A 263,166-nucleotide genomic window follows, 5' to 3' on the forward strand; every position below is an offset into this window, starting at 1 on the left:
TTTATTCCTGAATAAATTGCTGGCCACCAATTCGAAATGCATTTATGGAACGGGAGGTTGCGATGGTTAAGAGGCGGGACGAAGTATGAGAACAGCAATCAAAAGCGCTGACGAAGGACGTCGTCTGCGGTTCTAGGATGAATTGTTCAACAGCGAAAGTCACGCAATTAGAATAATCATATTTCTATATAAGGGTACTATATAGTACCACGCGCATTGGTTAATTTAAATGCGCTCTTGCGTATCGGGGTTGTAAAATAATAATCGAGTGATTTACACAAGTACGTGTTCTGTATCGCACGCCTTCTTCGTTTTATGTGAAGCTATTTAAATCTTGGCTCATTATATTCATGTTTGTTATAAAACCTCGTTATTAAACACGAGAAATTGATCAAATAGAATGAACTTCTGTGGTCTCTGTAGGACTACTACTACTTCATACGTTGTTAAAAAATAGTGGTTTCAAGAAAACAAGAAAGACTTGAGAACTGAACGATCCGGTCAAATATCGAAGGGGTCGTGCCCGCAATTTTACCCAACGCCCTAATAATATTTTCCTCTCTGTTTTTATTTGTCGCGGGCGTTATTGTCAGCAATAAATCTTACACGTACTCTTTGTTCTCTATGCGTCGTCTACGTGATATAGAGGTCGACAGTTACAATTATAGATTTTTTTTTTATTTTATTTGGTACGTTCCAATAAAAATTTTATTGTTTTTTGTGTCTTGGCTGATGTGTTTTCTATTTAACGCGTAGCAACAAAATCCTGCAACATTTGAAGTCTATATACCAGTAAATCACATGGCGGACAAAGGGACAAAAATGAACGAAAAAAGAAATGTGTTGTGTTGTTATTTTTTCGAACTTTTTATTATGTTGCAATATGATGATGATGATGCGGTATTGTATAGCTAATGTATGGCCAAGTCCACTTCTATATTTATACATGTTCAAACATCGAATGACCAAACATCACGACATGTCCCAGAACTGCAAAGCACGCGCAGGTGTGTAACACGCGGCTATAGATATTATTACCATAAGCTATAAGAAATGACGTCACATCATCACATGTCAGTGTTTGAGACCAAACTGTGTGCGAAGTGCGAATTTATAAATGAAAGAGGAAAATGGCGATATCGTGCGGGAAATCCGCAAAATGGGACATTTTTCGTGAAATTCCCAGAAGGAAATTAATTTCTATGTAATTCTAAAAATAATTAAAAACATAGAAAGGTATATAGAGTCACGATCCTTGTGTGCAGCGTCTAGACACGTATAACCTTAAAAAAAAGGGGGGCGCCGGGGTATTCCGTCATGCGACTGTCAAGAAGTCGAAGCTTTTTTTCGGGTTTCGTGAGTCACGCAGAAATGCCTCCTAGTATTGTTCATACTGGACTATATATCTAATGAGAAACTCCAGTCTATTATACAACTCATCGTTCTATACGATTCTATGCACACACCGGTCTCTTTCGTGCCTGATATCTTTCCGCTCTTACACGGGGATAAAAGAACATGTTTTTAAAAGGCAAAAGCTATTAAGATATATCAACTGTCCGCTCTGTAAAAGGTAAAACTGTATTTCCGTGTATAATAGTTCTGCATGCTATTATGCATGCATTAAGAACAATCAAGTGTATAGCATTTAAAGTAACGGGCACTACTGAATTTAGAATTCATTTTCCGGAGACGAGGTCCAAGTTGCTCGCGACTGTGGGAGGGAGATTACAATTCCCTTTTCTTCATTCATTACATATCCAACTCACGAACTTTAGAGTGAAACATTTTCAGATCGGACTGACGTTCCACGCACGATCTTTCTCTCCCCCGCCTTTTGCTACTTTTATCTTTGTGTGTGTCCATTCTTCGTAACATTTTGATGTAAACGCCACGAGTGCCACATAGCGTCATAGACTTGCGTGTTGGAGGATCCCACTCTGCTGCCTACAGACATGTATATACATTTCGTTTTTCTTGTTCTTCTATATCCTTCCGTTTCCAATTGAATTGCTTCCTCTTCTTTCTACTCTGTCTTGTTTCGTGATTCTTTTTTTCTTTCTCGTTACTCCGTGTGCACTCGGTTTGTACACACTTTTTGATTCTCCATTCGTTTCGCCCTTTTCAATCATCGTTCTGAACTTCTTCTCCTTCCGGCTTTCCGCTGTGTGTATGAACAAAAGAAAAAAAGGAACCGATGACAAAGACCATGTTCTCTCTGTTGTGCATTTACCCCTGGATATTTGGACACAGGATTTACAGGATTTTGTTTTTATTGCTGTGGTATATTCGCACTGATGGCGTTTGCTCCTTTCTTTTGTTTAATGGATGTCAATGGATGCCAAATTGAGATCTTCTTCTCTTTCTTTTCTTCTTTAATACAATTGAATTGTAATACTTAAATTTAAGTACCCTCGAACAGCGAAACGGTAGATATCTCACAACATTTCCGATCGGCAAAAAGAGGAAATCCAGTGGGATCCGCTTCATCTGGTATTATCACTGTCATTTCTCCACTAACGTGAAAGTTTCCTAAGGAAGCGAACATTTTCGCCAAGTCTAACCAATCATTCCGGTTGTCGACAGCATTCCCATGTGAATGCTGTTCCCTGCGTCGTTTTCTAATATACGGAATGAAAGCGACATCGAGTGGGACTCAATACCAGCCAGTACGTAAGGCGCTTTGAATGGGACGAATCATCCAAGGCGTTGCGCAATGGAACAAGTCTGCTGCTCAGCATAGATTTTCATATTCAGTTTTCCGCTAATCGTTCAACAATTTTCCGCCGGTCTTCAGTTTGACCGGATTTCCCCTGATTTTTAAATTTGATTTAAACTTTTGTTGTTTTTCTAGTTTGTATACGAAATGTACGAGCATACAGCTTCCATCCGGCTCTCTTTTCGCTACACGTCACGATCGATTTTTTATTTATTTTCTTCTTTTTTAACCAAATGGATATGGAGACACGCTTCGTGACAGTTGACTGTACATCCTGTCCCCTTGCGGTACTGTCAATCTGTTTGCTTCGTTTCCACATCACCAGCTTCATATTCTTCTCTCCCTTTACCAGACAATATGTAATCCTGACGTGTATGGTTTTTTTTTTAAGCCGACAGCCATCACTCAGCAATTTCACTGTAAAAAACCAACCTAAATGCAAACAAAAAAAACAAACCTGTCAAAAACAAAAATTCAATATCTAAATCTGGGTGCATTTTCTTTACTATAAGTACTTATATATATACGAACTGCGCTGACTCAAGAGCCGATTCAATTTTTAAAATGTCGTCAATTATGTGTTGTAAGCCCTTTTTTCATTCAACTATGGTTTCAATAGTTTTCTTTCCATATCTTTTCAATTTCGTATAGATTTACAAATCAAAGGACGTTCGCTTGCAAACAGCAACGATTGCACAGGGTCGATTTTTAATGTTGTAGTTTTGGTCGCTATGGAAACATCTCGCAAGGCAGCTGGCCTTTACGCAGAGCAGTACAATAGTTATCCCCACTCTAAAACATTCAATCTCCCCCTCTTTTAAAGATATGAAGGGCAACGACCGTCCTTTCTTTTTCTTTCGATAGAAAAGAAGCAAAAGGGAGATGTCTTATTGGGAAATGTTTTCCTGCGGTTGGCGTCAATTATAGATGATACATGTACTCATACAATCAAAGCTTCTTTTATCGTCCAGTCCCGCATCAAAAACAATCGCAATCAGTCGAGTCTTTTAAAAGGAAGGAGACGTCGGTTCATTCAACCGTGTAGACAACTTGGTGGGTCGTTTCTTTGACACAAAGAAACGGGGAAAAATCAACAAAATAAAATTCTTCAGACTCTTTTTGATCCTGACGCTGTTAAAAAGAATCGCGTCTGTGTGTTGTATACGGAACATAATCGAATCGCAGCCGTAATTTCGTTCAGCGCGCTAACTACACGAGCCATCGTGTGAGAGTTTGTCTGACGAGGTTTTCAAACATCCCGTGAAGAAATCGTCAACGTTGCACAATCTTTTACATGCAAGTCTCTTTGCTTTGATATCATTCTCATATAAGAGACGGAAGAAAAAGGACTGACCCTAATGCCGCTATGACCGTTCGGTAGACATATCCATTTCGACAGTGGGAATAAGAAAACGGGACGTGCTTTCTTGTCCAAATCGCATCTACCAGTTTGGAATGATTGAACGCTAGCCAAAAAAAAAAAAAAAAAAGAAAAGAAAAGATCTTCCTCGACTGCGTACAATTTTTGGACGCGAGGGAAACTGACGTCTTGTGAACTGCCGAAAAGGTCAGGAGATTCTTGATCGCGCTGACGAGACACGCATTTCTCAATAATGCATTCGGGAGCAAGTTTATAGGCCCTTCCTGTTGTCATGGAGACGTGCCAAAACTGCACACACACAATCAGAGAAAATCAAAACGAAATACAATGGGCAAGTCGATTTCGTCATCCGCAAGTTAATGTAGTGTGATTCGTGTATTGATGACCACGAGAAATTTAAAAATGAAGAAGCACAAACCAAGCAAGTGCCATTCTTCTACAATATAAATAATCGTACAGCTGTTTTTTTAATCATTATTTTTCTTTAAACTTTCCCTTTTATTCCTGTGGTTTGTTTTTTTTTTTTACGGTTGAGATCGGTTCCCTTTGGTGGTTTGGTCACGTCGTATCATAAGGTGAAAAGGTTAAACAATATCGCATACACGCTAATCTAATTGGGAATAGGAATTACATCGGTCGACATGGCGTCACACAACAGAATTAAAACTAAAGAAAATTTGCACTTGGTATATCGGATGAATTTCAAACGTGTTGGTGTAAGGATTTTTAAAATCATCAATAAAAGAAATTTGCGTAAACAATGCCGTAGGTTGTTTTCGGTAGGAATCGACAAACGCGTTGTTATATAATTTAGCTTTTTTTTCTTTCTTATACCATTTTATAATATCTATATAAAGTCTGCCTACCCGAAATTGTTCGAGATCAAAACAAAAAATAAAAAAGACGTCCACATTAACGTTTTAAATGCCTCCTAAACGTTAGGGCAGATGACTGGAACGACCAGAACAACGTCGACGTTTAGAAATTATAACGAAACAAACAAAAAGCACCAAACCAAATCCAAGTGTAGAATACATCAAAATGTCCAGTGAACTCGGTGAGACTGCTGTTGACAGATTACCTGATTACCGCCAAGGACCCCGTCGATATAAGGCAGCGTCCTTTTTTTAAGTTTCCGTGTCAGGGTTAAAGAAAGGGAAAAGACAAAGCCAAAGTCAGTTAGCGAAACTAGTAAAACAAACGTTCTACTTTTCTTTTTGCTCTTAGGACTCTACGTCAGTCGTAGAATTCAGATTACGGCACACGCATAAAGGAGAAAACTTCTAGAAACATCTCAGACACAAGGAAGAGAGCTTTTAAGAGCGTAAGTAAAGCAATTACCTTCGTCATCAAAAGTTGCCAACGAGAGCCGATGGAGCTTGTTGGTCAGACAAGAATCGTGTAACCCGGTTTGCGCTGGGTTGGTTAGCGGAGCCATCACATCTAGCAGCGCAATCAGAGAGGAATGGACCAAAGCAAAAAAAAAAAACACGTCCAATGTAAAATAAATTAAGGATTATTGAATGAAAAGTCGTATTAGATTTAAACGTCTTTCATCTTTGATGGAAGCAACATGCTCGAGCAAATCTAATCAGGCAGGGTCTCACCGTCTAAATCCTGTTCTCCATGGATACCTCCATCGATTTCATCGGTGGAGGCGTTTGCAGCGGCGGTAGAGTTCCTCCTTTGCCTGTTGGTGTAATAGGCTATTAACGCGTTCACCATGACAGCCTGTGAGAATAAAAGAGACGAAAAGAAATGCTGTTTATTTCTTTGCGATTCTTGGTTGCCAAGAAAACACAATTTTTGTATTTAAAAAACCTGTTTGGAGAATATCTGAATGATGCAAGTGTCGTTGCCGTCGCGAGGACTCGACGGTGGGGACGCAAATTGCAGAAAAATGCAAGGAAAGCAATCTGGATCGTCGAGGCGATACGGCAATGCGCAATCCCAAATGAATTCACCATATTTCAAACCGAGAAGGACAGTCTTTTTGGCCGACGGATTACAGAAAAAAAAAAAAAATGAAGTGTGACCACAAATCACGGTATTTCAAATGTGACATACCCCTTCGTGCTGCTCAACCAGATACACTCCCACCGAACTGACAGCCACCTGAATTTCGAGGTCGCCTGCAGTGAACCATGAAGACATGTGAGAGGTACGGCGCTCTTCGATTTGGCCGCAGAAAAAAGCAGCTCTAACAAAGTAACAAAATAAATGGATAAGTTGCTGACATTGAAATTCAAAACAAACGGCATACCCGTAGTAGGGTCTTGCCCAACAGCGTTTCAAATAATTCAGCATCAATCTCTGGCTAGGAATGTTATTAGGAAGTTTTTTGAGCTGCTCGACTAATAGTGATTCTGGTGCAGTTTTGTCTGGACGCTGCAATTTGGACAATGGCCAGACCAATGACCACGGAGTTGACTTGACACATGCGTAGCATGGCAAATAGTCTCGCAATCGGCTCCTATGGAAAGAAATAAAGATATGCAATTAAAAGTCAAAATTTAGAGGCGCAAAGAACGCTTAAAGGTTAGTTTCGGACCTGAAGAACATTGGTGTGTGCTGATGAGGAATAAAATTTCCCAAGTTGACTCTCGCCACGAAACTACCAAGAAGGAAAGTTTCCGGGAGATCACATGGATAACGCCCAACTAGGACATTATTTTTGGCTTCACAATACAACAGTTCGATGATTCCTGAATCTCTTATTCGCATTTCGTCACTTCTGGGGTAGAATACGTTTCGTCTCAAATGAAGTGTGGGCTCAGGTAACACAGGATTTCCATCGTATTTAGTAAACTTCTTTACAAGTTGTCCCCATTCGGAATAAATCTTGATAGGCTTGTGATGGGGTTTCAGTTGCACTTCTATAATTCATAAATATGGAAACTGTTAAAGGATACAAAAAAAAAAATTTATTTTGATTTAAAGAACTACCTAATTCTGGTGAAATCATCCACAATGCAAAGACGTTTAGAGCAACCGGAGGTAATCGTAGTTCTTCAGCTTCCATCAATGTTTTTAAAATTGTTGCAGAGTTGGTGTTGACACCATGTTCAACATCAATACAAACACAGGTTCCATTACTAAGGAAAACACACACTGTAAAAGTGGAATAAGAGTGATGAATCAGATGGGATAGTCTCAAATGATATTAGTTTGCTTACATTGACCATTTGGTATACGATGAGGTGGTTTATCAACAATAGCTGCACTGGCACCTGACATTGCACGATTCATAACATGACTAGATAGAGTTGAAACAGAGGCAATACTAGACATTTCGGATTGATCCTTTTCAGTTAACAATGTAGGATAGTTCCTTGCATCTTCTTGACTTAAAATATTTTGAGTTGAATAAGCCATACTAGGAAACTTTTGCTTAGTATACTCCACAGGAATGACTTTAACAAAACTGTGGTGCTGTGAATCTCCATAGCAGTCACTTTCTTTATGACTTCCTTCGCAGCCTGACTCATTTAAATTGTGATTACCAATAGCCATCAATTTGATAACCTATGCAAATATACAAATATATCGTTAAGGTGTTATTCCAAATCGAGGCGAATGTACAAATCAGATCCTACGTCGTTTGAGTGCACTGAGTCGAAGTCGGTTGTAGAGTTGTGAAGTTTCATGTGATTACCAGCCAAACCGCGATTGTCCATGATAGCCGAGTCGGGCGAAGAAAGAAGACTTTGCTGTGTTTAGAAAACTCATCGGAGAAATAAAACTACAAGCAAACCTTAAAAAAACTAAAATATTATCACACATGGAATTGGCGGAACATAATAGCAAAGAACTGTCAAAACCGATATTGACTTTTTTTTACGAAATAACGATAAGGGCGCCATCTAACCGATTTTGGATAACAAACATGCCATCTATTGGATGACAAAAAGAAATTGAGGGTGTGAATTAGGACGTGAAGGAAAATCAAAAAATGAAATGGAAAATAAATAAAATAAGAATTTTGAGGGTGATTTTATATGAAAACGCAATCATTATCATGGAGACGTAAAAAACATCTTATGATTGCATCCGGCTTTTCTACCTGTAAGTTGCAAGCCTGTACTGCAAGTCTGCAACTCTGCCTAAACCAACTCCATCTCGTTCAGGGACCTGAACCCTCTCAGGCAAAACATGACGACAACTCCTGGTAGGGTTCAGGTCCCTGGCCTCAATTTGCAGCAAGAGATAGGCAGTTCAATTAGCTATACTAGCGCAACTTGCCTTACACATTCAGTTGCAACTCCATCTCGTTCAGGGACCTGAACCCTGTCAGGCAAAAACACAAAACCCCGGAGCCGTTATTTTTTTGTTTTGTGTTTGTTATTATTTATGTTTATTGTTTATTTTTCTTTCTGTTTCCTTTACGTAATACAATGCCTTTTAACTTTATAATTTTGTTTTCATTTATTAGAATATTACTTAATTAAGCAACGGTATAATTTCATTAAAATTACTGTAATAATTGTGAATTTCCACTCATGGGCATTCGGGTAGTGGAACCGGTTCCAAAACCCGATATCATTACTGTGTACCCTATTTGACTTGTTTTTTGCAATACACCATAGTTTTATTTATTTTCCTTCACTTGCCCACCCTTTTTTAAGTTAAAGCTGGGCCATATTTTTTAAACGGGGTATTTTGAACGAAAAAAAAAACCGCTTGAAAAGCACCTACCCGAGTAATGACCGATCAGCTATTTTTCAGGTAGGCAGGACGGTGCGGTTTAACGTGTCTCGGGTAATCCCTCTATCCCAGTACACAAAATAAAAAAAAATTCATAGGTAAAAATATTAGATCTAAATAAACAAATTTTACAGAAATGGATAGCCGATGATAGGGCTATCCACTTCCGTTAAATTTTTGCTTAACAAATACCTAACCGAGTAGTAAACCGATTGGATATTTTTCTCGGTGTGGTTTGACGGATCGTGAAACTAAACGAATTATAATCGGTAAACTATAAGCTCTATATTTGAAAAAAAATTGCCGGAATGGATAGCTGTTGATAAGATCTATCCATTTGTTCAAAATTATTATATAAAATTTTTTTACTAAGGTAGTAAACCGGTTTAGAATTTTTTGTTTAGGTCGGTGCGGTTTCACAGGTATCGGGTAACCCCCACCTCCCTGATTTATGTAAAACTTAAATAAGTTTTTACGGAAAAACTATAAGTCCAAATTAAATAAATTTTACAGATATCGATAGCCCTCATCAAAATCTATCTACTTCTGTAAAAGTTTTTGAACAAATGCTCATAGAAAAAAAAATTAAAAAGGATTATTTTTTTTTACTTTTGTCAATAGGGTCGAGGATATCTATAGAGCGCAAAAACTATAAAAATACGTTCTGTCTCAAGTTTTTTATTTATGAATATTTTTTCATAATTTTTACGGAAATGGATAGATTTGTATGAGGGCGATGTGAAATGAATCAAATTAACTAATCAAATAACATTAAACAGAATTGATGTATTGTATGAAATTTTTAACTCAAGAAAATACGAAAAATGAAAATAAAACAGCCACACAAAAAGAAACAAGCAAACAGAAACACCTGAAACAGATTTTTTAATGGCCTAAACGAAACCTGAAATTTGCAAAGAAAACTTTCTTCGTGTCCGGTAGATATGCTGGTAGCACTGGCACCATACGCACGATTTTTATATAATTCAAATTGCACGTCTGCAAAGGCTGAAAAATGTAATCGTCGTTGGGTTGGCACGTCCAGCCAATCTCAACAAGGGGAGAAAGTATTAATCGCAAACATGGTCTTTGGAGCAGCATTCAACGAAAGAGTTGATCATTCAGAAAACGTCGAGAAAAAAATCCAAAATTCAAAGATAGCGAGAAAACAAGTCAAGTAGCAACAAAGTAAATGAAAAAAGGAACATAAAGGAACTAACCCTCTAAGAGGAGAACGAGTTTTTGATCTTCCTTGACATCACGTCCACGTCAATGTCGATCTATAGACCCCCATACCCCAACACGACCCCACGATCCGATTCAAGATCTTAACCTAACTTAAACCTAACTTAAAACTAACTTAAACCTAACTTAAATCTAACTTAAACCTAAACTTAAAACTAACTTGAATCGGATCGCAAAGTCTGTGTCGTTGTATGAGAGTCTATATGATCGACATTGCCGTGAAGCGGATGTCGAAGAAATTCAAGAACTCACCCTCCCCTCGTAGGAGTCAAATCCTTTATGTATGCCTTCTTTCTTTACTTCTGTGCCGCTCGTTCTCGTTTCCTCAACACGTTTCGATTTGGGTTCCCTTCTCGTTCGCTTTCTGAACAATGCAGAAATTCGTTGAAAGGGCAGTGTTGTTTGCGGGGTCTGTTTCAGGCGCTTGAATCGGCTGTTTGTTCTTCGTATGCGGTAACTGTTTCTTTTTCAGTGTGTTATTTTTCTTGATTTAGGTGTAAACCATGATCGAATTTTACGTCAAAATTGGTACTTTCTACGTTTCAGCATTATCTGCGACCTTTTCTTATTCGTGATTGGGCTCTTCCGTTTACTTGCTGTTCGACATGATCGTCTGTCACTTTAGATGCATCATCCGGCTTTGCCAGTTCAGCAGGAGGCTCTTCTTTCGTCTTTGATCCCAATTTCTCATTGTTTTTCTTATTGGTAATTGTTGCAGTATAATTTTCTGCAACAGTAGGTTCTTCTTCTACCACTGCACTCTCAGTTTTCAGGGGATATTCTAATCTTATACGTTGGTTATCCGAGATTCGAATACCTCTTAGCTAGAATAGGTCTGGTAGATGGTCTTACCTATTCTAAATCTTCGACTATCTATAAGACAATCCTTATTCGAAATAGAATACCCTTCGTACTTCCGGGTATTCGAAGATCGAGTTTGAATAAAACGCCCCCTCCGTATTCGAATTCGAATACCAGGTATTCGAATTTTTGCATCAGCGTCAGTAAACGTTGCCATCCAAGAGATATTTATCAATAAAAATCATTTTAAAATACAGAATACTGGATAGAAATCCCACAAATAATTCTTAGACACCGGGATTTGATTTAATATAACAGATTTAGCAATATTGAAACAATAAATATTTTTTGTCGAATCTAATTTGAAATATGGCAAACATCCAGCATGCAAAAAAGTTAATGACGGTCGTCAGTGCAGACAATTTTGACAGTTATGTGATTGAGGGCTTTAATGGAATCTAAAACTTGTATCTCAACTTTATCTGCAGAAGACCTGCGGTTGCATCTCCTGTCGACTAACAAACTGCCGGCTGGAATTCCAGAAAAATTGCTAGGTAATATCTCTGTAGTAGGAATCTATTTTAAGTTGAACATTTTCTGTGCTGTGTGTTTGTTGGTTGGTGAGACCCTTTTCCAAAATGACCATTGATTCTTTTAAATGCTTTTTATGTTCAGTTATAGTTAAAGGCAATTATTCTCAACTGACAAGTCACTTGAAACTTTTTCATGGCTTCCTTAAAACAACAGGTCATAGTAACAGAACTTTGTATTGTGGGAACGTTCTTGTCATTTCTATAATCAAACAACTGGATCTGGTTTTATTGAGACAAGGCTGAAAAGACTGAGGGAAGTTCATCGTGAAGAACCACGCCGGAAGAGGCCAACACAGGACTCTTCTCCAATCCAAAAAAACCGCGTGTCACGAAACGGCCTCATGTAAAGAAAAATGCCGACTACATCTTCAATGAAGCCGAATGCCAGTTTAAGGTTTATTTTTTAAATAACATTCAATCCACAATAAAAGCTTTAACTTTGTTTATATTTACAGGTTGAATGGTTGAAGAGTCATCCGCCTGGAGGAGATAATGACACAGTCATCATTGAGTACAGCAAGGCGACTTTTGGGTATCCTCAAAAAGAAATCAAACAAACTCTGACTGAACCTGGTCTCATCATGAAAGAATATCCCCGCTTCAAGGACTTCCAAAATGGATCTCTGGTAATGTGCTACAGCAATACGTTCGAGATGTTTCAGCTAACTTATTTTTATTCCTAAAGTTTCAGGTAGAATTTCAGTTACTCTATCCCGATGCCAAGAACTTCGAAAAAGTCTTTAAAGAAAAATTCTTATTTAAAATATTGGCTCTGGCTAATAAAAAAAACATTGACATTCCTGACTGCCCTGACGGTAAGTTGATTATAGTCTACTTTTCGAGTTAATTTGTCATTTTTCACGAAATACCTTTTAACAGAATGTCTTAAGGCCGTTTTCGTGTTACTAAAGCTGACTCCAAGCATCGTTAAACTCCGAAAAGTTAATTTTCGTTTGATTACGGAACGACTGATAGTCTTTTTAAAGGCAATTTTCTTTTCAGTTTAAAAGTTTACTCTTTTTCGTCTTTATTTATAACTATAGCAATTTTTTATTGTGTTGTGTTTACAGGATAATGCTGACTTGATTCAATTAAGCGAAACGCGAGACCCTCATTTGAAGCAGCCATTCATCTGCTGCATGGGAACGATGGAAACTCCTACAAACTTCTGGATTGTTATCGATCGTGATATAATACTGTGTGGTAACGACTTTGCAACTGCTTTCGTTAACTTGTTTTGCTCGTTTTATGCATTTAATTTAAATTTCCCTCAGTATTTGGAATCATTTTATGGATTTTTTGAGGAATGCGTTTTCGATATTAAAATTCCTTCTCCCTCAGTAACAGCCTTTAGAGCATCCCTAGAATGTTTAAGAGACCTACAAGGCTAAATTGCAATGCTAACACAATCGAGCTTAAAAGTGAATGGCGCCCACTTTTATAAAAGTGGGCGCTTTCAAGCTTATAAGCTTGATTGTGTCATCATGTGCAATGATGTTTATTTTTAAGTTGAGGTGTTCCAAAAATGCAAATACTGTTGTCTTATTTTGTTCTCCTGTTCTTTATAATAACAAACTGGGTTTTTTATGATAAAAAATTTGTTGTATTTGTATAAATGTTGTCTTGCACCGTTGTAGTATGCTCCTTCCCATGGCCTAATCTCAGATGAATACAGACTTCTGAAAGACATTTATATTTTGTAATTTATTCATAGTCGTGAAGCAGTATATTTATAGATTGGTGGGTATGCATGAAGAATCGGGGGAAGGGTAAATTCAGGATGCTAGTAGGAATCGAATATCCCTAGTATAGGGGGTATTCGGGGGATATTCGAACCCCTATTCTAGAACAGGTATGCTACTAATAGAATACCCCCCCTATACTATTAGTAGCAAAAACCAAAACGCTACTAGTTCGAATACCCTCGAATACCCCCAAAAAACTGAGAGTGTGGTGTTTCTGGGCTCAATTTGTTTGGTATGGATTCCCGTTTGTTGTTTGAATCGGAAACAGATACAGCGCTTTCCTCGTTTTCAACAATTTCTTCAATTAGAGGTTTAGTAAATGGAATTGACGCAGAAGGGAGGATCGGCACTTCTGTTATTACAGGGGCAGCTTCAGTAGGTGAGAAATATGAAACTGTAGGTGTTTTATCTGTATGCTGGTCTTCATCACGAATTCTTGACAGAAACTCAGTGATCACAGGTTTCATTACTTTCTCATTGCCGCAGGCTTGGGGACGAGAACCACCTCAAAATCAGGCGCAGGTAACTATGCGAAGACAACTCGCCGAACTAGAGAAAGAGAAGGAGCAGCGGAAACGAAACGCAGAGTCACGACCGAAAGATCAGGTAATTGTGATAGAACCATTGCCTGCAGGATGGTCGGAAATAGACTTGAATTTGTTCCACTTTCCCTAACGATGAAGTTAGATTCAACTTTGCAGATATGTATATTGAATTTATTTCCATCTTTTAGCGGAAAGTGAACTTTTTTCAGCAATTCCTGCCACCACCGTTCTGTCAGTGGAATGTACGTACCTATTTGGCTCATAAAAACCCTAAAACATGTAACGACGCGTTTCCCGTGCGGTACTCCAACGCAATTGAATGGCGAACCCGTAAACGGAGTTACCAAGAACCATTACCAAGAAGAAAAACAAGTTTGAGAAATTGGGATCAAAGTGGAAAGAATGGAAAGCCGCTCATTTCATTCGCCCTCGGTTTCTTCGATTGAATTCGATTTTCCTGTGAAGAAACCGAGCGGCAGGTGTTTTATCTGTATGCTGGTCTTCATCACGAATTCTTGACAGAAACTCAGTGATCACAGGTTTCATTACTTTCTCATTGCCGCTCGGTTTCTTCACAGTAAAATCGAATTCAATCGAAGACACCGAGGGCGAATGAAATGAGCGGCTTTCCATTCTTTCCACTTTGATCCCAATTTCTCAAACTTGTTTTTCTTCTTGGTAATGGTTCTTGGTAACTCCGTTTACGGGTTCGCCATTCAATTGCGTTGGAGTACCGCACGGGAAACGCGTCGTTACATGTTTTAGGGTTTTTATGAGCCAAATAGGTACGTACATTCCACTGACAGAACGGTGGTGACAGGAATTGCTGAAAAAAGTTCACTTTCCGCTAAAAGATGGAAATAAATTCAATATACATATCTGCAAAGTTGAATCTAACTTCATCGTTAGGGAAAGTGGAACAAATTCAAGTCTATTTCCGACCATCCTGCAGGCAATAGTTCTATCACAATTACCCGATCTTTCGGTCGTGACTCTGCGTTTCGTTTCCGCTGCTCCTTCTCTTTCTCTAGTTCGGCGAGTTGTCTTCGCATAGTTACCTGCGCCTGATTTTGAGGTGGTTCTCGTCCCCAAGCCTGATGTTGACTGGCCCGACTTCGCCATTCTGGTAAGCCCTAGGAGCAGTCTGGTATGCTTTTCTTATTTCGTATTTTTCAGCTTCCAGCTTCGTGATACGTTGCCGTAGATCAAAGTTTTTCATTTGTTCTAGCTGGATTAATTGCGACAATTTCGTAACCTTTTCACGCATGCTGTCTAACTCGTGCTGAACCCCGAGGCTGGTAGTTCCATAATCAGGATGTGCAGTGATGAGATCCTTGTCCCCTGTTTGGGCCGAAGGTGTTTTCACTGTAGGTTCATACCTGTAAGCCTCTACATGCTTTGGCGGAGTGGGTGGCACGTACGAAACGGGTGGGAAATCCGGTGGTGGCGGTATGAAATTTTTGGGGGGCGGGCGGTTCAAGTATGCCTCGATGCCTGAAGTATCGGCTCGTCCCGACGAAGAGTCGTAACGGACATAGGAGTCTGGTTCGTCATTGGATTCGTCGGGCATATGGATGACCGTGTGCCTGTTTTCCTTAGATTTTGTGTGATCTGGTGGCAGGGGTATCGGTATGAACTGAAAGTTTGGATCGTACGGTACAGACGGTCGCCTACAGTTGGATTCCGGTGCCACTGCATTTGTAACCAAGTCTGAGGTTTCCAAAGATTTCCGAAGGTGTATGAGAACCTCGTCTTCTTTTTGGGCCGCAGGTTCTTTCACTTGAGGTTGGTACCTGACAGCCTCTACATGCTTTGGCGGAGTGGGTGGCACGTACGAAACGGGTGGCAAATCCGGTGGTGGCGGTATGAAATTTTTGGGGGGCGGGCGGTTCCAGTATGCCTCGATGCCTGAAGTATCGGCTTGTTCCGACGAAGAGTCGTAACGGACATAGGAGTCTGGTTCGTCATTGGATTCGTCGGGCATATGGATGACCGTGTGCCTGTTTTCCTTAGATTTTGTGCGATCTGGTGGCAGGGGTATCGGTATGACCTGAAAGTTTGGATCGTACGGTACAGACGGTCGCCTACAGTTGGATTCCGGTGCCACTGCATTTGTAACCAAGTCTGAGGTTTCCAAAGATTTCCGAAGGTGTATAAGAACCTCGTCTTCTTTTTGGGCCGCAGGTTCTTTCACTGGAGGTTGGTACCTGACAGCCTCTACATGCTCTTGCGGAGGGTGTGGCACGTACGAAACGGGTGGCAAATCCGGTGGTGGCGGTATGAAATTTTCTGGGGGCGGGCGGTTCCAGTATGCCTCGATGCCTGAAGTATCTGCTCGTTCCGACGAAGAGTCGTAACGGACATAGGAGTCTGGTTCGTCATTGGATTCGTCGGGCATATGGATGACCGTGTGCCTGTTTTCCTTAGATTTTGTGCGATCTGGTGGCAGGGGTATCGGTATGAACTGAAAGTTTGGATCGTACGGTACAGACGGCCGCCTACAGTTGGATTCCGGCGCCACTGCATTTATAACCAAGTCTGAGGTTTCCAAAGATTTCCGAAGGTGTATGAGAGCCTCGTCTTCTTTTTGGGCCGCAGGTTCTTTCACTGGAGGTTGGTACCTGACAGCCTCTACATGCTCTGGCGGAGGTGGTGGCACGTACGAAACGGGTGGCCAATACGGTGGTGGCGGTATGAAATTTTTTGGGGGCGGGCGGTTCCAGTATGCCTCGATGCCTGAAGTATCGGCTCGTCCCGACGAAGAGTCGTAACGGACATAGGAGTCTGGTTCGTCATTGGATTCGTCGGGCATATGGATGACCATGTGCCTGTTTTCCTTAGATTTTGGGTGATCTGGTGGCAGGGGTATCGGTATGAACTGAAAGTTTTGATCGTACGGTACAGATGGTCGCCTACAGTTGGATTCCGGTGCCACTGCATTTGTAACCAAGTCTGGGGTTTCCAAAGATTTCCGAAGGTGTATGAGAACCTCGTCTTCTTTTTGGCCCGCAGGTTCTTTCACTGGAGGTTGGTACCTGACAGCCTCTACATGCTCTGGCGGAGGGGGTGGCACGTACGAAAGGGGTTGCCAATACGGTGGTGGTGGTATGAAATTTTCTGGGGGCGGGCGGTTCCAGTATGCGTCGATGCCTGAAGTATCGGCTCGTCCCGACGAAGAGTCGTAAAGGACATAGGAGTCTGGTTCGTCACTCGATTCGTCGGGCATATGGATGACCATGTGCCGGTTATCCTTAGATTTTGGGCGATCTGGTGGCAGGGGTATCGGTATGAACTGAATGTTTGGATCGTACGGTACAGATGGTCGCCTACAGTTGGATTCCGGTGCCACTGCATTTGTAACCAAGTCTGGGGTTTTCAAAGATTTCCGAAGGTGTATGAGAACCTCGTCTTCTTTTTGGGCCGCAGGTTCTTTCACTGGAGGTTGGTACCTGACAGCCTCTACATGCTCTGGCGGAGGGTGTGGCACGTACGAAACGGGTGGCCAATACGGTGGTGGTGGTATGAAATTTTCTGGGGGTCGGCGGTTCCAGTATGCGTCGATGCCTGAAGTATCGGCTCGTCCCGACGAAGAGTCGTAACGGACATAGGAGACTGGTTCGTCACTCGATTCGTTGGGCATATGGTTGACCATGTGCCTGTTTTCCTTAGATTTTGGGCGATCTGGTGGCAGGGGTATCGGTATGAACTGAAAGTTTGGATCGTACGGTACAGATGGTCGCGTACAGTTGGATTCCGGTGCCACTGCATTTGTAACCAAGTCTGGGGTTTTCAAAGATTTCCGAAGGTGTATGAGAACCTCGTCTTCTTTTTGGGCCGCAGGTTCTTTCACTGGAGGTTGGTACCTGACAGCCTCTACATGCTCTGGCGGAGGGTGTGGCACGTACGAAACGGGTGGCCAATACGGTGGTGGTGGTATGAAATTTTCTGGGTGCGGGCGGTTCCAGTATGCGTCGATGCCTGAAGTATCGGCTCGTCCCGACGAAGAGTCGTAACGGACATAGGAGTCTGGTTCGTCACTCGATTCGTCGGGCATATGGATGACCGTGTGCCTGTTTTCCTTAGATTTTGGGCGATCTGGTTGCAGGGGTATCGGTATGAACTGAAAGTTTGGATCGTACGGTACAGATGGTCGCCTACAGTTTGATTCCGGTGCCACTGCATTTGTAACCAAGTCTGGGGTTTTCAAAGATTTCCGAAGGTGTATGAGAACCTCGTCTTCTTTTTGGGCCGCAGGTTCTTTCACTGGAGGTTGGTACCTGGCAGCCTCTACATGCTCTGGCGGAGGGTGTGGCACGTACGAAACGGGTGGCCAATACGGTGGTGGTGGTATGAAATTTTCTGGGTGCGGGCGGTTCCAGTATGCGTCGATGCCTGAAGTATCGGCTCGTCCCGACGAAGAGTCGTAACGGACATAGGAGTCTGGTTCGTCACTCGATTCGTCGGGCATATGGATGACCGTGTGCCTGTTTTCCTTAGATTTTGGGCGATCTGGTGGCAGGGGTATCGGTATGAACCGAAAGTTTGGATCGTACGGTACAGACGGTCGCATGTGGTTGGATTCCGGTGCCACTGCATTTCTAACCAATTTTGGGTTTTCCAAAGAGTGTTGCTCATCGTCAACAAGTTCAATACCTATTAACGACGCCATCCAGGAAACAATGTCAGAAAAATTCTTCATTGTGAATAGTTTTTTGTTGACTCTTTAGACTTGTAGAAAAATCTTTGAACTTTTTCTGGTTTTTCGTTTATTGATATGGAAATCGGCTAAGAATCGCAAACTCGTTGTTTGAAATTTGGTACATTTTGTTTTATTTTCAAAATTTCAATTGAACTTAATCAGTAATACACTTCATTTCCACAAACTTCAATAAATTTTGCATGTTGTTCAGAATGCTAATCAGTTCACAAATAATATTTGATTTGTAAAAATTACGGAAATCATCGTGACATGATGCTTACGACAACAACCAAATGGATAGGGCAAAGTACACAGCGTGAAAGAGTGCAATCTCATTGTTGACGCCATCTGGTGGCGTGAAACCTACCAGTTTTCCCGTTTCGTTTGTACGTACGGTAGTACGTAACTGAAAAATTTCCTGCCCGATGTGTGTTAGTAATTGAACTGCTATGAGGCACTTTATGTTAGTCGAGGTTTCTAACAACACTTTATATGGATAGAAAGTTGTTGAACGTAATGTTAACGCATTCCTGTTCTCCATGACCTCGAGATTACGTACTGTTATATAGCTGAGACGGACGTGAGATGTCCCATATATAGATTTCCGTATCTTCTCCTCGTCTATCCAAGCGTCACGTACGCCAGAGTTTGTGTGGACAGACATTTGTCGTCCCACTGCAGTCCAGTATATTATGTTTTCTCGTCGTTGAAAACTTTCGTCATGGGAGTTGGGAATTTTAGCTCCGAAAACTCCATTCTTGACCACTCCTCCTATACAGGATCAATAAGCATTGTTTTCCCCCGAGGCTGGAATTGCCCAAAAATGTTGACTAAGCGTCGTCTGCTTATTTATCAGCTTACGATTTACTCAGCAGTTTACAGTTGTTTGTGTTGCCATCAGGTTGTTAACGAAAATGATCCACGGCTTTGTTTTACGAGCCTTTAACAGAGGTAAATCGTTATTTTAAAAATTCACCTTCGTTATTGCATTCTATCAACCTTTTGATGTAGGTCAAAATGGCTGTTTGGTTTTTAAACGTTTGTATTCGTGGACAGAGCAGTCTTTTCCTAAAATTACGACCCATTACACAGTCCATCCGCGAGAAAAAGATCCAAGATGGGAGGGTATGTTAGTTGAGCTAATTTTATGTAAGTTAGGTCAGTCAACTGCACAGATTTTGTTGTTATCAGGTGTGGATATGGAAAGAGCAGTGGATGAGGTTGATGTTGTTATTGTTGGTGGTGGACCTGCTGGTATGTCTGCTGCAATACGACTGAAACAGCTTGCTGCTCTGCATGAAAAAGAAATGAGAATATGTGTTGTTGAGAAAGCTGCAGAAATAGGTAACCTCAGTTGGTTGAAATTAACCATGAGATAAATCTTATGTAATAGGTGTTCTCTCACTTAGGTGGACATACACTATCTGGAGCATGTTTGGAACTTGGTCCTTTGAATGAATGAATTCCTGACTGGAAATAACGTGGGGCTCCCCTTCACACCCCAGTTACAGAGGACAAATTTGCACTTTTAACAGAAAACTATAGGATTCCATTGCCAATATTGCCCAGTACTATATGACATTAAAATAATTACAGTACTGTAAATGAGACAAGAGGTTTATCTTTATGCAGGTATGCCAATGCACAACCATGGAAACATGATTGTGAGGCTGGGCCATTTTGTCCAGTGGTTGGGTTCACAAGCAGAAGAATTGGGTGTTGAAATTCACCCTGGCATAGCAGCATCTGAAATACTCTACCACGAAGATGGAAGTGTAAAAGGCATCGCTACTAACGATGTTGGAATCGCAAAAGATGGATCTCCTAAAGTGAGCCCCCCACATTTATAAAAATCTTTCGAAATCTTTTTTCGTTTCATTTTTCTACAACGCAAATCCCTTTAATCCTTAGGACACGTTTGCTCGTGGCATGGAATTACATGCAAAATGCACAATTTTTGCTGAGGGTTGTCATGGTCATTTAGCCAAAATGCTTTACAAAAAATTCAATCTACGCACAGAATGTGAACCTCAAACATATGCCATTGGGTTAAAAGAGCTATGAGAATTAGACCCTGCAAAGCATCATCCTGGAAGGATAGAACATACCGTCGGTTGGCCATTGGTATTTATCGTAATAACGTTTCAATTGGGCAACATCTCATTTTCTTACATTCCGTAGGAGCGAACAACATATGGTGGATCGTTTCTTTACCACGTTACGGACGAAAGTAAGACGCCCCTTATAGCTATGGGCCTTGTGATTGGGCTCGATTACCGCAATCCGTTAATCAGTCCATACAAAGAATTCCAGCGATGGAAACTTCACCCTTCCGTCAAGCCATTGCTTGAAGGATCAAAAAGGTACGTCCATGAATCATCACCTGTAAATGAATTAAACTGACGTCTTGTTCTAGGATTGGTTATGGCGCTCGGGCCCTTAATGAAGGAGGTTTACAGTCAATTCCCAAATAGACTTTCCCAGGAGGTTGCTTGGTTGGCTGTTCGCCTGGGTTTATGAATGTTCCCAAAATCAAGGGAACACACAATGCAATGAAGAGTGCCATGTTAGCGGCCGAGAGTATATTTGATACCATTAGCAGTGATATTAAACAAAAAAACGGTCGGTGTAAACCCAGTAGTCTACGAAGAGCGAATTCGGAACAGCTGCGTTTGGAAAGAACTCCAGAGCGTCAGAAATGTGAGGCCTTCTTTCAGTTCATCTCTTGGTTTATATGGTGGGCTTATGTACACTGGGCTATTTTACGTACTTGGTCGAGGGAAAGAGCCTTGGACATTTACACATCACGGTAAGAAAAGTTGCCTGAAAGCAGAGGCATCGATGACTTAATAGGTTGTGTAGTTTATAAACGTCGACAATTTTGAATTTTTAGGTGCTGACCATCGAAAGCTAAAACCCGCTGCACAATGCCAGCCGGTTGACTATCCAAAGCCTGATGGGAAAATAACTTTTGATCTGTTGACTTCAGTTGCGTTAACGGGAACGAACCACCTCCACCACCTCCACCACCGAACCACCAGGTGATCAACCACCTCATTTAACATTGATGGACGACACAGTACAAGTCAAACAAAATCTTGCTGTGTATGATGGCCCAGAGGGTCGCTTTTGTCCCGCTGGTAACTAATCTATCGCCATTGCAACAACTTTGCTCTCGATTTTAATTCATTCTTGTTCCAGGTGTTTACGAATACGTGCCAACGGAGGACGGGCAGAGTAAGAAGTTCCAAATAAGTGCTCAAAATTGTATTCACTGTAAGACATGTGATATCAAGGACCCCAGTCAGAACATCAATTGGGTCGCCCCTGAGGGTGGCGGTGGGCCTGCGTACAACGGAATGTGAATGACTTGTCGTTTTGTTTTCACAGAATTTTTAATAAGCCTGAATAATATCAGAAAATCAATGCAACATTCTTTTTCCCCCATGAGAGCTATCAGCTAATTTGTTCTTCAAATATTCCCCCCATGCTTGTACGAATGACTTCATCAGGAATTTTTAGCATTGTGTATTTTTGAGAATGGTAACTGGGCTAGAGACATATGCTGTATGCCCTATAGTTGTTCTGCTTGAAAGAGCTTGCATTTATCTAGGCATACAGAAATACATTCTACGTAAATTTATCAGCATTGCACATAATGTCTCTTGACCCGTATTATGCGGGTAGAGAAAAAATTAAAATCATACGGGGGCCGTATAATTTTAATTTTTTCTCTTTCCGTTTCTCCTGAAGTTAATTTAGTCTGCAATGAATTGTTACTTACAGACGACGTAGGTTCAAAAAGTTCGTGCTGTTGGTGTTAGTGTTGTTTCAGGTGTATTTGTTGGCGCTGATTGTTTTCAGATCGTACCCATTAAACAAACAAAAAACGTTGAAAAATAAAATAATTAAAATAAAATAAGAAATGTATGTGGGTTTTTATACGTTTTTCCAAGTACCCGCATTTTCCTGATTGAACACAGACATTTCTGTGGAACTGCACGGCAATGGTTGCAAGTACTACATTGTGTAACGTTTGGAATATACTTACCGAGAAACAGTAAAACAAAGTTTAATCATTAGGTTTACTGCCCGAAAAGATCTAGTTATAAGTTAGAACAAGATTCAGCAAAATTGTTACTACACCACGACACACGTCATAACACGTGACGAAGCTTTTTCACTGGAAATCATTCTGTGTAGTGCAAATCAGTCACAGGATTTGTTTCAATTTTGAAGAGTTCTTCCTCCCCAGTAAGGGCAAACTTGTTAAGCAGACATATGAGATGAGCCTGAATTTTCTTGTATTTGAAACCAAACCAAAATACCATGGTATAGGAGTTATATGGTACGCGTACTCGAGAGGGCGAAAGTGGGACAAAAATTGGAATCGTCTATTTTGGCAACTCTGGCCGGGTGTGTAACTAGAGGGCCTACTTTAACGTAGGCTCTTATGGGACTACCCCTTTTGAACTGTTACATTAAGGTGTTTGAATTTTTTTTTTATTTAGAAAAATTTTTATCGTGCGTAGAATTAATTTTTATGCAAAGTTCATTTTTTGGATTTTAATTTAAAATTGTTTGTATAATAAAAAAAAAATGAAAATGGTCCAAGAATTTCTGAAAGTCTTTAACTTTCCACTTCTGCTAGACAGTTCCACATTATTAATATATAATGCGGAATTTGTTCTTTGGAGCAGTTACGTTTGCGTCTCGTAAATAAACGTAGATTGTTTACATTTTGGCTGGTCGATTCGCCATTGTTTGCAGCCCTAATTTATAATATAATAATAATAATTAAATTGTCGTCGTTTGATCTTAAAACAATTTATTTGAGATGAGCAGTGCAATCACCATGGCAATCACTTCCAAAGAACAAATTCCGCTTTTTATGTAGTATAGCGAATTGAGCTGCCTATCTCTTGCTGCAAATTGAGGCCAGGGACCTGAACCCTATCAGGAGTTGTCGTCATGTTTTGCCTGACAGCGTTCAGGTCCCTGAACGAGATGGAGTTGGCCTAAACCTAGGTTAGTAGGACTCTGTCTCGGGTTGATCGGGCTGCTTTATGACCCGATCTTGTGGGCTGGTTTGATTGTTCGGTGTGCGTTCCGGCGTCTGGTGTCGCGTTTCTTTCGCCTGATCAGGATCGTGGAAAAAAGAACTCATACAATACTACGTGACGTAGAATATAAAGGCCGCGTGCCATTCCAGCATCGGTGTACCGGTCGACATTGCAACCACTGCAGAATATCCTACATTAATCGGGTCTGATCTTCTTTTTTTCAGTGCGGATGGTGCAGTGACTGGGCTGAAGCTGATCGGGGTCAAGCCCTACCCTACCTGCAAAGTGCAAGCATGGTGTAAAAGGGAGGTGTACCAACTCTTCAGTTAAGAAGGGTATCTCAGCTGAAGCCTCTTCGTGGTACAAGGTTATCAATCGTCAGAGACGCCTGGTGGCCGATCTTGAACTAAATGAAAAACCCACTTGAAAAATATTCTAAGTCCAAAACAGTGGATCCATCCCTATCGGCATTCGCTACGGGCCTACGGCCCATGGCAATAAGATGGCATTTCAAAATTAATGTTATTATCTTTCTTGTTTGGAAAAAAAAATATTTCAAGTACTGTATGATCACACTCTATATTTAAAAAGAAATTAAAAGATAGTTTAAGTATTACTTTGTATTAAATTTCTTGTATGGGCATTTTTGGCCAGTTTGAAACTCGCCTGGACTGTTGTTTGTTCTTTGGACAATAAAACATCTTTCAAACGTTTAGATTCAAAATAATATCTCACTTTTACATACTCCATTATTAAAGTTCCCATATTACAATGGCGATGAGTATCACAAAAAAGGGGCAGTACATTGGTTAATTTAACTTTTGCTATACACTCTTGGAATGTATCAGTGATATAAATATGATTAAGTGACTTAAAGTGGTTTGAGACAACTTTTTCAATTGCGCACAAAGTTTGGTACATTGACAGGGTGACAAACACCAGTCCACCTTTGGTTCGAGCTCTCGTGTATGCATCTGCGTCAAAATCACTTGGTAGATCTGCTTCTTTGGTAATTACAGTCTGTCTGCATGCCTCACACTCGAAAATGTTTTCTCTCGTTTTCACCATGTAACCTGCTACATCGTATATGAGAAAGTTACCGATTCTATCTTCTTTGGACAAGGGCAACTCGTTTACGTAACGCTTTCCCAGCTCTTCCATTAAATCATCTTTCATTGCTACCCTTAAATCAGCAGCAGCCTTAGCATTGTCGCGGAATTTTTTAATGAGACACTCCTTAAAATCGACGAGCACCCTAATATGGTCATCATTTTCTACATTTGCGTTCCGCAATAGTATCTTCGCGGGTGTGTACAATGACATCATCCTGATAATATGTAGAAAACTTGTAGCCGTTGGATGTGTATCGACTGAACGTATGCGCCCAAAAGTCATCTATAGGCAAAAAAGGATAGTTCATTAAACGATTATTTGCATTTTTTTTTTTTACAAATATATACCTCTAAGGCGTCTTGGTTTCATTTTGCTGTCAGTACGAAATCGTATTTCTCTAAAGGGTTTTTTGGAGTCAATAACTCTTCTGTCAAGTCAATGGTGCTACGGATAGACAAGCGCCAGCCATCTAGAGTCGTATCTGACGCAAATGCGGCCATTATTCGACGTTTTCCAGGATTGCGATGGCACTCCTCAGTTAACTCTATTATTTTTAGCATGTCTTCGAGTACAGATTTTTTCCCCTTTGTTACCTTTCCCTCCATTTCGACTAAATTATTCCAGTTGTTCCCATTAATTGACTCACCCTTGTGTCGTCCATTCATAATGTCAAATGTGTCATTAATAAGCTTTGTAAGCTTTTCTGTAGCTTCTGATCCTAATAAAATAATGAGTTAGATTTAGAAATTTGGAAGATTTAATAAGGTACCATTGAATAAATGCGCTGTTTTTTTGTCTTCTCTTAAAAATTTTAAAGCCATGGCCATATGTTTGGAGTACAGCTGTGTGGCCAAGCTTACCGTCATTCTCTGCCAGGTTGATGGCCAAATGTGAGCAAGTTTTAACTTGGGAACCAATTTCAAACCAAGCAACCTTTGATGCTCAAATACTCTCTGATAGAACATGTGGTAGACAGTGTGCCCGGCAAACTGAGAAACATAAAAAGGAAAGTATTAGTCTCCATTTGCTTAAGTATACTTTAAGCACATTTACAACCTGAGCAATTTTTTGAAGCACAATTTATTCACCATTTTTGGAAAGACGCTATCAAGGCGTCAACCAAACGACGCCATTAATGTGTTCAAACTTTCAGTACGACTAATGGAAAACCGTTGACGACTGATCCGAAGGTAACATTTTCTCACAAGCTCAAGAGATGGCGTTTACTATAGAGAACCAAACAATGCCTACTGGTACCACAAAGAGGCTTCACAAGAGATACCCTTCTTAACTGAAGAGTTGGTACACCTCCCTTTTACACCATGGTGCAAGTCCTCCGTTTTTGTCAATTGACAACGTTGCAAATGGTTCTTGTTCAAATAAATCCTTGAATTGCTTGAATATTAACGAACGGATAGTTAAAGATTCTACCCAAAAAGTACCTTAAACGTATGTTGAGTGCGTCATAAATGATAACTTAAATTCTTTTAAAGTGATTGTTACATCGAACGTTTTAGTGCTCTTTGAAATAAAAAGTTTTTTCAAGAAGTACGCGCTGACATTACCACTCCCAGAGTCATTGTCACAATGGAGACAAACATTTCATTATCTCGACTGAAAGAGCCGGAATTTTTTCCAGAGTTTTGGAAGACAATAATGACAGGTGACATATTCATATCTTTCCTTCTTCTAAAAAAAAAAGAAAGAAACCTAATGAATTTTTGACACCATCAGAGGTAGTAGCCTTTGTTGATGTTCGAACAGGTTCAGACAACAGATCAAAAAGTATTGCAAATGAAATGGAGAGAATGGGTGCTACAGTTGTACAACATTTTTCCAAGAAAGTGACTCATGTGATATTTAAAGACGGCTCAAAACCCATCTATGATAAAGCAAAAGCTTTAGGCATCCCGATCGTGTCCTATTTATGGGTTGTTGCATGCAAAGAAAAGGGAGAAATGGTTTCCACCGAAGAACATGCAGCCATTAATTCACAAGACTATGATTCTGAGTTCTTCAAATGGAGGGTAAGGCTAAGTTTTTGTTTAGTTCAAAGCAGGTTTCTGCCAAGTGATGTTTTCTTATATGTAGAAAGTTAAATCAATGCAGCCAAAGGAACTTGATGAAGAACTACAAATGGCAGAAAAGCGTCTTGACAGAAGAAGAAAGAAATTTAGACAAAGTTTGTTGCTTTGTGGTGAAAGTAGTGAGGAGCCTCTCCTACATTTCACACCTATTGCTGAAAGAAAATCAATAATTGATACCTTGATTGAGAGTTCACCTGCTTGCCAAGAAAGGTAAGTTTTTTTTTGTGTGTAGGTTACCAAGAAAAATAAAGAAATAAAACATTTTTTCAAATGTTTTTCTGTATTGGTTTAATAGTGTAACTGTTACTTGTCGTCTACTCTATTTATAGGATTCAGCAACAACTAGCTTCCGGAAAAACGTGTGACGACGTATTCACTGTAAATGAGAAAGAAGAAGAAGATTTTGACACATTTTTTGACACTCCTCTAATGATCAAATTTATTAGCAAGTATACGTACTGCTACATTTAAAATGAAATACGGATGCATTTACACATTATTTTCTTGTTGCGAGGAACTACTATTCTCCTATGGACCCAACCCCTTCGTCTATCAGAAAAATATTAGCTAATGTCCGACAGACTTCAGCAAAAACTGCTACGACACCTAGCATGAGCAATCATCAAAGAAAAGGAGACGTTAGTTCAGGAAAAACGTCCCCTGACAAAGTGGTTCACGTAACCTTACCTGGATCTCCATTGGGCATAATAAACAAAACTACTGAAAACAGCAACAAGCGAAAGACATGCTCCAGCATGTCTTCAACAGCGAAAAGGCGCAAAGAAAACGCCGAGCATGTTGTAGAGAAACTTCCTCGGCGGAAGTTGCTTTTCCAGCCCACAAAGCTACATCTGCCGCAGGATCCCCTCGTTGCTTTAACTCCCGACGAAAGTCCAAAGAAGGAGAAGAAAAATCACCCTTGCTTTTCCCAAGTTGGAATAAATGTTAAATCCCACTTCATTCCATATTCTGCTAGCGGTAAATTGAGTCCTAGAAGTGGCACATCCCCCCGGCGTGACAGTTTAGCCGATTTCAAACGGTCAATTCCGAAAAAACGAAACGACCAAAGACTATCTAGCGCTACGCTAGTATGCACAAGCCTACATTCGGAGTAAGAATTTTTTTTTTTTATTAACTGAAATTGTAATAACGTAATAACGTTTCTCTTGTTATCGGCAGGCCTATAAAGATAGTAGAAAAAGCTATCGAACAAATGAAAAGATTCAAGTTAATAGACACAGTCGATGATACAACCACTCATGTAATATGCGGAGATTCACGTAGAACTTTAAATGTTATGCGTGGCGTTGTACGTGGTGCCAAAATCGTGACATTTAACTGGGTATGTTTCTGTATTCTGTCAATGAAACAACCGCTGAAAGAACATTCCTTCGATTTTTGTTAGATAACTGATTCGATGGCCAGCGGTAAATTTTTAAATGAAGATGACTACCAAATCGAGAGATTCTCCAATGCCGCTTCGCTGTACCGTGGGAAAAACAAGTGCCTCTTTGGGGACTATGAAGCCATTTTCGTCAGTTCAAAGTCGCCAATTCCCTCTCCAGATCTGTGCGATATGATCCAATGTGCTGGCGGAAACTTGACAAGTGTCTCGAAAAAAGCCTCCCTCATTGTTGGTCAGTTGAAACCGGAGGCTAACGTTCCTTGCGTTGCTAGCATTTGGATATTAGATTGTATTGAAAAAGGGGTGATCCTTCCCTTGACTGATTACCTCATGAAAAGGCTCTAGTTTTGTCCGTGATATAAGAAAATTCCTCGATCGTCGAAAAAGGCTGATGCATGTGAAACCAACTCAGTTCATTGTGTTTTGTGCCCAATCCCCGGCAAGCCTGAAAACAAATACAAAAAATTCCAAAATTTATCCGTCCTCATTGTTTCACAGTCAAGGTCAAATTGACCTCTCACGTGACTTGAACTCCACTCCTCTAGAGATTATCATACTTTGGGGGAGAGAGAGGCTGCCTTCGGCGTTTCTTTGTCGTCAAGGGGTTTCCTAGTCCTAGAGTGGTAGACTCAAGTGGGCGTAGTGATCAGTCTGCTCGTGCCAGAGTTGGACAACGGAGCGGTTGTCTTTGCTTGTCGACTTAACCACGTGTGTGCAAATCAGTTTTACGCGATGAAAGCCGTTCTAGTTCTCGAAAATGGAGCTTTCTTTATCGGCCAACACTTTGGTGCTCCTGTCAACACGTCTGGCGAAGTCGGTGAGTGAAATTCACGAAAGATCTTCTGGAAATTTGCAGCGTGGCACTATAAATGTTTTTATTGTTATGTCGTAATGTATAGTATTTCAAACGGGTATGGTGGGATATCCCGAGTCGCTGACGGATCCATCTTATTGTGCTCAAATCCTCGTGCCAACGTATCCATTGATTGGAAATTATGGAGTGCCCAGCAAAGAACTCGATGAGTTTCAGCTTCCAAAGTATGACCTCACTTTTATTGTTTAATTTAACGTGCCTAAACATTAAATCCAAAACGACGTTTCGTTTTCTAACTCAAAATGAGGTGGTGTTCGTAATGTAATACCCCACGCAGCGCCATCTTTGATAACTATCTTATCTTAGTGAAATTGTTTGTAAAGTTGTGTCTTGGCGGGAATTTTCTGTTAATTATGCTATTTGGTTGATATTAGATGGTTTGAATCGCGTCGAATTTGGGCAGCTGGGCTCATCGTGTCTGAGCTGTGTGAAGTACCCAGCCATTGGAGTCAGGATCAGACACTCGATAGCTGGCTAAAGAATGAAGGAATACCAGGCATTAGCGGCATTGACACTCGTCAGTTGACGCAAATGATTCGTCAAAAAGGCACCGTACTCGGAAAAATTTTACTGGGCGAAGCCATTCCAAAAGAATTGAGCGGATGGGATGACCCTAATCGTCGCAACTTGGTGGAAGAAGTTTCGATTAAGGTAGGAGGAAATCAGTTTTTATCTTTATCAAGATCATTTCAACTTTGTTTCCCCTAGACACCACAAACGTACAATCCTGAAGGCAGCCCTCGGATTTGTGCTATCGATTGCGGACTTAAATACCATCAGCTGCGATGCTTCTTATCTCGAGGAGCACGGGTTGATCTTGTCCCATGGAACCATCCGTTAAATCCCTCCGAGTACGACGGATTGTTCATCAGTAACGGTCCTGGCGATCCTTCGCAATGTGAAGAGACAATTGGCAATCTTCGCCGCTTATTGTCATCTAGCACCAAACCCATCTTCGGCATTTGTCTTGGGCACCAACTTCTGGCGCTAGCTGCACAGTTCACCACTTTCAAAATGAAGTACGGCAATCGGGGTGTCAATCAGCCATGTACACATGAAGGCACTGGCAGATGTTTTATCACTTCTCAAAATCACGGTTTCGCTGTCAAAGCGGACCAACCCTCTGATCCAGAATGGTGTCCACTATTTACCAACGCCAACGATGGTACAAATGAAGGCATCGTTCATAAAACGTTACCGTTTTTCAGGTAATATTGTGATTGTCGGTATGTTTCTGAATTTCACGCCTAAACTATTACAATTTGATAGTGTCCAGTTCCATCCCGAACATATGGCTGGACCTGAGGACTTGGAAGATTTATTCACAGTGTTTTTGGACGCTGTCAACAATTCACGAGTTGGAAACATGGTTCCTTGTGTACAAGAACGCATCCAGCAGTATCTCGCCGCTGATTGTGTGCCAGCTCCCAGGTCACTTGACGGAATTTGTAAACCCAGAAAAGTGTTACTCCTTGGATCCGGTGGTCTGTCTATTGGCCAGGCCGGTGAATTTGATTATTCCGGTTCGCAGGCCATCAAGGCCTTAAAAGAAGAAGGTATCCATTCTATCTTGATCAATCCGAACATAGCCACTGTGCAGACATCGAAAGGTATGGCCGACAAGGTCTACTTTCTGCCAATCACGCCGCATTACGTCAAGCAGGTGATACGTCAAGAGCGACCTGAAGGAATCCTTTTGACCTTTGGTGGTCAAACAGCCCTCAATTGCGGAATAGAATTAAACAAGTCCGGAGTTTTGGAAAAATATGGGGTTAAAGTACTTGGCACTCCTATTCAATCCATCATCGAGTCTGAAGATCGTAAACTATTTTCCGAAAAAGTTGCCGAAGTTGGAGAAAGGGTAGCTCCTAGTGCGGCAGCCTATTCTTTTGAAGAGGCACTTGAAGCTGCTGAAAAACTGGGCTATCCCGTACTTGCTCGGGCAGCTTATACGCTTGGTGGATTGGGCTCTGGCTTTGCCGACAATCCTGAACAACTGCGTTCTCTGGCACAATCAGCGTTCGCCCATTCCAATCAGTTGATTATCGATAAATCCTTGAAAGGATGGAAAGAAGTAGAGTACGAAGTAGTTCGCGACGCCTACAACAATTGCATCACTGTTTGTAACATGGAGAACGTCGATCCGCTTGGCATCCATACCGGAGAGTCTATTGTCGTTGCGCCCAGTCAAACATTGACCAACCGAGAATACAACATGTTACGGACAACGGCCATCAAAGTAGTCCGCCATTTGGGTGTCGTGGGTGAATGCAACATCCAATACGCTCTCAACCCCAACTCTCAAGAATACTACATCATCGAAGTTAATGCTCGTCTATCACGCAGTTCAGCCTTGGCCAGCAAAGCCACTGGCTATCCTCTTGCCTACATCGCAGCTAAATTATCCCTAGGTATCCCACTGCCTATTTTACGTAACTCGGTGACGGAGTCCACAACCGCCTGTTTCGAGCCGAGTATGGATTATTGTGTCGTCAAAATTCCGCGTTGGGATTTGAGCAAGTTTATGCGTGTCAGCGCAAAAATTGGAAGTTCCATGAAAAGCGTAGGAGAAGTCATGGCTGTCGGTCGTCGATTTGAAGAGGCATTTCAAAAAGCAATGCGGATGGTAGATGAAAATGTCTTAGGCTTCGACCCCAATCTCAACATAGTCTCGGACGTCGAGCTAGAGAGCCCAACCGACAAGCGCATGTTCGTCCTAGCTGCAGCTCTTAAACGAGGTTACACCGTGGATCGACTTTACGAGTTGACCAAGATCGATCGTTGGTTTCTTGTGAAAATGCAAAACATCATTGGTTGTTATAACAATCTCGAATCGCAAAGCGAGAAAGAATTAACCAGTGAACTCCTCCTCGAAGCCAAGCAGATGGGTTTCTCGGACAAGCAAATCGCTTCGTGTATAGGAAGCACTGAGCTGGCAATCCGGAGCAAGCGAGAAGAATACGGTAATTTTTCGGTTGAATTTTCAAACGTTTGATATTAACTAAATATTCGTTATATTCCCTAGCGATAACGCCGTTTGTCAAGCAAATCGACACAGTAGCTGCTGAGTGGCCGGCGCATACGAACTATCTGTACTTGACGTATAATGGTAGTTCCCACGACTTGACTTTCCCCGGAGGGTACACGATGGTTATCGGTAATTAGCTTATCAGTTTTACTGTCAACGAAAAATTCCAAATGATTTGATTGTAATTTAGGATCTGGCGTATACAGGATTGGTAGCTCAGTTGAATTTGATTGGTGCGCAGTTGGGTGTTTGAGAGAACTTCGCAATCTTGGACGAAAAACCGTTATGATCAATTACAATCCGGAGACAGTTAGCACAGATTATGACATGTGCGATCGACTGTATTTCGAAGAGATCACTTTTGAGGTGTCAACATAATTTAACTTTTCCCCAAATATTGTTGTTTTGTTTTTTTAAGTCTGTTTTTTTAAATAGGTCGTCATGGATATCTACACGATGGAGGCTCCTGAAGGCGTTATTCTCAGTATGGGAGGTCAATTGCCCAACAATATCGCCATGGAACTCCATCGCCAACGCGCCAAAATCCTCGGAACACTCCCGGAGAGTATTGATTGCGCCGAAAACCGTTTCAAGTTTTCGCGGATGCTCGACCGTATCGGGATCTTGCAGCCCAGATGGAAAGAATTAACAAACTTGAAACTGGCTATTGAATTCTGCGAAGATGTCGGTTTCCCTTGCCTAGTACGACCGTCGTACGTCCTGAGTGGTGCGGCCATGAATGTCGCGCACACACCGCAAGATTTAGAAACGTATTTGAGTAAAGCTAGCTCTATTTCTAAAGAGCATCCTGTTGTCATTTCCAAGTTTATCCTTGAGGCCAAGGTAAACGAACCTAACTAAACATGTCGTTCATACGTAATAACCTGTAATTTTTTATTTTTATTTAGGAAATCGATGTTGATGCTGTCGCTCAAGATGGGCAGTTGCTTTGTATGGCCGTATCGGAACATGTTGAGAATGCAGGTGTGCACTCTGGTGATGCAACTCTTGTAACTCCGCCTCAGGATCTCAACAACGAGACACTGACCAAAATTCAAAATATATGCCGCGCCATCGCGATGTCTTTGGAAGTCTCGGGTCCATTCAACATGCAACTCATCGCCAAGGTGAACAATTTGAACCATTTTTTTAATGCCTGTAATACTCTTAATTCGTTTTCTTCTTTTACATAAAATCAGGATAACGAATTGCAGGTTATAGAGTGTAATCTGAGAGTGTCGCGTTCGTTTCCTTTCGTTTCCAAAACGCTCGAGCATGATTTTATTGCCATGGCCACTCGGGTGATAGTTGGCCAGCGGGTAGATCCAGTCGATGTTTTGCGCGGGTGCGATAAAGTGGGCGTCAAAGTCCCACAATTCTCGTTCTCACGTTTGGCCGGTCCGTGTTTAATCTTGCTGAAGTTTATGTACATACCAACGCGATAACGATATCCCATGATATTTTGTTGTACAGGAGCCGATGTGATGCTCGGTGTTGAAATGGCCTCTACAGGAGAAGTGGCCTGCTTTGGAGAAAACCGGTATGAAGCTTACCTGAAAGCTTTGATGAGCACTGGCATGGCTATACCTAAAAACAGCATCCTTCTCTCCGTTGGCAGCTATAAAGTATTCCATGACATAATGAACTCCTCCCCTCATTCAAGCCCTTAAATGTTGTTGTTTCTATACAGCATAAAAATGAAATGCTTCCAAGCGTCAGGACATTGGAAAAGCTCGGCTATAAATTGTACGCAAGTCTTGGAACGGCAGATTTCTACAACGACCACGGCATTACGGTAAGTTGGACATTTCATATTTTATTCAACAGGTTTGTTATTTAGACAGACAAGATGGATCCGCTTTAAATATTGATATAGGACAGCGGAAGTGTATGAATAAGACATTTAATAACTTTACACGCGCGAGCATTTAGAAAAAGGTAGATGCAATTCGTTTGCAGTCTTGAAAAATGATGGCAATCTAAACGGTTGGGTTGCTAGTTGTGATTTAAAAATCGGTCGATTCGTCCATATCATCATCCGATTGGCTGAACGCAATTATTTTATTAAACTTTCTGTGAGTCGGTGGTGGACTGTCGAATTGGTCTGTCGGTTCCGTCTCGCTCGATCGTACACTTTCGATGACGGCCGATGTTACGTTCGCTGCTCCGTTTGATGAATGTTTTTCGATGGTCTGGCTCATTGAATGTATCATAGGTCCGTTTAAGAAATCTTGTTCGTAGCTCAAGGTAGATTTTTGTATGACGTGCCCGTTTGCTTTGTTGAAACGGAACGGTTGTTGAGTTGGCGTTAGCGGTAGAGGGGTTAATCGAATGGCACCGTTTGACAGGCTGCTGTTTCGATAAATTCCGCCACCGTTTGATAGTGGCCGACCAACAGGTGCTTCGATACCTGTTTGGAAAACGCAAGGCGATCCAGGGATATTCACTACAGGCTCCGTAAACTGGCCCTGATGGGCAGCGCTTCTAAGTTTTTCGATGATATCGAAAAAATCTTCGGCCGATTCGTCGAATCTTTCCTCTTTGAGTAGCGTTGCCAGATTGAAGGCTTGATCCAGCATTACCGTGCTCTTGTTGTAGGCGCGGATTTTGTTGCACGATGCCGACATGCGTATGAAATGCTCGCAGAAAAACTCGAGCAAAATTTTCGTCTGACTTATGTTAAATGCTGTAATGTTAACATCCGCTTTGTCGGCGGCTTCAGCTACCGGAACTTGCCGTTTTTCTCGTTCTTCAGCGTCGATCCGCGCTCGCTCTTTCCGTAGTAGATCGCGTGTTTTATCGCCCGTCGGTTGCGGAGCCTTTGTCACTGCCTCCCAAAATCCTTCGTCGCTCGATTTACCTTTACTGCCTCTCTTCTTCTTCACTCCATTTAAGCTGTTGTCGCTGTTGCTGAGATGTTTGTTTGAACCGGCAAGACCGGGATTGATGGAAACGAGAGTCAGCGGAGTGGTCACGATTTCCCATAAGCGCGTCAAATCGGGGAAAGGAAAAGTCGAATTGGAAGTTTGAAATTGTTTGGCCGCCTGCATCGTCAGTGGGACGAACTTCTCAATTAGCCGGAATAGTCGTCCTTGAGCTTTGACCAGATCTTTTGGAGCTTTGCTGCTGAATAAGTTACGCTTCCGGATGAAGTAGTGCTGCAATTTGCGTTGCTGTATGCAGTTGTACAGCGTTTGGAAGATGTTCATTATGTTCTCACCGAGCGAGGCTTCGTTCCAGTCGATGTAATTGGACTCCACCAGCCAGAGGAAGACGGTCTCCATGTGGTATTGCGACAAAACTCCGATCGGAGCTATAACGTGGTGGAATATCAAACGAGCCCATAGCAGAGCGCGAAGGTGCGGTTCGCTCAGCGAAGACAGCAGAGTGTCCTGCGCGGTTCCAAAACTAAACTGCCATTCTAGCTTCGAATTGGGTGATGTCCGTCCACGGAATTTCCCGCCTTCCGTGCTGAGATGACAGCCTTGCTTGACTATGGTGTCCACCTGAGTCGGTTGAGGCCATCGGTATTGGATATTGGTGCGCTTGTCGAGCATGGCTGTGCGTTTACGATTTTGCCATTCTCGAGCAGCGTCGGGCCATTGAGCAACGGGGATGACGGGCAAGAATTCCACTGTTGTTCGGTACTGGCAATTACTTGCCGGTTTAATCAAAGTGCAACAGATTGCTGCTTTGTAGCTGCTAGCGTCTTGTAAGCCACGGTCCAGTTTTTGACTCCAGTCGTAAAAATTTTCGGCAAATTGACCGAAGAAGGCCGTCGAAGAAAGGTACGTTTTCCTTTCGAACTGACCGCCGAGTCCCAACGGGTTGTCTGCCGAATCGACAACCCGAATTTTGACGGTTTGGAAGCAGTCGGAAGACAGTGCCGAATTACGAGGTTTTGGCACTTGACCTGTCAGTCCCAGTTTCGATCCTTCAAGTGGACGGGGAAGATCGTTAATGGATGTGTAGTCGTAATCATCGTCACTTGAGGATTCAATCGATTTGACTCCGCGTCGTTTAGTTTTCACTTTCGCCGGAAGGGTAGGTACCATAACAGCCGGTTTTTGTGCTCGTGCGCGGCCGAAGTCGTCCGATAGCGGGACGGCTGAGGCGGGTGGTCGATTATCTCTGCCTTTCATTCGGTTTTCGATGACTTTCATCAACTCCGTTCCCGTAGATGGAAATTGATCTCCGCCATCGTCGTCCGTCGACGATGATGAACTGGCATCCGGTGTTGCCATTGGCGGACGTTTTGAGATTTCTTGGCTTGCCAATATTTTCACGTGCGTCGTTCCACTGCTGCCTGATTTCACCGACGGTATACTGTCGCATTGGACGCTCGACTTTGGACTGTCGTAATCACTTGATTTGCCATAGTAACTTTCGCTATCGTTGTCCACTCTGTCGTAGGTAGTCGAGTGTGTACCGTCTGAGCTGCGGTGACCATTGGGTATGTCGACGCAACGCAACATGATCCATCCTGGTCCAAAATGTTAGTCATGCGGTCTTTTTTTTAAAATGACTTTAATATCGTTTTACCTGGCAGTTTTTCGACATCTTCCATGCAGAAACGGTAGATGGGGTCGTCGGCCGACGTGTACTCGTTGCAAACCAACGAAGAATACTGTTCTTGTGGGTAGACTTCTAGATTTCGGTGAATGATGTTGTAGCGCGTTTTGGTCACGACTTCGGGCAAGTTGGCACCCTTTGGCTGGTAACGATAGTCTCGTCCGACCACTTCGGTTAAGGCACCTTCATAATGGCAGCCTCGTCGGATGTCTCCCAATGCGCTATTGACTGCTGTCTCTTGATCCGTTTTTGTCGATCGGATGGATTCTTTATCCCTGCAAAAGAAATTGTACATTTTGTATTAGGTTATGTTTGATGGGCCTAGTCACGGTATGGTAGGTGACAAAACAGCTTTAATTATGGTTGACGTCATTTGTGAGCTATTGAACAAAAGGCTGTTATCAAGGAATGTTGACAGGATCTCACGGTGTGTTTAACACCTTTTATGCGTTAAATGCCATCGAAGATAAGTGAACATTGCCTTACAAACAGTGTTTTTATTTTATTCTAGGCTATTTTGCTTTGCAAGTCACACTAATTTTCTTACTGCAGATTGAGTTTAGCTCATCGTTAATTTTTTAAAAAATGTTTTAAGAGAACGTTGATCTTTGGCAATTTTAGCAATTCTACATTCCATGTTGTCCGGTTAAAAACGGATCTTATCTTTCTTGCGGCGCCAGTCGCAATTAGAACTAGTTGAAAGTGTTCACTTCTCGTCTGGCTATTTAGTCACACCGTTGAAACATATGGGGTTATTTGTAGTTCCAATATTGACATTTCAAATTCCCGAGAAAGATTGTTAATTACCTGTCGAAGTTGTCAAAAAACTGGATGGACAAGATAAGGTTGTTCAGCAGGAAGAGTTGGGGATTTTTTTTCAGCTGATCGCGCATTTTGTTTAAATTCTCCGTCTGAATTTCGCGCAAAATTTGGTAATATTCGTTGACCCTATGCCGCGGATCGATCCTCTTGCCGTTGTCTTGGAACGTCATAGCGACGGATGATTGGAGATTTCCCTGAGAACCCATTCGTCTTTCCACTTCAAAACCATCCGCTAGTTCCGATTGGCCTTGACAGCAATTATTACCCATCCTACACCAATCGTCGAATCGATACTTGGACAGGCTATCTTAACACTTATTTTGTTCGTTCTCCTTTTCAAATGCGATAATTTTTTTTTTTTTACTGATAATGTCACTGAGAGTTGCGCGATCGCCATGTACGGCGGTCAACTCGAAACTGTTAACAAACCGAGATCAAGTCGGTCGTTACTTTCTTGACTATCTCCCCGTTTTTATCAGCGTACGATTGGTGGCATTTTCTTTATCGAAATCCCAAAGGAAGGTGAAGTGCAGTGCAGAGGGTGTCTTATCAGCTATCATCGAAACATTGCAGACGACGTACTGTTCGGGAGCGTGAACACGGCTGGTGGTTGGTTGAATAAAGAAAGGACTTGGAACCGTCCCCGCCCTTTGATTTAATGATACTGCGAGTTTTTCGTGACGTCATACATAATCCAGCTTGACACCGGATGTAATGGAATGTTTTCAAATGTCATCGTGTCATGTCGGTTTATGGTGGTGCTGATATTAGGTCGTGATCATTATTCGTTGGACGTTGGGAGAACTGTTGATAACTTCATACATTAAAATGCATTGATTATTTTATTCTTGCTGTGTAGGTGGAATCTATTGAATGGGCTTACGATGACATTGGAGAAATTACCAGTAAGGGTCAGCTCAACAACATGGCTGACTTCTTAGCCCATAAACAACTAGATCTCGTCATTAATTTGCCAATGCGGCATGGAGGAGCCAGACGGGTGTCTTCCTTTTCCACTCACGGTAATTATTTAACCTTGTTTACTCAGTTCATGCGTAATGATCGACATGATTTACTACCGTACGGATAGCTGTGCTGACTTTAACCTTCGTAAGAAAACCACATAGAAATCTAAAATTGGCCTATGTAGTTCAAGATATGCTTATGTCTCGGCCTTATGCATCTATTTTAGTATTGTGCATACTATACTCAAAGATCGATTTTTAAAAATGTTTTACAGGTTACAGAACTCGCCGTATGGCTGTTGATTACGCAGTGCCATTAATAACGGACATCAAATGCGCCAAGCTTCTCGTGGAGGTAAACAAACGCGAATGTCGTCATTATGAAATCTCGAACATGCGTGATTGATAGGGAGGGAAGGGGGGGATTTTGAAATGTAACGATCTAAGATTCCGAACAAACGTAAGACCAGTAAGGTATCAGTTATTCTATGTAGCATTTTTTTTTTTCCAGAGACAGTTAGGCAGTAGACGAGTTTGCTCAAAATGTTAAACTCAAGGAGAACATAGAAATGCGTTTAATACTTAAAGCCCTGTGCACATAGGGAAGTAGATAAGAGCAATTTTGGAGCTACCGCGCACTTAATTCTGTTGCTTTTGCGTGTCATGGCAAATATTTCGATGAACTATTGACCTCTATTAGAAAAGACACCAGTTATTTGTAGTCAGCTGTGTTCCAAAAAAAGCGGATGAAAATAGATGCTGAACAATTTTGGAAGGCCTTCGGACCAAGTCGGGTTGGCAACAGGCCCGCACAGGGTCTATAGTTGATATGAGAAGCGCAGTGAGACTTTGTCATTGGCGACAAGAGTTGCGTTGTTTCATTTGCGTTGGATTTTTGCATTCTTTAAGTGGGATTTGTTCGTGGCGGCTTCCAATGGCGTTTAAACGTTACGTGTTCTCGTCGCTAACGTGAATCGATTTGCTCGATCATCATGTTGCTTCACGTCGTATCGGCCGCTGCACCAGCCGCAGCGACGGCTGGCCACTGGGTTTGGGAAAAAAGTAATTCAGCCGTGAACCGAGTGAGTTTTTTTTTTTTATCTATTCCAAATGATTCAGAAGCATATATGTGTTTACTGCGTTATTATCTATTCGATGGGATTTACAATGTAAGAAATAGGTCGCGCAATCTTAGGTTTTATGATCGACACGTTTGGCGTATCAACTTTTGGTTACGATCAAATGCTGATTACAAACGGGATCAAACCCAAATGTTTGATTCATTCGTGTTTTGTTTGCGATTTTTTTCTCATTTTTCCCATTATGCTGTAAAAAATAAATTGATCAACAGGCTTTGAGATTAGTGGGCAAAGCGCCAAAGCTCAAACCACACGTGGACTGCATGACATCACGTCGATTAGTTCGCATTCCGGGTTTGATCGACGTTCACGTCCATTTACGTGAACCTGGCGGCACTCACAAAGAGGACTTTTCATCTGGAACTGCAGCTGCCCTTTCTGGAGGTGTCACTATGGTTCTTGCCATGCCGAACACGCAGCCAACGATCACTGATAAGGCTGCCCTTCACCTCATCAAAGAGGCAAGTATCACATAAATGATCGCTATCTTATTTCATCAAACGTGTTTAATTATAAACTGTATTGGGATTTTACAGCTGGCTAAGAAAGGCGCCCGTTGTGATTACGGCATTTTTATGGGTGCGTCATCAACTAATTTCGAGGAAATAATAGAACTCGCACCTCACGTTGTTGGTCTTAAAATGTACCTCAATGAAACATTTACTACTCTGAAACTAGACGGGATTCAGCAATGGCTTAAAGTACGTATGCTCATCTTTTTTCTTTTTCACTGCAATTCACGAGGTCCTGCAAATTCCTGTTCGCTAATTCTATCGTTCAATTTCATTTATTAGCATTTCGAGCACTGGCCAAAGGGAGTGCCCATTTGTGTTCACGCTGAGGGAAGGACGACCGCAGCCATTATTTTGCTTGCATCTCTCAATAACCGTTCGGTCCATGTTTGTCATGTGGCTACTCGTGATGAAATTGAAATCATCAAAGCTGCAAAGAAAAAGGTATGTCTTACAAATAGTTGATGTTTGATTAACAAGGAAAATGATTCCTTGCTTTTCATTAAATAGTAAACGTTTATCTTGTCATTACTATCTAGTTGTGAAAGGGAAACTTTGCTCGACGGCTATCATTACGTCTGTGGTAGTCACTTTTATTATTAGACATATTTTTCTTTTCTCCGCAGGGTTTACCTGTTACCTGCGAGGTCTGTCCGCACCACTTGTTTCTGACTGCCAATGATATGTCCACCTTCGGCAGCAAGGGCGAAGTCAGGCCACGGTTGGCCAGTCCCGAGGATCAACAAGCACTTTGGGAAAATTTGGACTTTATCGATTGTTTCGCCACCGATCACGGTATTACAAACGAATAGGGCTTTGTCACCTTTCGTAATTTTTCTGTGCAGTTTCGTCTCGACAACAGCTCAACGACTTTTTTTTTCTTGTCTTTGGGGAGAGAAAAAAAACCGTTTTTTTTTTTTTCGGTTTTCTTTCATCAATTGACAGATCCCAAATGTGTCAAGCTCTTGATAACAGGTGTCTTGCTCGTTGACGAAAATATCGGTAAACATGTGATAAAATCGAAAATGTCTAGGTTGAATTATAAACTTTTATTGGGAGGGGGGTGGGGGATCGCCGGATCAAATAGAGAAAGTGGAATGAAGCATAACAAGTAATTTTGCAATACTTTCGTTTGTTTCTCAAGCCCCACACACTTTGGAGGAAAAAATGAGCGATAATAGCCCACCTGGATATCCGGGTTTGGAAACTATGCTGCCCTTATTGCTTACGGCCGTGAATAAAGGACAATTAACCCTTCAGGTATATTAACTTAGAATTCTATGCTAGTCATTCTCAGTAATCTATTTAAATCTCAATTTGAATATAGGACGTCGTCAACAAGTGCCATCACAATCCGAAGCGCATTTTCAAATTGCCTGACCAATCCAACACTTATGTTGAAATTGATTTAGAAGAAGATTGGGTCCTACCAGCTGCAAATGTCTTTTCAAAAGCCAAATGGTCACCCTTTGCTGGGCGGAAAGTGAAAGGCGTCGTCAAGCGCGTAGTGCTTCATGGGGAAGTTGTCTACATTGATGGATCTGTACGACTGTCATTTTATTTGTATGTTATTCAACAAGATCCTAACGTGTCTTTTTTTTTTTTTTCAGATTATTGCTCAACCAGGGTTCGGACAGGACGTTCGCGAACCAGTGGATCAATCTAATTTCTCGATTCCACACATGGAATTTTCCGATTTGGGTGATCCTAGAGTGACACGCTCTGGAGCTTACACCGGTTCTAGTAGCCAAACGACTGGCGCAGGTGAAGATGACGTCCACTTTCATCGACACACGAGCGAGACTCGTGAACTGTATGGGCAGATGTTCAGCGAACTAGGAATCCCTAAGATACGATCGCTGTCGGTCGGGCCAACTTTACCGACACTCCGGGTCTCACACCCACAGCAACACCTAAACGATTCATCTCCAGTTGGCAGGCCTGTGAGCCCAGCTTCCCGGGCATACGACAGCTCCATCTTGTCGCCACCGCAGGTGAAGGGCATTTCGGCCCGTCCGGTTTCTCCTTCCGCACCTCAACCCACATCGTCAAGCTTTTCCGGGTCGGCTGCATTACCTCACCACGGGCTACAAGGCCAGTGCATCTTAACAGTGGACATGTTTTCCAAAGAGCAACTCAATGCGATTTTTAATCTGGCCCAGACATTCCGGCTTTGCGTCCAGAAGGAGCGCTCACTCGACCATATCCTCAAGGTTAAACCTTTTTGAAAGGCATAAATGTAGGGGTGGCTTTAAAACGTTCAAGGTCTTATAGGGCAAGATTATGGCTTCAATTTTCTACGAGGTCAGCACTCGCACCAGCTGTAGCTTTTCCGCCGCGATGCAACGGTTGGGTGGCCGTGTAATTTATATGGATGAAAGCAGTTCGTCAGCCAAGAAAGGCGAAACGCTTGAAGGTGTGAATCCATTTTAAGTTTCGCTCAATGTGTTGTGTTGATTTCGATTCGTTTGGGTTAGACTCAATTACGGTGATGGCCAGTTACAGCGACGTAGTAGTTTTGCGCCATCCGGAGCCGGGCGCAGTAGGGGTAGGTTGAAGTTGTTTACAAATTGAAATTAGATAGTAAAGTAAATATTTTTAATTTTACATTCGTTTAGCGAGCAGCCGGTCGTTCAAGTCGCCCATTGATTAACGCTGGCGATGGAACCGGAGAACATCCAACTCAGGCCCTCCTGGATGTATTCACCATCCGTGAGGAGATTGGCACCGTCAATGGGCTGACCATCACGATGGTGGGCGACCTAAAACACGGACGGACCGTGCACTCGCTGGCTAGGTGACTCGAATGCATCTGAAATTTATTTTCTCCCTTTCATCCAAATGTTTGTTTGTCCCAGGTTGCTTACTTTGTACAACGTTCATTTGCGTTACGTTTCCCCGGCCAATCTGGGAATGCCAAATGAAGTTATGGACTATATCGGATCAAGAGGAATACCTCAGGTTCGATTCTTCTTCAAATTTTCACTAGTCATACCCTCATCGATAAACGATTCGTTATTCGTTTGCAGACCAATTTCAGTTCGCTAGAGGATGCTTTGCCGGAGACGGATGTTCTGTACATGACACGTATTCAGCGCGAACGCTTTGCTACACAACAAGAATACGACAAGGTTCAACTGCCAAATTTAGTTCATTTTGGGATTTATTGCTTATCTTATGTTTTGTTGAATTTTTTACATTTTTGTCTAGGCTTGTGGCCACTTCGTCGTTACTCCGCATTTGATGCGATTGGCCAAACGCCGTATGGTAGTCATGCATCCGCTACCTAGAGTTTTTGAGATTTCACCCGATTTTGATAGCGATCCTCGTGCTGCATATTTCCGTCAAGCTGAGGCCGGCATGTATGTTCGAATGGCCATTCTTGCAATGGTACTCGGAAAATGTTGAAATTGTTCCAAGTCGAATATCAAAATTTGGACGGATATTATTTGTTGGGCCAAAGTTTAAAAAAAATTCAATCTCACAACTGCTGTCCTAGTCTATCTTTTTTTGTGGCACAAATGAGCTACTGGTTATTGCACGTTCTTTACTTTTATTTAAATATTTGATTTTTCCGTTTTATATCGAAGTTAACAACTCAGTTTCACTCACACAATGTGAGTTCAGGAATCACCATATTTTCATAGTCCGTTGAGAAGAAAACAGACTTTGTTTCGAAGTTAATGTACCAACAGATGGCGTGAGGATGCTTAGGGCCATCTTAAACTGTTGTCCTTCCAGCAGGAGGGAGAAAAGGGAATCTAAAAAATGCCTTGTGGATTAGACTCACATAAGGTCGATAGAAATTTCCAATTGACGACCAAATAATAGCAAGCATTTGATTATTGCTGCCTTATATTTATTATTTTACTATTATATTTAAAAATTCAGACAAGATCTTGACACCAATTCCGGTAAAATTAGTATTATTATATTACTAAACCGCATAAATTACGTTAAACCATTTACACGAGTACGACGGGCGGTACTAAACCTTCAGGTGCTTAAAACCAGAGACTGTATCCGTATTCCGTACTGACAATGTCGAATCGATTACATTAACGCCTTCATGCTTCAGTATTCCTAAGTCTATAAATATAAACCTCAGGGATAAATCGTGTTTCTCTGAAATTGTACCATAGTAATGAGAAATTAAAAGTAATTGCTGGTAAAATCATGACCTTTTATGTAATTAATTTATACAGATAATTAGACTTTTTTTTTTCTTTCCAGAATCAGGTCGTTAGGCGCCATTTATTTCCAAAAATATAATTCCTCCGAGTTTCCTTATTGTCATCGTTATGGCACCGTCGCAATATTCGTTTTATTTTTGCTTTTCAAAATTTTGTCACTCTCGTTGTGTCAACAGAATTTCATTTTGTTAATTATAAAATTAATTTTTCCTTTAAGAAGTTTGAGTCGTGAAAAAATCAAGCATTTAGAAACACTTAAGTGAAATCACCTGGTTGAACGTCCAAGTGGCTGCTCTTTCTCAAGTGCCCGATTGAAACATCGTAACTAATATGACTCTAGATGATGAAAATAATTCCGTTCAGCGTTTCGTGTTAAAGTGCAATGTCTCAGCATGTTACCAGGAGCTTTCCAACAAGATTGATCAACCTTGGATAACTGTTTGTGGGCACATTTTCTGTGCTTCCTGTGGTTTGGCTGAACTAGGAAAACTTCCAGCCATTTGTCCCATTTGTTGTCATCAATTGACAAGCCCATTTGATATCATCCAGTCTGAACTAAATCCTCCGAGTCACTTTGTTGAGGTAAAGTTTAGCCCAATTTTGGTAATTGCATCATTTTATCCAATTGAGAGAAATGGATCTACAGCTAATACATTGGAAGGTAGCAAATGCTTTCCAAACTACAAGTAACTTTTTACACAGATGGTTTTAATGGGACTGAATCCAAATGACTGCCTTGAAGCAGCAAGAAGAGGAATATCATTTTGGCAAAGCCAATCTGTCTTGCAGCTGAACAGCTCGGAAAATAACGTTCAAAATACCCGTTCACAGATCGTGGAAATGCAGAGTCACTACGAGGACAAAGTTGCAACGATGAATCGCGAGATTTTCACCCTGAGAGAGGAATGCCAACGTGAGTTAAGGCGTTAAAGTTTTCACGTAATGCAAATATATAAACAGAAAAAAAAATCTCAGCTTGGTCAGTCAACTATTTTCTGTCTGAAAACAGTAGACTTTATATTGTGTTAAGTTTTACGCATTGTATTGCAGTGTCATCCGAAAGAGCTAGACTCTACATAAAACATTAAGTTATATAATTTCATTGGCAACTGCGTATTTCCAACCATGACCCGTGACGATTAGGGGCTTTAGTGTCATTCTTGGAACAAGTCCTTGTTGCATAAAAACTAAGTTAAACAGCCAGTCTCCAACAGCGATTAGTTCCAGAAATTTCTCTGCTGATACATTTAAACAAATATAGAATTTCCATTTCAAACTTATCTTGAGTTATTTTGATCTTTTTTTTTTTCAGGTCTGAAAGAGGAAAATTCTAAATCGCAGCATCACAAGACACCAGTTTCAGCGGATCGAAGTAATTTGAATACCCAAGAGCAACAGGTATCTAGAAATTGTAGAAAGTATGATTGACATGATTACTCAATGACGAATATTCTAGAAGGCGGTAGCCGCCACCAAAGTCAGCACGAACGCTACCGGAACTGTTAAAAAACAATTGTACCCGCGGCCGTCAATCCCGCTCCAGCACATACGACCAACATCTTCACGCAATGACAGCCTACCGCAAAGACAGTTCCTTGGCAAATTCTAGAACTACGTAAGTGTAACTTCCTTGTTTATTCGTGATGAAGAAAATAATTCTTGGTTTCGTTCTTCGATTTAAGTGGGCTTAGTAATTTATTCCGATTAAGGCGTTGCGTGAATGTACGTTTCGCAGATTCGGCTGTAGGCCACGGCCGAATCGGGTTTTTTTTTTTTAAATAGCAAATTTCCCGGTACCAAAGAGAACGCAAAAGGAAAAAGAAAACAAATGCCCTTCACATAACCTTCCTTTATCCGGTCAAAAGCGGTTTGAGTCTTTTCATCTTCCTCACGCCGGTGCTTTGTTACGTTACAGTCAATATCTAGTTGTTTTTTGTATGTCTCGATCAACACCGAGATAAACAAATTGTTACGTGGCCAGCTTTTATAACGTATTTCAAACAGTACCAATCGATCCTTAGGTGAGTCTGCCCGGCACCGGTTGAAGGTCGATACATGACTACGCTGATAAGAACTTTAGGTTTCACAATTGATTTCAAAAACAAAGATTATCTTTTCCTGACTATTGTAGTATTGTTACAGAAAACAAAATCGAAAAATTTATGGTAATTTGACGTTCAATCACTGACTCATATGCCGGAAATTACAATAACTTGTTGGGAATAGGGAAAGTGGTTACCAGGCAAATTTTTATCAATAATACTGAAAATGCCGAGTTTATGTCAACAGAGCGGATCCTCAAATATGTCTCTTTTTAAAAGAAAAGCCGCAACCAGCGGAAAAGAAACTACGTCGTAGTTAGTTTCGGAAAATCATTACATTTATATCGGGTTCCATTCGGGAAATCCTGTTTTTTCTAGTTTCGCCTTTTTTTTTTTTTTTTGTAGATTATCGAAAGGAACAAAACAACTAAATTTAAAGGAATGGTTTCGTCCTTGCCTACGTGTTAGAAAAAAGACCCAAACAAAAATCCTACGTGCCGATATAAAGTGAAAACAACCCAAAAATCGTCCTTCCCCCCATATTTAGAAGTCACGTGAAATTTTTAATCAGGAAGTCTTTGTTCCCCCTACTTTCTTATGATGCAGAAGCAACCGGTTCGGCTTCATGCGTGCTGAAACTTGTTTACTCTCTTCGGCAATTGTAAAAGTAATTTCATATAGTAAAAAAACAAAAAAAAACAAAACAGATATAATTCGAAATGTTTATTAAAGTGTAAGGTGAAATAAATCCCCGGTACAAATCTCTAGTTCCCAATTGCATAGTAATTGAGGATCAGCGATTTACGACGACAATCAAAGCCTTATATAAAAAATGTTGGCATAGTCAACACCTGAAGACGGTTCTTCTCCGGCATCAATTGCTGGGGATAATACATACACATAGTGAATGGCTTTATAGGGAAATTTTTCTAGATAAATGGGACGATTTATAAAATAGTAATTCCTACGCGATAATGACATCTGATATTCCCAGGGGAAAAAAATAAACGACAGTCAGACAATTAATGTAAAACGACATCGTTCCCTAATAGATAAAGATTCCCACTTCTTTTCTTCTGAATTCATATAACTGCGATAACGATGCGAATTTGTGCAAGCTTTAGAGATACCCAAGACTGACTACTCTCTGCTCAACCGACAACGGTGGGCGGTAGTTGTTTAGGATTCTGTGTTCACCGCTGGGCTGAGTACAACCACCTTTTTTCATCGACATCATCTCGCGGAAAGATTCGAGCTAAAAACAAGAAAAGAGATCCATTAGCTTTTCTGTTTCCATGAGTTTTATAGAAGCCAAAATTTTACCTGCTCGTGCGACACTTCAATGGGATCAACAAATACAATCCAAATGACACACTCGTTGCAAGGCGGAGTGGTCAGTGATCCCAGGTATGTGTAATAAGCACCTTTCTCTGCAAAAAGGAACAAACCATTCATCAACTGGCACAACAACGAAGATATTTACAATAACTATACCCGGAAGAAGCTTATTTGGATCCAAAGTGTTCTTAAAGGGTACACATTCTTCCTTGTGCTTGATGTCGCATGTAAGTTCACAAAGTTTATTCAGCTCTGGGTTCTCTTTTCCTACCTAAATTGCAAAAAGTAGATATTTAATCAACAGCTCAAAACTTCTGTGCAACAAGTTAAAATACTTTAAGAAAAACGCCCAATACTGCCAGCCCGTCTCCGTATTTGAGGGCTTCGTTGAAGCTTCCGTATTTGGTGTTCCAATTGACAAAGTGAATTTCAGCTCCATACGATTGGCCATTAACAAGATGTTCCGATCCAACGTGGTCATTCTCTCCCCAATGGCAATGGTACTGTGCGAGTTGATACTCGTGCGACAATGGACCTCCAGACAAAGTGGCTCCTTCAGAAGGCACGTTAGCCTTCCAACAATATCCTGTATTGTGCAATTCAATTGTTTCCTTCGGGTAAGTCCACGTAAGTCGCTTAATGTTCAAACGCGGATCCAAACGAACTTCGTCAGTATGAATATCAATCTAGAAATACCAGTGAGTTAATCGTCTATTAAAATATGACTTAAAACAATGTTTCTTACGGGTGATTGACGATGGCCGGGAGCGTGAAGAAAGTGCTTGGCCGTATACGAGTGTGGACCTAACGGGGACAATAAAGAACATGTAAAACACAATGAGTCACTGACTAGGTCGTCATGCATAATCAACGTCCGTTTCTTTTCGCAAATTTCTTTTTCGATAAGAATAAAGGCGTAGTCTTCAAGTATAGTACAATACTATCATGTATCATCACTCAAGGGCAAAAGGGGGTTGACAACCCCACTAGAAAAAAAGGAGAAAGTCGAAAACTGCTTTAAGGCAAACCCCAAAAATATGGTTTTACGCTTTTTACGTTAAGAGAAAGTTTTGTGTACGACGAGTCCATTGAACTCGAGATAAACCACGTGCACTACATTGTTACTCACGACATGAAATGGTTACAGGCCGTTGGCCCACCTCCTTTTACACAACTGTAAATACAACAATTCATAAATCTCAGGTTAAGAATGGAGTCACTTACCACATCCACAAAACTTCTGAACCGACTGAGATAAAAGCTCAATAGATTCCGGAACACAGATGCACCTGCAAAGATGTCACAATGTGATATTAAAAAATATCCACTATCAACATCAACCACATCAACTTACCAGTCGCCGACCGTCCAGACCATTTAATAAACTTTTAAAAATTAAAACACAAGAAAAAGTAGAAGAATAGCTTCGTATGTTTACGCTTTGCACGCTGCTTTGTAACTAAGCTTGTCAAACGTCCCCCCACAACTTTATAGTCTCTACTGTTCGTTTGGAAAGCCTCAAGGGGAGCAGGGGGGAGGGGAGAGAAAAAATGCTTATCGTTGATTGGCTACTGTCGAAAGCACATGGCTGACTTCAAAGCACATGCTAGCTAGGCACATGGCAACAGTGGGAGAAACGTACACACAGGAAACACACAGCTGTTTCGAAATACCTTTTGTCAGTCGAAGGGCGGTATTTCCAGAGATGGAAAACAACTACTGTAGAGAAGCTTGAAAGAGAGAGGTGTTCCGTACCAAGATGTCGGATGGTACCAGGCACGAAGAATATAGTAAGGTCTTTGATTTTTATTTTTCAAGAAAAAACCCCAATGAACTCCTCCCAGGCACGTAATTCCCCACCTGAAGCATTTTGACTCTGATTACTTTGGCAAATGCTCAAGTCTGGAGGGCAATCACAGGCACCGTGTCGTACGAAACAACCACACACATATGCAGAGGCTTTTTAAAAGTTTACAATCTCGTCGATTATTTCTTTTTCTCGTATGGACTGTTTACGTTGACCTACTCACGTCCATAATATTAAGTGATAACCCGAGTTACATTGTTTTGCGGGTAACTATTTTTGCACTTTTTGACGAAATGTTTAATTCCGGTATGTAAAGACAGAAGGACAGCAGAAAAGATAAGGTTTCGCTATGCAAATGGCGGAAGGAGAAGAGGCGAAAAAATAATAGTTCAAGGATGTTCTTGAATCGTAGATAGATCTTGGAAATGTAGCGTGATCGGAGTTTGTACCCATACTGTTATTCATGTTCGTACCCAAAGTTCAATCGATTAGACGTTTTATCAACCAATTGGCTTGATAACCATGTCACATGACAATTTTTGTAAACTAACAAATATTTGGCACCTTACGAGTTTATCTCAACGAAAGTTGCACCACCCGCCATTGTTGCACGCCGGATGTTACTTTAAATTTTATTTATCAGTTGAACAAATTTGAAACTTAATTAAATATTATCAAGTAACATCAAGTCAGAAGAAATTGAATGGGATAAATGTAATGTCGTGCATGTAATTAGTTTACACTGCTTTAAAGGCAATCAATCCAGTTCTGCCTAAAGGCAAAAATTTTAAAGTTCTGCGAATGCACGTGTAATCACTGTGGCACTACAAGGTCAATAGTTAAACTGTATTTAATTGCGAAATGTACTTAACTTTAACCTGAAAGTTAATTCCATGTACTTTTAATCTTTCTCTACCTCTTGTTTGTCAAGGCGGTTGAAGTTGAGAAAACTCTTTATTTCGAAGCCCGGGAAACGGTCGATTTAAAGGGATGCCGAAAGATGTCAAAGCACATGAGACAAATTAAAAACGCCATTCTTCACTCATCCTATTATTCTCATTCTAAGTTATTTTTCCGTTTCAGCTAAAAATGATCCATTTTGTAACGCGAAGAAAACAAAATAACTGCGTAGTGTGATTCGCTACATCCGGTGCTTTAATTGTATTAACGGAGAAGTTGAATCATCCGGTGGTGCGGATATTACTGGAACGCGGACATGGTTATGCATATATCAACCTGCATAAAATATTTAACGTAGTATTTGTGTTTGTTTTCCCCCGCGAACGTCAACGGATGCCTGCTGATCTCATCTAGAAGGAAAACAACAACCAGTGTACATTTTTTTGGTGGAAACCGGAGATTCATCATCAGACAAAATCCCATTCGCCATGAAAATATCTGTAAAAACAAGTCGTGCGGGAGCAACTATCAAGTTAAGGTCTTTCCCACCCCTCTCAAATGTAAAATTGGGACACGAGCAAAGCCACACTCCCCTGCCCTCGCATCATACACGAGTTTCGGAAAGTTCTAGAACTCTGGACCCAGCAGGCGCGGTAAATTGCCCGGAGGGGGTCCAAGCGCATACCAACGTGAATCAGTCTGCAAGCAACGGCAGAGTGAACGCGGCTAAAACGCCATTGAAGACCCTACCCCGTCTCCCTCCGCCACAGTGTAGTCCCTAAAAAGGGGGGGGGGGGGACAGGTTTTTAGTTAATGCAACATCGCAATATTAAATAGCCTTAGGGCTTCTCATTGTTGAGTCATCTATCTACCTATGAATCGCATTGAGCCAATGTTTTTATTTCCCGCTGCTACGCTCTGAATTGTTTTAGGACAAACCGCAAATACTACCTCGATTAAATTAAGCCACTGATCGTTGCAACACTTTTGCCGCTCTTTCGATACTATTATGTCATAATAACTCAGCAATTCTTCCTATAGCAGGCGAATTCGAACCCCAAATTAGGTAAAAAGATAGCAACCACAGCAACTGAGAAGATAACAGCCATCGTTTTAGGTTTACTTTCGACAGAATATTTTGCAACTGTAACTCAATGTTAATGTGTTGCAAAATGTAACCTTATTTCGACCTCATTAACTATTTGATCCTATTTAGAACTTAAGTTGAATTGAAAACAATCAACAGGTCTGTCAATTTCTCAGGTGGGAAAAAACAAAATAAAACAAGATAAAGGATAGAGCCAAATACGCCGTACCAGTGAAGTTAGATCACTGGTTCTCGCATAAACGTAAATTGGCGCAACACGACCCCGAGGCTAGAATGAAAACCTGCGACGTAGCTTTATGGCAGGTTACGCGATGTATCATGTGCCAAACGTAACAACAAGTGTTGGTTTCATCGAGTTCCTTGACTTGAATAGTTGATGATGAAACAAATTAAAGTCAAGGCAACAAGTTTATTAGAGATGGCCCCACCAATCATATTCTGTGAATGAATACCCAAGATAAGAAAAGTAGTCCACAAAAATAATCAAAGTTTCAGGCATTTTTTCTTTGGTTTGATCGAACTTGGCTTCTAGCTGTGTATGCATTTTCCCCAACATGTAAACATTTTATTCAGTTTACATTCTTTTGATTGCCTGTTGATTATCTGACAGTCCATATATTAAACAATGGCTGACATTATCTGTTGAAGCCAGAATTTGAAACAACGCCCTTCTTTCAAACCTTGCTAAAAGTTGTTCGACCTTCAATTTTTCTTTTGTATGACTGATCAAACGAAAAAGAGGGATTGAGTTCTACTTTGCAGTGGACTTCAGACAAACAAGGGGAGTTGTTTACCAAGTTGAAAAAGCCAGCGTGTCGCTATCAACACGTTAACCATTTGACAAGGATTTCACGACTGCAGTGCCATCTAGAAGCCAAATCGTTGACGAAATCAATCTACTTCCACCTTTAATCTTTTCGCAACCACTACCTAACTCTGCCCACATCACTCAGCTGACCGAATTTTATATCCACGAAGAACCTTATTTTTCAAAACAGAATTTATTTATAATTCAGGGTTCCAACACTTATTATTCACGTAACCGCGCATAGAAAAGAATGGCCAAGGTTACCCACTGTTAGGGAAATAACCAGAGAATCTGCTTTAGGAAATGTTTTCTGGGTTTATTACCTTCTCGGTTGATAATAAAAAGAAAGATGTGACCTTCAATCAAGATTGGTCCTTCACTTCTGTGTAGAACTGGCTGTCATTGCGAGCTGCAGCGTTCCGAGTGTCAGGTCTATCCTGACCACAGTCGCGGAAGTGGAGAATTCGGAGCGAATAATAGGTCAAGGTGGCTTAATGGCCATTATTATGCTAAATCACTGATTTAAATCATGGAGGCAACTAGCTTTGATTGCACGACCCCTTGAAGCAAGAGGTATATACTTCATTCAGTGAGATAGATGATAGATCACGACAACCACTTTTAGCAACTTATATTAGAAAATATCGTTTTAGGAACGGTATGTTTATAAATTACTCTTATGGAGACACGCCAAATTCGAATGAGCATAATGCCCAGAGAGTTAAAAGAATTAATATTCACGAGGTTAATAACGTACTAAAAATTGATCATGTCACCTCTGTGAGCTGTGAGCCTGCGACGTAATACAACTGCTGTTATTACATGAGTTTTTGGCAATACCTAAGTATTTGTTAGACTTGCAACATTGCAAGAAACTCCAGAAAAAGGAGCTGAGAAAATAGGGGCGTTCAGGATCACCGAGAGTCTGGCGAATACAAGTCGGAGTAGGGTGACTTTTTTTTTCATATTTACAGAACTTGCAACTTTTCTTAATGTTCGTCTGCTGCGCAAAAATAAACAGTCATAGTTTTCCTCTCTACAGCGATCCACAGGCTTAAAGAGAAAAGTCATTTCCATCAGTAAAAATGAATTCCCTTGAAAAACGAACAATTTTTATTACTGAGGGTGGAAAAACTAGTGGTGCACCGGCGTTGGTAAATTTAAAAAATTTTTTTAAAATCAATTCTCACCTTAGTATCTATAGAATGTTCTTTGACACAGAGTCCAAAGTGGATTGAAAGCAGGAAATTTCTTCATTTCCTACCTCCGTCAGTTATTTCAAACGGTATCGATCTAAAGGAATGGTGTGAAGTCACCCAGTTTATAAAAAATGATCTGCATTGGCTACTGAAACTTCCACATCATAAGTTTGTTCAAATGATGTTTTTTCTATCTATTGTTCATTATCTCAATCTCCTTCAATTCATTTTGCAGATTCTGGTCACAGACTATATATGACAAATCCTTGCATTCCAGCCTAGTTTCCTTTCTTCAAGAGGCACCTCGGTTTTATTCAGAAGAAAAAGACATCTTGAAAGCTTCTCCTCCTGCATGGAATTTATTTAAAGAAACTCAAAAATTGGTGTTTCTTACCTTTATCCGCATGGCTACTCATAAAGAATCCAAGGTATTATGCATGTATTATTCATAGTTTTTTTTCATCCTATGTCTGTCTTACAAGTTGTTAGTGTTAATTACAGTATTTATGTTATATCTTTTAAATAAGGATTCCTATATAAGTCCAGAAGCTTTTGGAAAGCTGATCTATGACAATTTCATCTTTGATGTTCCAAAGATGATGGATTTGTCTATTCTGTTTGGCCCAACCAATTCAGTACTACTGAGTAGAATGTTCAAAAACATTTTTACCAATCAGCCAAAGTACAAGTTTGACCTGGAAGAAACTGCCAAAGGCTTAACCAAGGTACATCATATCTATTTTTATAGTGTACCACCACAAAATGTGACCATTCATGTCGCTTTTTGTCAGGTTTTTCAACTTGTTTTAGGCGAACTTGGTCTAGACAGTAGCCAGGCAGCTGGAAGTGTTAATTATGGATCGTTGTCCACCGAAGAAATTGATGAGCTCGTCACATACATTCTGGATATTAGTGCGACGTTATGGTATTTCGTGGATATTTATCCTGAAGCAACTTTGATTCTCATCAAAGCGAACATTCAAAACCAGTACGCATTAATATCTTTTCCGTGTTTCTACCGTAACAGTGTTTAATGCTCTGTTTTTAGACTGGCTGATTTTTATGAAAAGAGCATCCCGTATTTGTGTCGCCAGGTTGAAATTATGCCTCAAAATGTGAAAGAAAAAATGACTCGGAACCTGAATTCAGGCCGAAAGTTTCTTCTACAAATCTACAACGCCCTGTTGCATTCCGGTTCAATCAGACTTCTTCTATCGCAAAGGTCTTGCAGATTTTGTAGTCCTGTCAAATCAATGCCAATTATCTAATTTTTCCTCCAACAGCAATGAGGACGCTTCTTGGGACAGAGAACAACCCGTGGAACTGTGGCTAGATTGGTTAACTTGTTTAGTTTCAGAGCGTCAACGTCATTTCCTTATTGACTATAACCTTATTTTTCAAGTCCAAGATGATATTGATTTAATCACCCAATTAGGGATTCAAATGTGCGTCGAAAGTGTCAATTACGTGTTTAGCGATTAAGATTAAAACTATTCTTTTTATAGGGATAGCACGCGGGTTGAATACGTAAAAGTAGGGTTGAAAGAATTTCGAGTGGAGTTTGGCTTATCCTTAACACCAGCAAGTCTAAGGGCTTCTGACGGTGGAGTGGATCCTGTGAAGATGAGCGGGCTTATTCTTCAAGTGAAAGAACTTTTGCCTGATCTCCAGGAGAATTTCATTCAGGTGAGTTCAGTTGCTCCATTCGACATTTTCAAAGCATTTCTTAATTTAAAATTTCAAATGAATATCCAGATTTGTTTGAAACATTACGATTTCAACCCCGAAGCTGTCATAAACGCAGTGTTAGAAGACAATCTACCGCCTCACTTGAACGAGGGCCACAGCGTTCCAGATACTCAACCAATTCCAGAAGTCTTCGTCGGTTTTGAAGAACCGACAGATATATCAAAGAAAACAAGGACGAAGTATTTTATAAAATCGTGGTTACCGTTAATGATCACAACTTATCTATTGCCTTGGTGGCCAATATTACAGGACCGTTCATTTCAATGAAATGCGTGAAGTCTTGAACGACAAGCAGGATATGAAAAGCCTGATTCTAGATCGCGTCGATGAACAACTTGCAGCTGAAGTATGCGTTTTGTGCCTTGCTTCAATTACTGCCAAAACTCATCGTTCTTTTAATGTAGTATGAAGACGAATATGACGACACCTATGATGGCCATGCTGTTGGTTCCGAAGAGCCAGATGCACACAATGGAGAGGAAGAGTTCCGAAGATCGTTTGTGGTCCCTCGTGTCTTGCGACCGAAAATGGAAGAAGAATCAGATGATGAAGAAGATTTCCACCAGTCGGAAGAGAAGCCCAAGGATCACTTTGTAACGAATCCAGAAGAAATGCGAGTGCTAGCGGAACAGAGACGGTTGAGTAGGCGAGGCAATTATAGACCTGGTCCGGCACCATCGCAACGAAATGTCGTTGGTAATATAGTGTTAAATTGTGTGACGCCGTAACCTATTTCATGGTTTTGTGGATTACAGGCGGCCCACGTGGTCAAGGCCAGGAAAAGGAAACTATCGTTGCCCGCCGTCACAAAACGGAGAACAAAACACGAGGCGCCAATCATAACAGAAGATACATGGCGGATAGAAAAAGACGGGAATTTTAATTCTGCGCCTGTTATCCAGTTTATAAAAAATGTGGAATGGTATTACAGTAAGTGGATCAGCGAAGGACACGTTTACAGAAAAAAGACGTGGAAACGGAATATATATACTTAGAAATATCTTCTTAATTATTTACGACCAGATATAGTGGTTGTGTTCGGAGTGCAAAATTTTTCCCTCCAACAGCCTCGAGGACGGAAACTTCCATAAGAGAATTCGACGGTTCAACTACACAAGAAAATCATCAATAAACTTTTAGAATTCTGTTGAAAAATAAGAAAATTTACCGCATCTTGCTGACATCGGTGAATGAATTATTTTAGCTGACGTGGCAGTGTTTCGGGAGATTTGAATTCGACCATTATGTTTCATAACTGTTGGTGTAGGTCCTCTTTCCATTAGTTTTCCTATTTTGCCCCTGGTTCCAGGCATCGTACGAGGAGAAGGCATAGGCTGCTCGTTGATCTTCATTGAAAGTAGATGGAACAAAAAAGTATAAAATTTCCGAAGTTTCTCTACGCAAAATCGAATGTTACCAGGCTAGCAGCAGCTTCGTGTAGAACACATGGAAGGACTGGTACGAAATCGCTTTCTTGAACGCAGTTCTCTTTTGACGAAACACTGCTGCTTCGTGGCGTTTTAGCTACACTCCAACGTCCCTCTTTATTCTTAACGGCGACTGGAACTGGCTTAATCATGGGTATACTCTGTATTTGCTTTTTTTTCTGCGCCGAACGGACATTTTCAATCAAGATGGGCTCTGGCAAACTGCGGATGTACATTCCAACGGGACTTGAAGCAACTAATGCATTTTTTGGCACCGTGTTTTGCGTCGTCGCAGCTTTCTTAACGCTTCCGTGCTGAAAAGCAGTTGATTGACATTTTATGCCATAAACTGATGGTGTCTTCATAGGGGTTTCAAGTTTAGCCCGAGAGGGAGAAGGCCTGTGGCACATTTCAGCTGTTTGCGCGTCCTTCTTGGTTGGTGTTTCTAGAATACTTTCGGCCAAAAATAGACAATCCATTTCTTCGGCCAGGGCTTCTACAGATTTCGTTTTTCGTTCTTCCATGGTTAATTTCATGGCTGGATATTGAGTTAGAGCAGCACTATTTTCTGCAACATAATGTTCAAGATCGCTTTTCCTGTTTTTACACTCCTCTAAATCCTGAACTTTAATGTTAACATTTCCGCCTTCGTTTTCACTAAAAATCCTGTTTCAATTTAGATGCTCAACAAACATACACAGTTTTATGACAAAAAATTTAAGCTCACCTGGCTTCATGGAGCTGGTTGTCGAGCGGAGACGCCTTCAATTTGTTTTCCTTCAGAGACTTGCTGCCTCTGAATTTCCAAAGAAATATTTCCAAAGTTGAGTTGAGTGTTAGATTAAACAACAACAAAATTTTTACCTTGCTGTGTACTCCACAACTCCTGAAGAGTGATGACAAATACCTTTAAAATAAAATTATGTTAGAAAAGTGCTTCAGCATGATTTTTAAATAATTTTTAGTGACCTAATTCAGGAATATCTTCTCCTCTTTCCAGCCTTTCAGCTAATGCAAGCATCCTTTCTTGGATTTCCCATGTGTCATTTAGCTCACCAACATCAGAAACTTCCAGCTGACTCCTGTCTATGATTGATTCATGCACAGACTCAACATGAGATTGGTCAGGGCTTGACTCTAATAGAGATGAATCATCTTTTTGGTTTATGCTTGAGTCAGACAAATTATCCAAACTGGGTGCTATACTTGGTCCACATAATGATTTAACAGATATATTATTGACATTTATTATGTCACATGAAAGTTGTTTTGCCACATCTCCACTTGATGTGCAGCAACTTGTAAATGACTCTTCTGTAGTATCAGGATCAAGACCATAAACTTCATTAATAGCTTTGTCATTCATTTCATTTCTTTGAACTTGATCTTTGAAGTCTTCCCACTCGTGGAAAGTCATGCCTCTCTTTGATAGTTGTGCAATTTCACTGTGAAAATAAAGTTGCAAATGCAATTATTTGTTTATGATGTTAGTGTTGTCACTAAAGGGAAAACTAACCATGGATGAAGAGTTTTTCGTGGTAAAGGCTTCATAACTTCTATCTCCGTTTCAGTAACAGGACCAAAAAACACTTCATTATCTACATCCAAAAAGCATTCAACTTCACCGTCAGATCTATCGAGTATGACTTCCAAATCTATGTCGGACATTTTATTTTTATGGCAATAGGATATTTCAATTCAACCAAACGACAACACAATAGTGAAGCCAATGTTCACGACTCACAGAGTTACGACTGCGTAATTTCAAAGTTTGAAAAAGTGACGGTTTTCGTTTCCAGCTGACTGTATGATAGTATAGGCAACAACCAATCAAATGTGAGGGTTTTGAGGAGACATCATTGCCATTCATCCCCAGGAGTTGTAATTAAAACAATAATAAATTCGTTGTCTTCGATTTTGTGAATTATTTTAAATTTCTTTTTCGTTCAAAAATTAAAATAGTTAAAGATAAGACAAACTGACGTGTAATTAATCAAGAATTTGAAGAATGCTGTTCGTCATTTGTTTGTGAAAGCTTCTTTTCCCGGGCAAAGGCATGCTGTCAAAGCGTTGAAATGAGGCTCGATTTTGATCATTTGATACAGAAACATTTTAAACGAGTGTGACACATTTGATTGTGTGGATAATATGATTGAAGAATTAGTTCCAAAACGGGAGTTTTTCTTACAATGTCTGTAAAGTAAAATGTGAACGGAACCTATCAATGTGTTTGATCAATATGCCCAAACGAGAATCCCGCTTGTCTCATGGCGAATTGACAATGACGTTACGTTTTGCACCTGACGAAATTTGCTGCAGTTTTTCAACGAATTGAAGGTAAATTTTACTTTTAAAACGTTTAGGTTTTTAGTCTTTCTGGTTATACTTAATAGTATCAATGTCGATGTGTGGTGGTAAAGCTTTTGTCTTGTGATGATACGCTAATTGCCTATACATTTTTTTCTTGTGTACCGGCAGTTTCACCGAGATGAATTATTTTTGCAAATCTTTGTTGTTGGTTGTATTTCACTAGTCTAACAATTTTTTGCCTAAGAACTGCTTTCTCGTTTTGTATGCTGCACAAGCGGTAGATGTCGCCGAGAATGCTGCTCCGAAAAAAAAATAGTACCTATTCCTCTATCCCGTTATTGTGGAACGCAGTGGCGTAGTGCATTCTTGTATGACCTGTTGAAGAACCAGAGTTGAGAACTTTCTCTGGGAGTTAAACCGGAGAAACGCGCTGTTGCTGACGGAATTGCAACGTCTAGGTAAGTTTATGTCTCTCATTTTCTTGATTTGCTTAATCAGGCTTTAGTGAAACAAATCTCACACATTTTAGCCAAAGACTTGGCTAATATCATGTGATGGTAACTGACAGTTTTGGAAACCAGTGGCCCAAAAAATCTTGGTTGTAGCAACATGTTTGTTATTTTGGGGCACGAACAAAGAGCCGAGGTTTCCCTAGATTTCTTACACACCTAAATCCGTTATGTTGGACAAATCAGCAAAATGTTGGGATTTTTCCTGTTTGACGTTTTTCTTTCATTACAACGAATTGACGGAAATCCTTTAATATTCGGATGTTTTAACTAAAATACTCCGGAAATGCACAAATAATAGAAACGCCGATTTCACATTTCACTGTGCCCTGGTTTCTTTTGTGTATAAAGTAAAGATCTTTGTTTGCATTGTGTTCAATGATATCTTTCAAAAGTTATGTTTTTGTATTGTGAGGTGTGTAAAACTTAAAGGCTGTAGTGCTGAAAAAAAAGGAACCTGTAGGGAAAGCAGTTTCTAATTTCTCTCTTTGAACCAATAGGAACTCAGGAACACGAAAGGATATATGTTGTATAGAATATGAAAAGAAAGCGTGAGTGCCCAGAGAATTTTAGCACCCCGTTGTTGTGTTTTTCCTCACCAAATTGAAATTTCCCTCTCTTAAACTTGTACGGGCCTGCGCACACATTTTTGTAATTTGAACTGCTGGAAAAAGGGCTGTGTCGCGTGAAATCAGAATAGCCTAGCGAAATGGGGCGTTTTCCGTGATCGGTATCAATTGATTATTTTTTCTTTAGAGAAAGAAAAATCATCCGTCGTGATATTAATATGTGATACACCTTTGTCTTTGGTGTACGTTTCGTTAGGATAGCCGTTGTTACCCTCGTCTAGCGGTTGTGTTAAATCGAGAGGTCGGTTGAATGTTCTAAGTATTGTATACGTGTCCAGAATGAGTGCAGTGGGGTTTGAGCCCAATTTCCGTTGATGAAGTTTCGGAAGTGTCGAATGTGTTAATCAATCTGAACTTGTCCAATTCCGTTATTTTTTATTTTATTTTTCAAAGCTCGTTTTGTAGTGGTGACTTGAATTCTTAACATCCTGCGCAAGCGAAATCAAGAACGTAATTCTTTCAAAGCCGTTAAAGAATGAATGGTCCATTTCACCTTAATTAGGGAATCTGTAAATGTGCTCATTTTTTATCGTAATGTGTGCATGGAAATTTAGTATTTAGCCATCTATGGCTTATATAAATAAAAATCGGTTTGATGTGAAGCAAAATTGGGTTCGTTGGAACCAAGCCAAAAACTATTGTCGAGAAAAAGAAAAAAAGACAACAAAAAGTTTCTAAAAAGCTCAGAATGAATCCAAATTTGTTGTATTGTCATTTTTCTAGTTATTTAATTGTTCCGTTTTTTTGTGTCTTTTTTTTTGTTTGTTTGTTAGCATTTGAGACTTTTTCACAGCATGATGAGAACTTCCAACCTTCTGCGCTGGACAAATAACACTAAGAATGGCAGCAACAACAAAAGCAACAACAAAAATTGGATTCACACACCGGAATCTCTCATGCACGGCCACATCGCCTATCTAGTCAAGGTAATTGGAATAACATGATTTGCAATCATGCTGTGAAACCGCATTAAATGTTTTCCTCGATTCCCAACCGCTTGTAGTTTTTGGGAAATACGGACGTTGAACATCCTAAAGGGATTGAAGTAGTGAAAGAAGGCATTCGCAAGCTGCGTTTTTCTCAACAGCTTCGCAAAGCCGAAGGCCAACGAACCCCAAAAGTTGAATTGACTGTCTCCGTTGATGGTGTCGCCATTCAAGAACCGAAAGGAAAGGTATCAATGCATGAAAATGTTAACTGTTTTAAACTGATTATTAATTAATATTTTTTTCTTTGCCGTCTCGCGTTTCATTTTTTCCAAGTAGCGAATTCTTCATCAGTATCCCCTTCATCGTATTTCCTATTGTGCAGACGATAAAGCGGAAAAGAAGTTTTTCAGTTTTATCGCCAAAGAAGAGGATTCGGAAAAACATACCTGCTATGTTTTTGTTAGTGACAAACTGGTAAAATTGACAAACTTATACACGTTCTCTAAGTCAATGATAAAACAATATTTAAATATTGACTTCAGGCCGAGGAAATAACATTGACTATTGGTCAAGCCTTTGACCTGGCCTACCGTCGATTTTTAGAAAGCAGTGGGCGAGAAGTCGAAGGCCGTCGACAAGTGAGCCAACTGCAGGAAAAGCTTGACAACTTGGAACGTCAAAATCAAGTCCTCCGTCGTCGCCTTCTCGAATTGAGCAATTTGGTCGACAATAATAAAATGGCTGGATTCTTAGAATCCGAAGGGGTAAAAAAGCCTTTTAAGTATAAGCAAGTAAAGGGCATATGTTGTTAAGAGAAACTTTGGCAAAGGAACATATTCCATCACATTCAATCAATAGTTATATCGAAATATGCTACAGGTGTCCAACGTGTTGGATGTGGCGCTGGATTCGGAGAATGTTTCCTCATTGAACGGTTCCACAACTACAACCAACCGATCGACTAACGGTGGGAAACAGGATGAGACACTGATCAACTTTCACACTAATGACAGACCCAATACGGTACCGCAAATAAACAATCAGTATCCAAATTTGCCACCAGTTCCACCTCGATCTTTTGAAGCCAAAGGAGTGAAATCGTAAGTCGATGACATTAGCTTCATGTACGGCAATCTTTAACGTTTTTTTTTCCCTCTGAAGCGACATCGCCATGGGAGATTTTGTTGAAAGCGACGATGACTTTGATCCTCGTGGTAGCGATACTACAATTATGAATAACAACGCACGCAACGCCACCATAAATGTGCCTTTAGGTAAGTTTTAGCGATCTGATAACACCACGATTGTCTTGAATGTTGGAACTGTGTTAAACAATTCAGGATTTCTTTCAACACTACAACCCAAAATCGAAAAGAAAAACGGAAAAAGCCCGCATGAGAAGGATATTTTCGGCGCAGAACCGTTTGGAGAAAATAGCACCGACCCCTTTGGTATGGCAGATTTCGGACGAGTCGTTTCGCAGACAGACCAAGAAATTAATTTCAACACGGGTGTCTTAAATCGGCGTATGACTGAAATGCAAGAAGGTTTCACACGAGGAATTTCATTTGAAGGCGACGATTTTAATCTGGAAAGCCTAGATCCTCTACGTCTTTGAAAGCTTCACACAAAAAAAGTACTTAATACCGGAAATGTGAGAAAGAAGCGACCTATTTGTATTCTTGAAAAGTTGAAACGTTTATGAATTCCAAAGGGCTAACTATCATTACTGTAATAGATACTTCTAATGGCGCCGTGCGATGTTTGTCGTGGTGCTGATGGATAAACACTATTAGCCTTATGTTGGTGGGAAATTGCCTGTTTCGTGAAACATTCCTTGAAGCGCTTTTTAGCATTGCACTCAAACCAAGTAAAAAAAGTTATACTTCGCCCACTCAAGCGACAGCGATTTAAAATGCACAATGGATTGGGTCAGGGCCATGGCAGGCCCATTTTGTCAATTGGATGCCATGTAAAAAGAGAATCCTAGAACTTTTTCTGCTGTGCTTTAACTAACACTCTAGCTTCACATTATTCCAAGTCTTCAAATCAGATAACATCAGTCCTGGCCGACTTTCAAAACATTTATGATAAGAAACATCACTGTAACTGAACATTCTATATAAGAAGCATGCCCTTATAACTTTTACTATGTACTATCGAAAACAGTTCTAATATCATGTGAGCGACTGATGGTTCTAAAAACGAAATATATTTAGCAACCTTATAAGGTTTGGTTATTTTTTCTGGGTTGTTTAGATTTTTATAGGTTACACCAGTTACACTGTACTTTATTACTCACATTGGATGCTTATTATGAAATGATGTCAAAAACTCAATACAATATCATACTGTACATTAAGTTTTTTGTGAGCGTTTACCAATCATTTTTCTGGTCGATTTCACTTCATAAAGTAATAACGGTATAAATTCCCATTGGTTTAAAATTCTGGCGATTTCTAGCAGACGAATTTCTTTAAATTCATTAAGGCAAAACGACTCAAAACGCTGCCTCGTCGTTAGTTTTTTGTATTTGTATTGTAAACATAGGTTGTTGTAATAGCTTTAGTTTGCGCTATGGAACACAATCACGCACACGGTCATCATTGTGAGTGTGGCCAAGAAACCAAAACTGAAAATTTGGCCGAACTATATAACTTGTATTCCAAGATCGACATGGAAAATCTAGAGTGTTTAAATGAAGCTGTAGAAAATTCAGTGAAAAGTGTTTTTCGGCCTTGGGACCAACGTCTAGATAGCACCAAGGTAATCCTTTCTCTTTTCTTTATGGTTTCCAGGCATAAATTATTTTTGTCTGTTTCAGTTTGTTGAAAGTGATGCAGATGAAGAGCTATTGTTCAACATTCCGTATGTTCATCATGATGCAATAGCTTGTGTGGATGCATATTACAACCACTAATGAATGATATACAGATTTACAGGTAATGTGAAGTTGAAGGGATTGATCATTATAGGGGGAGAAGGAGGAACACACCCATCATTGGTACGCTTGTAAGTAGCCCTTATTTTTACACTCCTTATTTATACAATAAGACTCATGTTAAAACTCATGTTGTTTCCAGATTCAAGAATCGACCTCATATGACTTTTGATGAGGCAGCCAGCCAACCAGATCAGGAGTTAAACCTTGTTGAAGACTTTGAAGGAACCATAGAATATGCTACCAAGTAGGTGATAGTGGTTTAAAAGGTATATTTTGCTGATACTATTGTGGTTATGTTCTACTGTAGGATAGTGAAATTTTCTTCTGTCTACCATTTGACACTGCATTTTCCTAAAAACTATGGTTCTGAAACATCAAAAATTCAGTTCATTGGCTTGAAAGGAGATTGGTCAGAAGGCCATAGACACGGTGTTACTCTGTGCACCTACGAAGCCACCCCATCTATGGCGGATCACAAAGACAAAGTGTTACAGACTACCAATTTGAATATATGATTTATCTAGTGAGGTTAACGTCAATTTCCAACAATAAAAAAAAAATAAAAAAAATGTTCTTTATATCGATGACTCATTAAAGAAGAACTTCTAACTATCGCCACAGATGGCTCAAATGTTTGGACCGGGAGTCCGAGACGTAATTCTACAAAAGCCCTTAGCTCTAGGGTTTTAAAAAAATTTTATCAAATAGGTTTCCCCGATTTCTAGAAGTTATTCTGGTTCTTTCAGTTATCTTTTCATTTCTATAGGGTGATAGAAAATGGCAGCATTGATACGTACAAAAGTTGAGTTGTTTTATGATGTTGTGTCCCCATACAGTTGGTTTGGGTTTGAGGTACCCATGCATATAACACTTATCCAAAGTTTTCTGGTTCTAAAAAAAATGATCATTTTTCTAAGGCACTATGTCGGTATCGCCCTCATTGGAAAATGGATCTAGTTCTTCGACCATTTTTTCTTGGGGGTGTGATGAATGAAACTGGAAACAGACCCCCAATGATGGTTCCATCAAAAGGCTTGTATATGCAAAAGGATCTTCTGAGAAATGCTGCTTATTTTGGAGTTCCATTAAAATTAATTGAGGTATCTTTTCAATTCAAATTTTATATCAGCATCCTACCTAGCTGTCTATGACTTCTATTGTAACAATTCCATGATCAGTGTATATCCATAATAATTAGCATTATTTTAGGATCCTTTTCATGTTATGATTGAGAAGGGAACCATAAAGGCCCAAAGATTTTTGACAGCCATTGGTGATAAACATCCTGAGCATCTTGAAGGTGTTTCACGTGAACTATGGAAAAGGATATGGTCTAGGGTGAGAGGGTTATGTAACTATATGATGTCTCAAACCTTTTGGCTGATTAATGCTTGTGCAGGGAGAAGACATTGTTGAAGATGAAAATTTACATCTTGCAGCAAAGGCTGCAAACATGGAAGATGTTCATGTACAAGAATGTTTGAAATTGATGAATGATTCTAGTGTCAAGTTGGCTCTAAAGAAATCCACAGAGGATGCTATTGAATATGGGGTATGAATTTTCTCTTGGCTCACGTCGTCATCCAAATCACTTAAATTCAGTATAGCGAAGCGATTCTAATAGATACCCAAGGATTGTGTGAGAAAAATCCTATAGAACAATGATTAATAGTATATTATTAATTTGTAGGCTTTTGGTGCTCCTACCATTATTGTTCATTCGCAAGGCCACCCAGAAATATTTTTCGGATCAGACCGCTTTCCTTTAATTGCTCAAATTATGAATGAAGAATGGAAAGGGCCTGCTCCAGGAACGAAAAATTTACTTTGATTTTACACAATAAACAAAAAATCACAAGGCGGCGTTCAATAGCTTGCCTACTTATTAGTATCTTTTTGTCATGAATATATTATTTAAGAAAAAAGTAATAAATGAAAAATGTAACCAAAAATTAAGAAACCGTTGAATCTTTTCCTTCAAGCAAGAGATTTTTCAATTGAAAAAATCTATTTCATACAAGTTCTGCGCTTCCCTCAACAAACTTCTTGGTTTAATCAAGTTTAAAAAGCGCGCCTTGCGCAGAACGGATCATGTGACCATTTTTGTCGTCTGCTCATTGAAAATCGAAAAGTAAACAAGTCAATGTGTTTCAAAGTCTGAGCTGATTATGGTAAAGCACATTATCTCCTAGCTTTCGTTTTCTGGCAGAGCACCTAGTATTCTTGGTCGTTTGATAGTTCGAAGTAAGAAGAAAGGGTCTACTGAAACGCAGGTGCAAGAGAGAGAGGTCTCAAGACTCAACCATTTAGAAATTAAGGAATGACGTCCTCTCCGAGAATCAAAGTTGAATTGTACTATGACGTTGTGTCTCCATATACTTGGTTTAGTTTCGAGGTAAGACTTTTTGCTATTTCATACATACTTGTGATCAAGTTTTTTTCCCCTTCTAGGTTCTGTGTCGCTATAGGTCTCATTGGAATATGAATCTAGTGCTTCGACCATTTTTCCTTGGAGGGGTTATGAAGGCATCTGGAAATAAGCCACCAATGACAGTAGCACCAAAAGGTATGTACATGCAGAAGGATCTTCAAAGAAATGCAGAATACTTTAAGATTGATATAAAACTTATAGAGGTAATTCAACCATTGGCTTTATAAACTGAAAATTTTAAGTTTAATTGAATTTTCAAGGATCCATACAATGTGCTTGTTCAAAAAGGATCATTGAGAGCCATGAGGTTTCTAACTGCTATAAATCTTCATTGTCCTGAGTATCTAGAGAGTGTTTCTCGTGAGTTGTGGCGTAGAATTTGGTCTAAAGTAAGTTCGAGAAGCAAAAATACAAATGAACAATTTATTGAACACTATGAGTAAGAAAAGTAATCCCTAGTTTGATATTAGGGAGAAGATATAGTGGCAGACGACAGCCTCATAATGGCGGCGAAAGAAGCCAAGATGGAAGAAAATGACATTGAGAAATGTTTGAGTAAAATGGATGATTCAGAAACAAAAGATGCCTTAAGAATGGCTACCGAACAGGCAGTTGATTACGGGGTAACGTCTTACTCAAACCTGAAGAGTATAGGGCATTCTCTGTCTCTAACTTAATGTGATTAAGTAAGATGGTGAGCCAACGTTTCTAACAGGCTTTTGGTGCACCAACTATGGTGGTTCATACTAAAGAAGGCCCAGAAATGTTTTTCGGATCGGATCGCTTCCCACTGGTGGCCCAAATGATGAATGAAGTCTGGAAGGGACCGATTCCAGATCAAAAGAGTAAACTGTGATGCTTGTTTCTTCCATTATGGGACTTTCTACTGCATAAATATGATTGTTGTTATGAAATGATAATATACTGGGAAGGGGATTTTAAGTAACCTTACTAAAAAAATAAGAAGAGTTATCTGTAGATCTACTTAATGTACATTAAGAGTTCCAAGGGTTGGTTCACTTTAGACACCATTATTTTACATAGGCTTAACAAACGTGTTATATGTATATAAATCTTGTTAATGAAATAAACCGCTTATTTCGCTGGGCAGGATGATGCTTTCAAGTCTAGTTTAAAGCTAAAGCGGGCTTGCAGTTGTCATGGGAACGAAGAAGCGTCTGCTTACTACGTCTGTCATTTTCGGCTTCAAGGGTTTTGGGTTTTCAAGCGCATCGTTCTCGTTCGTGTACACCATCTGGCCCGGTCAGTTCTTGCTTGGTGTTGTTCACGCTATAAAGTGATTTTTTTTCCTGCTCTTTTCCAGTACTATAATTGCGCTTTGGGTAAGTTTGTTGTTTTGTTTCTTTGTTATTCTTAGCCCCATTGGGCAACCATATCCGCAAAGTTTTCCCACTGTTGTTCTATCGATTTTCACAAGTAAAAGCAAATTGTGTAACTAAAATCAGAAAATCCTGTTTCAGGTTTGGAAATAAAAATGGTCATCAACACAGGTCATCCAGATTTGGATAGCAAAGTTGGGGATTGGTTAAATTGGGATAAGGTACATGACAGAATTTAAGCATATCAGAACTTCTTAAAATAATGTTGTGTTGTCATTTTCTTAACAGAATGAGAAAAATATAGCTGAAATTGAAGATCTACTGAAAAAAAATGAGACAGCAACACTTGCAAAAATTTTTGGAAATCGTTTGGAGTTCGGAACAGGCAATAAATAGCAAAACAAGTTCTTTTTGTTATGTTTACATTTTTTTTCTACAACAAGTATTTTAAAACCTTGCAGCCGGTCTTAGAGGGGTTATGGCAGCTGGACCCAGCAGGATGAATGATTTGACAGTAATCCAAGCAACACAAGGTATGGCGAAATATCTTCTAGAATGCTTTGATGATGTCAAAACCCAAGGCGTGGCGATAGGCTATGATGGTAGGCACAACAGTAGCAGGTAAAACGTGGAGTATCGTTGTTTTCGTTGCTGCTGTAAAGAAACTAATTCGTACTTTTGGCTGCCTGTATTCAGATTTGCTCGATTGGCTACACGAGCATTTATTTCAATGGGCATTCCTGTCCACCTCTTTTCTGCGCTAGTCCCTACTCCCTATATCCCATTCAGTGTATGCCAGCTTAAAACAAAAGCCGGCATCATGATAACTGCTTCGCACAATCCCAAAGAAGACAATGGATACAAAGTCTATTGGGAAAATGGAGCACAGGTGTTTTTTCTTTCTTGTTTTCCGTAAAAAAGTGTATTAAAAGTGAAAACCTTAATTGTTTTTTTTCTTCCTCAGCTCATTTCTCCTCACGACAAAAACATTCTTAAACGTAGCCTAGACAATTTGGCTCCATGGGATGACGCGTGGGACGATTCGGTTAGGGAACATCCTTTGGTTTCTGACCCTCTCGCAAACATAAACCAACTCTATTTCGATGTCCTTGCCAAGGAATGTCTGCGAAGCGAACTTAACCAAAAAACTGCCCTCAAGGTGAGTTTACCTCAGACGGCTATTACGTAATAATATGAGACCAATCTGATTTGCGTTTTTCCTTATACAGTTTACCTACACACCTGTTCATGGTGTTGGAGCTCCTTATGTTAAGATGGCTTTCGACACTTGCAAGTTTCAGGTAGTTGTGAAACAACAAAAAGAAATTGGATATTGAATCTTAACTATTTTCAATTACCATCAAGCCATACATCCCAGTTCAAGAGCAGATTGAGCCAGACCCTGAATTTTCCACCGTGAAATTCCCTAACCCTGAAGAGGGCAAATCTACTTTGAATCTAGCACTGGCAACAGCGTCTCGCAACAATTCCACTGTGATTTTGGCCAACGATCCCGATGCGGATCGTCTAGCGTGTGCTGAATTGCAACCAAAGTAAGCTGACAAGATGGCCAGCAGCAAATCCCTTTTTTAATCCTCTTAACTGAACGTCGACTTAATTGCAGTGGAGACTGGAAAGTCTTTTCGGGCAATGAATTGGGTGCTCTGCTGGGTTGGTGGATGTGGTCAAGAGCCGAGCATAAAGGACAAAATCCGGCGACGGCAGCCATGATCGCGTCAACTGTATCATCTAAAATCCTTCAGACCATGGCTGAACGTGAGGGTTTTTTGTTTGAAGAAACTCTTACTGGGTTCAAGTGGATGGCCAACCGTGGACTGCAGTTGCAGAAGGAAGGATACCAAATCCTGTTTGCTTTTGAAGGTTCGTTAGATAAATTGGCCACATGCTGGGCAACATTATCCTTTTTATTTTCTCCGCATCCACAGAGGCTATAGGGTTTATGTGCGGCATTCACGTCCCAGATAAAGACGGTGTTTCTGCGTCCGCCCATTTGTCCGAATTGGCTGTCCATTTGGAAAACAAAGGTACTACGCTCAACGGACAGCTAGAAGACATCTACCTCAAGTAATTACACTTTTTCTCCTGGCTGAATGAGTACAAATTGTTTTTGCTAATCGTTGAATTCATCTTAGATATGGTCAACATGTTACGCTGAACTCTTACTACTTGTGCTACGATCCAATTACAATAAGCCGGATCTTTGAACGTCTTCGCAATTTTGAAAATGAACCTAAAACGGTATTTATTTTTTCAAAACTATCTTGTGCTATATTGGTGCTGACTTTCTTATCCATTGTCCTCTCGTAGTATCCGAAATCCTTGATGAATGGCAAATATGCCATTAAAGGTGTCCGTGATCTGACAAATGGCTTTGATTCACGACAGCCGGATGGCAAGGCTCTGCTTCCAACTTCAAGCTCTTCGCAAATGATCACGTTCTACTTTGAAAACGGATTAGATGCGACCATACGAACAAGTGGCACCGAACCTAAAATCAAATATTACACTGAGCTTCGCGCTCCACCTACTCAAACGTAATGCTATCGAATCTTCACTATGCATCAAATAGTTTGTAATATTATGTTTCATTTGCTAGTGATCGTCAACAAGTCCAAGCGACTCTAGAAGAGATGGTTCAAGCTCTAGTGGACGAGTTTCTTCAACCGACGTTGAATCAGCTCACTCCCCGCCCTGAATGAATATCTGAAAACCGCGTGGATGGACACATTTGGTTGGAATCATCAGATGTGTATTGAAACGTAGTCAACTTACGTGTGTAGAACTGTAATGCTACTCATTTTGATGGATCCGCTTTTCAAAGAGGTAGGCCCAACCTCTTTTTTCCTCTTGCCTAATTGTTTGGTGTGATAAGTAGTTTTCAAAATCTCTTTGTTATTTGTTAGCCGTAGAAAGGTTATTATTATTGTCTGTGTTATTCCGGGGAAATGTAGCGAGAGCTTATTCACACATCCGTGAATGAAGATTACCACTTATGTTTTTGAACCGTTTGTTCGTTGACACTAAACATGTTCCACTTGGCGAAAGAGTGTTTACCAGCCTTTTTACTTTGTGTCTATAGAAATAGCCAACGGGCTCTTTCATATCGATTAGATGGGTCGAGAATGCTTGCAAAATTCTAAATCCGATGGATTTAGATAGACGAATCGATCAACGTGATCGTAGTACCGGCAAAGATGGGCTCTCACGCGCGGTCCAACTTGTAAACGAATTTTTAGCGTCGGCCTACTGCGGGACAAAAATGTCGAATCTTTTAAAATTCTTCTTGTTTGTGTATATAGGTAAAGAAATATGGGTTCCTTGTTTAGTCGTTGCAAAGTTCATATATCGCGCCGAGGCGATATATCAGGCCGTTAACGCTTTAATAGTTTAGATAGGGTGTGTTTACGACGAAGAGCGGGTGCTCGCTGCTTTCCTTCCTATTTTTACCCGATCCTTGTTGGTTTTTCGTTAGAAACCTAGTAATCGATGGTCTTCTCCGTATACACTCTGGCACTTAATTTATGTTCTTCGCATGCGGATGCATTTCATGGAGTTGTATATAACTCACGTCAGACACAGATGTCAAAGCCGAACTTTCCATAACCGTATTATTTATTTCTGTTTGACATTAAAGGTGGGAAGAAAGAAGGGGTGCTCTCGATCGCGGCAGTTGTTGTTTAAGCTGCTGCGTGCAAACACGTGTGCTAACCGCTACAAGTCGGGGGAATAAGTAAAGGGATGGCAGTTATTGATTGATGGGGAAAAGTTTAAGCGTTTGCTTGTTGTCGGGGTCTAATAATAAGCCGCTGTTTGGAGGGTAACCCCCGCGTCGTTTTGCGACGAGAGCAATCTACTCGAATGAATTGGTCTGCTCTGGTTTCCGCTAGCGGTGGCGTCTGCGTCTATTGTTGTCCGTCTCTCCGTTTACCCACATCCGCCCCAAAAAGACTAGGCCAGAAGACGAATGATGCCATTGTGTGTGGCTGAATATTACGTATCGATTCAACTTTGATTTCATTCTGTGCGAAGGGGCGATTTGGGTTTGGTTTCTTTTTTTGGCCAGTCAGCGAGTTTCCCGCGTGACAAATAATTACGTTAGCCTAGCCGCCATTGAGACGAGAGCAAACACCTCATCAAAAATGCAAACAGACGTAGTCGTACAGTAAGATGCCGTACGTGAAAGTGACACGCAAAAGGAATGAACTATCTCTTTCCAACTCCATATCCCCCAGTTGACTCGAAACGGTTCCATTTGGTGAGTTGCATCGCGGTCCAGCAAACAAGCTGCATCGACTTTTTTTTTTGTTTTATTTTCTTTTTGGGTCGTTTTCACAAAGAGCTGCAAAGTATGGACCCGAACTGAAGTAGAAGCCCCGCCCCGTCCCTCTAAATAAAAACTAACTATAACATGAACGGCCAACAAGTTTTGGGCCTGCCTAATCTTTTAGTGGTCAGTTTTGGTTTGTGCTGGCCAACTCCCCGCTGTTTTGTGTACACTTAAATGTACAACACTGTCACTATACCCCGTATGCGTCCGTCTCTCAGTAAACTGTCCAGCGGGACTAGAAGGGAAAGGCAGTGCACTCAGCTGATTTGACGGGACGGAACCGTTCCGTTCATAAAAGAGTGCACTCTCTTGCCCTGTTTTTTTTTTTTTTTGTTGTGATCTCCAGACGCGTGAGACGGAGGGAAAAAAAAAATCCTAGAGTGACGGATATACACTCTGGCGGACATCCCGCGATGCACACAAGAGGGAGTACTGGCTAATTCAGCCTTTTCATGCATAATGGAAAGGCAGCCCGCTCCTTGGTTGAACGAAATCACGCATTCAAGCATTTTCCTGCCACTCGTTTCTAAGTATAGATTGAACGGATCGAAGTCTAGATAGGAATAGTCCTATCTAAAGAAAAAAATTTGCATATTCACGCTAGTAAAAGTGTTGTCTATGGTTACACGTAAACGATATCCAGCATCCGCAAAAAAAAATTTTGTTTGTTCGTATCGTCATGTTACATTGAAGACTAGATTTGATCGCGAATGTTATAGCAAATGTTTTCTCAGTACTGCGCATTGGAATCAAATGTAATCTGATGATGCGGATGGCACGTGTGCGGGTTTATTGTAAGTTTACCTCTGAACGATAAAACGCCCACCTAACTCACCTTATTTGCATTTTGGCCCGCAGGGCCCAAATAAGAGTCTAACCGCATTTGGAAGGGTAATGTATGTGTATTTGTTTTCCTGTTGTCACTAGATTATAGAAATTGATGAAAACGATTAGCGATTACATTGACCAATAAGAGGATTATATAAAAAGAGAGAGATATTTTTAATAGCATAAAATGCGTCGGAGAAATGTTTGGGGGAAAAAAATGAATGATATTGTGCTGTACGCGTGCGTAGACACACACAAACATACACACACACATAAAAATGGAGAAAGAATACATGTTTTTTTTTTTAAACAAACAAAGCGTGGCTGCGATGAAAAAGAGGCTGCGTGTGCGCTGCCACCCATTTGAGAGACTGATGGCAAACTAACGAACAATGGGGAGAGACGATCCTGCAAGAAAAACAGAATGACAGGAAGTGACAGAGGAAATGCATGGCCGGCGCTGATAGTAAAACAGTGTCGTCAACTAATGGCGTAACGGAAACGTAAGTGTATAGAATCATCGTGGTCTGTGTGGGAGTTTTCTTCTTCTTTGGACATAAAAATGATCACTTTCACTGATGGCTGCTGGTTGGCATAATTTTTTTCTTCATCGCTGCATATGGAAATAAAAGATCTGCGCACTGATCTCTCCATGGTTTTGCTGTGGCTATTTAGTTTTCCCCTTTTCGTTTTAAATCCCAGGATAGCAATAAGTTTGTTGGGTAGGCGACCTTTTGTAATTTTATTCTTCCTTCCTTTTTTTTTCTTTTAATTTTCTTATCGTTTTTCTAGTTTCTGTTGCGACGACCGGCTCCGCCTGCACCGCCTGTTCGTTTCGTGAAATTAAATAAGAGCTTATTAATGGCCAGTTTTTTCTTTCTAGAAAACATTTTGTCGGTAGTTTTAAGCGGTTATTCCATCAAAGACTTGAATAGATAAACAAATGAAAATGCGCACTAAAAGCGCTTGATGGTCTGGAGGTCATCATCTTTCCGCACGAGAATGATTTTTTTTTTTTTTTCACGCATGCATGGGCGAGGATTAGGGGCGTTATTAATGAAACGTCGACCGACAACAACAAAAACTTTGATTTAAAACCGCCGAACGCGCTGCTGCCAAATATAATGACCGCGTCCGCATTGAAAAAAGGCTTTTGCTCCCGATCCTCTCGGTGGGGAATACTTCAAGTTGTGAGTGAATTAATCGTTACGACCGAGCTTTATTATCCGCAAAAATGTCTAGCTCCCTGTAATATTTTCTTGCTACGCAGCGGAAACGAAGGAAACTCTTCGCCCGACTCCGACTTTCTGTTGATGTAGTGGATTGGGGCGGTATCCATAGCAACGCTATTAGCCGAAACGATGGCACATTATTATCTTTCTTTTTTACTAGGACGAATTATTTCAGATATTGCGCTCAACAGTCTCGTTGCCTGACTACGACGATATTAAAACCAATTTCCTTTTCACGCAATTTCGACGGGATATTAAAAAATAAAAAAAAGTTGGCCAGATTAAATTCGTAAATGCGTCTGCTGAACAGCAGGAAAGTAAAAGGCCAAAGGAGCGTATGGTGCAGCCGAGTCCAATTTAACTGAATTGGAGTCAAGCTGTGCTGGAAATAAACGGAAAGAAACAAAAAAGAAAATTGCGGTTGGAAACCGTACGAACCGACGATGACAGATAATGGATGAAACGAGACGAGGTTAGCAAAGTGATTAAAATGATGAGAGACGGGTATCTATGTATATCATCAGCTATCATCAGCGTATACTGTAATATCGATCGTATATTGTGTGTGCGTGAGCGCTTGTACGTGCGCGTTCAAGTGCTGAGCTTTGAACTCTTGGACGGCCGAGGATTGGATGCATTCGTTAATTGAATGAGACTTTATTGAAGAAGCCATCGTCTTCAATACACGCGTAGGCATAACGACGTTCGACCTGAATTCGCTGTCAACTACTCCCCACCAGCAATCCGGATTTTAACAAGGTGATTCAAGTTGACTCTTTTCTGTTTGTGTTTGACGAGTTCTATTCGTCTTTTTTTTTTTTTTATCTCTGGCAAACACATATTAGATGATAATGCCTATTTTTCTTTCCCTTTCTATTTATGTGTCTTCCTTATTCTCTTTTACGTTTCTTTCAGTTCCGTCGTTGCGGAATCCATTTTGGTTGGGGCGCAAGATTGCCCGCAGACAGGCGTATTTACACGAAGAGCGGGATTCAATCTTGGCACCATTCAAATAAAGAAAGAGAAGAAAAAAAAACCCGACGAAGAACTAGGATTAAATATACAGAGAATGCCAACAAGGCGCTATAGAGAATGTGCACACGCCCCTCCTCGAACCGGAATTCTTTCTTCTTCCTTTAAAAAAAAAAAAATACGCTGGAAGAAGGAAAGAAGATAGAAAGAGTGAAAAGAGTAAAATGTCTTTCCCCCAATTAATAAATAATAAGCACGAAAGTCACGCTTCATTAATGAATGAAGCGTGAAAAGAGGCTAACCTTTTTTGCATTTCTTAGTGATGGTCTTGGATTGTTCGCAGCTGCTGTCGCCCTTTTTCAGCGTCATACTGCGCGAGCGTTGATTGGTGGCAGTGTTGCATTCGGACCAGGCGCCCTTGGTGTATCGGCAAGCTATTCAATACGAAAGAAATGAACAAGAAAAAAGAACGATCGATTTAATCAGGTAATCGATCTGCAATAAGACGTTGGTTCTGTGCACAATGTGCTGTGTATACAAGTTCCCAAAAGAGAAGAGAGAAAAAGGGAATTATTGAGCTTGAAAGAGAGAGAGAGAAAAAAAAAGGCGAGTGGCTGATATTACCTTTACCCTCTCCCCGGCGGCGTCTTTCTCCTTGCTCTGCGTTCCCCCTGGCGGATCCCCTGTTGCGGCCTCTTCCGGCTCCTTCCGGCTGGCTAGCCGATCGAACAACGCGAAGATTGACTTGGTCATCTTCGTCCTCCTCGTTGCTGCTATTATCCTCGGCCGTTGAAGCTTCGTCTTGCTGATCTTCAGTGAACAGCTCGTTATCTTCTTCAAGATCCTGGGCAGCAGCCAGAACGACAGCACCAGCCACCAAAAGTAAGAACAACGTCCACTTCATGGTTTCTTTTTCTTTTTATTTCGTATTGCGGGTTGTGCCTTTTCCTCTCTTTATTGCCAACCGAATTAGAGAGATTGGCTTCCTTTTTTGCTAGTTAGACGATGCCCAAGAGGTAATTCGTAGAAGGCTGTAGGGCTCGTGACAGTTGAGGGACTTTCTTTCTTGTTGGCAGCAAGCGGCTTCCAATCTACTTCGTCAAGAGCATCAAGAATTGGCTGTTATTTTAAAAGTTTTGTGGCGTGTGCGTTCTAGTAATCAGAAGAAAAGTCGTTGTCTCGTCATCAAAGGCCTTCTATCCTTTACAGCAGTTGTATATGCAGCTGTATAGGCTCGGTTGCATATGCACTGCGGTAACTCGGAAACTTTTGTTCGTTAAACATGGTGAAAAGCAGATGGCCCAGCCGGTTGGATGATGAGACCATCTATGTGTGTCAAGACAGGCCACTTAATTAACCGCTACAAAAGAATGGCAAGCGCCACGTATAAGTGAACTTCCTCTGCGTCTCTCTTTAGAGTTGGGGTGAAAGAAAAGAAGAAAAAAAAAAGAGGCAAATGTCACCATGGCGACCCTACGTGAAAGGCAGTTTCGATCTGTGTGTGTGTGTGTGTGAGCTCGGGAGTGGTACAATGGAATGGGGCTTCCCCTTCACTTGCACTGCGGACGACAACGACGACATCAACGAGCGTCGGCTCTATACGACGCTGTAGTGTCTCATTTCACGGGGCCATGCACTTAGCAATAAGAGCAGTTCACTTGCACACACAACTGTCTCCGCCCTTCAGTCCATATCCATCGTAAAATAATAACAAGTTCCCCTCTCATTCTGTTGGATTCTAGCGCCTTCTCTTTATTCTCAGGGTTGGCTGGATCGGATCCATTCCTTATCTATCCTTCTCTCTTTTGGATGTGCTAGCCTTGGGCTGCTGGACCTCGATTTGTCCCATCTCGTTTTAGCTGGAGCGCTTCTCTTTCATTTTGCTGTTCAACTTGTCCTATTATTCGTTTCGGTTCCCCTCCCACTCCAAATGTCCACTGCGACATACGATATACACACTGTCAACTTTTCAAAGTGCGTGACTATACTGTGATAAACTCCTCCCTAGAGATCAGCCGTCGTGATTTTCATCTACGTAAAAAATTCCATGTCCGCTGGCCTCTTTGGGTTGGTAAAAAGTGATTTTCGGTTGCAATCTATTCTCGTCCATCCCCGACGCTAACAATAACGTATGGGATTCAACCTCCGTTATCCATCATCGTCGTCCCCTTATTGATCTTATTTTTCCTATCAATTATTTATATCTGAGCAATGATTTTTCAGAGATTTGCCCGTTTTTTCCCCGTCCTTCATTGATAATTGAATTGGCAGTGATGCGAGCATGTCTTTGCCCACCGCTCATCAAGCGGTGTACTCTCACTGCAGGACAGACGTATCGACGAGCATTGTGTTGCTAAATGTATGTAGAAAATTGCCAGCAGTGGAACGTTGCGTTCTATTTTTCGTTCGACTGATAAGGCACGACAACGTTGATCTCCTATATCCTATTTTCCTTTTTATTTTTGGTCTCCTCCCACTCTTTTTTTTTTTTACAAAGTCAGTTAGAACTGGATATAAATATATGTGCCCGAATGGTAGAGTACCGCATCCACTGGGAGGGCGCTATCGCGACCGAACTCTGCACCAGTCACGAATTCGTTTCTTTTATCCTCATCTATTGGGAAATGATTTACATTTTCACTACAGACCTCGCGTTCTTTGAAGGACTTTGGGAAAAACCCACGTCTCGCGTGTTGCCGCGCTTTAGAATCTCTGCAAACTGTTTATACGCAGGCGATGTTTCACAGTTCAAAACAAAAAAAATGTTTTTCAGGCTTCCGTTTCGGCCGAGATCAACGAAAAGGATCTGCACATCAAAGCGCTAAAATATAAAATGGTGTGGGCAATCGATCGATTCTTCTCTCGTTTCAAGCGATAGGTAAAGCATCCTGTCCCAACAATGTACGACACCGAAAAAAATTGGCTTTCAATTGCCTAACCGAGTAAAACAATGTGACAGTGCATAGCAATTGATGTCGGGGTCAATTAAAACATCTACTTCATTCCAATAGCCACCGTTCGAACGTATAGAAAGCTCCACTCTGTGAAAACATGTGTCTATAACCACTAGATGTTCACGCTTATTTTGTTGGCCGTTGTTTCCTATTCGATTCCAAACTTTTCAGCGATTTCAATTCGACGTGACATAAACAAGACATCAGTGCCAACATATTCACACTTGATGGCGGACTGTGTGTATCGCGGGATAAACAAGACACATACGATAAAAATAACCGGGCAAGAGCCAAGAAAGCGGATCGATTTTTTTTTTTTTAAAGGAACTCTCTAGGCATTTCTTGTTTAACTTCGTTTCGGCTGCAGATGAAACGAGAATAACAAGACTCAGGGAAAAAAAAAAGAAAAAGAAAACAGGAGGGTGGCGGCAGTAGCAAAGGTTGTTGCTTCTCTATAGTTATTAGAACTTTCCCCCTTTTCCTTTTCATCTTCAACATTGTGTAGATACATTTAATGCTCCAATCAAAAACATTCCGTCGCTCTATGTAGTCCACCACAAAAGGTTTAATACGAGAAGGACGTTAACGGCCAGTATATATATACACGAGTTGAAGGAATAAGAAAAAAGAATTAAATCTGTTTCTTTTTTCTGATGGTGAGATGATGGCCGGCAACAAGTTTTTTGTTATAATTCTTTTCTTCTTAGGCCTTTCCCTTCAAAATTATTTTCTCCCCCCATAGTTTTTCATTTCTTCTATCCGTTATATTTTCAGAAAAGAAAATGTGGTCAGTGGGAAGAACCAATCAGCATAATAAATGGGCACGCGGAGAGGCCCGGCTTATATCCAGCGAGAGAAAGAGGGTTTTATGTTTAAATATAATTACCCGAAAGCAAAATAGCCAAACCGGCGCCTCCATGACGACGGCAACCAAGAAGGGAGGGGGGGGGGATTATACTTAAGAAAATACAAAAGAAACTCCAGACTGACCATAGATCAGATTTATGCCTCTGAGTTATTGTCTTACCTTCCCCTCAGATTATTTGATCCGATACCTTTTTTTTTTTTTTCCTGTTAACCCGAGCGATATGGATTTTCTTGTTGTTTGGTCTACCCGAACTAAAATCTTTTTCCTCCTTTTTCTTTTTCAGGACTCGCCAATGTTTTTCAATCCGCCTGTCTAATATGGTCTGCGTAGACGTTTATATATGTAGGTAAGGGCTACTTGACATTTTATTGCTTTCCGACTCATCTTTTCGTCTAGTGTGTGTACACTTATTCGTATTGCTGCGCTTGTGTCTATGTGCGTTGGTCTTGGTCTGCCATCCCTTTGGTGCTCTTCTGCACCGGATACCAGCACATAAAAAGCGAGAATCGACTCAAAAGAAAAGATGAAAGACGCCTAGAAATGTCTATGGAACAAGAATCCCGTATCAAAGAATCCCCTTCCAGTAGTACTACTTGTATGGAAAATAGCCCATTTCGCGTAGATTGAGACTGTCAACACTCATCATTTCTCGTCTCGGGCCAACGCGTTTCCTTTTTCTCGCTTTGTTTTGCTTTCGCTCGTTTACATAAACAGCAGTCTACCGTATGCTCTATCTGCTCGCATAACATTCCGCATGCCTGGCGCTGACGTGTCTATCTCGGTGGAATGGGCTCAGCTTAGCTCATCGCCTTATCCTTCACCGAAAACTTTTTTGCTCGGCTAACGCTGGCATTTCTCCGGCTCTATATAAACCAGCGTCGACTATCAGCGAAAGACAGTGTCAACTGGGAAATGGAGGAAATGGCGACGACTGCTTGTCATCGTCCTCTCGATCGTTCTAATACTATACAGCCTTATGACCACGCCAGTGTACTATACGCACAACAACTTGCGAATGGCTATACACACACACGCCGCTGCTGCTGCTTCTTCTTTATAGCCCGGCCGTCTCATCACATCACTGAGTTTCTCGTCTAGTTGGACTTGAGGGCGCTTTTCGGCTCAATCCACACGGAGGGAATCGGATTTGGCACGCGTTGAAAAGTCACTGCTGATGTTCGCGTCTTTTTTCCTTTCCTCCCACTCGCGCACAACGCTAATCCCTCTTTAAGTTCTAAATTTTTACTTGACGCCTAAAGCTTTCGTCGGCCAAAGTTGACAACAAAATTAGAGAATGTAACCAAAGCGGTTCATTTTCTGAATATGTTTTTTTTTTTTTTTTTGACATGTAGTTTTAATTTATTATTATTTTTTTTTTTTCGCTTTGGAAGGAGGGTGCGGGAATTCATTTTTCCGGGCTCGTGCACGAAATCAGCCATCGTTCACACCGGCACAAGCGCCAGTGACTGTGAAAGAGGGACGCAGGAGACCGAAAGCTGATGTCTCAGAGGAGATGGGATCCGAGTCACTGAATTCCCTTCTCTTCCCCAGAAACAGGGAAAAGCAATCATTGCACTATAAAAACTATTTTCAGCCTTCCTTTAACCATTCCAAAATAAAAGCCTCCCCCCTCCACCCTCACTCTTTGACCAGTTGCTTTTTTCTACTTCATCGAAACCCCTAACGGCTAACCCCTTTTTGTTTTCTGTTACAGAAAGAAGACGCTTACGTAATGAATAAAAAGGATCGCCTATAGAATGACAGCTGCAACAAATACGAGGAAGACCTGACACGTAACGCAAATAATACGACGGTAAATAATTTTTGATAGAGTTCAGTACCTGATTTAGATGGCAGAAGCGAAGAGTGCGGCTGAGGAAGGTTCGTGTGCGACCGGAATCGAGTGCGTCTGAGAGCTGACTGCTTCCTCGCTCGCCGTTCGAAAAGACTTTTTAGTTTGGGAGGCAAGCGGGTGGAGAAAGGGGAGGATATGTTGCTGTTTGGCCCTCACTGACTGGTAAAGCTTCCTCTCCCGTCTGCGCCGTTAGAAGTGAGGAAAAACACGATCTTCTTGTGCGCGCCACCAATCACCGAACAGACGGGCCATTTCCGCCCAACGTTTGGCCACGTTCTTTTATTTATTTTATTCCTTTTTTTCGTTTCCCTTTTGTTTGTTTTTTGAAATTTTAACCACCATTTCAATTCTGAACGTAAACTGTCAAATAATCGCTTGTGATCCGTGTTTATTTGAAAGCTACAGCAACAATGCCCTGGGAACGTTTAAAAGAAACGTAAATAAGCAGACAGATACACGACAGAAAGTAAATGGCGGGAACTAATCAAACACCCGCTGGGTGGTTGTATTAGAAACGTACCCAGGTCCGCTGCGCTAATTAACGGCCTTCGCTGCTGGGCGTCGAGCTCATGGATAGCATGGTTTAGGGCCATCGGTATAGGCTATTGACTGGCCTGTGTCGTGCATTGCACGCAAAAAAATAAATAAAGGAAGGTTGATTGGGGACTACGTTGGATGGGATTCAAGGCAGTGCACAACAGCCGAATACAATGCAAACACAAGAACTGGGGTTTCAATAGAAGATCTCTCTCCCTCTTTGTATTTGCGACGAACTCCCGACAGAAAACCATATTGTGAGCTGAGCAAGAATAGGTACGTGCGTTAAAATAGAGAAAGAATAGAGCAGGAATTCCGGTTTTGACAGCGATCGATAAACGAAGGGACGCTGCTGTGTTACAATTTTACAATTCAAACCAAACACGAGACATCTAGCGGACAGCATTCCTTACACATGATTCGTAAGTTTCAATCACTTTGTTAAATGATCCTCTACTCCGGGCGGCATCTACGACTTGTTGGAGGCGATCGGGTACTGTTCGATGAGCTGCTTGTAGAATGAAGGCAAGGGCTTTGGTGTTGAGTGATTCGAGCAAACCAAGGAAATAGTCAATGGCAAACAAATCGAGCTGTTTACGGAAACAATCGCCAACTATTTCGCTGTAATCAGATGCGCATTTGCTGAGCTCGTTTTCTCCGTCCACGTATGGCTCTAGTTTACTGCCAACGTGGCCCACCAACTCCAATATCTTACAATCAAGTGGTGCTGAACTGAAGGTGATGAAGAAGATCGTGACCGCTTGCACGGCACTTGCAGTTAAACTGGCCAATTCCTCCTCTGTGGAATCGCAGACGCTTTTCAGTAGAAAGGAAAAGTGAAACGATAAGAACGAATCAACACGGTCTCGCGCGTTCACTAAAACCAATAAAGTAAACTTAAAACAGCTTCCAACTGGATTAAAATAACGTATAAATACCGATTTCTATTTGCATAGGTTTATGTCTGCTGAAATTGTAAAACGCCGAAACCAGGGCGACAAATGAATCTCGAACCTCTAGTGGATAATCAAAAGCGATATCTGAGTTGCCACTTTGCAGTTGCTTTTGAGCTTCTATTATCCCACTAAGAATGTCTGAAACATCATAAATATGAATTAGCTTTTGACCACAAAAACAAGCATTAAAAAACCATACTTTTATATGGAACTTCTTCGTCATGTTTCATATGTCTAGTCAGGTTTTCAAGCAACTTAGCAGATCCAATTAACAACTCTTCTGCATAAAGGAATTTAGAAAAAAAAAACATTAATAAGTGTATGAAGGGGTGGTCAGTGAAGAAAACAATATGATGCAGAGATCATTATTACCTTTTAGAGAGTTTTCAAGGATGAAGGCAACAGACATCCATAAGGCTTCATCATCAAGAAGACTACTGCAGGATTTATTTTTAGAATAGTGATAGGATTTATTGTCAGAATAGTGAATCAAATTATCTAGGAGCCGAACAATCTGGATAATTGTTTGGGAGTCTTCACTAGACATCAAGTTTACTACACCAGTCAGCAACTCACTATCCAATAGGATTTCATGGCCTATCTTTTGTTGGCAAGATAGGTTTGCTAGGATTCCAATTCCAATCTCCTGTATTTATATTTTTATGTTCATTTAAAAAAATGCATAATATGCACTCATTAACACCTTTACCGTTAATCTTGGGGCTACACTTTCTTCAATGACACATTTTGCTAAGGATAAAATGTCATGCTGAAATAAACAATGTGCAACTTCTTTATCTGCAGACATGTCCCACAACAAACACAGGTCTGTTTCCAAGGATTCATCCAGTTCAACTGCATTGCTCTCTTGAGTTTCAAAATTGTTATGGTTCTTTGAGTATGAAGGCAATTCCTGGACAGTGAAACTTGTTGAAACTATTTAACTTGTCTATTAGTTTTATACCTCAGTAAGTTTCATTAAAGTTTTCAAGATCCACGATTCCGAATACAACGTATCACCTATCGCATCTCCTTTAAGTCTTTCGTCATCTTCCGTTATTGCTTCACCATTTTCTTCAACACTGGATTCATCAGAGTTTTGCTTAGAAACGGACATTCTAAATTTCTAACCGAGAAAAAAAAATTGCTGTCGAAAACTAACGACTGAAGCTAAAGCACTCTGAGATTTGTTTGTTTGTTTGTTTACAACATGACGGTATTTCACCTCTTGCCGCTAGGAGAACTGACAGTGCCGTATGTTACACTGTAAGGTCGCTAGATGTGGCTATTCCTAACTTTTTAGTTGGAATGCGTGCAAACGAAAGCATGATGTGCGTTTGAATGGGAAGAAAACAAGTAACTTTAAGAATTTCCTGCCGATTCCACGGCATTTCATTATTTTCGAAAAATACTGGTGATGACATCACCAGCATGATCCTGTCTCCATCGCTCCCAACACATCGGTCTGTGAAGTGATTACAACGGCTAATTTTCTAGGGAATTCGTCAGCCCATTTTTGTGCAATGGATTCCACCGATTTTGCCAGGACCCATGTTTTGGGAATCTAACGAACGAAATTCTCATTTCTCTGCTACTGACAAATCAGTAAGCTCCTAAATAATTTTTTTCTCCATTCAATTTTCGAATTTCTTCTGCAGCTTTACGACCCAAGTTTGAGTGATCGTTTTGAGTTTAGTTGGCTCTATGTATTGTTAACTGTTGTAAAAATAGACCAGCACCTGAATGCAATAAATCAGAAATTACTGATGTATTGCTATTTCTTGTGGTCCTTTGTTCGTAATTGATTAAACGATGGATCGAAAAACAGTTTAGGTTGTTCAATTAAACAAATGCAACAAATTTTAACTTTTAATTGCACTAGATTTCCCTTGTTCCTTTGAAATGTTAAGCATTTTGGCCGTTTTTTAAATAATTGGAACAAAAGTGCCTGTGGCGCAAAATATTTGTTTATCGGTTTCTTACGTTTATTGAAAAAACCTCAAGTCCAAGATAAAAACGAAATCTATTTTCTTGATCCTCGTCAAATTTTGAGTGGAAAACATGCATTTTTAACTATATCTAGAATTTGTCAAAAAATGAAAAAGTGGGAAGGCTATACCCTTCTCACTTTTATCAAAATCTGCAAAAATTCACATCTCTTGGAATTCGCTGAAAATTATACGGTATAGTCGAAATTGAATGCAGATTTCAGAAAACATATTAGTTTCCCCATTAATTATATAATTTCTTAATAAGACGCAATTAAAGTGGTTATGGGTATGGCGCATCTGGCGCATCATTTTTTATCTAAATCATACATGTTCATGGTATGGACAAATGCAAGAAGATTGAACAAAATACTAAAGCGCAACAAAAGAATAAAAGACTTCCAACTTCCGCCCACAAAGATGTTTAAGGTATTTGACATATCTGTAATCATGTTAATAAAGTGACTGTTTTGGTATTCTTATATTTGCAGGAAAAACCTAAAGTTGGAGCTTGATACATTTTTTTCTCATGGAAAGTTTTGTAAAACAAATGGCAAACTGGTTAAATGAAACTTGATTCCTTTTTTTTAATTCGTTAATTAATTTTTGTGTGTGTGTTTTTTGTTCTGTTATGGTGGAACGGTGGAGAGAAAAGATGTTCGCGAATATGGGCAATTCGAGATCCAAGTAGAAACGGAGTGCATATTGTTTAAAGGCTTATAGACTGGTATTACTGACCAATGTTGACAGCGTAGACAAGGTTACAGAAAGGTTGCATTGATCTTAATGGCTGGTGTACAATTACAGGACGAAAAATGTCATCAGCTGACGGAACAGCTGACATGCCCATAAAAATTCTACGGAGTTAGTTATTTCTCCCCTAGATGTCTTGAAAATATACGGGAAATGTCAGCTGTCCCGTCAGCTGTTCCATTTCGCGTGGCTTCTGACTGAGGATGGCTGCTGATACGAACTTCTCTCTTCTTGAAATTTTACCACCTATGCCGTGTGTTTTGAGTTGCATCTGGTGAATTCAATCAATGCTGAGTTGTTCAAGGTATTATGGTAAAAATTTATGTCAAAGAAACATCGTACCACTTATATTTTAAATTTTTTAAGGAGGAACATGGGGCTTTGCTAGCACGTTTTTCATCTCCGTTAGTCTGATATACCCATTTTGTTTCAAAGGTGATACGTAAAAAGAGTAGTAGTTATTTATAATCTTTTTTTCTATCTAAATCTCTTAAATTCTTGGAGGTGTCATCAGGTGATGTTAGAATTTATTGTTAATACTTTAAGTTTCTTAAATCATGCTTTCAGGTCTTTGGGATGTACCTGATGTATTGTGGTGGCATCAAAATCATTCTATTTCCCTATTTAAATATCTTAGATTCTTGGATGTGTCATCACGTGATATAAGAATTTATTATTAATAGTTTAAGTTTTTGTAATCATGCTTTTAGGTCTTTATCACCTGATGTACTGTTGTGGCTGTGGAATCATTCAGTGACTTGGTTCAATCCAGGACTTGGTTTCTTCGAAAATGGTTTACAGTTTTAATTTGCAGAGATCCTGGAGGCACCTGATGTGTTTCATTGGCGTTGGAGTCACTCGGTGACAGAAGAGAATGCCTCTAATGTTATGTTGTCAGTGTAAATAAAACATATTCAGTATCATTCTTGTATTTGTTGAATTATTACCTCTTTCAACGGAAACAAAGGAGTTAAAGATGGTAATGGTTAATTCCTTTTGTGATGCCACCACGTGAAGTTAGTTTGTTTCAGTCATTTTTTCCTTTTTTTATTGCCAAGTGATTGCACTTGAAGTCAAATGAAACAAAGAAAACAATTTATTCACTGATGTTTCACCGACTGTGAAATCTTTTGAAATAAGTACTATTGAGATGGCTGGACTTCGATTGAAATAGGTTGGGAAAACAAACAATCTAAGTTTATCTTTGATTTGCATAAATTCGAATAAAGGGAAATGAAATAAACAAGAAGAATGAATTAAAATTTAAATTGTTTTTATTGTCCCACCTCCTCCCAACAATTCCACCACTATTTTACATAACAATACATACACAAATATATTTACACAAACATACATACACTTAACTATAAGTTAACCCGTTGGCTGCCAGGCCACGCAACCCGTAGGTTGCTTAAACTACAGTAGCTACGCATCGCGTCTTAAGGATCGCGAACAAGGTGGGACTTGTCCGAAGACAAGTCCGGGTTGACACGGCGACGGAATCCATTACAGGGAATGCACACCCTCAGGAATCCGCCACCGCATCGACAAAGAGAAGTCCCTACTGGTGCATTGCCTAAAGCGCCTTGCGGCGAAGGCCATTGCGGCCGGTCCCTACAAGCTACAAAAAAATGGGACGCAAACGGGGTGGCAGCCAACGGGTTAACTTAAACATAACAATGCAAAATAAAACAGTACCAGAGCGACGATCCACGATGAATTCCCTACGGGAAAGGCGAAGGAGAAGCCAGCGACGAGGTAATGGCGTAAACAAAGACAGCGAAGACGACGAGACGGAGAGACGGAGATGAAGGCGAAGACGACCAAAACGACGAGACGGAGATGAAGGGGAAGACGACCAAGACGACGAGACAGAGATGAAGGCGAAGACGACCAAAACGACGAGACGAAGATGAAGACGACCAAGACGACGAGACAGAGATGAAGGCGAAGATGTCAACGAAGATAGCGATGAGGTGAAGTCGTTGACAACAACGGCAGGAAGACGAAGAAAATGTAGTTCTAAATTGATTAAACGTGGCAAAAAAGAAGTAAGTGATTTTGAGCGGAAAATGGCATTTGTCTGATAAAACGATGAAAAAGACAAAGAACTTACGCGTGTGGTCCACTGGGGGCGAAACTACCGAAATTGTCAAAACGGCAGTGTTGTACCGAACGAACATGAATATTTGCAGTCCTATCACAGAAGTTTTTGTTACAATACAACAATGCTCCATAACATAGAAACTTAAAATACCAAAAAATGGAGATGTTATTAAAGCCTATCCATGTGAGCTGGCTAAGTAACGGTGAGAAGAACTGCAGGATTAACAATGGAGATTTTCCATTTATACAAGAACGATTTATTAAAATGAGAAATCCAGATAATCCACCAAATTAAAATACCATGGAAAGGCAATGATGATGAACCTTATTCAATGTTGGCATTCAGCAGACTAAGAAGAGAGGAAGAGAAGCCTGTGTAGAGAAAATTGTTACAGGTGTGTGTAGCGGAAGATTAGTAATGTTTTAAATACCACAATGAAGAGCTGACGGGTATTTTGCTAATCAGAGAAACTTGGAAATCTGGAGACCTGGGATGCTGAAGGCTGATGGTTAGCAACACAAAGTAGATGAAGACTCTGTCGTTGACTGACAAGAGAACACATCACTAAGCTTAAACAAAAGGCTTGAGGTCCATTAACAGTACTTGAACTGGATGGTGATCTTTATCTAAGGAATAGTGGCCTTCTTAAAGTGCCAGGATCCCTTATTGTACATTGATAGCAGGAATGCAGGCTGCTGGTTCAGCAGCTGGCATAGCTGACAAGGCGAAACACCACCACATACAAAAAGCAATCTATGTCAAGGGTTTCCTTTTCAATACATACCCAACGATAGCAATACTGAATAGATAACAACATACCGTAAATTTTTTGATGAAAAATCCTTTGAAACACATAACAGGATAACGTAACAAACTTACGTTTAACTTGTCACTCAAAATCTCCATTATAGCCGCACATCCACGCCATCTAGAGTTTCAACCTAGAACCAAAAATTAAACTTTGTTTTGAATTTTGAAATAAGTACAATACTTGCTTTTAAGTACTTGAATGTTTCTAATCTCTGATAGTTGAATTCCAATTTTAGGCATAACATCCTAGAATATAAACTACTATAGTTGCAGCATGAAACGCTAAACATTTGTAGGTAAAACTGTCGTAGCTCGTAGGATCAGCCTGTAGTGTTGAAAGCAAGAAAAACATGGAATAATAGCTACCACACTCTAACGCATGCGAGAAAAGTATTTGAAACTGTTAGAACAATACAGTTCATTTTTACTTTTTCAGATTGTCACGAAATTTTTCCGGAAGTAGCCAATATCTCCGGAAACAGTGATCCCATAACAAAACGAGTAGGATTTTCGTGCTCCTTATTAAATTTGGATTGGGAATGACTAGCTTTTAGCCAAAAGTCGGATTTGACCAAAATCGCGATTTTTCATGAACACTTTATAGTTCAGGAAAATTTGCGATTTTTGACGATTTTGGGGTATTTTGAGTTGATACATGGAGTCGACCCCAAATTTGACGAGGATCACGAAAATGTGAATCTTTTTTCTGACAGACCAACAAATAAGGAGTTATTTTGCATTTTTAAACCGGAAGTCAAACCGGAAGTCAAAATTTCAGAAATCTAAAAAATGAACTTTGTTTTCCTTTAAATGGTTAACAAGATTTTGATAGTTGTAAAAGTAAACTAGTGTTAATAAAAGCTATGCGGTGTTTTAAAATTTCTAAAAGTACAATTTCAGTTCTGACACTTAAATAGACTTGAATTTTTTAGCATGATTATATATGCCCTTACTTACTTGGTATTTAATGAAAACCTGCAAACGAGATATGACAGTACTTGTCGAAACCAGAGTTGCCGTTCGCTCACCATTTGGTGATCAACGCTCTCGCTCTTGATCACTTGAAATTTATGGTCAATTCGCTCCAATCGCTCGATCGTTTATGAAGTGATCAATCGCTGATCGATATTGCTCAAATCGCTCACCAAAACATTGTATTTCTGGAATGACTCCACTGTCCATCAAAACAATTACAAATCTTGTTACACAGTTATTTCCTGTTACTTCTAGTTCTAGTGCTCGTTTTTGATGGATTATAGGCCCACTCACGACAACACGCCTCATTCAACTTGAGAAATACTAACATTTCAAAATTTTTATCAGAAAGATTGCATCTTTTTGCAGTGAATATAAGACCTGCTGTGCTGAACAATCTTTCACATGCTGCAGAAGAAGGGATGCCACTGTTGTGGAAGGCCACTGATGAAGGAAGGCGTGGGATCCATCTCATAATTGTTCGTTTGCTAGAAAAACTGTCAATTAAAGTGGCGTCTTCAATGGCAGACCACTTCTTACATGTTACAACGGAAAAAGGCAACCGTTCAACGTTTTTACAGATCTTTTAATTGCGACCGCTAGATGGCGCTGAAGTTACGATCGATATCGCTCAACACCATTCGCTCTTGATCTCGCTCTCGATAAATTGGTGCGATCAATCGCTCGATCTCGCTCGCAAAAAAACGAGCGATCGCTCAATCGCTCTCGATCAATCAATCGCTCGCGGCAACTCTGGTCGAAACAATGTTTTGGGTTCTACTAGTATCTGGCTGGATGCAGCTAGACTACGCAAGGCCCTTTCAATGGTTCGTCTGCTCACGAACTGTCGCGTATGCGTGAATGAAAATGCCATGAGGAATTACAGTTTTATACTTTTATTACTCTCCATATATCCATGTATTGGTATTCTTCATGGATAAATCAACAAGTATCTCAATCAATCCCCCTGAAAAGTGAAGAACATCTCTGGGTTTTAAGAATAAAGATTGGTTGCCACTGTTAAACGCCACCTGCCAGTTCCAAGCACAGATTCATTGGGCAAAGCAACGGAAAGAGTCCATTCTTAAAACCGTCCACAACAGCCGAATACAATACAAACACAAGAACTGGGGTTTCAATAGAAGATCTCTCTCCCTCTTTGTATTTGCGACGAACTCCGACAGAAAACCATATTGTGAGCTGAGCAAGAATAGGTACGTGCGTTAAAATAGAGAACGAATAGAGCAGGAATTCCGGTTTTGACAGCGATCGATAAACGAAGGGACGTTGCTGTGTTACAATTTTTCAATTCAAACCAAACACGAGACATCTAGCGGACAGCATTCCTTACACACGATTTGTAAGTTTCAATCACTTTGTTAAATGATCCTCTACTCCGGGCGGCATCTACGAGTTGATTGATTGATTGATTCATGCACAGACTCAACATGAGATTGGGCAGGGCTTGACTCTAATAGAGATGAATCCTCTTTTTGGTTTATGCTTGAGTCAGACAAATTATCCAAACTGGGTGCTATACTTGGTCCACATAATGATTTAACAGATATATTATTGACATTTATTATGTCACATGAAAGTTGTTTTGCCACATCTCCACTTGATGTGCAGCAACTTGTAAATGACTCTTCTGTAGTATCAGGATCAAGACCATAAACTTCATTAATAGCTTTGTCATTCATTTCATTTCTTTGAACTTGATCTTTGAAGTCTTCCCACTCGTGGCAAGTCATGCCTCTCTTTGATATTTGTGCAATTTCACTGTGAAAATAAAGTTGCAAATGCAATTATTTGTTTATGATGTTAGTGTTGTCACTAAAGGGAAAACTAACCATGGATGAAGAGTTTTTCGTGGTAAAGACTTCAAAACTTCTATCTCCCTTTCAGTAACAGGACCAAAAAACACTTCATTATCTACATCCAAAAAGCATTCAACTTCACCGTCAGATCTATCGAGTATGACTTCCAAATCTATGTCAGACATTTTATTTTTATGGCAATAGGATATTTCAATTCAACCAAACGACAACACAATAGTGAAGCCAATGTTCACGACTCACAGAGTTACGACTGCGTAATTTCAAAGTTTGAAAAAGTGACGGTTTTCGTTTCCAGCTGACTGTATGATAGTATAGGCAACAACCAATCAAATGTGAGGGTTTTGAGGAGACATCATTGCCATTCATCCCTAGGAGTTGTAATTAAAACAATAATAAATTCGTTGTCTTCAATTTTGTGAATTATTTTAAATTTCTTTTTCGTTCAAAAATTAAAATAGTTAAAGATAAGACAAACTGACGTGTAATTAATCAAGAATTTGAAGAATGCTGTTCGTCATTTGTTTGTGAAAGCTTCTTTTCCCGGGCAAAGGCATGCTGTCAAAGCGTTGAAATGAGGCTCGATTTTGATCATTTGATACAGAAACATTTTAAACGAGTGTGACACATTTGATTGTGTGGATAATATGATTGAAGAATTAGTTCCAAAACGGGAGTTTTTCTTACAATGCCTGTAAAGTAAAATGTGAACGGAACCTATCAATGTGTTTGATCAATATGCCCAAACGAGAATCCCGCTTGTCTCATGGCGAATTGACAATGACGTTACGTTTTGCACCTGACGAAATTTGCTGCAGTTTTTCAACGAATTGAAGGTAAATTTTATTTTTAAAACGTTTAGGTTTTTAGTCTTTCTGGTTATACTTAATAGTATCAATGTCGATGTGTGGTGGTAAAGCTTTTGTCTTGTGATGATACGCTAATTGCCTATACATTTTTTTCTTGTGTACCGGCAGTTTCACCGAGATGAATCTTTTTGCAAATCTTTGTTGTTGGTTGTATTTCACTAGTCTAACAATTTTTTGCCTAAGAACTGCTTTCTCGTTTTGTATGCTGCACAAGCGGTAGATGTCGCCGAGAATGCTGCTCCGAAAAAAAATAGTACCTATTCCTCTATCCCGTTATTGTGGAACGCAGTGGCGTAGTGCATTCTTGTATGACCTGTTGAAGAACCAGAGTTGAGAACTTTCTCTGGGAGTTAAACCGGAGAAACGCGCTGTTGCTGACGGAATTGCAACGTCTAGGTAAGTTTATGTCTCTCATTTTCTTGATTTGCTTAATCAGGCTTTAGTGAAACAAATCTCACACATTTTAGCCAAAGACTTGGCTAATATCATGTGATGGTAACTGACAGTTTTGGAAACCAGTGGCCCAAAAAATCTTGGTTGTAGCAACATGTTTGTTATTTTGGGGCACGAACAAAGAGCCGAGGTTTCCCTAGATTTCTTACACACCTAAATCCGTTATGTTGGACAAATCAGCAAAATGTTGGGATTTTTCCTGTTTGACGTTTTTCTTTCATTACAACGAATTGACGGAAATCCTTTAATATTCGGATATTTTAACTAAAATACTCCGGAAATGCACAAATAATAGAAACGCCGATTTCACATTTCACTGTGCCCTGGTTTCTTTTGTGTACAAAGTAAAGATCTTTGTTTGCATTGTGTTCAATGATATCTTTCAAGTGTTATGTTTTTGTATTGTGAGGTGTGTAAAACTTAAAGGCTGTAGTGCTGAAAAAAAAAAGGAACCTGTAGGGAAAGCAGTTTCTAATTTATCTCTGTGAACCAATAGGAATTCAGGAACACGAAAGGATATATTAAACTTAAAACAGCTTCCAACTGGATTAAAATAACGTATAAATACCGATTTCTATTTGCATAGGTTTATGTCTGCTGAAATTGTAAAACGCCGAAACCAGGGCGACAAATGAATCTCGAACCTCTAGTGGATAATCAAAAACGATATCTGAGTTGCCACTTTGCAGTTGCTTTTGAGCTTCTATTATCCCACTAAGAATGTCTGAAACATCATAAATATGAATTAGCTTTTGACCACAAAAACAAGCATTAAAAAACCATACTTTTATATGGAACTTCTTCGTCATGTTTCATATGTCTAGTCAGGTTTTCAAGCAACTTAGCAGATCCAATTAACAACTCTTCTGCATAAAGGAATTTAGAAAAAAAACCATTAATAAGTGTATGAAGGGGTGGTCAGTGAAGAAAACAATATGATGCAGAGATCATTATTACCTTTTAGAGAGTTTTCAAGGATGAAGGCAACAGACATCCATAAGGCTTCATCATCAAGAAGACTACTGCAGGATTTATTTTTAGAATAGTGATAGGATTTATTGTCAGAATAGTGAATCAAATTATCTAGGAGCCGAACAATCTGGATAATTGTTTGGGAGTCTTCACTAGACATCAAGTTTACTACACCAGTCAGCAACTCACTATCCAATAGGATTTCATGGCCTATCTTTTGTTGGCAAGCTAGGTTTGCTAGGATTCCAATTCCAATCTCCTGTATTTATATTTTTATGTTCATTAAAAAAAAATGCATAATATGCACTCATTAACACCTTTACCGTTAATCTTGGGGCTACACTTTCTTCAATGACACATTTTGCTAAGGATAAAATGTCATGCTGAAATAAACAATGTGCAACTTCTTTATCTGCAGACATGTCCCACAACAAACACAGGTCTGTTTCCAAGGATTCATCCAGTTCAACTGCATTGCTCTCTTGAGTTTCAAAATTGTTATGGTTCTTTGAGTATGAAGGCAATTCCTGGACAGTGAAACTTGTTGAAACTATTTAACTTGTCTATTAGTTTTATACCTCAGTAAGTTTCATTAAAGTTTTCAAGATCCACGATTCCGAATACAACGTATCACCTATCGCATCTCCTTTAAGTCTTTCGTCATCTTCCGTTATTGCTTCACCATTTTCTTCAACACTGGATTCATCAGAGTTTTGCTTAGAAACGGACATTCTAAATTTCTAACCGAGAAAAAAAATTGCTGTCGAAAACTAACGACTGAAGCTAAAGCACTCTGAGATTTGTTTGTTTGTTTGTTTACAACATGACGGTATTTCACCTCTTGCCGCTAGGAGAACTGACAGTGCCGTATGTTACACTGTAAGGTCGCTAGATGTGGCTATTCCTAACTTTTTAGTTGGAATGCGTGCAAACGAAAGCATGATGTGCGTTTGAATGGGAAGAAAACAAGTAACTTTAAGAATTTCCTGCCGATTCCACGGCATTTCATTATTTTCGAAAAATACTGGTGATGACATCACCAGCATGATCCTGTCTCCATCGCTCCCAACACATCGGTCTGTGAAGTGATTACAACGGCTAATTTTCTAGGGAATTCGTCAGCCCATTTTTGTGCAATGGATTCCACCGATTTTGCCAGGACCCATGTTTTGGGAATCTAACGAACGAAATTCTCATTTCTCTGCTACTGACAAATCAGTAAGCTCCTAAATAATTTTTTTCTCCATTCAATTTTCGAATTTCTTCTGCAGCTTTACGACCCAAGTTTGAGTGATCGTTTTGAGTTTAGTTGGCTCTATGTATTGTTAACTGTTGTAAAAATAGACCAGCACCTGAATGCAATAAATCAGAAATTACTGATGTATTGCTATTTCTTGTGGTCCTTTGTTCGTAATTGATTAAACGATGGATCGAAAAACAGTTTAGGTTGTTCAATTAAACAAATGCAACAAATTTTAACTTTTAATTGCACTAGATTTCCCTTGTTCCTTTGAAATGTTAAGCATTTTGGCCGTTTTTTAAATAATTGGAACAAAAGTGCCTGTGGCGCAAAATATTTGTTTATCGGTTTCTTACGTTTATTGAAAAAACCTCAAGTCCAAGATAAAAACGAAATCTATTTTCTTGATCCTCGTCAAATTTTGAGTGGAAAACATGCATTTTTAACTATATCTAGAATTTGTCAAAAAATGAAAAAGTGGGAAGGCTATACCCTTCTCACTTTTATCAAAATCTGCAAAAATTCACATCTCTTGGAATTCGCTGAAAATTATACGGTATAGTCGAAATTGAATGCAGATTTCAGAAAACATATTAGTTTCCCCATTAATTATATAATTTCTTAATAAGACGCAATTAAAGTGGTTATGGGTATGGCGCATCTGGCGCATCATTTTTTTATCTAAATCATACATGTTCATGGTATGGACAAATGCAAGAAGATTGAACAAAATACTAAAGCGCAACAAAAGAATAAAAGACTTCCAACTTCCGCCCACAAAGATGTTTAAGGTATTTGACATATCTGTAATCATGTTAATAAAGTGACTGTTTTGGTATTCTTATATTTGCAGGAAAAACCTAAAGTTGGAGCTTGATACATTTTTTTCTCATGGAAAGTTTTGTAAAACAAATGGCAAACTGGTTAAATGAAACTTGATTCCTTTTTTTTTAATTCGTTAATTAATTTTTGTGTGTGTGTTTTTTGTTCTGTTATGGTGGAACGGTGGAGAGAAAAGATGTTCGCGAATATGGGCAATTCGAGATCCAAGTAGAAACGGAGTGCATATTGTTTAAAGGCTTATAGACTGGTATTACTGACCAATGTTGACAGCGTAGACAAGGTTACAGAAAGGTTGCATTGATCTTAATGGCTGGTGTACAATTACAGGACGAAAAATGTCATCAGCTGACGGAACAGCTGACATGCCCATAAAAATTCTACGGAGTTAGTTATTTCTCCCCTAGATGTCTTGAAAATATACGGGAAATGTCAGCTGTCCCGTCAGCTGTTCCATTTCGCGTGGCTTCTGACTGAGGATGGCTGCTGATACGAACTTCTCTCTTCTTGAAATTTTACCACCTATGCCGTGTGTTTTGAGTTGCATCTGGTGAATTCAATCAATGCTGAGTTGTTCAAGGTATTATGGTAAAAATTTATGTCAAAGAAACATCGTACCACTTATATTTTAAATTTTTAAGGAGGAACATGGGGCTTTGCTAGCACGTTTTTCATCTCCGTTAGTCTGATATACCCATTTTGTTTCAAAGGTGATACGTAAAAAGAGTAGTAGTTATTTATAATCTTTTTTCTATCTAAATCTCTTAAATTCTTGGAGGTGTCATCAGGTGATGTTAGAATTTATTGTTAATACTTTAAGTTTCTTAAATCATGCTTTCAGGTCTTTGGGATGTACCTGATGTATTGTGGTGGCATCAAAATCATTCTATTTCCCTATTTAAATATCTTAGATTCTTGGATGTGTCATCACGTGATATAAGAATTTATTATTAATAGTTTAAGTTTTTGTAATCATGCTTTTAGGTCTTTATCACCTGATGTACTGTTGTGGCTGTGGAATCATTCAGTGACTTGGTTCAATCCAGGACTTGGTTTCTTCGAAAATGGTTTACAGTTTTAATTTGCAGAGATCCTGGAGGCACCTGATGTGTTTCATTGGCGTTGGAGTCACTCGGTGACAGAAGAGAATGCCTCTAATGTTATGTTGTCAGTGTAAATAAAACATATTCAGTATCATTCTTGTATTTGTTGAATTATTACCTCTTTCAACGGAAACAAAGGAGTTAAAGATGGTAATGGTTAATTCCTTTTGTGATGCCACCACGTGAAGTTAGTTTGTTTCAGTCATTTTTTCCTTTTTTTATTGCCAAGTGATTGCACTTGAAGTCAAATGAAACAAAGAAAACAATTTATTCACTGATGTTTCACCGACTGTGAAATCTTTTGAAATAAGTACTATTGAGATGGCTGGACTTCGATTGAAATAGGTTGGGAAAACAAACAATCTAAGTTTATCTTTGATTTGCATAAATTCGAATAAAGGGAAATGAAATAAACAAGAAGAATGAATTAAAATTTAAATTGTTTTTATTGTCCCACCTCCTCCCAACAATTCCACCACTATTTTACATAACAATACATACACAAATATATTTACACAAACATACATACACTTAACTATAAGTTAACCCGTTGGCTGCCAGGCCACGCAACCCGTAGGTTGCTTAAACTACAGTAGCTACGCATCGCGTCTTAAGGATCGCGAACAAGGTGGGACTTGTCCGAAGACAAGTCCGGGTTGACACGGCGACGGAATCCATTACAGGGAATGCACACCCTCAGGAATCCGCCACCGCATCGACAAAGAGAAGTCCCTACTGGTGCATTGCCTAAAGCGCCTTGCGGCGAAGGCCATTGCGGCCGGTCCCTACAAGCTACAAAAAAATGGGACGCAAACGGGGTGGCAGCCAACGGGTTAACTTAAACATAACAATGCAAAATAAAACAGTACCAGAGCGACGATCCACGATGAATTCCCTACGGGAAAGGCGAAGGAGAAGCCAGCGACGAGGTAATGGCGTAAACAAAGACAGCGAAGACGACGAGACGGAGAGACGGAGATGAAGGCGAAGACGACCAAAACGACGAGACGGAGATGAAGGGGAAGACGACCAAGACGACGAGACAGAGATGAAGGCGAAGACGACCAAAACGACGAGACGAAGATGAAGACGACCAAGACGACGAGACAGAGATGAAGGCGAAGATGTCAACGAAGATAGCGATGAGGTGAAGTCGTTGACAACAACGGCAGGAAGACGAAGAAAATGTAGTTCTAAATTGATTAAACGTGGCAAAAAAGAAGTAAGTGATTTTGAGCGGAAAATGGCATTTGTCTGATAAAACGATGAAAAAGACAAAGAACTTACGCGTGTGGTCCACTGGGGGCGAAACTACCGAAATTGTCAAAACGGCAGTGTTGTACCGAACGAACATGAATATTTGCAGTCCTATCACAGAAGTTTTTGTTACAATACAACAATGCTCCATAACATAGAAACTTAAAATACCAAAAAATGGAGATGTTATTAAAGCCTATCCATGTGAGCTGGCTAAGTAACGGTGAGAAGAACTGCAGGATTAACAATGGAGATTTTCCATTTATACAAGAACGATTTATTAAAATGAGAAATCCAGATAATCCACCAAATTAAAATACCATGGAAAGGCAATGATGATGAACCTTATTCAATGTTGGCATTCAGCAGACTAAGAAGAGAGGAAGAGAAGCCTGTGTAGAGAAAATTGTTACAGGTGTGTGTAGCGGAAGATTAGTAATGTTTTAAATACCACAATGAAGAGCTGACGGGTATTTTGCTAATCAGAGAAACTTGGAAATCTGGAGACCTGGGATGCTGAAGGCTGATGGTTAGCAACACAAAGTAGATGAAGACTCTGTCGTTGACTGACAAGAGAACACATCACTAAGCTTAAACAAAAGGCTTGAGGTCCATTAACAGTACTTGAACTGGATGGTGATCTTTATCTAAGGAATAGTGGCCTTCTTAAAGTGCCAGGATCCCTTATTGTACATTGATAGCAGGAATGCAGGCTGCTGGTTCAGCAGCTGGCATAGCTGACAAGGCGAAACACCACCACATACAAAAAGCAATCTATGTCAAGGGTTTCCTTTTCAATACATACCCAACGATAGCAATACTGAATAGATAACAACATACCGTAAATTTTTTGATGAAAAATCCTTTGAAACACATAACAGGATAACGTAACAAACTTACGTTTAACTTGTCACTCAAAATCTCCATTATAGCCGCACATCCACGCCATCTAGAGTTTCAACCTAGAACCAAAAATTAAACTTTGTTTTGAATTTTGAAATAAGTACAATACTTGCTTTTAAGTACTTGAATGTTTCTAATCTCTGATAGTTGAATTCCAATTTTAGGCATAACATCCTAGAATATAAACTACTATAGTTGCAGCATGAAACGCTAAACATTTGTAGGTAAAACTGTCGTAGCTCGTAGGATCAGCCTGTAGTGTTGAAAGCAAGAAAAACATGGAATAATAGCTACCACACTCTAACGCATGCGAGAAAAGTATTTGAAACTGTTAGAACAATACAGTTCATTTTTTACTTTTTTCAGATTGTCACGAAATTTTTCCGGAAGTAGCCAATATCTCCGGAAACAGTGATCCCATAACAAAACGAGTAGGATTTTCGTGCTCCTTATTAAATTTGGATTGGGAATGACTAGCTTTTAGCCAAAAGTCGGATTTGACCAAAATCGCGATTTTTCATGAACACTTTATAGTTCAGGAAAATTTGCGATTTTTGACGATTTTGGGGTATTTTGAGTTGATACATGGAGTCGACCCCAAATTTGACGAGGATCACGAAAATGTGAATCTTTTTTCTGACAGACCAACAAATAAGGAGTTATTTTGCATTTTTAAACCGGAAGTCAAACCGGAAGTCAAAATTTCAGAAATCTAAAAAATGAACTTTGTTTTCCTTTAAATGGTTAACAAGATTTTGATAGTTGTAAAAGTAAACTAGTGTTAATAAAAGCTATGCGGTGTTTTAAAATTTCTAAAAGTACAATTTCAGTTCTGACACTTAAATAGACTTGAATTTTTTAGCATGATTATATATGCCCTTACTTACTTGGTATTTAATGAAAACCTGCAAACGAGATATGACAGTACTTGTCGAAACAATGTTTTGGGTTCTACTAGTATCTGGCTGGATGCAGCTAGACTACGCAAGGCCCTTTCAATGGTTCGTCTGCTCACGAACTGTCGCGTATGCGTGAATGAAAATGCCATGAGGAATTACAGTTTTATACTTTTATTACTCTCCATATATCCATGTATTGGTATTCTTCATGGATAAATCAACAAGTATCTCAATCAATCCCCCTGAAAAGTGAAGAACATCTCTGGGTTTTAAGAATGAAGATTGGTTGCCACTGTTAAACGCCACCTGCCAGTTCCAAGCACAGATTCATTGGGCAAAGCAACGGAAAGAGTCCATTCTTAAAACCGTCCGCTGACGCTTCAATAAGCAGTAACTTTTCCGCTTACCAACGACGTCATAGCTGTTCTTCACTTTTAGAAGCCTACGTACCCTTTTCTACACTCATACTTTATGGTACCACCCTGAATAGATCTTAACAATTTGCAATATACGATATTTTCTGAATGTTCAATTCCAGGAAATGGAAGCCACTGTCTGGAAAAGAACTCGGTCATAGAACAAGAATTATAAAACATTGAATTTGAGATGTGACAGGACGACGTATCAATTAATCTCGTATCAAATTTTGGCCAAATATAAGATTCTGAACTGTCCAGAAAAGTATCTCAAATTACCCGAAGATTGAGCCCGAGCTACTGTAACTAGTGACGACTTGCTCGGATTCGTCACTTTGTAGTAGTGCTTTATGGAGAAGGGCAACACAAACGGCGGAATCGAATCCGCCGTTTACCAGTATGAGCCCGATCTTATTACGTTTTGCCGTATGGATACACTGCTGCTCGCATTTCTCCAATGTGAAAACTCCTTGCAATCCACAGATGTCGAACAAGAAGTTATGCAACATTTTTCGTCCTGTAATTCTACACCAGCCATTAAGATCAATGTTTCGCACTCAATAGAAAGGAAACCAACATACCCGTTTTCAGTAAAATCAAATTCAGGATGGAACTGGACTCCGTAAAGATGGCGTTCAGCATCAGTAATGGCGGAAATAATATGACGCGAATATTTTGCGACGAAATACAACCCTTCTTCAACCTATTCGACGCTGTCACCACGGGTCAGCAATACCAGTTACCGAGTCTCTAAGCCTTTAAACAATGGGCACTCCTTTTCTTTTTGGATCTCGAATTGCCCATCTTCGCGAACATCTTTTCTTTTCACCGTTCCACCTTAACAGAAAAAAATAAAAATAAAAAAAATAAAAATAAAATAAAAATAAAATTTTATAAAATAATAAAAAAAAACATTCTAATTATTTTATGACATGTCAAATACTGTTGTGAAATAAGTTGAATAGTAAAAATTTTATATACAACAGAATTGGTTACCTAATTCCTTGTTGAGCAATTGCATGCATGAGAGCAAATTCCCGGCACTGGAAGACCAAAAGTAAAGATTGCTGGGTCGTATAGTAGGGGCATCCGCTACGTAAACTGAGTTGGGACCTGTTCAAAAGTAATGTGAAATTCATTTTCGGCTCAACCATATCATTAACTTGACCCTGAATATATGTATACACTCCCATGTTTTCTAAAGTTAAGTGTAACAATATCATTAAGCAAAAATGCCAACAAAAAAATGTCTGATTTGTTTTTGTTGAAGAATAAGGGCAGCCGGGGTTTTGAGGGCTAGAATATCATGTTTTACAAATTGTTCTCTGACTCTGCAATCTATAACCTAAAATATAAATTTTTTAATTAATAAATTTTTTATATCATCCATCACCCATGGCTTTGTGGTTGGGTGTCTGCCTGGGAAGCTGAAGATTTTGAATCAATCTCCACTTTTGAAAACAATTTATTTAAAGTAAAAGGTTACATGTGGTTTCATTTTACCAAATTACCATTTGTTTTACAAAACTAGTAACGGGAAACTAATGTATCGTCCTCCAACTTTAGGTTTCTCCTGCTAATATAAAAATTCAAAAAAAGTCACTTTTTTAACATGATTACAGATTGGTCAAATACCTTAAACATCTTTTTACAATCTTTCCGATGACATTTGGTTCTCATCAAGACATCCTGTGGTCCTTGTTCCAAGAAGCAGGAATATATTTACAATACAAGTCATCTAAAAAAAGTCCAGAGCTCCAACTTGTCTTAGGGGAACAGTCTTTTAATACTGTGTAGTCCTACGTTCAATAACAGTTTAGCTAATATAAATATTTGACATAGAATTGCATGTCAAAGCCAAATAAAAACAAAAATTACTGTTGATAGGTCATTTCAAGATCACTTACATGAAGTCGCCATTGTGCAGATCAGAACCACAAGCAGATTTTTCCACTGCCTTTTTTTGCACACTGCAGGGCTGTGGATAGGGACTGCACCTAAAGATATGAAAACATTGTCTGGCAGCAAATAAAAACTGAAAGAAAAAACATGCAAATCAGCAAATAGACTGTACTGTACCATTCAAATGACGTCTAGTGAAAATCAATCTTCAAACAATCATGTGTGTTGTGAAAAAGAGTGTCCCTCAGGTTGGTATGAAAAAATAGCAAATTTTCAGTGTATTAACTTAACGAGTAACGAGTAGCCAAAAGATGTTGAAAACGGAACGCACTGAACATTTATTAGCTCCCCGCTTAACACCTCTCCAACAAAGCCATTCAGTTGAATATGCCCCAGAATAACATTATTAGTTCCCCGCTTAACACCTGTCCAACAAAGCCGTTCAGTTGAATATGCCACAGAAGAACACACACCTACCAAAGCGATGAATAAGTTTCACACGCGGCAAAGCAACGGGATTAACGAAACAAAACCACAAAACACAACGACCTAACGTAAACGAAATTACTCATATACACGACCTTTCACATGAAGTCGTTGCTAGGCGACGCCGGAAGCCCAGCCTTCAAAAGTATCGCGGCCTGATTTCAGCTAGTCTTCGTTTTCGTCTAAACGCCATCTATCGCAAGAAATCATATCCAAAACTTGGGTTGGCCGTCTAAATTGCTCGGCAATCTCTCACCGTTCAGCCTAAAATTACGGGGTACTCGACGTAGCGTTATCTACTCTACAAGGTGATACCAATGTTTGCGTTCTAACTTGGAAAGTAAGAAAAGGTATAAAAGATTAAAGGAGAACCCTTTGCGAAAATGGCGCCATCTATCGGAAAAAGTCTCAGAAAAAACGTTGGTCGGTTGAGATGAAATGATGAGGAATTCTGCTTTGCAAGAATCACTATAGGGAAACTTGGTATCCATGGGACAATAGCACTTCTCGACACTAGAGCCCCGTGGAATCCACAGGGCAATAGATTTTACCTTTGTAATTTCCGTGTCACAGTTTGAAAGGCGACAAGAATAGTGGCGAGGTCCCCGAAATGTACCATCTATCGGTGAAAACCTCAGAATAAATTGGTCGATCCACTTATAATTGATCTCTATCGGAAAGCTAGGTGAAGCGCAATTCCTGTTGAACGGGTAGTCACGAAAACGCGTCTATGCACGATATCGCTATGTCCTCTACAAGTTGACCCCGATTCCCACGTCATAGCTTGCAAGGCCAAAGAGGAAACACTTTTGATTGAATCCCTATCGGGAAACATCTAAGCCGGGGACATTTCTGCCAACACTCAAGACATGGGTGGTCGTTTATGAGTGATGATCAGCAACTCAGTTCCACCAAGTGATGATTACATTAGAAACCGCACCGTAGTTATTAAGGAGTGGAGAAGACTCCTGTCTATATAAGAGGGGAACAAGCGGTTGTATGACGTCAATGCCCGGCTGTCGTCGAGAGAAGTTAGCAGACCTGTCATCATCACCCGTGCTTGCTTCCAACGACAGCAACGACGCTCGAGCTCATCTCTGCAGTGCCACATTTGATTCCTGGAACATTTCTCAATGGGTATTTTATGCATAAATAACATGACTGAAATGTTAATCTTGTGATCGATGTTATGATGAGCACAGAGTATTGATTCAATCATAGTGACGTCCGGCATATAACTGACAGTATAAGTTAAAATACTGAACATTTGTATTTGGACATAGGTCAAAGTTCAATGGAAACGGATGTAGCACACCAGTGAGGTATCGCGAATATGTTCTTTATCTATAGTTGATGATCAACAACACGTGGCACGCAGACATGTAGGACATCACGGGTTCTTCACGTTACATAGGGTGTCGCTGTTTCCACTTACCAAAGGATTGCATCGTTCGGCTTATCTTATAACCAAGAAAAAAAAAAGATCCACTTCCGTCGAAAGAAATACTTGGATGTTCCTGATGATATCTTCGCTCATCTCTCGTTAATGAACTGCTGCGCTTCTGACGCACGGCAAGTGACGACATCGAAGACCGTGTAACGGAGTATTTATTTCTTCCTTTTCCAAAAAATATTAGCAAGCAAACTTATAGTGATAGAGACAACATCATTTGATTAGCTTGGAGAAAAAGTATAGATGTCGTTTTCACCCCTTCCGTACTCGTAATGGGTTTTCTATCCAATCGGGTGATGTTGTCCTACGAAATGACTGAGAAAAGGTCAATGTCCTAAACGAGGAAATGGACGCTGAATGGGGGGCTATCTTGAAAGCATGTAGAGAGGGGGACAATCGCCATCGTTGTTGGCTAGAAATGATGGCCGGATATCTAAGAAAGGAAAAAAAAAGGGCAAACAAAGGGGAGAATTTTTAAGGGACAAAGAATGGAACTTGAGTTCCGCAAATGTGACGCAAATAGAAGTGGAGTCTCAATAGGATCCTCAACGTTCCGAATGTTGGCCAAGCTCAATATTGGCGAACGATTGCGGATGAGCGAGGACGACGCGCTTTACTGCATATATTTTTTTTTTCAGTGAATACTCGGAATCGATTTACACAGTGTGACACGGAAAGTCGGCAAACAATAGCTCAGCTGTTCAGCAAAGCTATTGTTAAGGGATATCGAGTCCGGCGATTGAATCTTTTACGAACCGTCTCTTTTGCGTTATTTCATCCACCAGTTCTGTCTTTGCTGCTTCGCTTTTCTTCCTATTTCCCCCATGGCTTCTATTTTATTTACTCGATATGTGATTGCCCTCTTGTTTGTCCCTACACAACGAAGCTCTCTGCTTCTTTTGAACCGGTGAAGTGAAGCACAGCATAGGCTTTGTCAGCAGCAATATGGAGAATTTTCGTGTTCATCTCTTGCTCAAATAGGGATCGAGAATATTCGACATTCGATGGGCAAATGTCTGCTTATCTTGCACATTTCTTCACAAGGCTTTCTTTTATCTCCGCTTCTGCGACACAAATAGTTGTTTACTCATTTTAGACCCTGTAATTATTGGCGATCGTAACTATTTTGACATCGCATGCATATGCTGACTTGTCACGAGACTTCCCTTCGGTGTTGATAGCAAAAATCTGCGGGCCTATAAACAAGATGTAATCTTCGTTTAGGCCCGTCACACACCGTTATATCCACCTATACGAATTCCGACAATCAAAAGTTCTTTAATCAAGGCATTTCTTCGTCGTTTTATTACTGGACTTGCAGAGGGGAAAAGAAAAGAGGATGACGTTCTGATTCAAAAGTCCAATTAATATCTCAAGTGTACGTCACGCACTGGTGAATCTATCCCATTCTCCGCTTGATATGAAGCCATCAGCGTTAAGAGACTAAGAAGAGCGTCGGTCACGTTCCTTTGCGTCAACTCTCTCCAGTCTCATTTTTAGATATAGTGTATGTGCTTATGTATTTTCCTCTGGTGTTGGCGGTCGTTAATGGATCGTCATCTTTTCGCTTGACTGGTCCTTCTCCATTTTTCCGTAGAAACGTGTCACCAACAGCAGTTGCAGAGCTCCCGATTAGACATACGGATGCCTTGCATAGAACGACCGCAGTACGTAAAAACGAAGAGCCCGGAATAGATTTAAAAAAAAAATGAGACATGCTCTAAATAATTTTGCCTGTTTGCATGTGGAAAATCAGCTCGGGTCTTCATCTTCTTCAGTTAAAACGTTAAAGGATTCAAATGATAGTCTTGTCAAGTTTGTGTATATACGAAAGCCGTTTTCTTACGTAGCTCGTACCAATTGTCACGTTCAATTGGATCATGCCATCTTCAAAACTTACAAGAGCTTCCTTTGTTCGTGTCATCCTGTCATTTCCGCTATAAATTTGTACGGCTTTTTTTTTCTGTGCTACGACTTTTATGTCTTTTTCATTTCGAAAATAATCTGTGAAAACCTTTTTTGTGCTTGTCTCGCCCATCGACGGCCCTGCACGCGTAATCAAGTTAATCTAATGTACATCCAAGCGCGTCCAAGAAACTCTAATTCGATAATGCCACGTATTCGGTTAATTCCATTATAAAAGGGCGATGAGTCTGCGGCCAGTTTCTCGGGGGGGAATGTCTTCGTATAGCCGTGAAATAAAACAGCGTGTGTCCTATACATATAGCGCGTGAACACACGAAGAAATTAAAGTATACAATAGACAATAGAGGTTGACGAAAGTTTGCTGACCCCCGTATATAGAATTGTTTAACAAAACATGTAATGATATGAATATAGTTCAAACTGAAATGTCTACGTTGCAGGCCATACTTTTATGTTTCACGCACCAACTCGCTATTTGTCGCCAGAGTAACGATTTGTGAATGGACGCGTAATGCAGACTGACAGTCGGAGAATATCAATAGTCTAGCGGGAGTTATAACAAGAGCTTTGAAAAGAAACCCCTCGGGTTTCGTGTTTTTCAGTTGCAGCCCTCATCAACTTTCTCATGCATAACTTGTCCATCACACCTATACATTTTTCGCCTCAGTGTTCTAAGCCAGCCCTCTATTCTCTCTGTGGGCGGCTGTTTCCTGTCTGATATAAGTGAATCGTATTGACGTAATCTGGGGGTAGGCTAGTCTACTTTCCCTAAACACACAATTTTCGATGTCGAATTAAAAGCGACTGCAAAACGCTAGTTGTTATACAAGACCTGCAGTTCACAATTGAATTCAAGTGACGTCAAATTAAGGGACGTGTTGGCAACACCCATCGTCTTCATCAGAAATTGATGAAGACCAAACTCTCTCTAGTCATTTCGCTTGACATCTGTAATGGAGATACCCCCCCTTCTCATCCGCCAAAAAGAAAGGAAGATTAAAACACCTACTTACTAACGAATCACAACGTGGAATTGATTTTTTGCGAGCAGACGGGAACTTTTGATCGTTCATGTCGTGCAGAACGAACCCAATCCCAACAGCTATTACATTATGTAGATACCGTATAGCTCCGAATGCTGATGATCTGGCCACCTATTGCAGTTCTTGTCAATGATGTAAGAGTTTCACGAAAATAATGTGATCTTTACGACCACAGAAATTTGCAATGTGTAGATGCAATGGATCGATGCCGAGCACTGAAACCTCAAAAAAAAAAAAAAAAAAAGATTCAACCAAGATTTAAAATGTAAGGAAATCACTTGCACTAGATTCAGAAACTTGGACAAACAGGCCTACACAACAGCTGATAGTATAGACCTTACATTGCACGCAGAATGCAAAATGTGGGGGGCGTATTCTTGGTACACGATCGATTACTAGAGAGTTGTAACTAATTGCTACATGAGGTGGACCCGATAATTATATAGAGGACGCCACCAGCGGGCCTTTTGTAGCATGAATTGGTTCTCTTCTCGGTATCCTAAACGGAATGTGAGGAAATAAAGAAAAGGATGGAAAAGAATTTTCTCTTCAATCTAGACGTGTATTTTTTTGTTTTTGTGTTTAATTTTTTATTATTATTATTTTCGTTATATATATACTGTATTTTCACGTGACGCAGGCGCATGAGGGCTTCGTCATCAGACAGGGAAACCCAAGAAAAATTGAGAGGCAAACGAGAAATGAAAAGACAAATAAATTCATTAGCGCGCACATCAAATGCTTATGGCAGCAAAGAAACCAAATAATCGATGTCTTCCGCTTGTTGTGGTTTCAAAACAACAAATACAAAACATACACACATGACGAGAAATAAGAAAACGGGTAATAACGAGCCGAAAGTATTCATGTATGATGCTGAGAGCCACGGTTGCGAAGGGTAGCCAATCGTTCGTTTGTGGGAGAAAACACATAACAATGAAAAAAATATAATTGTAAGAGGAAAGATTTGGTGAAATAAAAGTTTATTAATAATGGAACAAATTAAAAAATAATAAGATTCTATTATTAAAAACGTCGAGAAAATTCCTATAATCTTAAGGGAAAGTAGGTATATGAATTAAGGATACAGGCAAGGACATTTATGCAATCACGACCAATAAAACACATTATGATATTTTGTTTATGTTTAATAAATCAAGATCCCAGTTTCATTTGTTTCAAGTTTTTTTTTTTGTATATAATAACCAACCGTTTTTTTTTTTTTCACTGTTGATGTAATCTACGATATACACGGCAAATCAACAATACTTAAAGCCATTTCCGAATACTTTATTCAAAATAAAGTATGTGGCTGAAAGTAGAGCATAAAAATGCCGACATCTACTTTGTATTGCTGCTGCTGCTTCTGCTTAGTTCGTTACAAGATTGGCTGTTGGACATGATGGCCAAAGAAAACCTTGCAATCGATAGACCTATACAATACAAGTATTTGTAAGCTAAAGGGATCGTGCGTTATGTATATTAGCAGAGAAGGGAGAAATGAATTGAGAGGTTCGCTGATATCAGTTGGTAGGGTGGTAACACAGTCTTCACTCTACTCTGCATATATGAATGGCGTGTTGGTACAGGTCATTATCGATATAATATAGTAGATGGTCTGCGGTTCATTTCTGTTTTCGGCTCGTCAAAACCAACATATACACAGCAAGGCACACATTATATATATTGATGGCATGTATATAGATGTATAACACGCATTGATGTAATACTACTAGCTAATGCAAATTAATTCAATCATTCATTCGCGCACGCATGTCGCATTTTCTTATATAGATAACTCTCAGCACCACACATTTCTTTTATTTAAGGGGAGGGGGGAGGTTAAAATGTTTCTTTTCTGGTGTTTTGTAAATAATAATCTTTTCAAAGAACATTGAAGGTCACCTTTGTTTTTTTTCCTTTACTCGACTAGAAAATAATATTCTGGTGGCTAAAATGATAGCGTCTCTTAATGAAACGTCACCAGTTACTTCAAGTCAAGCGATGACTACATAATGTCCGGTCCCGGCGTAAAAACACAAACAAAATATTTTATATATCGTACATATAAGCCAGTCGTTCATTGGGATGAAAAAATAAAAATAGAAACGAATGGACAAATGAAAATTGGCAAACAAGTTTCAAAAAGAAACGGTCTAAAGCAGGGATGAAAAAAAAAGAATGAGTAGCGACGGCGTGTCGTCACACTATGCCCTACTCTGGAAATTTCTTACATCGACAAAATCCTTTCGTTCGTTCGGTTTTTCAATTGCAAAAGGAAAAAACAAAAATTAAATCCTTTTTTTTCCATTTTTTTCTCTCTCTTTATAATCCACAATCAATGGCTTCCATTTCATTTTCCTTTTCCACGAAATTGCTGGTTGTTTCCCCTCTTAAAAAATAAAATAAAAAAAAACACATTTCACGTCCGCGGAGTTGCACGTGATTAAAATGTTATTCGTCTTCATTCCTCCTGTTTAAGTCCTAGAGAAGGAGCTTCTTCGGTCCGTCCACCGGATGGCGTCTCGACGAGTGACTGGAGCTCACCAGAGCTCTCGATGCGTCTCAATTCACGGACGACTTGTTCGTGCTCGTCAAGGAGTCGGGCAAATTCATCTCGTCGATGGCGAACCTCGTCCTGCATTCCAAAGTAGACACAAACCACGCCAAGATTGTTTGTTAAATGGATCCTCACAAATAATTGAAACAAAAAATAAATAAATTCAATGGTCTCGTAGGGCGGTCGGCGGTCCCAATAGTTGCCATGGTTACAGCATTGCGCAATTTCCCCCAGAATTTCCCAAAATAGATTTCGGCTTTTTCGTTTTGTTTTTGTTGTTTTTGGAAAATTAAGAAAAAAATCGAAACGATCACAGGAATGTATGCGGTTGCAATGGGGTCAAAAATAGGGCGGACCAACTCGCAATTGCTTTGAAATTCTTCTCGTCTTGCTTAATGGGATGGAAAATTGAGGCCGAGAAAAAAAAAACCAAAAACAATTGAAAACAAAAATGGGCCAAACTGTTTTTCGCTGTTTGTGCGAAAAGAGATTGGCCAGAGATCATCAACAGTTGTGATGACGTAGATTTCTATTTTCCTGACCTGTTTACAAGACACATTCGCTGCCGCGCTGTACACACTACACTTCTGCGCAATATATAGATAACAAACCTTGAGGGCGTAGGAAGAGGACGGTGAAAATTCATTTCCTTTTTTCTAACGAGAAAACGAATAACTGTGTGAGACTTGCCTTGATCTGTTGAAGTCTGGTCTCGCTTTCCTCCCGCGACGTCGACCCGCGGCTACCCCTAGAGCACTGGCTGATGTCTGAACGGGCGTCGGCGTTGTCGTCAAACACCTCGTTACTCTCCTGGCCGTCCGATGACGTTTGATGCTGAATGTAGAACTGATGGTGATGATGCGAGTCGGAGTAATAATGACTGCCACCGTTATTGTCGCAGTCACCGTCTACGTCGTCAACGACGATGCTGTTGATGGCCGACCATGTTAACGAGTTCGTACATGTTAAAAGAGAGGAAAAAAAAATTGAGTTAGCCAAAGCAATATATTCCTGGTATTTATTACGCACACAGCAGAGACGCTTGGAGGCTCCGTAATGACGTCGAATATTCTTATGAACGTACCACGGAAATAGAAACTCAAGGCAAGCTACCGATAGCCTTGTATATAGTTTTCATCAATAATAATCAGATGTTTTTCCCCACCTTTTTTTGCCACCCGCTAAAACCTTTTGGCCAAAAAAAGAAATTCCCAATTTCCCGCTATGGAATCGACTGCCGGTATAAAAAAATAAAATAAATGAACCGCATCGGAGATTTGATCGTCAATCCATCAGACCTTTTGCTTGGCTCTGTCATCACTCCCGTTGGCCTTGGGTTTCGGCATCTTTTTCTGTATCATTATTCAACACTCGCCAACTGATGTGCTTTCGAGGTTTCTTTTACGTCATAGGGGCGGGCAGTAAAAGAGGCTAGCGGGGGATGTGCCGGTTGCTATTTATAGCATCGGGAGGAAGGAGTCGAAAAACATTGATCTCATCAACCGCGGTGGCTAAAAAGCAACATTATACGGCGGCACTGCCTTTCATCGTTTTCAAAAAAATTGCATCATTAATCATTTAAATTTGACGTTAATTAACATTCGTTTGGGATTTTGGCCCGTGCGGGAATATACGACAAAGTTCTTGGCTTAACGGCTGGGATGCGGTAATCATCTGCATTTTATTGTCAAATTAAAATATAACGACTGCATACCTGACACATGATTGCAATTTGGGTCGTTCGCCATTAGCCCCGGCGGCAGCGCCATTCATTCCACACATGGATAACTCCGAGCCTGAAACAACAAGCAAATCAAACATGAGTAACAAACGACCACATCGCTTCAACATTGGCAAACGTTCTTCATTTCCCATTCTTACCCAACCGATATAGGAAAAGTATCGATTTCTTTCTTCGGTGAGATAACCTATCGATAGTCTACCGCCATCTGGTTGCATAACTTTTTTGTCTTTTTTTTGTTTTTAAGAGCCATGTATATAGAGGAAGGAAAAAAATGGCTAGATAAAAACAAATATGACGGGATGGAGTTTAACTGTACAACAGACAAGCTGAGCCTAGACGGATACTCGCCTTCCGAAAGGAGCCATCCAGGGGACATTTTAAGATAACAGTGGCGGCGACCAAGATAGAAAACAAAAAAGAACACGCATACACAATGCGCAAACTGACGTCAATGAGTTAAATGAAAAGCTGCTGGCTCTGCGTGTTTGTTGCTGCGGCCCAAAGCTGACCAGCTGCGTGTCAATCCGACTGACGCAAATGCTATAGTTCGAACAACACGTACTTGTGCAATTTTAGTTGCAATAGAATGTGACACAATAAACTCTGCGTTAAAACAGCGTCTAGCTGATATTTGTCACCCAGATCGGGATTTTACGTCACGATCGATAGAAATCTCGTGAGCATATCAGAACTCGAGGCTTTTTATCTTTAAAATATCTGCCGTATCTTGGTATCTTCAAAACAACACAACATTTTGAAGGAAAAAAAAGGGGGGAAACGCCCGTTACGAGGGGTTTATCCATAGCACTCGTGTCTTGCATTGCTTTTTTATTTTATTTTGAAAACGAAAAGCAACGAATAAAACAAAATCTTCCTGACCGAAGATCTAGCGCAGCCATTTTCTCGATGTGATTGGGAAAGATTTGTTTCTTTGTTCAACGCATGTGAGCCGCTGGACGGGGGGGCATATGCGGACACCATGAACTCGATCCCTTTTGCCATTCGGTATAGCCTACGAAGCGTCGAGTTGCTAGTGATGACGCAAATCAGCGAAACCCGGGCATGCCTGTTATAGTATAGCCAAGGTATTTGGGGAAGAAGGGGGAAAACAAAATAAAGAAAGGAGATATACCAAGATAGTAGACTTCAAACTCCCGACAAAATGACGTCAGTCCACCTTCTAAACGGGATATGAGCTGCTCGTTGGCGTCCGTCACGTTAGACAATCAACAAAAGAGTCGAGAAATATAGAAGGAGAAAATATATGAAATGGCTGCTACTAAAATATTTGAAGGTGGCCCAGCAACAAAGAATTCGTTTAACAAGAAACGAGCTGTGCGTGGGAGGGCCCCCCCGGTTTTTCGCATATGCGTCATCGCTCCATCCTTTTCCCCTGACATTATTATTATGTTTTATAGCTTGTCGTATACACCTGCTGTTTTTGTTTTCTTTTCTTCTTCTTCTACTGGAATACCTGGCGGAGATTTCCCTGGACTAGCAAAGACTGGAAAGCAATCAATCAATTCTTGAACGCCTTTCTCCGAAAACCTTATGGGAAATTTAAAGAAAAAAGTGCCGGTTTACGTGAACGAGGGACGCAATTGAGTCGGTCGTTATGCGTAATAAGTTAGCCCTGGAAGGCATCGCCCACTTAGCAATAGAGAAACTACGGAATAAACAAACAAAAAGCGTAAAATTGTTTCCAAGAAATGATTGAAATAACACTCAATCATTTCCGGAAGCTACACGAATCTTTGCGATGTCATGTGGCGCCAACAAAACAGACAACGTTCTTTCCACTTTTCTGTTGATTTATTTGTCTTCTTTGAAAGTCTCGACAACATCGACGTGTCCAACTTTTTCTTCGTGGCTCGTGCGGAAGGAATGCGTTAAATTTCAACTGCCTCCCCCACCCGCCCACCTCCTTCTGTAGTTGTTGTGTGTACGAAAAACAAACAAAAACATGCGGGAGTTGGAGACGAAGACTTTTTTTGCCGGTAAAGAGTTTCAATCCAGTTTTCTTTTTTTACTTCACTCCGTCAGGGTCTGAAAATAGAATCGCTAATGGATCGAGTGTGTGCTGGTGGGCGCAGGGCAGAAGCAAAACGTCAAGACTGTAGTGACGTCATCAAACGCTGGACACGTGCCATGTGATTGGGATTAAAAACAGTCGAACCTCCCGCAAGCTCTTGGGCCTATATCTATAACAACACAGACGGCCAACACTTGAAAAATGTTTCGCCCGCATCCGCCCTCTTGGCGACAACATTGATCGCTATACCCCAACTCCAGAAGAAGAAAAAAAACAACAAGTCTATCGAACTGACAACTGCCGAACTGCGGCTGTGCTACTCTGTACGTTGAACTTTTCCCTATACTTAAAATCGGCCGATTGGATCAGTTTGAAAAATGGGGAAAAGGAAAAAGTTGGATGAAAATTGTGTGGCATATTATCATAAAGAAATGGATTGAAAGTAAAATCCCTAGTCGATACGAAATCCGCGTTCATCTTCTAGACACGTTTGAAAATGATCGATAAACTTGTCGAACGGAAGAGCAGATGGTGCAGCGTAATCCACATGTCGTAAAATAATATGAAGCTGGAGGCTCCTTTTTTAAATTTAAAGAACAAATTTTGCATCAAAAAGACAATCAAATGTTTGTTTTTTCGTATTAAAAAAGACAAGATATCTAGGTATCTTCGATCGTCGTACTCTCGATGGAATTCAATGTGCCATAATTCTTTACGGTTTGGTATCTGTGCGTGTATCACATGCACAATCCTCACTGGCGTTCAGATTCACGTTCATGTCGTTCTTGTTGAATACTAATGCGATTACAAGTGAAATGGGCGAAAATGTCCTCGCCCTTCTTGGAATATTGGGCGTACAGAGAAAAATGTGTTACGTGGAAGCCTTTCGTGCTTTGCATCGTACACAAGCCTTACACTTTGAAATGGTCACGGTCGTACGGAAGCGATAATAAACGAACAAAGACGACGCGGCGTCTCGCCCAATAACAAGGAAAATATGTTACAATGCACTCGTTTTCGTTTGTTTTTTTTTCAAGCAAAAAGAACTAAATAAATCAAATGAAAAAAGAAAATTGCATTACTGCTATTGGCACACTATTCACAAAGAAAAATACGAATGGAATTTTCACGAGAAACGCACGGCTATTTAAAACAAAAAATAGTTTTGTGCCTTTCGTTCTTTCTTTTGTTTTAAATATTAACGTGAAGCCCCTTGGCGACAAGTCACAGTGGCATGTCGATGTCAAAAGGACGACAACTGAATTGACGTCAAAAAGAAAAAAAAAAAAAACCCCTTTGTGTCACCTTCCGATTTTGACGTAAACACATAATCAGCAAAACTATTTCAAGATCATTCAAATGACTTAACGCGTGACGTCCAATCACTTGCACTGTGTCTAGTGTCCCACACAAAAAAAAACCGACCAACTCTTTGAATAATAATAATAAAAAACAAACAAAAAAAACTTACCGGTAGTCAAGTAAACGGTTGTCATGATGGATGTTTTAAAAACAGTATAGCCGAGCGAGAGAATGAACAGTTTGAAACGACACTGAAACGACTGATGGTGCTTAAACAGATTGAAAAACAAATGAGCCAAAATCTTCGGAATTACAAGCGACGTGATATAAGAGAAACGGTGCAATAAACCGAGAGAGATCTTGACTCGTCCGAGTCTAGCGAACGATTGACAAAGAAAGCCAACGGGGCAGATAGTACTACACACTTGTGTACGATGATGGGGGGAGAGCGAGAGTCGTCTGTGGGCCGGAACACGGACGGCCACATCTACAGACGATGCGTATAGAATTTGAAGGTGGTGGCAGCACACGACACACACACACAACAAGGTAGAACCAACGCCTGTTTTCAATGATTTTAGTTGCCTAGGAATAAGAACGAATGGAAAAATAATAGAAATTCAACGAATGTTGGCGCAGTGTAATGTTAATGGATCACATCGCATCATGCCGAGAGTCTTGCAATACGAGTGCTAGACTAACGCTGTCGCACTTGATCCGCTGGATCACTCGGAACGGAGATTGCCACTGTGCAGGGAAGATATAGACGACTAAATAGGAAAGCGAGTGGCGCAGGTGCCGTTTTATTTTTTTTTGTTATCCTCTTGTTACATCTCTGCCTGTGTTGTTGAGAAATGGATATACTTTAAGCTTAAATGATATGCAGCTGGATATTTTATTTTTTTTTAAAAACGCGGATGAGTCCCCGATCCGTCACATCTTTCTCCATTGTTCTATACGGTGGAAGCAAAACAAGAAACAAAAAAAAACGTTGAATAAGGGAACTGGCATATTATTATTCTGGCTGTTCACCCGCATATTTAACAATTCCTATTGACGTCATCGTCTATCGTCACACACTGCCACTATGCATCGATGTGATAGAATACGTAAGGCAATAAAAGCGCACGCACACGACTCGATAGAGACCGTTGAAAAGCTGTTCTTTTCTTCTGGAGAAAATGAAGAAGAAAAAATACCAATGGGAATGAGACAACTGGTGACGTCGTTTCCACCAGGGCGTCGCCGTCGCGATGTGGAGGTGGCAAAACAAAAACAAACAAAAAAAAACAGGGGAAGGGGGGGCGACTGCAAAAAGGGGAAAACTTGAGATCGTCATGTCTTTGACGTCAGCAAAAGATTCTCCCCATCTGTACGTAGGTCCATTAAATGTACTTATGTCCTCTCCGAGGGCCGTTTCAAGAAGGACTGGCTTTCTTTTTCGGAATTTTTTGAGGCTTATGGATATGAAACTGCAGTAGCCAACTAGCCGTTTAGGCGATGCTATACCGAATTTCAAACTCATTATCGATATTCGATAATGAGATGGAACGTTCCAGTTGTTTCCCCTACACCCCAAGTTTCTTGTGTGCATGGAACAAGATATGCGCTGAAACACGAGAGACTCTACGGCTAATAATAAACTCAAACAAGAAACCCAGTAAAAGGGGGAAAAAAACAAAACAAAACAATAAACAGCGAGGTAAGGGTAACGTACAACCTCACACAAGTCGTTACCGTTGTTGGGGGGCGTTTTTTTATTTTATTTCCCCGTTTTCAACTATTAAACAAAAAAAAGAGAGAGAGAAAAATGAATTAAAGAAAATGAAAGAAGATCAAAAGGTATCGCTTCTTTCCTCCCCCCGTATGGTTTCCCTTTCGCTCCCCTTCTCCTTGTTGCGATTATTCAAGGTAATTTCACCTGCTCAGGTGTAGAGAAAAATGAGACAGCGGCACGTGTCGCCTGTAAAGTGTGTATCTCTTTTGTGTTTTGTTTTGTTTGTTTTTTTTTCGTTTGGTTTGTCGAAAAATGTATATAACACGCAACACGGCAAACAGAACAAAAAATGTGGAAAGGAAATTCGAACAATATGCATAAAGTCATAAACACACACACACACGAAAATGAAAAATCAGAGAGAATGTGCGGAATTAGTGAAATGTATAATTTGCGTGTATCAAGTGTGTTTCATAGCGTTCGGCAAATCAAACAGAAATCGATTGTAGTGTATGAACGTTTAGCGGTTTTCTTTCTTTTACAACACAAATGATGTGGGGATTTTTTAATTGGCAGGGGGGGAGTTACGAGAACTGCTGGATGGCAATTCCGGGGGGTGCAGACGATGTGTGGCGGACAGAAATGGATGGAGTAATATTCATTCTTTTCCTTCTTCGTCTGGATATGGGGGAGGAGTCGTAGATATTATATATATATATATATGACGCAAACTTCTAAAGGCCGGACTCGATTTGAACAACAATGGCGACACTAGTGTCTCCTCCGCCAGTGTAGGAAACAAAAGCAGACCGTTGCTAAGTCGTGAGTAATGGACACACGAAGATTAAAAAAAAAACTAAAAGTGGATTGCTAAAATCGATTGAAATGGGAATCCAATAATCTATTTTTTCCTTCTTCTTCTTCTTCTTCTTCTTCCTTTTTTCTTATTTGACGCAGCGTTGCTGGGGACGGGAGGAAAGAAAAACAAACGAGTAGGAAAAAAAACAAATAAAGAATCCCTTCTTTATGTTGTTGCGAGTGTGTATAGATATTGAGAAGTGAAAGACGCCATCGCTGAATGTAAAAGTTCTCCGAAACGGAGCAACGCCTCGCTTGACAAAGATTTCCTTGGACACGGCACACACCAGTTGTGTCGTGGAAACTCTTTAACAATGGCCCGTTCTTATTGAATGAAACAACTGCCCCGGTGTACGGACAAAAGACATTTGGAAGGTGGGGGGGGGAGTTAAAAGCCGTCTATTTTAAGTTATAGTGTTATACCATCTTTTTTGCTGCTTTTTGCATGTGAAACATTTATAGCCAGCAGACACGAGCATACCGAGTCCTGCGGGGTATCTTATAGAAGAGCCGCGAGGCTTAATAACGGAGCACTGCCTATAGCACACGCAAGATGGACGATCGGGAGTATCTTAAAATATCATACAAAAAAAAAAGGATTGGAGATTCCGTTTCAATCGGCAGCGAATGAGACGTAGACTGAAAACAATTTTCTTGTAGTCTAACTTCCGTTCAGGATCCCCTTTGGCCTCCAAGCCCCCCCTCCGCGTCTTTGCTGACGCTGATCGATAAACAGGGGACCATTTGATAGGATTGAAGTGGTCGATTCCAGCAGCACAAACATACCATGATGTCTGTATATGTTCAACAAAAAAAGGAGAGAGAGAGAGAATCACGCTCTCAGTAGGATTGAATTGGGTAGGAAATGTAGAAATATTTTTTTTGGAAATGCTTGGTGTTATTGCACGGGGAGACGAATTTGTTGGGGTGGGGGGGACGTCGGGACACGAGCCACTAAAGTGACGTGTTGCGTGGAGCTTTATTAGCATCCCCTTAAGAGATAGGCGTCAAAAAGAGAACCCCCTAACAAACAAAACGCCCTTTCTTTTATTTTTTTTATTATTGATTGTTAAATGGCCCTGCACAAAACAAAACAAAAAAAATTTGGTTTTTCTCTTTTTCTGCTCCGTCAAACGCACAGCAGACACTTAAAATAAAAGTCCCGCATAATTTTTTTTTTCCCCCAACAAATATAATAATATCAGGGACTGCTGGCTCGTTCGGGTCTAATAAAGGGAACCAACAAAAAGAAAAGAAACGTACGATGACGTCTTTGGCATTCCGCCTGCTGTTTTTCTTTTCTTTTGAAGGATATAAAACCGTTCTGCCGACACTCTTACTAGTCTCTGGTAGTATATCGTCTGGCGAGTCCATTTTGATTAATAGTCATCTCGCTCGCTCTTTTTCCTTTCCTTTTTTCGCTGTGTTGTAAATAGTGGAGAAATGCAGGAGCCATCAAACGTTGCCTCCTCCCTTTCTTTTATTCGCTTTGCCATTTGATTTCGACTACAGTCAGCTCGTCGGGAATCACATAAAAGGTACGAATCAGATATACAGTATATATATATCAGCTTTCCCTCTCTACGTCTATTGTCCTCGATTCTCTAAAAATGTCCGTGTCTGGTGTGTCCCTCACTCGCATATATAGTACACTAGGTCGTGCATTATCTAATCTCCATCTCTCTCTCCTCTCTCTCTCTTTGTTCTCCTTTTGTGCAAATAGTTTGGAAGGGCTGGCGTTTCGCACATCGTCCGGATAAATCCAAACAAAACATAAACGTTTAGAGAACGGGAAGACGGTAAATATTCTGTGTGTGTGTATGTGTGTGTGTGTGTGTGGGCTGGAAGAATTCAAGATGGCAGATAGAAGACAATAAAAAAAAAACGACGACTTTTGAAGCGACGAGAAAAAGAAAACAAAAGAGTGGCCAAAAGAGGGGAAATGATAAAAAAGAAAAGAAAAATGCAATAAGAGACGGTATAATGTGATGGTTTGCGTGCAATGTGCTGTAGATATATATGGGGGGTTGCTTGCCAAAAAAACAAAATAAGATACTCGGCCGTCTAGGCGCCACTGGATGAAACTCGCCAATCAAAACACAACTCTCGAGAAACAAGGAAAAACACACGTGGCGTTTTCTTTTGAAGGAAGGTTAGGTTAAAACGTATTCAACAAATGCAAGCCGCTGAACGTTCGTAAACTACTAGATCGATTTTCTGTTTTTTTTATCTTTTCCTTTTGAAATGCCCTAAAAATGATTTCGATTTCATTCACTCTTCTTCTTCTTCTTCTTCTTCTTCCTCTTCTTCTTCTTCTTCTTGAGGTTGAGCAACGCTAAGGCTTGTTTCTTCCTCTTCTTCATTTACCACAAGCGGAGCTTCTTCTTCTTCTTGCGCCGGTTGTTCTTCGTCAACTGTGGCCGTAGGTTTCCTCCGGAAGGATTCCTCTTCTTCGCCCCAAGTGAATTCCGCCACAGGTTCGATCGATTCCTGCGGTTCAACATCTGTCGCCATTTCTTCTGGTGCGACATCTTCTGGTGCGACATCTTCTGTCGCCATGGCTTCTTCTTCTTGTGCGTGTTCTTCTTCAGCCACTTCAGCTGGTTGTTGTTGCACCACCTCCTCCTCCTCGACTTGTGCATTCTTCCGCCGATTAAAGATGAAGTCTTCTTCGCCTTCCCAGATGTCGTCTGTGAGGACCTTGACGGTCCAAACATAAATCCATCAATTTCTTGTTCAACATGCAGAGATCGGATGATAGTCAGTGACATCCATTTGCATATCGGAGAGTGTGAAACACGAGAGAAAAATGGCGCTGTTTTGTGTGCGTGTGCGTGAAGGGAGCCACCCAAATGGGCTCCGTAAAAAAGAAGGAAAAATTGAGAAAATGTAGAGAAAGAAAAGGCAAAGCCATTCAGGTTTATTAATATTTCTTCAAGAGAGTTAAATAAATATCCCAAAGCGAAGAAAAACTCAAATGACAAACTGGCACGGCGAGAGGTGAAGAGAAAAACACAAGTGAAAAGGAGAAGTATGAAAAAAAAAAAAAAATCAAAACGTCTAGAAGAGAATTATTAATTGGCTTCGAAAATTATTATTTTCTATGAATATTAGGGAAAAAGAAAAGGAAAAATAAGTGCGCAATAAAGGAGACGAGTTTCTTTGTGTTGGATCTAAATGAAAGGAGGTGCATTACCGGGATTGATTCAATCAGTTGCGTTTGATTGGCTCTACTAGAATCGATCACGAAAACACCATAATGAACGATTAATTATTATTATTATTATTTTTCAAAACGGCCATCAATCAACTCAGATAATGGGGTGGGTCGTTTTTCAAATACTCTCGAAGCGACCCCGTTGTTTGTGAATTATCGTTAAAAAAAACCAAAAAAAAATTAACAAAATAAAACAACTATTAGAAGGCAAAACAGAGAAGAGAAAATAAACGTGTTTGTTTGGTGCACAACCATCGGTGAAATGTGTGTTATGCGCCAGGACTGCCAGTGCGTGTTCTGAGGCAACTTAAATGTTATTTATTCCATACGATGCGACAGGCTGTCGGCGAGTGGAACGGAAGAACGCGGAATTATTGTGATGTCATCCACGGTTAAAAAGCCGCCCAGTTAATTCAAATTAAGTTAAGAAAATGTTTTCGAGTGTGTGTGTGTGTCATGTGAATGTGTTATTCAGTTTTTGTCATGTGTCAGTTGAAGAATCTTTCAATTTGCAAAAAAAAATAAAAGACAGTTAATGAAAATTGCTTAAAAAAAAATTAATAGTTAGAGTTTAAAAAACAAATGAACGTCAACAGTTATTATTATTAATTTAATGTTGCTTTGTTGCTTTGATTTTAGTCGGTGCTTACTGCAACTTGTTCGGGGGCGACGGCAGTTTCTTCGGCTACGACTTCCGACTCGGCAGGAGCGGCTTCTGGCTCGGGTTCTTCAGCCGCGGCGGGTTCGGCAACCACGGGTTCAGGTTCCGGCACAGGCATTTCAACTTCTTCGACCACTTCCGGCTCCTAATAATGAGATGAACAACACATCGTTGCGTCTTCTTATTTGTGCCATCCTTTCGAAGCAAATGTGAAATCAAATCAACAGCTTACGGGTTCGGGTTCGGGTTCGGGTTCCGGTTGTGCTTCTTCCACCGGAGCACTTTCTTCCTCTTCGACAACAGGCTCGGGGTCAAGTTCAGGTTCCGGTTCAGGTTCCGGCTCCGGCTCAGGAGTCGGTTCCTTAACCTTTGACTTCTTCTTCTTCTTTTTGACTTCTTTCACCTCTTCTTCGGGTTCCGGCTCGGGCTCCGGTTCCGGCTCAACTTCCGCCGAATAGTTGTCTTCCGGTTGCGTCTCATCCGCAAAAGCAACAGTCGACGATTCCGTTTCAACTGGCAAAGCCCATGGATCCTCATCTTCCGGCTCGTCGTCATATTTGGTGATCATCTGGGCCTTGCGCTCCTCGGCGGCAATTCGAGCAATCTCTTCGTTGGCCTGGGCCACCTTCTTGTTCACACGATCCTGTTCCAGACAATTTAAAAAACAAACAAAGTAAACGATCTCTTTCGCAAAAGACACATAAAAGAGCAGGGAAACATTTGCAATGTTGGAAAAGGTGACATTGAATGCCCTTCTGCGTTAAATCAAAGAGAAAGAGCAGCCGATGAGTCGGACAATAAACGATGGGGAAATATTAGAGAGCCGTTGCTGGGCAACGGAAATTCAAATATCAGGCCGTTCAAATATTGAATACGACAGCAGTTGTGCATAAGACACGTGACGGCTTACCACGATGCGTTCGGGATCCCTTTTCTCGTTGATGCGGTTCCGCGCCGAAACCCTTCGTGCCATTCGCTGATCCCTGGTCGTGTACACAACTGAAACACAAGGAAGAATAAAATTCGAAAAACAAGGTTTGAGAACGCAGCACGTGCGCAATCCGATTGACGAGCAGAGAAGCTTTCGAGAAGCAGAGGGAGAAAAGGAAAGGGCGCTGGATTTAAATGAGGGGCACAGACAGACATTGAATACCAAGGATTTCAGGATCGCTTTGTTATTAGCGATGCGCACATCCAAAGAGCGCAATCTGCACGAACGCAGATTACGCCATCGCTGGGTTACCTTCCATTTGACGTCATCAGCACGAGATATTTTCTGCTGAGAGGAGGTTAATGAGTACTACGGTGTAGGTAAATGATTGGAAAAGGGGGGAGCGTAGGGAATGAAACAAATGGCGATGCAATAAAATCAGAGACCTGGTCCGGAACTGTGGGCCCGTCGAGAACTGCGGATGTAGTGAGACAGGAAAGAGATTCCGCATTTGATTTTGCTGTCGTCCTCCGAGTACAATGGAGTGCTGCGTTTCGACTGCGGGTAATGTCCTGCATAGGAAATGCATGCCAAATGACCTTTGCCTTGTTAATGTGCAATGTTACGTGATTAATGAGTGATGCAATAAGCAAAACGAAATAGCGCAAAGAAAGAAAAGAAATGAAAAAAAATAAATAAATAAAAAAGAACAATTAACATGTTTGAAACAACAAACACGCGACGACAATGGCTGGTGTGATCGATTCCAGGTGAGATCAATAATGGACACGTGCCAACGTGTCCAAAACATCAAACACCTGACATGTTTACACGAGGCGAAACAAACGAAGCCGTTGTGACAAAACGCGCCAATCATTTGGCCTGACAAAAATGTCTGCTAAAATATCGTGAATAGATGCAATGACGATGCACTTTGGAAACTTTCAAAAACACCATTAAATGAAATGTCTCAAAGTGGTTTCGAAATGCCACCATGGAATTGAAAACTACGTATATAGAGATAGAGAAAAACAGATCACGTGGAATGGGATTGCTAACCAATGGTTCCCCTGTAGGTATCGGAGTCCCTGCTGGAACGGCTCGACAAGTACATGGAGTGACGCGAATCATAGGAAGGTGATTCATACATGGATGACTCGCGTGATCTCAACGATGACGGCCTAAAGTACGAGCTGGAACTGGCCCTCTCGTAGTCGCTACTGCCACTCATGTAGCTGAATCAAGAAATCAGAGACTTGTCAAGTAATTGGGACATTCAATTGGTGGCCAATTTTGTTTCATTACCGAGCCGAATTGCGGCCAGCCAACTGAGACGGTTCCATGTGGTAATTATTAACGGGCGTGTAGCGATTGAGGACGGACGAGGCTGCATAACGCCAATTGCGCATATCATCTTGGATATCCTAGTAACCAGAAATGACCAACAATTAGATGTGGCAATAACAAGAGAAACGCAATTCCCCAGGCATGTGGGCCAGCTTAAATAATATATCTTCATTAAAGCTGCACACGAGTGCAATTTTTCTCGATTGGACGGTAGAACAAATGCCAATCGAAGGATGTAATAACTCGTAATCATAAAAATATGACGGCCATTTCCCCGTTTCGGGGAACTAGTCCGTTGCTCCAATTTCTATTAAAACGGACACTTGAATGGACTTTTGTTGTTAAATCCCCACCCTATTCTCGTCCAACGACTTGATTGTTCCGAACCAAGTTTCAATTTCCCCCCCTCTCTCTCTCTCTCTCTCTCTCTCTCCACCAAATACGCTTCATTCTGATCTAGAAACGTGACATAACTATTGATTTTAAGCCGTGAAACGAAAAAGACTTTGACCCGCCTCGGCATCACGAAGCTCACGCATCCCCTAAATATATAAATATTTTTTTATCGACCGCATTACAATCCCCCCCCCCTTTTTTTATATAGTTCCAAAGACCCAGGTTTCCTTCCTCTTTCGCTCGTGGATTACATCAATTCCCATAACGTTTAGAGAAATTAAATTATCGAACGCATCCATTTTTCCCCCCCAACATTTTGACCCGTTCTCAGCGACCTTATAGATTTGGAACGTCCATTGTCGGACACAATACATCATCGAATCGCCATGTTCTCCTGTGCCAAGGAAAACGAATTATTATTTTTTTTTCGCAATAAAATTTACATCCCGCAGCGCATTATTCAATAAAAAATAAATAAATAAATATCTTACTTGCATCGATGTAGCAAAAGTGTCCTCCAAATAGGAAGCAGGATTGTATTTAGGCACTACTTGAATCAGGATGGGTTCTACAGCGTCCGAATAGAGAGCGCTCATACGATGGGCCGATATCGGCACCGAGAACAAGGACGGTGGAGCCGAGGGTGTCAGACGTTGATGAGCGATCCTCGGGATGGATCCGTGATACGTCTGCGCCTATACGAAAAGATGATTAGAGCGACAGGGCACCAAACAAATATGGATTCAACGTTCACCCATTCATTGGCGACGAATGATAGCAAGGCATTATTGCAAAACAGGCTTTCATTAAACATCGAGATTGGCTCGGTTATGTTTTCATATCGAATAAATGTATTAATATTATGAAACATTCTTCTAGGCGATACGTGTCCCCCTTTCCCTTTTATTTTTGTTTTTTTACGTCAATAAAAGCAATAAACACACATTCTTTAGCGATCAGTTGATTGAGTTCATTCAACGCTAACACAGAAAAACAGCAAAGAAAGTTGGAGAAGATAGGCAAATGTAAATGTTTTTAAGTTCGAAATAAAAGCAACGAGAAACCCATCATGCGGAGATTGTTAGTGGCGATTTCTTTTTTTCTCTCTCTCTCGCCAACTACCATTGCATAATGGGCAAGCCAACGCCCATTTCATTCAAGCCATTACAAGTTTGATGAACGAAGAGAGTTCCGTTCGTTGTGCATAACCCAGAAACGTTGCAAAGAATTTACATTAGCCTCAGTATTGCGTTAACAAGACGATTGTATAAAGAAAATGATTTGACATCCGACCGATTGTCTTTTCTTTTTTGCCGCTTCATTGCGGTACTCGGTTTCCAAGTCATGCCGGACAATTATGCCCGTAGGAATCGTGAACGAGGAAGGCAGTCAGCGGGAAAAGTCCTTGGCGTATTGACGTCAATGAAATCGTGCATCAGCACATTTTAAGCTAATTTTTCGTAACGTGAATGAGGGCCGCGTCGTTTGCAAACAAACGACGACATAACAATGGCCGAAATAAGGGTAGGCGGACTAGCAAAAAGTAGATTACAGCTTCCATGGGCAGTCACAGCCAGTAAATGAACGGGGCTAAATGTACCTGCATTAATGTTTGCACACAGCCATAAAAGAGTCACGATCCAACGACTGACAAAGAATTATTTTAGATGAGCCCTCAACTGGTCGCTGTTACGCAAGCCATATTGCCACCCCTTCCCATTTCAGGTGGCAATTGAACGACGTTGGTTAATTGAAAAATGTGAGAGTAAAGATCGCCACACATGGATCACTAATTCGTAGCGAAATGGCGTCTAGCGGTTCGTGCCTTTTGAGAAATGATCCGAGTTTTATGTTATGTCGTTAACGATTGGCCGGTTAGTCGTCAAGCAATCGATTTAGACGGGCCATCCAATTAGACCGAAAGGTTTGCGAGAGCATTGAAAAAACTAAGAAGGTAGGATACCTTGCCTATTCCTGGTAGATGGTGGAAGTACACCTTAGCGGGATGGTGATGCTGCTCAACATGTTATAAGACGTAAATAAAACGGGGGAAAAATTTGTAATTCCGCACGGAATTAAGTTGAACGATTATTTGCTGTAATTCAAAAAATGTCCCCCCTTTTTTTTTAAATTTTATTTTGAAAGTAATAAAGAATTTAACCGATCCCAGCCCGAAATAACTTCCCTTTCACGAAATAATTGAATTGCTTCGCACTAAAAAACATTTTAGACTAATGAACATCAATATTAACTATTAGACTAGCGAAATTATCATAAATTACTCAAGGAAGAGATGAAATAGGCCTAGATCGACAACGATCCATTCGCGATTACGTTTGAAAACGAACCAACATGGAGAATGAGCAAGTTAGTTTGTTACTCGAGTGTTCGTTCACGTGATGACAACTGTGATACTTGTCCAATCCAAAAACGTCAGTAAATTATGCACGAACAAATAAAAACAATGAAATGTACGAAAAGTGGGGTGATTCCTATGAAATTCTACAGTTAGAAACGTAAGAAAATCAAGAGACTCTCCAACTCGCTGAATCAGATACGATGAAATTAGCAAAATGATTTTACAAGACTCGCCAAACAAAATGTTTACGTGAACGTTGATCATAAAAGACTTAATGAACGATGTATGCGCGAAACTTTTCGGATTCAAACGGCTTTAAGTTCGAATGGGTATTTAATGAACGTCAAAGCTGAGAAATCGCAAGACTCCTACAAACCCAGGAAAAAAACGTCGGCCGCAATAAAGTTGAACAAAAGTGAAAATGTCAAAGGTTCGCACCGGATTACCACGTACCGGAACATGCATTTCGCAATCAATCATAATTCCATTGCGTTGCAATACGCTCACGCTAGCGGGATTCGCCATATCTCCGCCTTACATCTAAAAAAAAAAAAACGACCGTAGCGCACGCTTCGATATCGGTGCGTGCTCCATGAGACCATACAAAGTGCACACTCCGTGTTCGTGTAATACCGTCGTCTCTAAGAACATTGCCGGGTCTTCTTTTAATAGAGAAGAAAGAGGCGTGTGTAACACAAGCACGAGGGCATAACGGACGCTTAAGCTCGTGTAGGTATACAGCATGCGTTAGTGGACTTTGTGGCCGTACGTGCCAAGGTGGAGGGCAACGACGCGTAGACGCCAAAACCCTACCCCCTTGATATCTAGCCTTAAGTACACCTTCAGTGTTGGCATACGGCGGAGGAACCGAAAACAAAAAAAAACGGGCGTACGGAAAAGGATCATTTGATCAGCAGCGGGCGTCCAAAGTGAAAGTTGATGATGCGCGCAAAAGAAAAAAAAAAAGGACCAATCAGAAAAAGAAGAAATGTCGTGACAAGTTACGTTCCAGGCCACGTGACATACGACATGGGGTGGGGTGAATGTCAGGGCGTCACGTGAGACGGGGACGTAGGTCGGCCATCACCAATACTAATTAGCTTTCAAAGCCATGCAAGTCATGGAACCAATTAATTTAGTCAATCCTCTTTCTGTTTTGCCATTTCTTTTATTTTTAAATATTCATTTCTAGTTGGCTCTTAGCGTGCCCGTTTTTCTTTTGTCTTTGAGTCACGCGCAATTGATCTCACGGCATTGATTTCTGCCATTCAATATTCGATCATTCGCCATTCTAAATGTCTCTGTGATGTCGCACAAAAATGACCCCAATTTACTTTGAGAGTTGAACCAAAATACTTGGTCCGCATAAACAAGGGCGAAGCTGAAGGTGAAAAATCGGTTACGTGACACGGGGCGGAGGTGAACCCACCAGGGGAAAAGGGATCTTTATGTTGTTGCACAAGGACAAATCCAAATACATTTAGCCCGCAAATCATTTGAGCGCATTTGAACGGCAGATTCAGATAAATGAACACGTCGCAAAGGCAATGGCCAAAACTACCCATCCCCCCCCCCCTGAAACCATCCAACTACTACCAGCCGTTTAAATGAAGTCGTTCCAGCATTTGTGTGCATTAGCCGCCATAATTGCATTGACTACGTTCCTCCCGTTTATCTTTGCTTAAAAATAAGGCCTGAAAAAACCCAATCTTTTTGTTGTTGTTTCAAAATGTCACAGAAAGACCCAAGCAGAACAACAAAACATAAAATGATAATAAAAGAGTGTTTCCAGTTTTACGAGCCCCATAATTTGACCGCAATCGTATCATATCACAACCATTGCGACAGTCGAATGCGATCGGATAAATTTCAAAGATGCCCAAAGGGGATATCGATAACATGACACTCTTGGAAGACAAGAGTGCACTTATTCTTAATAGCTTGCCAGTGTGTAAACGAGATTGTTCGGTTATGCTTTTGTTTTATTCGATGATGCTTTACTTTCCCCTCTCCCCCAAAGCCCTAATTTCTCAATTTCATAAGAAAGAAAGAAGAAAAAAAGGAATAGACGTAAATGGCGTGAATGAGATTATTCGATTAGTAGTTAGCTCTTGAGTAATGTTTAGACCGTAGAACGACAATCGCAATTTAGGAACAACGGAGTAGTTGTGTTGTGTTAGTTATAATACGAAACATTTGCCTGCTATTTTTTGTTTGTTTTGTTTCAGTGATATTAAAAATGAAAGACGATAAATCTGCACACCCATCAAGTCTACAGATGCCGGGAGCCCAAGCCAAAATTGTCCGGCAGACGCGGTTTGAATGGAAGCAACAACAAAACAACAACAACAAAATGAAAGCGAAAAGAAAAAACAAAACAGAAAAGAAAAGCTGTAAAGAGCAGCCGAACGAGAGAAAATGAGATAAGAATATGAGGACAAGCTAGCTAGCTGGTGAGTGGCGCAAGAGCCTATTTTCAGTTATACGGCCGTGAGCCGAAAAAGCGGGCGGACGTGAGCGAATTGGGCCAACTTACCCGAGGAGTCGACACCGAATAGATCGACGCGCGCGGATAGAACGAATATGCAGACGGATGATAATCGCTCCAATACGACGCCTATTATGCACAATGAGACACATTCCATATAGTTATCGGCTGTTCAGCTATTGCGTCATCATAGCCCCTCAACGGCCACGGTTAAATTTACGATTTTGTCACGCCCAGCGAAGGTTACAAAATAGCCATACTAATGTGGACCCAACTGACTTTTACATTATAAACAAAGAAGCAAAATTCCGGCCTTTCCTTTTCAGCTTGCAATTTTTATTGGTTATCCCTTTCGTATTTTAGGGCAAGCTGCTCTCTTTCGCCATCCATCTCTACTTCCTTCAGAGCTTATTTTAGTCCCGGAAAGAAAAAATAAAAATAAAAGCAGAAGCCATGCAGACCCCCCTTTCTCTTTTGTTGCATTTTTTTTATTTTTTTTTACAACGGGAACTGCCGCTACCGTCCGGCACCAAACGGCGAGGCGTCCATTTCTATTCCCGTCCTGTTATGAACTCAACTCTTTACAAAATGCGTCGGCGCGTGATTTTTTTTTTTTTAATTGATGTTATTCACTTCTGGGGGTGGTTGAAGGGGATTTCAACGTCATTTCTACAAGGCGGAGAAAGAAAAGCACATCATCTCAAATGTATGGGTTCGCAAAGAGAACCTTCCCATCCTTACCGTGAATGTCCGTCATCAATTTCCGTAGGTGCGCGTTTTTAGCAACAAAGGAAAAGATAAGAGACTCGAGTTGGTTTCAAGAAGACATTAGCCAAGGAATCTGCGGGCCGCTACCCAAATACATTCGCCTTCACACAAAGCTGCAGCGAGCGAGTGAAAAACACGTTAAAGAGTCATTTTTGGCTTCCGCCTTCATCTTTTTCCCTCCCTTTCGTCGACTTCCTACTCTTTTCCCGTGACACTGTCGCACCGGCTACTGGGTAATTCTACTAGCCCGAGCTCACCGAGAAAGTTGGTGAGAGAGCCTATTAAGGCCAGATCTGCGAGTCAAGATGGCGGGCGCGATTGCTAGCGGCAAAGGACATTCAACGTCGGAAATGAAAAATAACAAGTGGTAGTCGCAACCACAAAAGCCTTTCATCATCGCTGAGCAACGCTGAAAAAGCAATCATTTTTGACACACTCGTTTCTGCCTATCATCCCCCCCAACAACAAAAATCTGAGCGAAATCCAATTCGAAGGGAAATATGCGGTCAAACGGGCCCGGCTGTTTTCTAATCGTCGTCTCAGTTGACGGGCTTGACGGTACGTGTTGTTATTCGCCTCCATTACAAAAATCATTTCCGCACATTCGACCTTCTTGCTGGCCGACCACTGAACTCGTGTGCATTGTTGTCTGGTATTGACCCTATCCAACAAAATAAAAATCGATCTAAAAAAAAAAAAAAAGGGGGATTTTTGACAAGAGAGCAGTGAAAATGTGTTACAGATTCTTGGCGCTAGACTTGGCTTGTGACGTGTTACGATCGCATTGCCAAGAGTTTGACATGTCAAAAGGAAGTCGCTGATGGTTTTTGTACCCATGGCCCCATGGCCAATGAGCGAACCCTAGTATCGCCGTACGTGCTGATGAAGACATTGACTCAAACAAACAAAAGCCCAGCGGGAAAAAGCACAAGGTAAACAAGATCAACGACCAACTTCTACATCGCGGCGATCCAAATAGGAAACGAAAGAGTTTTTGCCGATATGAGTTGGCACAAACAAGACAAAAGTTTTCACTGTAGACGCAAATAAAATTTAAAAAAAAAAAAAAAAAAGGAAGGGATAAGATCACGTGTTTTTTTTCCCCGTCCAAAATTAGATCCCGGAGGTGCTGGGAGCAAAGGATTACTGGATCTATTAGGAAGGAAGTTGGCGTAAACACAGCCTACGCTCCTTTCCCACATTTTTTTGCGATTCACGGTAAAAAGACGGGAACTGGGAGTTCGACATTCCCCACCCATCACCATCTTCCCCTTTGGCAAGATAAATCTTGATGATTACTTGCCCACCCATTTCGCAAAATGTCAGCTGCGAATGCTGTGCAAAAACAAAACAAACAAACAAAAAAACGCGTAGAAAATAAGAAGTGAATGAGAGCAATGATTTTCCCAAAGATCCAAACGTAGGATCACTTCCGCTTCTTCTTTTTTTTTGTCTTCCGATGTCAAACGCATACGACTAAAGAAAATCACATCAAGTATGTTCTAATGAGCCTATCGAGAAGCAGGATCTTTTGATTTCGTTTCTAAACGTGACAATGTACGAAGACCTGATGATTTGATTTCTCTGACTTTCGATTTGCTCTGCCATTTGAGCAAACCCAATTTTTGTGTACCCCGGTCACGAAACGAAAAAAGGGCAAATATAATTAGAGAATTTAATTTCCCTAATAATGGAAAACTTACCGGCATGTAGTTGCTACGCAGTGACGATGTGTAGGATGACGACGACGACGAAGGGCCATAAGAGCCACCATATCCTCGTTGACTAGAGTAGTAGCCTGCCATTGTTATCGTTTCCTCCAGATCCGAAATTAAAGGCAGCAACATTTCACGCCACCAACGACAATGGCAAAAAAATAATAATAAATAAATTAATAAAAGAGTAAAAATATACATACAAAAGTAAACACAATCAAATAGCTTCCTCTTACCCGGTTGCTTTTGTGCAGTCGAATCCCGAACGTGAAAAGACCACTTTTAATTAACAACTGCACGATCGGCCCAGAGAAGGGAAAAGGGGAATTTCGAATGAAGGGAGAAGAATTTGTCTTCGTCCGGTCACCAAGAAGAGTGCGTCGTCGACTGTACTTGCAGTGGACGTGAAGATGCAAACCGACTCGAGATCCTCTACCTCCGAAACAAAACTCTTCCACAAGATCGCAAGCTTCCACAAGCTTCCACGAGCCCTAAATTTAGATGCCACGGTCAATGAGAAATAGACACAAGAAAAAGGAGGAGAAAGAAAAGAAAATAGGAAGAAGAAGGACGGGATAGAAGGGGGAAAAAAAAAACAAAATAGAATCCACTTCTTCTTACGGTTTCCATTCCGTTCATCTCATCTGCTTTGGCCCATTTTTGTCTTCATCTGTCTTGGCTTTCTTGGCACCACCTACGCATCGCTTTTCAACAATGGGTTAAAAGAAATTGGCGGTGTAAACAAAAAATGTTGAAGGCAGGACATTAGGCAAGAGGAACATCTCGTTTCACATCCAAAACAATCAAAACTAAAGATGCAAGGTCAATAATAAGCCCTAGAGCTTATGTAGCAACTCTTGCGCCAAGCTTGCACACCAGGCATCCCTTGCACTTTTCAAATAAAAAATAATGACGAAGATTAATTGCTTTGCGTGCGTAAAAGAAGCAAAAAAATCCGTCGGTAAATGCATTTGCTTCCCAAAATTAGCGTCTTAATCGTTTGCGTCTATTTTCCTTCTTGTAGACGCTTTCGGTTTCCAAATGCGGCTCTGCCTCCCCTCGGCTAACACCCCAGGTGATGACACTATTACCGCCGTCTTCAAGCAACTAATACACGCATCAACATGTATCACCGCGTCTATTCGGAAAACAATCCTTACAATCCACTCTTTAATTCATCCAAAAATACACGGCATTTTTGTGATAGGATTTTAGCGGCTTCGACAAATAGAACTTCAGGTGGTAGTGCTCCCGTGGACTCTATGTAAACTGTAAATTTGCAGATGCTGTTAGATAGCTGAAACAGAGGGAAACCGTAAATGTCATGACTCACAGATGAAGTGGTCTCGTGCACGAGTCAGCTTCACGGTGTCTTCTTTTAGATCTTCGTGACGGAAAACGTTGCGACTACAAATATCATATCGTGCATCGTTGACTTTTGCGACCTTTTTCCCGCCACCTTAAACAGAAATTAAAACATGAGCTTGGCTGATTAACATATGAAAGAAAATTTCAGATAATTTTAAACCCACCGTCTACCAAATCGATAACTCCAGGGGAAAAGCATTTTTGCAATCTTTCAGCGGCTTCACCTTCCACTTCTCTAAGCAGCTTTACTTGAGGTAGCAAACGATAAAACGCAGTAGCTAGAGGCAAAAAAATAAACGAGTAAAAAATTAAACCATCATTCTATATACGACGAAGACTTGTTAAACAAACAGCTAACCAACAGGTGAAAATTTTGCATGATCTCTGCCAGTTCCCTTGAGAGCATGAAGTTTAATGTCGAGTTCATGACCGGGCCTCATTTTGGCGATAAGAATATCGTCGTCTACTGGCCCTACGGCGTCTGGGTTAAGAAGATCTTTTTGACCACCAAGTGGAATCCACTTCATGTGTGATGTCAGAACTGACACAAAAATTAATAACAAATAATAATGCGAAAAACACATCATAAATAACTTCTTGTTTACCTCTGAAATCTCTGTATAAATCTTCAGGATTAGTGTGATCTTTAGTTCTAGCAGGATTCCATGAACATTTTACTTTTAATTCAAATTCTAATGTATCTTCTGGGGTTCCTTCTTCATCGCCTATGACCACAAATTTAAAAAATGTTTAAAGACGAAATCAAACAACAAACAGAGAGAACAAAAGTTTAAAAATGTCCATACCTTCCCTCCTGAACTCAAATAACCTTGGATCGGCTTTCAGTGGAATCAACCCTAACCTGTGTGCCAACACTTCATCTTGTATGATGGAGGTATTATTGAACATAAATACTCTGTCAAAAGCCATTGTAGGTATATCAGAAAGCAAGATTCGACGAAGAGCATTTGGCACAGCAGGATCAACACCAATTATATCGAATTCCATCTCTAGGTTGTCAATGCGAATAATGTTGATTTTCAGTTTCTAAGAAGTTTCATCATTGTACTAGATTTAAGTTTATGTTGAAATATATTGGGTTAAATACCTTCTTGAATTTTTCTAGGGTCCAGGTATCGTCGTACCCATAATGATTTCCTGGAAAATTTGTGGCTTCCGCCTAAAGAATGAGTAGTCAACATAGGTAGATAAACGAGTAGGACATATTGCCTTACGTTAAGGATTTCAAACTCAGTCAGGACAAGTTCATTTCTGCTTTCCTCAATAAACTGTTTGCTGGAAGAATATTTAATTTTGCTTTTACTCATTTTCGTACTTAGCCCCTTGCGCGTATTGTATTGTATTGTAACAAATGGGTGTACAGCTAGGGCGAAATCCCCTTGCACGTGTCGGACAGAGAAGCTTTTCCCTTTGAAAAATATGAATACAACTTTCTCGTCTGCTACTATGTTCAAGGTAGTGAAGAAATCCTCCGATAGGTGTGTCACAATCGTGTGGCGGTAAAATTCAAATTCCAGCTCGAATCGACTGTAGTTAATGGGCGCCATGTAAGATTAAAAGTTTCCTCGCAAATTAGTGGCATCGTTAACTTAACAGAATACCAATTTGCAGTTTTCTTTATATTTTCTGTGGCATAACATACTGGAAATACTGTACACAAGATAGAACAGGATAGGCAGCAAAGCATGACAATTAGTACGACACTTAAGGTATGTGCTGCGGTATTCCGGCGTATCAAACAGAACCGAACTAAACTAATACAACAGCACTTTAGAGGACATCACATGAGCCAAGAAATTTTTATAGAAGAGAATAATAAAGGGACATTTGCCCTGAGACTGAATCCCACGAAAACCCAACTTTCTTTCCTCTTGGGCGTCTGTTTAATTTTTGGCCTTATTCTTTGACAAAATGTAGCGTGACATGACATCAATTCTAGAATTGATTTTGGTGTCGTCTTCATAAGTTCTTGGTGTTCTACGTCTCGACTGTGGCGCTTGTTCGGCATAATCCTGTGGCACGGCTACCGGCTCTCTTTTACCTTTAGAATATATAATTTTAATAAAAATTAACCTGTTGAACAAAGTCAGCAAAAACAAAGCAAGCCAAACATTGCCTAACCAGAAGTGGTATTTTCCGAGTCCGATTCCTTATTGGTGGAACGGCTGGAAGTGTACATGGAGCGCCGGGTGTCGTACATGGGTGGCTCGTACGAAGACGAATCGAGCGGCTTCAACGAAGACGGTCGAACATACGAGCTGGAGCTAGAACCGCTTCTGTCATAGTTCTTGTCTTCATTAAGATAAGTCGCAAAAAAACGAGAAAGACTATTTCACTTTGCGTTGATTTCTGCCCAATTTTGTGGCAATTAATTATTCATTACCGAGTAGACGGTTGTGAGTTTGACTTTGCTGTGTAACGGTTGAGCGCAGAGGTGGTTGCCTGACGCAATTTACGTAAATCTTCTTCGATGTCCTAGAGACACAAACAAAATAAGTATTACACGCTGGAATATGGAAAATATGTTAATCATCTAAACTGACTTCTAGTTTCATCGCGGGTTCTGTGTCTCCATCATCGTCGAAGAGCGCGTCCACGTTGATCCTTGGTCTCGTTGAAGTTCTGACGGTTTCGAACTCGCCTTCGTCATCCAAATAAGCGGAACGGTTGGGACGCGGACGGACGTGCTGTGTTTTCACAGATTCAAAATCCTCGTCGGCTTCTCGCTGGGAAGCACGAGTGTAGCGTGATTTTTCTTGCTGAGCCGTCATTGCCTCAATATCTTCGTCGTCTTCGTCATCACACGGAGCTCTGTCACGTAGATATCCATCTCTCTCTCGGGCGAACATCGATTGGGGAAACTGACACGCGATCCTCGGAACGGCCCCCTGGTACATCGGTGCCTACAGAAAATTGATCAGGTTACTCATTACTTGAAATTAAGGCGTTATGTTAACATATAGCTTTCGTATTAAATCAAATGTATTTAGAAGACTATGTTTTTTCTGCTACATCCGCTTCCTCTTTGGCCGATGGCCATCACTTCTACACTTGCTCACGAACATCCAGAAATTTTTATTTTCGGTTCTTGAATTAACCTGTTCCGCATTCTTAGCATCCAAATTTTACAGGCCCAAGTTCCGTATGGAAGAGATCCACACAAGAAACGATGAGAGGCTTTGACCGATATGAGTTGGCACAGCGACAGTGGTTCAAAATTAGACTGCCGATGGCGGTGCTGATGGGAGCGGGATTTCACGGGAGGAAGGAAATTGACGTAAACACAGCCCATGCTCCTTTTTCTTTTCTCCAGTGATTTACAGCATCATTGGCGTTCGTTAGATATTTGACATTCTACCCTAAGCTTATCATCCTTCTAGTGCTGATCCATTTTCGTACGGACTACGCAAAACATTTATTATGAATGTTATTACGAAACCCATAAAACACTGGAAAGTAAAAAAATAAAAAAAATGGTCTTTTTTGCAAAAATTCTTAAAGGTAATTACAATTCTTGTTCTTTTGCCATTCGGTCAGCTGTAAAATTCCATAGAAATTTTTCTAGAGTAGGATCAACACCTGAATCACCGTGACTTGTAAGCTTAACGTCTTAAGAGAGCTCGGATACCTTCCACTTTCGTTCCATCAGCAGACACGTCGTCGAGAGGTTCACTCTCCCGTCTATCTTTTGTATACATCCACGGGGAAGATTCCTATCGCATTTTCTTTTTCTTTTTCTTGTTTGTTTAATCTGCTGGCAGATTGAAATTGGAAAATAAACTTACCGGCATGCAGTTGCTACGCATTGCGTTTGGGTAGGGCATAGATGGAGGCATGGGATAGCCTCCACCGTAGGGAGCATACTCTCGTTGACTGGGACGTTCATAGTAGTAATTTCCTGAACCTGCCATTGCAATCGTCTTCTCAGCAACGTCCAGTGCGGTTAAGCAACATCACGGAACAGCAGAGAAAAACCATAAAGTGAATGAAGTTAGACAACGTATCAAAAAATATTATATTGCATTTTTTCTTACCTGGTTAGTCAGATATTTTTATTCGGGATAGTCCAAATGAATCGGTGCTGTACAGCTGTTGTAAAAATGTAAATTTTGATTTAAGGGAGCGGCTTCTTGTCGTTCGGCTACCAACAAGAGTTCGGCGTCGACTGTATTGGTGGTATACGGTGGAGAAGGAAACCGACGTGAGTCGTTCACCGAACAAAACTCGTGCAAGTTTTACATTGCAACATCGAGCGCTATATTTAGATGCCAAGGCCGTTGGACTTGGGTTGCTCAGCATTGGTTGAACAAGTTTCAAAGGCATATAGTATATGCCGGGCATCACGGATAAACTATACATCTAGGCGAGATGATAGTCGATGACGTCTTTGCATCATCATTCTCCGCCCAGCTTTCACTTTCTTGTTGATGCCGTTTTAGAGCCTCAAATCAAACAAGATGTCTGCCGGCTCCGCATTTAAACACGGAAGAAGAAACAACACGGAATTTTTTAAAAAATGGGAGAAGGAATTAAAAGACAACTCCGTCAACTTGCACGAACGATTGCAAATGATAAACGGAGCAAAGACTGAAGGATGTGCAAACCCTTCTGGACACATCTGCTGCTTGAGTCTTAATGATGCGCAAGTAATAATACCATACCCAGCACCTATCGAGCTCAGACTAAGGAGAATGAGATGTTCCGACAGGTTCCAGTTTTCTCTATTGCTCTGCTGTACAGCATACACGAATTGAAATACGAAATCGACCTGGAAACACAGACACTACGTAAAAGTGAAGAGAAAAAACACGATAACCTTACCGTCTGTACATAAACCAGAGTGTTGCTATGTCTTGAAGTTACGTGATATAAGGAAACATACTTTCACTCTTGGCTGGGAATCCCCGGAACCCGGAAAACCTGTTTTGTTTTTTTCAGTCTAGGACATTCTAATTTCAGGGTCTTTTACAATTGTACGAAAATGGCATATTAAAAAGTATTTGAGAAAGTTTTGATTTTTGAGCCAGAGTTTTCGCATTGAGCGTCATAAATTCCACGAAAACGCTTTTCCTTGGTAATTGGGTTCGCCCGGTAGTAGTGCCAGGTCTAAAGAATAAGATGAAGCATTCAGCACGCCCATCGAAATGGTTGGGATGGTTTGTTCAGGTTTTTTGTTATTTAGTTCTGCCTTTTCCTTGTTCGCTGTACTGATTCCAAAAATTCCGATATTCGATCATTTCACAGTCGATTTTTACTATTGGATTATTCATAAGGAAATGTTTCGCACTTACTACAGTCCTGGCAATTTCGGTTTGAATATTCGATTCTTCAATTGATGTGATGTCTTGTGACTGGTATGAGGAGTGTGGATACCAGGTTGATCTGTTTGGAGATGATCACCTTCCATGGGAGGGCACATGTCACTGGTAAACGCGTGCGTTCCTACGTTGATAACCTTCACATTACGATTCAGAAGAAAACTCAAATTGAAATCTTCGTCGTCTTCACCAAGCGGATGGATCATGTTCTCGGCGACCTTTAAAAATAATGCGATACAGGTATGAACGAGTAAACAATGTCATTGATAAGGTTTGACACAGTTTTTTGCTTTTCCTTTTCAGGTACGTAAAAATTACCTTGAGCAGTCCCAAATAAAACAGAATTTGCAAAACGGTCCAGACTGGGAAGTAAACATCGATCGGAATATCTTTGTTGCCATTGTCGATATTTTGCCGTCCGATTAGACAAGCAAAGACGAACGAATACGTAGACAAGGTTACCACCTATTTGCCAGTCATAACATAACGAAAGAAGGGATGATTGTGTTCCATGAAAACAACAAGGATATAGTGTCATTACCTGAGTATACACTATATGGGATTTCCGGAAAAAATCAAAAGAAAAACAAACAGGAGAAATGATTATTTGGTATTGATGATGATGATGGGGAAAAAAGGATAATGAAATGGACATACCTAGGGGAATGGTAACCCAGTCATAAACCCATAAAAGGCCACATCTGGAACGGAATTCCAGAAGTTCCTGTGATATCACATCAAATGAATGAGCATCGACACACGTTGGAGACAGTATTAGTATCCGGAATACCCTCATGATGAGCTGAGCACCGAATGGATCAATGACGCGCCCTTGGACTTGAGCCTCTCGAAGTCGATGGCAAAACCAAAGGCCAGGCAACCAAAACAAGTTGCAATCGGCTTTGACTGCCTGTTACGGGTCAGGTGATAAAGGAATAGTTAACCAAGCATAAATGGATGTAGTTAACGATTATCGCTTTTACCTTGAAACACTCCATTTCTGCTTTCGTCATAAAACCTGCAGTGGTCAAATTAAGGGCAATGATCAAGTACATCAAATGAAGGTCTTCATTTTCATACCTGCATTGACAACGTCCTCCAGAGTGTTCAAACGAAACTTGACCGCTTCCGAAATGGTGCGGAAAACGAGGACAGCCATAAGATTACAGTACTGTAGAAGTGTTTTCCGCAATAGTTTTGATTCGTTATCGCAGCCGGGAATATACATGGCAATGGAAAGCATTATTCTGTGTAAAAGAACGAAGTGGTCGTAGTCGGGCAATTCAAATATTATTAAACGACAAGCAAATCTACCTGTCGGGCCAAGGTAATGCCAAACACTGCTGCCACCACCTAGTTGCTGTTTGGCAAGGTCGGACGCGAAGACAAAAGCAAGATGTGTTTGATAAAAGATTCGACATTTTAACAGATCAAAAAGCCAAAAAATTACCTACGGTGGTGACATAGAATCCCAAAATGAAAGAGAGGGGAACCATGTTCAAATATTTTTCACAATAGCGCACTATCTTTTCAAAAAAACTAAGCAACAACAAAATTGAGACAATTAATTTTTTTTTTTGTATTAAAATTGAGAATAAAAATACCTTTTCTGATCACCATCGAGCGCCTGCAAAAACAGGTAGTAAACAGAGAAAGAAATTTAGTTTAAATATGAATATTTAAAAAACGCAAATTTTAAACAGCAGTTTACCTGACGATAAATAAGGCTGATGGCGCAGAAGAGAACCAGAAAACAGACGAGTTCTCTGTAACACAACTTGTACAATGAGCCGCGCCATTTGAAAAGGAGAGTCAGAAAACTTTTTTTCAAATCCAATCCCGGCGTCTTCTTGAGATTCATTTGGCGGTGATAGAGTTATCAGACGTTACGGGAAGTAAATCTGCTAACAAACAAACTGACCGTTTAAGTATGCTGCTTAGCGCATATGAACCACTAGACAAAATGAAAATGAGGAAACCTCATTTGTTACCTCAACTTTCAGGTTGGTAACACGGTGAACGTCTGGATACGAAATTGTTCGGGCCAATCAATTGGCGCTGCCCGCCTCCCTTCCACCAGGCGTTGCTCTTTCTTTCGTAAACAGGTTTCCATTTAAACCATAAGGGGTGGGTTATTGGTCCTCAGGCTAATTGCTTCTTTGTCCTTACTTAAGTTAGTAGTATTGGAAGCCTTTATTTTTCCGGTGGCATCCAAGTCAGATGTCCTACTTGATTTATTTCCTATCAGTAACGGTATTGTAAAAAACCCCCAAAAAAACAGAAAACGGAAGGGGCAGAAAGAAGATGGGGAGATACAGGCGGGGAAAGACGACTGAAAGCTTTTTTGTACGACGGCGAGTTATTTTTTGGGGTTGGATAACGTACGTACCTGGGAAAGACCTGTACATGGAGAAGTTCGTCGCCATCTGATTGTAGGTATTTTATTAGGTTACTATGCATTTTTAGTTGATTATTATGCAACTAAGGTGGGTTTCCAATCCTGAATTGTTAAGGAAAAATGATTAGACAAGCAAGTTTAATATTTCACCTGGAATTTCATTCTCATTGAACAATAACGATTTAAGGCGATTGAGGGCGACCAAGGAAAAAGCTTGCTGTATTATTTTTGTTTTTGCGTTTAAATTAACAATCCGGGAGTTAAGCTACTCATTTTTTGGCAGTATATAATGCGAAAGATAGGAAATTTCGCGTTTGATTTTGCTATCGTTTTCGGAGAATTTCGGAACGCTGCGTTTCGACTGCGGGTAATGTCCTGTATAGTTTCTGGATTCCGTATCACCTGACATTGTTAATGCGCATGTTACGGGATTAATTGTTTAAAGAGGAAAGCGATAAAAAAAATAAAATAAAAATTCAACAAAAAATTAAGACGTCGCTTTGAAACACGGAGAGAAATGAGCTACACGTTGTCGAATGCAATACCTAATTTTATACTCAATAGACGACTATGCTACGAAATAATGTACAAACACAAAGGACGCTCAACTATTCCTAGATTTTAAAAGGACAAACCTGTAAAACTGTACACTATTCGACGACGCATTCGGAATCGGTATAATAAGATAAGTCATAAATCTAAATTTCTACTCGCTTGAGGTAGAACTATGCGGAATGTTATTCGAACGCTATCCCATTCGGATAAGATGGAGGAGGATTCCATTTTCTTGGCTCCATTCCCGTTATTCTACGGGACCTTTTAAAACCTACGCTGCTAACAGTAGTTGAATGATTGGTCTTCGCCGCATTTCATTTACTATCGTCAAAAACTGCGGTGGAATTTGGGTCACAAAAAAAAGGAATTATTGGACAAGATTTGTCTCTTCAAAGACGATAACGTAATTTATAGGGAGGAACTGTTTGTATGCTGTAGCAGTACTGTAATTGAAATCACTTACGTACTAACTTAAAGACTCAGGGACAAAAGTAATCGTCGACAAAACATTCTGATTCCAACTATCCAAAAAGGTTAAATTATTTTTCTTCCTTCTGAAATATCCTCCGACTTCCCTCAGCTATCCTATTGTTCCCGCGATTATCGACTAATTACTTCAAGAATACGAAAATATGATTTCACAAGCGATATTTAAAGGCTTCCTTTGCTCTGTTACGTGATTGATTGTATCAACGACTCTTGGTTGAAACCAATGCACGATTGCAGATTTGAAAATATTTCATTAAGAAAAGCGTTGAGACTCACCAAATGTGCTTTTCGATGAATCCCAATCCTTTGAACGACTGGAGACATACATGGAGCGACCCGAATCGTAAATCGGAGCCTTAAAGTTCGAGTATTGAAAAGACTTCAACGTCGTTGGCCGGTAGTACGAACTGGAGCTGCCTCTCCAATAATTGTTATTTCCGCTAACGTAGCTATAAAATAAAATGCGAATAAAGAAAGTGGTCAACAAAAACTCAAATTAAGTTTTGATCTTTCATACTCGGACGAGTAGCGGTTGGCCAGCGTTGACAGTTCCACGTTTGACGGTTTCCCTGTTGTAAAACGGTTGAGCACAGATGACGCTGCGTAACGCCAATTTCGTATATCGTCTTCAATGTCCTTTATAAAAAAAAAAAACGGTAAGAAAGGAAGATGGAAACAAGCGTACGAAATTAGCTGACAGCCGAGTGAAGAAAACAAACGAAAGCAAATTTACTTGTATAGTGTTGGAGAAGGTACTTTCCAGCGATGAGACAGGGTTATATTTTTGTCCCTGAGTCAAGATGGCTTCTACATCGTCATCGTCACCGTAGAGAGCAGAGTATCGTAACAGACGCTCTCGTGTCGAAACCATCGGCGATGCGGATACGTCCCATAAGCGGTGGTGAGTGATTCTAGGGATCGCCGCGTGATACGTCAGCGCCTATAAATGCAAGATGGCAATCAATCAAGACGAAAGACGGGGTACAAAGGTGAAAAAGAATGGCAGCTTACTCGGGGGGTCGAAGGCACCGAATAGATTGAGACGCGTGGATATGACGAATAGATGGACGGGCGATACGTGCTCCAATAGGACGCCTAACGAAGTCGAGATTTTTAAAAAACCTGGAATTTTACATAAACTAAGTACTGCTACGTCTTAACCGTTAGTTGTGATTTCTTGTCTTCTCAAATGAAAACGAAGATTGGTAAATGGTGGAAGAACCATAAAGCTAAACCCAAAACTAGGCGCCCAAGCTCTTTGTAATAGGTATCCAAAAAAAGATACCAATGGCTTTTAAACTGAAGGCAATAAAAACAAACGGCACAAAAACACAGAAAAAAGAGGAAAAAGATCACACGTTGCTCCGTCCAAAATTAGACCCAGGGACTGCTGCGGATATGGGGCAACAGTTATCGTAAACAGGGTTCAAGCTCCCAATCCCTTTTTGCGATTTACCGTATACTGCACAGAATTATGTGACATTTTAAATGTTTACCTCAGCATAAAAGAGAACTTGTCTAACGCGGTACACGAGGGGTGAAATGCGAAAGCGCAGTGAAAAAACAAAACAAAAACGGAAAAGCAATGGAGATGTAAACGTTATGAAGCTTACCGGCATGTACGTACTGCGCAGTGATGATGTATAGGGCAACAAAGAAGTGCCAGAGTAGCCATAGGAATTCAAATATCCACTGTGACAGGGTCTTTCGTAGTAGTAATGGCCTGTCATTGTACTCTTCTGTTGAACCAATCAATGAGAAAATCACCAAACTTGAATAAATTTTTGTGGTTTTTCTCTTACCCTGTTTGCTTTGTTGTTTCCCAACTGAGACCGATACACAACCGAAAGTCACTATATGACAGCTCCACGAGCTATCTTGATAGCGGAATAAAGTATGTTTGAAGCAGACTTGTTTTCCTTGTTCAATCACCAAGAAGAGCGCATCGCCGACTGTACCCGGACGAGATGGAAACTGATCCTCAACCACCTAAACAAAACTCTTTCTAGAGCGTGGGTAAGCGAGTACTAAATTTAGATTTCAAGGCCCCAGTTAAACAGCTTTAACTGCGTTAGATTTTCAAAAACTGCATTCTACCACAAGGATAAACATTCCTCAGTACAATTGTAATCGTTCCTTTTCTTAATGATTAAAAAAATGTCCATGCGGCAGAAAGTACTTAACTTACTGTCAAGGAAAAATTATACTGAAGTGGTCGCGTAGAGTTAATAGGAATCCCCTTAGAATTAAAGTATGATAAAAAATAATAATAATTACCCATAACCTCCAATTGTTCAGGTGCTGGGGTCTTCATATGTCTCAAAGTTACGACGTAATAATAATTGTTATTCTTAGGCTCTGCCGACACAACAGCATCGCTATGGGATGAAGTCATCACCGGACGGGAATGACGTGCTTCGGCCGGCTTCCTAAATAGAGTATCAGACACCCATGTCTGGTAGTACTAATGCATAAATCCAATTGATTTACAGTGCACTAACATTGCGAAAAAAACGTGCATTTCGTAAGTAGATCTTTGGGGCTTCAACGAAAGATGTGTGCGAATAAAACTGGCGTGGAAACATTTTTTTCACTCATTCGATAACGTTTGTCATCGAAGTAAAATGCTTTCGTAGGAAACCCTACAACCAGTGACTTGGCTACCTTTTTTGCTCCCAAATGAAAGAAAATGTAAAGCTAACTGAAAAACTCTTTGAGATTCACAGAAATTAAAACACAACAGTTTTCACCTCAAGATGTTCATCCTAGTCTGATGTATGTTTAGCAGAACCTGAAATTGGAATAGCTAAAAATTGAATTGCTCTAAAACTTGAAAATGAAAAAATAAATTTTGTTAGTTGACACAATGATATTTTTACCTGTTTGTTCAATGCCTCCACCGTCTTGAATTTGTTGAATCTCTAATCAACTAGCAACCAACACTATTTTGAAAATTTATGAGTATTAGGATTTCTTTTGGGTAATGGGATCTTTCGAAATCAAGAATGTCTTTCAGTGATCAGCAAGTAGGCCTAATGTGGATGCGAAAATTCAATGGAAGATCTTTGCAGAATTACCAGATGTTCAGCTATAACTCAATGGTACCTTTTGATTGCCCACTCATTTTGACTGGATATTATTAGTTTTTCACAGACAAACATTGAAAATTAAAGACTTATAGATTTTTAATTTTGCCAAAACTTAGTCTTACCTAGGATGAAGAAGTTCTACAGAGGACATCTGTATAGTTGTAAATCAAATGATAATTTTTGCAGAAAAAAATTTTTGCGTTTTCTCGGGTGGAATCGAATTCTGTGTTGTTCTCTTCATTTTGATACGAGTACCATAAAGCTGTTTTCTGCATTGGCACAAATGTAACACGTGCTTTCAAACGATAGAACAATGAAAACCAAGGCAAATTTTGGTCTGCTAGCAAATAAGGTCACTCAACTGTAACAGCACCATCGCAACAAACAGGTTACAGGTAAAACAGAAAAAGAATCCTTACTGAATAACGGAACTAACAGTATAGGAATTGAACCCAAAACAAAACCATGTGTCCATATTTCTCTATTTCGCATGGGTGGAGAAAACTTGATTCAAATAGCCACGAACGCTGTTCGTGACAAATCAAAATTATTAATTTGAACGGTAGATGTCGTTGACCGAGGAATTTCACTGGCCAATTATATAAGCATCTAGTTGACTCTATATTTGATTACTATGCACATGATAAAGAAAAATACATAGTTAACGAACGAGACAGATAATATAAGCAAGATTACCGAGATCAGGCCGTTTAGTATTCGAAGTGGTCTGGGTCATCGTCAGACGAGTTGTTAACGTGATCGGTAAGCGCGCAATTTTGAAATGAAAAGGCTTTAAAAATGCGTAATGCGAATAACATGCTGTCGGATCTTTGCGGATGGTAGGGCTCTCCCAAGTGGTTGTTGCGCCACAAAAAATGAACAACTTTTCCGATGGATCCCTTTCCTATTTGCTGATGGGTTTCAGCAACGCCTCCGCAAAAGGAGTGAAGAACATCATTCATACATTTCGAACGTTGCAGTAAAATGCAAGTCCTGTTCTTCTCAATGGAATACTTCCATCGACCCTCCGTTTTGAACACCACGAAAGCAGGATGGATGAGTGCGTTGGTAGCTGGGTTGACCTGTTCTTTGTACAATCGAACTAGCGTGATATTATTACGACCGCAAATTTCCTCGGCCAGTAAATCCGTCCTCAGGCAACTGTGCGTCCATTCGCTTTGAATGTTGACGGATCCTCGATGGTCGAACTCCGTGAAAACCAGTTTACCACTCCACCGATCACTCTGCACGCAATCCGTATCCATAGGGGAAACTGCTGGCGCAAGAAATGACGTCAGCTCCAAGGTTATACACAGATTGATATAGCAGGTCCTAGACGCGGAACAAATACGTGCAAAACGGTGGTCACAACATCGATCCATAGATTCTATTTTACCGGGAAAGAATTCGTCGATGAAGCCAACGTGCAACTCGTAGACGACATTGGCAGCAAATCCGACGCGTTTGTCTTGCAAGATAACTATGGTGTTGAGTTCGTTAATTCGGCGTGAAACGGGAGCGAGACTTGAGTAGCAAAAACAAAAAATTGCCGGAGGCCAAACAAAATTCGTGTTTGTTTACGAACACAAGTTGGAATCGCATGGCTTCCAGGGAAAATCGCATGACCGAATACGTGACGAGAAAGCTCACGAGACTACGCGCCAACGAAAAATCGAAATCAAGGGCATTCTACAGGCAAAATGTTACACACGTTGCACGTTGGCACTTTACCAATATACGCAAATAAATACTTTTGGACTGAAATGAGACTATATTTATTCGTTTTTCTTTTTGGTGTAAACCTTCCAAAATGTCACAACACCAGTGTCCAAACAAAACTTATCATCGACGTTTGCAAATTATGTATAGTTCTGTTGTTCGTTTGTTTTTGGTTTTTTTTTGTATACCCTGCCTTGTGAAATTGTAAACGAGATATCAAGTGTTACAAGTTCAAGTACCCGTGTTACGTGCACATTAACGTTCATGACAGTAGGTCGTAGTACGAAAAACAATGGTCCCGTTAGATAACGGCATAACATCTAGAACAGTTCTAAACTAATAGATTCAGGCAATGAATCGTCATGTACTCAAGTTTCTGAAAGTAGTCGTGAATGACTCTTAAATTTATTGCGTAATATTTTGAAAAGGCGAGAAGCGCATTTTTGAGTTTTGTTTGCGCTATAGCCCATTAAAAAATTATTGGTTCAAAAGTCTCCCAATAGATGGCTTTTGCATCCTGGAATCGATAAAAGAACTTGTAAGAGACTCACGAAAGCACGATTACCTTTCCAAAGAAGATAATCATTTGCATGTTTTTCTTTCGTGGTAAAATTCTTGAAATGGGTTTAAGATGGCAAAAAGAGATGTGCAGACTGTTTGAATATGATTGCTCTGCAAGTGTATATTGCACGTTCACAACCTTTTGCGTAATCAGTTGAATTTCAAGTTTGGCTTTCCGTCTAAAGCTGATTGGTGTCCAACGAGGAAAACTACATTCCGTACAGTTCGAGAAGGAAAACCCGCTGGATGTGTCATGCAAAAAAATGTACAAACAAACACAAAAAAAAGTCAGTTTCGTTAACGATCTATTCTAACCTCTGATTAATTGATTGTATATAATTTAGCTCAGGTTTTTCCTCGATCGTGTTCGAGCAATAAGAGAACATTAATAATCCTACACGAAAAGAGGTAAAAAAAAAAAAAAAAAAAGAAAAAAATCTGCACGTCGATTAGCATTTTACGTCATTCTCTAGGCGTCTACTGCAATCAGTTCGAATCCAATAAAGAACCCAAATTTTATATTAATGAGCTCGGGCCCGAAAGCAGACTGTTGCTCGTAAAAATGAAAAAAAGAGAGAGAGAGAGGCAGAGAAAAAAGTTTTCTTTTTTTTCCTTGAATGAAGACCGTGAAAAGAACTCATCAAAAACAAAACTTTTTCAAGCTCTCATTACCATAATGACCCGTCGAAGTAAAGATACACATTATTCTAGTCGGGTTTATACAAAAAGAGAAAAAGAGATAGGGCACACACACAAAAAAAAACAAAAAAAAAAACGAGAGATAACGTGGCAAATTGCCGGCCTCGTTTTCCAGCACCTGACGATTATTACCTCTAAATGGTTTTGCTAGCTGATGGTTATATCCACACTGACCCTCTAGGCTATTATTATAAGATGCACATCCAAGAAAAAAAAATAAAATAAACTGCCGTGCAACAAGACCAACTCAAAAGAATATGGAGGCATAGCTTGGTAAAAAGTAAATAAAACACGCCATCATCATTACGCGTTATGTCACTGATGATGATGCGCATACCCTTACGTATATATATCTATATAGACACCCTTTCTCCGCGTGTCTTGTTCAAGCGTCCGTGCTGTGCTGTGAAAAAAGAATATAATATAACATCAGGCTTATTTCTGCATGCAAAAGTGAATAGCCTATAATATTATAGAACAAGCCGGCATTTGTTTTCCTTCCCATCTATTTTTCTTTTGTCGATGAGGGCAAAGTTGAACACCCCAATAAACGCAATGAAGACATGTCGGCATGTTGCGTGTATAATTATGCGCTAGAGGCACTGTGACTATATAGGCCGTCGGTGTTTTGAAATATCTTTTATTTTTTCCTGCTGGTTATATGGATATGGATGTAATTTCTAGCTATAGAACAGGAGGTGGAAACGATATTTGTGTGACTCGTGTATTTACACAGATAAACATAAAGACATCCTCCGCAGGGTATATAGACGAACTACCCAATTATTGAATATTATATTATTATACAACCAAGAAAATGATGATGCGTGTATATATTTCGTCTGGAGCGACTCATCCTTAAATAGTAATGCCGACACACGCCGGAAACAACTGGTTGTAATTATTAAAAAAACGCATTTTTTAAATTTCATTTATTTCTTTAATATACATTACGAATTGCGTCTGTCTAAAGTCTGTTAATGCAAATCATGTCTACTCTCAGCAACTCCGAATTTATATTTGTTTTTTTATTTCGCTAAAACACCGCCGTAGGTTATAGTCACGACAAACACGCACGCAGCCCAATCATAATAAAACGCAAAGCAATTCACTTTATATTACACAGAAATGATAAGCAATCGATTATCTAGACACTTAGAACGCTATATGCACAACAGTTGGCTTTAAATATCGATAGACAATCAAAATGAATTCATATCCCTATTGATGGACAATCTGTAGACAACGTATAAAGCATCAAATGAGGTTCACGTGTTTCTCAGAAGAGAGCCCAATACATTTGATTACCTTTGTGTTTCAGTATATAGAAGCAAACAAGTCATTGAGAGCCTCATTAGAGACGAAGGGTGCGGTGTGACCACGGGTTGTGTCGTGCTGATCTTTAGGCTATATACATATTAGATGCGTCAGTGCTGCTGCTGTAGCGATAGATTTATGCACGTTGGGGTGCGTGATGCACATCGGACAGTATCCGTGACTCCTCTGCGTGTTCACGCCTCTCTTCCTATATACCTTTCCAAAATATGTAAAGACACAATCCCGTTGATACTGCACGTTCGTTAGCCATCTCTATCTATGACGTGAATCACGTTCAACAATTGATTGTTCCTGCTTACACACCAAAAACTGCCAATTGGTGCGTTCCGTGTGCGCATTTCTTTTTCAATATATTTATAGGATGGGGTTACTAGACGTGTTATGGACAACAAGAAAATCCATCGTCACAAATACGAATAACGAAAAAGGAAATATGTACAAATCGGGGTCTACGGGGATTTTCATTAGAATCGTTAGCGTGTTATGTTGTCCTCCCCATGCCCATTAAATCCATGGAAAAATTTGTGAAGGAAAAAGAAAAAAAAACACAACAAAACCGACGACAGAGAAAAAAAAAAAACAAAAAACGTTCTCGATGCAAATTTGCTATGCGATCATTAGCCACAGTTGGAATGAGACTTTTTCTTCATCAGATTTATGTCTCTTACATAGCCATACATACGTTGATTGAATGGCTAATCAAGTTCGACTGAATTGTTGCTTGTCTTCATTCATTCTACGAAATAATTTCACAAACCGGTATTTATTAACGTTTCGAAAAATATCGAGAAAAGGAAATGGCGATGATGACTCAGATTGTCACGTAAATTCTTACGTCTATATCCTATATACAGTTGCGTAGATATATACTATATATCAACATCATTTCTCCCCATCACCTGCTGCGATGATTGTTCATCAGACTTGTTTGTCTCAGACCCATTCAGGATGTAATATGGAGGCCCGTTTTTTGACGGACGCAAATAACACACACGCCACTCACAAACCGTAAACAAACGAACGTCAAAAGTCTCTATTTCTTTCTTTCTTGTTCAAAAAAAAAAAGGAAAAAAAAGGTAGCCGACTAATTGAGTTGTATATAGCCGCCGGGTTTCTATTTCTTTTCCATCTCCCTCCTTCCTTTCGTCTATCTGTTATTTACCTGCGTTGATCTTACAGTCTGACAAGCTGACAACGGAAAATAAACAAAAGTTCAAACGAATATAAAAGCTGCCTATATAGTCTTATGTAATACGTACGTGGCCCTTTATTTTTGCTCTCAGCTGTTATATAGTCTATATACTGAAGTGCGTGCATATAAGGCAACATCGAAAAGAAAGAAAACGCATATACTATATATACTATATACTGTAATAAATAAATTCATGTAATAAATGGAGTAAATGAATTTGATCTTATAGAAGAGATTGGATTGAAGAAGACCACCCACAATATAAGCCCAACGTGTTCGAGAGAGAAAAACGACAGTCGCTGTGGCGAGAAATTCAAATGAATCGATATACAAAAGGATATATAGAATAAATTAAAAGCCCGGTTGCGTATATACAATTGGAAAACAAAAGAAAAACAAAAAAATTGGTGTTCAGTGAAAGCAGTTTTTCTTCACGAAGGTTGACAATACAAGTGTTTCCAAAGGAATAACACGAGAACTGGCGGCAACTTGTTCAAAATACAATTTCGACATTAAAAAGAGAATAGCAGAGGGACGGTGTATATTAAAAGCCAGAGAGACAGAGAGAGAAAGAAATGTTTTCGTGTTTTTCTGGCCACGCGACATTCTTCTCTAATGAGCTCCGTGTTATTTCCGAGCGAGTCGAATACGCGTCTGATCCCACAACAGTTGCTCCTCCTGCTGAAATGTGTCAACGACGATGAATAGCCGACATCCATCAGCAGCATCTACAGTGCATGATCCCCCTTTTTTCTGTTTAGTTTTATTTATATGCAATCAAAAGAAAACCAACAAAAATAATCGTACCAACTTCTTTTTTATTGTTCAATTAGTTGCACTTTTTTTCAAATGTCTTTTTTTTTATTTCATTTTTTTTTTAAAGATTTGCTTATTTAGTAATGGCAGTCTCACGCCCGTTAAAAAACAAAATAGAAAGACAAACCCAAAAAATATATGAGAAATGTAATCGTTCAGATGTAGCCTATATACATATACAGACCAAAGTGGTGTCAATAATCGTAACGAAAGCAAACACGGCACTCTCGAAAAATAATAAAAAATAATAAAGAAGAAAGGGTTCTTCTTTGCCGGCGAGTGCTGTGTTTACACACAACTTGAGCTCATTGTTTGTCATGCAAGTGTTTGTTTTTTGAAAAAAAAAAAAATAACGTGCGGACGTATATTATATAGAAAGGGTCGTTCTCTTTCTCTCTATACATTATTTTGTCTTACCTTTTTTCTTTGGCACTCACAAAAGAATATAGCTATAACAAGAAAGGCTTCATTAAGAAACGAAGGGGTCGCAATGTTGTTTTTCTTATTTTTAAATTTCAAACAAACAAAATGGCGCGGTGAAATGACGGTGACTGCATGTATAGGCGAGCCTATTATATATACTTTCAGACAATGTGGAGCTCTGCTCTATTTAAAGGTGGTAATTGAATTTAGCCGTTTATTTTGCTTCGTTACATCAAAGACTTTTTAGAAGCCCTTGTTCCTGTCGAATAATCGTTTGTTTTTTTCTCCCCCCCCCCCCTTTTTTATATGTTGCTGCAGCCATTACACGCGCAGCATATACAATTTCATGATCGTTTGGAAACACACGAAACATGTTCCAGGCCAACGTCTTTAATAATGAACAATCAGTCATGGCTATATGTATCCATATAGAGAAGGACCGGTGCGCCAGTCGTTGGCGTATATTTCCGAGGCAGTTGTCATCGGGAGCAAGCCGAGCGAAAAAAACAAAGTTCCAGCAAACACTTATTGCCATAGGCGTGAATAGGCATCCGGAAATTCCGTCGTCAAGGCGTCGGCGTCTTCTTTAACCATATCAACTGCTATATATAATACATAGTAGATTTACGTCTATTTTATTCAAGAGATAGTTTCTCGTTTCCGGGCGTGTCACACGAAGCAGAATCGCGGGCACCATATTTTACAGCCATCCTGTATATATATGTATTATATATATATAAGATGTACAGTATATATACGTATAGCTATATCAATGGCTGATTCTCTCTGTCTGTGTGTATATATATAAAAAGAATTGGTTACATGTATATAAATAGGTTCGTCGGCCGACTTATTATTTACTCGGTGCTGCCATCGTGATGGATAATAACAAGCAGATACGCAAAAAAAAAAAAGGGAAATGAATCTGTGCGCACGGCCAATATAGATGTGTTAAATAGCTTTTCTTTTTTTCTTTTTATTTATATAAATAGCATCCTCTTCCTCTCTATATAAACAGACGCTTGTGTGTGTGGCACACATTGAGCCTTATAGGGGCGGCGTGTGTAAATAGGATGAAACGACTGCCGATGCAAATCAGATAATGATGTGCCCTTCAATGAAATTTGCGTTTGAAAAGCGGCGGTTTCCTCACAGCACATCCCCGCGAATGCACCTAACTCTTTTTTTAGGGTTTCTTTACATAGTTGGTTGTATTTATATATGAGAAAGAGGGTTAAAAGATATATGCAAGAGATATAAACGAAGCTCGAATATAATACAGATTTCCGGCTTGTGTTGATGACTTTCGATTGAGCGCGGCACGACAGCTTTTAATGCCCACAGAAAATCATATGGAATGATTACATACGGCGTACGTGCATAGACAATCAGAGTTATTCCACAGCACACAAGGAAATGGATGCACTTCATTTAAAAGTTCAAAGCTAAATGATCCAAATATAATAGAGCCACGATGAGGCGAGCTATGCGCGGCTGACAAGCAATCAATCGCTTTAACCGCGGGAGATAGAACAGCGGATGTTGGTCTACATCGTTGCGACGCTTCACGACGCCTCATCGCCCTATTGTCCGTGTGCTTTTACTTGGCCATTGTCGTGGGAAATTGGCCTTCTAATTGTTTAATATTTCAACAGCAGCAGTTCTATATATATACGTATATAGTTTTGGGACTTGGTATATATATTTAGTTGTATATTCTTGATTGGCGCTATTGTTCCTTCTTCCGCCGCTTTTCTTCCCACTTCCTTTCGCTATACGATGAATTCTCCCGAGAGAGCATATTTATTCCTTATGTATTCTCACCTCCGGAGTAGACTTGATTGAGCTTCTTGTGTCTTTTTTATGTACATGTATAGCCTTGCCTTGCGTGAGAGCTCCCGCCAATCGCGCTAAATTAACTCGTTCGTATATTTAAAATGAACGAACGCGCATCGAACAATTTCCGTCGAACTATACCGAGGCAAAAACATTCAGTTACCTGGATAGAATGATTGAATTGCAAGCTCAAAGAACTATAAAGTGGATTGCTTTATTTGCAATAGCTCGATAAACATTATAGCTATATAGGCTACTGTATAGTTGTGTATGCACATGCATATATAGCACGAGGCATTGAATGTGGCCGCAAAGGGAAAAGAAAAGAGGCCAGCGGGAGAATCAAGTAATAAGCAATAATAAATGTGCGATGATTGTGTGCTGTGCGTTGTGTTATTTCTAACACATTTATTCGTGAGTATGTGTGAACCCCCAGTAGATTCGCCCCCCTTTTCCCTTCGTCTTCTCCATTGACTTCATCTCCTCCTCGTTCGTATATATTTATAAAGATATGGGCCTTTAATGAAAGCAAACAGGGCCTTTTTATCACGACTATATTATATACCATTATATACTGTATATATATATATATCTATATCACGCCGGCAGCAGCCATATTGGTTGCCCTCCTCTCTCTCTCTTTCTCTCTCTCCGTGTGTTAATAACATTAAAAAGAGCCTTTTTTTTTTCTATTCTCGCTTAGGCCATCATAATATTCTTTTCTATTGCCGCATATAGGCTGACTTCCCTTATATATAAGGGAAGGAGAGCCTCTTTGGCTCTATGGGGGTCTTTGGTATAAAGCGTCGGTGGGTGGATGGGCCGATATGAAAGAACGGTGGCCATGTCTGCTTGTATAAAATGTACACATGGCCGCTGTATATCATCAGTCGAGGCGGATGTTTGCACTGTGTGTGAATTTCGCGTCTATTACATGCCTCCCCCCCCCCTCAACGCGACGCCATCCTCCCGATACACCCACCCCTCTTCTATATATCGCGTGTTGGATCTGATCTGGGAAATAAGAAAAGACGAGTGGACGAGAAAAAAGAAAAAAAGAGACGATGAAAACGGAAGGAAGGAAAGAAAGTCGCCTTGTTGTCATGACGACGGCCAATCACGCGCTGTTATTCGAGTCTCAACCAGCAGCTCCGTGCGAGATCCAATCTAATCGTTTAATCTGCCCCTACCCCACACATCGTATAGAGCAATAGAGACGCAACGACAGGCTCAAACGTCGTCAGCGTCGTTGACGTCGGCTAAAGGGACTAACGGCACGAGGGGCGATGATGATGGCATTGGGCGTTATAGAAGAAAAATGAAAAAATCCACCCAAATGCTTATAAGAACCAAATAACATGTTCCTTTTTTTCTTTTTACTTCCCTCCTCCTCCCTTATTATTCAATCTCCGGTCACATAAAAAAAAAGGCCTCGGGTATCAACTTTTAAAACCAATCAAGAACTTTGTGTGTGAAAAATCCAGGGTCAAAACAGCTTATTAACAGCACCACAAAACAAAAACAAAAATCTGCTGCCTTAATGTACAGCTGTTGATTAAATAGTAAAAAATGATTAATTAAATGAGTAAAAATCACTAAAATCAAAGTGCATACTTAAAAACGAGAATAATGAGCGGGTGTGTATACAATAAATGTTTGCTTGTGTCGCATGCAAAATAGAATTGCATCGGTCGTGATAACGACCGTCGTTGATGGGCACAGTCGCAATAACAAAACCAAAGGCCCTGCAGCAATTGACTTTTAATCAAAAATGCAAGTAACAAAAGGGACGTTGGTCGTGGCGGTGGGTCGTTCATTATATTGAAATGAATACACAAACGCCGTACAAACTAAAGGGAAAAAAAAGACGATACAAAGAGCCAAAAGAGGATTACACACAGCCCCCCCAAAAAAAAAAAAAAAAAAAGAACCACAGCCCGGCGTTGGACGGTGGGCTTTGTTAGTGTGTGTGTATTTGTAAGGACGTATATATGTGTTCATATAACGCGCCCTGATGTATTTATATGGCAGGAGGGGAGGTAGAGGAAAAACAACGATGATGGAAGCGACAAAAGGCGCAAACAAGTAGAGAAATGGGCAGCCATCGGAGCAACGACGATCGTGCTATTTATCGGAGCCTATACATTAGATGAAGAGGGGAGAAAAATGAGCAAAAGACAAAATAAAATTACAATCATTTCGTATGCATACGAGGGATGCACGAACCGACGGCAGTTAAGGACGATGAGAAAGAAAATATGAAAAAAATAATAATAAAGGAAAACTGGCGGTCGTGTGTGTGTGTGTGTGTGAGAAAGGGATAGTTGGAATATATTTGTGTGCGCCGTCGCCGTGATACATGGGGCTTGACGGCCGTGTGCTCGGCGGCATCGCCCTCTCCAAAATGTATATACAGATGAAAGCAGTCCGGGGTTTAATGAGCCGCAATTGCGACGATAAACAGCCGTTTAGCGGCCCCTAAAAACGCTCTCTGGCCTCTTGATTTTCCTTTCTGCCTATACGTACAGTATAGGCTATACACACACCTCTACACAGTTTCTTTTGACTTGTCGTCGACGTGGCACACGGACCTTTTCATCGATGACGTGATGAATATCGATGACCTTTTTATCGAAAGCTTTAAACATCGAAGCAGCTCGACTGAGCAGCCAGCCACGCTTATATATTAGATCGTCACTGTACTTCTAAGTCAGATATGGATAACATCTAGACCTAATACTTATAGAATGGGTTTATATGGTGGCCCCTCTTTGTCATCACATCAATCTTTTAAAGACTATATCTTTTTTTTCTATCATTTTTATTTTTTGATTTCCAGTTCACATGCTGCCCTAATGTGGCTAGCAGCGTTTTGCTGTCATCGATCGTTTGTTTTCAATCGACTTTGGTTCGTATATAAATAAGGTCCGTACACGGTGGAAAGTCAGTGATGATGGGGACGACGATTGGGGTCGTGGGAAGTAATCAACTATAGACTCGCATTTGATCAACAACTAGCAGTTTGACAGGAGGCACATTAGCGTCATTCAATTGGCCTTCGAAAAGGGCAATCAGAAACGATGCGCCAATCGGCTATAGAAATGTATATAAATAACTAATGGCAAGCGAAAACAAGAACGGCAAGTCGTGATCATGGTGTAGAGATAACACGAATACATGCATTTTAATTACTGCATCAGCATATTTCCGGCGGAAAATCACGACGTTGCCCAATTTGACGATGGAGGCAGATTTAACTTTCGAAATTAAAAAAGAAAAAAGGGGAAATAAAAATATGTCTGACGGAAAATATAATGAATACCTCATCAAAAATCAGTCCATGCACGCGCAATAACCAAATAAATTTCGATGCATAATGAATTGTGATCGTTAGCGGCGCACGGCGGCTGTTAAACGAATGTATAAAGGCATTTTGTTTTTTATTGGTGGCTTAGTTTTTCTTTTCTTTTCATTTTTTACGAATAAAAAATCATTATAAAGTCGCCTCGTTAACTGGAGCGGATGAACAACTAAAAAAAAAAAGGGAGGGGGGTAATAATAATGGCCGTAAAAACCAGACGGCTGTATATGAACAGTCGGTTCATAATGAAGCAAAGGAAATAAAACGAGAAAAATTCGTTTGTTGAAACAGCTTTTATATAGGCATAAACGTTTAAAATAAAACGCGGGTCGCATATAGGACACAATTACTCAATTATATACTGTTTGTGTAGAATAGCCCTTAATTTTTTAAAAATGCTGATGTAAAAATATTAAAAAAGCGATCAATCTGTTTGTGTGATTTACGTTGCGCATTTGTTATTTTTTTATTTGGGGCCACTAAATAGCGACCGTAACCCAAGAAATCATAAAATCATAATAATAGACAGCAGCAGCCGTATATATAGTATATATATAACTTCTGACTCTGTACTAAGCTTAAACAGTATATTGATGTATACAAGTTTGTATAGCCCAATATGCGTAATAGAGAGATGATGACTACGACCTCTATCTATTTCAGAAATGCCTGTTTAGAATAAGAAACAGCGCTCCATAATTGGGAAGCGGCCCACCAACATTCCAAACTATATGCCTCTGTCTTGGAGGTAGGTGATTAGGCGTGACCATCTTGGTTTTCTTATATAACCTGAATTATTAAAAAACAGAACAAAAACAAAGGATTTCCAATCATCATTTCTGTTTCAAACTATAGTTATATATAGTCTACTACTTCTATAATAACGTCGAGTTGACTTCATTTTCAATTTCGAGTCGTGGAATTATAATGTGGTATAGGATTTCAAGGTGGAAACGACAAGCAAAAGAATATCAACATCACCAAGATAGAAACTGATGTGCCGCTTTTGATTAAAGCAAATCAATGTTGATGACAGTTTTTGGCAGCTATTATAAAGCTTCCTAAGCCTGAACAGAAACCTATATATATGGTAGACCTATGCGCTTAATGCCTATTTTATTGCCGTAAAATTAAAGGCCTTATAGCTGTCTGTATTCATCACAATCTAAACGAGAATATCACGTATATACACTTTGGGCTATATACAACTCACAACAGGGCTGGATTTTCTCCGTCTTTTTCTTTTAAATAAGAACAAGTACGATGTACTGTTTAGAACCAGCACAAGTCTGCTGCATGTTTGCATCGTATATAGCAAGCATCGCCTCTATTTACCTTTCATTTTTGTTTTCGACTTCTCAGCAACCAGCGGCTTTCTTCTTAATATGCCAGTCCATAGTTTTATCTCTTAAAAAAAATCCGCGGGGTGTCCTACATCATCTGTTGCCCTACAGCATTGAGGCTTCCACCGCGTCCTGACGAGAAAAAAGAAATGGGGGGAAAAAAACCCACACGAGAAAGTTCATAATGGCGTTTGGACGCGGCTTTCTTCCATCAAAAGGCGGCGAAAAATCCCCTTCGAATAAAAACAAACAAAGAATTAAAAACATGAACAATTTCAAGTCAATAATTTATTCTCTCTAATAAAAAAAATGAAAAAATGAAAGGAAAAAGGAGCTTGATAAATACATATAAGATGGCCGTGCATTTGCCGACCGAACGATGATGAACTTGTCATGTGAAATTATTATTTTATTGCCTTTTTACCTGCCCTCTCGAATGAATTGTTGGGAAGCCATTGATTTACGGCCAAGGTATATAGCCTTCCGAAAAGAAGAGAGCCCGTCAAAGAGGATATAACCGGCAAAGTTCAAGCCGCAAAGTCAGCGAGAAACATTCGAAAATTTGAAAGAAACGTCCGTTCGACACGCAAAACCGACATCACATTATCCATAAGATCCTCTGCGGGGAGTTTTGCGTGACGTCTGGCATAAGAAACGTCTGTATATACATTCAATTAAAGGCCGGCACTTGTTATTTGGTATAGGTTTCGTGAAAGCAAAAGCGACAGCATCACATAGCACACGAATTTCAATGGAGAAATCATCGAACGGTGCAACGATAGATCAAAAAAACAAAAAACAACGAAATGATTTTTGATGGCACAACATATAAATGCATGGTCTAAACATGTATACACATCACAACCATCGTTAATATATTTCATCATCTTTGATTTTTTTGTCGTCTTGTTGCGTGCCGGTTTTCTGTGCGTCGTCAATTGCCAAGAGAGCTAAATATATATTTATATAATAAATGCCGTAAGACGAATGTGAGACACTGTGGAACAGCGATGGCATTCCACAGCAAATTTCGGGAACAGGATAGCACGTAGAGTTTTCCAAGAAGTATGTATTATGTTTTCTGTTGATTTGAAATTCACGAGATTTCTATATGCAACGACAGCTCAATAATAGAGCAATGCTGGCAAATGGTCAACCTTCAAATGTTTCTCTTTTTCTTCTTGTTGTTTTCTTATTTGAATTTCTTTTTTAAAATACGGATTGGTGAAAGAGTTTTAGAGACCTGCTGTTTTGTCTGTGACATGTCTGCAGTAATTGGACACGCCATCATGGCCATATGCAGAACGATAGATCGTGAATAATTTGAAAAATATGGTCGACGTTTGGGTCCGGTTGCTACTGTTCCTGGAAGGGGCATCGCTAATAGGAGATGGGCGTGGTCTCTTGACGTTTATTCTCTTATACAGTATATAAATATGTGTATATACGATAGCTAGCTGGCATATATATCAGATACAAGCGAGTTGGATCCTAAATATAAGCGTGAGCCACTGCAGTCACACGACAGCTTTCTTTCGAAAAGACTATGTTAGTTTATAGGGGAAGGCCTTGTAAACACGAAAAAATGTAGAAATAAAAAAATAAAAATAAAAAAATAGAAAAGGATATAAGACGAGGAAAAAAGAAACAGGAGCCAATTAGTGGGCCAAGCTGCATATATAGTTGACGCGGACCTGAAGAATGGAGGTCGTTCATAACTCTCCATTCTTTTGTCTTTGTTGTTTTATGTTTGTCTCTCTCGACAATGCCTCTACATACACATTTTTCGTGCGTCTCGTAGCTTTGCATCCTTCAAAAGAGTTCTCAGTATGTAGTCCACTTGTGCTCACATGCGTATACATCTATAGTCTACAATGATCCACGTCTCTAAAAGAATACAAGGAGAGACACGCGAAGAGAAAGAAAGAAAAGGGGTGCCAAATCATCAGTCAAATGTGTATAATGGAGAACAAATGCCAAAGCTTATAGAATATGATTATATGATGCTGTTGGAGACAGGCCTCTATCTCTGTCAACCAGCAACCCCTAACTATAAACGACCTCCATCGCCGATGATAGAGACAGACAACTTCATTTATCAAGGTGTGCCAAGTTGACGTCTCACTTCTTTCCCTTTCTTCCCCTTTCTTCATATATGGCTGCCTTTTTTTTTAGTTTAACCAGAAGCAGCTAGACATGGCTGAACGGTAAACTATAACGGGGGCGATGAGGTCCAATCAATTAACACACACAAAAATACCTGAAAACAACCAAAAAACCAAAAAAAAAAACAACGTCAAAAATCCTTAAACTAATCAACGACAAAAGTCGAGAGAAGTTGATGAGAAAACCGGAATATTTTTTTTTCAAAACGAGAATACAAGAACAAAAGGAGGAAAAGCGAAGAAAGAAATGGTGAAAAGATAAAGAATATAGGGATTGACAAGCTGTCAGTTGTAAATGGACATGTTGATAACAGATCTTAACAATTACTTGCGCTGTCGAAAACGAAAAACAAATAAAATAAAATATATAAAAGGTTAAAACCAGCAACGATCCATTTTCGCCTTGTACGAGACATCACCTTCGCTATATCAAGTTTAAGTTCTATACATCGTCTTATATATTAGCCGTGTCTATATTTTTTTTAAAGGCCGACGGAAATTCATTTTGACCTCTCCAATTGTGTAATTTTTTGTATTTAAAAAATTTATCAAATGGTTTTTTTTTTTCATTCCTTTATTCGTTTGGTTTGTATAGATGTGATCATCAAACTTCATCAAGGTGCTATTCATTGCTTGTATTTTTTGTTTCCCCTTTTCCTTTGAAATACTCTTCGCAATGGTGTTGTGATCGGTGTCAAGTTTTCAACACACACAATCATCAGCGGTTAGTTTTTTTTTTTTTTATATTTTGTATGTGAAATTCATTAATCACCTGGAAAAAGAATTTTTTGAAAAAAAAAACCTCGGTACATTTTGAATTTATTTATTATGTACGTTCACGCCTATTGATGGGAGTGCAGGATTCTTGTTCTTGTAGCTGTTTGGGCGGACGGTTTCTAGTTGAAAACGACAACAAACCTCGTACAACTCACCTGATACTTGCATATAATCAACTGCATTTGCCTGCGGGTTAAAAAATAACAACATTGCGAACGAAGCCAAAACATTTGGCAATAATAATGAAGTACATTTGTGAAGAATCGTATATATGCACATTCGTTAATGATGTCGTGCTTGTATTCAGCACTAAAGATGAGAAAAGGTGACTTCGTGCCAGTTATCTGCATCGAATCCAGCGCGTCTTCATTACGTCTCCCCACCGGATTATTATTGGATATCAAAATCAGACACTATACAGTCGACTCTTTTTCCCTGTTTCTCCATGCTCAACGCACGATTTTGGAACAAAAACAAGTTGCGTGACGCCTATTGACCAAGATAGTACACACCTTTCTTTCTTTTCTTTTTATCTTTTTTTTTCATTCTCAGCTGCGATGGAGAGGGTGTAGTGTGGAGTGGGTGTGTGGAGGGAAGTGATGACACAACAACTTAACAAACGGCACAACAACCTGGAAGGGGGCAAATAGAAAATCAGAAGGGCGTAATTAGGAGGTGATTCATTCGGTCCCGATATGATAAATGGCCTATCACCATCAAACGGATATACCGATATAGAGAGATTTAATTTAAAAAAAAAACATGTACCGTGCAGTCAGAAAAAGATGATTATGAAATCTGAAATATCATTCGAGCGGCGAGCGCAACAACTTCAAATATATAGAATCCATGATTTATGGCACCATTGAAAGAAAAACGTCTGTGACGCATATCATTATATCGATCGTGATCATTATGGCCAACATCAGACGAGCGGGTTGTGTATATACATCGCTGTTGATATAATATACCTTTCAAACAGAGGTATAGAACCTTCACGAATCATCGTCCCCTTTAAAAACGCATTCCTCGTTGGCTTTTGTTGTCGTTACACACATCCACAAATGTAATGATTGAATATGAATTTCAAGGTTGGAAAGAGCAACGGCAGCAGCTGGTCGCTATTCAATAACGTCCATATATACTGATTCGTATCAATGTTACACTCTTATGTTCTCCCCACGGCAATAGGCCACCAGAAGAGGATAACAACATCGCACAAGGGGAACAGCATTTTCCCTCTTGTTGCTGACGTCACATCGTTCTCTCGTTATTACACATTCGTTTTTATATTTTATTTTTATTTTATTTTATTTTTTTATTATTAGCGTGTTAGTGCTGAGAATAGAAAAATGTGTACATACACAAGAGGACACGAAGCCAGAGCGACAATGGCGTTTTAATTAACACGTCTAACAGCAACGCGTTACACGCCTTGACAGGCAGCCAATAGAGCGAGTGCGATCTTTTCAAAAGCGAGAAAATTGTGAAGAATTAAAAAAAAAATAATAATAATAATAAATAAAAAAGAGGATGTAGCTGGAACAGCAATGATGGGAACCAAGAGAGAAAATGTTTCAATCGGGCCCTGGCACGTCAAACGGTTGAGCGAACGGGCGACAAAAGGGGGGACGCGGGAGGGGCTCCACAAACAGGAGGATGACGAGCTGATATTAATTAAGTTGTTTCATTGCGTCACGCAAGTCCAACAAAAGAAGTCGACTTGTGCAACAGCAAAAAATAATCAAAAAGGGTGAGAAAGGCCCCCTCGAAAAAATTTATGTTTTCGGTGACAAGTTTATTTTGGGGGAGCGATCAGACGTGACCGAACGTTCAATCACGGTCCTTCCACTGTCATTTGCCAATTTTGAATTGGTCAACCAGTTTTTAATTTGCCATCTTCAGCGATTCAGCGAAGGCTAACGAGGTCTCATTTAATCAGCACAAGATCGGCCATCATTTCTTTTTTGCTGGCCATCGTTTAACGACTCAATCAGGCAGTGATTTAAATATAAACAGTATTAAGGTTTGGCTATTTAAAAAAAAAGAAAACCCTGCTGTTTAATGAGCAAAATAGGATGCAAATTCATCTGTCTTCGGTCAAGTGGCCTTTGCTGATAGATTTCGGTCAAAATATTGAACTGCTGTATACGCAAACTTGATGAGGGCTCTTTTTGACTTTGTGGGAGTGGTACACGGAAGCCAATTAAGCCAAGCAAACTGAAACTTTGTTTTGGGCCCCCAGGAAACGAAGCCAAAAGAGGAAACTGAAAATTTAAAAAAAAAAAGAAAAGAAACGGAAGGACGACTTCAAACTGGTGCTAAAGACATGTCTCTTCTTCTTGCCTCATTTTCCACTAAAACAAACAGACGTTTTACTTAAAAAAAGAAAAGAAAACGGTGTATAGTCAAATAGACAAGTAGTCTAGTTGTGTGTTAGGGCTGTCATAATGAGGCCTAATGGACGGGCGGCCCTCCAAGCCTATTTATACAGCATCTACGTATATAGTACAAGCGCGGTAGCATGTGTGTGTGCGCTAATGGGGCCAGCAGTCCCATTCCCACCGTCACTTTCAAAAGATGCTGTTGTCTCTCTCTTTCTTTCTTTTTTCTAAAGCATTCCTTGGTGCCACGAGTTTCCGTCGTCAAAAATGCCCGAAAAAAAAAAGATAATTTATTGTCACCAGAGAAGAACTACAAACAGTTTAGAATGTTCGTGTATAGGGGTGCCGTGTAGAAAAAAAGAAAATCAATTTTTGTTTTAACACTTCCGACCGCAATCAACATAAGCTCATTTTTTTTTTGTCTTTATTATTTGCTGCCCCTTGGCTTCATTTTGTTCGAGAAACGCGGCTGGATATAATAATTCAATTGACAAAAACATTGTCCTTTAGCAATCAGTTGACTAATGCCACATCGTCTTCGTGGTCTTCTGGGTCTCTGTCAAGAAAAAAAGGATTATGGCTGCGAAAGAAAGAAAAAAAAGGGAGCCAACCCTGGGATGTGAACCAAAGTATCCAAAATAAAAGGGGTGGGAACAGATGACGGGCGCCAGGCACCAGAGAACGGACTGACGGACAAATGTGCCCGACTCGGTCCAACCTCCGGCGCCATTCATCAAGAGAAAAGCCCCCCAAAGTCCCCACCCCCCCTTCCAATCAGCGACAAAAAAATGTGTTGTTTTTTTAAAAAGAGATTTTAAGAAAGAGATTATACAATAACACGAATACAAAATAGCAACAGATTGTTTGATTGATTGGCAGTCCATTCTCGACATGCATCGTTTGCCACATGCATGTATATCAAATGAACGCGGAATAGCCGCAACTAACACGGACAGCGATGTCCGTCAGCAAAAGGGAGGGCGGAGTTTGTTTGTTGTTGTTATGTTATTGGTAAAATTACTTTGGCAAACATTCAATTTGCGTGGAGAAATCTGTCGAAGAATTGGTCATTGTCAAACCATTTGAATGCCGTTGTGTTTTTACTTAAAAATGGCAGTTGCGCGCTCCTTTCGATTCTGTTCCAGTTTTTATGTCGACTCGTTGGCAATCAGAAAAGGAAAAAAAAAAAGGCAAAATGAGGTCGTAGAGTTTTTAGACTGCGATGACCGCGTTCATTAAAAAAAAACGAGATACAATACCGAGAATTTGAGTCAATTGGATAAAAAGACGACGTCAAACGCATATCGAGACGTCAGCGATCTCGAGTATAATTTTACATTAGCGCATTCGATTTTTCCCGGAAAGATCCGATGATTGTGTATCGCGTCTTTATTTTCCTCCCCCCAGTCGGGAGCAAAAATAAAACACGATGGCCATCAACTAAAGTCTACCGCAAGATATTGGTGTTGCATGTAAACAACGATGGACTTATCCATTTGAGCAGAAACCAGTTGACCTTTCACCATAGACCGTGACACAGCAGTTTGCGACCGAGCTCTTGGAGTCTTATTGATTCGTCTCGGATGACCATCCAATTAAATGATTATTTAATTTAATTTTTTTTTTCGCTTTCGCGTCAGAACATTTGCCCTCAATTATAGCCAAGGCTATCACAAAAACTTGTTGCTCATCAAATGCATATACAATCAGCACCTCTCTATAGACATATCATATCGAGTGGCTATATGTACATCACGACCGGACGTGCACGTTTTAGCAATTCAATAGTCTGTAATACGTTGCTCTACGACTCGTTTTTTTCTTTTTTACTCTAGTTATTTTAATGTGAACATATTATGCAGTTATTTCGACGCAGTTCAGGCTGCTATCGCCGAGTTCAAAAGTGGTTTTAGCGCAACAACTTTGAACTCGAATAACTCAGAAACTATAAATTTGACGATGAAAAGAAATCGATTTTCGGGATCCTCGTTTAATTTTGAATTTAAATCATGCATTTTCTGTTGTATTTAGATTTTAGAAACAAACAAAATGTGCATTTCCGACTGCTATCGACGAGTTCAAAAGTGGTTTTAGCGCAACAACTTTGAACTCAAATAATTAAGAAACTTTAAGTGTGACGTTGAAAAGAAATCGATTTTCGTGATCCTCGTTTAATTTTGAATTTAAATCATGCTTTTTCTGTTGTATTTAGATTTTAGAAACAAACGAAATGTGCATTGATTCAAGCCCGACTTTTGTGAAAATCGAAATAATAGAAAATAAAGTCGGGCTTCATTTTTTCGAGCCCAAAATTTAAAAGAAATTTGATTTAAAAACAAAAAAACAAATACGATTCGGATACATGAACTCGTATTATAAAAAAAAGATACGGACGAAACGTTTGACGTGTGGAAAACTCTTCCTCATCTCGTCTAGGCGAACTGTTTGAATGTGTACAGGGCAAGAAACAGGATCGTCTGTCTCTTTAACTGTGTGGGATCGTTGATTTTTTGTTTGTCTGATGATGCGATAAATTCCTTCTTTCGAACAGTAACACGCTCTCATAGGCGTGCATCCTTTTCCAACAAGTTCGGCTCCGTAATATTATACATGTACATAAATTCTTAACCGATAACCTTATTTTTTATTTTTTTAATGATTAAGAAAGTGAAAGGCTTCTCGTCCTCTGCTCTATTTTAATTCAACTAAAACTTGATAAATATATTCCCTTTGCCGGCCTTATACGACAAACAGCTTTGGATTCTAGTGAATCACTCCCATCTTCACTGCCATGCCAGTGGTCTACATCAAATTAACCCGTTTCGAAGTATGGCTGACACGTTCTTGGAATTGAATTGAGTTCGTCGTTGATAGATGCCCGAATCAAGATCAATGCAAGCCCTATATAACACGGAACGATGTAATGTTCATGCGACGTTGTTTCTGACACCCCTCCAAGAAAATGAAAATGCCCACCACATCGTCCGTGCTCTCGGTTTGCAAGATGATCGCTAGCGACCCCCACGCTGCTCGGGTGTCATTTTACTAACGTTTGTTTAACCGATTCCATGCCCAGCAGTGTAGTCTATATGCATTCGAGCTCGTTCTAATCGAAGAAAAATTGAAAAAAAAGGCCCAACCCTAGGAGCTCTATTACAAAAGTCTATATACATAAAGCCACAATGTCTGAATTTCTAGTGGCCCTCCTGTATACTGTATATAACATAACTATGCTGCATTTTCTACCATTAGTGTCATCATAGAGTGAAGCATAGAGCATCATCTCCGGTGTCTTATGCAGATGTGTGCCTTTTTTCCTCTTTCAACTGTAGAAAAAGATACAAGACGAATGAAGGAATAATGATGGAACAAGGTCCTGAGTACGAGACACAGACATTAGCGGCCAAGCAGCACACACAGTGTCCGACTGTTGTGTAATAATATATGGATTGCTCTCTATATATGCGTATAGTTTTTTTTTAGTTTTTTCAGTTTCAAATACAGACAGACGTGTAAGTTTAGTGGCCCATAACGCACGACCCCTGTAGCCTTTACAATGTGAGCTTGTTGTCCCAAAGACTTATTGATGTTGTGTCTATATATCTTGCATGATTTTTAACGAGGGAATCTCTTAACACGTGTTATCTGGCACTTGTGCCATCATAGGTTAAAAACACATGTTTTGTTTTTTTTTTTCTCGTCTGCTATATTCGAAGGGGTGAATTTTTTGAAAGAAAAAAAAATGAGGGAGATGAAAGAAAACTTCTTCCATCGTCGGGAGAGTGTAATTTCTGCGCGCTGGCGCCAGCACGGCACACGGAAATGAGTGGGCTGAGAATAGGGGCGGAACGACAACGTTTTTTTCTTTTCCCTTTTTTAAAATCCTTTTTTTTTTTATTTTATTTTTTGGGGAGTCCCTCATTTTCACTCTGAGAAGTTGTGTGTGTTGAAAATTCCTTCTTCTAATTCTCGTCTTGCATCTACGTGAAAGAGGGGAGACGTTGGTGAAGGTGTCAAATGGCAATCAATTATCCAGCCAGCAGACTCCTGAGACTTTTAAAAGAACGGGCCAAGCACAGCAGAGTCACATATACGTCAACGTTTGTTCTTCTCTCTCTCTCTCTCTTTTTTAAACATCTAATAGACGAACCTATAGATGGCAGAAATGATTGATGAGGTCGTATATCTCTTTAACATTTCTACGACTCTCGCGCACTTCCGATTCTCTTTTTTCCTACACGTCTGAGCCACTAATAAGATGCTCCTCTATCTCTCCAATGAATGGCCTGATGTATTGATCGGTCCCGTGAGTTTTTTTTATTTTTTCCGATTTCCCCTTCCTTTTTTTTTCTCGCTAACTCTACGCTGTGGACGTCCTTTTCTTTTTTGGAAAGGAGGAAAGAAAGCAGCCCAGGAAGGAGGAGTTGGGTCAAAGTCATTTGATGTTGCATATTGCTCGTCTCGACTTGGGAATTCAAAGAAAGGAAGATACACACACACACACACACAAGTGGATGTAGCTTGTCCCTGCTGGCCAAGAAAATGGCCAGTCGATTGCTGTGTATATGTCTCTTTTCTTCAATGTTCTTTAATGCTGCTGCTTGTTGATTAGGGTGCGCCATGTTCATCTTTTTACAGCGACCCCGCCCGATTTTTTGTATTTATACACACACACACACACACACGCAGCATATATATATATAGACCTATATGGAAAGGCGCATATGCATAGAAGAGAGATATAGGCCTCCTTATGTATATGTATATCGCTTCTGTTTGACCGCGCCCTATTTCTGATGACTTGACTCCTGATATCTTTATTCCTATATCTGCCCAGTTTCTGTGTGGTGGTGGGGCACCCCATTTTACACACCGATGTCTTCCGTTTTTGTTTTTTTTTTTCCCACAGGAGATGTGCTACGAGAACTCCACCGTCTTCTTGTCAATCTTTGTCCAGTTCCAAGATTGAAGATTAATCTCGAGAGAGTCATTCAGAAAGACAGCGCTCTCTTTTTTATTTTTAATTATTTTTCTCAAATTTTTTAAACTGCGCTAGTCATATTCAGATAAACGGAGGGTCGACGGAGGCAAAAAAACAAAAAGGTCAAATGGATTTCATTGGAAAAAGATAAATGAGCGCGACCTTATGATCTGAAAGGGTGCGGGAATGAGGGGGTTGGAAATAGAGTCTATCTCTATTGGTCGTGTCGAATGACTTGTATTTTGGCCATCGACTGCTGAGAGGTCACGTTTTATAATTAGTCGGCTGATACGGACGGACATATTTATGACGGCCGGAACTTGAAAGTGCGTTAAGACGAAACGGCGCACTTGTTCATCGATGCCATGTACCAGTTCATTCGAGTTATTCACGCTTGAAATAGAATGAAATTCGAATTCAACGGGCAGATTAAATATAAACAAAACAAAAAAGAAAATGTTTAAACAAACGAAGGCAACTGACGGCCCGTCCGTTGATTACGTTGGATAGTTTTCTTTTTAAAGTTTATTAGGAGACAGTGAATAACGCCACTCCCTGATCGTGTTGCTGTTAAATACGAATGACTCTGGAAAATTAGCATACAACGAGCAGAGCCATTGAACGACAGAACCCAAAAATCACGGGCAAACTGTTGTCACTTTGTCGTTATCAGCGAAGCTTGGCGCGTTTCACTGCCTGCCTTTTAACTTGTGACCAGAGAAAATAAGGAGCTGCGTGTCCACTTTGTTTTTCTTTTGTTTTTTGTTTTTTCTTGTCTGTTTTCAACTCGTTTGTTTCTCAATCTTGTTTTCTATCGTCTTTTCTTGTTGTGTGTTCATCTATTTGCCCGACAGCCAAATCCATTCAGATAAAAATGGTCGCCTATATTTATTGACATCAACTTTCTCCTTTGTGGCGTCCATTAAAACAACCTGACCAGCGGGGTGTTTATACATAGAAGCTGCTGCTGCTGGACAACAACACGAGAGCCATCAGTGTCGTATAGCAAACACGGCCCCTCTATTACCCGCAAGCATTTCGTTTTTTTTGAGAGGGCAATAACGACTTTTGTTGTTGTGTGCCTTTCGACCATTAGGAACGCGGCTGTTGTTTTTTTCGTCCAGCAAACCGATATCCAACACTCGCTTCAAATTTTTCTTTCTTTCTCGCCCCAACTTGCCACCTCCCGCGCGTTCATCATTAGTTACCGCGTATAGACCGCAGATGTGGCTCGTTACAAGTGCCGCGATTGCCTTTTTCTTTCTCCTCCCGTTATTGAACAAAGAAAGATGGGGGGGCTGGTCGCCCTTCGTAATATACTACGGTGGTTGTTATTATGCGTTGCAGTATAAGAGAATTCATTTTTTTTTTTTAAGTTGAGGCTTTTTACGTCATTAGTCAAATGACAAAATGGCGCAAATAGAAAAGAAAAAAGTGAAACAAGAGCCAACGCCCTAATCGCTTTTCCCACACAATTTTTCTATGTAGGGGTATAGAGTGGAATACACAGAACATAATCAGCAATGCGTTGACTAAAATCGTTTTTCAAAATCAAATCGCATTTCTCTGATTTAATCCAGCGGAAAGTTCAGGCTATTGCTGCGATCAAACCGTCATGTACTGTACGTGTTAAAAAATATTTTAAAAAAATAAGAAAAATCTATTGGAGTCAGCAGAAATGGAGAAAAGAAAGAGAAAATTCCTGCCCCAAGTCACCCCAAAAACGAAAAATTGAATTGGTTGCGGATCGACAATGTCGATGGAATGTATGGAATTTTTCGATGGCTGTTCATATTTCCCCAATAGGCCCAGTAATAACACAGCAACAAACGCATATTTATTTATTAAGAAATATCTACTATAGATGCTGCCAGCTGTGTATAGCGATAGAAAGAGGAGGAGTCAATGCATCTTCCAACTGTGTGTATATACAGCCCCGAATTTTAAAAAAAGAGGACCGCTTGGCATTTCTTGTATACAAAAAAATAAAGGGAAAAGAATACATGTGTACAACAATTATATACACTGCCAGGAGAAAAGAGAGTGAAGTGGTTTCAATATTTCTTTTTTTGGGGGGGAGGGGAGGGGTGGATGAACAAGAAGAAGGTAAAAAAAAAAAAAAAATCAGACCGAAGAAGTTAAAGAAGCCATTCGTTCTGGATACCTGACAATCAATGGAGCGACTCTCCTCGAGTACACAAGGCCTGGCTGGATTTCGGTATGAATGAAGCCAACTGTATAGAGAGCCGTATAGATTGTTGCCTTTCTCTTTCATAGGCATTTACAGGAATAGAAGCGCCAAAGTCTGGCCAACACAAGAAAAGAAGAAGAAAAGTCTTTCATCCTCCCCCCCTTTTTTTTCACAGTTGTTTTATAATGGATTTCGTATGCACGCGCGCAGCATGATTTCCCTTTTTACCTTCGAGTTCTTCTTTTATCTGAAAAGAATCGAACCAAAAAAAAAATGTCCTTTGCATTCTCCCCTCTATAGTCATCAAAAGCGTTTTTACACCTCGAGTGTCAGTCTATCAAAATCCAGGTGTTTGCGCTCCATCAACTCGGTGTCTATAGATTAGGTCTCGTAATGAAAGACGCCCTCCCTCGACGTAGAACTGTGCATGCGTATGTAAAAAGGATGCTACACTGTGTGACATCATGGCGCACGTAATGAATTTTCTAATTCAAACGTCTCATTCGTTCTTCAAAGGTGAATGTCACGCACTAACGTCTAACGACTCAATGTCTTAACTGCGGCCGTCTGATGTGAAAGGACGGACTCCAATGCAAGGAATGCTTTTATTAGACTTTTAGTATATATACGTGTACCATAATATCCAAAATGAATCACCGTTCTGTATACTCTCGCTTGACTTCATCATAATCGGTGTGTGTGTGCGTGTGTACAAAGCCTAACGGGCCATCCGTATCGTCCGTATCTCTTGTATGTTTGCCATATAGATCGGCGAGTTTCGTATGCTGGTCGTAGGCGGTGAAGCGGACGTAGAGGGACCAACATGCCGACAATGGCACCGAAAATGGAAGGCCAAAAAGATGATGATCGTTACTGGTTGGTTGGTTGCTCAGCTGGCGTGTGCTGCTACTGTTTTGCCCTTTTTATTTTCCTCTTCGACTTTGTTGGAACTCGGTGACGATGATGATGCATCCGAAGAAAGAAAATACAAGTCCGTAGCAGGCTATCAAACATCGTGCTGAACAATGTTACACTGTAGTGGCTTCGACGAGAATTAGCCGTGCGTTGATTCCCTTCCATTTTCATGTGTACGCCCGGGCATTATTCGATGTCAGCTGATAACAAAAACCAAACAAAAAAAATGAAAAACGATATCACAGATATGTCAGTTATGTTATTTGCTACTGTATGGCGAAACTATTTCGGCTTCTTTTGTTTTGTTTTTTCCCCTTTGATTCGTCTGATGAATGTCTTTTCTGCTGTGCAGTCGGCCAAGCGTCCACCCTCCCTTTAGTTTTACATATGGAATGAGATGCGATGATACGGTCTTTCCACCGCGGCCGCGTTGTCAATCAAACCAACAACAAGAGAGAATTCGAAAATGAAAGAAAATCAAGTGTGTGTGTACAGTTGGCTTTGGTAGAATGGCACAAAAGATTCGACTCTTCATTGCAAAGATGCCAGCCGACCTTTTGATGCGACTGACTTTGTCGGTCCTGCCATTTTTTAATGCTGCACTTGATACGCATATCATCCCGTAAATCGCACGTACAAGTTTTGACTCTTTTTCTTTTTTTTTTTTTTCAATGGAAATGAGCGGAAAAAGGTCTGCCGCTTTCTATGCCATGATTTGCCATTCCTCGGCGGATTAAGCGCATACGGCAGCAGCAAAGAAAAATTGAGATCCCCCTACCCAAAAGGGGTGGGGGGGGGGCAAACCGCAGCACCCAAAGGTTTTACCTTTTCTGATTCATTTGATGCGATTATCCGAGTTTGATGAGATGAGAGTAGCCAAAACGCTGGCGGGTTTCCCTTGTTATTTTATTTTGGTGTGTGTGTGTGTGTGTGTGTGTTGGCTTGTTTCAACTGTCTCATGCCAAACAGACTTTTTTCAAACTAATCCGGCGGCAGAGAGCTTATAGGTTTTTCGGCGGTCTATAAAGTCGGCCACCATTTTTGTGCCTTCAAGATTTCCCTATTTTCTTATTTCTTTTATTTTTCTTTCTTTCTTTTCCCCCTTTTCTGTATAAGAAAAGCAGCGGCATATAGAGTCGACGAGTCAATCGCGCTGGATGGATTTATTTCAATCCTGCTCTATATCCTTTTTCTTGCCGTCTTAAGCCTGTGGGCTTTCCACTGCGGCGGAATTGGATTTAGACCATTTTTCCTTTTGCCGCCGCTCCAACTTTTCCAAAGGCTTATCATGTCGAGCTCGCTGTGTGTGTGTGGTCGGTGATTGAGGAGAGTCTGGCAAGCTTAAAATATGCTCTCGTTTCCATTTATGCATGTATGCAGAGAGATGGCGGATGGAGAGTCGCTTGTCTTTTTTTTATATATCGATGATGTTATCCGTCTGTTCTCAGCGTTTATGTACGAGAAAGAGGGAGACACTTTTTGATCCGCCCTTTTGGCACATTTACCAAAGGTTAATCCCAAAGACGGAACGATTGCAATCTTTATTCTTCCGCCAAAATGTCGTCTCTGTGTATGTTCTGTGTATTCAAATGATGCCGTGTAGCTACACAGAGCTAATACACACCGATGGATGGCGACAGTCTTTGTTTGTTTTTTTTTCTATAGAAAGAGTCACATCAATTTTGAAAAAATAAAAAAGTCTTTATTTAAACAAGACATGTTTTTTAAAAATGGCGGATGGTTCACAGAGAAAGAAAACTGAAATTCGCTTCATTCCCATAGTCAATGCAATTGTTCCTGTTTGGAAGGCTTCATTATTTTCGTTTTCCTCGGCCGCTCAATAATTTTCGTTTTGTCCTCAATTTCTCGTTGGTGCCCGCATTTCGAACAGAAAACCTGTTCCTTATTTCAATAATAATAAATAGAAAGGAAACTAGTTTACAAGTAATAACAACATCCACGTCACTCTATTGAATAATGAGATGGTGAACACGGACGTTGTTGTCCGTCCAAGATTATTCAAACGAGTCGTCCTTCCCTCTCGGCCGTCACACACGCAAAAATAGCTGAAACAAATGTTTCGTTGATTTGTTTGTCTTCCCCATCTCTCCGTTTGATTTAACGACGTCAAGATTTTTGATTCTAATAGGGAGAAGCAACAAGTCACGCGTGGAATGTCGGCGAGTTGGACACGAGAACAATGTGTAATAGACTTGCATCAGACAGAAGCCCCGCAGCTGGTCGCATTTGTTTTGTTTTTCTTCTTTCCCCACTCCACATATTTTTAAATTCGTATTAATATGTACACGCATATTATACAATTCCATCAGCATATCTATGGCAGAGACCATGGCGCGTATATAGAAAGAGAATTGATTTCTGATTTGTTTCTATACAGTTGTTTCTTTTGAATGAATGTCAAACTCGTCGCATAATATAACGAGAGCAAATGTCGTTGCACCTTGTTATCCACGTCTTTTCGCTGTACATAGATGGAATGATGCGCGCACACACACGTACAGTCGGATGTAGGAGAAGAGACGCTTATCAGTGAACAGGTATAGCTGCATGTCGGTCAATGGGTGGATGGAATGAGGGAATTCTGAAAGAAAAAATACGAGCAGCTTGTCTATCATCTGATCAACTTCACCGACTTGCTCCTTTCGTCATCATCATCATCATCAAATTTGAATATATGTACATAAGAAGAAAAAAGAAAAAAAGCTTTTCCGGATGAAGACATAACCTCGAAGCGGCCTAGCGTGACATGTGAAGGGGAAACGAATGTCTGCCTTTTTTTTTTTTTAGATCGACGTCACGACCGAAAATGTCGTCTTGTTTTGCCATGTTTTGGTTGCATGTCTGGATACACCGGAGGTGCAGACGTGTACAGCAGTTTGAATCGTTGACAATTTTTTTTTGTTTTAAGGTTCCATCATCAAACGTCTGCAGTGGAACGAGACCAAGTCATTTGTATATATCTTACATATATACGTACAAGCGCAAGATATAACGAATGCCCCTTTCCTGTGTGGCATTATATACATCAGACGTATATATAGCGGATAGGCATCTCTTCTGTATATAATGGAATGCAGACAAACTCACGAATCAATGCTGATGTTTATGGCTATTTCATTGATTAGCTCTTCCGGTCTGTTTGTTTGTTTGTTGCTGTTGTTTTATTATTCTACTTTTCTCTGCAGCCAAAGAGGCGAAATGTTTTCAGATCATTCGATTGTGTTTCAATGTCTATAATAGAATCGCGAGTGCACACGTCGCTGAATAATGTGACCTTATACATTTACCTTGTAGCATGTCCCGTTCTTCGCATTGAAAACCACAAACGGCACAACTAATAATATAATACGAGAACTAACGAGCAGCTGCCGCCCTTGGCTCAACTGCAAAATAAAAAGTCGATTGATCATTTGGATGCGCGCCTTGCAACTAGTCGACTGCTCCAAAACTCCATTGAGGCATTTAAAGCTTTTTAGTCACAGCTTGGTGGCAGCCAAAAAAATAAAAATAAATAAATAAAGAGAGTCGCATACCGACTGCATGTATACAGCCCAGAAAAAAAAAAATCTGGTGGCAGTATTCTATATAAGAAAAACATAATAGAGCCAATACACTCTTGCTGTTTATATACACGTATACATGAACGGCTGTGAATCTAAATAAAAGGGCCCATAGAGCGACAGAGGCCAACAATCTTGATGGACTCGCCTCTACAATAAAGTGAATGTATAGCACACACACACACACACACACACACAAAAAAAATAGGAGGGACTATGGGGTTCACTGAGGTCAATGCTGGTTGTATTTTGGCAGCGCAACAGGGGCGCCCCTCCAGCAGAAAAACTCAGCCGACCGAGACAACGATTTTTGCTCCGGCTGTTCTTTTCTGAAACATATTCTATTGGAATAAAAGTATTATTATTATTTTTCATTATGTTATATGATGATGAATATGAATATAAGAGCCTGTCATCCGAAGCGCTCCCACATGTACAATTGAGTCACTCCTGTGTGTGTCTGTACGTTAAACTTTGAAACAGAATTCCCATCAAAGAGTCAAACGTTCTTTTGTTTTGTTTTTTGCCTTCGTCAAAGTCAGAATCATTTGAAAAAAGCTAGAAAAAAAAATGGGAGATTGGCATCGATTTGTGTATAGACATTAGCGTCAATAATGGCCGCGCGTTAAAGAATCGAAAGGTTGGACCGATGGAGCGTAAGAATGTTGTAATTGATGATGGATCATTTTTAGCTGCTGCGTGTCACATTAAGATTTGGCTGGATTTTTCATATTGCTATCTGTCTCATTGTCGACCGGATAGGAGGCAATCAGCGAAGAGCGCGTTCGCTGAAAACGAAGAGAGGGGGGAAGACTCGTATCTATTTCTCAGCAGATATCATCATGGCCATCGAGGGAGAACGGTGTCTGATAATAATAACGCATTATAGTCATCATATGCTAGTGACTGCTGCTGGTGTGGCGTGTGTGTGTGTATAAATGGGACGGGAACTTTATTGTTTGCCTCTGTTGGGACACACACACGAAAAGCAGCACATCAAAAGGAAATCGAGCGTCGAGGCTAATGGCAGATAAATGACGTCGCGCATGGTCAATCAACCGCTCATCTTCTCTTTTCATATTTCTAAGCCATTCTCTCATATCGCCTTTCTTTCCTATATATTCTTTTCTTCGTAGAGTCTTTCGTTTTGTATGGCGCCTCCGTTTGATCATCGTCACATCGATACACCTCCATCGTCACATTGATCACAGCCTCTGCTATTTTAAACGACGGCATTAATGCAACAATGCAGGCGAATCAGTAGCTCGTTGACTGGCCAATTCCTTTACGATAAAATGAGTCTATTCAAAGCTCTGTGCACGCCATCCGCTTTACTCGGGTGACGAAAAATCAGATGAAATTGCTCATATTCCTTGTTGACATCTGCCTCGCTATAACCTCTCTGTCCATTGCAAAATAAACCAACGCCAACCGGCTTTTAATCATTTTGAATTGCCCGTATGTGACGACGGAGAAATCTGCACGTGTGTCAATGCAGCATTGCCACTATATAGTTTGCCATTTTAATTGAAACTGGGTCCCATTGTGCAGGGTTGTATAAGCGTTCCCGCGAGAGACAGGACAACGGACGCATTTCGAAAGCACAAATTGAACTTAAATAATCGAGTCATCAACTGTTTCTCCTAGGGGACTGCCTCGAGGCTTACGATGACGTAACAGAGAAATTGATGTGCTTTCTCGTTGAAAGGGCTATGTGAATATCGAAGAAAAAGAGGTGGTACATGCTACACTTTTGATCGAGTCAAGCGCCCCATAGAGACTCTTTACATGTCAAACAAAAAAAATGTTCCTTATTGGGTCGGTCTCTCTTCTCAATGGGGACTTGAATTGTCGTCGACAGAAGAAAAGAAGTCTATATAGGGTATATCATCTGTGTGTGTGTGTGTATGTCAATTGTGCCAAGAGGGAAGAGAAAAAGACTATTGTGAGATGCGAGCCTTTCAAATCGCTTGAATTTTCGCTCTGTTTTGTATATCACACGTTATATACGTGCATCACATACGACAGACGTCAGGTAACATAAAAAAAAGAATGTTTCCATACACTCTAGATATATTATTCCCATTGCCTATTTACGTCTATATAAGCACACGTTGCGTGGAGAGGATATTTTATGTACACATATTACAGACAGGCAACAGAACAAAGAGTGAAAGGGAGTGTATGTAACTAACACGATAAAATATACTACTTTCTCCTGACATCATCATTCTATTCTATTTTTTATTTATTTATTTATTTTTAAAGAACGCGCAATCCCATCGTTTAGTCGAGAAATAGAGCTGCCGTGTTTCCTCGTTTTCAATTGCGTGTGCTCCGCATATAGAACGGGGGACATTTTTCTATAAGGGCTGGCAGATCTTGAACACACGCATCATTGGCCACACGGATGTTTTCACCTTGACACACAAGAGCGATACGCGCATGAATTATATGGCAGAAGCCAACACGCCGATTTGCGCATCAAAGGCATTTCTCCTCTCCGTTTGCATTGACGATGTTGATATAATAGAGTGTGAAAAACTAGATCTTCTCCTCGTGTCCGTCGTTTTTCTCTTTTGGAGGGGAAATGATGGCGCAAGAGAATATGAATCCACTACAGAGGCTTCAATTGAAGAGGAACATCCATCTTTCCTTTCTTTAACCCAAATGTGACCTTTCTGTCTGACTGTGTCAGTCTCTGCCCAATTAAGATGTCCTTCATTTTCTAGATAAGTACGGCAAAGCTATCGCCGCTAATTAGCGAGAACTGATGATAATAATAAAAATTATTTTATTTATTTATTTTTTTTTTTCAAACCCACAACGCAAATAGAAATTCCCAAATCAAAGTGCGCATGCGCCGAGTCAGCGACAACAGTCGATTGATTCAGGCGTATGCAATCGCAGTGCGTACAGACCCCCCCATTTCGATAAATAACACGGAACGGAATCACCGAAGAAAGGGAGGAAAGGAAATGCTTGAAAGACGGTCGCCCACATGAGAAAATCGTAAACAAAACACCTACACACGCCTACCGTTTAGTTGTGTGTGTAATGGCCAAGAAAAGCGACCGAGAGAGAAATAAAAATGCATCGGAAAATGGGGTCCGTTGCGAACGAAAGAAGGGAAGCGCAGAGGGATGTTCCGTTTCCGTTTCGACGTCGTCTCCCTATTGGCTGGCCCGGCTTTTCAGCTCCATTCGAACGTTCGGGACACGAGCAACAACAAAAAAAGACCCTCCTCTCGGGGCGTCGACTCCACTTGGTAGGTGCCTCCGATCGAGTCTCCATCTCTCTAAGCTCCTCCCATCTTCGGGCAGTGTTAAGGTACACCTTTGTGCTGCTGGTCGAGTGTAGAGGGCCTCTAACAGAACGAAAGAGCCGCCCCCTTCTCTTTTTGGCTTCCATTTGATTAACAATGGCAAAGTCAAGACTTTGCTGCCTGCAGGGCCAAAGGACCGACCCCCTTTATACTCGTTCGGTACGGACGGTCGAGCATTCAGAAAGCGTTGAGCTGAGCTCCAAGACACAACTCTTCCAAAACATAGTCCTCCTCCATTTCGACAGCTTTAAAAAACCAAAAAAATTCGAAAACATCAACATCAGTTTTGAATCTTTGATTGAACTCTGCAAAAGTGTCAAGTGCGTTCCTCAGTCAGTACTCGATGGTGCATTAAGTGTGTCGCTATTTCCTTTTGTTTATTTCGGTGCTGGCTTTGCTGAACAACAGAAGAAGAAGCACAACAAAAAAAACAGTGTGCTTTGTTTTGTTTCGAGTTCCATCTTTTGAATGATGATTGCCGATCAAGTAAACGCCCTGAATCGCGCTCGCGAAGTGGCAGCTGTGGCCAATTTGATCCGTTTGGCAGCGGCCTCTCATCAATCGGCTCAAGCCGCCGCAGCAGCAGCCGCAGCCGCCGCCACTAAAGTCGTTGAACACCACCACCACAACCAGCCATCGCCCAAGATCAAACGTGATCCGGCGGAAGACAGCAGTCACCACAGCACGGAGGGCGAGGAAGAGGAAGAAGAGGAAGAAGAAGAACAAGTGACAAGTAGAATGTCTTCGTCCATCGGTCCGGTGGTCGTCGTTTCATCCGCCGCATCCGCCATGCCCGTCTCGCCGGTGCAACCTCAGCCGTCGAAGAGGATCTCGTTCAGCGTCGACTCGTTGCTCTCCGACGTGCGACGGACCTCACAGCCGCAACATCAGACCCAAGCGGCTGATTTGTCGTTGCGAACGGCCAGCAACAACAACAACAACAACAACACGAGCACGAGCAGCAACGGCGGATGCCACACATCCAGCGACGAGGAAGATAACAAGTCGATGATGGATTCGACGGAAGAAGTGGATTGCGACGTCGATTGTGACGACGACGATGAAGACGTCGACATCGAGGAAGAAGAGGGCATGTCGGAAACGTCCGATACGACGCCCAACGGGAAATTATCCCGGCCGTCTCCCACCTTGGCCACTGCGGCCATGTTCCATCATCACCATCCGCATCATCCGGCTAATCTGATGAGTCACCATCATTTCCAGCAGGCCAGTTTGCAGGCCATGCAAATGCGAGGCGTCATAGCCGCAACTCATCCCAACTCGGCGTCAGCCGTCGGTGGCGGTCCGTCCCCATTCCCCGCTTCGGCCGTCGGTCCAGCTCCACAAGGATGGCCTTTACCTTACGGCCTGGCCGCGGCCGCCTGGGCCCAGCATGCATCTCAATTTGTCTCCAGTAAGTCTTCGTCTTATTTACATTATGATATACACAGCACTGCGGATGTTGAACTCTTCCGTGCCATCCATTCGGGCTGCGTCAACAAAACAAACAGACGGCCTAAAGCTATTCACACTTTGATGTACAGAAAGAACGAGGAAAAAAAGCTGTTTAGAGTGGATTGAATCTTGTCTGGCTTTGATTGCTTAATCACAAGTTGACAACTCGGAAACAGAGATTGATATCCTGCCATTTGGATTCAAGTGTCTGTCGTGATGGGGCACGGCGACCACAATTGAATGGTGAGGTCGACTCGCGAGCAGCACAACTGGCAAATGTACAATCACGGGCAAAAGATAATTACATACTTCCATCTTTTTTTTGGGGGAGGGAGGGGGTTGTGTGCTGGAGGGACGCGTGCGGTCGGTCAATCGGAACGCTTGCGTGAGAAACGTCTTGCGTTGAAGTGAGCGTGACTCACGCGAGCTCATCTCATTTTTACCCCCAAGTCCTTGTTACAGTTTGCATGTGGTCTCTTACACGTACAGTATAGATAGACGCTATGGGGCAAGGAGGGGGGGGGGACGATTGCTGGGACGTAGAAGCTCTTCATTACGGTCGTGGCTAGGCTTAATTAGTGCGAGCACACACACATGGCTATCTCATTTGCTTCAGTACGGCAGAAAGGGGGGGGAGAGAAGTTCAAAAACTCATTTAAATTTAGTTTTTTTTTTTAAATATTTTTTCTTCTCATATATATTTTTTTTTTTGTATGGGGGAATTGGGTTGGCAGTGGATGTGCAGACAGGGCGGGATACGTTCGTGTTTTGTTCTTTCCTACCGTATGAGATCATCCAATTTCAGTGGGTTTTAATTTTTCAATTGTTTTGTTTTTTCTCCCAAAATTAGAAGATGGATCGGATTTGAGCAAATTACCCAGCCTTCATCATCAAGGCCTAAACCCTCATCATCACCACCACCTGGACGGGCTACCTAAACTACCACCAGGTGGTCAACTGCGCTGTCAATTGCGTAAGCACAAGCCCAACCGTAAGCCGAGGACGCCGTTCACCACTCAACAGCTGATGGCCCTGGAGAAGAAGTTCCGCGAGAAACAATACCTGTCGATCGCCGAACGGGCCGAGTTCTCCGCTTCGCTATCCCTAACCGAAACGCAGGTGAAGATTTGGTTCCAGAACAGACGCGCCAAAGCCAAACGACTTCAAGAAGCCGAGCTGGAAAAATTGCGGATGACGTCGCGAGGGCCCCTCGGCCACCTGATGTCTCCGCACAGCGCCGCAGCCTTCGGCCTATTCGGTCCGGGTGCCATGTCCGGCTTGTACGGACCTCCAGGAGGACCGGCTGTCCCGCCAAACTCATCGGCTGGTAGCAGCAACAGTTCGGCTGGCAATAACGGCAGGCCTAGCAACGCGTCGGCTGCAGCCGCCGGAATGATGAGCGCCTTCGCTTCGTTGTATCCGATGACGAGCAGCTCGTCGGCCATGACCAGTTCCAGCGCAAGTCAATCAATGGGCAACAACAACACGGTGACCACCAGCGTCGCTGCCATGATCCATCGTTAAACTCAAATTCTATTTGTTTATTGTTTGGTTTTTCTTCTTAAACGTACATGTCACCTAATGAAAATGTTTTTAATATGATGCGTCTATTTTGTCATTTGATTTCGCAACAATGCAGTGCATTTTCATTCAAACCCCCCTTTACTCTCTGTAACGTGTAAATAGTGATGTAAATAATAAGCTCGTCCTACATTTTGACAAATTTGGTTTTCCTATATCCTTTGTGTTCATCTGTGGCGATGAAGAAATTCAACTCTTCCTGAATGGATTGTATTATAGAAAGAAAAAAACAAACAAACAAAAAAAAACATTGTTTCCTTGTGTTAATTTTGGGCCTATTTTTAATTAGGAACAATTTTCGATTGACTGAATAAAAAATCGATTATTTTGACGAGACCCTCGATGTGTAAATATTCAATAGGGGCACTTCCATCCGTTTGGAAATGATGTCATCACTTTTAAATGTATACATGTATACAAGAAGAAAACAAACAAACAAATCCCCATTCTCTTTTGTAAACGCATTTGTGTTTTGATTTTTGTTTGCCGTGTGCGTGTCTACATCGACTGATGTCTTCATGGCATTTTTGGTGCTGCCAATCGTCATCAGCTTTCCGATCTGTTCAAAAATTATAATAAACTATCCCTCTCGCTCTCTCTCGTGAATGTGTGGAACAAAAACAAAAAACGTCTGCGTTACATCGTTTAATTTTGTTTTCAATCTATCGGATACAATCAGTCCCATCAACGCATAGTTTGGGCACGAACAACAGTTTGTTTGATTGATTGGGATGTTTCATATTCGAAAATCAGATCTGTACTTGGATTCCGATCCATCAAGAGTTGTTTTCTCCGTCCGACCTATCAGGCCTTTTATCTATCGTCAGGCTATATCGTTGGCCATCGTGATAATGACGTCATAGCACAACAAGAAAAAAAAAAGGATGATGGCGCTGACTACGTGTCCCAACGTCGGGTTGCTGTATAGCAAAAAAATAAAAATAAAAGAGATCGATCAAGTCTTCTCACGAACGCTTTGGCCATCCGTCACCATAGCACACGTATCACGCTCTCACGACTCTTATGCATATCTATATGGACGTACAGCATTCCAAACAAACGTCTATATACACAATACAATGGATTGTTCACAGTCTATGCTGTTGTCTTCATCACGTTGATCTAGAAAGAAAAGATATAGACTTGCTTGTCTATATATTCCATGTATATAATAGAGAGGCATTGAAAATAGATGTCACCAATCCTTAAAGGCCTGGCGCATCTCCCACTGGGTCTCATCGTCGACGCTCCGTGACGATCGTGCAGCTGCACGGTCCTTTCGTTCAGCGGGGATGGCAATAGGCTGCCATTTTTTAAAGGTGATTTATTTATTCTATTTTTCAATTTCTGTGTCCATCAAGAGCAGCGCACAAATTGGTTAATTGCGTGTCGTGCATATCGGCAGCAACTGGGGACCCTTTTATATCAAATCACAGTTGCCTTGGCAACCAGGACACAATTACAACATTTCTTCCCCTCTCCAAACCCCGCAAAATGAAAAGACTATTCATCTTTGTTTTTCGGTTTGAGCGCCAGCTGAAACTGATGCATATAGAAAGTGCAGGTAGCGTTCAACATCGTGAGTAATTGCGTGCGATTTGCATTTATGACAATTTCGTGCCACATGTAAAGCAGCACGTCTAATCTTTAGCGTCTCATGCATATTTACATCAACAGTCAATATATAAACATAATTCGTGTTGTAATCAACTGTACACGAGTATTTCTTTCCCGAATTTTTCAACGAAATTCAATGGAACATGTTGGGATGGTTGCACTCGAATAGTTTTCTATACAGATTTCAGTTTTTGTAGCACATACTGCTATATGGCGTGTTTGTTTTGTACGGTTTCATAGCCACGCCTTAACTTTGCCTTCCTTTCTTTTCTGATTTTTTGAACTTGACACAAATCAAACGGCAATTCAAGTGCATCGTCTCCCAAAAAGAATTAAAAAAAAAAAGGAGATTTATCGATCCTGCGTTTTGTGTCGGTGCCCGTCCGTCCCGCAATTGTGCATATATAATTAGAACCAAACCGACCGCAACCCAATACAATTGAGACGGAGAGACGTGCAGAGTGTATAATCACGCGATATTATGACGTGCGTGTAAGCCTAGACGGTGTGGGCACAACGGGTCGAAGGGGGCAAAAGCATCAAACAATCGATACAACACACACGCACCAGCAATCGCGGAGATAATTAATAGACGCGGGACTGATGATAATGGCGTGTATATATTTATCTATATAGGATTTTTTCTTTTTCTTTTTTTTTTCTTTATTATTTCTAGTAGAAAGCAAACAACAATCGACATTCCACAGAAAAACGATATGAAAGAAAGGGAACCAAAATGAAGAGGTCAAATAAAAAGAAAGAAGTCAGGTGTTTGTTGCAACGGTGCTGGGGTTAACTTGTTATGCTTCGATGAACAGCTGAATAGTTGAAAGAAATTGTAAGAATCGAGTTGGGAAATGAGAGACAGGTCCTTCTATATGTGGTGTACCTATAGACGAGGATAAATGCCTATAGAAAAAGAATAGAGTACAATCGAAAATAAGATGGATGGTTTTTTGCTCTACTCTTCGTCTACCTTTTCTTTTCTTTTTTTTTGAATTTCGAACCCAAGATGGTGGCAGTCCGAATGAATGGAGGGCCATTCACAATGGGACCACATGGACTACATCATTCGATTTCTCGTTTTTCGAATGAAAGTAATATACGTTTTTAATGAAAAGAATCAGCTAAAGGGAAGGCTCTTTAAAAACGGTTAGATAGCCAAGTTGGCTATTCGTTGACAAATGATTATAGAGAATCAAATCGACATCAAACTGCGTGCGAAAATTATACAAATGGAATTGTCTGGGCTGTATCGAATTCTATTTTACCTGCCTCCTCAGACCTTTAGGGCAGCACAAGAAAAGGTTTCAATAAGAAAAAAAAAAAATCAGTTTCGTTTTTTATTTATATTTTTATATTTTCAAAAGAAATAACTAGCCCGGACTCCTTATACACGCTCGTCGAAAGAAAAGGGATAGAAAACGACGACAACATTTTCTTTGCCTTTCTCCTTTGGCGAAAGAAAAATGAGAAAGGAATGTCCAATTTATCGGCCTATAGATTTATATTTTTCAACATTTCTTTTCTTACGTAACAACAAAGAGAAGAAAAAAAAAATATGTGTCGAGTCAATCTGATGATATTCCTTCGTAATGTCTTTGGTCAGCTTTTATTTTTTGGCTGGTGGGTTGTTGTAGCTATTGATCTTCGTACGGATTTCAACGGGCGTCACATTACGTGCGTTGAATGCTGGACACAGAGCAAACTGGCCGTCTTTTTCTAAAAAGCGCGTCACACAAAACCATTTGCCAAAGTGCGACACAAAGGGGGAGGGACTTTACCACCAGAAAGCGCATTTCTATGGAATAAAAATGGAATATACACACAAGGACACGTTGAAAACAAGATTCAATTCAAATTTCAGGTGTGTGTGTGTATCAAAAGGCAGATGGAATGCGCATTCATCAACTTGCCGCGTTTGGCTGTCCTGGAATGTTATTCGTCTCCATTTTTATATTTTCAAATATAAAAATCTGATTTTTCATCATCACCCGCGTCATCAAATCCCGAACAAGAGAAAAGAAAAAAACCCCTGAAATAAAAAAAAAGAGATGTGCTGGTGAAGAGGTGATGTTATATATGGCAACGGTGTCCTCATTTCGCCGTATTTAGTGTGCGCCCTTGTCAACATTCCGCTTCGCTTAAGTCGACAACTGAAACTCCCTTGCTCGATATGGTGTAACAACAACCAAAAAAAGCTGTAAAACGTCTTTTCACATCATTGACTTCAGCTATGTGTGTGTAATCAGTCGCCTGTTAGTCTAAACCAACACGTTTTGAAGGCCCATCGACTCTCCGATTGGGCTATTAGACTCCAATCAATTCGATACATTAATGGACATTGATCTTGTGTTTCGAATGCGGAGTTTGGAGACAGTTGCATCATCGTGCATTTAAATGACGAATAATCAATCGATTACTTGTTGGACATCGTCAAGGGACTCTTTATGTATATTACAGTAGATATAATATATAGTATAGAAGAAGCTTGATGAGATTGTTCGACTGTCATATAGAGCACGGACGAGCAAACACAGATGGTATGATGTGACGTCCGTATGATTGGCGTTTGACAATGTCGATGTTCACTTGTGCCCAGCGGATGGAAAAATGGCGTTTGGCCTTCGTATATTGGCTGTGGAGGGCGGACGGATGAGTGACGGACGAGCTTATCAGAAAATTGGCGCCTCTCTTTTGCTTTGCATTACATTTCCGGCTATACCAGGAAAAGAAAGAGGCAATTTTACTCGGTGACGTAGATCGTCAATAACGTGCGGCACGTGGCGGCCTATGGCCGTTTCACCAAGAAAACTGGAAATCTTGTCAAATGTACCGGCTAAAATCTGACGTCGTCTTGCATATACGTTGGAACATTAAAACAGACACATCCTCACCAAACTGTCTGCTATCGTTTAAAAACGACCAGTCGAGACGTGCAGCATCGTCCTCGTTTGCGGATGAGATCAAAGATTGACCTGTACACCGTTCATTCGGCCCCTTTCTGCTATTCCAACAGCTAAATGCTGCCTGATGTACATAGGATATATCAATGAATGGCTGCTACACATATACAAGAAAAGCTACACGTGCCCGGAAATGTAATGCGGCTGCACTGAGCGCGAGTTTCAAAAAAAATAATAATAAATAAATAAATAAATAAAAAATCCAGCCGCAGCCTGGAAATGAGTTGGTGCCTCTCTCCGTTCTTTTGTTAAGTAATGCGGGGCCTCGCTTTATGATTAGATTTTCTCGAGCGCACAAACCGCTGTGTACATTGGTTGATGTACGTGTGTGTAACTGCCACGTGACCATCTTCTCACCCCTTATTCAATAATAGGACGGTGTAGGGGGAATAGAAAAACGATGGCAAAATATCAACAGTTTACCCATTGCCACATCATCTCCCTCAACGCAAACTCTCACATATTACAATAAAAGGGATCGACCTCCTTCTATGATAAACGTGTGTGTGCTGTGTGTGCCTCCTAAATATATTATTATTACAATAAACGGATGTGTGGGCTGGTTGACGCTGCCAGAGGATTTACGAACGCACGCCCGTCCTTTAAACGCATTTCCCCTTATCTCATCATTTTGAAGGGGGGATTGCTGCTGGATCACATGCATATATAGCAGATTATTGCTGTTATATACCAACCCTTGATTCATTCAAAAGCGCCAGCCAATTTCCTTTTGAACGGCAATGTTTTTTTGGCCGTCTATTGAAGTCAACAAGCCACAAAAACACGTGGGGGAACAAAAATGGCAGCATTTAATTCCGAATTCCCGTTCAAATCTATCAGAGAAACATTTGCGTCTGCGTGTCAGCGGGGCGTTGGAGATGATTGCAGCCAGTTTTGTAGAATGAAAAGGGACAGCCTGATCGATAGCCATTCTCCGTGATTTTCAATGTAGATAGAGACTTGAATGGCGATACGAACTTGTCGTCTGAACGAATCGAGAATGATGATGGAAGATGATGGGCTGATGCTCGTCTGCTAGTGTCACGTGATGTAAGCCAAAACTCTTGTCATCGACTTTCTAGTATGTCGTGACGCAGCAGGTGGGCACAGGTAAAAACAAAAATGTAATGAAAGAAAAAAAAAAACCATAGACAATCATCGCTCTTTTTGAAGACTTTCATCTTATACGTATACGTTCCAGCAGCAGCAATAATGGGACACGAGGAAATATTTATTTTTATTATCAAGGCAAACGTCACAAGTTTGGACTTGATGGTTGACTCTCATCTGCTGCAACCATCGAACAAGTCAAAGAAAAACAAAACGAAAAAGGGCGACGATAGATCGACGATGGATGTGCAGCCAAACATGCGCACATATCAGTCCAGCACCAGAAATACCTATATACGTTCTAACTCCGGTTCTTACAGGAGGAGGAGGACAGCAAATACCCGAAATTCCGTTGATGCAAACTCTTAAGGAATGTCCCTTTAAAAATAAAAATATATACAGTAAATGTACATGTATTAGTTTGCCAGGTCGGGACATTTACTTCAACCGCCAACAAAAACATTGGGGACATTGGGGGGCTTATAGTCAGATGGGAGGGATATAGAAGAACGAAGGAACGTTAGTCCCTCCTTCTTTTTGCTGCTTCGCCCATTCTTTTTTATTTCCAGAATCTCTGTGTTTTTGTGCGTCAAATACCCAACTTGTTATGTACATCACCGAAGAAAACTCTCTCTCTCCGCGCGTTGTCAACATATCGTCCGTCTTTCTTGTATTCTATATACTCGAGTAACACATACTCGACACGCCCACAGCCTTCGTCTTCCTCCCCATTTCCTTTGACATGTTTCTCCTTTTTATTTTTCTCTATTTGCTTATGCAGAGGAATGACAGCAGACAGCCAGATTAAATCCACTGATTGTTATTAGCTGTATTTATGTATATTTGATAGATACGTATTGAATTTCAACGGTAGGGACTGTCGAATGTTTGTGTGTCTATAGGGCGCAAGGACAAGAAGTAATCAATATGATAGGGCGGGGGGGACATGTCTGACGTCATCTGATTTTGATTCAACCTTGCTTTGTGCTTCATTCGCTCGAGTATATTTATTTTGAAAAGAAAATATGTTTCGAATTTTTTTTGTTAAGGGACTTTGCAATTGTGACGTGAATGTTGCTCATCTCGTTTTCTTTTGAAATGTTTTCAATGTCAGATAAACGGCAGGACCCTGCAAACTGAATCCAGCATTCCCACAGTTTGTGATCCAACGTAATTGATAGGCTCGATCGATCTCCTCCGACCGTCTTCAATAGGAAAAAAAAAAGAGGAACTTGACGTCATGGCGACACGAGCGAGCGCATCAAATGATTTCAATGGTGACATTTCTTTTTCTTTCCTTTTTCTTACTTTTACAAGTCGTGCAGTGCATTTATAATAAACATGAGCAAGTGGAGGATGAATATCTCCGTTTCTAAAAGAGGAATCTTTGATCAAAAGAAAGTGATGGCAACGAGAAACTGCTGGCCATTCTCAATCTCTCAAATTCCAACATTCCTTAACGTATTATATCTATAGTTATCTATTGGATTCGGTGATATGATATTACTTTGAATGGCTATTTGACCTGTTTGATCTTACGTCATGATGCACTAGAGCAGCGCCAAACGATTATTGTATATGCATTTGTATACAGATAGCTTGATCGAATTGTTTTTTTGCGATGCAGGTATTCGAAAAATGTCGCCCTGATCAAAAGATGATGGAGGGAAAACAATGAAGACGTTTGTTTGCATATCTAAAGGTACATCTCCCTTTTCTTCTTCTTGCCGAAGAAAAGGTATATATATATATAATAACATCATCTCCTGCGATGTATAGAAACCCTAGACAGAAAACAACAAGATGCTTAATCAGACGCAGATCGAGGAAGGTTATATACACCTCCCGTCGCGAACCACAGACCTCACGCCGCACACGGATCGAAGACCCTCCATCTACCTGGTACGCATAAGCGCGTGCGCATCCATATGCTGACCGAAGGAAAGATGAACCGATCTCTCTTTCGCTCGATGGCCAACAACAATCCATCAACAGACTTATAACATCTCTCTTTTCTATTTCGTCATGTTGGAACGTGTGCGGTCGTCTACACATGTAATCATTCCATCTCTATAGATCGTCTTCACTTGCTGTGTCAACCTTTTCTTCGTGCTGTTCTTTCAACTTTTTGTCTTGATTTCTTCTTGTTATGGGCCTTTGCGTATTAGGGTATATATACGGTCATAAGTCTGTAGCGTTTTGTTTGGATATGCCACCATCCCTTTCTTACGTTGTGCAGCACGTAAAGACCCCAATGCAGGATAACATCTCATCTTTCCATCTCGGTTGCAACGTTGTACGGCCTTTTTTGTTTAAGGCTCTGCTGTTGTGTGTTGACTTCATTATGTTACGTGATGGATTGAAATGTTGCAAGTGCTTTTCTATTGTCTTGCCCCCCCCCCCTTTTTTTCTTGTTGTGTCTTATTACGACAAGACGTATACTTAAGGTCGTTACGATATATATAGACTATACATTTTGTTGCTTATGTTTTTGTGGAAACGCGTCTCATTTTTTTTCGAGGCTGTACAGTTCTTCACCCCTTTTTATTTTTGGATGTGCAATAGAGTTTGGTAATGATGAAAACTGATTGATCACGGGAGCGCGTGTCACGTCACTAAATCGCTAACTTTAATTCAATCATTTCTTTTGGAATTTAATGAAAGTTTAAGGAATACTTGTGATGAATGCATTAATAAAAGAACAAACTATTAACATTAGCCCATTTAGTTTTTTATTATTTTTTGCGTCGTTAAATGTGCACGTTATATGAAAAACACAGAACGTGCCAGTTTAACACTATTGAAAATGATGTCGTGCGAAAGCAACGTAAGGTAGTTGATGCAGGTCGTCGCTCTGCCTCGTAACATATCGTCCAATATCTCAGTCATCAGGTATACGTATACACAGATTATAACTTCTCATTCGTTCAAATTCTCCTTGCCGTCTAATGAAATCCTTATAACGGTCCATGAGCAATGGCTCAATCAACTGGAACGCGGTTCAATAGAACTCTGACTCTGCACTGCGTTTCACTTAAACACTCAATTCTTTTACCCTCTTTTGTGCCATATTCTCTCTCACCCTCCTAGACTCCTTCGTGTACCTTTTCTCATTTTCACGTCGCTATAGAATTTAGTAGACTGCCATCAGCAAGTATATCGGCCATTATATACTATATGCGCAGCCAGCAAAACAGGAGGTACACCTAAGAGTGATGGCGGTAGATAGATTGGAAAAATTATAAAGGTCTCTACTATAAATGGAAAGATTAGCCACGTTTCCATATGACGACCTTCTTTCCTTGTACGCTGATCGCGTCGTTTCTTATATCGCCAGAGTTAATCAGACGCGTGTATATACCTAAATTGTACATAGGACCTATATAGAAAAGAATTGCACAGGCTGCAAAGAGTTTGAGATCGAACACTGAAGATGATCACGCCGACATTCCATCCTCATTTGTCCTATTTGACGTGAAGAGGAGCGCGTGAGTCACCTGATCACTGGCAATCAAACCGAAAGATAAGAAATACAAAAGAGAAAGACGTGCTGTGTATTGTAACTATATACTGTATAGTTACAGCTACAGACAGTGTGTCTATATACGCATATTGTTTACGTCTCTCGTATATACATATCCTCGTCATCACGTTGAAAGAACTCGATATCGTGTTCATATACGCACCGTGCAATCTTATATACCTTTTCGGCTCGTCTGCCTTCATCTCTTTTTCATTCAAAAATGGGAAATAAAGGAACAACAACAACAACAAAATATGAAATTGACTATATGGCGCGGTACTATGCGGCTCCTCTATTATACACTAAAAAACAAATGTATAATAATAATAAAAAAAAGAACACTGTCGACTCCTCCCCATTTGTCTATGGGCCGACCCCCACCTCTATAGCATCGCATCACATGTTGTTTTGTTTTGTTTGTTTTTTCAAAGCGGGCGGAGTGCCGATATGAGTTTTCCCGCAGCATCTCTATTATCGTTATTCTCTTGGCGATGAAGAGATGTAGAAGAGCTCAATATCCGCATCGACCCTTCTCCTGTTTTCTCTTGCTTGTATTCATTAAAAAAGTGCCGAATTAATTAATTGATTTACGATCTCCTTTTTCGCATCCTCCCATTGGGAAGAACGTTGTCTATATAGTTGTTCGTTTTGTATTTTTAACATTTAACGAAAAAAAGGGGCGCCGCTCGTGCCGCTCGTCCACGCTGCTGGACCCGACTGGACCGAAATGCATACATATTATACTTATGGTGCATGTATAATCGTTAACATTCCGCAAGCATCTAGAATTTCCCTTCTCTTCTTTCCATTCAATAAAGTCATCATCGTCTTCTTTCTTTGCCTCTTTTTCTACGTTAGTATATTTTCTCCCCCCCTGTTCTCCTTGGTGCCTTTTGACAGCTGAGTCAGCGGCTGGGGGTCTCTTTCGTAGATAGGCGGGCATATAAAAACCACTAAACTTGTGTGGCGGGTATATAGGTATGTATATCTGTATGAGAGGGACACGGAGAGAAAGAGAGTCATCAGCTGTTGATGGCCTCTCAGCCCAAACAGCGTACATTATCAAGATGGATGATTAGTTTTTTCTATTCTTTTCTTTTTCTTTCGTGTCCGCATAAATCACATAGATATGTTTCCAGCGAAAAAAGATGATAGATTCGTGTTTTTTGGCCATTGGCAAACTATACGCGCTGGCCGTGCTGATGGTCGATCCATTTTGTCCAATCAAGAACTTGTTGTCGATTAGCGGTGAGGTTCTGCAGCTTTTCCGAGGTATAATAGACCGTTTAAGGATAGAGCCGGAGACGACAAACAACATTCCCAAATCAATTGAAATCACATCCATCTCTTTATATATATGCTCTTGTGTCTATGATACTTTTGGCTCCTTTTACCCTCCCATGACTATATAGCGTTCCAAACGTATAGCTGATCAACAAAAAAAAAAGCTGGGCTATAAAAAAGAAAGGACGGATAGAGGACCGCTTGCAGCGCACCCTGTCCGTTCCGCTCGTCTCGTCGATGATGATTATAATGAGCCACATCGGCTTGGTATTTATACGGCTTATATGTTTGTGTGTGTGTGTGTGTGTGTACATCTACCGCCAGCGCACCTTTTTCTTGTAATTATTTGTGAAAAAATGTAAGAAAAAGGTAGACCTACATGGCTGGATGGACACACACACACACACACACTATTACGAAGGAATCATATAGAGCTTCGTTAAGGCGTCTATTGTGCGATCGGTGCTGGCTGTTGGTCACATTACGAGAAGCCAACAAATGACGAAACAGCAAAACTTTGCGGCTGTCAAAAGATTTGCTTTTTCTCTCTTTTTTTTTCAACAGTTCTTCATCATCATCATCGTCTTCCTGTTTGTGTGGCGGTTTCCTTAAGAAAAAGAAAAAAAAAAAAAAGAGTTTCGCCGCTACCCTTGGCAACAACAGCCCCCCATGTTTCTTTTTTTGCCCAGCAGCTATAGATCATAAAAATTTATCTTTTTTTCTTTTATTTGAAGCTTAAATACACAGGGCAGGACATGCGTGCGTGATGTAATATAAATGACGTCATACACGACATGCCGTTTGAAAGAAAAAGATAAAAAAAAAAACAAAAAAATTACCTGTTTCTCTAATTCTTTTTGGGCGTCTGGAAAATTGAAAAGCTCTAATGGCACATTATAGGCCATTACCATATAAACATTACAACTCGTATGCTTTCTGAGCGTAGTCGTTGGATAGCCTAATTTTCATGTCTTTTTACGATTTGCTGGCAAACTTTTGGTTAAAAGGTCATCGACGATTTCTCCTTTTCCTTCGATGGCAGTCCCAGAACAAGCGGAAAGGAAATTCCATTTGGGCCCCTTTTTTTTTTCTTCAAACTCGTTGCTTTAGTTTAACATGGTCGTGCGATGATATTCGAACGTCGTATATGCAATAAGGACGGCCTTGTAAAAGGTGATGTGTAACTGCGCGTATATACATGTCGATAATGATGTACGTTTCTATTTATTTCTTTTTTTCATAGCATTTGATGTCGGTTGTGTTGTTGCGTGTTGGAACGCACTCGGCGAGTCTCTTTTGCCGCCCATCCATCAGCGTATCGTATAAGCAACAACAACAAAAAATGAAAGCGCAGACAGTGAGGCAGCACACTCTTCTCTGCTTTGCGCTATGTACACAGTATTATATACTGTATATATACTTAAATAATGTCGAAAACAATTAAATACAGAGACCGCAAGGTATTAGACACAGGCCGTTATGGGCCAACTCACAGCTCATGGAACTATCGTGCTGCCACATTCGTCGTATATAACGATGATGATGGGGGTTTTGGGTTAGAAAACAAAAAGGGGCATTTGCGGGATACCACGTCGTCTGTGCAAGTTGAAACTATGACGTCAAAGTTGATTCGTCTGTGTGCGTTACTTTGGCTGTATACCTGGCCAATTTTTTAGAATTCCTATATACCTTTTTCGTAACGATCTAACCTGCAGGCTGAATAAATTCTCCATCACGCACAGAGAGCTGGGGAAAAAAAACAAACAATTTAAACATGTATAGCTGTACATGGACGGATATAATATATACATACGCGTAGGCAATTCATTGCGTGCCATTCAAGGTCTATAGATGCGAGTTTTGCCCTGTAATCTGTGCTGCAGCAGCAGATTTCGGGTGGAGTATATATACTGATGTACACCGGCTAATCTCGTGATAGAGACCCGTAATTGTCGTGCCTCATCATCATTATGTAGAGCACCAATTATAGCCATCGAGTTTGTTTTTCAAGCTCTTTGAAATTGCTTTTCTCATGCTGATTCACATGATTATTATCAATCTTCTTAATTCTGCATGTCTCTTTCGTGCATGCCGTCTAAATGTGCTATAGCCTATATTCCTATAGTGTATATATATAACGTTGAAACTCGATATCTGTAGCACGTCGTTTTTAATTCATGTAGTGGCATTACATGTATACGCATTCTGTATATATATGCAAATACCGGTTATGTATGTAATAACAATAATCATCATTGAACGACACGACCGTTCTCGTATGTATATAGCTGCATAAAGGCTTGATTAGCGGCCAATTACGTCGCTACAATCAGCACCCGACGGCTGTTTTTTGGTTAGGGCACAGACTTTACATGTCGTTCGGTCCGGTTTTCTTTTTTTCAAAATATTTGAAAGGGGGTTTGCTTAGAAGAAAAGAAAGAAAAGGACTGCCTCACTTATCTTTAGCTCTCCCCTTTTTCTTACAGACATAATTTATTATCTCATTTGAGGACAACAGCTGAATTCTGAATTAAGTGATGTGATATAGGCAATAATCCAAACGAAAGTCTGTTGTCATTAGCCTTCAATCAAACTTTCGCCTCGTTGATTTATGAGACATTATGTCCTCCTTCCATCATCTCATTTGCATAATACCCAGAGTGCACTTTAAATCTCGGTTTGGATCCATTTATTTTTTATATTTTAGATCAGCCACCAGTTGAAATGACACCACATTCGAGGAAAGAATCAATCATCGCATTAGATATATTCATAAACAAAAAGGAATTTATTGCAATTTTTAAACTTTGTTTTTTTCAACGTTTTTGCCTTTTTAATAATCGATTTGCAAATGTCGTGATACGAACGGACAGGTATGAATAGTGCGCTATACATACACGGCCAACGACTAATAACTCTCACGAAGAACAAACTCAAAAATCCTGTTGTGCAGCTGATGAAGCGAAATGATCGCCATTGTCAAATCAATTGAAGGTTAATTCCGACCTGTTATTCTAATTTTTTTGTTTGTTTTTTTTTTCTTTTTGGCCAGGGTATAGGGAAGCAAAACGTGGACAAAAAGCTCTGATTAAATCCGATGCAGCTGCAATAACTCGCTTCTTGAATTCCAAAACTGGTTTTTCTTCTCCAATTCCTTCATTTTGTGTTGTTGTTTTTTTTTTATTCCGGTTTATTTGTTATTCTAATCATTCTCTCTAAATTCATCTATCGTTTTTATTCCGGTGGTCCAATTTCTTGATTTTTTTGTTTTTTTGTTTTTTTCTCTCTTCACGACCACGGAAACTTAGTGCGTCTCTTATTTGCTGCGTTCGAACGAAACTAATTAAAGACACGGTCTCCGGCTCTTTTCTCTCTATTTCTCAATCGACGTTCGATAATAAATCGTTTCCCATTTTGGGTGGTGCTCACGATATGCTAATTGCGGCAGAACTCTTCCTATATATATATATAGACATCAGTATATATGTACGTAATATACGTACTGCGGTTATATATAATTATATATACACATAGAAAAAGAAAAAGGCTAAATATCTATATAGGCATAATGATAGCTGGACGTACAGCTGGACGTACAGCTGGACGAAACATACTACAAGGTCGATTTTCGTGTGTTTTTGGGTTCACATCTATGATAACCTGATTTTCTTTTGTTTCTCGTTACGTAGGCTAAAGGCTGTTCCAATCTGCCGTGGCTGCTCTTCCCACGGTCTGATGACATCATCTCGCGCATTGGCTGCGCAGCACTGAGTAAGGTCCCCCTTTTTGTTTCCATTATCGCTCTACCATATCTCATATCATCTATTATAGAGATGTTCCATGTGCTGTGTGTATAATGCGATAATGGGAACTGCCAATTAGCCAGGAATGATGGAGAGTTAACTGGATTGTTATCCATTTGGTACTTAACCTTCCTCTCTCTCTCTCTCTCTCTTTCTATTGTAATAGAGACATTGAAAATGAAAGAGAAAAAGGGGGCGCTGCTATATGAAGCAAGGACCTTTTTTTTCTTTTCTTCTCCCTTTAACGTTTTTTGTTTCTTTTAACGACAGGTAAGAAAAACTTATCTCGGAGACGATGTCGCCAACGGAAGCGCCGCATTGTGTCATCTTTCATTTGAGGAAAACGTTAGGCGACTAATTTTGGAAGGCAAAAAAAAAAACAAAAGAGACTGGCTTTTTTTTTTTAGAGGGCCTTTTGCGGCGCGCTCAAATGAAAATGAGGAAAGAGGAAGAGAAAGGAAACAGATGGAGGGAAAAAGAAAAAGAAAAAGAAAGAAATTTCCATAAAAATCGTCTTTCTCTATGACTGGGATGTGCAGACGGATGTCGATTGTTATCGCCGATTATTTGTTAGCTCTGGCCTCGTTTCTCTTTCTTCCTTTCTGATGTGCCTAAATAAAAATATAATGATCAGCCATCTCTCTGCGTCTATCTGTCTATGAATATTCAAATTTCTATCATTTCTACACGTCGGTCGAGTTGGACATGTCAATTCATTTTCTTCTATCAAAAGTTCTTTTCGTTGATGGGATTGGTATATCCTTTTCGTGATCTGAAAAAGAAAAAAAAGTCGGAATTTGAAAATCAAAAAATTGAAGACAAATCTTGAAGACCTAAGACCAAGCGATGACCCTAAGACCCCTTGCTGATGAATGCGGTGCTCGGATGAGCAGCACAATATAGAAAAGAAGGGCGAAATGTTTCTTATATCCCCCCCTCCCCTCCCACCTGGATTAGTTTGGCCCTCCTCCTCAAACCTCCTCCTCGAACTGATGGATTGGAATTTCGAATTTGTTACGACCAATTAGGTAGTAGATTAATGGCTCTCCCCCCAAAACTCTCCTACTATATAGTTTTCTTGCTATATAGCTGTGCTTCTGGCTGTTGTTTGCCTTTCGTTCGAATCAATCGTGACGTGACCCTCCTTCAGGGCCTTTCATTTATTTTTCTCTTTAATTTCAAACGAGAAACACGTAAGAACGAAACCAGAGTGAAAGGGGGCAGGGGAATAAATATTCCCCCTCAAAATACAAAAAAATAAAATGTCAGACTCATTTGTTAAAGGTAGTTCCACACAAAACGTTCCTACTGGTGTGTGTGTGTGTGTGTGTGTGTGTGTGTGTGTACTGGTGAAGAGACATGCACCAGCTATAGGCGATGAGCACTCAACTGAATCAAACAGGTATAGGCCAGAGGACTATCGAATGCAACAGCAGAAGCCACGACACGAAAGATCTAGCAGCAGGGCAAGTGGTAACAGCAGTCTATTATAACAAATACCGGTCAAACTGGTTCTTTCTTTCTTCAATTTAATTAAATTAAAAAAAACAAAATGTTTTTTTTTTCTTCTGGTATTTTCGTTTGAAACAAATTTCCCATTTTTGTTTGTTATTTATTTATCCCCCCTACCTGAACCCACCTGCCTTTTGGTTCAATTAACGAGCTAAAGAATGTTGTTTTCTCTTGGAAGTTAAAAAGGAAAAAATTGGAAGTGATTTTCATTTTGTCCGTTTTTCTTTAATAAATTGTCCAGTCGCCAAGAGCGTGGCCCTTTCTTTCTTCTTCTTCTTCTTTCGATTGGAACTCGCTGCTGCTGGCTCTGTCTCTCTCTCTCTCTCTCGCTCTATAAATATGCATACATACGCACGGCGTGTAATAATAATAATAATAGTAAGTGATGCGCTTGGCTTGTTATAAAGCTCGTATAATCCTTTGCTGGACTTCCATATATACACACACAGCACAGCAGAGAGCAGAGAGAGAGAGAGAGAGGCGAGCCAACATATAACTGCAATTTATGATAATTCATTAACAACTGTCACCGAGTTCTAACGATCCCATTGTCAACCAATTAGGGGAAGCTTCGTGATGAACAGCACACACGCAGACACATAAGGTAATAAAAAGAAGAAGGGGGGGACTTAGCTAACCTTTTATGGATTGGGACTTTTCTTTACGAGATGGGAGAGGTTAAATAATTTTTTTTTTTTAAAGAAAGAAATCCCTTATTTATAAACCACCCGCTGGCACAGCTGGTATAACTCCGTCCTCCTATACTTTTCGTTAGGAACATGTCCGTGTGTCCAACGTAATTTTTATTTTTTTTTTCAATTCGGGTTTCCGATTAGTTGATATACGCTAGAAAAAAGAAATGTGTTTATTTTTAATAATTTTCCCTGATTTTTATTTCTTTTGGATTCTCGTTTTAAGGATATACTACATCAGCTCAGGGTTATTACACTTCCTATAAGCCACCGACTAACGACCACCTCATCAATGAAAGATAAACTTGAAAAATGCCCCCCCAAATTCTTTCTTTTTCTTCATCCTTTTTTGATTTGTTATTTGATACGCAGCAGCATCTCTTGGCTCTGCCTTGTAAATGCTTATATTAAAATAATAACAATATAAAGAAAAATGAAAAAATTAGCCGCTGGCGCTATATTGTTGCCGTAATAGGATCGTTATTATATAGACACGAAATGTTGAGCCAATAAAACATTTCTCGGCCGCAATTGGCCGGCCTCTTCTTTATATTCCTTTCCTCTCTATCGATGCAATTAAGAACTCGTAAAAAGAAATTAAGAAAAAAAAAAAATGAATAAATTTCTATTTTGTCTTTTTTCCCTTGAAAATCATAATAATAAAAAAATCAAATCTATAAATGACAAGGAAATAAAGAATGAAAAAAATCCATTAAGAAAAATGGCCAAATAAAAAAGGAAAAATTTCAAGTGGCCGATTCAGAAAAAGCAGCAGCCAAAAAAGAAAAAAGAAAGAAAGGCAGGGTGGTCCATGCCGTGCCGATTGGCGGTGTACAAACTCACCTACCTGATGCCTCCTGCGGAGCACCTGTCACTATTCAGAAATGACGACAAAGTTATACTATGAAGACGAACATAAAAAAACAGATTTTATTTCCCTCTCCTCCTCTTTTCTTTTTTTTCTACAAAAAAAAAAAAAATCCAACACACAACAAATTTTCTTTCAATTCAAAATGTCGAGGATTTCAATTCCATTCAATTCCCTAATTCAATGGCAAGGAACTCTTTAAAAAAAAAATTAGCCGGGATTGAATAAATGAACGAACAACCACAGGCGATCGTCAGTCGCTTGAAGCAATTCGTTTTTTTTTTTCCTTCCCTTTTTATTTAAAAATGCAAACATTCCAAAACGGCCGTGTATAATCAGCTATTTGGAACAGCTGACACCCAATTTATGCCTGTAGTGGTGTGCTATTACACAGTCCCATTACGAGTACGACTATCAATGATAAATGAAACATGTGCTGATGCTATTTGGGTTTATGTGCTGATGTGTATATACACACCGGTGCGGGCAACACGCTGAAATCTATAGAACAATATATAGATGATATGATGATCATTTTGATTTCAAACACTGCGTCACTAATATTTTACTCGAAATCAGCGTTTAATTTTGGTTATAGCATAGCAAGTTAGGTTTAATTGAATTCCGAGTCTAAAATTTCAAGTCCGACCTTTTTGTACACAAAAACAAAAAGGTCGGAAAACTGTAGACGATTTAAAACGACGATCATGAAAATTGAGTTTGTTTTTACGTGAGACTCGGCGTTTTTTGTTTTGTTTTAGTTATTGGAAAGTGGTTGCGCTTCGGTCGGTCTTGAAAAAATATGCCCCACATTTTCTATTAATTATTTTATTTTTCAATCATATTTTTTAAAATATGATTTCCTCATTTAATAATACACTCCAATGGCAATGTCGAACCTAAAACCACTTTTACTTGCACTCACAAGTATAGTCTCTATTAATAACCGGAGGTGACCCAGCACGAACGTGAATGTATTCAATTCATTTTCCCACGTCCCCTCCCCAAAAAAACTCAATAAAAATTAGCTCCAATGTTCTGTCCTTCTCTCCTATTATAATTAGTTAATTACAATCAACGGGTGGGAATAAAAGGAGAGTGTCAACTTTTGTCTGAACATGTTGAAAGACGTGTAGAAAAAGAAAACAAAAAACAGAATAAAAAGCAAAAACTTGTTCTTTTATTTACCTCACTCCACTTTTCATTCATTTATAAAGGTAATAAATTATATTATGATATCGCTTCGCCTTGGTGATACGATAACGATAAGGTAGGGGCAGCAAAAACGTGGAACAGCAGCATTCCTGTTAGGGTTTTTGAACAACGCGCAGCTGATGGCTCTGCATTCTTCAGTTAAACTACAAGCAAATTCGGTAGCTTTTTCGTGTGTGTGTGTGTGTGTTTTCTTTCGTTTTCTTGTTGGGTCGTGTTTTTCAAGTTGTATGTGTCCATTAAATGAAATACGGCGACGGATAAAAGTTATGCGTGTTGGAAACAGAAAGAAGAAGAAGAAGAAGAAAGAAAAAGGGGATTTTTTTGAAAAATTGAGACGAGACCGTGAGGTTCGTTGAAGAGCAGTCCACACAGTCATAGCGTGGGAACAATGCTGTCGAAACCCCTTCTTTCTTTTTTTTTCTGTTTTTTTATTATTCAAGGAAAGGAAAAAGAATAAAAAGAAAGAGAGAGAGATTACTGATATGATCGTCAACGCTTTCACAATTCAAAATGTAGAGTCGCGACTACTGTCTTTTCTTCTATTTGCATATATACAGTTATATAGATTATCCTTCCGTGTATACCTATAAGAAATATATGTAAATTCTCGTTATTTTCTATCTAGACAGGTGAATCCTGCGTGATCCACACGTTTTATTTGTTTTTTTATTATTTGCTTTCTATAATTTCTATTCAGAACGAATAGCAACGTTTAGCCTTTAGCACAAATCATTACGATTGTTAGTCAGACTAATGGCTGGTATATATATATGCTACACTTGTTTAACTAACCAACTCGTCAACTGACACTTGCAACGCCATAAGGCGACATCCACTAAATCGTTTTAATGTGAATGAACGATGAATCGAGTCATTCAGCTGATTAGCCTTGATGATGGCCCGATCGACTGGTGAGAAATACAGAAAATATAAAAGGACCAAACTCGGCCCTAACGTTGGATATACAGCAAATCACGGCACTGATGTCGAGTCTATATATAAAAAGAAAGGCCTTATTATGTTCAATAATAACAATTAGAGTTGAAATGAAGGGACCAGGTGGGTCTCGATGAAAACACCCAGGACCTCCACCTACTATATACAGACTAGCATAGGTGTTGCATCATATGGAGTCGGCTTTAATGCAGGGTGGAATGATGACATGGACAACAAAAAATCAGGACCACCTGCCGTTCTGCTTTTATCCTCATTGCCATTTCAAGTGTAAAAGGATTGAAAATACTCCCACCAAACAGTTGATGGCGCATCGGAAACCGAAGCTGTTGCTTGTAATGAGAACCAATGCCAGACAACCGGGTGGAGATGGGGCGGATCCGTGCCTGTCTCATTATCAATCGCAATTCTGAAAAACGTGAATTCTCGATTGGCATGACGCAATGATTCGCTCGAATGTATACGTTGTGTAAAATATACAAACGGGTTATAATAATTTTAGAAAAAAATGAAATAAAATAAAAAAACATGTCAAGAATTTCTGGTAGAGAACGCTCGCAGCCAGGCTGAATTGTTTAGACAGACAGTCATCAAAGAAACGCGGGAAATTATTGGGCTGTCATTTTGAACGCACGGCGCAGGAAAAGAAGTGGAGATGAATATACACCTGATGAACATGAAAATAAATAAATAAATAAATAAAAACGTCTAAACTCGGCGTATAATAATATACGATTCAATATAAGAATAAGAGTCGCTATTCAATTAGCCCAATGCCATCAATGATGCGGTCGTCGCGGAGGGGAGAAAGGCCGGCCCGGATTGCGCGGCGTCTCACAGAGCACGCGCGCTGTTTTACATAGACAGGAGAGGGGCGCACAACACACTCTTAGCTGCAACATTTTCGTTGAAAAATATATTTAAAAAAAGAAAAAAGAAAAGAAAATGGTCCTTTCTTCAAATGAATATTTATGACTTTTCATCTACATACCCCTGTGATACAATAGTCTTTTGAGCATAATAGGGTTACAAGTAAAAAGAAAAAAGCCTTTAGCAGTGGCGCTACACAAGTTGAAAACGGACAGACGGACTCGTTTCCTCCTAAATTCAATGTTCCCCCCCTCCTTTGGCATTCATTTGCGCGCACCTGTGTGTTCGCCTCGTTATTTCTACATGATCCCTAATTCCCTATAAATACTCGCCAAGCCATTTTTTGTTTTTTTCTCCAAATATATTCCACCTTTTCTTTTTGGAAATTAGACGCAATGCTGCGCAACAGTCAAACAGCCACACTAAATAGCCCAGCTGATTGCTCTCTCCTTTACCTCGCGCTATTTCAAGCTGTTGCGGTCTCTTCTTCCCAATTGAATCTATTTTTTTCTTTTTTTTAGAAAACGCTGTCGGCGCTCCGTTGCGTGGACTTGTCGGGTTTGCTGTAGCCTCTCCCCCAAATTGGGAGCGCTATTTTCTTCGTCATATTATAACAAACGCCGGAGGAAGAGATGGAAAAAGGAAAAACAGAAAAACAGAAAGAAGAAAAACATGCTGATGACTGTTGGCTATGGATGAAACGTTCACCGCAACGAGGAGACAATGAGTCGTTAGGTTATCGAATATATTTAGCAGCGGCGGGGCACAAGGTTTTCTTTCACTATATTTCGAATCGGCCCGCGCGCCAATTAGCAACACATTCAAAACAACATCAAGGAATGTGTGGCTTCCCATCATCTCTCCTCTATTTAGACTCGCCCTACGTCCTAATAAATGATCTTTCACCAACAAACAGTCCCGAAAATATACCTTATAGCAGAGCACCTGTGGTGTGTAGACTACAGTATTTATACACTATATTATATACATCAAATGTGCATATATATCTAGTCGAAAGAGCCTGAATGTGTTGTTGTTTCTCTGCGGCGCTGCTGCCGCTGGGTATACGTACAACAAAACGTATGTATATAGTCTATACCCTCATCACTGACATTAAATCCAAAAAATCAGTGGGAATATCTATTAAACACGCGCAACTTTGGCGGGCCTGTCATGTCTACACGTCCGCGCACCGGCACATGTATTATACCGCACCTCAACACATTTTTCTTTTCTCAATAGGATTTTTGTATTTGTTTATTTCTTTTTCTTTTCTTTTTTTTTTTTTATTTATTTGTTCGTCAAATTTATTACGGATACGTATATAAGCACTGAAGAATGATATGTGCATACTGGATCTATATAGGGTGCATGATGTGCGCTGTGCACGAGTTCTCTCTTGTTGATGTGCTGCCTCTGTTGATGGGCAGACGGATTTCCCGCTGAGCGTTTAGACGTCGATCGACCATCTCTTTTAACATATCCAACCCCGGCAGCAACATCATAAACATGAGAGGGGGGGGGCCCTCTTCACAAGATACCAAGGGAAATGGAGGGAGGGGGGGATCGCCCACCGCGCGAAGAAATGCATCTGCGATGGACTAAAAAAGCCACACACAGTCGAATATATCGCCGCTCGGAAAGTCATTGAACAAGATTACCATAAATACCATCATCATCGGTTATATGATAGTTGGATGGAATACAAAAGACAATCGCCGGTTAGATATACGCGTGATGTGTTCGTGAACGTGTAAACGTTTCCAATTGAATGCGTCACGAACGTGCGCATTGTGAAGTTGGACGTTTATAGCGCAACATTTCCAGAAACGGCTCGTGCCACGAGCCAACTGATTGAACGGGGCGTGTCTTGCGGACCCTGTCCACCTGGAACCAAATGCTTTCAAATACAAGCACCTGTCATATGAGTCTTGCCAACTGCCGCGTTTTTTTTGGTTTGTTTTTTGTAAGAGAAAAAACTCTGTAATAAGAAAAAGTTTTGAAAAAAAAGAAAGAGAGAAAACGAGGGGAAAGGGGAATATTTGAATGTTTTGCGTGTTGATGTGATGGACGCGGATAAAACGAAACACGGAAGAGACAGCTGATGTGCATACGAGGGACGTTTGTTTCTGAATACGAAACTACAAAGTTAGACGCTGCACCACATCGATTATCACAAGTTTTTAACGTGACTGGAACTTTGTTTTTCCCTTTTTGTTAGTTCGCTTAGCGTTGCGTATATCGTTTCGGCTTATTTGAACAGTTTCTCTTTTGTTTTTTTGTTTTTTCGAACCGTTTTCTAAAGAGTTTGAGCCATCACGACTCAAAGGAGGACGCGGACCCCTCAATTCTTTGGTTGCTCCTTTGCTTTATGAAGTTTTCCTTTTTTATTTTTTCCACAGCGATAGTTGCAGCACAACAATCACTGGCCTGTAGACACACACACAAAAATGAGGAACCCATACTCATCGTATAAAGCTGCCCCCTCTCTCCAATCGAAGCGAGGCACCCGCCCCAATCGTGTCGCAACTGCACGCATCAACACATTTCTATAACAGAAACCTATTGAGCTCTCAATTGCCCTTTTTTCTTGTTTATTCTCCATTGCCATTGTTTTCTACCCGTTCTCGACATGCTTGAAGAAAATTCATCGAACAATATGACGAACTGCATTGGGTGTGTGTTGCTTTTAACTTGCGACGTTGGAAGGTGATGATATTAATAACACCATATATAATACACAAGGCACGCTTGATGGATGAGGTGATGTGTTAGGGTGTCTGCCTTGCTCATTAGTCGCGATTCACCTTTCCTCTACGTGTTACACATTTCCGTGTATTTAATAAACGGCCACTTCTCCTCTAAAATGACCGACACGACGTGCCTCTTTGTCCCGCGTTCTATTTGTAGACGCGTTTAAATCGTACAGACGTGTGTGTCGCAGGAGATTTTCGGTATGGCAAGAATGGACACAACTGCGACTGCCTTGCTGCTATGTCTCTTGTAATACAAGAGATTTTCTTTCGTGCTGGAGAATGTCGACAACCAGCAGAGCAAAGAAAAGAAGGAAAAAGAAAAGAAAAAAAAACGAGCGTAGATGAGCTCGTTAGTAACGCAGCAGCGGTGAGAGGGAAACAGAAAGGAATGAAAAGGGGAGGGCCAGCTTTTAAATGACGATGATGTAGCATTTTTCTGGAAAGGGCATTTTTTTCCTATATTCCATCGTGTATAGGGCTTTGCGTTCATTGGCAATGGATCAACTGTCGTGGGCTAATGATCTGCGCCCAAATGGGCGTGGCCGACGCTTCATCATCCGTCGTCACTTTATATAACAACATACTTTGCCCAGCCTTCCTAAATCTTATCTTTCCGTCTGAAAACTCTTATGGCTCGTGCTTTTCCGATGGCTATAGGGTCTACATACACAACTTGTTTTAAAAATAAACGCTCCGGCTCTCGTTATAACACGGGCGTTATATGCAGCATATAGAGCCGCACTTTTGCTTTCGTTCCGCGCAGCACAAATGTCTCGTACAGACCTGTTTCTTGTCATCCATTTTGTTTTGTTTTTTCGTCTCTTTTAGAAAGTCTGTATGCCTCTGTAAAACTGTGACGAAATCAAATCTATCGCATGCATCTTCATTGCTACCCAACGTTTCGTGTTTGATTTTTTATTGTGAAACTGCCGAATATAGACGCAGAATGTCACGTCGTTTTCTTGTATTCCGAATAAATAATGACGAGCGTGACTATCCGTCAGCTGGCACGAGCCACAACGTCCGTGTTGCGCACCATGAAAGGAAACGGCCATCAAGAAAATGACGTCCCAGTCACTTTGCCACGAACAAATCAAATCATCTCTATACGTGTAAACGTCTAATGATAAATATATACACCTAGCCAATACACGATGATACGTCTTGAAATCCTGCAGCTATATGTATATATATATTAAGAATGTTGTGATAACCAAACAAAACCAAAATAAAACAAAACCAAAAGAGAGTTGAAATGAATTGGATCCCAAAGCGGAGAAAGAGAAAAACAAAGTTGTCATCATCAAGTTGATGGATGATGAATATCGGTCTTGGTCAGCCACACGAGGGGGGTTAACTTGATGAGACGTGTCTCTCTTTTTTTATTTTATTTTATTTTTTTACCTTATTTTGTGTTTATACCTTTTCATTATTTGCTGATGGCAAAAGGAGTAAGCAAAGCGCTCGCCGAAAGTTTAACCAAATAAAAAAAGCTCGTGCACATGTCCATCAGGTCTATATAGTAAACACTTTAACTGATGATGATTTAAGCTGATGATTTAGCCTTCCGAAAAACCTAACCCTCTCCTTACCCCCCACCACAGACGAAGGTGATTTCCCGCTGTTTTCGACAACGTTTCACTTCAAAAAAATTCTACTTATGGAGAAGGATGCGGATATACGTTAAAGACATTCCGTCTTCTTCTTTTCGAATAGGTATAGGCCTAGATGTAAAAACGATTTCCTTATGAAGTGGAGATGGACCTAGACGAGCAAGAGATCAAACGTCGTGGTAAAGAGGAGAAGGGGGTTCGACCCGCCACCACGTCAAATAATTTTTTTTTTTCCAACGGAAGACAACTAAATGTGGTGTATAGAGTTATAAGAAAATTAAAAAAGAAAAAGACTCGAAGGGCTGTTTTTGTTCAACTATAGGCCTAAATAGTTTGTATTTTCTCTCGATGAGATGCTGACCTGCTGCTGTGTCAGTACAGGTGGGCTGGTTGAGTTGACGGACTGATGGGCCAAACTCCGGCGGCATTCAATTTTGAACGACCCCTTAAAAAAAAAAAAACACAACACACACAACAAACATTTCTCTCTCTTTTAATGTATTTAATGTATACACACTTTTGCGGTCTTTTGTTTGTTTTTATAGGGTTTCTCTTCTGTCCATCCTGTTTCCTCTTCGGGGTTAAATAGAGTCATCATCTTAAGAGAGAGGAAACGTATAGTCTTATCTTTATTCACCTGCCCCCTCCTTTTTGTTTTGTCCGTGAAAATACACCCACCCACGGTGACTCGTATATCAGTTAAGACGACACGGACCTCCTCACCTGATGAATGACACTCTGATGGGAGGCCTATAGGCCTTTCTGGAAAAAAAAACGTCAAATAAGAAAACGCTGCCGCTGCTCCTGAGGTCTCCTGTATTAGATTATTATGTTTGTTGTTTTCTTTGTGTGTTTTGTTTGATGTCTCATACAACTCTGCACATGATAACAGAATTGTTATATATATATATATGCTGTATATACTTCCACGGTCCTGTCCGCCTTTCCGTGTCTCTTACATCCCCCCCCCACCATCATTCCCTTTTCTTTACCTTTGGAGAAGAAAAATATGTCTGGTATTTCACCCTCGAATCTTTGCCTACCATCTCCCTCCTTGCTTTTCTTCCCTTCTTTGTTTCTAACAAACGGAGCTGATATTTACAGTTAAGAAACATGCCACATAGCATGGATGATTACAAGTCAAGAGAAATGGACACGAAAAAGAGAGCTCTAAGGTGAAAATATCTTTTCATTAGTACATAGCTGTATACACAGGCACATTCACTGATGGCTTTATGTACGTACGTATGTCTCTATATGGATATAGGCTAAGGTATAAGCAATTACCACCTATACAGGCCTACATGAGTCGCCGAAAACCACCGACAACCGGACCGACAATATGTGTGTTTTGTTTTGTTTTTTTTTCTCTAAAAAGGGTTAATCAATTACAATTCCTTTTTCTGCTGTGGCACATTTGGAAATACGCGGGGGTTATAAATGGAATGAGAGGGGAAGAAAAAAGGGGCCACTTGGCTAATGACTAGAAAAAATAAAACAATAGCAGATGATCAGCTCTTTAAAAGGAAGTCAGGAATGTTGTTGTGTTATTGTATTCGACTTTGCAGACAGGACCAAAGAGACGATGTGTACAGGCAAACTAGAAAGGGAAGAACAAGAAGAAAGAAACAACCCCCGATGGGGGTAAAAGACGACATCTTTTTGTTTCTGTAATATAGCCAAAACAAAACCTAAATATGTCTTTCTAAATATAATCAAGGACGAGAAATGCAGCGATTGTTTATGTATTCCTGATTAACTGGCTGACTGGAATCGCCTCGTTGTCCCTTCTCCTTTATATTCTCGACGTTTTCTTTCACAAACGGTTTGTTGTCATTTCTAAAATACCAATGGCTTTTTGGGGCTTTATTAAGAGAAAGTTGAAATAGCTCCTCTATACCGGTGTAACCATTAAGGAAGAGACTAACGAGCTGTTGAAAGTCTGGCCCGTTTAAAACCAAAGTGTGTGTTTATAAATGAACCGGTTTCCCCCGGCCAGCATCAGCATATCACGCATTCATCCTTGTGGCCATCCTCTTTTGATTTGAAATCCTTCCCATCTTTCAATGCAATAAGATGGAATTGCAGTTGGAGCTTTGAATTTAGTTTGTGTCTTCATTGTCCAGTTGTCAGACCCAAGAAAAATAAGAAAGAAATTTGGTTTTTCAAGCGCAGGAAATTCGATCGCTATGATGGCGCGATGCTGGAACTCATTTCAATTCAAAACTTTGGAGGCTTAATGTGAATAACGCTGCCGCACCGGCTCCTCCTCTTTCTTTTACAATCCTCATTTTCATCCCCCCGTCTATTTCTCCCTAATTTCATTTTCTCCGAAAGGGGTTATTAACGTTGAAAGTGTCGCATCGCACAGCAGTGGGGCCAAAAAACACAAGACTGTCGATTCCAGCAAATGGGTTGGACATCAGCACCGCACGAATAGTGTTACACCATAAGACGGCAATATGGCCGTGTATAGAACCTGTCCTCTATCTCAAATGATGGAGTCATTTAATATTAGTTGTCTTAAATGATGCGACGGTCAGCGCAAGTATCCAATAACGCAACACACAAAAAAGTCGTTAAAAAAAATACTAACTTTAAATGATTAGGATTTTTTCTTTCTTCTAGATTAAAAAAAAAAGGGGGGAGGAGAGAAGAAAGTCCGACGCAGAGTTTTTAGCGATATCGAGTGACAACAACCCACCAACATTTTTTTTGTTCTTCTTCGTTAACTTGTCTGTATTTTTTTTCTTTGGTATAGACTGATGATGTGTCTCTCTCGACCGTCCTTTCTTCTTTTTTTTTTTTTTTTAGTCGTTCTCCTCCTCTTTTTCGGTGCTTCATGTAAATCGAGATCGAGCCGACGCTGCTGCCATAAAGGCGGCAAGCGCGCGCGGCTACATGGAACTCATTCTCAATTCTGATAACGTATCTGCGCACGTTTGCTTTGCTGCTATATGGCTTAATTGTGTTTTCTCCGGTACCTATAAGGCAATGTACATGAAGATGGCGGTTATTAGGAAAAATAAAAAAATATGTATATATTTTGTTGGGCTATTCTGGAAAAGAAAAATGTGTATGTATTACATGGTTGCGCATAATGCAAGAGAAAACGAGGAACGAGAGCTGAAATCTCGCAAGAAAAATAAAATCCGAATTCTTTTTTTACTTGGAAACAAAACGCTGGATGGTATTGGTCATTATTTATACGTTGTAACTGTTTCAACAGCTGGAAAACACCTTTATTCATTAGAGCTATATAGAGACTATAACCCTCCGCGATGCGCTCATTAAACGAATCGGCCTTCCCCCCCACCCGATTGAATAATAATGAGACTTTAACAACAGCAGCGCCATAGCATGCCAACTCATTTTTCTAACTCTTCTTGTGTATTAATTATTAATTTCTACCCTTTTAGTCCTGTCTTTTTGTTTCTTTCTTCTTCTTCTTCTTTCGTGTGTCTATAAATCAGTCGACACGGCGCTAGTCAAAACGCATTTTTCGGGACGCACGGTGGTATGATGACGACGACGAAAACGATGATGATGATGACTGCTCTCTTTATTAGCTCGTTTTCCCTTCAAATGGAAAGCTTAGACGAAGCACGTCACAAAAGGCAAAGTCCATTATAAAACAAACAACACAACGACTATAGATTTAATAGCTGTGGATTCTTACACGATAAATGTGCGTATATAGACGTGGCGGTGATGTGTACAACGCAGAGCAAATATTACATCACTGAACGGGATTTAACATTTTGGGTGGACTTTAATTACTTCCGGTTCGGAATGAAAAGAAAAAACAAACAAAACAAGGTAAAACGTTTTGCTTTGAGGAGGGGGGACCAGCTCCGCCGCTGCTGGAACCCCCCCTCCCAAGCAAACTACTCTGTCATGATTCATTACTCGGATTGTTCCACAAACTATTATTTACGATGCGCGCAGCATATAGCATTTCCTTAACAACGACACGCAAAACACACAACAACAATAAAAACACTACAGAAAAAAGAAAAAAAGAAAAAACAATTCTAGAAAAGTTTTGACAGACAGAAAAAAGGATTATGTCCCTAACGATGAGCCACACAGCAGCGAAATGGAATAGTATAGTCGAGATTATGATGACTCTTATTTTCGACCATCACTGTGAGAAGGCTTTTTATATATAACGATTTACAGCACATAGAGGGTAGGTTGCTCTTTATTTTTTTTGCCTATAGCCTCATTTCCATCTGTTTTCATTTTATTACTGTTGCGTACATCCTTTTTCGTAAAGTGAGTCACTTAAAACTCACGCAACACGACAAAGCGACTCGCTATACGACCTACTACTTTTGAATACAGCGTATACAGTTGGCGATGATGTGCTGTTTGTTTTGTTGTTGTCGCAGCGTGTCATTATTGTGACCATCAAAGTGAAATCGTTTTCCAAGTTTATTTTGTTCCGGCATTTGCGTGCAAATGTATATGTATAGCGCGATAATCAGACGAAAAACGCACAAGTTCCATCACCGGTCGTCGCAGAGCTCACGACCTGCGTGCAAAATAGACTCTATACGTATATATATATACGCGCGATGGAGGATATAAAGGCTATACTTTTACGACACCGTATAGCACCATGTACAAAAGAGTCTGACACTATCACCCACTGTTGTAAATCAATTATGCTATACGACATTAGCTGTGGTCGTATAACTCTATAAAGGACTTGTCTCTCTTTTTCATTACGTCCCGTCCCCCCTTCCACACACACACACACACGTCGTGTTGTTGACGTTGTTGCGACCTTATCAAACATATCGCACACGGTACAAAGCTCTGAATCAGCATGTGAAAAAAAGCAAACAAAACCAAAAATAAACGAGTGTAGGATTTCTAATAAAAAGCCTTTGCGTTGCAGGCAGGTTGTATTATTAAATTATTGCTCCCGACAGCACATCATCTGGGGGCCTCAGCACCTGTATATTATAACCGGCAAGGTCGATACAGCCGCTAGACGATGCGAACATCAATCTCAAATCATTTTATATGTAGACTTTATTGTTATATACGAAAGGCCTCAGAGTTTGCTGGTGCTGCTGCTGCTGTTTCAGGCACTGCAATATAAGCGTTCTTTATATTCTCATTTTTATTATGACATGTGTTTGTTTTTAAGGCTGCGTCGCGCTGTTCTTTCGAGTGGGAAAACTGGCGGATAAATCTGTCGACCAACGACTGCACGTTATTTGCTTTAATAAGAAAACGACTAAGCCATTCGGCTAGGCAGCCCCCGTCTGTGTTATAAATCCATTAAGTGTCAGACACGACACGACTGAAAAGTTGGTAGATTTGACTGTCTCAACATGGCCGATTGATCCAAAGATTTTCTTCTTAGGATGAAGGCGGTTTTGGCCATCTGCCGTGTTGTTTTACACTTTGCATCGTTGCTGCGCAATTCTTCTTTCATCGTTTCGTTATCGACAGACAAAAAAGAATGCCCTATTCCGTCGCCTGTTTCCAGCGATGAGTTTACTCCTCTTTCTCGTGTGTCTGTGTGTGTGCGTGTGTCTATGTCTACGAGCCATCATTATCTTTTTAGCTATAGAAAAAGAGCCACAAAAAAACTAGACAAAAAGGCAGAAGGCAGTAATTATCTAATGAGATATGACAGTGTTGGCATTATTAGAGAAGCTCAAATGGTCATGAGTCAAATGGGCCATCATCCTGGCGCATTCCCGCGTGCAGGCTCCTCCCACCTCCTCTTCAGAATGGAAGGCGGCCAAAGCCAAAGAAGAAGAAAAAAAAAAATAAAAACTTAAACAAGACAAAAAAAAAAGGGGAAGGAAAATATGTGGCTCTCATCATGTGCATCCTTGTATCTCTGTTTATTTTCGAGAAGTTGGCATGGCTTGCGCACATCTAAAGACGCACAAACTATTACACGAACGATGACGACGAAAGAACGGCAGAAAGGGGAACGCGTAGTTAGTGGCCCATTTTTTGGGGGCGATGCGGCCTATTCATTATCACCGACACATGACAAACGGCCATCATTGCATTGCCTTCATGGCTTCGTGCAGTACAACCAACTCTCTCATCTCGCTCGTTTTAATACGGACGACATTTTGGCTCTTCCATTTCCTCTTCCATAAGCTCGCAAACTAATATACATACAGCGAAATATATACAGACGTGCTGTGTGTGAGTGTTTCTGTTTTTGCTCGTCACAAATGTAAAACATATAGCTCGGTCTACAAATAAAGATAAATTTATAGACCATCAGTGTGTACATAATAACGCAGGCCAGCCAGAAAAGTATATACATCTTCCGCATGATCCGCATTTAGTCTAATCGTTCTGGCAGCCCACTGAAAGATTGCTCAACTCATGCTTACACACACACACACACACACACACAACGATGCCTCTTTTTTCTTTCTTATCTTCTCCTCCCTCCTCGACGTCTAGTATTTCGTCTTGTTAGCCAGCGGCTTTGCCTTTTCAGCTCGTTCGTGTATATTTAGACTTTTGCTCGGATATACAACTAGGCAAAATGATTCTTTCACCTCCCCCACGGTTGGGAAGAAATCTTTTGTCGTGTTCACCGTCAGTTTAGGATGCATACGATCGCTAATCATTACCTGTCGTTCACCGATGTATCCCACTTTGGCCCGTCGACATCGTTGCTGCATGTACAATGATGACTCTTTTCTTCTGGCAATCGTCCTGTAGCATCTCACATCTCTCGTTTATTTTGTTTTTTTTTCACGGTTCGGCGTTCTAACTATCCATCTTTACACACAGCACGCCGGCGTTTGAAGCCGCCATATCGCATTATCATATTCATGATTGGACGAAGAAAGAAGAGGACGAATTAGCATGTCAAGTACCTGATGTCCGAGATTTTCTTCTTCTCTTCTTTTATTCGGGAAACTGCATGCGGACGTTAGATTTTTCTTTTGAGAAATTACTCGACTAAACGATTTGACCAAGCCGAAAGCTTGGCATCAAAAACACAGATTTTGACCTTTTCTTTTTTCCTTCCCTTTTCTACCTTCAAATCTCAATTTTCATTTCAATTTTCTGAATACCAAATCTTGAATTTCTGATCTGAAAAAAAGTGTGCCTGAACGAATGCAATTCTTTTAGTTTTACGCGTTTTTCGTTTATGAAACCGTTTTCTCTTGCTGAGTCTATTCGGTGACAGAATGAATCGAGTTAACCTCTGCGACAAATAAAGTTTCGGAGAGTAAACAGCAAAAAAAAAAAAAAAACAAAAAAAAAATTGACTTCAACAGGAAACGAAGGGGAATCTGCTACGCTCTACGAGTTCCATTTTCCCTATACGACAGCTTCGCAAAAATGGGCAAAGAATTGAGTCTCTTCTTTATCGGTCGACTTCCACCTCGTTTACTCTGCACCCGCGCTGTGACCAGAAGTAGCAAACACAAGACACTAAAGCTGGCCACTATCTCGAAAATCGTTGTAGGAGATGTGAACGACTTCACGATCACGGCTGCACGCGATCCCGGGACGATTTCGCGCTACATTACACACGCAGACACATCACAATTTCGAGATATGCTTCCGAATATAATAGCTCGTAACGTCTGATTGCACACATTTAACAACAACAGCAACAACAATAACGACAACATAATGGATAGTGGTATAGAAATAGTAGTCTGATTTAAGTTAACCTATTTAAAAAGAAATAATATGTTTACATAAAAAAATAATTGACAAAAAAAAGAAATCAGTTAAAACGATGAGATGCCGCCATGCGAAGAGTCATCTTCGTTTCATTTGCACTTTTTGACGCGTTTACGCTTGCTTTTGTTGTTGCAATAGCGATTGATATTGTTGGCTTATCCTAGCTACTTCAGCGCCTAATGTACTCAAGTTATCCTGCAAAATGGCGAGAGATGTGTTACGTAGGCAATTTGAACAACGTATAAACAACACATTCTATACTTTAAGCATTATGTTTTTCAAAAGTGTGTCTTCCAGGACACTCTGCAGCTTCTGGTTGATTTCCATGCTCAGTTCCAGGCTCAGACCGTTGTCCAGGCTCTTCATATTGTACATGGACGACATGATGCCACCGTGCTTCGCCATCTCAGCCTAGACGAAAGGGGAAACATGGAGAATTGTTTTGTCCATTAAACATTTTCCTATGATCATTCATTGACACTTTGATAACGAGAAGCAAAGCGACAAGGATATTCCAGAAGGTTTCTGAGTTTTCTTTACCTGATACAACAACTTCATGTCCTGAAAGCGCAGCAAATGATGAAAGAGTGAAAAAGAAACAAGACAGATTGATCTACAGTTTTCTAATGTTACTCTGGTGTATGGAACAGTTGGAGAATTCAGTTACTTGACCGCTCACCTTGTGTCGATCACTAGCCTCACTAGCCAGCGACCCTGCATCCTCCTTTGCAAAGAAGAATTGGATGATTCGGTTCTTTTTCTTGACTTCAGCCACAAGATCTTGGACGTGCTCTTCCAGGAAATCGAGTTTCTCGCTCTTTCGGGCATTGTCACGTTGGACGCGAACCATTTTTTCAAAAAGGGCGCTACGCTCCCAATCCGGTGACATGTTGACCGGTGCAGACGTGGGGGAAGGAGAATGCTCTGGGGTTCGATGCTCCTGTCAAATGGAAAACATGCCCATTAGGTATACCGACATGCAAATTTACTGCTTAAATTCAAATTGATTTGCTTACGATGCCTGTGGTGTTCAAGGACGTGTTCGAACTCGTCCTGGAACCCAAACTGGTTCCGTCATTGTTGTGAGTAGCGTTGGCGTTTGCTGATGACGACTCAATCTGATCAAGCCGTTTCTTAGTCACCCTCAACTCTCGTGTCAATTCCTGTTACGTGAAAATTTAAGAATCAGTTGAGGTTAACAACTAAATAGTAAACATGAGAAGGTTCCACCTTGAGATTAATGGCGTGTTTTCTACGGACCGATGCCAGCTCGTTCTGTAGTTCGCGGACTTGTGTTTGCAAATCTTCGCAAAGCCGAGATTTCTCCGAGACAGTACGTGCCCAAGCGGTCGCCTCGCCATTCCGGTTCTCTTGCTCATGTGTTAACTCTAGCTTGGCATTCTTCCACTTGCGCTCGACTTCTTCCAGCTTGGCAAGGATTTCATCCCTGTGAGTTTTCAATAATTGGGCCTACGCAAATTTAATAGATAAAGTATAATTTATAACGCTTTAGATGAATAGACGTATTCCGAAAACGTACCTCCTCGTGGATGGTGGCCAATTCTGACTGGAGTCGAACATTAGTTTCAGTAAGTCGTTGAGTGAATTCAAGAAGTTCACTTTCTTTCGCCCGGCATCTTTGCATGTCCTCTTCTAAATCTATATTAGATTGCTTGATGAGGTCAAGTTCTTCCTGGTGTTTCGAGTCTCTTTGCCTTTGGCTATTACAACAAGAACAAGGTTAATGAATGTTTGTTAATTTTTAAAGATGTAAACCTCACTATTCTAACTGTGTTTGCACTCCATCCATTTCGGCCAATTTGGTTTGAGCTTGAATCAGAGAATCCCGCTGCTGACACACTTGTTCTTTTAATTGGTTGATGTTGTCTTCCTGTTCCGATCGCTCTTTCTGAATAACTTGTAGCTGCGAAAATGCCAAGATGCTCCCGTAAATACAGTAGGGATACTCATGAAATTGAATTTTTGTTGAATATGAATTACTTTGGACAAAAGGCTGCTATTTTCTTCAACTAGCTGGGTATGTCTAGTTTTCACCATCTCGAACTCTTTGAGGGCGTTTTTATAACCGGCCGTTTTCTCCTCCAAACTTTGTTTTTCCATAATAAGGCGTGCTTTTTCTTCGAGCAGATGGGCGTCATTGATTGCTTTGGCATCACTCTGCTTGGATTTCAGTTCGTTACAGTTGCGCTTTAGGTCTTCTATTTCATCCTTGAGTAGTTTGATTAGCTGCACGCTTTTCTCATATTTCGATTGTGTTTCCTGAGTCAAAAACAAGTAAGATGCAATTTCATTCACCCACACGTGTCACAGGTACCAAATCACAAAAACTCTTACCTGATGACTTTCGGTTTCAACTTTTAGCTTGTTTTGGCCCCAACGGAGTTTGATCTCTCTGGAATTGACTTCTTCTTTTAGTCTATCAACTTCTCTTTGGGAGGCGAAATACTCATTGGACTATTTACAAGAAATCAAATGAAATAATTTCATTTTCCAAGAACAAGGAAGGTAAAAATCTCCAATGTACCTTAACTTCCAGCATATTGCACACTCTAGCTTTTTCGTTATTCATTGCTTTGATCTTCTCCAACAGAACATCTCGCTCTTTGAATGAGTCTTTCATTTTCTTTTCCATGCTGTCTCTCTGGCTGTGGGCAACAATGACTTCTTTTTCACTGTGTGCGTACTTGACAACCATAGAATCCCTTTCTTTTTGCACCTATTATACACAGGAAGAAACATTTGTTTTCATAAGAAACCAAACAGTAGAAGCACAAACAAATTACTTTGGATAATTTGGATTCATATTCAGTTTTCAGCTTTGCAAGTTGCTGTTGCCAATATTCTTCACTTTTAATAAGATGGCTTCTCAATTCCAAAATCTCTTTTTGGCAATTATTCTGTTCTTCTAGCAGACTGTTATACCTGTACCAGTAAAACAGTTTCTTTTAATAAAATATGAATTTATATAATTTTGCAATAATTGTACCTTTCTTCATGATCACTTTGGAGCGGATCCACTTGGTTAACAACTTCTGAAAAATCAGATCCAACTGACAAATCTTGGGATTTCTCTTTCATTATGTCATAAATAACTGGAGCTGACCCATCTGGATCTGGATGTGTCCCATTTGGAACAACGTTCTCGGGGATTATTACATTCAGTTCGTTTAGTACAGTTGTACCATTCACTTCAGAAATTGCAACGTTTTCCAAACAAGACGGATCCATCATCCTTCTCGAGGGAAGTGTTCACACTCAGTGTGAACCCGTATCACACTTCCATACTTTTCTCACTGTAATTGCAACAAGTACCGTTATTGTATTTGTTGGACAGAAATGAATAAACTTTCGACCTAATCTGACATTTGTTGGATACTCCGCTTTTCTTGTACAGCTGATTGGACGTGTCAAATCCCACCATCGTCATGACAACATATTCTTTTCGTCTGCTTTTTGGATTGCATGCTATTTCCATGTTAAATTGTTTTTAGCCATTTAATTTCTATGTAGAACTACGGTAAATAGTTGGATGCCAATCATTAACTAACAAGCCAAGACACAAAACGGAAAACCTTGACGCACTAAAAAATTTCATAGCATTAATCTATTAAAGCATAGAACATCGGTCTTCCCTAGTCGAGACCGTCACTGCTACATCCCAGAGGGACTATTCCGGCCCTCTGATTGGCTCTCTCCCTCTCCTTACCCTAAAGCCCCCTCAACCCTTTCTGCTTGTGGTGTGTGTGTGGAGTTTTTTGTCGGGCTGCCGCCTTCATTTTTTTTGTTTTTTCGTGTTTTATTTATACTATTTATGTTTACGTTTATTGTTTGTAATTTATTTATTTATGATATTACATTATATATACCTTTATTGAATCGCTTTTCAATTTATAAAACAGGAATGAATTAAACATCGGTATGTTTTCATTAGAATTATTGTGAATGAATACTCATGGGCAACTGGGTTGGTGGCTTGGTGCGGGCCGGAGAAAAATGGTTTCAAAACCCGATTTTGGGAGAATCGGGAAAACTATAAATCCAAAAGTTTTGACAATTATAGGAATGGATATATCTTGATAAGATCTATCAACTTCTGTAAAAATATTGCTAAAAAAGAACTCATTGGAGAAGTAAACCGCTTCCCCATTTTTCAGGTAGGTCGGTGCAGTTTAGCGGGTCTAAGTTAACCCTCATCTCCCATTAATACGTGAAATTTAAATAATTTTTTGCGGGGAAACTATAAGACCAAAATTAATAAATTTTATATAAATGGATAGCTCTTGATAAGGGCTATCTATTTCTCTATAATTTATGAAAAAATATTCATACACTAAAAATTTTCAAAAACAATGAAAATTGTTACTTAAATCTATAGGATCGAGTATATCTCTAGAGCGCAAAAACTACAAAAAAACTTCTCGTCCAAAATTTTTTTGTTTATGAAAATTATCTTAATCATTTTACAGAAATGGATAGCCCTTATCAAGAGCTATCCATTTCTGTAAAATTTATTAATTTTGGTCTTATAGTTTTCCCGTAAAAAATTATTTAAATATTACGTATGATTGGGGGGTGGGGATTACGGGATACCCGCTCAATCGCACCGACCTACCGGGAAAATGGCAAATCGGGGTTACTCTTCCAATAAGTACTTTTTAAGCTATATTTTTGCAGAAATGGACAGGTCTTATCAAGATATATCCATTTCTATAACTTTTTTAAGTTTGGGACTTATAGTTTCCCCTATTATTACAAGATCGGGTTTTGGAACCGCCAACCCAAGGCCCATGGAATGACAATTTACACTAATTTAAGAAAAACAAACCGGTACTTAATTCAATCTATTATATAAAATAAAAAAATTATTATGTAAGTAAAAATATTGTATTTGTAAAACTTAATAAAGAGCAAACAATAAATTTCCCGATAGGGATTCTATCAAAACTCGCATTTCCCAACCCCCTGATACAGGCACCCCTACCCTTCTACAACGACCGGTGGATCGACCGACACTTTTTCTGAGACTTTACCCCAGAGATGGCGCTGATGGCGTGGCGATTTCAGGGGTGTCCGCACTAATCTTTCGTTCGTTTTTTTTTTAGATACTGTGCCGCTTAGACTGGTCTCCATTTGTAGAGGAAATAACGCAGCAGCTCCCGGTCGAGTCCCCGTTTTTATCGGCTGAACGACGAAGGAGTGTGGAGCAGTTTAGTCAGCCAACTCGAGTAGATTTCAGGGTCTCGTACGTATCCTTTATACGTTTTCTTATTTTAGATGCTGCGTCGCAAAACTTAACGTCGTGATGTAGAGGAGATAACGCGGAGATTAACGAAGGGGTCCTGTCAATTATCGGCTCAACAATAAAGGAATGCGGAGCAATCTAAGAGCGACTCGACATTTCTGGAGATTTTTTTTCAGAGAGATGGCGCGTCGGTCATGAAGATAGGGAAAAATCAGGCCAAGAAGTTATTTTTCAAGGCGAGGCTTTGTGCGTCGCCCAGCAACGGACAGGTTTTTTCACAGGCCGTGTGAGCTCCATTGTTTCGATCATGGTCGTCTACTAGGGGCCCTCACTCCGTTCAGGAAGTTCCCGATAGGGTACGGCCTGGTCGCCAATTCGCCATAATATCTCGGAAACCGTTTGCTCTTCCGGCAAAACAGACTCCGTATACATTTCCTATGAGGCGTGCGCTGATCATCAACGCCTTCATCCCGCCTTCCCACTTTTGTAAAAATCGGCCAAAAACGACATCTCTTGAAATTCTCCAAAAATCAGATGCCATAATCGAAATTGAACGCTGATTTCAATTTAGTCATTGGTTTTCTCTTTAGACTAGCCGTTTAAAAAATTAACGAAAACAGTTCTGTTAGCGCACCAACTTCATTTATGGTTTTTAACATGTAAATGAAAAACTATCAGATCAATAAAAAAATAAACCTGATTTCCGTGATTTTCATTCAATTCTGAATATAAATCATGTATTTTAAGCCAAATTTGAAATTTGGCCAAAAATGAAAAAGTGGGAAGGGTATAGCCTTTCCACTTTTGTCAAAATCGGCCAAAAATTACATCTCTTGAAATTCTCCAAAAATCAGACGGCATAATCGAAATTGAACGCTGATTTCAATTTAGTCATTGGTTTTCTCTTTAGACTAGCCGTTAAAAAATTAACGAAAACAGCTCTGTTAGCGCACCAATTTCATTTATGGTTTTTAACATGTAAATGAAAAACTATAAGACCAATAGAAAAATAAACCTGATTTCCGTGATTTTCCTTTAATTCTGAATCAAAATCATGTATTTTAAGCCAAATTTGAAATTTGGCCAAAAATGAAAAAGTGGGAAGGGTATTGCCTTTCCACTTTTGTCAAAATCGGCCAAAAAGGACATCTCTTAAAATTCTCCAAAAATCAGACGGCATAATCGAAATTGAACTCTGATTTCGATTTAGTCATTGGTTTTCTCTTTAGACTAGCCGTTAAAAAAATTACCGAAAACAGTTCTGTTAGCGCACTAACTTCATTTATGGTTTTTAACATGTAAATGAAAAACTATAAGACCAATAAAAAAAAAACCTGATTTCCGTGATTTTCATTTAATTCTGAATCTAAATCATGTATTTTAAGCCAAATTTGAAATTTGGCCAAAAATGAAAAAGTGGGAAGGGTATAGCCTTTCCACTTTTGTCAAAATCGGCCAAAAATGACATCTCTTGAAATTCTACAAAAATCAGACGGTATAATCGAAATTGAACGCTGATTTCGATTTTGTCATTGGTTTTCTCTTTAGACTAGCCGTTTAAAAAATTAACGAAAACAGTTCTGTTAGCGCACCAACTACATTTATGGTTTTTAACATGTAAATGAAAAACTATAAGACCAATAAAAAAATAAGCCTGATTTCCGTGATTTTCATTCAATTCTGAATCTAAATTATGTATTTTAAGCCAAATTTCAAATTTGTTTGTTTGTTTTTTGCCGATTTTGACAAAAGAGGGAAGGCGGGATGAAGGCGTTGATGATCAGCGCGCGCCTCATAGGACATGTATACGGAGTCTGTTTTGCCGGAAGAGCAAACGGTTTCCGAGATATTATGGCGAATGGGCGACCAGGCCGTACCCTATCGGGAACTTCCTGAACGGAGTGAGGGCCCCTAGTGTAAATAATAAAAATACACGAAAGAAACAAACAAATCAAAGCGGCAGCCCCACGGAAAACCACACTGTGTACATCAGGAAAATGTTGGAGCGGAAAGAAGAAAGACATTGAAGGGTGTAAGGGTGGAGAGAGCCAATGAGAGGGCCGGAATAGTACCTCTGGGATGTAGCGGTGTCGGTCTCGAAGGGTCGAGACCGTCTTGCGGAGATCAAGTTAAACTCTTTATCCTACTTTCGTTTACTGTCCTCTAGCGGATGAAGATTGAAGCCGAGTTTGGTCGCGTCAGAAAAACAAACATACTAATGTTTGGATATTTTTGCTGCGACCGAGGAGTTAACCAAAAGCCATCCTAAAGAACTTAATTTAAAATAAACTCACATAAACGAAAAGTGAATTTCCGGGCATTTGTAATAAAGTGGAACAAGCTTGAGCAATCGTTAACCCAGCAGCCCCGGGCAGAAATTGAAAATAGAGTGTCCAGCGTCGTAATTATTTTTCGTCTGCTGTTGTGTCAACTCAGTCTGTTTTGAGTGTTTGCCGACGTGAAATGAGAGATACGCTGGAACGCAGTTGCTTTTATAACCGATACAATCTGTGGACGTCAGAATTTCACTTACGTCTAAGAATATAATGTAAGTCGTTGTCTATCTTGGAGTTTTGCGTCAATTCCTTTATTTTTCATACTCGAAGTATTGAAATACGGCTGCTTGTCATGGCCGTTCTAGTCAAATTATGTACGCAGTGGAGTGCCAAACGTTTCTTATGGCTCGTGACAATAGTCTTCGTATTAGTTACTTTGTGTTGGTACATGAAAAGTCCGCTTTCAGCTGAGACAGGTCAACACAAATTTGATTGCTCACAAACTTCTAGCTCTGAAGCTGCCAACAGAATGGAGGATGGTGACATGGAAACAGAACAGACAAGCAGCTATGAACCCTTGTTCAAGAGCAAGATAGTTCACATTGATTTAAAGGGATCACCACCTAAGCCAACATATTTTTCAGAGCTGTTTCCATTACTAGCCAAACTTGGGGCCACTGGCATTTTGATTGAATATGAAGACATGTTTCCGTATACTGGCACATCTCTTGAAAGCACCCCTGCTCTTAATGCATACACCCCATCTATGGTCTCGCAAATCAATCAACTGGCAAAGGAAAACCATTTGGAAGTAATCCCACTTATTCAAACTTTTGGACATCTAGAGTTCCTCCTAAAACTTCCACAACATATGCACCTACGAGAAGTACCAGATCAGCCTCAGGTGTGTGTCTACCGTGGCAACAAGTAGTGTTCATTCCCATACAATTTCTTTAGCTCATTAAAAAATTTTTTGTACAGGCCATATGTCCAACTCACAATGAAACCCTGCCTTTACTATTCCAATTGCTACAACAAGTTGCCAAATTGCACCCCGAGTCTAAAAGGATTCACATTGGTGCCGATGAAGTCTACTTTATTGGTCGATGTACGGCTTGCCAGGATCGTATGAATAACAAGCTGTGGTCGACTTCAGATCTCTTTATAGATCATGTCTCTGCAGTTGCAAAATTTGTAAATGGCAAATTGGGTATGCGGCCCATGATGTGGGACGACGAATTTCGTTCCTTCACCGAACCTCAATTGGTTCAGTCTGGCATTGGTAGCTTAGTGGATCTCGTTGTTTGGAACTACAAGCCAACACTCGAACTAGATCGCGATATCTGGGCCAAGTATTTGAACGTTTTTGATGCCATTTGGGCAGCTAGTGCATTTAAAGGTGCCACTGGTTCAAACCAGCAAATCACCAGCGTTCGGTACCACGTAGAGAACCACCGCGCATGGCTACGTCTGATCGCCGAGTATCGAGACACCCCCTATCTAAGCAAATTCAAAGGCATCATGCTTACCGGCTGGTCTCGGTAAGTCAATATATTTGTTGTCATCAAATTTCGTTCTTTCCAGGATAACTCGATTGTCAACATTGTCCACCTTGAAGGTACGACCACTTTGCAGTCACGTGTGAACTACTGCCGGCAGCATTTCCTTCGCTCGCCGTGGATTTACTCTTGCTTCAGTACGGCGAGAATCATGTACATTTGGCAGACCAAGAAGCTGTTCAGTATTTGGGATGCACGGGAAGTTTTATTTTCCAACAGTCGCAAGACACCTACTACCCCAGCTGCAATTTCCCCGGTTGGGAAGTGTTTAGCGTTATCCAAAACTACGGCCAGGTACTGCAATTCATAAACATTTAAAAGCCATGGTATACAGTACAGTAAGTGATTGTTTTCTAGGTAATGGAACAGTACGCAAAAGTGCTCAACGACTCTGTTGTACGAGGTTGGTTGACCGATTATAATTTGGCCAAGCAATTTTCCAGTCCAACCCACCTGTCTGGCATCGGCACTGAGCTCAGCTATCTACAAAACAGTTTTGATGCATTGAAGCGCGAATCAGAGATCGCCTTCCCCGCTGTTTACGACATGAATACCACCAAAGAGTGGTTCGAATCACACGTCAAACCCATGGCCGACAAAGTGAGTGAGCTCCTTATGGGCATTGAGGTTCTACGCTCCAAAAATGTCTGGCCGAGAAGACCTATTTAAAGACAATTTGAGCAGCGCCAGGCATACGTATGTCGAGAAGAATACGATCGGCTGGTTAACTACTTTGATATCTTATACTACGTTTGCTCCTTTCACTTTGTGTATTCTTTTATATTTGTACTATACGTATTACTCCAAGTATTCTTATTCGTCAACGTCCAAACTTGATATAACGATTTCGGTATTGATTCCATTTTTTGGATGTTTTTAATTTGCTATTCAATTACACTTGTCAATCTACTCTTTTTTTTAAATCTCATTTTGTACGCTCGCGTGGATAGTGCCATCGCGTGTTGCTTTAATCGGTGTTTGACATCCTTTTCTCCTTACTCTTGGCTTGTCGACTCGAGGAAAGGGGTTGGCCTAGTGCGTAGACGTGTGCGAGTGTGATGGCTTGATTACGAACCATCCATTAATCAATCCAAAGAAAAGGCGTGGCCAATGTTGCTCCTTCAAAACCAAAAATAAACAATAAAAATGTCCAGAACAAACAAGAAGTTCACAGTAAAAAAAAAAAAAAAAAAGAGGAAAAAAAAATCATTTTGTGTGGACGGAACGAAAACTCCGCAGACGATTTGCTTCGGCTATTCGCCTCCTATTTGTTGGCCAATTAAACCTAGGAATGGAAAGCGGGGATTGTGGAGATAGAAATGGGCCGGGTGTGTGTGTGTGTTTGTCCAAATGGGAATCTGGGTTCTTTTGAATGAATTCTAGAAAGAGCGGATGCTGGATGACCTGACCTTCTGAGCGCTGCCCATTATCAGACTGATGCCAGTATATAGTTTTTGGTTAGACGAATGCTGCCGTAAAAGTCAGACCGATTACGACTGGAACAATTGAACGATTGGTCCAAGAGAGGGGTGAAGCGGACGATCAACGGATTGCGAAAGGGGCACCACATCGATTTGCATTTGAAAAGAAAACTCCCATCTACCATTGCGTACAGCCCTGGGTAGCACAGCAGTGGCAGCTGCCGCGTGTTCTCTGAAAGAAAAAAAAGGGAACTTGCGGTGTGTGATATGCACGTGTGTGTATGCTTCTCTGTGATAAGCTAAATAAAAATACAATATTGAAACCCCTCGGCTGTGATTTTTTTCTTCTTTCGTCGTCGGAGAATTGGCCTTAGTTTGACACCCCTCACGCACAACTCTAATGTTGGCTCGGCTCGTTCTCATTCTTCTCCGCCATGGATTCATCATTGATTCCTGTACTCAACACAACAACGCGGCGCTACACACACTATAGGTCTAACCTATATAAACACACAGACCTTTAGGCCTAGGGCCTATAAACCGACTATAATCCAATCAATCGATAGTTGAACAAACAAACCTTTTGAAAATCTTATATAGAGGACCGCAGGAGAAGCGTGCCGCCGTAGCCATAATACGCTGTGGAAAACGGCTCAATTAGTCGATGCAAATAGGCCGTGCAGTTTATTTATTTAGATTTTTTTCTTTTTCTTTTCGTATTACTATTCGGAGTGTGGAGAATTCCGTGTTGGAAGGCTGCTATTCATCCTTTTGCTCTGTTTGATGTTGCATTCGCTTCAGCACCACCGTCCCCGAGGAGGAGCGAGGGAAATTCAAACATGACGACCGATACATGCACGAAGATGAATGTATCGTGGCTTATTGGTACCACCGATGATGTTGCTACAATTTTCTAGTCGGTCGGACACGACTTTTTCATGGTACACTTCAATGGAGACGAGATCAATTGTACAAGGAAAGATGCAACGAATAGAGGAGAATATATACTGAAGCGCTAGATTGTTAAACGTTTATGTATACATGCGATGGTCTCGACGTTTGCCAAATGAAATTGGAAAATGTCAGCGCATATATTGAAAAAACCTTCACTGCTTTTTGTGTGCTACGGCAATTTCCTTTCCGGGAATGTATATAAGGAGTCCTTGATGTAACCTTATCTTTGCGGATTTTCAAACATCATCTCAAAGTACACATATTGACTTTGTTGGTTTCTTCTCTTCCCCATATTTCTCCGAGGAATCAGAACCAACAACAAGGCGAATTTTCACTCATAATAGATAGCCTTTATGTAAGAATTTGAATACGTAGAATACACAGGGTGACTGGAATATATAGCGTTTGAATCACGCCAATCAGTAGGCCTATGTCTTGTTTGTTTTGTGTTCTCTCTTGGGTAGGGTATTGTAGAGGCCAACTCTTCGATTTGGCCTCATCCGAGTACACGACATTCGGATAAAGATAACTGATTTGGAATCAAATGGGCAAAGTGACCTATTCCGCAGAGAGCATATACTGCCAAAGACAAAACTTTAACCGTAGCGGAAGACTATAACGAACCTATACGTGACATGATAATGGTTTATCAACAGTCTTTTGGATTAAGGTGCACAGCTGGTGGTTCCTCCACTAACAGGCAAAACAACTTTGCAGAACAAGCGAGTAAAATAAAGGGCAAGGCTTAGTTTTCCAAACGGGCTATAGAAGACTGGGGCTGCTGGAAAATGAGATTGGCCGTTTAACTCTTGACATGTTTTGATCAGCACGATGCTGGAAAGTTGAACGACGTAATATGCTGATTGATCAAAAGTTGACTAACCAAGTTTTGTAAAGAAACAGCGATATGGTTAGCCTACATCGTATACGTGTATACCTGCAGCTAATCTTGTCAACCATGGCCGAGCTCATAAAAGGCATGCTTCTTTGAGACTCCTATTAGAATTAATTCTGGGAATACAATTTAAAAACAGGTATAGTTCTATTTCAATCATTTGACTTATTAGTCCCTTTGTCCTCATTCATTTTCTTACCGCTAACTCTTTGATGAGTCCTTAAAATACTTTCGAGTGTGTGTTTGCTCCCGATCCCCTTCGCTAGAGTTTATTAGTGGTTATAGGTGCTCGTTAAGAAATTGGGTATATGATTAAGAGAACACGCACATTGGTAGGCGCTAAATAATGAAGACAAAAACGTTTATCATTATTATCACCCTTATAGAGCGTAGACTAGCATTTGCTCATTAAATGGGATTCTTAAAGCTCAAATCAAGAACACTGAAAATTGACTTACTATTTTACATTTGAATAATTTATCTTTACATGATTATTACGAACAAGAAGAGCTAGGAAGCATATGCATTTCAAGCCGAAAAGTTGTAAAGCGAGGCGTATGAAAACTATACAGAAAGAAAAACGTATTTAGAGAGTTATCCAGTTGAGCGGCCTGATTGGGCTCTACTAATTGTTCCATATCCTTTATATTCTTAGATAGGCAAACAGACAATCATTTCAAGAAAATCCTCAATTGACGACAAAGTTGTTTGGCTCATTTTCTAAAACTTTAACGGCCCAACCAAGTGCCTATTTCTGTACTGTTTTCCAGCATCACCCAAGCTTATTTCGAAAGTCATAGCGGATTGATGATCAGCCTTTGTCTTTTGATCTTTACATCAGCATTCAGTCAGCCGACGTCTTCAACCTTTTAAATTGCATAAAACAGACTTGGAAAAGATGTGATGTTCTCTCTGATTGATTGAGATGCATTTTTGAATAGAAATATGCCAAACAATGTCGTTGATTAATTTAATCTCTGATTAAATCGTGATGTTGTCCCATTAACAATTAGACACCATCACAGCAAAGGATATTTTAAAAATCGACGATGATAATGACATTTTTTTCGTGTACAAAAAATACCGAGAAAGGAAACTAAAAGGCGGTAGGAGAAAGATGTTTTTCCTGTACACACAAAGAGGCCAATCAACGTATGTTGATGGGATGTTGGACACATATGCTGCCAACAAAGTGACGTTACTTGTGAAAAAAAGAAGAGAATGCAACATGATGATCTTTGCTGTGAAAGTGGAGTAGAGGGAGGTGTGGTGGAACCAAGTCACACCAAGCGGCGGCTCGGTGAGCCAGCAATGCACGAAGAGGACGCAAAAAAAAAAGAGCCACTGGTGCAGCACACACAATCGCATAGGAGCGGGTGCGGCGAATTGGAAAACGAGATATATCAATGTCAGCATGTACACCAAGTCATTAAGTTGTCCTCATTACCGGGCTACCAAAAAAGAAAAGAAAGACAAAGCGGCCGCCCGGCTCTCTCTTTGAAACACTTTTCAAACAGTAACAGCTCATTCTCACCGACAAACTGTGTAGAGGCATATAGCTATATAGTCCTACCCTGATTGAGTCTATTTGCCGAAACCAGTGCAGCTCTCATTTTGTTCGTTTTGGCCTTAAACGCGCAGCACTACACATTAGAGACTCATCCTTTTACTCTGTAAATAGCTAATGTGGTCAGGCTATAGTTCATGTGTAGAGCAGAGGATATATATACCATAGACTTGACCCACTCTATTACTCGGTTGGCCCTTGACATTTGTCCTAGTTCATCTTTCTCCAACTTCACAGTCCATATATCCTTCCATATATGCCGAGCAGTTATATCTATATACGTATGTGACACTGGACCGGCGGAAGTCGCCTTTTTCCTCCTGTACTTCCAACCCTATATACTCCTTAGGGCTACGTAGATGATTCCGTGTGCAAGAGAAAATCAAGATAATTTCATAAAAAAGCTATAAGAAAATTATCAAGCGATGTATAACTGAATAGAATGGAACGTGCTGTTTATATTTCAAGCCAGGCCTGTATAATATATACGTACATATACAACCAAAGGCTCATGCACAGTAGGCCAAACATTCAGGCCCTATATTTATGTATACACAATACAACAGGGAAAGCAAATGAAAGCCTAGAGAGAGAGAGAAAAAAAAAAGATTTGAGAGGATCAAATTATCGAAACGATTTGTCGCTCGGTTGCTTCTCAATGTCGTCCGTAATGACTTGGATTATACACGTCCAAGAGGGGGGCCCTCGCTGTATACTACAGGGACTTGTGCTCATCTAATTCTGAACGCTTTCTTATATTCCCGAGTGATATTATAGAGGCAAAACGCACACAGCGTATATAGCAAGCCGTCCTTAACACGGCGCCGTCAACCGTTCACTCCGTTTAGTCGCGTTGATATAAATCCGCAGAAGCGCCAGCCATCGTCTACATACATACATACACGAGCATAGCCGTTTAATCTCCATATATTATGCACCATCCATTTCATGACGTTCCCTCATCGTTCGAGTTCACTATAGCGCAAGCGAAAGCAATTGGCAGAGATGGGTGCATGTATATAGCCAGAGCAGGGGCTGACTGATGGGCTCGTGCAGACTGGGGCTATCATACACGGAGAGGTGATGCCAGGCAGAGTATAGGCTTTGTCGGATGTATAATAGACCAAACAAGGCGACAATCGTTTGCTTGCTGTTGATGCCAAGCTGCCATCATCTAATCAGGGACGTGGCGTCGGGATTCGAGCGGTTGTTAAGAGCATCGCTGAGAGGTGTATATACGTAATAGGGTGTTTCATTTTTGCTTTTCGTTTTAGCGTGTCCGCAATGATAGACAGTTTCTGATGTTAATTAGATGAATGACGTAATTAGACACCTATCGGATCAACGATATAAACTGAGCGTTGCTGTATATTCATGTATGGCATGCCTGTTGCCGGTCTCCTGCATGTCCTCGGATTTAATATCCATGCCGGAAATGCGTCGACGTCGCACTTTCTCTCTTATATTGAGTCAGTTTAAATTAAGAGAACTGGGTGACTGCCAGCGGCTGTAAAAAATCGAAGGATTGACAGACTAAAGAAACAGCTTTAGAGGCACGACACAAAATGAGCTTATATTGCATCAGTATGCTGCGTGCGTGTGTGTAGAAACAAGGACAAAAGAGGTGGAAAAGGAGACGACGACGAACAAGAAGTCGTTAGGTCATTCATCAAGGCGGGGGATGCGCAACAGCAGGGGGAAAACGAGTGGAAGACGACAACCTCCCCACAAGGAAAACACGGGAAACAAAACCAAATACGCAGCTTATCATTGTTTTTGTAAACTGTATGCACATAAAATCTAATCTAGAAAAATAATTGCGGGCATTGAATTGGATCATGGCTCCCAGAGTACGCAACGCAACGTATGTGTGTGTAGGCTAGTATTGTTTTGTTGTAGTGTATAGTTGTGTGCGTGCGTGTGATTTTTAGCTATCGCGCCTTTATATTGAGGAGTGATGCTTGCGGCATGTTCAACCTTGATATAGTTGAGTTGTTGTTGTTGAACGATGACGTGTTGTAGAAGGTGATCCGAGCGATGAATCCGATGTGAAGAGCAACATGTAGGGAAACGAGGGTGGAAACGGAGGGCAATGGGCGGGAGGGGAGGTGGTAATGAAAGGTCACGGGATAAGGCGGGAATCGAACGCGGGACTACGAATGATGAATTAAAAATTGAGTAGCTTACATGAAGTCTACTGCATGGCGCAGGCATATGGTTCATGCCATCCATACCGATTTTCCGAGTTCGATTCTTTGCTACTCCTACATGGATTAAGCAACCATGTATAAATAAACGTGCTACTATCTTCTTGTAGCCTTACATATAAACGAGCGATAAAAGATCAAAAAAAAAAAATCGAACGAAAGAATGGTGAAAAGAGGCAATGCATGAAACGCGATGTATATAGCGTTCGTGAAAGTGAAACCGTCGCAAGGTGGAACAAAATCTATGGCAGCACGTCGTCGCAACATATTGTCGTGCAACACCTCCCTCCGTCGATGTGCTCCCCAAATACGAGATAGTTGCCTACATGTATGTGCTAGTGGGTTCAGTTCTTCCCCTCTTCGCGTGTCGTTTGAATAGAATAGAAAGTATATACACCTCGTTGCTAGCGTGTCACGCTCGGTCAGGTCGGAACAATGATCCTCTCTCATTCTGTCGCTAGTTCTCCGCTTTGGTTCTGTCAGTCGCATTCTCTTGTTTCCTCTTTACAAATTACACCGACTATTTTCCCCTCTTTTCTCCCGAGTGCTGGTAACAAGAGGAGGAACTTCTCCGTGTAGATGGTCGTTTGGCCGAAACATTCCGTCGTGCATAGTTGACGGCAGGTCCCTGCTGGCAAATAATTTCTCCGTCGTTCTTTTTCGCAGCAGCTGATGATTGTCAGCACCATAACGACTCTGCCAGTGAACCTTACATGGTTGGTACGGAACATAAAGAATGTTCGTATATGTGCTGTTAAAGAAAACAAGAGTTAAATCATAAAGATGCACTGTGTATTATATAGTTCAATAATGGGGAAGCTCTCGCAAACGCAGAAACAACAGCCACTATACCACGTATTTGGATGGCTGAATAAGGTCGTATACGCTGACTGATGATAATGATGATGTGCAGTTATAAACAGGGCCAACGGTGGCGCGGCCATTTGAAATAAGGGCACCCAGGTAACGCTACATATTATACACTTTGGTGTATGGACTTGTGTCCCTAAAAAGGAAAACTATACAATAGGAGAGGAGCGGCTGGTAGTTGGTGACCGCTGCGGGAGGTCGCCATCCCGACTCCTAGCAGAAAACATTTGGTCGGAAACAAGTCGATAACAAAATAATAGACGATGCCATTGGAAATAATGAGCGGCGAACCCAGGGCACCGGCCATCTTTTTCGATTGTCAGCGACAACGGCCTGCGTCGTCTGCACGCAATTGCCGTCTCAACATAACAAGGTCTCAATAAATCCATCGACAGCCAATGTCTCGGCACACACGCAGGCTAATGTAATAGAAAACAAAGAACAGTACACATTGTACTGCCTCACAGAAAATGGAAGTGGCAGTCAATGGGACGTACGCTATTCCAGTTATTTTTCTGAATTTCCGTCTTCCTATTTTAGAATAGGTTGGCCGCATTTTCTTCTCTATACATCGCCACATTTTCTATAAATAAATGCGAACGTCTCCAAGATCGACTTGCCTCATTGGACGTTATGGGTCACGTGCCTCAAACTGGATCTCTGTATATCCTGAAAAGCTACGTTTTTTTAAACGCTATCCTTTACGGCCTTTCGATGTGATGTATAGGTTGCAATCAGCTGCGTTAGGAGGAAAGAAAAATCGAATCCGACTTGATCCGGTAGGAAATGAGGAACAGTGAGGAGCGGATAGTTGGCCCTTTGAAACATAAGAGCGACACTTGTCGGCGCTTTTAGAAGCCAAAAAAATAACCATCAGCCACAAAGGACTCGCCTCTCTGTACACAAGGGCGTGGAAGACGATGAAGATGAACGTATGTGAATAGGAGAAAAGTAGAGAGAGGGTAGGTGTAGTGAGTGGGAGGAGAAGGCGAAAGTGACACTGAGGATTGTCGTCCTTGTTGGCAACAATTCACCAGCTTGTTTTCGCTTCGTTCTCATTTTGACTATCTCTTTCGTCTTTTCTCAATGTTCTTCTATTCCTCCTTCTTTAACGATGGCCTGCAGTAGACTGGCTGTAGCTCCTATTGGCTACAGATAAACTAACGAGACTGTTGTTGAGGTTGGTTGTATTTTCTGTGCTGATCGGCATCTGTGTAAAAAGAGTAATGAACAGAAAGTATAAGGTTGGTCATATCCAGAGCGCAAACATCATCATGCAGACGAGAAAGAAAAAGAGAAGTTTTGAAAAGCTGACCGCTAATTGCCTCGTCAAGCCCTACATTTTCTGTGTGGCTCGGCTTGATGTATAATGAAGTCGTAAGCCTTCTTATTCTCTTCACCCTCCTCCCCGCTTTTTGTTTGCGGTGTCTTCGTAAAAACGGACCAACTCATCCACGTCCAAGTCCAAGTCGTTTTGCTTATGGTATTCTAAGCAATTTCCCTATTTTGGTAATTCCAACAACACGCGAAAGCCGCAATTGAACTCGAAGCTGGTCATTAAACTCGAAAGAGGGAAAAGCTATTAACAATAACAACATCGTCAACAATTTTGGCAAAGACATTGGCTGGCACAACAAGAATCAACCTCCATAGAATAGGACTGTGATGGCCGAGTGTGAACGCTCTGAATGAAGTCGAGTGATCCTAGATGATCGACATTCCACCACTTTCAAAGTACGCGCTGCAGAAATGGAAGAAAACCAACTCCATACGACGGCAGCATTGAGGAATCGGATATGGTTAAGTCTCTTATTCTCCGCTACACGTACCGGCCATCTCACTCGTTTTTGTTGAATACAATCGCATCAAACACACAGAGGCTACCGCCCGACTTCCCTTTTCATCTTATTTTTTTTTTCTTTAACCTTTTCTTTTTCTGTGTGACCGCGTCGGCTCTCGCGCCATTGCGGTTCTCCACAGCATCCGCAACTCCGCCCTCGGCCGTCTTTTCAATGCGACTCTTCATTCTCACATGTGACGGACTCTATACCGACTTGTGACACAAAACCATCCAGCACAACAACGCACACACAAAAAGACGATTTAATAGGATCAATTCTTTCATCTATTTATTTTTTTTTGTGGGGGGGGGGGGACGATTTCTAGGCGAAGCAATTTATTGGGACCTTTCAGCTCGAAATCACTTGACAAAGGGAGAGATTATATAGGGCGAAACAATCATCTGAAAATCAGGCCCCTTTCGGCTTAACAAAAGACAATTTGGAATAATTAGAGCCTCTTGCCTTTTCCTGGATTCGAATGGGGATCCAATTGCAAATGGCCTTTTTGCGAGCAGTTGAAGTTCCCTTTTTAAGGATTTTGTTTTTCAATCTGTATAGATATCATCATCAAATGGAAGAAGGCCGAATCTGCATAAGTCATTTATAGTCCCAAATCGGATGCAATTGATTGTGTCAAGTGTCTTATTATCCGTGCGATGGGAAAAACGGGGACAGCTTTCTATCGCAAGCTGTTTAACATCTCATAAATAAACGGACAACAAAGAGCCATCCCTGTTTTCAATCCTTGCACATGTCGATCAGCTGATCTCCATTTCGAACCGGGAAGCGATAGCTAAAAAAAACAAAAAGGGATTGACAAGATAGTAGAACGTCGCTGTCGCTGACGATATTATAATATGGCCTTTCTATAATACTCTAAAAGACAAGCGCAATCTACACATCGAGTTCGTAAACATTTTCTCTGAACACGATTCACTTTGGCTGCTGTTGCAATTCGGCGTGTTCCAACGCCCCGCTGGATGGATGGTCTTATTCGAGCGCTTTGATGCTCGCTTTTGATCCGTCTTATCGGCGCACAGACTATTGAGCAAAGCGTGAGAATTCAACCCACTGCGTCCCAAACAGCGTCAAATCTTTTTCTCTTTTTTTAGATCACCATTGCCTATGTGTTTCTGTATAAACAGTCCAATCGGATTAAAGCTTTTCTTTCTTTTTTTTCTAGAGTCCCCAAACGAAAAAAAAAACGCTAGCACAACGACATCCAGTCACCATTTTCTTTTTCCACAAAGATCACCGACTAACATAAATATGAAAAAAAAAAGGCAAGCAAGGGAGGTAAGTATTATATCGATATCTAGTATAAATACAGAGTCTTTTATCGCCTCTTTTTCAGAGTCTATCCTATCACTACTCAACTGGAAAAAAAGGAATATATAACAACACCGCTCAGTAAATGAAGTCCTTTATCTTTCTTTTTTCTCCACTTTTCATCGTTTCTTTGCACTTTCCCTTTAAAAGGTCAGCGCTGATCAATTCATTGTTTTTCTATACTTAGGCGATTGTATCTAGGCATTTAGCGTTTCTGCTGACAGTGGGGAACGTCTGAAGGTCTGGACCAAAACACATTTTGCGCTTGTAGCGAGGGGGCTGGGCACGGAAATAATCGCCTTTCGTGACGTCGAAAAGAAAAGAAAAAATGTCCACAATGTTTTGTCGGCAGGACCACCTGCAATCAGCCAAACCAACGCCGTTTTCAAATTGAAACAGTTCGAAAAAGAATCGCAACAGTCCCTGATCCGAGAATGGTTTAAGGCTATAATTGGAGCTATACTACTTTGTGTAAAGGGCTGATGTGATTGGAGTTAATTGCAAAAACCTGGGGTCTCGGGGATTTGATCCGATTTCTCTCGAACGATTTCACGCCCATTTGAAGCCAGCAAAGCTCCCCCCTCCCTGAATTTTCGTCCCCTTGCCTCTTCATATCTGTTGCCTGTATACAGCCGATCTCTCTCTCTCTCTCTCTAGGCCTCGATATTTCACTATCCATATACGCTATATAACTAGTGTAGGTATTATCCGACGTACACAGATAGAGTAAAGGCTATATTGGCTGTGTATATAAGGCACGGTCGAAAAGCATTGTGCTTAGACGTCCGTTGTACACACACTCGGGCATGACTCGATCAAATCCGCATCTATCCAATACAGGACGCCCCTCAATCAGCTTAGGGTGTACGCGAAAGCAATGGATGTGGAAGAAATAGATCCATTTGAGATGGCGTATCACCAGGAGGACCTCTTAGCAAATGATTAGACGGCCACTTGGACCTTCTGTCTACATCTTTTTCTCTGCCTGAAGACAATATCGACGCGAAAACTGGCGTTATGAATCGTGGAACACGGCGGACCGCTCTCCAATAATCACGAGAACCCAACTGTATAGGCCTGTGTGCAGAGGCCCTTTATACTGTACGGAGAACGTCATCTGATTTGAAGGATGCAAGAGGAAGATTATTATAATACGTTCGAATTATCCTGCAGCAGCAAAATAATGCATAATAAGGGGAAGGGGCGAGCGCTAAACAGAAGATACTTCTTTACGCATGAATCGCTGTTGTGTTTAGCTGGATTAGTGGCATCCATCGTCGATTCGATGCAGTTTAGGCGGTCGACTGATCTCTTGTCCCTCGCTACGCGCCACTACAATCTCCATACACGTATATTTATACTCTTTAATAATATGTCAACATAAACTAGAAATTGCATACATGAAGAGTACAACAGCCGTTTTTTCAATGGCCAATAGTCCCCACCGATGAATGGCAGCCATTTGCATTCAGAGACAAGCAACAGAAGGCGGATGGAAATGGCTCCCTGGAGAAGCTAAAAGAGGGTGTGTCGACTGGGCACAAACACAGGGATATGACGTACAAACTAAATTGTTCAATTGCAATATCCAGCAACTATTAAGAGAACGTGTAAGAGAGACTACGCATGCAACCCAATATCTCTTACAATCATTTACTATGTATCATATACATCGTTAAAGATTAGATGCGCGATTACATAGTCTTACGAACATTGACGGATTTGCATTGGATGATTCATCCGGTCAACTTCTTTATCGTAAATTGTCCCTCCGTGTCGTTCGGAATTGTGCGGCTATTCCGGCAGCTATTCAAATGAAATCCAATAACTCTGTACAAGATAACAAACCAAACAAAAAAAAGAGGCACATAAAAACGAATGTTAATTGATAGTAATGAAAGTAGACGCATAGATCTGATGTTTCACGAGCAGAGGGAGAAAGAGAAGCTTTGAAATTCCGGCCATAATAGCGTGACGTGGTGGTGATTATTCTCGACTCATTTGAGTTACCGAAAAAGCTCCAATAGGAATCGCTTGATTTGACGTGAAAGAAGAGCGAAATAGACCAAAAGAAAAATGTCCAAGTTAAATGAAGAGAGAGAGAGAAGGAAAACAAGAAACTGGCATAGAGATGCTATCGATATGTAGAGTCCCAGTTGGCAGGGCTCTTGAAAATGGGCCAGGCAACATCATCGAAGCTCATGATGGAAAAGCTAATGACAGCATCGCATAGAAACGCAATGGGCCGGCTCTCACGCAGCTTATTTTCTGGCGTAATGCTGCGACGAGGCGCGGGACGAGCGGGAGCCCGAACGTTCAACCGTGAAAGCCGCTCTCATCGTTTCCCGTCTCCTCCCTCTTTCTCCCTTCTTTTCTCTCTGCCATCATCTACTGCACGTAGACTAATATATACTAGTAGCCCACCAGCGGCTCTCCATTTTTTTTTATTTTTTCCCCAATTGCCTACACCGACGTCGACGATGGAAAAAAAGAATGAAATAAGTCTGATCGTTTTCGGTAGGCGGCGGAGGAAATTAAGAGCCCGAGGGCATCCTGCAAGCCTCATTTGCTAGCATAGTATAAATATCTAAAGTCGTCAACTAAACCCCCCCTCCCCAAAAAAAAAAAAACAACAACAACAAAAATTGCATACACCATCCTCATCAGTTGGCGTCGATCAGCTGTTTTCAGCCAGAGAGGAATGAAGAAGACATTTTTTTGTGGAGCCAATGGGATGCTGGTGGATGGGCGGAGCCATCCATGTGTAGATGATATTGCCAGGCGAGTGCGCGCAGCAGCATCCGTGGATGTATATATGTGTATACTTGTTTTTGGTGTTGTCTCGTCAACGACTTCAAAGAGGGAGGCACTTTTGCTCTTTATTCTCAGCCTCTTGGCCTTCATTGCTCCGGCGAAGAGCTGCTGGGCGGTTTCACGTCCCGTATTTTATACACACACACACACACAGACACACACAGACACACACAAAAAAGGAGTCGTACATCCCCCATTCTATATACCGGATATCTACCGCCTTTTCTGCCCATCGTCTTTAGCCAGAGTCATATAGAGATCGCTAGTCGTCCACGATAGGTTCATTCAGTTGTTCAATCTCAGTCAAACAACTAGTCTCATCGCTCTTTAAAAAAAAAAGAGATTCATTCAAAAGAAAAGTAGCGGTGCTTCCACGTTCAGTTTGCATGTAGTCAATTGAATTTCGTATAGATTGAAGAAGAAGAAGAAGTGCCGTGTGTTGTGATTCCGAGTGGCGAAACCATTTCGACGTCAGCTGATTTTCAATTTCCGTCGGCTTTTGCGGATGGACGCTACTCTTCCGGTGGATCTGAGACGATTCAGACCTGACGTCGAGACGTCGTTTAATCAAATTGGGATTCATCAAAAGCTGAATCAGAAGATGGAAGCGATTATGGAAGGAAGTGACGGCCGACCGTACGTGGCCGGTATGAGTAAAGTGTCGCCACCAGTGGCTTGCGTTCAGGAGGAATCGATGCCGAAGGCAGTGCGGACTGAACATCACCTGAATCAGCCCCAACAGCAGCAGCAACAACAACAACAACACCAACAACACAGATCGCTCAAGTTTAGCGTTGAAAATATTCTCGATCCGACGAAATTCACCGGCCATCCGCAGGCGATGCCTCCGCGTTTAAACAACAACATTTTCCAGCATCCGATCCAGCACATTCATCACGCATTGTTCAACCATCCAGCCCATCATCCGTGGGTGTTGCCCGTCAATCCGGCCGGTCTGTTGCACCACCATCTTCATCCGCATGTCCATCATCACGTGGATGTCCACAGCACATCCATCGAATCCGAGGACAGTCTCTACGACCGGAGTAGCGATCTCGAATCAGGTACTGTAGTCCCCATTCATCCGTCATCACCTTTTTCTTCTTTTTCATGAAAATCTGGCGATGCGCGTTCGACACGTGTTCTCTTTTCTATTGCGTCTTGAATGTCTTCGTTCGGCTGCTGTTATGGTCATCTCGTCAGCTGTTGTTGAGCTTGTTTCCCCTTCAAAAGAAGAAGAGTTTATTGGTCTATTACGGATATCCCCTTTTTCGTTGTTGGTGCAAAGAGACAGACAAAATCGGCCGGTGTCCAGTTGACGACACGAGGCAACTGTCGCGGTTTCCGGTAACCGGTTTTTTTGACACCGTCGTCCGAGTCCATTGTGTAAGCGCAGGACATTAATACGTCGAAACAACAGGGAATGAATTGAGACAGATAAAGGATCGCTTCTTCTTGGAAGAAAAGAAATGGAGAGGAGGGTCAATAGCCCAAAGATCAGAAATGTCTAAAGCGGAAGTTTGGTGTACGTATAAAGAAAGCCAAAGTTTTAGTTCCATTTAAAGAAAAAAGGACTCATCCTCCTGTTGCGTCCGAAAAGATACTTCCGGAGTACGACTCCTCCCCCTTTTGCAAGGGATGACACACGTCATGCAAACCCCTTTTTTTCTTTCTTCTTCTTCAGTTGTCACTCGTAATTTGTTTCAAGTCAATCTGCTTGTTTCCCCCCCTCAATTTATGTGAGGGTGGGATTTCTTTTTCTTTTCAAATCGTTTCCAAAATGCCGCGAAATGGTCGCGCCTTGTCTCTTTGGCAAATGCTGAAGAACGAGGGGGTTTGGTTGAAGGTGTCGCCCAGGAGAGTTGACATAGAGAAGCGAAACATTTGAGATGGAGGAGGGAAGACTTTCTCCCCAGTGGAGGGGGTTAAAGATCGAACGAGAAAAGTGGAGCCCCGGTGTTTCAAATTAGCGTTTAGAGGCAGCGAAAGAAAACTGGAAGATAGATGATGACTTTTCCAGCAGTATAGTCATCAACTGGCCAAATGTTTCTCCCTCTTTAATTTCGACCTACTACTATTCAACTCTCCCATGTTGCATCCATTGCGCGGAATTAGCTTCTCCCCGTTTAGTGCCTGCAATTCTCGCGAGGCGATTCAGTCCGTTTCGCTGTCCAGGGAATTTTGGTTTTCCGGATGGTTGGCGCATTCGCAAACCCACGGGATTGCATCGTCGCCATCTTTTCGCAATTATTGACACACACAAAATCATTTCCCCCCTAATGACAGCATTCAAGCAGGGGATTAACAAAAAATATTACTAATCAAAAAAATGCATCTGTTTTGCATTTAAAACGTATTATAGAGAGGAGCTATCGAGCCCGTTCCATCACCAGTCAGAAAGCCTCGTCTGGGGACGACGACGAAGACGACGACGACGGAGTCGAAGATGATGATGACGATTGCGATGATGAAGAAGAGGATGACGACGATGAAGATACTGAAGTCGACATGGATGATTGCGATGAAGTCAATGACCCCGCCGCTGTCCTCATGCGATTGGGAAACGTCGCCGGTGACGATCTGCTCGCGACGGACGGTACCAACAAAATGGTGGCAGCAGCCGAACTCCTCCAGCAACAAATGGACGCCCAGCAATCGGACCGGAAACTGGACAGGAAGAAGAAGAAGAAGAAGAAGAAGAAGAGGAAGAATAAAAAGATGAAGAATTTGGCGATGATCAATTCGATGGGTTCCGATGATAATTTGAAGCACAGTAACGGAGTGGGTAATGGTAGCTGTTCCAGTTCGAACGGTGGTGGAGATCGAGGCGGAAGTGGAGGTGGCAAACCGAGACGGGCCAGAACGGCTTTTACCTACGAGCAGCTGGTAGCGTTGGAGAACAAATTCAAGACGACGCGTTACCTGTCCGTCTGCGAACGACTCAATTTGGCGCTGCAATTATCGCTGACTGAAACTCAGGTGAAAATCTGGTTCCAAAATCGACGCACCAAGTGGAAGAAACAGAATCCAGGGCTGGATGTCAACTCTCCGCCCAGCAGTACCAATCAGCCTGGAGGTCATCATCAACAGCAACAACATTCGCCCGTCTACGGCCAGCAGCAGCAGCAGCAGCAGCCGGGCAATGGCGCTGCAGGTGGCCAGCAGAATTCACCTTATTCGGCCGGCCTTGTCGGTTCCATGATGTACAATCCGCATTACCTGGCCAGTGCCGCCGCTCTACCTTTTTTGCTGGGCAATGCCAACGGTGGAGCGGGGCACCCATGTTTCCATCACATTGGCCATTCGTGATTTCCCTTCGTATGCGACTGTGTAGTGTAATTTTGTGAAACGATTTGAATGTGTTATTGTGCATTTCGAATGGCGTCCGTTGTCTATTTGTGTACATATAGAAAACATCACAATATAGAGGAATTGTTGGCCATCTTGTACATTTCCCTCCCGTCTTTCGGCAGACTTATCTTCGTCGTTTGAATAACTGTGAAATCTTGATTGACCTTAACGAAACGCGATCGACGAAGTTATTGATCCTCCCTATTATATCCATCATTGTGTTGTTCTGAAAAATACAGTGAAGCGTCTAATGTTACTGTTAACTGTTTTGACCATCAACTATTTTTTAAGCGGCCAAAATTTGCGTATGTGGTATAATCGAAGCAGAACGTAGACGTTGTATGTTCTAGGAGGTAATTTGCAAATCGGAGCAGGAACTACGAAATCAATTAATAACGAGTCTGCTGTGTACAAAAACGGATAAAAATCCGTATGGATTCAGCTTTAGCTGAAAGTTTGGCGTGGGATTGACGACCACCATGGAGTCGTTAAGATCCCAGGGCCGTTCCAGCGTGTCTTAGTCGCTCTACAAAGTGGACAGGGTGTAGTTGTAATAGCCTGATCCGCGGCCATCGAGACGGATGGCGTTTCTATACCAAGTCAATCGAAAGGCCCATTACGTGGTATTACACAGATAGATGGATGGATAGACTCAAAAAAAAAGAGAGGAGAAGGGGGAATTGTTTTTGCCTCCCCCCCCTTTTTTCCGCGTGTGCGGCTGCTCAACGGGCCGTAGCCTATCTGCTTCCGTCTCTCTCTTTTTTCCCCCCGTTGTTTTCCTCTTCAAGTGTATACGATGGATGACGACAAACGAACAGTGGGACTCTTTGGCAAAATAAAAATCCAAACTATAGATTGTATAGAAGCTTGTTTACTGGCCCGTATAATCAGACTTTACAGCACGCAGAACGATATAGGCTCTAAAGGCCTCGCCTTGAGCTACTAGACTGTAGGCCGTTCGCTATCGAGTGTACGCGATTCAATCCTGTTGTGTAGAGCTCCATTAGACGTCATTACCGGAATAAGTCGATCTTCTTTTTTTCTCCCTAGAATTCTACCACAAACGAAGTTTTAAAAACAAAACAAAAACAAATAGAAAATTAGGTTGGGAATGGTGACTATATACCTTGGGGCCGATCGGGCCAAATCAGTAAGATTGTTCCAAGTGCGGTTATAATGAATGATCGACATTCAACTAAAGCGACATTTTATTAAAGCTTAAGACACATATATACCTAGTAATAATGTCTAATCGAAGACACGCGATAAAATAAAAATTTAAAAACGAAATGAAAAGACTTTCGCCACTAATTTAGACATTAACTCGCTGTAACAAAGTTTGGTGCAACGCCAACATTCTTCCACAAATACGTCCCAGCAAAACGTTATAGCTACACCACTAATCGTTCTACTCGTAATAGTTCTGCTTCATCGTGCTCAAACAAACGATATCTTCACTTTTTAAAAAATCCTCAAAACGCCAATCAAAGTTAACGACTTTGTTTTTCCCCCCTTCCGGCTTGGTCAGCATTTGTTCAACGTTCGGTTACATCTCCAGCGGACGATGAACATTTTACATCGTTGTATGCTCGTGTATCCCTTTTTTTTTTCACCTTAAAAAAAAATTCAGTAATACGATATTTAAATGCATTTAACGATCTATCCCTCGTTTCAAGGTGGGAAGCCTTTTGCCCGGCAACGGTAATGATCCCCGACACTTTGTTCACGATCCGAACCCATTGTGGACTATTGATGGGTAGTGCGTTGGATGATGTTCATCCGCTCCATCCGTGCCGCACAGACTACGTATACTACATGCACACAGTTTAGCATCTTATTTACAAGACTCTTTTTTGACTTCAAGAAATATCCGTTGAAAAGGATCGTCCCACTCCATTCAACCGATTCCGATTTCTTTCGCCTCGAAAACGTCAGTCAACTGGGCGGGTTATATATTTCGAGTCGTCGATCTATATCATTAGGCCTAAACACAATGTTCCCAGCATCAGCTCCAAGCTCTTAAAATGAAGTTTGTCGAGTTATGTAGTTATACAGCCCGCATGGTGCGTTACCCGGGAAAAACTTTGAAACGGATCAACTGCCATACACGGTGGAAGATTCAAAAAAGGGGGCAGCAAGTTTTCGCCCGAGCAAAGCTGCACAACGATCAGCTTTCTCTCATGGCGGGAGTATATTAGTAGTCGTGTGTGCCAGCAGTCGTTCAACTTGTCATCGGTCCAACTAATTGGCCGATCCTTATTGCGCCAATGAGCAGCCGAGTGACGAGTCTAATCAACTGGCAACCTATATCTCCGAAAACCTTTTAATGATTCACCTCTTGATGCTTACTCGGTGATTTTGTTTGAACGCAAAACGGCTCTGCGTGTAATATGCAGTTGTCTAATAAGGCAAGTCCACGTCCACATGGAAAACTACAAAACACTTTTCCAAATGGGTTTCTGTCCTCCGTTCGCCACATAGAAACGTTTGGTCTTTTAAATCATTTCCCTTCGTAACATTCAACTCTACAGCTGACGGAGAATATCATTTTTGTTGTGTGGGTGTGTGTGTTCATATTCGTGTTCACGTTTTAGGGTGCGTCAGTACAGCGTCGGTTCTAAACGCGCTACTGCACGTAAAACGTAGCGTCAAAAGTATATCCAGCCATCCGTGGCAACTTGTACATCACGGAGAGAAATGGACGACTTCTGTCAAGGCTCGTCATCGGCATAGCTGCACTTTCCTGTTTTTTGTTTCTTTTTGCTGTTGGGAGGAATGCGACGAAAATTAATTTGCCATGAGCTGCGCTAACGAGCTGGCCCGTTTTGTTTGAGGGCAGAAAGAAAACGGAAGGATGTTATCCTGATGTATATACAAACCCATACGATGATGACGATAAGAGTTTTGAGTCTCTCTCTTTCTTTTGACATTTCAAAACTGGAAATGCGTGGGCCTGTCTTTTTAAGAAGAAGAAGAAAAAAAAATGAAGAGAAAGGAAACGCTTGGGTAAGAAAAAAAAAAAAAGTCAAAGAAGAAGAATTCAGCGGAGACGAAGATGGAAAGAGCAGAGGAAAGCGTCCAAAACAAGATAATGTAGAGGAGCCGAGTGTCAAAACGGATGTGCTGCGTATATTGAGCCATGTCTAATTATCTGTTCGTTTTCGTGCCATTTTGACGGCAGATGAATAATCGAAATGGGGGACAAGTTGGTTTTTTGAGTTTTTGTTGTTTCTATCGCGACGAAGAGCAGATTGCACTCAACGATGAGCAAAGGTAAACATTCCCGACCGATTGGAACTTTTTTCTTTCTCTCTTTCCTTATCTCTCCCCGTTCAGGCTCTTTCTCTTGATTGTACACTTGGTATATATCTATAGCACAGACTATATAACAGATTTTCCTTTTCTTTTTGGTTGCCCGTCATCTACAGCGCGACGCCACACGTATATGAACCGAACCGACGCCGTTCTTCCAATCCCATAAGACAAAAAGGCAATAAGGAAGGGTCGAGTGACTGGTGGCTGCATTCCAGCCTTGATTTGAAAACATTCCAGCCTTAATGACAATAGGGTATATCTATAGACGCACGGACGTCGTATATACAGCGTCACTCTGCGTCACACACGCACACATACAGAGCTATAATTGTATCTTTTGAAAAGCTGTTTGCTGTCGTCCAAATGTCGCAACTCAACTAAACTTGAACTTGATTGGGGACTCATCATCATCACTAATGGTTTTCCTTTTCACTGCCATTCACATGAGCGCGTCAGTGCCACCTAGTTGCTACTTCCATTACGTGAGCAAGCCACTTTAAAACTTTTTTTTTTTCTTCTTCTTCTTCTATATATTTAACTGTCGATTTGAAAAGTATAGTTTCTTTTTCGTCCCGCGCAGAATGCTCTTTTTTCCCCTGCCGCTGATGGGCTTTTGGTGGGAGGACAAGCCGAGGGGGTTTACGAACGAGACGTCATTCAACAGCCAGGCCCTAACTTAACGATACACAGAAAAGCGCAAGTTTTTTTTTGTTGTGTGAAGAAAGAGACTTGCCCCCATCCATCATCGTAATAATAATAACTCTCTGCTTGCTTCTCTTTCTCGAAGCGGGTCACATAAGAAGACACCATTCCATCACTGAGGCGAATAACAGAAGAGCAGCCAATAGTTACCACAACTGTATATCATCAGCGTATAGAGAGTGAGAGATCAGTTAAATAGACATACCACAGACTGTGTGTGTGTGTGTATCTATACCCTTTTTTTTTTTTTCAATGTCTCTTTCATCGTTATTTCCCTTTTATTTTCTTTCGGCTTTCGTTGTGTACATACTGATTGCTTTAAATGTGTTTTGCTTCCATATGCACATCAGTCGTCTCTAAAGAGGACATGCTGTTATGCGTGTACGCGTCTAAGTGACGAGCCAGATGACAAATCCTCCAGAGTTTGCTGCCGGGATGAATTATAGTTACGTCTCTATGTGTAGACTCTATGGTCATGATAATGATGATGAAATAACCGTCTAAAACAAACATTTTTTTCCTTTTTTCGAAGAAATGTTTCCGCCTTTCCGACGATGTGGATGGATGGCGATCCGAATAAGACAACGAGCCTCGAATCAACTGGATGGCCACAAGTGACAATAACCTCCGAAAATGAAGACAGAATTGCAATTTCATTTTTAATCGACTTGAAATAAATCAAATTCAAAATAATTCTTGTGTTTATCACCCAACTTTCAACGTCCCGCACATGAGCGGAAATAAGTTATCGTTTAACAATTGCAACCATCCCAATCATGCAAGCCTTGAAGAGCAAATAACGGCACGAAGAGGGGTGAAACACCATATGACATCGTTTTTTGATTTGCATTCAAATAAGTTTCAGGGCGGTGTGGACTAGAGAAAAAAAAGGGGGGAAAATTTGATTCCTTGCAGACTATATAATCGCAAAACAGCAGCGGTATAGGCCGTGTACAATTTTCCGTATAGACGAAAGAGTGCCGTGCTAAATTGGGTGAAAGGGGCTCTACTAACACGACCGTAACAAGTCTCTGGAGGGATTGCGTCACGGGCTTCATCTATATACATATTAAAGGGCATAATATAAATGGCAGTTTGCCCTGCTTCTTTACAAGATGTCCCTTAATAGTTCGCCGGCAAACTCCAGCAGCCACCTCCCTCTTCGCCGTCACTTTACCACCGGTTATGGGCATCATTATCCGTGTTATACAGTTATCCATCGTACAAAAGGGACTAGTATATTCTACACAATGAGTGATGCTGCTGAGGTCCAGTCGTGACACTCTCCACCCCTTTTGCCTTTTTCTCCCCCTATATGTATACGCCACAAACTTAATAGACTTGCCAACTGTCGACTATGATAACCGGCAACTTTGAAATGAAATCAGCGTCTATACGACACGCATTTGTGATTTTAAATGATCTTTGAATGTCGTTGTCAGTGTATATGCAATATATTTAGAGGGGGGAATGACTTTGAAAAGTGAACGATGAAACTCGTTTACGTTCGTTCACATCTGACCCGGTGACAAAAACGCTGAATGGAATGGAAGTTGAGAATCTCTCGAAAAAGACCCACACACAAAACAAAACACGGCGATAAAAGTCCAGTTTGAAAAGGGCTCGATGTTCATCCATCTCGAAAACTTGTTGAATTTCACGCAAAAACTCTAAAGGCTAATGGCCAATTTCCCCCCTCCGAAAAGTCGACTAATAGCAGCCAAACTGTTTTGATGGATCCCGGCCATATATCGCCGAGCTGGTCAAAATTTAACCAAGCGTATTATAACGGTCCATCAGTTGTTAATGACAAGTTGGCAATCTTATAATGAGCCATTAACACCATTTTGGCTCGCTTTGTGCTCCATGAGCCATTTTTGTTTTTAACGACAAGAACAGCGACGCACATCCGGCTCGTGCACCACAACTAACGCAAATTAAAACAACCTAAACGAAAACAAAAAAATGAAAATAAAATAATTTGGCTGTGTGTAAAGCAAGAAAATATTGTGATTGATCATTTTCGCGTCGAGTCTTGTACAATACGCATGGCGAAACGAAGAGACAACGAAGAGGTTCGACTCTCTTCTTCCTGTTCTCCGTGCGCTCGTTTGCTGACGCGCGCGCACACTAATTAAGCCATCAATCGCTCAACTGCCGTGTAGTGTTGTAATGAGCCTGGGAGCAGGAAGCTCTTCTCAATAGGTGTCTGCTATATATACGGCGTCACAGGCGTTGTACTACAAACCATCACAGTGGGGTCCATCCCTGCCAATTACTGACGTAACGACAGCTTCATCGTCGCCAACGGCCATCGCTGGGCTCGTATAGTTCTACGTCAACTCTTTTTGCTTCTCGTATGCAGCCTAGAGACGAACGCGTGCATTCCTGTTCAGCGCTTCCTCGACGCTGCCTTGCGTGTTTAGATGCGAAACGAGAAGCCAAATGAGTGTAGAGTCAAGAGACAAGCGGAGAAACGAGGTCGACGATTGAGCGTCGCACCTGACGTCCACCTTTCAGCCAATAAACAAAATTGGTCCCGTACGGCGCAGCACTCGTCCCGACGACACTTGGGCAGTGTAGATTTTATATTACAGCTCTACTATACACTGCGTGTATGGCACGAAAAGGAGGAGTCGTTAAAGTTAACTAGGAACCCCGTTACGCCAGAGCTATAATGACATCATTAACACGATCCGTAATAACAGCGAAAAGCTCCGCATTCATGTAGATTTCAGTATTATAGCTATAGAATGAGATATACGTGCATGGGAGAAAGGGCTGAAGTCAAAGTGTGGCAGCCATTTATTTTTTTTTCTCTTCTAGAGATTTACAGATCCAATGACCTATTATAAAATGCTGGTTTTAACATTGTATTAAAAATGTCAAGAAAAATTGGGAGGGGACTTGTGAAATTCGAATCCAACGGATCAAATGGCGCATAATAGTCTATCTACTATGTATAACCTATGTGTACCATAATGGATATGACATTTCTTCATTAATATATATTTTTTTGTGAACCCATTGCGCCTCAGTCTGCATATGTAGTCACCACTATGGCCGCTACGCAGAATTATGTACAGCCTAGCATATAAAACTGATGATGATGAGAACGACAAAGAATTCGATACGCCAAAACAGGACTAATTAGCGATGCGGGGCACGAAATAGAAAGAAAAAAATGCGAGAAACGAAGGGAAGTGCGTTCGTCGTGCGAGTGATGGTTCATTCGATATCGCGGATCATTAAAAAAATGCACCGAGGACAGGCCAAATTAAAAAAAGTGCGCAACGTGTACAAATGACAGAAACAAAACGGGTTTTAAAAATTAGACGTGACGATCTCTATAGCAAAACAAAAAAAGTTTCTTTTCTGTCATTTTGAAACTTTTTTGTAAAACAAAAAAACGAACGACGACGACGAGGGCAGAAGGAGGGTAAAAATGACGTTAGCACCTTATAAAGGCAGCTCTTAAAATACTGCTGATGACGCCACAGGGTTGGTGGTGGTGGTGTATGCCAAGTCGGAGGCCAAGAGCCAGAACGAGAGAGTTGAAAGAGGTCTGCGCGCATCGAGGGGTCTTGGCATGGGTTAAGACAAGCAAAGGAAGAAGAGTCACGTGACGTACAGTAATGAACCTATTTGTCCAGGAGTCGGCAGCATGTGACTAATGACTTGTCGCGCTTTGGCTACGAGGTTGATAAATGGCCACCACTAGATGGAGAACACCTATACACACTGCACCCCAGTTGTATCCCTCGTTGCGGGTAAATATCCAAAAAGGCCGGTCAAAATCAGCCGGCCGGTCTGCTGATAAAAAGCACAAAACAAACATTGGCTCACACGGAAAACGTTTTCGTGCAGAGAGTTAGCAGTTCTTGTATTGGTGTGTGCGTATCCAAACCCACATTCTTTAATCAATAGTCAAACTGTTTCGTAAATAACGGATATAGACATCACGTTTGTTGATAAAAGTCTACAAGCCACAACATCGTTCTCCATCAAGAAAAAAGCGGTTTAAAAATAAACAGAGCGATGTTCTAACTTTTTCGGCGCGATCCACATGGCGCGCAACGCTCTGTTCCAGCCAGCATCTTTTTTTGTCATTACTGCTCGCGTTGCGACCGCGGCCGCCATGGTAATAAATGGGCGCTGTTCGGCAGTCGTGGCGTCGCATCAGACTCAATGCAACTCATTGAACGTCAGCCTTAAAAGAAGGCACTAAGATTTCGGCCGTCAGGGCGCTGGCTGATGATGGTTAACAGTTTGGCTACGGTTCGGTTTTTCCAAGTATCACCAGCAACTCACCGACGTCATCGAGTTCCACAACATCTTTATCGGATTCAACTGATGACAACATTCTATGTATACGATTAATAAGTGGCTGTTATACATTGAGACAATAAAACAATCAAATATACAAGCTAAATGTTTTGTCAATTTTTACTGCACGTGCAGAAGTAAACCTGTCGCTCCTAATTCGTTTCCTTCAAAACTCTTTTAATACATATCCTCCAGTTGTCGTGGTGCTTTGCCTCTTTTCAAACGAGCGTGTGTGGGAAGTGGAAATTTGACGGATCGTTGCGGCGGCAAACCAACCGAAGACGCCATCAGTGAAGCTATACTGCAGCTTCAATCTTTTTTCTTTCTTCTTCTTTATATTCTTCATCTTTCTTTTTTTGTGCGTATGGCTCTACTGGATTGCCTTTTTTTTTTGAACAGGAAGTCATTGAACGTGGTGAGAAAAGAGGCACCCTTCAAAGGATAGATAACTAATCCACCGCTCTTTTTGTCGTTCCACCCTATCATACGTCAACAAGAAGGTAAGCTAAAGTGAGGGTCTATAAGACGTCCAATTTATCTCTTGATGGGGTTAGATAGGGGTTAATTGAGTGCCGGCCTAGCATAGATGCGGACGTATATTTAGAGTTCATCAGCCACATGTGCTGAACACATGAGGCCTATTCTTCCATTGACTGTCCTCGGCCCTATTACCCATCCACTATAGCCAACTTATTATCGCCAACTTTTAATGCCACCGTGCTAACAGAACCCATTTGTGTTATAACTCAAGAAAATTGATTTTTATTGGTTTTTAGGCCATGTCGTTAAGTTGAGTTACAGCTAGCGACTCATACTCTTCAACCATTCGTCGCAGTGAACATTCCTCTTAGAAGGCAATCAATCTATCAAAGGTGAAACCGATTGAATCAAGGAATGAACTATAAGTTTAAGAGCCATTACGCTTTATAAACATAAACTGATGGAGCCATTTATTGGGATCGCAGATGGATAGGGCCATCTAACGAGCCCCACATTCGGTTCGAATTTCGCCCAACTGCTCACTCGCGTTGGGACGAAGCCCCCACCTACCCATGGAACGTGAGTTTTCACGCTCGGTTGCATACACAGTTCGATATAAGCTATTCAATCCCATACGTAGATGACACTCTTTTGGTCTCTTTCTCTAAAAATTCGAAATTGTTGTATGTAGCTTTTGGTCGTTAACCGCGAAGTAGATGCATACAAAGCGACATGTGTTATATTTGTTGTATGTTAAATGCAGAGTTGATCGTAGTACGACAGGCTAACGAATATGCCAAAAAAAAGGTAGCTGAAATAGAAGAAGAGAAGGGTTCAGAAGAAACCTTAGACATCAAAAGCATGTGCGGAAAGAACACACGAAGGGAATCGTGATGTCGTTCGTGCGGCATCAAAGCTCAAAGCGAAAACAGGGAAGGCAGGCAGTAGCAATCTATATATCTACTTGAGGGCTCACAATAAGATAGAAGAGACATGGTGGAATCTAGTATAAGCACGTAAAGTCGCTTATTAACTTATGTTTTTGTTTCGCCGTACACTATAAACGCAACCGATAAACTTGACCTTTATTTACATACAATGCATACACACGACTAGCGTCTCGTCTATTGTCTGGCATCTAAAGACAAAAGGTCCACTTCTTGGACTTTGCAATCCTAACATTTTCGAGGATTTACACATTTCAATTTGGGCTTGCCATATAGACGTCCTACACTATTAATGCCCCATCATAATTAGAAGCTATTATTACATCCTCACTGTATGTAAGTATCCTGAATTTGCAAGGAACTAACTAAACAAATCAATGCACAATTCATGATTTTTCAAATGATGTCTGAATTTAAACGTTTACATCCGCATCATTTAAAAGCGTCGAAAGTTCTTGTTGGACTCTAGCGGAAAGATGCAGACTACAACTAAAGCGCACATGGCACTATAGCGCAGCGTGAAACCAGTTCGACTTGGGCTCCTCAATCGATGCGGCATGAAGCGTACAGATTTAAAAAAAAGAAGAACCGGTACGTAATGACTGGCCAAAGGAGGGCACCCTCGCGGCTCTAACAGGGTTACTACTCTCAGTCTAAGTGATGATCGTAACCCGAGACTATCCCCTTTCTTGCCCTCCGTCAACGTCATCGGTCGTCAACGTTGGAACTGTCTTTAATGCTTTGACCTTTTCCTTTTTTTTTTCTTTTTTGACAATGTAGATCCGTGCTATATGCATTATCGACATTGTTTGTCTACATGTCTTAGATTGTGCGGACACGCAGCGGAAGCCAAATGCTTCAAAACAGGGGCATGAGACATCAATAGCGAACATGTGAGCTCCATCTGCTGTGATCTGAACCAAAACAACAAAGAAAACCTGTGGCCAAGCGTGGTGCGCATTGATGAAAGTGACGTGCACTATAGAGAAAACGAAAAGAAAGAGATGGACGCTTATACTTGTATATTGGTCGTTAAATCTGCAGGAGACTTGCAGGAGGATCCAGGTGATCATCATCGTTCGTTGTGCTGGCGCAGCGCACGCTAAACCACAAAACAAACGTTGCTGCGCCGATGTGCGGTTTCTGATGGAAAAAGCAAATCAAAAGCTTCCGTCTTGTGTTTGGTCGTTGCCATGCACAGAGGCTTACGGGTCATGTGATACTATACGTTCGCCTGCTGAGCGCGTCCAGTCGACCGCATCGCCAATCGGTAATGAGCGGTCAAGCTGCGCATATAGAGTCTAATGTTTTTTTTAACCAACAACCGCCAATGTATTTTCGCTTGATGGCCGCAATTGTCTCGCTCTATCCGGTTCTTTTTACGATCGAAAAAACCCGGCGTACGCGCGTTTATGCAGTTGTAACGTGTTTACATTGCAGGAGGACTCTTGCCTGTTTAGCTCTAGAACCGGCCCATCTTCTGCTAACGTATATATAGACGGTGATATTCTAGCAGCCGGTTGTGTATCCGATGCGCGGTCCACTGCTCACCTTTTTCTTTCTTTTGATATTCTTTCATGAGTTTCACGGTTCGGTCATCCATCCATCAGCGCAGGATGCACTTCACGGTCGTGTCCGAATCATCGTCTATTATCAGCGCCGCTAAGATTCTTCACCTGGATCTTTTTCTTTCTTTCCTTTTAATTTCGTTTATTGTGTTTGTGTTTATATGGTGCCCCCCTTCTTCTGTTAAACTAACGATCTAACCACTATAGTAATAACCCTCATTATATTTGTTTGGATAGATATTTATATATGTACTGTACATCCATCAGATGATATGCTGTACCTTCACCGCACGTACGCACGTAAAAAAGAATGAGCAGAGAATACGTATCTATAGAGACTATGTCTATTATATTATTACCTATAGTCTTTGACGTTGTGCTGTATATAGCTAATGATGATCAGCGGTATTCTTTTTCGGTTGGAAGGAAACTAGAAGCGAATGCGCGGGGAGGTGGCTGGGTGGATTAGTACTCGGCAATGACAGGGTGAGTATAAAGAGGGGAGAGCAACAGATTGATTACACTATAACGCATCAGGAGAGGAAGAGCAGAAGCCATCAGCGTATGTATCACGGCAGAATGCGCGCGCGTCAATTCAATCAAACTAAGGCTGATGTTACACAAGCGACCAGACGAGCGTCGGCATTACAGGCCTCTGATGTGTCAGCTGAAAGGACTGCTGCTATCATCAAGTCACACCTTTTCTCTTACTCTGTAGTGCTTTGCCTCATCATATAGACAGGGTAAGCAGAAAGAGCCCAGCACTAAAGAGGATCAGAGGATCGATTTTCGGTCTTAAAGCGAATAAAGAATGCCTTTAATAATAAAATAAATGGAGAAATAAAAAAAATAAAGCGGATGAAAACCACAGTGCCAGAGTGAAACAGCCGCGCTAAATTCAAACATTTGTATTAACGCAGTAATGCGTTGTTTCACATGAAAAAAGAGGGACCAGTAGCAGCTATCGCATTATTCGGAAACTTTGATTTTATGACGAGCATTTGTTTGTTTTATTAATTTAGCAATCCATCTTTGGATGAGTTTTTAATGAAAGCGTACGACATAGTTAGCGTCTCACAATTGTTTTTCAGCTGCAACGGAGCTTACCGTAAAGGGCACATGAAAATGAATGTAGGCAGAAGTAAGGAGGAGAGTGCTGAACGAAAATTGCTATCGTCTGTTCCTTTTGTGATTGTGTATTAGGCTGTCCGCTGAAACGAACGTATAAGCCGATTATGGCGAGACGACCGGATTGCTCTATGGAATGATGCCGAATGAATGAGAGAGAGAGCAGCTGATCCGCTCTTCAGAAGCAATAAGGGGCAAAATTCATCAGACCGCAAGACATCCGCGCAAAAAAAGTTATTGAAAGCCGGGGAGTTTTGTTTTCTTTTGGTTTGTTTGTCGTTTTGTTTTGGTTTTTTCTTTCGTATCGTTTCAGCAGAGCTCAACCCATCGCTTTCTATTTTCCCTTTTATCTCAATATACACACACAGAAAACACCTTTAAGACCCATTTGCCATAAACCTTATGATCTGGGCGATTAAGTACGATGAGTGCCAGCAGATTGAAACAAATATCACTAAGCCAAGATTGTTATAATACAATTGAAAAAAAAAAAACAACAATCGCACTGCTTCACATTGAAATGTACTTTCCACAAAAAAAAGCCAAAGGAACGTTTGTACCTTATTGTTCCTAGAAATCTCAAACCAGTGTAACATTGGCCTTCTGACTTGTCCCCCACCTCCCGGGCGCGTGTGCATATTATAATCCAACGAAGCGATGGCAAAGGTAAATACGATATATAGCAGATCGGTTATCGATCTGATGTCGTCTTGTCCATGTTTTTTCATCGAGGTATTGGTACGAGCCGCATTGTGATTCGCGATCTGCAAACACACATTGTCCTTGGATGCATCTCCATTACAGCAGCCATTCCATACCTTTGGCGTGTACGGTTTATTATAGTACACCGAGAAACAGTTGAAGTGTAACTGTTAAACCATTCATGGGGTGCGCATCAGTCATAGCTAAATTTAATACTATATGTACCTTTCCCCGTCTAATAAAAACAGGAATCGATATCATTACTTTGGAACATCGTGAACGTTTTCATCGTTTCGGTTATACGCATACCGTGTTCCTCGCATTCGGCCCAAATACAACAACAGCTCGATAGTATCATAACAATAAATGGATCGCATATCATTTCAGCCACTCGGACAATAGGTGGATACCAGACAGGTTGTATTTTGATATTTAAAGAGATAAAACTACTGATACAGATAGAACAAGGAGGGTATAGCCAATCGATGACCCACTGCCATATTCTTTGGTATATAATCCTCCCACTTCTTACCGATCCTTTATCTGGCGATGTCTTGTATGTAGACCTCTCAATTATTCCCCCTCATGGCTATACTTATCACGCGGTATAGCAGGACTCTTGTTCCCTAAATGCATATTCCCTCTTGGCACTCCTCTTGCTTAGATTCTCCTTTATCTCTTTTGCGAGGCTATTGCAATCAATCAGTCGCGACCCATTTCGTCTGCTATTCAACGTCGTGTTCTCCAACGACGATGACGTCTACCATCCAGTGATCGACGGCTGTTGGCTCACAAAACGCAGCCGTGCCCTCGATGGACTGTTATTTCTCATTTACTTCGCTGGTTCCTTACGATGGGTACCTGAACCGACGTTGCTGCATCCTGCCACAGATTCCTCAATGTTTGATTTCAGTCGATTTAAGAAACCAATCTACGAGATACCAAACGACTGAAGGCAACGGGCGTCGACGGCAGCAGTGGGGAAGCCCAGACGCAGGTCACGTGCCAGGATACAGAACCGATCAGCCATTACGTCCCAGAATCTTACGTCATCATCGGGCACAAAGGAATCTTGTGTAAATGTTCACAGGGCTAATCTATACATGGTCCCACACCTTTACAACGTGGATGGCCCGCTCTCCATCAAATTCGAGATGGATGAACGTAGAGGGTTTGCAATTGAAATCGGTCTTTATAATGTAGAGCCAGTCTATAACAAACAAGAGGCTTATACATGGGCAGTGGCCCGACTGCCAATCACATCATCGTAGTTGGTGATTTGGGCGTTTACCACAGCCGCCGAGGATCAGGTGGAGAGATTGAAGAGAGACAGGAGTGGGTCTCTGCACGCGTCTCGCCTCCCGCCTGGACGCTTATTTCCCCATCCAAATGGAAAAAACAAAATTAAATGCATGATGCGCAATGTAGGCACAAGGGTTGGCGTGCGCGCGGTACTCGAGATAATATGCAACATATGGCAGTAGCAACCGCTTTTCTTTGTTAACAGACTGATTTATTCCCTCCATCCATCCCACGGTCGATCACTGAATAGCTGTTATGATTGTTTAAACACGAATAAAAGAGGTTCACTCTACAAGTATGCCAAAGCAATGCCGGACAAGTACCTTTGGGTTCAGCTGTTCCACTTCGGGACGTCAACCAGGAGTCTCTCTATAGAGCGTTGAATTTTGGTTCAAGGTTCCACACGAGGAAGCCATTAATATTCGTCTTTCCTGCGGTATTATCATTTGTACAAATTGATGTTTTAATTGCCACAAGGGTGTCTATGGTGAATCTAGAAAATCAGCTTTGACTATTCATTTCAAATTTACGATTTTCTGACCCCCTTACGCCACAGAATCTGCCATTTCACCTTTCTCATTCGCGCAATTACGTAAACCACGTGCCATAGGAATAGTATGTGAGTTCAAGCAGTCGACTCATGTCCATGTACCAAGTGCCCCACAATGATCTGCGGATCATTTCGGTATCATCATATAGAACTCCGTAACGTTTAACCATTGATTTAACAATTATATCAATTACAAGTTGCATAAGATGTGTCACAGTCTTAATGAGAACGAACAACGAGAAAACCCCGTAACATTGACTACAAACTTGTTCAACATTTCTGTGCATGGCTGATTCCTGCCAGTCTAGTGATACACGTGAGTTGACACAAAAAAAACCCCATTAAATACTAATAGAAGAAAATGGCTATAAAAACTTTGTGTGTCTAGCCAGTAGTCCTGAGCAGCTCATTTGCCCATACAATAAACACTAAGTTAGTGATGGTACATGTAGTGCTGGCAAGTCTATAATTTTAGGCACATCTGTAGTTAGAATGAGATAGTTGACCAGCAGGAGTGTTCGTCATCAGCATCAAAGAGACAAGTCTCGTCTCTCTTTTGAGAAAAAAGAAAGGGGGCAGAGAACAAGGCATCTCTTCATGCTAGAAATCATCAACTAGAAAGGGTGTGTACAGCAAGCAGTTTGAGATGGATATGGAGAGATAGAAAGAGTCTACTACAACCAGCGAGACCAAATAAAAACCTGCATTGCGAAAGCAAATTCTTTGAGTATCGTGCCAAACACGCATCAGCGTCATGATAACCAGTTTTGTAGAGATTACACTGTCTAAATCTATTTAGTTTTCTTCCTTGTATAAATAGGCTTGCAAAATACACTATAGGGTTATTATATCCACATGATTACGTTGCTGCGACATGCACGCGAATACCACCGTATAGACCGATAGACATCGTTTTGTGTTCTATACCACAAATGAAGAGCATCGAAATGCCAAAGACTTTTGTGGTTTGCATTCTGAGACTTGGTTTGATGACAAATTGAATCATAACTCTAGCGCTTTCAAACCACTAAACCTAATCTCTAAATATGCTCGTATGATCTCCTTTCTTGTTTGCCTTATTTCTAAAATGTAAATGACGAAGAAAGCGGCTGCAAAAATGATGACATGGAGCCAGAGCAACATCCAGGCCTATGTTGATTGCAGTTTATACGAGCAATCTTTGCGGTGAAGTGCTCCACAGACTCTTTCATCAAGATAAAACATCTGCAGTGCCTCATTAACAACACCCACCATTACCTTGAAACAAGCATAGAACTCCCATACAATAATAAAAGTTAAAAAAGAAGGAAATATCTAAGTCTCTCTTTAGTAGTAGTATACAATGGCGCAAAAAAAAGGAGACATATATAGCAAGAGCAACATCATGTCATCCACTTTTTCCTCGTCTCTTTCCAGCAGCAGCAGCAGCATCATCACCTATTCCGCAAGAGTATCAAACGCTTTAACGACCTCCGAGACTGACTCTTCCTAAAACTCTCATCAATCTATACGGTGAGTTCTTGCATATTCCTTTATTCTTCTCCTGGCGTTTCTTTTTTTTCAGGAGTTGGGGGAGAATGAATACAGCAGGGATTGCTGATCAGCAGAATATGGAGACATCCTGCCTTCGTCAGTTCTCGACTCTTGCAGTAAATGTCTGGTGACATGGCGTCGATTACAACAAGCGAAATCGATAGCCTATCGTCCACCTTTTCTCGATCTATGGGTATCATCAAGAAAGAAAATGAAGCTTGAATTGTTTTGAAAGAAAAGGCAACAGTGATTTAGTATATCTTTTGTGGCTTTTACTCATCGTCTTCAGTGGTGGCTGAGTGCTGCAGAAGAATAACCTCGACAGAGCCTCAAGGTCAAGGGTAGCTTATTATGCGATCGACGATAAAAAATAAACAGCAATGCATCTTTCTATTTATTGAAAAAAACGACTGGATAATTGATAGCTGCTACTGGCAACATGCAACAAATCCTGTACACCAGTTCAATTATTTCAGATCTTTGCGTTTTCTTTCATTTGCTCTTCTGGCAATGGTACGATGCGAGAGCAATCATCGATCCCATCATCGTTTCCATTTGTCAGCCATTCAACAGCCAAGCAAACGGCAACACAAAGCAAGGAGAAGAGGAAGCTTTTACGCTGCATTAAAAAAAGGAAAGAAAAAAGGAAAGCAGAAAGGGATTCGTTGTTGTTGACAGTCGTGGAGAGACGTATACTATACACACACAAGCTATTAGACCAGTGAAGAGAAACTGCCATACACGAAGGGTGGAAAATGGAGAAGTCTTCATCATTGAGAATGGACATGTTGAAAAGAGCGAAAAGAGGGACGCTTTTAATCAGGACAACCATCCATCCCTCTCTAATCATGGCGATGATGGGCTTTTCGTTATTTTGTGATCTGTCTGAAGAGTCAAAGGCAATATATGTGAACGAGAGAGTATTACTGTTGTTTATAGACGTACGACGACATAAAATGTACTCGGCGACACACAACAACTCGACAACAAGAGATTGAGGATGAAGATATTGGAAAAAGAGAATCCGACCGTGATCTCAGCACACAGTAAAAACAGCAAAGAGAGAGAGAGGCAAATCGGGCTGAAAAGGCGCGAGAATTTCCCGTCGTTTCTATATATACATTCAATCTCGTTTCTTGTCCTATATCAATGGCAAGTATTTTGATAAATTATATGACGCTCGCCTTTATCAGCAGCCGCATCAGTGGATATCTGCTAATTACATTACGTATCCTATAACATAGTCATATACCTATACCTTTAACCAACACTCTATTTAAGTGATTGCCTCTCTTCCCTCTTTTTATTTTTGTTAGCAAGTCACGACGTACACTGTCTGCATGGTTGGTATATTAGTCTCTCTCTCTACCCTCAAGGTATACACCTTTGATTTTCTTTCAGTTCTAACCTGTTCCCTTTTATTCTTTATTCTTAGATATATTTCTGTTATTATTGTTCTTCTTTTTTTTTTCCTGCTGACCGACTTTCGTTGATATCTCTCGCGCCTGAAAATTTTACTGACTCATTTTACACATACAAAAGGCATGACAAATCTTTTTTTGTATTTATTCTGAATGGATTGCTATCATGTTATGGAAACCGACTACAGCCAGATATTTCTTCCAGAAAAACCTCTTCTCTACTTTTTTTAATTGCCGAAAATGTTTTTCTTTGTTACTTTATAAAAAAAATATCTTAAAACTATGACTGGGAATCAAGTATTAACTATGGTGTTGTGCAATGCCGACAACAATCAAAAAGACAAAACATTTCTATCCACTGTCGTTGAAAATCTATTCCAGTGAATCCATCGAATCATCTTTTCCCGTTTCTCTCCAATGGCCGACAGTATACAATGTTCATCAACAAGGAAAACGACAAGAGAGATGCGTAAAAGGTTCTTAATCAAGAAGCCATCGATCCTATTGTGTGAGCTGCTTCACTGTCGACCAATAAGTGTTGATATCACTGGGCTGTATATCGAATCGATCGTTCTCTTCTTGTTCGTTGGCGGCAGTACAATTAGCCACAGCTCATCCATTCAATCAGCGCTGACGAACAGAAAAGAAAAAAAAACGCGAAAAAATAAGGGATCACATGATCTTTAAGATGTCTGTACATTGTGCCATTCCGCAAAAAATTGTCTGTAAGTCTAAAGGTTGTGGTATATAGTAAGTTTATAACATGCTTAGTTTCGATGACCTTGGTAAAGGCATCGATAATGTCGATCCTGACGAGAACCTCTTGGCCAGTATAAGATATTGTTTCGTTGTGTCATCTATCTAACTGGATATCGACCATCTATTCAAAAAATTGGACTGAATACCCTTTATTATTTCATTAGATTGCAATCAAGTTGATGGCTGCTCCGTCTAAGCCAACTCGGCCGAAGCTGAATATTTTCCAAATTAAACGATCCGTCAAAGAGTCTTAGAGTAAAACTGCATCGTTTTGGGGTTGATTATCGGCATCTGTTTGCGCATCTGAAGAGCGACAAGGCAAATGAGTCTACCTCAAGCCATCGATATAACCAGGCACAAGAATAAACATTTGTGTAACGACAATAGTGCGCGGCAGTGAGAACATACTCATCACTTTGCTCGATGATCACGAAAGAAACTCAGGCGTTTGGAGAATCTGGAGAATTCCGTCAAGATGACATCAGTTTATTTGTTGTTTGGCATCTAGTTCAAGTTTCAGAGACGAACCAGCAGCCGCGGAGGGTGAACAGCGCCCAGAGCAGAATGAAATCAAAGAAAAGGAAAGAGAAGGAGGTTTGGCTTTAGCGTGGATAATGCCGATTGAAGGATGGGGGCGACGCCAAGTGGCCCGATTGGTTAGAAAAGAACTCTATTTCCGGTTGCAGCATCATCGTGCACGATATTGACTAGATGTACTATAGCACATATCGCCTCGTTCTGAGGCATCAATCTATCGGTGCTGGCGCGCACCGGCACACACAAGCGATCTGACGAACTCTAAAGCCCCCTCAAAAACAACCGCTTCCGCCAGGCGATCTGCACTGAACATCAGCAATATATCCATCACACAAATGCCGATGCGTGTAATGTGTGTGGCTCTGTGCAAAGGCAAATCAACTCTACCTCTGCTACTGGTGGCTCAAAGAAAGTGCAGCTGAAGTGCTATCCAATGAGTGGTTCTTCTTTTTGTCCCCACCCATCAAGTGGGCCTCATGCTCATCGAAACTTATCCAGCCCTCATTGCTTATTATATGAGTACATCGATCTGATACGTCGTCTCTGGCCGATCTTCTTCTTCCTTTGCATTGTTGTTTTTAGATTGCTTGTTTTGTAGAGCAGATCATCACTTGACGTCTACCTGCCCAGTTAAACGGACGTGCCTTACTCCGACTCTCCATTGTGGTTCTTCAGCCATTTAAACCAAAAAACTCCCGAGCAACATTGTGCATGAAAAGACAAAGAAAGGAAAGCGGGTGCGACCGGCAGTCCGTCAGGATGGAATGAACGTGACGATCAAAGGAACTGGCTCAAAAGCGATGTGATCAGTCCAAATGATTCACTCGCTATGAATCAATTGTCAACCTGGCAAACAGCCAGATAGCCAGTCATCGGCTTCTGCTACGCCTGTGCATCTTCAAGTCCGCCGGCAGCACAACCCCACCACGCTGAAATCCAATTTCAGCATTTCAAATCTGTGGCGACCGGAAGGCAGAAGAGACCAGTGATGCCGAAGCACACCAGCCGGGCGAAGACGAGAATACGGCGAGGGCACTGGTCAGAAATCAATCATCAGTCAGGCTGTAACCGATAGGATCAGCCGTTCAACAGCCGTCAATCGGATCACCGTTCATCAATGCATCGGCGCCGGCCCATTTGAAGCCCATCTTGCTCTACGGAATGAAACCGCTCCGACATCACCACCATCGATATTCAGCTCGGCATAGCGATGACCGGCCACAGCCAGACCAACCGAACGGCCGGACTGGCACGGATGCTCATCAATGCCATGGTCATGAAGTAAGTCAATTGTTCTCAATTGTTTTACTTTAATTCAAATTAAATCTAGCACTCATTTTGGACCCATCGAAGCCAGGGATACCCTCGCCGCCATCTGCTACGGCCGTCTGCTCCTGTCCATCAGCGGATCGGCTGCAGGACATCCACCATTCCCGTACGGGGCTGCAGAATCCAGCCGAGTTTGCCAGTAATCTCAACGCACATGCATGGCGTCCGGCAGCAGATCGCAGCTGCGGCGGCAGCTCAGCTGCTGGACGTCTTCCAGAGTTCATCTTTCGGCACTCAACGGCAGAACTTCTCGAACGGACCGTAGCGTGGTTATCATGTCTGCTTGCCTCGTTGGCGTTACGACCAACACGGTCCCGCTGCTGTCGCTCAGTCGTGTCCTAACGGGCGAAGCGCTACAACCCAGCATGAGCGGAATGGCGACAGCGATGGATCACTGGCAAAATCGCATCCATCGTTCCGCTCACGTCACACCGTCTATTACCGTCAACAACGGAAACGATCGAAGTGGGCGGCGACCTCGACATGACCGTGCCACAATTCGTCTCACTTCCTTCGTCGCACAGCGGTCAGTCTTGTCATTTCAAATTTAAAAAGGCTGTATTCAATCATGGGAGGGGGTGGAGCTCTTTCTAAACAGAAACAACGTCATTTGATGTGTATCTAGAAACAATTAGCCAGGATTATTATAATAAGCAGATTGAAGAAGAAAGACTGGATGAGATTGATTATGTACGAGAGAACAGGTGCATTGGCCCGTCTCATGTCATTAGTATTTCCTATAAAAAAGAAAAAAAGGGACTCTGTCTGTGGTGTTTCAGGTTGATGGCGACATGATCATGCCCCAAACTTGGAAAGTCGTTCAAGAACACAAACAATCGATCATAAGCCGTTCAAATACAAAATGTGTGGAACTGCCTCTGCCGTCAAGGCTGAAGTCGAGCGTGTTGAGCGCTAATCGCGGCGTCAACTATAAGCAGCTTCAGCAAAGCAAGGGGACATTTTTATATTTCAGAAGAAAGAACCCAACTACAACATATTTTCCTTTCCGGGGCTAGAAGTTTGGAAAGACAGAAGCTGAAACAGGACATTCAAATACTTATCTTTATTATTTGGATCGTCATGCGGAAAAAAACAACAGTTTGAAACTCTGCCCACCACTCATTGATCTCAACGACGCGGGTTCTTATGCAGCCTTTTGTTTCCACACCTGCTTTTTATAGTTATCGATGGGTTTCTTCATTTTTGTTTCACGTCCACCCTTTCCGATGGTTTAAATGTCAAACAATTGCTACTGTAGCTCATCAGCCTAAACAATGCAGAAGGCATAGAACAGACAGGACAGTGAAGCTCTACACATAATTCTGCTTTTTCTACAATTCATTTGACACCAAAGTGGGTGGGAGTGGCTGCCACAATAGAATATCAGTTTCGAATGATAAGCATTTTGAGTTGCAAACAAGGTTGGACGACCACTACCTTAGCAAGAAGACAGTTGTATAACGATACCAACTACGCATATGTCTAACGTTTTGTACTTAGTTACAATTAGTTCTGCGAAGATACATAGACTAGATCGCTCCTCTAGGCTCAAATAGGTTGCAAATAAAAGAACTTCGCGTTAATGAGTGGTAAGCCTTAGGATCTTCTCAACACCAAAGGCTACTACATTACACCCGTATGCAAAAGCAACCGACACAGAGGCATTCAACACGCACGAGCAGGAGCTGTTGACGCGGAGTCCTTCAGGTGTCTCTACCTCCCCCACTTTTTGTTTAGTATCTAATTTTTATTTTGAGAGGGGTTTGCTGTGCTTATAAAATAAAAAAAAAACAGGAGCCATACTTTCCCAGGCCATTACGCTACGTTGTGCATCACTTTCCCTTTTTCTTGCAACTTTTTTCAAAAGGCAAAATCAAGCTTTCAACAAATGGCTCAGTACAGTTTAAAAACAAAAGAGAGATTGGCACATTGGAGTACGAGTAGGGCAGTACCGAACTAAATAATTGGGCGCAGTTAAATAACCCAAAACAAATAAGTTATCCTCCATGAAGCAAGCTTCAAGTGCGACGGGTGCATGTGTTTGACTGGAATGCTCACACCATATTTGTTTATTTATTTATTTATTTAAAAAAACCGTATAAAACATTCGTTATTGCCCTCTTTTTAGAATAGTCGAGGTTTGGTTTGTCATACGCTTTTTATTGCCTCGTGATGGATTCTTGCTCAAGAACGCTAAAACGAAGTCTGTCAAGTGGTCACGAGGCACCGCTACCGTTCCATAGATGCAACTAGACTTGTGGTTGCCACAGACTTGACAAGAGATATGCTAGTACTGTTGTTGTACATCGACTTAAAGATTATAGAATCAAATAGCTACTCTTGCCCTTCAAGTGCTGACAGCCTTTTTCACCTTCAAGTTGAAAAAAAAAAATTCAACAGAAAATCCTTTCTTCTTCATGGGCTTTCTTCAACAACCAAATAGATATTTAAAATGCGCCTATAGTAGAGGTTCAAAGACGACCACGATTATTGCAAATAGATATACCGCTGGCGCCGAAAGTGTCACAGAGGTCGTCTCACCTTTTTCGCATTCTTCTTATTTTTTTATTTTTTTTAAGGAAAAACAAGCGACTTGTCTTTCATCCTCGCCCCGTCTAAAGTTTCCACACCCCTTTTTTATTTTGAATTCCATCATCGCCCGTTTTGTTCAGATATTATTAAATCAGCCGGCTACTATTTGCCCTCCCCTTCCAAGTTTATTTTTTAAATTTCATTTTCAACAAAGTGGAGGAAGTTTCTCGGACACTCATGCTACAACGTTTAAAACTCCTCTGTTCCTCCATGAAAAGGCCTTCATTATACCAAACACTAAACGTTTTCTGAAATATTCCTTAGATGAGACCATTTCTCTGACGCTGATAGCAAAATCTGACGTGGGCAGAGTGGGTTGATAGGATGATAACATTCGATTGCGTTACATGATGATGGAAGGGAAGATGAATGTTGGCTCTAGATCAAACTGAATTCAACCTGGCTCGAACGTTCATTGCATCTTGCCACGTATACCATCACAACAACAACAACAACAACATCAACAATAACGGCAGTAAAGGCAAAGGTTGTTCTTCGCATCTTCACATCGTTACGGACACGGGACACGGACAGCACCAGCAGCACCACCGACAGCAGCAGCAGGGTCAGAACCCATTCAGCCGGGGCCAACAACAAACGCAAGAAGACGCGCACAGTTTTCTCCCGCAGTCAGGTAAGTTCAGACCAGTGCCATTCGTGTGGAAAATGAAATGAACGAATGTTTATTTGTACGGTCAAAGTGTTTTTCAACTGGA

General features: G+C 40.7%; 30 protein-coding genes, 8 long non-coding RNA genes and 1 pseudogene across 79 annotated transcripts; 19 read left to right on the top strand and 20 right to left on the bottom strand.

Moving 5' to 3' along the window:
• Nucleotides 1–4,456: 4,456 nt before the first annotated feature.
• LOC116917862 (putative FERM domain-containing protein FRMD8P1) lies at nucleotides 4,457–7,950 on the bottom strand. Its single transcript, XM_032923472.2, has 10 exons — nucleotides 7,697–7,950; nucleotides 7,277–7,625; nucleotides 7,047–7,211; nucleotides 6,652–6,976; nucleotides 6,364–6,573; nucleotides 6,168–6,300; nucleotides 5,922–6,089; nucleotides 5,708–5,831; nucleotides 5,442–5,543; nucleotides 4,457–5,221 (listed from the first exon to the last, which is right to left on the bottom strand). The coding sequence occupies exons 1-10, from the start codon at nucleotides 7,775–7,777 to the stop codon at nucleotides 5,178–5,180; spliced, it is 1,701 nt and encodes a 566-aa protein (XP_032779363.1). The 5' UTR covers nucleotides 7,778–7,950; the 3' UTR covers nucleotides 4,457–5,177.
• Nucleotides 7,951–10,631: 2,681 nt separating this feature from the next.
• On the top strand, nucleotides 10,632–22,075 carry LOC123469358 (annotated as a pseudogene).
• Nucleotides 11,244–13,132, top strand: LOC123469362. 2 transcript variants are annotated; one of them, XM_045168188.1, is made up of 7 exons: nucleotides 11,244–11,404; nucleotides 11,526–11,586; nucleotides 11,779–11,837; nucleotides 11,899–12,069; nucleotides 12,135–12,258; nucleotides 12,323–12,429; nucleotides 12,514–13,132. In XM_045168188.1, the coding sequence occupies exons 2-7, from the start codon at nucleotides 11,577–11,579 to the stop codon at nucleotides 12,832–12,834; spliced, it is 792 nt and encodes a 263-aa protein (XP_045024123.1). In that variant the 5' UTR covers nucleotides 11,244–11,404; nucleotides 11,526–11,576; the 3' UTR covers nucleotides 12,835–13,132. The 2 variants fall into 2 exon arrangements, with proteins under 2 accessions (XP_045024123.1, XP_045024122.1); XM_045168187.1 differs by having other exon boundaries at nucleotides 11,246–11,404; nucleotides 12,129–12,258.
• LOC123469367 lies at nucleotides 21,685–23,751 on the bottom strand. 2 transcript variants are annotated; one of them, XR_006642586.1, is made up of 2 exons: nucleotides 22,392–23,751; nucleotides 21,685–22,282 (listed from the first exon to the last, which is right to left on the bottom strand). It is a non-coding gene; the product is annotated as an uncharacterized LOC123469367 (long non-coding RNA). The 2 variants fall into 2 exon arrangements; XR_006642587.1 differs by having other exon boundaries at nucleotides 22,378–23,751.
• Nucleotides 23,752–24,100: 349 nt separating this feature from the next.
• Nucleotides 24,101–25,821, bottom strand: LOC123469365. Its single transcript, XR_006642583.1, has 4 exons — nucleotides 25,665–25,821; nucleotides 25,378–25,597; nucleotides 24,956–25,326; nucleotides 24,101–24,890 (listed from the first exon to the last, which is right to left on the bottom strand). It is a non-coding gene; the product is annotated as an uncharacterized LOC123469365 (long non-coding RNA).
• A 112-nt stretch (nucleotides 25,822–25,933) lies between these two features.
• On the top strand, nucleotides 25,934–28,577 carry LOC116934890 (microcephalin). Its single transcript, XM_045168181.1, has 8 exons — nucleotides 25,934–26,057; nucleotides 26,126–26,271; nucleotides 26,343–26,635; nucleotides 26,700–26,905; nucleotides 27,025–27,144; nucleotides 27,210–27,806; nucleotides 27,875–28,037; nucleotides 28,101–28,577. The coding sequence occupies exons 2-8, from the start codon at nucleotides 26,196–26,198 to the stop codon at nucleotides 28,443–28,445; spliced, it is 1,800 nt and encodes a 599-aa protein (XP_045024116.1). The 5' UTR covers nucleotides 25,934–26,057; nucleotides 26,126–26,195; the 3' UTR covers nucleotides 28,446–28,577.
• On the bottom strand, nucleotides 27,939–28,800 carry LOC116936440. Its single transcript, XR_004401721.2, has 2 exons — nucleotides 28,658–28,800; nucleotides 27,939–28,545 (listed from the first exon to the last, which is right to left on the bottom strand). It is a non-coding gene; the product is annotated as an uncharacterized LOC116936440 (long non-coding RNA).
• On the top strand, nucleotides 28,731–43,499 carry LOC116934362 (CAD protein). Its single transcript, XM_032941935.2, has 27 exons — nucleotides 28,731–28,917; nucleotides 29,000–29,138; nucleotides 29,349–29,625; nucleotides 29,683–30,182; nucleotides 30,244–31,937; nucleotides 32,000–32,131; nucleotides 32,193–32,368; nucleotides 32,438–32,845; nucleotides 32,911–33,129; nucleotides 33,202–33,400; nucleotides 33,476–33,627; nucleotides 33,693–33,797; nucleotides 38,256–38,418; nucleotides 38,637–38,716; nucleotides 39,713–39,961; nucleotides 40,037–40,201; nucleotides 40,295–40,456; nucleotides 40,639–40,807; nucleotides 41,157–41,272; nucleotides 41,340–41,555; nucleotides 41,623–42,225; nucleotides 42,287–42,428; nucleotides 42,490–42,560; nucleotides 42,631–42,809; nucleotides 42,871–42,973; nucleotides 43,042–43,143; nucleotides 43,223–43,499. The coding sequence occupies exons 1-27, from the start codon at nucleotides 28,833–28,835 to the stop codon at nucleotides 43,418–43,420; spliced, it is 6,804 nt and encodes a 2,267-aa protein (XP_032797826.2). The 5' UTR covers nucleotides 28,731–28,832; the 3' UTR covers nucleotides 43,421–43,499.
• On the bottom strand, nucleotides 33,799–37,840 carry LOC116934458. Its single transcript, XM_032942007.2, has 3 exons — nucleotides 37,382–37,840; nucleotides 36,545–36,849; nucleotides 33,799–36,485 (listed from the first exon to the last, which is right to left on the bottom strand). Exons 1-3 carry the CDS (start codon nucleotides 37,663–37,665, stop codon nucleotides 34,009–34,011), a joined length of 3,066 nt encoding a protein of 1,021 aa, XP_032797898.2. The 5' UTR covers nucleotides 37,666–37,840; the 3' UTR covers nucleotides 33,799–34,008.
• Nucleotides 43,500–44,320: 821 nt separating the features above from the next.
• Nucleotides 44,321–47,193, top strand: LOC116935712 (E3 ubiquitin-protein ligase CCNB1IP1). 4 transcript variants are annotated; one of them, XM_032943120.2, is made up of 5 exons: nucleotides 44,321–44,787; nucleotides 44,908–45,118; nucleotides 45,518–45,603; nucleotides 45,665–45,820; nucleotides 45,888–46,181. In XM_032943120.2, the coding sequence occupies exons 1-4, from the start codon at nucleotides 44,536–44,538 to the stop codon at nucleotides 45,812–45,814; spliced, it is 699 nt and encodes a 232-aa protein (XP_032799011.2). In that variant the 5' UTR covers nucleotides 44,321–44,535; the 3' UTR covers nucleotides 45,815–45,820; nucleotides 45,888–46,181. The 4 variants fall into 4 exon arrangements, with proteins under 4 accessions (XP_032799011.2, XP_032798927.2, XP_032798968.2 ...); XM_032943036.2 differs by lacking the exon at nucleotides 45,888–46,181 and adding an exon at nucleotides 46,653–47,193 and having other exon boundaries at nucleotides 44,324–44,787; nucleotides 45,662–45,820; XM_032943077.2 differs by lacking the exon at nucleotides 45,888–46,181 and adding an exon at nucleotides 46,227–46,508 and having other exon boundaries at nucleotides 44,324–44,787; nucleotides 45,662–45,820.
• Nucleotides 46,956–49,099, bottom strand: LOC116935627 (carbonic anhydrase 1). The gene is made up of 7 exons (XM_032942930.2): nucleotides 48,940–49,099; nucleotides 48,810–48,874; nucleotides 48,331–48,389; nucleotides 47,921–48,271; nucleotides 47,742–47,856; nucleotides 47,571–47,677; nucleotides 46,956–47,502 (listed from the first exon to the last, which is right to left on the bottom strand). Exons 1-7 carry the CDS (start codon nucleotides 48,960–48,962, stop codon nucleotides 47,368–47,370), a joined length of 855 nt encoding a protein of 284 aa, XP_032798821.1. The 5' UTR covers nucleotides 48,963–49,099; the 3' UTR covers nucleotides 46,956–47,367.
• Nucleotides 49,100–52,977: 3,878 nt separating this feature from the next.
• Nucleotides 52,978–56,156, top strand: LOC116934650 (activating signal cointegrator 1 complex subunit 2). Its single transcript, XM_032942207.2, has 13 exons — nucleotides 52,978–53,152; nucleotides 53,251–53,362; nucleotides 53,430–53,575; nucleotides 53,643–53,835; nucleotides 53,935–54,132; nucleotides 54,199–54,395; nucleotides 54,456–54,629; nucleotides 54,691–54,852; nucleotides 54,913–55,093; nucleotides 55,163–55,335; nucleotides 55,406–55,502; nucleotides 55,561–55,852; nucleotides 55,912–56,156. Exons 2-13 carry the CDS (start codon nucleotides 53,294–53,296, stop codon nucleotides 56,037–56,039), a joined length of 2,010 nt encoding a protein of 669 aa, XP_032798098.2. The 5' UTR covers nucleotides 52,978–53,152; nucleotides 53,251–53,293; the 3' UTR covers nucleotides 56,040–56,156.
• On the bottom strand, nucleotides 56,018–58,400 carry LOC116934985. Of its 2 annotated transcripts, none has more exons than XM_032942463.2 (7): nucleotides 58,100–58,400; nucleotides 57,553–58,028; nucleotides 57,448–57,490; nucleotides 57,311–57,379; nucleotides 56,574–57,240; nucleotides 56,325–56,502; nucleotides 56,018–56,265 (listed from the first exon to the last, which is right to left on the bottom strand). In XM_032942463.2, the coding sequence occupies exons 1-7, from the start codon at nucleotides 58,249–58,251 to the stop codon at nucleotides 56,162–56,164; spliced, it is 1,689 nt and encodes a 562-aa protein (XP_032798354.2). In that variant the 5' UTR covers nucleotides 58,252–58,400; the 3' UTR covers nucleotides 56,018–56,161. The 2 variants fall into 2 exon arrangements, with proteins under 2 accessions (XP_032798354.2, XP_032798296.2); XM_032942405.2 differs by having other exon boundaries at nucleotides 56,574–57,249.
• Nucleotides 58,401–58,701: 301 nt separating this feature from the next.
• Nucleotides 58,702–63,322, top strand: LOC116935306 (PTB domain-containing engulfment adapter protein 1). Its single transcript, XM_045168186.1, has 10 exons — nucleotides 58,702–58,920; nucleotides 59,138–59,351; nucleotides 60,805–60,957; nucleotides 61,035–61,205; nucleotides 61,297–61,434; nucleotides 61,503–61,724; nucleotides 61,840–62,060; nucleotides 62,122–62,234; nucleotides 62,301–62,614; nucleotides 62,699–63,322. The coding sequence occupies exons 3-9, from the start codon at nucleotides 60,826–60,828 to the stop codon at nucleotides 62,576–62,578; spliced, it is 1,275 nt and encodes a 424-aa protein (XP_045024121.1). The 5' UTR covers nucleotides 58,702–58,920; nucleotides 59,138–59,351; nucleotides 60,805–60,825; the 3' UTR covers nucleotides 62,579–62,614; nucleotides 62,699–63,322.
• Nucleotides 63,323–63,432: 110 nt separating this feature from the next.
• On the top strand, nucleotides 63,433–64,450 carry LOC116936063 (PITH domain-containing protein GA19395). Its single transcript, XM_032943297.2, has 5 exons — nucleotides 63,433–63,726; nucleotides 63,785–63,828; nucleotides 63,895–63,972; nucleotides 64,044–64,148; nucleotides 64,212–64,450. Exons 1-5 carry the CDS (start codon nucleotides 63,538–63,540, stop codon nucleotides 64,417–64,419), a joined length of 624 nt encoding a protein of 207 aa, XP_032799188.2. The 5' UTR covers nucleotides 63,433–63,537; the 3' UTR covers nucleotides 64,420–64,450.
• A 29-nt stretch (nucleotides 64,451–64,479) lies between these two features.
• LOC123469363 (glutathione S-transferase kappa 1-like) lies at nucleotides 64,480–65,856 on the top strand. 2 transcript variants are annotated; one of them, XM_045168191.1, is made up of 6 exons: nucleotides 64,480–64,612; nucleotides 64,671–64,756; nucleotides 64,822–65,004; nucleotides 65,114–65,242; nucleotides 65,304–65,456; nucleotides 65,595–65,856. In XM_045168191.1, the coding sequence occupies exons 2-6, from the start codon at nucleotides 64,682–64,684 to the stop codon at nucleotides 65,733–65,735; spliced, it is 681 nt and encodes a 226-aa protein (XP_045024126.1). In that variant the 5' UTR covers nucleotides 64,480–64,612; nucleotides 64,671–64,681; the 3' UTR covers nucleotides 65,736–65,856. The 2 variants fall into 2 exon arrangements, with proteins under 2 accessions (XP_045024126.1, XP_045024125.1); XM_045168190.1 differs by having other exon boundaries at nucleotides 64,533–64,756.
• A 166-nt stretch (nucleotides 65,857–66,022) lies between these two features.
• Nucleotides 66,023–67,446, top strand: LOC123469364 (glutathione S-transferase kappa 1-like). Of its 2 annotated transcripts, none has more exons than XM_045168193.1 (5): nucleotides 66,023–66,299; nucleotides 66,356–66,538; nucleotides 66,596–66,724; nucleotides 66,806–66,958; nucleotides 67,027–67,221. In XM_045168193.1, exons 1-5 carry the CDS (start codon nucleotides 66,225–66,227, stop codon nucleotides 67,045–67,047), a joined length of 561 nt encoding a protein of 186 aa, XP_045024128.1. In that variant the 5' UTR covers nucleotides 66,023–66,224; the 3' UTR covers nucleotides 67,048–67,221. The 2 variants fall into 2 exon arrangements, with proteins under 2 accessions (XP_045024128.1, XP_045024127.1); XM_045168192.1 differs by having other exon boundaries at nucleotides 66,024–66,299; nucleotides 67,051–67,446.
• Nucleotides 67,447–67,528: 82 nt separating this feature from the next.
• Nucleotides 67,529–73,060, top strand: LOC123469359 (phosphoglucomutase-2-like). Of its 2 annotated transcripts, none has more exons than XM_045168179.1 (13): nucleotides 67,529–67,678; nucleotides 67,817–67,896; nucleotides 67,964–68,060; nucleotides 68,137–68,296; nucleotides 68,372–68,564; nucleotides 68,640–68,834; nucleotides 68,905–68,976; nucleotides 69,041–69,228; nucleotides 69,300–69,556; nucleotides 69,622–69,760; nucleotides 69,829–69,934; nucleotides 70,004–70,230; nucleotides 70,293–73,060. In XM_045168179.1, the coding sequence occupies exons 2-13, from the start codon at nucleotides 67,831–67,833 to the stop codon at nucleotides 70,393–70,395; spliced, it is 1,803 nt and encodes a 600-aa protein (XP_045024114.1). In that variant the 5' UTR covers nucleotides 67,529–67,678; nucleotides 67,817–67,830; the 3' UTR covers nucleotides 70,396–73,060. The 2 variants fall into 2 exon arrangements, with proteins under 2 accessions (XP_045024114.1, XP_045024115.1); XM_045168180.1 differs by having other exon boundaries at nucleotides 67,545–67,678; nucleotides 67,802–67,896.
• Nucleotides 73,061–73,527: 467 nt separating this feature from the next.
• On the top strand, nucleotides 73,528–75,265 carry LOC123469369. Its single transcript, XR_006642589.1, has 2 exons — nucleotides 73,528–74,182; nucleotides 74,244–75,265. It is a non-coding gene; the product is annotated as an uncharacterized LOC123469369 (long non-coding RNA).
• Nucleotides 75,266–75,352: 87 nt separating this feature from the next.
• LOC116936374 lies at nucleotides 75,353–75,959 on the bottom strand. Its single transcript, XM_032943522.2, has 2 exons — nucleotides 75,680–75,959; nucleotides 75,353–75,489 (listed from the first exon to the last, which is right to left on the bottom strand). Exons 1-2 carry the CDS (start codon nucleotides 75,957–75,959, stop codon nucleotides 75,353–75,355), a joined length of 417 nt encoding a protein of 138 aa, XP_032799413.2.
• Nucleotides 75,960–76,049: 90 nt separating this feature from the next.
• Nucleotides 76,050–84,247, bottom strand: LOC123469361 (protein SAAL1-like). Of its 3 annotated transcripts, none has more exons than XM_045168185.1 (8): nucleotides 83,190–84,247; nucleotides 82,935–83,117; nucleotides 82,598–82,871; nucleotides 82,425–82,505; nucleotides 82,208–82,363; nucleotides 81,253–82,146; nucleotides 80,719–81,147; nucleotides 76,050–76,146 (listed from the first exon to the last, which is right to left on the bottom strand). In XM_045168185.1, exons 1-6 carry the CDS (start codon nucleotides 83,340–83,342, stop codon nucleotides 81,662–81,664), a joined length of 1,332 nt encoding a protein of 443 aa, XP_045024120.1. In that variant the 5' UTR covers nucleotides 83,343–84,247; the 3' UTR covers nucleotides 76,050–76,146; nucleotides 80,719–81,147; nucleotides 81,253–81,661. The 3 variants fall into 3 exon arrangements, with proteins under 3 accessions (XP_045024120.1, XP_045024117.1, XP_045024119.1); XM_045168182.1 differs by having other exon boundaries at nucleotides 82,935–83,138; nucleotides 83,190–83,514; XM_045168184.1 differs by having other exon boundaries at nucleotides 76,050–76,149; nucleotides 82,935–83,138; nucleotides 83,190–83,514.
• Nucleotides 77,648–81,105, top strand: LOC123469368. Its single transcript, XR_006642588.1, has 2 exons — nucleotides 77,648–79,223; nucleotides 80,269–81,105. It is a non-coding gene; the product is annotated as an uncharacterized LOC123469368 (long non-coding RNA).
• Nucleotides 84,248–84,506: 259 nt separating the features above from the next.
• LOC123469366 lies at nucleotides 84,507–85,889 on the top strand. 2 transcript variants are annotated; one of them, XR_006642584.1, is made up of 4 exons: nucleotides 84,507–84,642; nucleotides 84,705–85,270; nucleotides 85,333–85,401; nucleotides 85,677–85,889. It is a non-coding gene; the product is annotated as an uncharacterized LOC123469366 (long non-coding RNA). The 2 variants fall into 2 exon arrangements; XR_006642585.1 differs by lacking the exon at nucleotides 84,507–84,642 and having other exon boundaries at nucleotides 84,811–84,940; nucleotides 85,021–85,270.
• A 376-nt stretch (nucleotides 85,890–86,265) lies between these two features.
• LOC116936402 lies at nucleotides 86,266–88,008 on the bottom strand. 4 transcript variants are annotated; one of them, XR_006642590.1, is made up of 7 exons: nucleotides 87,893–88,008; nucleotides 87,677–87,826; nucleotides 87,504–87,618; nucleotides 87,373–87,444; nucleotides 87,224–87,285; nucleotides 87,083–87,163; nucleotides 86,266–86,988 (listed from the first exon to the last, which is right to left on the bottom strand). XR_006642590.1 is itself a non-coding variant. In XM_045168196.1 (6 exons), exons 3-6 carry the CDS (start codon nucleotides 87,412–87,414, stop codon nucleotides 86,691–86,693), a joined length of 483 nt encoding a protein of 160 aa, XP_045024131.1. In that variant the 5' UTR covers nucleotides 87,415–87,444; nucleotides 87,504–87,618; nucleotides 87,893–88,008; the 3' UTR covers nucleotides 86,266–86,690. The 4 variants fall into 4 exon arrangements, 3 of the variants coding, with proteins under 3 accessions (XP_045024131.1, XP_045024130.1, XP_045024129.1); XM_045168196.1 differs by lacking the exon at nucleotides 87,677–87,826; XM_045168195.1 differs by having other exon boundaries at nucleotides 87,504–87,789.
• Nucleotides 88,009–89,986: 1,978 nt separating this feature from the next.
• Nucleotides 89,987–91,008, bottom strand: LOC123469370. Its single transcript, XM_045168197.1, has 2 exons — nucleotides 90,709–91,008; nucleotides 89,987–90,637 (listed from the first exon to the last, which is right to left on the bottom strand). Exons 1-2 carry the CDS (start codon nucleotides 90,858–90,860, stop codon nucleotides 90,250–90,252), a joined length of 540 nt encoding a protein of 179 aa, XP_045024132.1. The 5' UTR covers nucleotides 90,861–91,008; the 3' UTR covers nucleotides 89,987–90,249.
• A 126-nt stretch (nucleotides 91,009–91,134) lies between these two features.
• On the top strand, nucleotides 91,135–96,264 carry LOC116936384. Of its 5 annotated transcripts, XR_006642592.1 has the most exons (6): nucleotides 91,135–91,529; nucleotides 91,746–91,958; nucleotides 92,602–95,018; nucleotides 95,081–95,647; nucleotides 95,709–95,777; nucleotides 96,052–96,264. It is a non-coding gene; the product is annotated as an uncharacterized LOC116936384 (long non-coding RNA). The 5 variants fall into 5 exon arrangements; XR_006642591.1 differs by having other exon boundaries at nucleotides 91,746–95,018; XR_006642593.1 differs by having other exon boundaries at nucleotides 91,777–95,018.
• Nucleotides 96,265–96,640: 376 nt separating this feature from the next.
• LOC123471559 lies at nucleotides 96,641–98,401 on the bottom strand. 4 transcript variants are annotated; one of them, XM_045173166.1, is made up of 6 exons: nucleotides 98,268–98,401; nucleotides 97,879–98,201; nucleotides 97,748–97,819; nucleotides 97,599–97,660; nucleotides 97,458–97,538; nucleotides 96,641–97,363 (listed from the first exon to the last, which is right to left on the bottom strand). In XM_045173166.1, the coding sequence occupies exons 3-6, from the start codon at nucleotides 97,787–97,789 to the stop codon at nucleotides 97,066–97,068; spliced, it is 483 nt and encodes a 160-aa protein (XP_045029101.1). In that variant the 5' UTR covers nucleotides 97,790–97,819; nucleotides 97,879–98,201; nucleotides 98,268–98,401; the 3' UTR covers nucleotides 96,641–97,065. The 4 variants fall into 4 exon arrangements, with proteins under 4 accessions (XP_045029101.1, XP_045029105.1, XP_045029109.1 ...); XM_045173170.1 differs by having other exon boundaries at nucleotides 97,879–98,164; nucleotides 98,268–98,397; XM_045173174.1 differs by having other exon boundaries at nucleotides 97,879–97,993; nucleotides 98,268–98,396.
• An 8,595-nt stretch (nucleotides 98,402–106,996) lies between these two features.
• LOC116936259 lies at nucleotides 106,997–114,523 on the bottom strand. The gene is made up of 4 exons (XM_032943435.2): nucleotides 114,263–114,523; nucleotides 110,730–110,811; nucleotides 109,706–109,943; nucleotides 106,997–109,093 (listed from the first exon to the last, which is right to left on the bottom strand). Exons 1-4 carry the CDS (start codon nucleotides 114,285–114,287, stop codon nucleotides 108,920–108,922), a joined length of 519 nt encoding a protein of 172 aa, XP_032799326.1. The 5' UTR covers nucleotides 114,288–114,523; the 3' UTR covers nucleotides 106,997–108,919.
• A 1,948-nt stretch (nucleotides 114,524–116,471) lies between these two features.
• LOC123477011 (glutamic acid-rich protein-like) lies at nucleotides 116,472–131,204 on the bottom strand. Of its 9 annotated transcripts, none has more exons than XM_045180119.1 (13): nucleotides 131,172–131,204; nucleotides 130,787–131,041; nucleotides 130,539–130,652; nucleotides 128,116–128,196; nucleotides 125,184–125,234; nucleotides 123,712–123,915; nucleotides 122,783–122,901; nucleotides 122,537–122,712; nucleotides 121,924–122,049; nucleotides 121,457–121,545; nucleotides 120,779–121,189; nucleotides 120,536–120,691; nucleotides 116,472–119,368 (listed from the first exon to the last, which is right to left on the bottom strand). In XM_045180119.1, the coding sequence occupies exons 1-13, from the start codon at nucleotides 131,187–131,189 to the stop codon at nucleotides 118,940–118,942; spliced, it is 2,229 nt and encodes a 742-aa protein (XP_045036054.1). In that variant the 5' UTR covers nucleotides 131,190–131,204; the 3' UTR covers nucleotides 116,472–118,939. The 9 variants fall into 9 exon arrangements, with proteins under 9 accessions (XP_045036054.1, XP_045036052.1, XP_045036063.1 ...); XM_045180117.1 differs by having other exon boundaries at nucleotides 121,924–122,082; XM_045180141.1 differs by lacking the exon at nucleotides 116,472–119,368 and adding an exon at nucleotides 119,559–120,386 and having other exon boundaries at nucleotides 121,924–122,082.
• Nucleotides 131,205–131,671: 467 nt separating this feature from the next.
• Nucleotides 131,672–133,363, bottom strand: LOC116935151 (DNA-directed RNA polymerases I and III subunit RPAC1). Its single transcript, XM_032942534.2, has 8 exons — nucleotides 133,154–133,363; nucleotides 133,027–133,098; nucleotides 132,725–132,965; nucleotides 132,524–132,643; nucleotides 132,277–132,459; nucleotides 132,083–132,196; nucleotides 131,884–132,009; nucleotides 131,672–131,819 (listed from the first exon to the last, which is right to left on the bottom strand). The coding sequence occupies exons 1-8, from the start codon at nucleotides 133,244–133,246 to the stop codon at nucleotides 131,707–131,709; spliced, it is 1,062 nt and encodes a 353-aa protein (XP_032798425.1). The 5' UTR covers nucleotides 133,247–133,363; the 3' UTR covers nucleotides 131,672–131,706.
• Nucleotides 133,364–133,543: 180 nt separating this feature from the next.
• Nucleotides 133,544–136,497, bottom strand: LOC123466560. Of its 2 annotated transcripts, none has more exons than XM_045180160.1 (6): nucleotides 135,974–136,497; nucleotides 135,725–135,859; nucleotides 134,483–134,842; nucleotides 134,323–134,414; nucleotides 134,061–134,266; nucleotides 133,544–133,980 (listed from the first exon to the last, which is right to left on the bottom strand). In XM_045180160.1, the coding sequence occupies exons 2-6, from the start codon at nucleotides 135,848–135,850 to the stop codon at nucleotides 133,823–133,825; spliced, it is 942 nt and encodes a 313-aa protein (XP_045036095.1). In that variant the 5' UTR covers nucleotides 135,851–135,859; nucleotides 135,974–136,497; the 3' UTR covers nucleotides 133,544–133,822. The 2 variants fall into 2 exon arrangements, with proteins under 2 accessions (XP_045036095.1, XP_045036102.1); XM_045180167.1 differs by having other exon boundaries at nucleotides 135,725–135,874.
• Nucleotides 136,498–136,644: 147 nt separating this feature from the next.
• Nucleotides 136,645–139,391, bottom strand: LOC116935446 (bestrophin-2). Of its 3 annotated transcripts, XR_006652134.1 has the most exons (14): nucleotides 139,249–139,391; nucleotides 138,969–139,158; nucleotides 138,862–138,884; nucleotides 138,708–138,796; nucleotides 138,572–138,617; nucleotides 138,338–138,504; nucleotides 138,241–138,275; nucleotides 138,048–138,167; nucleotides 137,915–137,981; nucleotides 137,799–137,809; nucleotides 137,576–137,722; nucleotides 137,231–137,475; nucleotides 136,761–137,146; nucleotides 136,645–136,707 (listed from the first exon to the last, which is right to left on the bottom strand). XR_006652134.1 is itself a non-coding variant. In XM_032942773.2 (13 exons), the coding sequence occupies exons 2-13, from the start codon at nucleotides 139,116–139,118 to the stop codon at nucleotides 136,984–136,986; spliced, it is 1,263 nt and encodes a 420-aa protein (XP_032798664.2). In that variant the 5' UTR covers nucleotides 139,119–139,158; nucleotides 139,249–139,391; the 3' UTR covers nucleotides 136,645–136,983. The 3 variants fall into 3 exon arrangements, 2 of the variants coding, with proteins under 2 accessions (XP_032798664.2, XP_045036090.1); XM_032942773.2 differs by having other exon boundaries at nucleotides 136,645–137,146; XM_045180155.1 differs by having other exon boundaries at nucleotides 136,645–137,146; nucleotides 138,969–139,161; nucleotides 139,249–139,390.
• Nucleotides 139,392–139,453: 62 nt separating this feature from the next.
• On the bottom strand, nucleotides 139,454–142,432 carry LOC123477021. Of its 4 annotated transcripts, none has more exons than XR_006652170.1 (7): nucleotides 142,313–142,432; nucleotides 141,711–141,794; nucleotides 141,433–141,639; nucleotides 141,217–141,335; nucleotides 140,976–141,148; nucleotides 139,647–139,757; nucleotides 139,454–139,482 (listed from the first exon to the last, which is right to left on the bottom strand). XR_006652170.1 is itself a non-coding variant. In XM_045180179.1 (6 exons), exons 1-6 carry the CDS (start codon nucleotides 142,427–142,429, stop codon nucleotides 139,720–139,722), a joined length of 738 nt encoding a protein of 245 aa, XP_045036114.1. In that variant the 5' UTR covers nucleotides 142,430–142,432; the 3' UTR covers nucleotides 139,646–139,719. The 4 variants fall into 4 exon arrangements, 2 of the variants coding, with proteins under 2 accessions (XP_045036114.1, XP_045036108.1); XR_006652168.1 differs by having other exon boundaries at nucleotides 139,454–139,498; XM_045180179.1 differs by lacking the exon at nucleotides 139,454–139,482 and having other exon boundaries at nucleotides 139,646–139,757.
• Nucleotides 142,433–142,574: 142 nt separating this feature from the next.
• Nucleotides 142,575–143,569, top strand: LOC123477025. The gene is made up of 2 exons (XR_006652177.1): nucleotides 142,575–142,715; nucleotides 143,055–143,569. It is a non-coding gene; the product is annotated as an uncharacterized LOC123477025 (long non-coding RNA).
• A 683-nt stretch (nucleotides 143,570–144,252) lies between these two features.
• Nucleotides 144,253–145,345, bottom strand: LOC116936157. The gene is made up of 3 exons (XM_032943366.2): nucleotides 145,185–145,345; nucleotides 144,485–145,120; nucleotides 144,253–144,420 (listed from the first exon to the last, which is right to left on the bottom strand). The coding sequence occupies exon 2, from the start codon at nucleotides 145,051–145,053 to the stop codon at nucleotides 144,499–144,501; it is 555 nt and encodes a 184-aa protein (XP_032799257.1). The 5' UTR covers nucleotides 145,054–145,120; nucleotides 145,185–145,345; the 3' UTR covers nucleotides 144,253–144,420; nucleotides 144,485–144,498.
• Nucleotides 145,346–177,528: 32,183 nt separating this feature from the next.
• LOC116936507 (muscle segmentation homeobox) lies at nucleotides 177,529–180,891 on the top strand. The gene is made up of 2 exons (XM_032943649.2): nucleotides 177,529–178,809; nucleotides 179,701–180,891. Exons 1-2 carry the CDS (start codon nucleotides 177,864–177,866, stop codon nucleotides 180,372–180,374), a joined length of 1,620 nt encoding a protein of 539 aa, XP_032799540.2. The 5' UTR covers nucleotides 177,529–177,863; the 3' UTR covers nucleotides 180,375–180,891.
• A 31,888-nt stretch (nucleotides 180,892–212,779) lies between these two features.
• Nucleotides 212,780–216,597, bottom strand: LOC123469354 (coiled-coil domain-containing protein 186-like). 5 transcript variants are annotated; one of them, XM_045168169.1, is made up of 15 exons: nucleotides 216,482–216,500; nucleotides 216,287–216,398; nucleotides 215,920–216,226; nucleotides 215,717–215,855; nucleotides 215,458–215,649; nucleotides 215,268–215,387; nucleotides 214,914–215,192; nucleotides 214,694–214,836; nucleotides 214,453–214,633; nucleotides 214,143–214,382; nucleotides 213,929–214,075; nucleotides 213,592–213,852; nucleotides 213,453–213,473; nucleotides 213,174–213,323; nucleotides 212,780–213,107 (listed from the first exon to the last, which is right to left on the bottom strand). In XM_045168169.1, the coding sequence occupies exons 3-15, from the start codon at nucleotides 216,162–216,164 to the stop codon at nucleotides 213,024–213,026; spliced, it is 2,202 nt and encodes a 733-aa protein (XP_045024104.1). In that variant the 5' UTR covers nucleotides 216,165–216,226; nucleotides 216,287–216,398; nucleotides 216,482–216,500; the 3' UTR covers nucleotides 212,780–213,023. The 5 variants fall into 5 exon arrangements, with proteins under 5 accessions (XP_045024104.1, XP_045024109.1, XP_045024103.1 ...); XM_045168174.1 differs by having other exon boundaries at nucleotides 216,297–216,597; XM_045168168.1 differs by having other exon boundaries at nucleotides 216,287–216,597.
• Nucleotides 216,598–220,416: 3,819 nt separating this feature from the next.
• Nucleotides 220,417–222,920, top strand: LOC123469360 (hexosaminidase D-like). 2 transcript variants are annotated; one of them, XM_045168189.1, is made up of 5 exons: nucleotides 220,417–220,723; nucleotides 220,962–221,355; nucleotides 221,433–221,992; nucleotides 222,070–222,304; nucleotides 222,368–222,920. In XM_045168189.1, the coding sequence occupies exons 2-5, from the start codon at nucleotides 220,981–220,983 to the stop codon at nucleotides 222,677–222,679; spliced, it is 1,482 nt and encodes a 493-aa protein (XP_045024124.1). In that variant the 5' UTR covers nucleotides 220,417–220,723; nucleotides 220,962–220,980; the 3' UTR covers nucleotides 222,680–222,920. The 2 variants fall into 2 exon arrangements, with proteins under 2 accessions (XP_045024124.1, XP_045024118.1); XM_045168183.1 differs by having other exon boundaries at nucleotides 220,419–221,355.
• A 13,024-nt stretch (nucleotides 222,921–235,944) lies between these two features.
• On the top strand, nucleotides 235,945–239,515 carry LOC123471371 (SAGA-associated factor 73-like). Its single transcript, XM_045172607.1, has 2 exons — nucleotides 235,945–236,972; nucleotides 238,271–239,515. The coding sequence occupies exons 1-2, from the start codon at nucleotides 236,414–236,416 to the stop codon at nucleotides 239,215–239,217; spliced, it is 1,506 nt and encodes a 501-aa protein (XP_045028542.1). The 5' UTR covers nucleotides 235,945–236,413; the 3' UTR covers nucleotides 239,218–239,515.
• The last annotated feature ends 23,651 nt before the right edge of the window (nucleotides 239,516–263,166 follow it).

This window comes from Daphnia magna, linkage group LG1 (genome assembly GCF_020631705.1).
Source record: "Daphnia magna isolate NIES linkage group LG1, ASM2063170v1.1, whole genome shotgun sequence".
Classification (NCBI taxonomy): Eukaryota; Metazoa; Arthropoda; class Branchiopoda; order Diplostraca; family Daphniidae; genus Daphnia; species Daphnia magna.

Excerpts from the sequence above, each read along its gene's own strand:
- LOC116917862 (XM_032923472.2), bottom strand. The coding sequence starts at position 7,777 with ATGGACAATCGCGGTTTGGCTGGTAATCACATGAAACTTCACAACTCT. Across the intron at positions 7,626-7,696 it reads ACTCAGTGCACTCAAACGAC|GTTATCAAATTGATGGCTAT; the intron begins GTAGGATCTGAT and ends ATATTTGCATAG. Across the intron at positions 6,574-6,651 it reads CACACACCAATGTTCTTCAG|GAGCCGATTGCGAGACTATT; the intron begins GTCCGAAACTAA and ends TTCTTTCCATAG.
- LOC123469362 (XM_045168187.1), top strand. Across the intron at positions 12,070-12,128 it reads ACTTCCAAAATGGATCTCTG|TTTCAGGTAGAATTTCAGTT; the intron begins GTAATGTGCTAC and ends TTATTCCTAAAG. Across the intron at positions 12,430-12,513 it reads GACTGATAGTCTTTTTAAAG|GATAATGCTGACTTGATTCA; the intron begins GCAATTTTCTTT and ends TTGTGTTTACAG.
- LOC116934890 (XM_045168181.1), top strand. The coding sequence starts at position 26,196 with ATGGAGACAAACATTTCATTATCTCGACTGAAAGAGCCGGAATTTTTT. Across the intron at positions 26,272-26,342 it reads TTGGAAGACAATAATGACAG|AGGTAGTAGCCTTTGTTGAT; the intron begins GTGACATATTCA and ends TGACACCATCAG. Across the intron at positions 26,636-26,699 it reads CTGAGTTCTTCAAATGGAGG|AAAGTTAAATCAATGCAGCC; the intron begins GTAAGGCTAAGT and ends TCTTATATGTAG.
- LOC116934362 (XM_032941935.2), top strand. The coding sequence starts at position 28,833 with ATGAAAGCCGTTCTAGTTCTCGAAAATGGAGCTTTCTTTATCGGCCAA. Across the intron at positions 33,130-33,201 it reads ACATGCAACTCATCGCCAAG|GATAACGAATTGCAGGTTAT; the intron begins GTGAACAATTTG and ends ACATAAAATCAG. Across the intron at positions 33,401-33,475 it reads CTCGTTCTCACGTTTGGCCG|GAGCCGATGTGATGCTCGGT; the intron begins GTCCGTGTTTAA and ends TTTGTTGTACAG.
- LOC116934458 (XM_032942007.2), bottom strand. The coding sequence starts at position 37,665 with ATGGGTAATAATTGCTGTCAAGGCCAATCGGAACTAGCGGATGGTTTT. Across the intron at positions 36,850-37,381 it reads TTTTTTGACAACTTCGACAG|GGATAAAGAATCCATCCGAT; the intron begins GTAATTAACAAT and ends TTTCTTTTGCAG. Across the intron at positions 36,486-36,544 it reads AGATGTCGAAAAACTGCCAG|GATGGATCATGTTGCGTTGC; the intron begins GTAAAACGATAT and ends ATTTTGGACCAG.
- LOC116935712 (XM_032943036.2), top strand. The coding sequence starts at position 44,536 with ATGACTCTAGATGATGAAAATAATTCCGTTCAGCGTTTCGTGTTAAAG. Across the intron at positions 44,788-44,907 it reads CTCCGAGTCACTTTGTTGAG|ATGGTTTTAATGGGACTGAA; the intron begins GTAAAGTTTAGC and ends CTTTTTACACAG. Across the intron at positions 45,604-45,661 it reads TGAATACCCAAGAGCAACAG|AAGGCGGTAGCCGCCACCAA; the intron begins GTATCTAGAAAT and ends CGAATATTCTAG.
- LOC116935627 (XM_032942930.2), bottom strand. The coding sequence starts at position 48,962 with ATGGTCTGGACGGTCGGCGACTG. Across the intron at positions 48,272-48,330 it reads CCGGCCATCGTCAATCACCC|ATTGATATTCATACTGACGA; the intron begins GTAAGAAACATT and ends TGGTATTTCTAG. Across the intron at positions 47,678-47,741 it reads TCCAAATAAGCTTCTTCCGG|AGAAAGGTGCTTATTACACA; the intron begins GTATAGTTATTG and ends TCCTTTTTGCAG.
- LOC116934650 (XM_032942207.2), top strand. The coding sequence starts at position 53,294 with ATGAATTCCCTTGAAAAACGAACAATTTTTATTACTGAGGGTGGAAAA. Across the intron at positions 53,363-53,429 it reads CTAGTGGTGCACCGGCGTTG|AGTCCAAAGTGGATTGAAAG; the intron begins GTAAATTTAAAA and ends TCTTTGACACAG. Across the intron at positions 55,094-55,162 it reads TCCAGGAGAATTTCATTCAG|ATTTGTTTGAAACATTACGA; the intron begins GTGAGTTCAGTT and ends ATGAATATCCAG.
- LOC116934985 (XM_032942405.2), bottom strand. The coding sequence starts at position 58,251 with ATGTCCGACATAGATTTGGAAGTCATACTCGATAGATCTGACGGTGAA. Across the intron at positions 57,250-57,310 it reads AACCAGCTCCATGAAGCCAG|GATTTTTAGTGAAAACGAAG; the intron begins GTGAGCTTAAAT and ends AAATTGAAACAG. Across the intron at positions 56,503-56,573 it reads ACGAAGCTGCTGCTAGCCTG|ATCAACGAGCAGCCTATGCC; the intron begins GTAACATTCGAT and ends CTTTCAATGAAG.
- LOC116935306 (XM_045168186.1), top strand. The coding sequence starts at position 60,826 with ATGATGAGAACTTCCAACCTTCTGCGCTGGACAAATAACACTAAGAAT. Across the intron at positions 61,206-61,296 it reads TTCAAGAACCGAAAGGAAAG|CGAATTCTTCATCAGTATCC; the intron begins GTATCAATGCAT and ends TTTTCCAAGTAG. Across the intron at positions 62,061-62,121 it reads GAAGCCAAAGGAGTGAAATC|CGACATCGCCATGGGAGATT; the intron begins GTAAGTCGATGA and ends TTCCCTCTGAAG.
- LOC116936063 (XM_032943297.2), top strand. The coding sequence starts at position 63,538 with ATGGAACACAATCACGCACACGGTCATCATTGTGAGTGTGGCCAAGAA. Across the intron at positions 63,727-63,784 it reads AACGTCTAGATAGCACCAAG|TTTGTTGAAAGTGATGCAGA; the intron begins GTAATCCTTTCT and ends TGTCTGTTTCAG. Across the intron at positions 63,829-63,894 it reads GAGCTATTGTTCAACATTCC|ATTTACAGGTAATGTGAAGT; the intron begins GTATGTTCATCA and ends AATGATATACAG.
- LOC123469363 (XM_045168191.1), top strand. The coding sequence starts at position 64,682 with ATGGCAGCATTGATACGTACAAAAGTTGAGTTGTTTTATGATGTTGTG. Across the intron at positions 64,757-64,821 it reads ACAGTTGGTTTGGGTTTGAG|GCACTATGTCGGTATCGCCC; the intron begins GTACCCATGCAT and ends CATTTTTCTAAG. Across the intron at positions 65,457-65,594 it reads AGGATGCTATTGAATATGGG|GCTTTTGGTGCTCCTACCAT; the intron begins GTATGAATTTTC and ends ATTAATTTGTAG.
- LOC123469364 (XM_045168192.1), top strand. The coding sequence starts at position 66,225 with ATGACGTCCTCTCCGAGAATCAAAGTTGAATTGTACTATGACGTTGTG. Across the intron at positions 66,300-66,355 it reads ATACTTGGTTTAGTTTCGAG|GTTCTGTGTCGCTATAGGTC; the intron begins GTAAGACTTTTT and ends TTCCCCTTCTAG. Across the intron at positions 66,539-66,595 it reads TTGATATAAAACTTATAGAG|GATCCATACAATGTGCTTGT; the intron begins GTAATTCAACCA and ends TGAATTTTCAAG.
- LOC123469359 (XM_045168179.1), top strand. The coding sequence starts at position 67,831 with ATGGTCATCAACACAGGTCATCCAGATTTGGATAGCAAAGTTGGGGAT. Across the intron at positions 68,977-69,040 it reads TCGACACTTGCAAGTTTCAG|CCATACATCCCAGTTCAAGA; the intron begins GTAGTTGTGAAA and ends ATTACCATCAAG. Across the intron at positions 69,935-70,003 it reads TTGAAAATGAACCTAAAACG|TATCCGAAATCCTTGATGAA; the intron begins GTATTTATTTTT and ends GTCCTCTCGTAG.
- LOC116936374 (XM_032943522.2), bottom strand. The coding sequence starts at position 75,959 with ATGAAGTGGACGTTGTTCTTACTTTTGGTGGCTGGTGCTGTCGTTCTG. Across the intron at positions 75,490-75,679 it reads CCGCCGGGGAGAGGGTAAAG|CTTGCCGATACACCAAGGGC; the intron begins GTAATATCAGCC and ends CGTATTGAATAG.
- LOC123469361 (XM_045168182.1), bottom strand. The coding sequence starts at position 83,342 with ATGTCCGTTTCTAAGCAAAACTCTGATGAATCCAGTGTTGAAGAAAAT. Across the intron at positions 82,872-82,934 it reads GTGTAGCCCCAAGATTAACG|GAGATTGGAATTGGAATCCT; the intron begins GTAAAGGTGTTA and ends ATATAAATACAG. Across the intron at positions 82,506-82,597 it reads CCTTGAAAACTCTCTAAAAG|AAGAGTTGTTAATTGGATCT; the intron begins GTAATAATGATC and ends TCCTTTATGCAG.
- LOC116936402 (XM_045168196.1), bottom strand. The coding sequence starts at position 87,414 with ATGCCAACATTGAATAAGGTTCATCATCATTGCCTTTCCATG. Across the intron at positions 87,164-87,223 it reads AATAACATCTCCATTTTTTG|GACTGCAAATATTCATGTTC; the intron begins GTATTTTAAGTT and ends CTTCTGTGATAG. Across the intron at positions 86,989-87,082 it reads GCCCCCAGTGGACCACACGC|AACTACATTTTCTTCGTCTT; the intron begins GTAAGTTCTTTG and ends TAATCAATTTAG.
- LOC123469370 (XM_045168197.1), bottom strand. The coding sequence starts at position 90,860 with ATGTCTGACATAGATTTGGAAGTCATACTCGATAGATCTGACGGTGAA. Across the intron at positions 90,638-90,708 it reads CGAAAAACTCTTCATCCATG|TGAAATTGCACAAATATCAA; the intron begins GTTAGTTTTCCC and ends TTATTTTCACAG.
- LOC123471559 (XM_045173166.1), bottom strand. The coding sequence starts at position 97,789 with ATGCCAACATTGAATAAGGTTCATCATCATTGCCTTTCCATG. Across the intron at positions 97,661-97,747 it reads ATCATCATTGCCTTTCCATG|TTCTTCTCACCGTTACTTAG; the intron begins GTATTTTAATTT and ends TTAATCCTGCAG. Across the intron at positions 97,364-97,457 it reads GCCCCCAGTGGACCACACGC|AACTACATTTTCTTCGTCTT; the intron begins GTAAGTTCTTTG and ends TAATCAATTTAG.
- LOC116936259 (XM_032943435.2), bottom strand. The coding sequence starts at position 114,287 with ATGACAACCGTTTACTTGACTACCG. Across the intron at positions 110,812-114,262 it reads AACCGTTTACTTGACTACCG|GCTCGGAGTTATCCATGTGT; the intron begins GTAAGTTTTTTT and ends TTGTTGTTTCAG. Across the intron at positions 109,944-110,729 it reads AAATTGCAATCATGTGTCAG|CATCGTCGTTGACGACGTAG; the intron begins GTATGCAGTCGT and ends GGCCATCAACAG.
- LOC123477011 (XM_045180117.1), bottom strand. Across the intron at positions 123,916-125,183 it reads ATCTACCAGGAATAGGCAAG|GCGCAGACGTATCACGGATC; the intron begins GTATCCTACCTT and ends CTTTTCGTATAG. Across the intron at positions 119,369-120,535 it reads TCGCCCCCGAACAAGTTGCA|GTCCTCACAGACGACATCTG; the intron begins GTAAGCACCGAC and ends TGGACCGTCAAG.
- LOC116935151 (XM_032942534.2), bottom strand. The coding sequence starts at position 133,246 with ATGAGTAAAAGCAAAATTAAATATTCTTCCAGCAAACAGTTTATTGAG. Across the intron at positions 132,966-133,026 it reads CCCTAGAAAAATTCAAGAAG|AAACTGAAAATCAACATTAT; the intron begins GTATTTAACCCA and ends GAAACTTCTTAG. Across the intron at positions 132,644-132,724 it reads ATTTGAGTTCAGGAGGGAAG|GCGATGAAGAAGGAACCCCA; the intron begins GTATGGACATTT and ends TTGTGGTCATAG.
- LOC123466560 (XM_045180160.1), bottom strand. The coding sequence starts at position 135,850 with ATGGCAGGTTCAGGAAATTACTACTATGAACGTCCCAGTCAACGAGAG. Across the intron at positions 134,843-135,724 it reads TGCGTAGCAACTGCATGCCG|GCACCGATGTACCAGGGGGC; the intron begins GTAAGTTTATTT and ends AATTTTCTGTAG. Across the intron at positions 134,267-134,322 it reads AACTCACAACCGTCTACTCG|TCTTTCTCGTTTTTTTGCGA; the intron begins GTAATGAATAAT and ends AAAGTGAAATAG.
- LOC116935446 (XM_032942773.2), bottom strand. The coding sequence starts at position 139,118 with ATGAATCTCAAGAAGACGCCGGGATTGGATTTGAAAAAAAGTTTTCTG. Across the intron at positions 138,276-138,337 it reads GGAGGACGTTGTCAATGCAG|GTTTTATGACGAAAGCAGAA; the intron begins GTATGAAAATGA and ends TGACCACTGCAG. Across the intron at positions 137,476-137,575 it reads TTTATTTGGGACTGCTCAAG|GTCGCCGAGAACATGATCCA; the intron begins GTAATTTTTACG and ends TTATTTTTAAAG.
- LOC123477021 (XM_045180173.1), bottom strand. The coding sequence starts at position 142,429 with ATGACAGGCCATTACTACTACGAAAGACCCTGTCACAGTGGATATTTG. Across the intron at positions 141,336-141,432 it reads CCTTCTCCAACACTATACAA|GACATTGAAGACGATATACG; the intron begins GTAAATTTGCTT and ends TTTTTTATAAAG. Across the intron at positions 141,149-141,216 it reads GCCAACCGCTACTCGTCCGA|CTACGTTAGCGGAAATAACA; the intron begins GTATGAAAGATC and ends TTTATTTTATAG.
- LOC116936157 (XM_032943366.2), bottom strand. The coding sequence starts at position 145,053 with ATGGATACGGATTGCGTGCAGAGTGATCGGTGGAGTGGTAAACTGGTT.
- LOC116936507 (XM_032943649.2), top strand. The coding sequence starts at position 177,864 with ATGATGATTGCCGATCAAGTAAACGCCCTGAATCGCGCTCGCGAAGTG. Across the intron at positions 178,810-179,700 it reads TGCATCTCAATTTGTCTCCA|AAGATGGATCGGATTTGAGC; the intron begins GTAAGTCTTCGT and ends TCCCAAAATTAG.
- LOC123469354 (XM_045168174.1), bottom strand. The coding sequence starts at position 216,164 with ATGATGGATCCGTCTTGTTTGGAAAACGTTGCAATTTCTGAAGTGAAT. Across the intron at positions 213,474-213,591 it reads AGGCTAGTGATCGACACAAG|GACATGAAGTTGTTGTATCA; the intron begins GTGAGCGGTCAA and ends CTGCGCTTTCAG. Across the intron at positions 213,324-213,452 it reads ACATGAAGTTGTTGTATCAG|GCTGAGATGGCGAAGCACGG; the intron begins GTAAAGAAAACT and ends CCTTTCGTCTAG.
- LOC123469360 (XM_045168183.1), top strand. The coding sequence starts at position 220,804 with ATGGCCGTTCTAGTCAAATTATGTACGCAGTGGAGTGCCAAACGTTTC. Across the intron at positions 221,993-222,069 it reads ATGCTTACCGGCTGGTCTCG|GTACGACCACTTTGCAGTCA; the intron begins GTAAGTCAATAT and ends TCCACCTTGAAG. Across the intron at positions 222,305-222,367 it reads TTATCCAAAACTACGGCCAG|GTAATGGAACAGTACGCAAA; the intron begins GTACTGCAATTC and ends ATTGTTTTCTAG.
- LOC123471371 (XM_045172607.1), top strand. The coding sequence starts at position 236,414 with ATGGACGCTACTCTTCCGGTGGATCTGAGACGATTCAGACCTGACGTC. Across the intron at positions 236,973-238,270 it reads GAGTAGCGATCTCGAATCAG|AGAGGAGCTATCGAGCCCGT; the intron begins GTACTGTAGTCC and ends AACGTATTATAG.